This window comes from Gigantopelta aegis, chromosome 10 (assembly GCF_016097555.1).
Source record: "Gigantopelta aegis isolate Gae_Host chromosome 10, Gae_host_genome, whole genome shotgun sequence".
NCBI classification, from domain to species: Eukaryota; Metazoa; Mollusca; class Gastropoda; order Neomphalida; family Peltospiridae; genus Gigantopelta; species Gigantopelta aegis.
The window spans coordinates 3,671,388-3,959,745 of NC_054708.1; the positions used below are offsets into that span (position 1 = coordinate 3,671,388).

Consider the following 288,358-nt stretch of genomic DNA (forward strand, 5'->3'; position numbering starts at 1 on the left):
TCTACCAAACTGAAATGATGAAAAATGATTGTGAATTGTGTGCTCCGACTTTGAAGGAAATGCAAGTTGAAAATGGAAGACTATAGTCATTAGCAAAGGGAACGTCTTTTGCATACTATAGAACTTACTACAAGCTATTTATTTCTGAGCCCATTATTTTCTAAATTGCACACAAAAATAGTATTATTTTTGTTATTTCTAAAACACTTTTACTTTTCTTTTTACGTCGAACTAAACTGTGATAGAGGGCCCTCTTATAAAAATGGGTTATTACTGGCCAGGGCTAGTTTTAAATCACTGATAGAGGGCCCTCTTATAAAAATGGTTTATTACTGGCCAGGGCTTGTTATAAATCACTGATAGAGGGCCCCCTTATAAAAATGGTTTATTACTGGCCAGGGCTAGTTTTAAATCACTGATAGAGGGCCCTCTTATAAAAATGGTTTATTACTGGCCAGGGCTTGTTATAAATCACTGATAGAGGGCCCCCTTATAAAAATGGTTTATTACTGGCCAGGGCTTGTTTTAAATCACTGTGATAGAGGGCCCCCTTATAAAAATGGTTTATTACTGGCCAGGGCTTGTTTTAAATCACTGTGATAGAGGGCCCCCTTATAAAAATGGTTTATTACTGGCCAGGGCTCGTTTTAAATCACTGTGATAGAGGGCCCCCTTATAAAAATGGTTTATTACTGGCCAGGGCTCGTTTTAAATCACTGTGATAGAGGGCCCCCTTATAAAAATGGTTTATTACTGGCCAGGGCTCGTTTTAAATCACTGTGATAGAGGGCCCTCTTATAAAAATGGTTTATTACTGGCCAGGGCTTGTTATAAATCACTGATAGAGGGCCCTCTTATAAAAATGGTTTATTACTGGCCAGGGCTTGTTTTAAATCACTGCGATAGAGTGCCCTCTTATAAAAATGGTTTATTACTGGCCAGGGCTTGTTATAAATCACTGATAGAGGGCCCCCTTATAAAAATGGTTTATTACTGGCCAGTGCTTGTTTTAAATCACTGTGATAGAGGGCCCCCTTATAAAAATGGTTTATTACTGGCCAGGGCTTGTTTTAAATCACTGTGATAGAGGGCCCCCTTATAAAAATGGTTTATTACTGGCCAGGGCTCGTTTTAAATCACTGTGATAGAGTGCCCTCTTATAAAAATGGTTTATTACTGGCCAGGGCTTGTTATAAATCACTGATAGAGTGCCCCCTTATAAAAATGGTTTATTACTGGCCAGTGCTTGTTTTAAATCACTGTGATAGAGGGCCCCCTTATAAAAATGGTTTATTACTGGCCAGGGCTTGTTTTAAATCACTGTGATAGAGGGCCCCCTTATAAAAATGGTTTATTACTGGCCAGAGCTTGTTATAAATCACTGATAGAGGGCCCTCTTATAAAAATGGTTTATTACTGGCCAGGGCTTGTTATAAATCACTGATAGAGTGCCCTCTTATAAAAATTGTTTATTACTGGCCAGGGCTTGTTTTAAATCACTGTGATAGAGTGCCCTCTTATAAAAATGGTTTATTACTGGCCAGTGCTTGTTTTAAATCACTGTGATAGAGTGCCCTCTTATAAAAATGGTTTATTACTGGCCAGGGCGTGTTTTAAATCACTGTGATAGAGGGCCCCCTTATAAAAATGGTTTATTACTGGCCAGGGCTCGTTTTAAATCACTGTGATAGAGTGCCCTCTTATAAAAATGGTTTATTACTGGCCAGGGCTTGTTTTAAATCACTGTGATAGAGTGCCCTCTTATAAAAATGGTTTATTACTGGCCAGGGCTCGTTTTAAATCACTGTGATAGAGTGCCCTCTTATAAAAATGGTTTATTACTGGCCAGGGCTCGTTTTAAATCATTGTGATAGAGTGCCCCCTTATAAAAATGGTTTATTACTGGCCAGGGCTTGTTTTAAATCACTGTGATAGAGGCCTTATAAAAATGGTTTCATGTCACAGCACAACCGATTAACCATTTTAAAACATGCAGGGTTTCTAGATTATGGTAGCCCAACTCCCATGGCTAGTGATATTCAATGTTGGGCTAGTAAATAACTACTATTGCCATGCCCGATGGCTAGTGAAAACAAAAGTCAAATGTTGCAGTTAAGTCTATTTTGTAAATATGAATATCCTGCCCCAACCCCAATCCACTAATGTTAGTGCTTTTAAGCTTTATCTTCCTCTTTAGGTGACATATCTGATTATTACTATTATTTAGCAAAATTGTATTAACTTAAAGTAAAGTAGGGTTAGTGAATTTTTAATTGTGGCTTGTAAAATTATTTTAATCACTGACCCCATGGCTAGTGGATTTTTAATCGTGGCTTGTCAATTATTTTAATCACTGACCCCATGGCTAGTGGAGTTTATAACAATTCTCGAAGCCCTGACATGAAATGAAATATAAATGTGATATTTTACACATATTGGCAAATAATTTTATACCAATTAAAGTTTCATCTTCAAAAATATTTAAAATGTATCTATGCTGAATATAACAGATCACTGTTTAGTGTTCATATCCACAAACAAATGAAGGCACGTACGCACAGCCACCTACACACAATGAAGGCACGTACGCACAGCCACCTACACACACAAACACCATCACCACTATTTAAATGAAAGATTAGGAAATATAGCACATAAATATGTAAAAAGATAGATAAATATAAAAATAACTTATTTTATTATACATACACATGAAGCTACCAGCACTGTTTCTAGATTACCACAACCAAAATACATTTTAAAAATCACCTCATTAATTTTGGATTATGCTGAAAAAACTTCATTTTGACAAAGCACATATAGTCTGGTCACACTAAGAGGTTTCATCTATAAAAACACAGTGTGTGTACGCAAACTCAGTCTTAAATTATTTGATTAAATATATATGCATCTCCACCAAGATACTGCTACAACAGGCATCGAAAATAAGTTGAGATTGTCGTCCCGGTTACCACATGTCAAGAAAGTCATGAACGATACTTTGTCCTGGACAAAATCTTATTAACAAAAACTACATGACTTACACTTTGATGAATTGAATGTTATTCAAATACACGTACAGTATCAGTTTAGTGAGAACAGTGGTGTGAATGACTAACAAGTATCAGTTTAGTGAGAACAGTGGTGTGAATGACTAACAAGTATCAGTTTAGTGAGAACAGTGGTGTGAATGACTAACAAGTATCAGTTTAGTGAGAACAGTGGTGTGAATGACTAACAAGTATCAGTTTAGTGAGAACAGTGGTATGAATGACTAACAAGTATCAGTGTTTCTGTGAAGGGATTTTTATAGTAATAATGGAAATATAAAGGGGTCGTAACCTAAACTTTATAGGTCTGTATTTTGGGGTAATCAGTACATGGGTTAACAGATGCATTGCTTACTTCGATGCCTGATATTATACATTTTAGAATGTGAAAAAAACCCTAAAATAAATAATTCCAACACTGTTGCATTTCCTGAATGAACTTAATAAATATTTTGGGTCACTGTGTTTGTTTTTGTTCTTTCTTCCGTTCTGAGTTGCCAGAAAAGAAAACTGCCAAGCCTGCAGCTGCTATTGTTGCTACACCAACTAGAACACCAGTGAAGAAACTTTCAACCTAAATAGAATAAAAAGATTTATTATTTAATAATCAGTTCCATATTTAAACACACATATTGCTACCTTTATGTACAAATATTCAGTCCTGTATAAATATAACCATATTTGTAATTATTTCCAAAACCCGTAAACCCGGTATATGCACAACATGGGCAGTTTGGATGCTATATGTGTCCAGTTCCCACTAAAACACTGTAGTGCTGTTCAAGTTTTAAACCAAAAAACGGTTATAAAGGAAAACATATGAAAATTAGTTTGTTTTTCTATAAAAATAATATCGCTAAATAATATTCAAATATTCACTTCAGTATGAGCTGCAACAATTATGTTGAGGTGACTATTTTGAAGAGTTCACATGTTCTGCACCTCTGCCTAAATTAACTCCTGGATCTACTCCCGACTGAGTTCACGTGTTCTGCACCTCTGCCTAAATTAACTCCTGGATCTACTCCCGACTGAGTTCATGTGTTCTGTACCTCTGCCTAAATTAACTCCTGGATCTACTCCCGACTGAGTTCAGAGGATGTCCTCAATAAATATGTTCTGAACATGGTGAATCACTTATTTAATGGTGAGGCTACAAGATATTCAAATTTATTATATAACATTTAGCGAAATATCTCTTGAAGTTTACAATCATATCACACTCATCGTGCAAGTGCGACTTGTGAGATATGTTGCAAACTTCACTGATGAAATATAAATCATATTTGACAAAAAACATGAAATATCCTCAATATATTTCACTGATACAGGTAATGCACTTGGGATTATTTTTGACTGACCAATCGGGCCACTTACAGCAACACTTTGACTCGCCCGCACAACTTTTGAATGGCCCATTAGGGTGCACAGCTTGTAGGGACGAGATGGGTTGCATCCCGTCAAGAAAACCCTTAGATTGACAGTCAACAGACGTTGAAGGTGTAGTCCTGTGCTAAAATACAGATCTTGAGAAGCCAGATCCGTCTGAACAAGAGAGAGAATAAGTCTAATCATCATGGGTTGGTATAGTGGTGCGGACGGGCCCGACTTCGGAGGATACGAGATGGTATCACAATAAAACAAAGTAAAGTCTAGAAAAGAGTAGTAGGGCCTGACCCCACTTCCTATTTCTTCTTAGAATGGGTCAATCTTCCAGTGCTGCTAGGACAGGCTTGTACATGTAGAGACTAAAGCGAACAACTGTGGCGTTCTGCAGAATGGCCGTCATATGAGTCACGAAAAAAACAAGTCAACATAGTCAGATGGAGAAATGACGTGGAGGTAAGGAATCCCGCTAAAAAAAAATCCAACCTGGTGATGCAGACTGTCGAAACAAGAAGCGTTCCAGCGTTCAATCAGTTCCAATAGCTGCATACATCCCAGTAGAAAACTTCACTTCGCTGACAAAAACAACGAAGTGAAGGATCCCCAAGTGTGCACAAGCGAAACAAACACGTCTTACCATGTCGAGCTCCAGACTGGGAATGTGAACCTATGAATACATTTACGTGGTTGAGTTTTTCTGAATACATAATCAAATCCGGCCAAATATTCCAAATGATTTTAGACTGTTCAATAGACTGGCTGTCCTATATGAGTTTGGTTGTGCAGATACTAATAGGAAACCAGTGGAAAACAATAAATAAAAAATAACATTCCGATCTCTTACCGTATTTGCATTTTGATACATAATATAATATGCAGAAACTTACTGATAAGGTTTTAACTTGCCTGACACTATTTTGACTCGCCATGGGCGATCGGGCGAGTGTAACTTTACACCCTGCTGATATCACCAAGCCATATTATTGACAATGAGTCCAGTTTATAATGCACACATGCATGTTTACTCTCTGTCACAGATAAATATGCACAAGTTTCTTTAGAAAGTCACTAGCCATCACAGAAGCTTTGGCTAGTGCCCTATGTATTAATCGTTATACAGTTGAACATTTCTAGTAGCCCAGGCCAAAAGAATCACTAGCTGGGACCAAGGGCTATTGGCTTTGTCTAACCTTGATGTGTCACACACACACACATCCAGAGAAAGACACACGTACACAGAGAGAGAGAGAGACAGAAAGAGACACACACTCAAATGCACACACACCACACACACACATTTTCCATGTAACACCAGTCACTAATCACATTATCCATGTAACACCAATCACTAATCACATTATCCATGTAACACCAGTCACTAATCACATTATCCATATAACACCAGTCACTAATCACATTATCCATATAACACCAGTCACTAATCACGTTATCCATGTAACACCAATCACTAATCACGTTATCCATGTAACACCAATCATGTTATCCATGTACACCAATCACTAATCACGTTATCCATGTAACACCAACCACTAATCACGTTATCCATGTAACCCCAACCACTAATCATGCTATCCATGTAACACCAACCACTAATCACGTTATCCATGTAACACCAACCACTAATCACGTTATCCATGTACACCAATCACTAATCACGTTATCCATGTAACACCAACCACTAATCACGTTATCCATGTAACACCAACCACTAATCATGTTATCCATGTAACACCAACCACTAATCACGCTATCCATGTAACACCAATCACTAATCACGTTATCCATGTAACACCAATCACTAATCACGTTATCCATGCAACACCAATCACTAATCATGCTATCCATGTAACACCAATCACTAATCATGTTATCCATGTAACACCAACCACTAATCACGTTATCCATGTAACACCAATCACTAATCACGTTATCCATGTAACACCAATCACGTTATCCATGTACACCAATCACTAATCACGTTATCCATGTAACACCAACCACTAATCACGTTATCCATGTAACACCAACCACTAATCACGTTATCCATGTAACACCAACCACTAATTACGCTATCCATGTAACACCAATCACGTTATCCATGTACACCAATCACTAATCACGTTATCCATGTAACACCAATCACTAATCACGTTATCCATGTAACACCAATCACTAATCACATTATCCATGTACACCAATCACTAATCACGTTATCCATGTAACACCAATCACGTTATCCATGTACACCAATCACTAATCACGTTATCCATGTAACACCAACCACTAATCACGTTATCCATGTAACACCAACCACTAATCACGCTATCCATGTAACACCAATCACGTTATCCATGTACACCAATCACTAATCACATTATCCATGTAACACCAATCACTAATAACGTTATCCATGTAACACCAATCACTAATCATGTTATCCATGTACACCAATCACTAATCACGTTATCCATGTAACACCAACCACTAATCACGCTATCCATGTAACACCAATCACGTTATCCATGTACACCAATCACTAATCACGTTATCCATGTAACACCAATCACTAATCACGTTATCCATGTAACACCAATCACTAATCACGTTATACATGTAACACCAACCACTAATCACGCTATCCATGTAACACCAACCACTAATCACATTATCCATGTAACACCAACCACTAATCACGCTATCCATGTAACACCAATTACTAATCACGTTATCCATGTAACACCAATCACTAATCACGTTATACATGTAACACCAATCCATGCGCATGCTCGGCTACAGGAGGCCGTGATTCAATGGTGTCTGATCAAATTTAGATTTCTGTAAGTTTCTTTTTTGGACTATTGCTTTTGAGATATGATTTTATGTGATAATGACAGCTGTAGTTACCAATGAATACTTGTGCTAAACCACCAAAAAAGAAGAAAAGGGCGAGATCTAATAAAGGAGGTCAAGCGGACATCACGGATTCCACGGCTTCTAATATGGCGGACTTACCCGTATCGAGCACGCCGTCTACATGTACAAGTTTCGTCCCGATGTCTCAGCCTTCATCACAGCAAAACCTACCTTTTTTTAATGCAAATTCTCAGCAGTATTCATCACAGATTGTTCAACATGGGTTTTCACCTCCGGTTAGTGCATTTATTTGCTCAACCAGTATCATACGTAAACCCGCCGCCCTGGGTAAGTAACTTGCTGGTCAAAATAGAAGATATTTCGAAACGTTTAGCGAAACTGGATATTATTGAAAACGCTATCAGTGCTGTTAAAAATGAGGTCAGGGATTTGGGTGCTAGGGTGGCTGAAGTAGAGAAAAGTCAGCAGTTTCTTAATTCGTTGTAGGAGGAAAGCTGTACAGCGCACGAAAAGCATATTCAGGCAATTGACACCGAACTGGCCCGGTTTCAGAAAACACTGGATGGAGTGATGAAAGACAAAGACAGCTTAACAGAGGAAATTGTCGATTTGCAAAGCCGCTCAATGCGTGACAATCTACTTTTTTTCAACATTAAAGAGGGTGAAAATGAAAACTGTTATGAACTGATCGAGAAATTTTGTGCAGACAAGTTGGAAATATCAGACACGTTACTGATAGACAGAGCGCATAGGATTGGTAAAATAAGCCCTGGTAGGGATCGACCAATTGTGGTGAAATTTAGCAGTTTTCGACAGAGGGAGCAAGTAAGGAAAAGTGGCTTCAAGCTGAAGAACACAAACTTTGGTATTGGTGAACAATTCCCTAAAGCAGTTCAAGAAAAGAGAAAGTTGCTGATGTCTGCGTTCAAGAAAGTGAGAGAAGAAAATAGGAGGACCGCACTTGTGAGAGACAAACTGTACATTGATGGGAAACTACACTTGTGAGAGACAAACTGTACATTGATGGGAAACTCTACACTTGTGAGAGACAAACTGTACATTGATGGGAAACTCTACACTTGTGAGAGACAAACTGTACATTGATGGGAAACTCTACACTGGTATGTTGCCGACAAAATAGAATTTATAGGAAAATGCTGTTCGTGACAGTTTAACATTTATTTCCTGGAATATTAATGGTGGGTTTGACAGTAAATGGAATGACACTTCTTTTCGGAACTTTATTTTTACTTATGATATTATTTTCTTGTGTGAGTGTTGGATTGAAAATGATTATGTTTTAGAAACCGATGGTTTTCAATCATATGTGTGTACCCAAGGTTTAATTCAAAACAAGGAGGAGGATCAGTCATTTTAATTAGAGATACATTTACAAAAGTAATTACGGTAAGTGAAATATCATACGATACCATTGTGTGGTTAAAAATAGATAAACATGTTACTGTTGATAACGAATATTTAGTTTGTGCTCTTGTATACTTACCGCCATCTAATTCTTCTTTTTACAGACATTATGATGGTGATATCTTTTACGAATTAGAAAATCAAATTGTAAAATATTCAGCTAAAGGAAATGTGTTTATTTTGGGTGATTTAAATAGTCGCACTCAAACTAAAAATGATTTTATTGAAAATGATAATTTGCATAAATCTGTTTGTGACAAATTTGGTAGATTATTTTCTTATATTAACGACACCAAGTTACCACCACGTGTTAATCCAGATAAAGGGTGTAATGAATATGGAACCAGGCTATTAGATCTTTGTAAAACAACTGGTTTGCTTATTGTAAACGGCCGAGACTTACAGTGGAAGTCGTGGTCTATCTGTTATTGACTATTTACTTTGTTTTCCAAAAATGTTTGATAACTTTTCAAAACTGATTGTCTGTAATTTTGATCAGTTTTCGGATCATGCACCATTGCATGTTGTGTTGATTATTAGACAACTGAGCATGACTCAACGTGTTAGTAGTGAAATTGACATGAACAAAGGTCAAGTCTGTGCAGTTTGACGGTGGAAATCAGAGTATTTGCATGAATGCAGGGAAGCTATTAGAGTTAATCTTGACAAATTAAGTAAATCTTTTATTGCAAATAATATCACTTCACAAACAGATATGGATCATAGTGTTGAAGGATTTACGCAAACATTAAATGATTTTGTTTCTCCTTTGTTCAAGGTACCTGTCAAGTCAAAATCATGTGCTAGTGAAGGACGCCCTTCAAATAGTAAATATTGCAACATTCCTCGCCCCCCTCCACGAAGTGATGACAAGCTATGGTTTGATGATAAATTAAAGGAGCACTATTTGGATTATTTAAATGCTTTAAAAAAGTTTAATATTAACAAATCATTGGAAAATCACCAGCTTATTAATAATAAAAAAAAGATTTATAAAAGTTTACAAAAAAAAAGAAAAAGAAATTATTTACGTACAGAAGGTGATATGCTTGACATTTTAAGAAGAACTAATCCGAAACAATTTTATGCTAAATTTTCAAAATGCAAAAAAAAAATGGAAGGTGTAGATTTACAAACTTTTTTTGAAAATTTTAAGAGTTTGTCATTAGATGTTGATGAATGTTATGATGATATTTATAGTTTTGAAGGAAATATAATGTTTGATGAGCTTGAAACAACTATTACTGCAGAAGAAGTAGAAACGGCAATACACAGCCTGAAAAGAAATAAAGCCCATGGTAGTGATGGTATTATTAATGAATACTTTATTGAATTTAGAGAGTTTTTGATACCACTATTGCTCAATATATTTAACTGCGTGCTTTCGACAGGTTATTTCCCAAGGAGTTGGTCTACAGCTGTAATTGTACCAATTTTTAAAAAAGGTGACACAATGGACCCAAATAATTATCGTGGAATTAGTTTAATTAGTTGTCTTGGTAAATTGTTTACATCAGTTATTAATCAGCGTCTTCTGTCATGGTCGAAAAAAAAATATATTATTACTGATGCTCAGTTTGGTTTCCAACCCAACTTTGGTACTGTTGATGCTATTTTTGCACTGCATTCAATTATTAGTAAGTCTTTGTCATCTAAAAAGCGTCTTTATTGTGCATTTATAGATTTTAAAAAGGCTTTTGATACAATTAATCGGTCTAAGTTATGGTTTAAACTACATAAGATTGGTATACAGGGAAAAGTGTTATCTGTTATTTATTCTATGTATCAGAACGTTAAATCTTGTGTTACTATTAACGGCTTTCAGTCAGATTACTTTTGTAATGGGTTAGGTTTGATGCAAGGTGAAGTTTTGTCACCGATTTTGTTTTCTTTATATATCAATGATTTTGAAGTAAGTTTTATCCAAGGGAACTGTATACCATATGAGTGTCAGTCACTTAGTTTATATTTATTAATGTATGCAGATGATCTTGTAATTTTTTCAGAATCAACTGATGATTTGCAGTTACAATTAGACACTTTGCTAGATTATTCTAGAAAATGGGATCTACATGTAAATAATGCAAAGACAAAAATTGTTGTTTTTAGAAATGCAGGTAAACTTAGAGAGAATGAAAAATGGTTCTACGATGATAACTGTATTGAAATTGTGAATAACTTTACATACCTGGGTATTGTATTAAACTATAATAACAAATTTAATATTGCTGAAAAAATATTGTCTGAGCAAGGTAGAAAAGCTATTTTGCATTGAACCGAAATGTTAAAGCTCTGTATCTCAATCCAGCAACTATGCTATCATTGTTTGATTGTTATATTGGTAGTATTTTGTATTATGCATCTGAAGTATGGGGTTCACATAAGGGAGCTAATATTGAGCGTATTCATATGGAATTTTTTTTTAAACTGTTGGGTGTTAAAAAATCTACATGTAATGTAATGATTTATGTGGAACTTGGTCGTTATCCATTAAGATACCAGCGGATATATAATATGATTAAATACTGGTGTAAGCTGTTAGTGACATCTAATTGTATATTGAAGAATTGTTATGAATTTCTGTATGACAGAGTAAAAAATTATAAAGAACAAAACTGGGTATACCACATTAAAAAGGAATTGATTAATTTGGGTTTGGGGGATATATGGTTTAATCAAGTATTATATCCTGGATGTTTATCTGTAATCAAACAAAGAATTCTAGACCAAGCTATGCAATATATCAGGAGTGAAATTGATATTTTGCCAAAATGTATTATGTACAAATATTTTACAGATACATTCAATCTGCAATTTTATTTAGGGAAACCACTTCCAGTACTTTATAGAAAATATGTGTCAAAATTTAAAATGTCATCTCATATGTTAGCAATTGAAACTCGCAGATATAGTCATACACAGCGACATGATAGATTATGTTTTCATTGTTTAAATGTTATGGAAGATGAGTTTCATTTTATCTTAAAATGCCCCTTATATACGGATTTGAGAAAAAAAATACATAAAACCTTATTACTGGAAAAAGCCATAATTTTTTAAGCTACTGCAATTATATAATGTACAACATTCTAAAACGTTATGTAATTTTTGAAAATATTTATATAAAGCAGTTAAATTAAGAAAAGAAGTTTTTTAAGGCATTTTCCGTATGTGTATAGTTTATTTGTTTCATGTGACATGTATGTTTTCTTGTTTATCCATGTAACACCAATCACTAATCACGTTATCCATGTAACACCAATCACTAATCACGTTATCCATGTAACACCAATCACTAATCACATTATCCATGTAACACCAGTCACTAATCACATTTCATAAGATTAGAGCATGGAAACAGACACTCACCTGTTCACTTTTCTGAATATTGTATCGACACCAACTGGCAAAATGTTCACAGTTACTGAACATAATATTATATCCAATCTCGCCAGTCTTTGACAGTGCCCTTGCTACAATTTCATCACCCGAAAGAGCTCTACCAAAAAACAAAACAATAAAGATTTATGTTTAATAAAAATGTGTTTGTACATAACTCTTATTGGTAAATAACATTTAAATGAATTGCAGTAAACATACAGCAGGGCTCGAAACTCACCAAAACATATGGTGCCCAAAAAATAATAATTGATGTTTGCAAATTATGGTAAGAGAACCACGAGCAAGATTTTAATGTGGAATACAAATATTAATAGTGGCTCATATGTTATAGCTCTAAAGAAGATCGCCCACATAACATTATTTGGGTGACTAATTCCATTATTTTTTTAATATTTAAGTCGTCCACACGAGACATTGGTCACATTTGGTGACCTGGCCAGACTGTTTCGAGGCCTGATGTAGGTGATGTAATATCCAAGACATTGTAATTTCCATTTTTTTCTCTTTTATACTGTTTGTTGATAATTTAGCATAATTTTATGAACCCTAAAACAGAGGCATACATATATGTATGTAGACATCTGAAATATTAAACATTTTATATGTGGTTGGCCATTTTGAATATTTCACTATTCACTATTATTATTATTATACCTTAATTTTCTATCCTTGGAATTGTTCTTGTATGCCTTACACCCAGCAACAACATCCCAAAAGTTATCCACCCTGACAAAAGCTTTGTTGAACATTTTGCCTCCGATCGTAAATGAATGTTGAACGTTAACATCCAGCCCGTCTCCTTCTTCCCCAGCTAGATGAATAACTTCCTCATCACCTGGCAATAGAAACAGTGTTAGGAAAGGAATTAAGGTTCAGTGACACATACCAGTTTAAAATATGGTTACATGTAATTATGTATTTGGTGCCAACACTGGTTGAGAGAAAAACGAGAGTGTAGGAGGGTGGGAGTGAGAGAGAGAGAGAGAGAGAGAGAGAGAGAGAGAGAGAGAGCGAGAAAGAGAGAGAGCGAGTCCATGATACACAATGCCAGATTTCTATCACTTTTTTTTAAAATGGAGGCATGAGTGGGGTGGGGGGCAGGAGACATTTATTTTATTTTTTATTTTCAAGACATTGGATGTAGGCCTACCACACAATGAGCACCAAATGATTAAAGGACAAAATATTTGGTGGCGGGGGGAGGGTAATAAAAATTAAAAGAGAAATCTTGTGCTGTACGAAGAACGTTCAGCACATGATTTCTCTTTTAATTTTTTGAGACGAACCCTACAATTTGAAATCGGCAAACGCACGTGTTAACTGAAACTGACTGTTAAGTGTTAGTCTCAACTAACAAGACGACGAGATTATCATGAGCACGTTATCAAGATCGCCATCTTTAATACAACAAAAACCTCTGACGTCACAGTCCTGACGTAAAACACTAAAGGTTCAGATGATACAAAAACAACACATAACATCTTCCCCCTTTTGGAATAAAGAATAATTATACTAATCACTTTAAATTCTGTAAAATAATAAACCTAAACTTTTGTTAATGTAATACTTGAGTGTGATAATAAAAAAAAATTAAGTTAAAATTAATTTGTTCTCTTCTCTTTCCCTTTACAGTGAAAAGTTTTCAACACTTACAAACAAAACTGAAGTTTTTAACACTTAAAGAAAATTAATGCAACCGTTTCCAGAAATTTAAACACATTATAGGTCCAATATGTCTCTTGGCTTGATCACTCGGCCAGATCTTGTTGTGTATGGTTCTAGGACCACCTCTTGTTTTTCAGTCACAGTTGATTCGTCCATCACTTTGGGGTTTGGGTCTGGTGTTACATGTGGATCCTGTATCCTGGTGTTACAGTCATCTGGTTGGCAAGAGGAAAATGAATCACTGACGGGTTGGTTGAGATTCGCTCCCATACTAGATCGACGTAAGTGAGTTGGAGCATGTGGCATTGATCGCAGGAATACCCGGTTCCGTCGGTATGTTCTGCCTTTACTGGTTTTCACCTCATAAGTTCTACTTTTCAGTCTCTGTGTTACTGTTGCCTCTCTCCATTCATGGTTGTTGTTATCAGTGGGCTGCATTCGTACGACATCCCCGACATGAAGAGGTTTTAAGTCTCTTTTGTTCATTAGGCTTTCTGCTATTTTGGATCGTTTGTTATCCATTTTTAGTTTTTCACCTTCAATTTGTTCATGTGCCAATGGTTTCAGGAGATCGAATGTCGTTGGGATGATAGTTTTTGTTCTTCTGCCCATCAGGCGTTGAGCAGGGCTTGTTGTCATGCCTTCTTGTGTAGTGTTTCTGAGATTCAGAAGACCCAGATAGTGGTCTTCACCAGCATCGTGGCACTTTAACATCATCTGTTTTGCTATTTTGACAGCAGCTTCTGCAGCCCCATTTGCTTGGCTGTGTCCAGGACTGCTCGGTTCATGTGAAAACCCCCATTTCTTTGCAAACAATTTGAAATGTTCCAATGAATATTGGGGTCCGTTGTCGCTCACAACTATGTCTGGAATTCCATGTCGAGCAAAGTGGTGTTTTAGCTTATGAACCACCGTTTCTGATGTGGTGTCTGAGAGGTAGTCAACTTCGAAGAATTGACTGAAATAGTGAAAATGTCAGTTCCTACTTTTTCCCATGGTCGATTTGGCACTTCATGCATATGTAAGGGTTCAGTGGACTGTTTTCTGCTGTGAGAAGCACAGATGTCACAAGATTCGATATAATGTCTTATCTCTGAAGACATTCTTGGCCAGAAAATGAGTTCTCTGGCTCTGCGAAGACAGGAGTTGATGCCAAAATATCCTGCATAAACTTTGTCTTTCAAGTCTTTCCGCATGGAAACGGGTATTATTACTCGTTCTCCTCTTAGAACTATATCATCTTGCACTGTAAGCTCATCTCGGTAGTCAAAATAGGGAGTGATACTGGGGGAAACGCCACTTCTTTTATCTGGCCATCCTTTCACTATGGTATCCATGAGTTCAGTTAGTGAGTTGTCTGAAGCAGTTGCTTGCTTGATCTCTGCTAGTCGTTGATGGTTGAAAGGTGAGAAAGTGAGAGAATTTACATTCTCAAATTCCGAGTCTGGTGGTTTTTGTATTGGTGCGCGAGATAGAGCATCAGCTACTGGCTTGTACTGTAGAGTATAGATGTACGTCTGTGCCCTAAGAAGCATCGATTGGAGGCGTTTTGGGGCCTTTGACAGGGGTTTCACAATAATGGAAACCAGAGGTTTATGGTCTGTAATCACATGGACCTGACATCCGAATGTGTAATGGTGGAACTTTTCCAAACCATACACAATAGCCAACATCTCTTTTTCGATTTGGGCATAGTTTTTCTCTGTGTTGGATAGTGTACAACTTGCAAAGGCCACTGGTCTGCCTTCCTGTGTTAACACACAGCCCAGTCCATAGTCGCTGGCATCATTAACTAGGATCAGCTCTTTGTTTGGATCATAGAATGCCAGGACAGGACTTTCAATTATCTTCTTTTTCACTTCTAAGAATGCTTGTTCTTGAGAGTTTGACCAAATCCAGGGAACACCCTTCTTCAACAAGTTATGCAATGGATGAATAACTTGTGTGATGTGTGATAGAAATCGTGACAAGTAGTTAACCATACCAAGAAAACGCCGCAGTTCTTCAAGATTCTTGGGCGACGGATAGTCTTTAATGGCTTCTATCTTTTGTGGATCTGTTCTTAGTCCTTGTTTCGTGATTTGGTGTCCCATGAATATTATGTTGTCAGATCTTAGAACCAGTTTTTCTTTGTTTAGTTTTAATGTTCTTCTCTAGGCATCGTCTCAGAAACGAGTCACAGTGTTTGTTATGATCTTCCAGTGTCTTTCCATGTATTATCACATCATCAGCAACACACACTACTCCTTTAAGACCATCAAACGCTTCGAGCAGTTTCTTCTGAAAGATCTCTGATGAGACTGAAACGCCAAATGGAAGTCGTAGCCATTTGTAACGACCAAAGCATGTGAAATGTAGTTAGGGTAGATGACTCTTCATCTAGTTGAACATGCCAAAAACCTGATGATAGATCTGCCTTCGAAAAAAAAGTGGACTGTCCAAGTTCATGAAGGACATCTTCTAGTATTGTAAGCGTGTGATGTTCACGTTTAAGGGCTTTGTTTAGCTCTGGTGGGTCAATACAGACTCATAATCTGCCATTCGTTTTCTTTGCAACAACAATTTGACTCACCCATGGGGTAGGCTCATTTACAGGAATTAAGACATTTTTACTGACAAGTCTATCTAATTCTGCTTTCAATTCTGGGCGGACAGAAATGGGAATCTGTCTATCTGGCATGACAACAGGTTTGATATTGGGGTCAACTTCTAGGTGTTGAAGACCAGATAGAGTTCCAAGCGAGTCATCAAACACATCAGCATAGTTGTCTTCTACATTTCTGCTAGGCATAAGCTGGGAAACACAATCAAAATTCTCAGTTTGAATGTTTATCAGTTCCATTTGTTCAGATGTTTTCAATCCAAGTAGAGGAGTGAAATTTCCGTTGAACACTACAAACTCTGTATTGTACTCTTTTCCATTTTTAGGATTGCGCAATATTTCTGTGGACTTTCCACATGGTGAGTTGGGTGTGGTTCCACATTTTCAATATTTTGTTAGTTGGTTCAATGTTCTTAGCAAGTTTTTCAGGAAGCATATTCACAGTTGAGCCAGTATCTATCTGGAAGGTGACCTCTTTGTCATTCACAATCATACGGTACTTCAGGTCGTTTCCCATGGAACAAATAGTATTGACCCAGTCTTCTACATCATTTTGCACTTTTTAATCCCAGTTGTCTTTGACCCAGTCTTCTATGTCATTTTGCGATTGTTGATCAGTCAAACAATGCACAGGTTTGCTGTCCTTGTCGGATTTTGGTAGAAATTGTATTATGATTGAAAGTACATCGGCATTGGAAGTGGTTTTGCCCATTACAATGTAGGCATGTCTTGCCATAAGCTGGGCATTCTTCTTTTCGAAATATATGTCTCGTTCCACAGAACTTACATTCTTTGAACATGCGCTGTTGTTCAGTTCCTGGGCGTGTACCCAACTTGTACATGTGTCACTCTCATTAGAATTGCTTTGTTTTGAGATGTTGCATTTTCTGCCGATCGGCACACGTCAACACATTTGTTAAGACTGAGATCTCTAATTTTCAGCAATTCGGTTTGTGTTTTGGGGTCTCTTATGCCTAGTAAAATTCTATCTCTTATCATGGAATCAGAGCACTGTATGCAAAATGAGCAAGTTTTACTCAAACTTCTGATAGCAGCATAGAATTTTTCAAATGTTTCATCTTCTCCTTGGTTCCTTTGGTAAAATACGTAATGTTCATAAGTTTCATTCAATTGCCCAACAGCAAAAGCTTCAAATTGTTCCAATATTTGCTTTATTGTTCGACTATTCTCTTCCCCCTCAAACTGAAAACCATTGTACACTTTCAACGCTTCATCAGACAAACAGTGAAGAAACAGTGCGACTTGGTACTGGTTGGGTCATTTATTGAGTTCTGATAGAACTGTGTAAGTCTCCCACCATTGTTTGAAAAATTTCAATTTTCAGATGCATTCGATCCAAATGTCAAAAGACTGGGGGGTTTTATACCGGGAACTGGGGGCATATTCGTTTCAGTTTCAGAATCGGAAGAGTTGTCTCCCATATCTCAAATCACAGTCAGCGATACTTTTTCAAGGTCAAAGCTGGACTGAACAAGATTGTCAAACGTTTTTAACAAAGAGCATTTTTCTTAATAGATAGCAGATTGAAAACAAACATCAACGATAGTTTCATGTTATATACAGTCAACCACCGCTGCCACCATGTTAAGTGTTAGTCTCAACTAAGGGACCGTAACAAAAGTATATTGAAGCCAGAGAGACTAAGTCACTTAGTCTGGGGGGGAGGGGGTTTACGATTTCAACATCTCCATTTAGTCTTTTTATCACTTTTGGCTTCACTTGCTTTGAACTTGAAAATCATCATACAAACACAACCCAAAAGGCTTCAAAACACTGGCCAAGGTATTTATTGTCGACCTACTGCCCATGCAAACCAGGATATCAAGGTGGCTAGGTATGTATTACAGTCAACTCTCGTTATAACGGCCATGTTGGTACCACACAGGTCTTACCGTTGTAACGATCGTAAAGAGTTAGCTCTCTTAGTATGACAAGTGGTTTGGCAATCATGTGTAACACTAATAAATAATAAAGTAATGAAACAAACAAAACAAAAAACAAACAAACAATTGTTGTTATACATCTTGTGCGTGTTTAGGATGATTTTCTTTAATAAGAGTCACTTCTCTTTTTTCACTTATCGAAATTTGCGTGTGGCGTCGTGTCGCGGGTGGGTGTGATATTTTCTCCCAATAAACAGCGCATTAAAAACATTCACGATATATTGTAACTTCTAATTAACAAAAAGAGACTTGACAGGAACAACTCAACTCTGCATCAAGATATTAACAACAATACAAGTTGTTTAAAAAATCTCTACCTTGCACATCAAGCGCTGTGCGATCAGCCGTATACTAATCCGGTTGGTGTCAATCGTCTCTGGTCCGCATGCGACCCGGTTCGGCTCAGTTTGGCAGCATATCAAAATGGGAATACAAGTTACAGCTTTTTTAGAGCAAGGGTCTTGCAAATTAGCAGTTATACATTTGTTAGAAGATTTGTATGCCGTTATAAAGATCAAGAAATGCATTAAAACAACACGCTTGTTGTCGCAAATTACTGCCGGTACCGGAAAACATTGTTTCACTATGTGCATTCATGAATAAATACTGTTTGTATCTTTTATATTACTACTGTCTTCCTTTGGTCTTTTCCAAACCTTGTTCTGTAACGTCAATTTGGATGAAGCCAAAGTCAACTGCCCATTTAGTCTTTTTGAGGGGGGTGGGGGGTCAGAATCAAGACTAAGTGACTTAGTCTCTCTGGCTTCAATATACTTTTGTTACGGTCCCTAACAAGACGACGAGATTATCATGAGCAATTTATCAAGATCGCCATCTTTAATACAACAAAAACCTCTGACGTCACAGTCCTGACGTAAAACACTAAAGGTTCAGATGATACAAAAACAACACGTAACACTGACAACAGGCTGTGGTTTGTGCTTTGCTGAGCTATGGCGGCACAAGCGACGAATCAAGCGTATATGTTTGAAGATATCCGTTCATAGCGAACACACACGACTTTTTTAAAAGTGCATTTGAGCTTGTATTTCACATCTGTACATGTTATAATATGGTAACCAGAGAATGTAACTTTAAGTGGCAACTATTTGACTGAAGCTGACAGGGGAGGCATTGTAGTTTGTAAACATGTGCAACTTGTTGACATTGAAGACTTGTTGGTGGTAATTATTATTGCAAAAGTAGTGCTTTTTGTGTAAAATGGGGGGGGGGGGGGGGTACTCCGGCCTGGTTTAGTGGGTGTGTTTGTTTAAACCATGTAATATGCTGGGAGAAAGAGCTGGACAACATCAACATGCAGGGGTTGTCCTTTTCAGGGTATGTTTCCCCCAGGCAGGCAAAGGTAGTTAGGTACATTAAAAAAAAATCCATGGGTTTGCTGATATTAAATTAATAAAAATGTTATTGCCACTAACGCTATATAGAAACATACAACGTAATTAATTGTGGTCCGTGAACAACTTGAGGGTCATTATACACGACGATTAATACGGCGATTACCTTTGTAAACTGCCCAGTGAGAATAAACTCTTCGTTTGAATTCCACCAAATCGCCAGGTTCAAGTCGCATTAATTCATTAGTGTTGTGTTTTGCAATTTCCATTTCAAAATTAATTTAAATAGTTCAGTAACCCATAAGGCACAACAAACAATTTTGTCAACGAAAACGCGTTTCCTGGAAATTTCCTACTACGTCATAAATTATAAATATTCTATAAATATCTCGTGATTGTATCCCCTTGCTTTCCTTCTTTCGGTGTACTTCTGACTTGCCTTTCGGGCAGCACTGAACTATAAGCATAAGCCCTACATGACTTCTAAGCTGAATGGTGCCCTCCTCTCTGATGCCAAATGCCATTTTAAAACCACACTGTTTTCTAATCATGTTTACATTAATATATTATACATATAAATACATATACATACATATAAACACACACACACACACACACACACACACAAACATCACCGACACGTCAACAACGTTTTTGCCTTTTTACATATGGCATAGTCAATCTAATTAAAATTAGCTCCACTGTTACATGTGTAATAGTGGAGCTAATTTTAATTACATGTAGATTGTGACATAGTTGTGTGTATATTATATATAATATTGATTGTGTGGCATGTAATTTGTACATAAATTTAATTATGCTAATTATAGACAACATTTACTAGACTATAACTAATAATCTATCGACCGGCCTCGGTGGCGTCGTGGTTAAACCATCGGACATAAGGGTGATAGGTACAGGGTTCGCAGCCCGGTACCGGATCCCACCCAGAGCGAGTTTTAACGACCCAATGGATAGGTGTAAGACCACTATATATGCACCCTCTTCTCTTTCACTAACCACTAACAATTAACAACTAACCCACTGCCCTGGACAGACAGCCCAGATAGCTGAGGTGTGTGCCCAGGACAGCGTGCTTGAACCTTAATTGGATATAAGCACGAAAATAAGTTGAAATGAAATAAAAACAAATGTGAAGAAAGAAAAAAACCCAAAACATAGTAGGCCTACAGTACATAAAAATATCTAAAGTTGGGTTTGAAAATCGGTAGGAAGAAAATAAAGAAGATAAGAAGATGGCGGGAAGTACTAAGGTCTCACTACACAGATGTCATCTGCCATTGAAACCCATGTTAAACTGCCCAACTTCAAGTGAAGATTGCCCATAGAACGGGTTCTCATTGCCACCAACAACATACACCATTGCGAACATACATTATATAAGCATTTATTTTCACTGCAAAATTGAGAACATTTCCGTCTCAGTTTTTTGCTATATAACCGCATCTGGCTGTAGTACCGGTCCGAACAGGTGGTTCATTAATCGATTCACTCCGGCTGTCACGTGCGCTATATACCCATGTCCCAAAAGGTCGATGCACAATATTACAAAATAACATGGGAAAAATACAGCCAGAAGGCTTACCATTAAACATACATATTGTTTTAATTCTTCACCATTTCCTAGAAGTGAATATGTGAACCATAACATGTGTCACAATTAGGAACTATAGTGGACCGTGATGAATGAACTCTCACCCGGAAGTGATCTGTGTAGTGAGACCTTAAAGTCTAGTGACCAATTCTGTCAAACTTGGTTTGAAGTCAGTTTGATAATTTGGGTCATTTACACCATGAAAAGCTATACTAGAGCCGTGTAACTTATGAACTCTAACCAATACACCAAAAGATAGATGTACCATACCATCCAATAAAACTTCATATCACATTGTTACTCCTTGGTCATCCACACAATAGATGGCCATCAAACAAGCAGCCACTATATGGTAATGTATGACCTTGTTGGTAGTTCTGATATGGGGAACATACAAAGAAGATAATTATCTAGTTAGTTCATTAAAAATATTAGTTTCCATCAATTGTTGCTATGGGCAACAATTGTTTCATAATGAAGTGTTGAAATCCTGGTTTTTTCTGTATATTTCAGCATGAAGATCCACATATTGTTAATGGCAGACACAAATTCTACTTTCATAGTAGAAAACTATGTTATATATTCACAATACCATCAAAACTGTTTGTCATTATGACTGTACATTTGAAAAAAATCATTATGCACAAAATCACAGAAATTAGGGTGATTTGGATATTGACCTTGTGACCTTGAATTTTGACCTTTTACAATGAGAAACTCAGTGTTAGACACTCAGATTAATTTATTTATTACATGTAAGAACACTAGAATATACATTTTGACAAACACACCCCTAAAAAATAAAAATAAAATAAAAATAAAAATAATAAAAATAAATAAAATTGACGTTTGCAATATTTACCCAAACAGGGCCCCCATACACTTGGCTGAAATCAACATCGATGTAATTACCTTTTATAAGGATGCTACACTTGTACATTTTCATTTTGGCTTGCTAAAGTTATATATTTTGGGATAAACAGTAATTTCATGTTTTACATTATGGTCTCACTACACAGATGTCATCTGCCATTGAAACCCATGTTAAACTGCCCAACTTCAAGTGAAGATTGCCCATAGAACGGGTTCTCATTGGCACCAACAACATACACCATTGCGAACATACATTATATAAGCATTTATTTTCACTGCAAAATTGAGAACATTTCCGTCTCAGTTTTTTGCTATATGACCGCATCTGGCTGTAGTACCGGTCCGAACAGGTGGTTCATTAATCGATTCACTCCGGCTGTCACGTGCGCTATATACCCATGTCCCAAAAGGTCGATGCACAATATTACAAAATAACATGGGAAAAATACAGCCAGAAGGCTTACCATTAAACATACATATTGTTTTAATTCTTCACCATTTCCTAGAAGTGAATATGTGAACCATAACATGTGTCACAATTAGGAACTATAGTGGACCGTGATGAATGAACTCTCACCCGGAAGTGATCTGTGTAGTGAGACCTTAAAGTCTAGTGACCAATTCTGTCAAACTTGGTTTGAAGTCAGTTTGATAATTTGGGTCATTTACACCATGAAAAGCTATACTAGAGCCGTGTAACTTATGAACTCTAACCAATACACCAAAAGATAGATGTACCATACCATCCAATAAAACTTCATATCACATTGTTACTCCTTGGTCATCCACACAATAGATGGCCATCAAACAAGCAGTCACTATATGGTAATGTATGACCTTGTTGGTAGTTCTGATATGGGGAACATACAAAGAAGATAATTATCTAGTTAGTTCATTAAAAATATTAGTTTCCATCAATTGTTGCTATGGGCAACAATTGTTTCATAATGAAGTGTTGAAATCCTGGTTTTTTCTGTATATTTCAGCATGAAGATCCACATATTGTTAATGGCAGACACAAATTCTACTTTCATAGTAGAAAACTATGTTATATATTCACAATACCATCAAAACTGTTTGTCATTATGACTGTACATTTGAAAAAAATCATTATGCACAAAATCACAGAAATTAGGGTGATTTGGATATTGACCTTGTGACCTTGAATTTTGACCTTTTACAATGAGAAACTCAGTGTTAGACACTCAGATTAATTTATTTATTACATGTAAGAACACTAGAATATACATTTTGACAAACACACCCCTAAAAAATAAAAATAAAATAAAAATAAAAATAATAAAAATAAATAAAATTGACATGTTTGCAATATTTACCCAAACAGGGCCCCCATACACTTGGCTGAAATCAACATCGATGTAATTACCTTTTATAAGGATGCTACACTTGTACATTTTCATTTTGGCTTGCTAAAGTTATATATTTTGGGATAAACAGTAATTTCATGTTTTACATTATGGTCTCACTACACAGATGTCATCTGCCATTGAAACCCATGTTAAACTGCCCAACTTCAAGTGAAGATTGCCCATAGAACGGGTTCTCATTGGCACCAACAACATACACCATTGCGAACATACATTATATAAGCATTTATTTTCACTGCAAAATTGAGAACATTTCCGTCTCAGTTTTTTGCTATATAACCGCATCTGGCTGTAGTACCGGTCCGAACAGGTGGTTCATTAATCGATTCACTCCGGCTGTCACGTGCGCTATATACCCATGTCCCAAAAGGTCGATGCACAATATTACAAAATAACATGGGCAAAATACAGCCAGAAGGCTTACCATTAAACATACATATTGTTTTAATTCTTCACCATTTCCTAGAAGTGAATATGTGAACCATAACATGTGTCACAATTAGGAACTATAGTGGACCGTGATGAATGAACTCTCACCCGGAAGTGATCTGTGTAGTGAGACCTAAGGTCTCACTACACAGATGTCATCTGCCATTGAAACCCATGTTAAACTGCCCAACTTCAAGTGAAGATTGCCCATAGAACGGGTTCTCATTGGCACCAACAACATACACCATTGCGAACATACATTATATAAGCATTTATTTTCACTGCAAAATTGAGAACATTTCCGTCTCAGTTTTTTGCTATATGACCGCATCTGGCTGTAGTACCGGTCCGAACAGGTGGTTCATTAATCGATTCACTCCGGCTGTCACGTGCGCTATATACCCATGTCCCAAAAGGTCGATGCACAATATTACAAAATAACATGGGCAAAATACAGCCAGAAGGCTTACCATTAAACATACATATTGTTTTAATTCTTCACCATTTCCTAGAAGTGAATATGTGAACCATAACATGTGTCACAATTAGGAACTATAGTGGACCGTGATCAATCAACTCTCACCCGGAAGTGATCTGTGTAGTGAGACCTTAAAGTCTAGTGACCAATTCTGTCAAACTTGGTTTGAAGTCAGTTTGATAATTTGGGTCATTTACACCATGAAAAGCTATACTAGAGCCGTGTAACTTATGAACTCTAACCAATACACCAAAAGATAGATGTACCATACCATCCAATAAAACTTCATATCACATTGTTACTCCTTGGTCATCCACACAATAGATGGCCATCAAACAAGCAGCCACTATATGGTAATGTATGACCTTGTTGGTAGTTCTGATATGGGGAACATACAAAGAAGATAATTATCTAGTTAGTTCATTAAAAATATTAGTTTCCATCAATTGTTGCTATGGGCAACAATTGTTTCATAATGAAGTGTTGAAATCCTGGGTTTTTCTGTATATTTCAGCATGAAGATCCACATATTGTTAATGGCAGACACAAATTCTACTTTCATAGTAGAAAACTATGTTATATATTCACAATACCATCAAAACTGTTTGTCATTATGACTGTACATTTGAAAAAAATCATTATGCACAAAATCACAGAAATTAGGGTGATTTGGATATTGACCTTGTGACCTTGAATTTTGACCTTTTACAATGAGAAACTCAGTGTTAGACACTCAGATTAATTTATTTATTACATGTAAGAACACTAGAATATACATTTTGACAAACACACCCCTAAAAAATAAAAATAAAATAAAAATAAAAATAATAAAAATAAATAAAATTGACATGTTTGCAATATTTACCCAAACAGGGCCCCCATACACTTGGCTGAAATCAACATCGATGTAATTACCTTTTATAAGGATGCTACACTTGTACATTTTCATTTTGGCTTGCTAAAGTTATATATTTTGGGATAAACAGTAATTTCATGTTTTACATTATGGTCTCACTACACAGATGTCATCTGCCATTGAAACCCATGTTAAACTGCCCAACTTCAAGTGAAGATTGCCCATAGAACGGGTTCTCATTGGCACCAACAACATACACCATTGCGAACATACATTATATAAGCATTTATTTTCACTGCAAAATTGAGAACATTTCCGTCTCAGTTTTTTGCTATATGACCGCATCTGGCTGTAGTACCGGTCCGAACAGGTGGTTCATTAATCGATTCACTCCGGCTGTCACGTGCGCTATATACCCATGTCCCAAAAGGTCGATGCACAATATTACAAAATAACATGGGCAAAATACAGCCAGAAGGCTTACCATTAAACATACATATTGTTTTAATTCTTCACCATTTCCTAGAAGTGAATATGTGAACCATAACATGTGTCACAATTAGGAACTATAGTGGACGTGATCAATCAACTCTCACCCGGAAGTGATCTGTGTAGTGAGACCTAATACGTAAGGTCTCACTACACAGATCACTTCCGGGTGAGAGTTCATTGATCACGTCCACTATAGTTCCTAATTGTGACACATTTTATGGTTCACATATTCACTTCTAGGAAATGGTGAAGAATTAAAACAATATGTATGTTTAATGGTAAGCCTTCTGGCTGTATTTTGCCCATGTTATTTTGTAATATTGTGCATCGACCTTTTGGGACATGGGTATATAGCGCAAGTGACAGCCGGAGTGAATCGGTTAATGAACCACCTTTTCGGACCGGTACTACAGCCAGATGCGGTTATATAGCAAAAAACTGAGACGGAAATGTTCTCAATTTTGGAGTGAAAATAAATGCTTATATAATGTATGTTCGCAATGGTGTATGTTGTTAGTGCCAACGAGAACCCGTTCTATGGGCAAACTTCGCTTGAAGTTGGGCAGTTTAACATGGGTTTCAATGGCAGATGACATCTGTGTAGTGAGACCTAAGGTCTCACTACACAGATCACTTCCGGGTGAGAGTTCATTGATCACGTCCACTATAGTTCCTAACTGTGACACATGTTATGGACTTATGGTTCACATATTCACTTCTATGAAATAGCGAAGAATTAAAACAATATGTATGTTTAATGGTAAGCCTTCTGGCTGTATTTTGCCCATGCTATTTTGTAATATTGTGCATCGACCTTTTGGGACATGGGTATATAGCGCGGTTTCTAGATGTTTCGTACCCAAACACGTTCGTACCATACCGTTTCGTAACCACTAGCTATGTTCGAAATGGTGTATGTTGTTAGTGCCAACGAGAACCCGTTCTATTGGCAATCTTCGTTTGAAGTTGGGCAATTTAACATGGATTTCAATGGCAGATGACATCTGTGTAGTGAGACCTAACAAGTTTCAGTTTCGATTCACACGGATCAAGGGGGTGCAAGAAAACTAATTACTAAAAGGTAATGTTCGAATATGTTACAGATTTAAGATGATATTCTTAGATTCTGGAAGTTATTGACAAGCTTTCGAGACGTTTCGGCCTTAGTGCTGCGTGCATGTTCGGGTTATAGCTAAAACGGAACCATTCAGGCTAAAACGACACCAAAATCTATGGAGAAAGCGGAACCTTGTTTTGGCTGAAACGGCACCAAATATTTTAAAATGTATGGCTAAAAGGGAACAAGAATCATTATAATTTGTGAGCGATTTTATGCTCAATAAAACAGCTATATTAAAATAATTATATTAATCATTTATAATTTTATTAGCCTTTGTTTTATTTTTATGTTCATGTAAGACAGATGAATCATAGTCACTTCGTACCCTAGTCATATCGTACCATCCATTTCGTACCATGCTGCCTGGTCATTTCGTACCCTAGTCATTTTGTACCTTGGTCATTTCGTACCATTGCAAAAAGTCATTTCGTGGCCTAGTTATTTTGTTCTCTAGTCATTTCGTACCACTGTGAAAAGTAATTTTGTACCAGTATATAGAAAACGAATCAACCATAGCATATAAGCAGTGTCGTTGTTTTTTTTAAACTTTATTTTGACAGTTTGAAATTCAGAACACGTTATTGTGCAGCATGTCATTATTCATAACAATAATACATGTCAACTGTTATTTCCATTTTACCCGACAAGAGCCGTATTTGGTATGTACGATTAACGTCCAACTTCGATGTTTTATGAAATTGGCTCCAATTGACCAAAGTGCGCTTTTTATATTCATAATTAATAAATATGCTAATAATAATAAATAAATAAATAAATATGATATTTTTTTTGAGTTACCAGCTGAAATAGCCGAATATTACTTATTTGCATCTTATTTGTTTAAGAAATAAACAACAACCATCAAAAACATTAACTACCCTATTGATTGCCAAATTAGCCAATTGCTCATGTTTATACACAGTGGCAATAATTTTTAGTCTTTTACTGATAAAAAAAACCCCTTAAATTAACCACAAATTTGTTTCAGTGTATGGTGTGAAATGACTATGGTACGAAATGACTTGATGTTTTTTTAGGGACAAAATTAAATAGTTAATGATTTATAAAGTCAGTTGCAGGTGGTGTTTGCATCTTATAGACGCAATTTAATGTTATTTTCTAAAAAACAATTCTGGGGTGATATAAAAAAATGTTGATACATGGTACGAAATGACGTTTTACAATGGTACGAAATGATCAGGGTATGAAATGACTTTTTGCAATGGTACGAAATGACCAGGGTACGAAAGAACCAAATTAGGTACGAAATGACTATGGTACGAAATGGCCAAGGTACGAACTTCGTAACGAAGTGACTAGCAACCAGATAAAAGTAATAGCAGCTAGACGTCAGCAATATGCTGACAATCGTCCACAGTGTTTGCAAAAAATATGTGTTGTTTACATTATTCAACATTTATTAAAGACAACACATTTTAAAAGGAAAAACCTTAAATTGTCTGTCTTATGTTGTTATTTTAAGTTTTGTTGTATTGTTTTAATAGTAAATGTAATTAACCACCAGCCAGTGTTTATGGTAGCCCTAGTGTCTCACAATTACCCCTGTCCTGAGCAAGTAGCCCATTGAACTAAATCCCTTGGACAATGTGTCAAGATCAAATAAATGTAAGAAAATGTTAAACGATTACTAGTAAGGATTGTCTGTTATTTCTTTATGTTCATCGGGGTATGAACAAAACAAATCATCCACAAACTGTGTGAATTGGCGAAGCCGTTCTCATATAAGTTTGTGGATGATTTTTTTTGTTCATACCCAGATGAACGTAAAAGAAATAACAGACAATACTTATAATTAAATTTGAATCAGACTTGTTAATAATAACACTAAAAATTCATTTTAAAATATATTTTTTTATCCATAAACAATAACTCTCAATAAGACAGCTTGCCCATATAAAATGACGTCATCAGATATGACGTTCCCTGATGGTGTAATAATGAACAAACTCCTGTGGAATGATGTTACGTTGTGGAAATTTAATTACCGGCATTTAACAAATGGCATCATCTCTTATTTATAGCAATTAAACTATAAACTTTCAATACTTTACATACAGGATGTACAGTACTCTTATATGCTACTCTTATGTCATGTTTTTTTGTATTATTTTGTTATTTCCAAAACACTTTTTCTTTTATTTTTACATTAAGTAAACTGAAATTATTTACAAAAAACATTTGTAGGAGGGAAGAAAAATGGTTCCGTTTTCGCCGAAACATTGAGGTGCCGTTGTATCCAAATTGGTTCCGTTTTCGTAAACAAAAATGGTGCTGTGTTGGTAGTGGTACCGTTTTAGCCTGATCCCGCATATTTGCCCATCTCAATTTCGGCCCCATAACCCTAGTTGTTTCGGCCTCAGTAATGTCTCGATTTGCGAATAATATTAGTGGGCCATTTAACCACTTTAGAAATTAAAAAGAAATGTTTCTTTGGTAGGTATTAACATGCTTACATCCCAGTTATTATTTTATTTTTCAGGGCCAGCTCTGCCACTTGCCAAATTTGCCAATTGCGAATTTTAAAAACAATTGGGGAATTTTATTATAATTTGGCAAAAAAATGACATGTAATAGTTGATATTTTGTTGGAAAATAACTCAGTTTCTGCTATTTTTGAAGTTCTATAGATAATTTGGAGAAATTGAATGCTCACCCAGAGCTAGCCCTGTTTTCCATAACATTTAGTTGGAAGGGACATAGAAAGTGTGGCTCTTTCTACATCCAAAAATTGTTACATACTCTGTATATAGCTGGTATTGTCACATACTCTGTATATAGCTGGTATTGTCACACACTCTGTATATAGCTGGTATTGTCACACACTCTGTATATAGCTGGTATTGTCCCACACTCTGTATATAGCTGGTATTGTCCCACACTCTGTATATAGCTGGTATTGTCACACACTCTGTATATAGCTGGTATTGTCACACACTCTGTATATAGCTGGTATTGTCCCACACTCTGTATATAGCTGGTATTGTCACATACTCTGTATATAGCTGGTATTGTCACACACTCTGTATATAGCTGGTATTGTCACACACTCTGTATATAGCTGGTATTGTCACACACTCTGTATATAGCTGGTATTGTCCCACACTCTGTATATAGCTGGTATTGCCACACACTCTGTATATAGCTGGTATTGTCACATACTCTGTATATAGCTGGTATTGTCACATACTCTGTATATAGCTGGTATTCAAAACTTGTAGCACCATGTTTCAACCATTTCTCGGGGCAGGATGTAGCCCAGTGGTAAAGCACTCGCTTGATGTGCGGTCGGTTTGGGATCGATCCCCGTCAGTGGGCCCATTGGGCTATTTCTCGCTCCAGCCAGTGCACCACGACTGGTACATCAAAGGCTGTGGTATGTGCTATCCTGTCTATGGGATAGTGCATATAAAAGATCCCTTGCTGCTAATCGAAAAGAGTAGCCCATGAAGTGGTGACAGCGGGTTTCCTCCCTCAATATCTGTGTAATTCTTAACCATATGTCCGACGCCATATAACCGTAAATAACGGTTGAGTGTGTCATTAAATAAACCATTTCCATTTCCATTTCAACCATTTCTCAACCGAAATAGTGCAACAAATGGACACATAAACCAAAAATGTATAACCTACCATACTCACTAAATCCAGATTGATAAATCTTCCAATGACAACATAAAACATTTGCTAACCAGTTTAAATTTGCTAAATAGAGGGAAGCAACTCAACCCTGTACATTAAGAAAAGTATTGACTTAATGTGGGCCATGCACTACATAACATTATATTTATCTTAACATTGCTGACATTAAACATAACTTAACCCACAATTACTTTGGCCATTGTTGGATAACGAAGTAAGAGGCCATTTAGCATGTTAAGAGTAATCTTATGTTTTTAAAAGGTAATTGCATATGCCAACTACATTAATTATATACGTTATTTAGCAATTACAAACAATGATACTTTAAATATTGTGTATGAGGCCAAAACGGTTTGGGACCGAAACGTCTGGGGCTGAACATGCACTGGGGCCGAAATGACCTGATACTGTTCATAATGCTAACTCTCCCCGAACTGTTTAGTCAACTTGCCCCCCAAAAGTTACCAACTCACCCCAGTGTTTGGACAACTCATCCCAATCTTAGCTTTACTGTCCATAAATACTTGTGACGAAATTAAAAAGGACATCTACAACTTTGGTGTACCATCGATGTCGATGGGAAAAAAAATGAATACTATACTTATTAAAATAATATTCTATATTTTTCAATTATGATGCATAAAATAAATATATTCCAGACAGTTAATGAAAAAAAAATCAACAACAAGGACATCGTAAACAAAAGTGTAACACCATCCAGTAAACAAGAAAGTGTGCTTGTTTCTAACTGCGTTCAGGCACATGCGTTTGGAGAAAATAACCTTTCTACACGTGCGAAGTTTGTTATTTTCCATTTTTAAAGCCATTACATGGTAAAATATAAATGTCTGAAATATGCACAATGGACGAACACTGATTAATATTTTATAAAGTACATCTGAGGCGAGTCGGTAACTTTTTGGGGGCGAGTGGACTAAACAGTGTGGGGAACATCATTCTCTTACAATGATATTTGCTACAAATTATTTATTTCTGGTCCGTTTTTTTCTAAATTGCTTATAAAAAATAGTAGTTTTTTTTTAAATTTCCAAAACACTTACTTTTCTTCATACCTCAAATCAAAATGAAATTATTTACAAAAAACAAATCAAAATGAAATTATTTACAAAAAACAATGGTTATGGAGGCTTGGAAGGTCTACAGAACTCTAAAATTTAGAACTACATCAAACCTGCGGTAACACAGTATGCAGTAGAAAATTCTAAGTTTAACACTGAATACCTTTACATTGATATAATTTTCGAGTTTGCTAATAACAAATATTTTGCTTATTCACCACTAATACACATACTACAAGAAGAAACCCGTTGTCACCTATGTATTTAACCAGAACATTATTGAAAAGGGGTGCTGTCTGGTTTCTTTGTGTGTGTATTAGTGGTTACTATGTAAAATATTTATTATAGGCAGACTAGAAAATGATCAATGTAATACTAATGGTATTTAGATTCAAACATAGGATTATTGTTTGTATACAGCGAGAATCTTTGTCTACCATGTGGTAGTCAGCCATTCCATGTTTTCGTTATAGAATAATCTCTGAGAGAGCGATCATAACTGTCCAAATGTCCATCTAGCAGACAGGAGAGTACTCGGGCTACATGCACCCCATGTTGTCTTTATTTCCATCAGGCCATATTTTTTTACCTGCTATATTAAAAAACATCATTTTAGCAGGCCATATTTTACTTCCTATTTTGAGTCGTGATAGGTTACAAGACACATTACTTATTTCGATGTCTGCCAGATTTTAACTCTGTAAATTAAAAGATTGCATACCATATTACCACAGGTATGATGCAGTTCTAAATAGAGTTCTATAGACCTCCCAAGCCTTTATGAATAATGTTTTTTTTAAAAATAATTTCATTTACATTTGAAGGAAAGTGTTTTGGAAATAACCAAAAAAACATACCCCACTATCAGGGTTTTTTTCTCTAAAATTTGACTTGACACCATTGGCTTTGACTTTGGGAATTTTAATGTTGTTTTTAAAAAAATGGGAATTTTTAGTTTCATTTTAAAAAACATCTTAGTAAGCCTTGTTAGAATTGAAAAGACTAACTTAATACTATACATATACTTGTATTTATTCAAATTAATATCTAGTCTTATGTATTGTTTTCAAAAATATGTCTTTATTTAATAATAAAAAATTAAAATTATTTACATTGATTGGGAATTTTTTACTCCAAAATTGGGAATAAAAAACGACATAGCTTTTGAGAAATGTTGAGGAATGGAGCCGATTATTGGAGTCTAGAAACATAGGTGATAAAACCCCGACTATCTTTCGTATGCAATTTTTAAAAAAATCGGCTCCGATATAAATAACTTGTAAAAAATGCCATAATAAGAGAACGATGTTCCCTGAACGTGGGAAGGACTACAACTTCCAGAGAGTGATCATAACCATAGAAATATCCGTCTAGCTCTCGAACGTCAGAGTATTCAGGCTAGGGGTGAGTGGAGGGTTTGGGACAGTGTGGGGAAAATTAGAACCTCTAAGATGTATTTTAAAGCATTATAAAATTAACATATAACAGAATTGATCACAAGCTCAGACTCAGCTACATGTAAATAGAAGATGATATGATCGTGCATACAAATAATTACATCTGTCTCTTGAAAATGACCTGCAATTTTCTGGTAATTTTAGCAGGTGAATTGCTATTTTACCCTCTAGGCCGCTATTTTGAGCCCTGTCCATGTACAGTTACTGTTTATCACCAAATATAGACCCGGTAAGCTATACAGTTACGACACATTTATATTTCCATTATTATTGCTATAAAATCCCTTCAAAGACAACTAGTACTGATACATTTTTACTCGTTCATGTCACTGTTTTCACTGTACTGATAGTAATACTGTATGTGAATCTAAATAACTCTCCAATGATCTAAAAGGTGCTCTATAAACAGGTTAATAAGATTTTAACGTGGAATGGGATGTAGCCCAGTGGTAAAGTGCTCACCTGTTGTGTGGTTGGTCTGGAATAAATTGATCCCTGTTGGGCTATTTCTCGTTTGAGCCATTGTGGTATGTGCTATCCTGTCTGGGATAATGTATATAAAAGATCCTGAGCACTACCAATGGAAAAATATAGTGCATTTTCTCACTAAAACCACAGTATACGTCAAAAGTATCAAATATTTGACATCCAATAGCCGTTCATTGAGCTCTAGTGATGTTGCAAAACAAAACAAACTTTACCTTTATTAATAAATTTTATTCTTTTGTTTTGTCTTTTTTTCTCTTGTCAGAACCAGCATGTCTAGTCGCTACTACCTGAGAAACAAACCTAATCCCAAGAAGGATGATTTGGGAGATAGCCGTCACCAAACAGGTAACATTTCAGGAAAAATGCCAAACAGAAGAAATGATTCCACCACAGATTCGGACAGTGACTATTCACCAGAACGCAGGTCAGCGTCCCCAGAGTTCCGTATGGAATGCAGTGTTTCAGACCATGACTCGCTGGATTCTGTCCCAACTGACACCATCCACAGTAGTCCTTCTTCTACAACCGGGTCACCTTCAGCACTGACCCCTTCTCCGCGACTCGCTCGTCGAGTTCAACATGAAAGATTGAGTAGTCCCGAGAGTGGACACGGTCAGTCGTTTCAGTCCAGTCCCAAAATGAGGAGAACCCAAGCAGAAGTATCATCATTTGAAAGTTCACACAAAAGAAGAGTACCTGCAGCTGGTAAAGGAAGCAAACATGTGACAGATTGGTACAAATTCCTACAGACACCCATCGTTATTCGTATCTTTTGTATCCTGGTAGTAGTCGCAGTCGCACTTGCCCTTGCTCTAAAACTGGTATCCATATATGCAGGCTATTCTGATGATGACAAAGCTATGCATGCAACAAAGCCAACCGAGTTCCAAGAGTTTATAAAGAGAGTCAATGAACTAAGAGATGTTTTCCCTTCCCAGGATGAGCGGACTTGGAAAACACTGAAGTCCTCAGTGAAGCATGTGCTGGATGGAAAGGACCCACACTACCCTGCTGTGATTTTGTTTGCAGTTCCTAAGAGTGCATCAAAGCTTGGCACGTGCTTTGCTCAGCAGGTAGCACAGAAGTTTAAGAACTCTACCCGACTCAACAAATACATCGACTGTCGACACAGCAGCCATCTTGATCCTGCCGACGCGAAACTTGATCTTGACGAGAAAATCCATGCACATTTCCAGACCGGGAAGGCTGTTGTGATCGATCATCTGGAGATGTTGTCTCCCAAGTCTGTCCTCCTACTTCACGGCACCTGCGACAACGACAACGCACCCTTCAAGGATGTTCTCATTTCACTGGTTTTTCACCTGGATATTCCAAGAGACATCGATCACAAGCGCGTGGAGGATAAGGTGGAAGAATATTTAATGAGTGGCCTGGATGTCGACAAAGTCGGTGCAATGCTCAGCCGCATTGCAAACAACATCGTTGTGATCCGACATGAACAGTCAGGACTGATGGGTAAAGTTTGTCCTCAATTAAAGTAATAAGTTTATGGATGTTTGTCATAAACCACAAAAGAACCTGTGCTTTAATCACTGCTTAAATACAATGAAATGTGCTTCAAAGCATATTAAAAAAATAATAATAATAAAAAAAAAAAAAAAAAAAAAACACCTATCGAAATTTCTTGTTAGCTATGGAAGTACATATTATTAGTTATTGAGAGATTTATGTTTTGTCAATTTTAGTGTTTTGGTGTCAAACCTTCATTCATTCATTCATTTGTGACTATTATATTTACAGAATTCAACATAAATCGTTGTGCATCAAAAATAACAGAAATCCAACATCTGCAGTGTTTCCATTTGTCGAACACTGGTAGTGCCTTTTGCTATGAGTAATTATTATTTCTTTTTTTTTCTGTTATCATCATATCCGTAAGAAATATTTGGAAGTATATTGATAAAGTCTTGTTATATTTCAAATGGTTTCTTTAAGACTAGCCTTTTGTTATTAATTCAACAAGTGAGTTCCTACAAGCTTACTGATTTTACGGAAACAATTGCCTCTTGTTTGATGTTTGCAAAATCTCAGAACCAAACATTCATTGTCTATTAATACAATTCATAATTTCAATGGTTATTGAAAACTAGATCGAAACAGTGTCTCGCATAATATTTAAATCCTAGCGTCTGATATATTCAAAATACTGTAATTAGCAATTACTGATTTCCTCTTGTACTATGAATTATTAAATATATACTGATCATTTTATTTATTGGTGTTAAAACTACGATGTTACCTCACCATTATTATAGGATCATTTACCAATGTAAAATGCAAACACACCTACTGTATTAATAGACTCGCCTACTATTAATATTAGTAGTTGTGTTCATACAACATACATATGTATACTGCAATTGATTTTAGTACCTGTACTTGTAATGGTGTGTTGTAGCACAAAACAATAGAAAAGCACCTTGCTTCTGAATATTAAACATGGAAAATAATGTTTTATGTCACCTAGATTAGTGATTAATCAAAGGATACAATGATGAGTGATTACAGTCGAAGGATACGATGGTGAGTGATTAATCAAAGGATACAATGGTGAGTGATTACAGTAAAAGGATATGATGGTAAAAATGTGTATTCTAAATGTAAAGGGGGAGGGGGGCATGTAATAATCGTATCTTCAGAGGGAGCAGATTGACTACCTTCACCCTCAAATATGAATATAGTAAATATGTATTAATATAAATAAGAAAGACGAGGTTCAGGATCTGAAGGGCTTTAATAATAGGGTTAATTAATTATAAGTAAATTAGAACACTGGGGTTTCTATATAGGATAATTTATCCCCAGGATCTATAAATCAATATACAAGTAGTGTATATCCCACAGGTATAGCCCTAATATTTAGCAAAATAGAAAACAGTTATATAAATACATGTTCAACAAAAGTGTAGGCTAATTAATTAAATAGCATTAGTAACCAAGCTTCATCTATCAAACCAAATACACATAATAATAATAATAATAATAACTTTATTTAATGAGGGTGACAGGTTTAGCACAAGCTAATCTTCCACTTGGCCCTCAACAATACATTGAAATACTGGAAAAGAAAATACATATATACTAAGTACTATACTATTATAATAATGCATACATACATATTGACTAGAGAAATCTTACATTTAACAGACATCTGTTAGTTGTGTAATATTGACACTAAAGTCTCAAAACAAAAATTATTATATAGAATAAAAATTAATCAGCCAAATAAACATCCATGAGATATTGTTTCAGGCTGGATTTAAAGTTCGCAACTGACTTCTGGTGTCTAATATCAAGGGGTATTGTATTCCATATCTGAACACCTGAGTAACTGAAGGATTTTTCATATAGTTCAGTATGAGGCCTTGGTAACTGAAGTTTGTTTTTGTTAGAGGATCTTAGGTTATAATTACAGGTTTCAGATATTGGGGTAAGGAGAGATGTAATATATTCTGGGGAGAAGCCATTTAGTGCTTTATATACCATTATGCCGATGTGGTATTTTATTCTGTCAGGGAAAGGTAAAATATTTAGTTCCCTGAACATGTCTTTAGATGGAGTTATTAATGGTTCGTTTAAAATTATTCTCATTGCACGTTTTTGCATTTTTAGAATTTCAACCACTTGTTCCTTAGCACAGTGTCCCCAAAGTCGAGAATTGGAACAACGTATGCATTATAGAAAACTGTTTTGGCAGCTTGATTTAAGTATATATTAAGTCTCCTGAGAAGTGAGATAGTTGAGGCCAATTTTGAAATCACTTTTCTAATGTGTACTGTCCAGGTCAGTGACTCATCTATATAAACACCAAGTACCTTTTGCGGTTTTACTGCATTACGTTTTTCATTGTTTAGTGTAATTTGTACTGAGTGCTGCCTGGCTATTTTGTATGTTGTACTTACTAACATACAAGTTGTTTTCTGAAGATTAAGAGCCATATTGTTATTTGTGCACCACTTTTGAATGCCCAATAAATCCACCTGCAAATTTAACTCTAGTTCTGTTAGGTTACTACCATATGTGTGCATGGTTGCATCATCGGCATACATGTCAATAGAACAGTGTTTGGCATACAAGGGCATATCGTTTATGTAGATAATAATTAGTAGTGGACCGAGAATTGAGCCTTGGGGGACACCGGTCATCGTTAATATACTTTCGGGAGACAAACCAACTTTATAAAATACTATAACTATGCATTCAATCTTATAAAAATTATCAACAGCTTGATTCCTAAATAGCAAATATACTTCCTTGTAACTAAATGTAATACGATGCTTACCTTAAAGGAGACCGGGCACCAAAAGACATGTAGTGTGTAATGGATTAAGTTAGCGTCAAAGACCGCATTACTCTAACGCTGCGAGGCACCGGTCAGCTGCGCGTCTTCAAATCAAATCATTTATTTATATATGAATCATATAAACATGGCATGGTATACATTGGACAACATACATAATTAGAATATAAAATGGTAAGATCAGACACATGGTAATAATAATGATGACAATGATTATATACGTGTAATAGTTATACATGTACACGTAAATGTGTGCAGTGTCACTGAGTGTGTATACGTGTTTATTCAAGTTGGTGTTGTAGTAGAGGGTCTGGCAAGTTCATTTTGCCTATGGTTGAACATTTCATAACAGAATTGTCCAACAGTTGGAGTTACTTGTTCTGGGCTGTCAAGAACGAAAACACATTTTTCCAGTTCAGACAGAAATGTGAACTCAGAACATATTTGACCGACTTTATAGTATAGTATTTTTCTTAAATGCATATTTATTGGACACCGAGTCAAAAAATGAATCTCATCTTCTGGTTCTTTTTGGCACAGGTTTGGGGTAAAAACAGAAGTGGGCGGGATTATGCATAGATCTGAACGAAATCGAGGCAATACGTCATCGGTGAGAGTTACCAAGCAATACCGGTACACGTGTTGATTCTTTGGTTGTGCCTTTTACTGTTTTAGTCGTCTTTTTTTTTTTAAGTCTCCAGGTTTATCGGAAATTTAATTTATAAGATAATTAGTGTTATTATATACTGTCGACGTAATTATATGATGGTTAACTGCGCAGTGTTTAACTGAAACAGTAACAGCAATGCATCCCAAGAAACGGCCAACATCATGGTTTCGATTTCCAAAAAAAACGAAAGTTGTTTTAAAACATGGACGCATTTTTGTCGTCGAACAGGCTTTACATCAACTAAATACAGCAGGTTATGGTACATTTACAATGTGAAAATTAAAACAAGTATGTACTTAAGATATACATTAAATAAAGGTATTGCAATTTGTTCACATACGAATATTTAAACTTCACATTTATTTACCTATAATTACCAAATTAATTTTCACCGACAGCCCATAACGACTCCATACTAACGTCTCTTGATCTAGTTGGTTTGTTAACCTCATAATAAAACACCTTCAAAACGTGAATTATTACGTTAGTTAACAATGTTTATCGTCAGTTCAGTATATTATCATTAAAATTAAAATGCTAACACTTTGGCACGAACAACATATGTACTCTGGCCAGAAGGAATGATGGTTAAATAATTTTAAAGCTAGTGTCGATTATTAAAGCATAATAAAATTGTACTTTTCAATGCTTTCTGTATGTCATATTAAAAATACTCTACACCAAATAATTATTTTAATACCTACCCTGGGTTTCTGCCAGAGGGTGCGGAGGGTAAAATGTATGTACTAAAAAATCTCAGAAATTAATGTATGTATATATATATATATATATATAATGTTTTATTTTTTCGATAGATTATAGTAACATAATTGCTGTTTAAAATTTATAAAAGTGCATGAATTAAAATGTTCAATAAAAAAAAAACATTTCAAACCTATAACCACCCAATATACTCCTTTGAATATATTTAGTTTTTACAGGCCCGTAGGAACGACTTGGTGGGGAGGGAGGGGGGGGGGGGGCACCTTTGGCAGAGGTTGAAACAATTGGTCGTCTAATTTTCGACTGTTACCATAAAATAATATAATTAATCACTTTTGGCATCTAGCAATTTAAAGCAAAATTAACAATGTGGGGGGGGGGGGGGGGGGAATACAGTCTCTAGTGAGGGATACAAACTAGATTTTTTATCTTTATATCATTTTTATTTATGCAAAGTAGTGAAAATTTAAAACATACATTTTCATCCTAGATTGTGTGATGGAGAACAACCCCCTAGGCCCGCCCCTCCCCAGTTCCTACGGGCCTGTTGTATTTTATATTAATAAATGCAGACTACATAATAATATTGTCGATAAGACATATTAGTTGTAAAGTGATTGTCAGTATGTGGCAACAGTATATTTTCCAACATTTCTGTGTTTCTGTACCCGGCTGTGGACATTTTCGGCAGACTGGTAACACATTTTCTTAATAATTAAAAATACACGGTTTAACCAAACACATTAAAACTTGGAGGGTAACTAGTTAAGAGAACCAACGTTTTTTGTTAAATTATTATATCTTGCTTTGGTGAGGAGGTGACGCTTTTTGCAAATTTGCGAAATCGGCCTCTGGAATATCCACTGACGTGTCATATTTACATCTATGCTGAAAAAGATTTATGATGAAATATTATTACATTTTGTGTGCTTTTCTTCTAATTAGATCCATTTGCTTCAGTTTACATTAAAAATGTCATAAAAAATTATGTTTTTGAAAAATGCTTGTATGCTAGTCTATGTGTGGCTTCCTCGTCTTCGTCGGCAGTTGATTCATCCGAATTTTCGTCTAAGACAACATTTCCAGGATTAGGGACAAAGTCTCTGATAAGTGGTTGAAACTGATACGGTTTGATGCCATTAGCACAAGCTGGACACAATTCTTCGTCACTCGAATCGCTAAGTTCGTCCATGCTGCTTGGTAGTTTCTTCAGTTTTCCTCTCATCGATGACGTCACGGGTCTAGCTCATCAATTGTCGACAGTTTCCGGCAAACATCGGAGATCGGCGAAAAAAAAACCCCAACCAAGACTGGCACGCTTAACTTAGTCAATAAGGGGAGCGCGGTAGTTGCGTGTTGTGGTTTATGACGGCAAACAATTCATTACGCCGTATATATGATTTGGTGTCCGGTCTCCTTTAAGATGGCTCGAGTAACTCGGTGTTGATTGCTCGGTGACCAGAGTGGAATGCCTGTGTGAGATTCACACCAAGAACAAAGAACTTTGGCCCTTTTCCACATATGGTCATGTCACATGACCACGAAAGCTGTCCCCTCTGGCACCAGCCTTCCAAACATAATAATGTAAGCCCTTAGAGAGTGGTTGGTTGTGTTCTTTTTATAGAAAGGGAGGAAATATACCTGCAGTAAATAAAACAATCATAGTGCATTTCCACCACCATATGAAGCAGGCAAATCCTGACCTTCAAGATATAAGAAATAATACACTAGATATATATTTCACTATCCTACACACTTCCCAACTTAAAATGTTGCCATCCTCGGCAACACACAAAAACATATAATAATGGTATGCACAAAAACATATCACAATGGTAATTGTAACATCGGTCTTCCCACACACATGTCAACCTAAAATGTTGCCGTCCTGGGCAACTCAAAGCATCAGTCACTGCGGCCCCTGCAACAGTAACTGTGCCAAGAGCACCTGAGTCTGAGCCAAATCTCTTATGGCTTGAGCATGTGGCGAGCTGGCTGATGTAGATACTGCTACTCTCTCCTGTACAACTGTAGAGACTGGTAGACGATTAGGGTTACTATGTTGACCAGCACCCGACTTTGTAGAATGTCTCTGTTGTGGCTGGGGCTGACCCAGTGTAGTCACCAAGAATGGAGATGTTTCCTCTCTTCTGTCGACTGATGATTGGACTACGGTAACTACATCCTCCTCAACCTCATTGTCCGTACCGGAACTAAATGAGACAGGAGCTGAGATCATGTCAAAAACCTCATCAAATAGAAGTGGTGAAAACAGATTCTCATCATTGGCATTCTCAATTTCCAATTCGTGCATTCTGTTTGGATCTGGAGAATTCAGTGCCTGAGCTACTGCATTCAGAATAGGAATGTCCATATCCTGTGGGTGGTCATCACACTGGATATCAGAAGATACTTCAACAGGTATGACCGTTGGCACTGTCTCAGTAACCACAATGTCTTTGGAATCTAAAATCTCTGATTGGTGGAAATTTTTCTGAAAACCATCCCCGTCCATGAGCTCCAGAGTATAGACATGGCCATCAGAATTGGGTTTGGCAACCACTCTGTATGGTTTTGGATTCCAAACATCCTGCATTTTGTGTCTACCCTGGTGGTGATACACACGGCCACCAAGTGGAATGTCACAAGTTGTTGACTTGGCATTCCGGCCTTTCTGTCTTTGTAATGCCTCATGTTCCAGCCTCACCCCTGCCTTCTCGAATGACTCCCGCATCCTCTGATAGTGGAGTGCTATCCTCTCATCAACATCTGGTGTGCCTTCTTCTGCCTCATCAAGATCATCGAAAAGTTGATCAAAAAGTAGTTTTGGCTCTCGACCGAAGAAGAGGAAGTATGGTGAATAACCAGTTGAAGAATGTCGAGTGGCATTATAGGCATAGATCAACCCAGGAAGATATTGTGGCTAGTGTTTCTTCTGAGAAGGATTTAATGTACGAAGCAAGTCGTGCATCGTACGGTTAAATCTCTCTGCCTGAGCATTGCCCTGTGGGTGGTATGGTGTGGTCCGGCTTTTCTTAATACCATACATAGTGCAGAGCTCTTTGATTAGGTCGGACTCAAAGTTTCGGCCTTGATCACTATGAATTCGTCGCGGAATCCCATAACGCACAAACCATTCTTTGACCAGAACTTCTGCAACTGTCCTGGCTTTCTGGTCTCTTGTTGGGACAGCTTGAGTGAACTTAGTGAACACATCTGTCATCACCAAGACATTTTCTCGCCCATCAGTTGCAGGTTCCAGGAACGTGAAGTCAATAGCCAAGACTTCTAAAGGTTTCTTGGCTAGGAAACGTCCCATTGTTGGTCTAATCTGGGGTCTAGACTTTGCAAGCAAACATCTGTTGCAATTGTGACAATATTTCTCAATGTCCACAGTCATTCCTGGCCAGAAACATCTTTTCTGTATCAGTGAAAGGGTTCGTTCATAACCTTGATGGCCAACTTCATCATGAAGTGCCTGCATGATTTTCTCTCGCAACACTTGAGGTAAAACAAGCTGGTGCTGAGTATTGATTCCATCTTGTATAATCTTGGATGCCTGTGTGAGATTCACACCAAGAACAAAGAACTTTGGCCCTTTTCCACATAATATGGTCATCTCACATGACCACGAAAGCTGTCCCCTCTGGCACCAGCCTTCCAAATATAATAATGTAAGCCCTTAGAGAGTGGTTGGTTGTGTTCTTTTTATAGAAAGGGAGGAAATATACCTGCAGTAAATAAAACAATCATAGTGCATTTCCACCACCATATGAAGCAGGCAAATCCTGACCTTCAAGATATAAGAAATAATACACTAGATATATATTTCACTATCCTACATAAAAATACTATTCATACTGCATCCGCACTGAGTGTAAATAGTGACGTTGCTGGTTATGCCACATTATTTAGGTGTTTATTTATGGACTGGTAACATGTTCAATATCCATTTATGTGTAACAAAACTGAACATAAGAGGGCTGACTGAATATGTTTCTGCCTAAACTTGGAAATAAATATTTGCATATATATATATATATTAAATAAATTACTTTTATTTTTATATCATATTACGAATATATAATATGGTATTTGTATATGGGTATCATATTATTATTACGGATTTTCGGAAAAATATTACATTCTTTGGTCAAATATCGAGGAAGTTAGCTCGTTTCATACAAATGATAATCTAACGAAAATAAATGTAGTACTATAAGTATAATACCAAACACAAGTCTTGTAGATTGTATATAGTGACTAAAATTTTTTATTGTTCGTTTAATTTTATACATTGTAACACATAACGTCATCTCGTGGAACGATATGTGGGGTAAGGGGGGAGGATGTGTCACAATCTCTAGTGGTGCGTGTACCACAGCCTTTAGTGTGTGTGTGTGTGTGTGTGTGTGTGTGAGTATGTGTGTGTGTGTGTCTGCACGTGTGTGTGCGTCTGTATGTGTGCGCGCGCGTATGTGTGTGTGTGTGTGTGTCACGGGCTCACAGCCTCTAGCGGAAGGCACAAGCCAGGTCAAGTCAGGTCATAGGTTTAACGTGCACATTCAGAACAAGCTGTTGTAGCGCACGCCTATCATGGGCGCAAGTGCCGGCCTCGGCCGTCTCCTTCATCCAGGAAAGGCACAAGTCATATTTTACCTTTATTTATAGAGTAGGACAAAAGCAACCCGTACATTTGCGTCATGTGTGTGTGTGTGTGTGTGTTTCTGTTGGTATGGGGTGAGGAGCACCCTCCTTAGTTCCTATGGGCCCGTATATAGGACTAAAAAAAAACCCAATAACGCAAACAACGAAAACTCACACACGTACACCCCTGGGGGGAAATAAAGGGTAAGCAAAATATACAAAAACAAAAAACCCAACAAAGTTTAAAGTTTGTTTTGTTTAAAACGATACCACTAAAGCACATTGATTTTTTAATCCATTGCCTATTGGGTGTCAAACATTAGGTAACCCGCTACATTTTCCATTAGTAGCAAGGGATCTTTTATATCTATCTACCATTCCATAGACAGGATAGCACATACCACGGCCTCTGATATACCAGTCGTGATGCACTAACTGGAACAAGAAATAGCCCAATAGGCAACTACACAACAACAAAATAGAACGTTGACGATATGTCTTTATTCACTTATATTTTGCATGTATGATGACATTTGACATCCAATAGAGCCGATGATTAATAAATCAATGTGGTGCCGTTATACAAAACAAACTTTTTTGTATGATGACTAGCATAAATAGCGCGGCGGGATACAGCTGTCAGTCTAGTGCTCGCCCGAGGTGTCTGCGTCGTAGGGTCATCTCAATGGACCCATTCTCTGGGGGGTTTTCCATGACCAGCATAAATAGCGCGGCGGGATACAGCTGTCAGTCTAGTGCTCGCCCGAGGTGTCTGCGTCGTAGGGTCATCTCAATGGACCCATTCTCTGGGGGGTTTTCCATGACCAGCATAAATAGCGCGGCGGGATACAGCTGTCAGTCTAGTGCTCGCCCGAGGTGTCTGCGTCGTAGGGTCATCTCAATGGACCCATTCTCTGGGGGGTTTTCCATGACCAGCATAAATAGCGCGGCGGGATACAGCTGTCAGTCTAGTGCTCGCCCGAGGTGTCTGCGTCGTAGGGTCATCTCAATGGACCCATTCTCTGGGGGGTTTTCCATGACTAGCATAAATAGCGCGGCGGGATACAGCTGTCAGTCTAGTGCTCGCCCGAGGTGTCTGCGTCGTAGGGTCATCTCAATGGACCCATTCTCTGGGGGGTTTTCCATGACTAGCATAAATAGCGCGGCGGGATACAGCTGTCAGTCTAGTGCTCGCCCGAGGTGTCTGCGTCGTAGGGTCATCTCAATGGACCCATTCTCTGGGGGGTTTTCCATGACTAGCATAAATAGCGCGGCGGGATACAGCTGTCAGTCTAGTGCTCGCCCGAGGTGTCTGCGTCGTAGGGTCATCTCAATGGACCCATTCTCTGGGGGGTTTTCCATGACTAGCATAAATAGCGCGGCGGGATACAGCTGTCAGTCTAGTGCTCGCCCGAGGTGTCTGCGTCGTAGAGTCATCTCAATGGACCCATTCTCTGGGGGGGTTTTCCATGACTAGCATAAATAGCGCGGCGGGATACAGCTGTCAGTCTAGTGCTCGCCCGAGGTGTCTGCGTCGTAGGGTCATCTCAATGGACCCATTCTCTGGGGGGTTTTCCATGACTAGCATAAATAGCGCGGCGGGATACAGCTGTCAGTCTAGTGCTCGCCCGAGGTGTCTGCGTCGTAGGGTCATCTCAATGGACCCATTCTCTGGGGGTTTTTCCATGACTAGCATAAATAGCGCGGCGGGATACAGCTGTCAGTCTAGTGCTCGCCCGAGGTGTCTGCGTCGTAGGGTCATCTCAATGGACCCATTCTCTGGGGGGTTTTCCATGACTAGCATAAATAGCGCGGCGGGATACAGCTGTCAGTCTAGTGCTCGCCCGAGGTGTCTGCGTCGTAGGGTCATCTCAATGGACCCATTCTCTGGGGGGTTTTCCATGACTAGCATAAATAGCGCGGCGGGATACAGCTGTCAGTCTAGTGCTCGCCCGAGGTGTCTGCGTCGTAGGGTCATCTCAATGGACCCATTCTCTGGGGTTTTTTCCATGACTAGCATAAATAGCGCGGCGGGATACAGCTGTCAGTCTAGTGCTCGCCCGAGGTGTCTGCGTCGTAGGGTCATCTCAATGGACCCATTCTCTGGGGGGTTTTCCATGACTAGCATAAATAGCGCGGCGGGATACAGCTGTCAGTCTAGTGCTCGCCCGAGGTGTCTGCGTCGTAGAGTCATCTCAATGGACCCATTCTCTGGGGGGTTTTCCATGACTAGCATAAATAGCGCGGCGGGATACAGCTGTCAGTCTAGTGCTCGCCCGAGGTGCCTGCGTCGTAGAGTCATCTCAATGGACCCATTCTCTGGGGGGTTTTCCATGACTAGCATAAATAGCGCGGCGGGATACAGCTGTCAGTCTAGTGCTCGCCCGAGGTGTCTGCGTCGTAGGGTCATCTCAATGGACCCATTCTCTGGGGGGTTTTCCATGACTAGCATAAATAGCGCGGCGGGATACAGCTGTCAGTCTAGTGCTCGCCCGAGGTGTCTGCGTCGTAGGGTCATCTCAATGGACCCATTCTCTGGGGGGTTTTCCATGACTAGCATAAATAGCGCGGCGGGATACAGCTGTCAGTCTAGTGCTCGCCCGAGGTGTCTGCGTCGTAGGGTCATCTCAATGGACCCATTCTCTGGGGGGGGGTTTCCATGACTAGCATAAATAGCGCGGCGGGATACAGCTGTCAGTCTAGTGCTCGCCCGAGGTGTCTGCGTCGTAGAGTCATCTCAATGGACCCATTCTCTGGGGGGTTTTCCATGACTAGCATAAATAGCGCGGCGGGATACAGCTGTCAGTCTAGTGCTCGCCCGAGGTGTCTGCGTCGTAGGGTCATCTCAATGGACCCATTCTCTGGGGGGTTTTCCATGACTAGCATAAATAGCGCGGCGGGATACAGCTGTCAGTCTAGTGCTCGCCCGAGGTGTCTGCGTCGTAGAGTCATCTCAATGGACCCATTCTCTGGGGGGTTTTCCATGACTAGCATAAATAGCGCGGCGGGATACAGCTGTCAGTCTAGTGCTCGCCCGAGGTGCCTGCGTCGTAGAGTCATCTCAATGGACCCATTCTCTGGGGGGTTTTCCATGACTAGCATAAATAGCGCGGCGGGATACAGCTGTCAGTCTAGTGCTCGCCCGAGGTGTCTGCGTCGTAGGGTCATCTCAATGGACCCATTCTCTGGGGGGTTTTCCATGACTAGCATAAATAGCGCGGCGGGATACAGCTGTCAGTCTAGTGCTCGCCCGAGGTGTCTGCGTCGTAGGGTCATCTCAATGGACCCATTCTCTGGGGGGTTTTCCATGACTAGCATAAATAGCGCGGCGGGATACAGCTGTCAGTCTAGTGCTCGCCCGAGGTGTCTGCGTCGTAGGGTCATCTCAATGGACCCATTCTCTGGGGGGTTTCCATGACTAGCATAAATAGCGCGGCGGGATACAGCTGTCAGTCTAGTGCTCGCCCGAGGTGTCTGCGTCGTAGGGTCATCTCAATGGACCCATTCTCTGGGGGGTTTTCCATGACTAGCATAAATAGCGCGGCGGGATACAGCTGTCAGTCTAGTGCTCGCCCGAGGTGTCTGCGTCGTAGGGTCATCTCAATGGACCCATTCTCTGGGGGGTTTTCCATGACTAGCATAAATAGCGCGGCGGGATACAGCTGTCAGTCTAGTGCTCGCCCGAGGTGTCTGCGTCGTAGGGTCATCTCAATGGACCCATTCTCTGGGGGGTTTTCCATGACTAGCATAAATAGCGCGGCGGGATACAGCTGTCAGTCTAGTGCTCGCCCGAGGTGTCTGCGTCGTAGGGTCATCTCAATGGACCCATTCTCTGGGGGGTTTTCCATGACTAGCATAAATAGCGCGGCGGGATACAGCTGTCAGTCTAGTGCTCGCCCGAGGTGTCTGCGTCGTAGGGTCATCTCAATGGACCCATTCTCTGGGGGTTTTTCCATGACTAGCATAAATAGCGCGGCGGGATACAGCTGTCAGTCTAGTGCTCGCCCGAGGTGTCTGCGTCGTAGGGTCATCTCAATGGACCCATTCTCTGGGGGGGTTTCCATGACTAGCATAAATAGCGCGGCGGGATACAGCTGTCAGTCTAGTGCTCGCCCGAGGTGTCTGCGTCGTAGGGTCATCTCAATGGACCCATTCTCTGGGGGATTTTCCAGTCCCAACCAGTGCACCAAGACCGTGGTATGTGCTGTTCTGTTTGTGGGGAAGGGCATATAAAACTGGCGGATCTAAGAGGGGAGCCCACCCCCTAAGCTTTTACTTTGGAGAATCTCTTCGGGAACGTCTGTGGCCTTTGGCCACATATCCATGCCCCCCCCCCCCCCCCCCCAAAAAAAAAAAAAAATTAAAAAAAAAAATTGATTGTCTGGATCCTCGACTGTTTAAAAGATTCCTTACTGCTAAGGTTTCGTCTACGAGTAACAAGTGACCATATTTGACATCCAGTACTGAATAGCCGATAATATAATTAATAAATCAATGTGCAGGCCCGTTGCCAGCATTTCGAGTGGGAAGAAGGAAGGAAATGTGTTATTCAACGACGCACTCAACACATTTTATTTACGGTTATATGGCATCAGACATATGGTTAAGGACCACACAGGTATTAAGAGAGGAAATCCGCTGTTGCCACTTCATGGGCTACTCTTTTTCGATTAGCAGCAAGGGATCTTTTATATGCACCATCCCACAGACAGGATAGTACATACCACGGCCCTTGTCACAACATTTGTGGAGCATTGGCTGGAACGAGAAATAGCCCAATGGGGCTACCGACGGGGATCGATGCTAAACCGACCGCGCATCAAGCGAGCGTTTTATCACTGGGCTACGTCCCGCCCCTTCAAGTGGGAGGATTCGACTAGGTATTTGCTGGGGTCTTTTGGATAGGAAGTTGCCTGGAGCTTTGTATGGGGATCCAGAGGTAAGCTAGCCAGGAACGTTTCAAATTTCTAAAAGCCTAAAACGTGTTTTTCTGGCATCTGGAACTTAAAAAATTATATATTAAAACAAAGATTTTCGGCTATTTTGTAGATTGTATTATTATTTTATTTAAGATAATGTAATTTAGCACACAGCATGAGTTAAGTGTATTAACCCGAGGTATATTTTAAATATTTTCGACAATTGTTTATTGTAACCTTAGTAACAGAAAACTTTCTGAAAAAGTACTTGTACATCAGAACTATGATCTAGTGGATAAGCTGCTGGACAATCAAGCTGACGACAGTGGTTCAAATTCGGTCAAAGCTGGCTCACACATTCATTCATCTTTCTCATCTATCTCTGCCTATCATTCTCATTATCTTAATATCAAAAACTTTCCAATTTCTCCCACGATTTCAATCTGTTTCGACACTTTCTGTCAGTTTCCTCCGACTCTGTCTTCTGAGCTGTCCACACCATCGTCTACCTGTCTCAACTTCCTCCACGAGTGCAGTCTCTGTGTATTTCCCTGCACCCACCTGGCATCCTCGTCCTCTACCGCTAATAAAGCTGGTCTGACCCACGGCACTAACTAACGACCGCCGATAGTAGGGGTGCATAGTAGGTGGTTACAAGTGCCTCTTAAAGGAGGGGACAATTAAGACATTTGGCCTGGTATGCATATTCAACGATATATAATGCACATTATTGCTTAATATCAACAAGTATAATCTTATAGTTAATTAATAAAACGGTTAAATGAGACGGCGCAGCCATTTTGTACCATCCTAGTGAATACGCCATCTGACGAGCTGGTGGTTACGTAATACCTAACGTGTCATGTCAGGAATTAGTCTTCGAATTGAAGAAACAAAACCTACCTGATTTTTGCTGATGCATCGCAATGTTCTGTAATAATAGCCATCCCAGTAAGCCAGTAACAATTATATGTTACTTTTCAATACAAAATAAACCACCATTGTCAAAATGTTGAAATAACTGTATTATGTTTTGTACATAAATTAACCCATGCACTGAAATAATAATCGGAGTGTTTTCTTGGTTAATTGGTATTTTCTTTCCGTGGCCTGTACCTGTGGTCCTGATTGGCAGGTGTATATTTAGACACACTAAAAAAACGTGCCTCTTTTATTAAGATCACAGGGTATTGTGTTATAACCGCACGGATACCCCTCTATTCGTAATGGACATTACCAGCTTCCCTGCGTTATTACTGTAAGTAATTCTGTAAAACCCTTGCTTAAGTAGACTCCCATCTAAAATCACAAAACTTACCAATTACGTCGTCCCAAAGAAAAGAAAAGTATCACTTGGGTATCGTGAGTGGTCGTTTTTGCTCGAACGTACCCTACCAATAGGCCTAATAATATGCATTTTTTCTTTGGAGTTTTAAAAAAAGAAAAATACTATAACTTTATTTTGTTCTATTGATGCAAACTGAAATATATTTAGTTAAATAGTTTATTATACAATCAAGTAATTTATGTTGTTTTACAAGTCAGGTTGATGAAAGCGAAGCGCCTTGTAAATTAGAGCGTTTGTTTACACTGTGTATAGAGGAGATGGACGGAGGTGACGTCACTTCGCCCCAAGCTATACCACCGGACGTCACAAAAACGAAACAAAATGGCTGCCCCCAGTTAGCAGGAATAATCTTGTTTTTTTTATTAACTCTAAAATTACGCGTTTTTCATTTGTTAAAGTGTCAGTATGTGTTGGTGGTCCGGGTATGCATCTTTCCAAAACAAGGCTCTTGTTTGAGTTGACCCTACCTTTAACAATGCCAGATGTAACTACTGAACACTCCCCGAAGTGGTCAGACTAAGCCCACAGCTAAAAGCTGATGGGGAATGGCAGGTGTGTGGCACGGATAGCCACAAGAGACAAGCACCTGTCGCGGTTAGAGAGACAAGGACTGGGATATGGAGGTGGACAGCGATAAAGTTGAAAGATAGGAGGAGTTTCCAGATCGGGAAGAAATGAGATGGAATTCAAAGGAGAGAAAGGAAAGGGGTCAGTGGGATAAAAAAGAAAGAAAAAAGAACTATAATCAGTTCCTTTAATAATGAACATATTTATGAAAACCAAAACACGTTTCTTTCTTAAAATTTGTACCATCCCGAATCACCGCCAACACAGGCAGCCCCTGTTAAGAGTACATGTGTAGTCCTCAAACATTTTCAGCAAATGGTATTGCATAAGGTATTGATTCACATTTAATTTTTGTCACTGATGCGTCATATATAATCAAAATGGCATCTACATATTGGCTGTAAAACGTTTTGAAATACTTGGAAATAACCGGCATGATAAAACAACTTCTATGCCAAAATGACCGAAGAATACTGCTTGACATATAATAAAGGAAGCCAGTGTTGATTTTTATCTCTATATAAAGATCAAGGCATGAACAGGATTACTTTCTGTTGTTATATCAATGGAAGGTGAACTGCTGTCAATATACTCGTTGTCATGCAATTATCGAATGCTACGAGGTCAACGATATAGCAGAAAATACAATTAAACATTTGTGCTACATGCAGCTTCCTTTGTTTTGATTTTGATTAGTTAGAAATTCTTAATCATGTACACTGCAGCTTTGGTTAGGTGAGTACTAAATGACGAAGACCAGCACATATGGCAGGACCCTTTATATGCAAACATTTTGGGGGATCGTGAAGTCTTCCTAGATGCCCCGGGGGATGCTATTACTTCCAGGTGAAAGAGGGTGTGATACAGCGAGACGGATTAAGAGTAGTAGGGGGGCCTGCCGGGCGTCATGACCTACTTTCCGTGACCTCGTCCTACTGCCCCTGACCTACTTAGACCGGCCCATGACCTACTTAGACCGGCCCCTGACCTACTTAGTCTAGTCCTGACCTATTTAGCCCGGCCCCGATCCGTCGTATTTAGCAACGCCCGTGCTATCCTGTCTGTGGGAAGTGTAGGATCCCTTGCTACTAATGGGAAACTGTAGCGGGTTTCCTCTCTAAAACTGTCCAAAAGTATGTTTCACATCCAATAGTCAATGATTCATAAATCGAGGTGCTCTAGTGGTGTCGTTAACCTACCACTTCTAAGGACTCGGCCCGACGCGAGGTAGTGTGTTTAATTTTAGCGCACTGAATGATGAATGGTTATCACTGTTTACATCCGGGAAGCGGTGGTATCCTACTTTATTGTTGGTGGCAATACTGAACTAGAAGTTACATTCTTAAAGACGTGAAATAAGAAATGATTTAAATGGTGTAAAATAGAATTCTCGTTCTACGCTATCTGATAGCGCATTCACAAGATTATTATGAACTGACCTATTTCGTCACTTCATTCCGCGATTCGCCGCTCGCACATATAATGGTTTAAATGACATATTTTGTTGATGTCTCGGTAGCTCAGTCGTTAGCGTAGTCGACTTTACCGTGAAAGGTACGTCGTTCGTATCTCATGTGGGGAAATTATATTTTTCTATTATTTTTAAAACAAAATAATAATTTATAGTTTGTTTTTATTTTACTTATTTACTTACTTATTTATTTGTTTATTTATTTATTATGTTACGTTTTTTTTTCAAGCATCCTCTAATAACCCTGTGGGGACGGGACGTAGCTTAGTGTTCCCTTGATGTGGGTCGGTCTGGTATATATCCAGCCAATGCTCCACAACTGGACAACGGTATGTACTATCCTGTCTGTGGGATGGTGTAGGATCCCTTGCTGCTAATCGGAAGAGTAGCCCATGCAGTGGCGACAGCGGGTTTTCTCAATCAATATCTGTGTGGTCCTTAACCATATGTCCGTATAACCGTAAATACAATGTGTTGAGTGCGTCGTTAAATAAAACATTTCTTTCTTTCTTGTATAACCATAAATAAAATATGTTGAGTAAATAAAACATTTCCTTCCTCGTAAAATAAAGATTAATTGAACACAAATATTTTATTTTGTTTTAGCCATAGAAAAAGAAAGACACATTTGTCTCGAAGAAAGGAATGTTTGTCTCGAAGAAAGGCATATGTATTAAGGAGAAGAAAGGAATAATTGTTAAAGAGAAGAAAGGGATGTGTGTGTGTGTGTGTGTGTGTGTGAGAAAGATCCCCAGCCCATTGCTTTGAAGAAAGAACGCGTGACTGCAACTGAACGCTCCGACCTAAACTATGATCTTTTAGCTGCATTTTAAGCACAAGTATTTCCCTAGAGTACAAGCCTTTTTACAGGGCTTTTTAATTACCAAATGGGTAAATACAGTGGTCGATCTAGGATTGATCCCCGTCGGTGGCCCATTAAGCTATAGCCAACTAGTGTATTATGTCTGGTATATCAAAGATCGTGGTATGTTCTGTCTTGTACACACAGCTCTTGCTACTATAAAGTAGCGGTAGTAATATCCAATCACAAATCTAGTCATAGAGTAAAAAACACAAAAAACAAACGCAATGTTTTGGTTTTTCATTTATTTCTAAATTACAAATCACTGACACATATATAAAATGGACACACACTGGGTTACATCGAGAGGCCTTAAGGGCGACATGTGAATAATATGAGTGTTCATTTCTCTTCATCATCGTCGTCCTCCTCATCGTCGGTATCGTCGTCGTCTTGTTCATCCAAATATTCGCCGATCCATGAACGATACTGATTTAATTTAGAACGAATCTGTGGTCTCACATCTTTGTCTGGATTGACAAACTGTAAAAAATTTCTGGTGTTGGGACCTTTGTCAAAGTAATGCATATAGGTCAGAAAGCGAGAGTACGTGTCTTTAAATAACTTCCATTGCAATGTCTTCATGTTTCTTTCAATGGCATCTTGGGACATGTTTTTTTCTTCGTAGCGTTTCCTCTTTCTTTCGATATAGTCATGATTGATGTCGAATTCACGTTCCACCATGAGACGAATGCCTTCGTTTTCCAGGTCGGGCGACGGCTCTTCTTCTTTTTCATTTCCCTTTTCGCACGTTTTCACGTGTCGCTGCAAGTCGCTTCCGTCTTTAAAGACCAGACCACACGTATCGCAAGACTGCATCCTCTTGACTTTTTTCAGATAGGGTTCTACCTCATCATCTTCTTCGTCGTCACTTTCGTAAGCGGGTATGCCTGGTAGTTTTCTCTTGAATGCGTTTCTTTGCATGATTTGCATGTAGAGCTCTTTCTTCGTCGGTGGCTGCAACTCTTCTGAGACATTCGCCGTTACGTTCGTGCTTTTATACCATTCGGACGGCCCCGTCTCTAAACCATTAGGCTGAAGACGCCAATGTTCGGGCGTGGTCGGTTTCAAGTCCACCAAGAGATATCCGTAGGGCCTATGGGTAGCTTCCTCAAACCGCTGCATGAAATGACGAGTATTTCCAGGATACATCTGCTGTGCCAAGGTTAGGACTTGCTGCTTGTCGATGGGGTTGTTAAACAGTGCCAGGTAATGACAGTTTCTTCTCTGTGTCGGGTCCTTGCTGTGATACAAGTTCTGGTTGATGGCAATCACAGAGAGGTTTCTGTGGTGACTTCCTTCCGTGAACAGGTCGGTGATGCGAGGGTCTTTTCCAGCTGTAGACATCAAGTCGTCCAACACGATGAGATTTCTGACTCTGGGATCCAAATAACGATCCTTTTCCAAATTATCGGGTATGCCTTGAACAAATTTCACTCGAGCAACCATTTTGATCGTATCATAGAGGGGTTGCCATCGTTTGTAGAGCCAGATGATGCGCTGGGGAGGCGGGTGGATTTTACCATCCCTTAGCAGTTTGTACAACAAAACTGTCTTTCCACACGACGTGGGTCCCGACACGATCATGGTGAACGGATGTAACAATCTTAGGCGCTGCTGCTGCTGCTGCTGCTGTGGTGGTGGTGGCTGCTGCTGCTGCTGCTGTGGTGGTGGTGGTGGCTGCTGCTGCTGCTGCTGTGGTGGTGGTGGTGGTGGCTGCTGCTGTGGTGGTGGTGGTGGTGGTGGTAGACCTTTAACATGTTTTTGTTGAAAATGTCTTAACATGGCGTCTCTCCTCGAGAATGTGAAACCACATTCTGAACATGTGCTCTGCATGACGACTCTAAATGAAATGACGATATGAGCGTTCAGTTGCAGTCACGCGTTCTTTCTTCAAAGCAATGGGCTGGGGATGTTTCACTCTCTTTCACACACACACACACACACACACACACACACACACACACACACACACACACACACATCCCTTTCTTCTCCTTAACAATTATTCCTTTCTTCTCCTTAATACATATGCCTTTCTTCTTAACAAACATTCCTTTCTTCGAGACAAATATGTCTTTCTTTTCCTATGGCTAAAACAAAATAAAATATTTGTGTTCAATTAATCTTTATTTTACTAGGAAGGAAATGTTTTATTTACTCAACATATTTTATTTATGGTTATACAAGAAAGAAAGAAATGTTTTATTTAACGACGCACTCAACACATTGTATTTACGGTTATACGGACATATGGTTAAGGACCACACAGATATTGATTGAGAAAACCCGCTGTCGCCACACCATGGGCTACTCTTCCGATTAGCAGCAAGGGATCCTACACCATCCCACAGACAGGATAGTACATACCGTTGTCCAGTTGTGGAGCATTGGCTGGATATATACCAGACCGACCCACATCAAGGGAACACTGAGCTACGTCCCGTCCCCACAGGGTTATTAGAGGATGCTTGAAAAAAAATCGTAATATAATAAATAAATAAATAAATAAACAAATAAATAAGTAAGTAAATAAGTAAAATAAAAACAAACTATAAATTATTATTTTGTTTTAAAAATAATAGAAAAATATAATTTCCCCACATGAGATACGAACGACGTACCTTTCACACTAAAGTCGACTACGCTAACGACTGAGCTACCGAGACATCAACAAAATATGTCATTTAAACCATTATATGTGCGAGCGGCGAATCGCGGAATGAAGTGACGAAATAGGTCAGTTCATAATAATCTTGTGAATGCGCTATCAGATAGCGTAGAACGAGAATTCTATTTTACACCATTTAAATCATTTCTTATTTCACGTCTTTAAGAATGTAACTTCTAGTTCAGTATTGCCACCAACAATAAAGTAGGATACCACCGCTTCCCGGATGTAAACAGTGATAACCATTCATCATTCAGTGCGCTAAAATTAAACACACTACCTCGCGTCGGGCCGAGTCCTTAGAAGTGGTAGGTTAACGACACCACTAGAGCACCTCGATTTATGAATCATTGACTATTGGATGTGAAACATACTTTTGGACAGTTTTAGAATTTCCCCACATTAGATACGAACGACGTACCCTCAGCGCTGGACGCGAAGTCGTTCGCACTTGACTACTAAACGCATGTTAACAAAACCTGTCATTTAAACCGTTATATGTGTGAGCGGCGAAGCGCGGAATAAAGTGACGAAATAGGTTAGTTAATAATAATCTTGTGAATGCGCTATCAGATAGCGTAGAACGACAATTCTATTTTACACCTATTTAAATCATTTCTTATTTCACGTCTTTAAGAATGTAACTTCTAGTTCCGAAGAGTATTTTATTTAGAGACTGCCAACACAAGATACCACCGCTTCCCGGATGTAAACAGTGATAACCATTCATCATTCAGTGCGCTAAAATTAAACACACTACCTCGCGTCGGGCTGAGTCCTTAGAAGTGGTAGGTTAACGACACCACTAGAGCACCTCGATTTATGAATCATTGACTATTGGATGTGAAACATACTTTTGGACAGTTTTAGAGAGGAAACCCGCTACAGTTTCCCATTAGTAGCAAGGGATCCTACACTTCCCACAGACAGGATAGCACGGGCGTTGCTAAATACGACGGATCGGGGCCGGGCTAAATAGGTCAGGACTAGACTAAGTAGGTCAGGGGCCGGTCTAAGTAGGTCATGGGCCGGTCTAAGTAGGTCAGGGGCAGTAGGACGAGGTCACGGAAAGTAGGTCATGATGCCCGGCAGGCCCCCCTACTACTATTAAGGAACAACCATGAAGACACAAAGATCTGTCCGCATCCCCCATCAGCTGATTGTGAGAATGGAGACATAGTGGTCAGGGCATCCGACACAGACATTACAGTAATATGATTGTATCATTGCCATAGATTTCAGTCAACATTGTGGCTGGACTTTGCAATATGTAAGGAGCTAGGACCAGGTATTTGTGCTGCGTTGCCAGCTTTGCATGCCTTCAATGGATCGGACTATACGTTTTTTAGAAAGGGAAGATTATGCCTTTCAAAACACTGGAAAAACAACCTACCATAATTCTTTCAGAGTGATAGCAACAAACACTACACTTTCTAATACGAGCAGCTATTATGTACGAAGCCAAGGCTAGTGCAAACACCAGCCTGAATGAATTTAAGTAGAAGAGGTTCATGAAGACATGCGGACCAAAGGGGAATGGGAAAAAACGTTAACCAATTTGAGAGGCGTGGATGCAAGTGGACTACCACCTTGCGAAGATAAGGTCAATATTCACATAAAGCATGCTTCGTTTGTTGCCAACATGTGGGCTACAGCAGATCACAATCATTTAGAGCAGCGTCCGACTGAAGAAAATGACTGGCAGTTAGTTGATGACCATTACAAACCTGTTTGGTTCAAAGGGGGCAACTCCCCGAAAGCCTTGTCCCACAGATAGAGGAATTAGAGACAATGGACAAGGAAGTGAATGGTGACATGGACATTGCGTCTTCAGATGAAGATGTCAGTTCAGACGAGGATGACTAGAATCCTGTAACAGACAGTCTTATTCAAGCTGAAACCGTAAGTATACCTATACTAATAGATACTAGTGAACTCATAGGCATGTTCACAGTATAAGAATGTTTGTCTATAAGTATTATGCAAGTGTGACTCGTCAGCGGTTTGTCTTGTAAGTTTTAGCGGTAGACTGATATTAGTAAATTAATATCATAATATGGATGTCAAAAGTTTGCGTAGAATGTTTTCATTATACGTTATTGCATAGTTGACATATGACAAAAGTTTGGTTTCCAAACAGCATAACCAAAATAACCACTTGAGCATAAGCATATTAGTGTCCTGTTGCAATGTTTTACCACAATAGCTATACTTAGTGGATGCCCTCTTGTCGAAAGTGTGAAACATCAGACTAGGAAAACTTTAAATTTCATACTCCATGGTGCTTGTTCCAAATGCACTGAATGCGTTTGAACTAATGCCAGGTCCTCTTACGTTTTAGATTATGAATATATAGAATAACGATGAAACAAATCTACAAGTATCAATTAGTCACCTGGAAGTATCTATTTTTGATGCTAAGTCTGCGTGTATTTCAAAGCTGACTTTCATTGTGTTATAGCTTCTCATCCATGATGCTCGTTGTATGTACTGGTGCCACATCTACATGTCACACTTGATTGTATCATAGAAATATAGACGTCATGGATAGAATAGTTAAATTTATAAGTTTCTTTGTTCTTCTATTCTATATGTTTTAAATCATTCATGTCTTAAACGTATACATGTATCGGTACTTAGTATGTTAGCAGAGAACATAATATGATTTCAAACACAATTTACCACACAGGATATTACTTTAAATTCAGAGTGTAATGCAAAATGTTATATCTGATAGAATCTTACACACTTGACTGGTTTAATTACAAGAACAATAATATTCAATTCGGAATTATCTTTGTTTCAGCATGACCTGCTGTCTAATTATCTCAGTTTCCTCCGTAAAAGGAATTTGGCCATAGTTGATATTTGATCCCTTCTTAAGTGGGTTTTGCGCCAAAAGGGTCACTTAAGAACTAGTGATCCTTCATCAGGATGGTCTAAGGAATATTTCCACAGTTTCATTAATGTACTCTTAAGATGTGTTTTAAATGTGCTAAAAATAGCGCCCCTTTCGGCCGTTTTTAAATTGGTTTTGCACCAAATTCGACACTAAAGAACTAGTGATCCTTCACCAGGATGGTCTAAAGAACATTTCCACAAAATTTCATTGATGTACTCAAAATATGATTTAAATGTGAAAGTAGCGCCCCCTTTAGGCCGTTCTTAAATGGGTTTTGCACCAAATTCGTCACTTAAGAATGGCACATGTATCTGTAATCAGTGCCAAAATTAAACGTTTGGCACAAGTTTGATAGATGTGCTCAAAAATGTAATTTAAACTGATTTTTTTTTTTGGGGGGGGGGAATGGGGGTGGGGGATTGGGGGAGGGGGGAGGGTACTTTAAGCAGCGCCCCTACTTAATGCACCAATTGGAAAACTTAAGAATGGTCATTTGGAGGTCCCCATCTCACTAACTAAAGAATTTGGCTCTCAAACCTTTTGGACTCGAGATGTAATACAAATCTCTGTTATAATGTTTTATGAGAGAGTTGCAAAAGTTGCAATCCAGTATTTATGCAATATTGTTTTTACCGGCCTTGGTGGTGTCGTGGTTAGGCTGATAGGTACTGGGTTCGGATCCCAGTCGAGGCATGGGCTTTTTAATTCAGATACCGACTCCAAACCCTGAGTGAGTGCTCCGCAAGGCTCAATGGGTAGGTGTAAACCACTTGCACCTACCAGTTATCCATAACTGGTTCAACAAAGGCCATGGTTTGTGCTATCCTGCCTGTGAGAAGCGCAAATAAAAGATCCCTTGCTGCCTGTCGTAAAAGAGTAGCCTATGTGGAAACAGCGGGTTTCCTGTAAAAAACAGTGTCAGAATGACCATATGTTCAGGGCCGCCGGAACGATTGTGATATTGGGGCGGCGGACTAGCTGTTGAGGGCTACGAAGTGGCCCGAATTTCTTAGGGGTGTCCAGGGGCATGCTCACCCGGGAAAATTTGGAAAAACGATTTCAATGGCTTCTGGACATTATAAATAATCTTTGATTGTGATCAAATTAGTTGCTATTTTATATAAAAAGAAATGCAAATTATATAGTAAAACATTAAGTTGCGTTTAGTTACATTTTAAAAACTTTTTTGACAGTTTATAAATGCATTCAGCCCACACCACTGGAAGGCGCTTCTTTCCATGACCCATATTTTATTGTGGGATTTAAAAAAAAAAAAATCTAATGAGGGTGTGTCTCCGATGATATCACAGATATGCCATTTATGTTTGGTTGTTTGTTTGTTGTTGTTGTTTTTTTTTTTTTTTTTTTGTGTGTGTGTGTGTGTGTGTGTGTGTGTGTGTTGCATTACCGGTTGAACACTCTTTTGTCGTAAACACAGCAAAATGTATTGCCTACAGATTTCATATCCAAGCTTTCCAATCTGTCCTAATATATACATGCAAAAGCATCCGGTGATTTAACCTTTTCTGCGACATACTGGTACGTAGGTATGTTTTTACTCTTCGCAAGGCCTAACACGAACGTTCGCTGGTTGCTGGCATCACCAAAAGTATGTTGATCAGTGTCATGATTTCAGAGAAATACCAAATATAATGTTAATTCCGTAGAAAAACTATTAATTTTTACAATGAACATAACAATATTGAGTTTTTAGATTTGCGAGTGTTATTGTCTATTTGATGCCCGCAAATGTTTCGTTTTTAACCTCAGGCTAACGCCTTCGGTCAAAAATTACGTTTGCGGGATCAAATAGACAATAACACCCGCAAATCTAAAAACTCCATATGGTTATCTCCTAAATGACTATTCAGCATATCATGGCAGGCTTATCGGATAGGGATATTAATTATGTAGATCTATAAACAAACTTTACTTTTTTGTGCAATATTCAAAAAGAAAGACAAAGAAGAAACGAAAAAGTGGACCACAGCTTTTGCAGGAGGGTACACTTTATGTTTGGAAATGAAAGAATGAATAGTTAAGAACACCGCAGCATAAAAATACACATCGGCTATTATGTAATTATCATCGACCGAGTACGATATTTGAGTTCCGAAATGTTCCGAATACGTTTTTGAAATAGCGGAACTAGTTTAATCATATTGCGCATGCGCACAAGTATATACGCCATTTTAATTCAGGTGCGTGGTCTCTCTGTTTGCGTTTGTTAATTTTTTTCTTTTCTTTTTGGTAGAATTGCTGTGATGTATATATTAACCATCGTTTTACTAAGTTAAATAGGCGGTACTGTTTTAGTGCCTATCTTGTCTTCGATTAGTACTTTTATAGGGATTACATATTACAAATAGCGTACCGGCCAGGCCCAGTGACTGGCAGTGTAACTGAGTCAGTGAGTGAGTGTTGCTGCATGTGAGATTTCAATGATCCACCAGTGACTGTCCAGTTGCTGGGACCATTCGGCCTAAGTGCCGATTATTTCCCATGAAGTTGCATTCCTATCTTATCGCATCCCCAATTATTTAAATGTTTACTTATTATTACTCTTCTCCCCACTTTATTTTTACAGAACATAACTCTTATTAACTGAATGCTGGTCAACTGGTCCCAGGGTATGCACTTTGATTTTTTTTTTCGACTGGCAAACCGGGCCACTCAAAGCAACACTTTGACTGTTATCATATCGTACAAACAATAACACAAAAGAAGGAAACCGAACTTGTTTTAGTTTTATTACAAATTGTATTGTAATTAAATTATAATTATTATTTTGTCACGGGACCCACACAATCAAACATCGAGAATGTTTTACCAAGACTCGGTCTTGGAATGAATAATGGCTGTATGGCGAGGAATTAAAAAAAATACTAAGCTGACCGCAATCAATACAAACAATAATCACATCCACTTGGGAAATAAACACACAACACTTGTAAGTTAAAGCCATAATCACTATTTAATTATGAAACAGATAATAATGATGACAACAATATTTCTAAACCATACAGAGTAAATCACTATAATAACGTACTAGTTGGTAGAATAATGTGTCAGTATCATAAAATAATCTGAGCTAGTACAGGGGACAATATTTCGAAATCTGAGGTAACCGGAAGTCTGTTCACATGGTTTTTACCTAGGTAACCAATTGTTCGGTTATGTGAATTATATTTGCGTAACCTGTGGATTACCTGATCGGTTACCTCAAAGTTACGTTGAAATTATATTTTAAATACATAATATTTAGCTCAAACATAGTTAAAACAAACAAAAAAAAACTTTTTATAAAACAGTTTCTTTAATACTTGCGATTTGCAAAGAAGTGACTTGTAGATGTTTCTTTTGTTTTCGTACGATCGTAGCGTTGTAGATTTATTATTATTATTATTATCATTATCATCATTCACCATTTGCCATCGGGATCGCAAAAAGTAATTTTTAGTTGCCCGAATCTAAAAACCACTGTCCTCGGGCATCGGGCCACTGTATTCTAGAACCTCTGTGCAGCTTGCGGAAGTTAATACTATTGTAAAAGGACTACATATCAGCCCAGTACCGAGACAAAATAGATACATTTGGAGGGAAAATGCCCATTCTCTGGTGCATGATTAGACTAATAATTTTCTTTCATAAGTAACAAATAAAGGCTACCATTTGTCACTGATATGTAAAATTTAGTATACAGCAGATTAAAAAAAGCCCACCAAAAACCCAAACAACAAATGTCCAGTTCCTCTGAACTATAAAACAGGCTACTCATTGGTGCATGATTAGATTAATAAAAATAAATCTTATAATAACATAAAAAGAAAGATCACCATTTGACACTGATATTTTGCGGTGGCAATGCTACTTTCACTTCATCGCTGGTACTTCTATACTACAGTGACGTTCCAAATGTGTGTTATTTAAAGCTCATTATGCGATGTTAGTATTTTTGCATTTTTTTTTACGTTAAAACCGTTTTCAACCTTTGTAAAATTATAGGCAATCCAATATTATGTCTACATATATTCCTTAAGAGATAGAATAGCAGCAGATAATTTAGGCGCCTTAGCGGTCCGTGCACATTTCTTTAAAACTTTTGGCTTGACTCTATGCTGAGCCTTTGGTCGCAAGTTACAACCGTTGTAATATACCGTTGTCTACTGGTTTTCCGCGCATCATGTATCTAAAAATCAGTCGAAAACATTTCTCGGAATACTAGTAGTATGTCTGCATTAATAAACTTACTGTAATCGTGAAGTCTGCAAGTTTTAATTTCTGAACGTCTACAGGTCACGACGTAACCGATTTGCGGTTCGCGTAAATTTAATTTTGCGTAACCGACACGCGAACAGAACGGCGGTTCGCGTGAAATATTGTGCCCTGTAGTATCATTCACAGGGCTTCTAGAATTCTTTTTAAATTCACTGGCCATGGGATCCATGATTTAAATTTTTTTACTACTGTATAATACTTTATTTTCGCGTGGAATTTATTTTCGCGTGTGAATGAAATTCGTGAAAATATATTCCACGCGAAAATAAACTTTTTATAAAGGCCGACCAAAAAAAAAGATAAAGTAGTCTCGTTCAACTATGCCACATTAGTTTTCGATGTACGAGGCTAGTAGTAACAAAGCGGTGCTCCATCCTGTCACGGAACAAACTACAAAACACAAAAAGTTTTATGCTGTTTTCCTTCGCATGTGCTAGCGATCAGTTCATCGGACAGAGTCTACACGTGTTCAACGACGGAAGTAAACATGCATTATCACAGTATATTAAAAATGTGGAAGTGAAAAAATTCGAACTGGGCTACATGTATGTTCAGATGTTTAATAGCTGGGCTACATGTATGTTCAGATGTTTAATAATTGTATTTTTATTTTTGGCCTGTTAGCCAATCATAAACCATTTTGAACTAGTATTTAGACGGCAATAAATATTGTTTCAATCAAACTCAAGTTACCGAGTACTAGTAGCTTGTGCCTTCAAATATCGTTTCGTTTGTTTTCAATTTTTGTTTTTATAACAATTATAAGGATTAACAAAAAACTGTACGCGGTAAGCACTTACTGTACAAACAAAGTCTTGATTGGTTAAAGCAGGAAAACTATTGTTTTATGTGTATAGCACTCGTGTGTACATGTAGGATTAGTTCTACAGATTAGCATAACAACCAGCCAAACTAAGTTCCGTTTTTAAAACAAAATTATTGACATCTGTAATACATTTTTTTTATTGATGGGGGTTGGGAGATTCGCGAAAATGTTCATTAAATCGTGAAAATTTTATCCCGCGAAAATAAAGTATTCTACAGTATCCACGATTAAAAATTCACTAGCCCTACTTTACTTTAAGTTAATACAATTTTACTAAATAATAGTAATAATCAAATAGGTCACCTAACGAGAGAGACAGAGCTTAAAAACACTAACATTGGGGGATTCATATGTACAAAATAGACTGCAACATGTGACACCAAACAATTCACTAGCCATCGGGCATGGCAATAATAGTTATTTACTATTGAATATTACTAGCCATGGGAGTAGGGCTACCATAATCTAGAAGCACTGGTCATTCATGAATGTGAGCCAATATCAAACGGGGAACTAATTACAAAACCTGACTGTTTAGAAATCTACACACTCAGAGGGCAGATTAAAAGTTTAACCAATTTAAATACCAGCGCTCAATTTTTCCAGTCGTCTGTGACGACCTAATATTCAGTCGGACAACTTAATTCTATGATACTAGCTGCCCGTCTGACGACTGACTTTTTTTTTTACACCAAAAGGCGAGTTGTCGCATAATAATGTATAGTTTCCTTGCCCACAATCGCTTTTAAACTGTCGTTATCTAAAGTAGAGGGGATGATTTTCCACGATCACAGAAAAACTGGTGGAATTTAGTAACAAATGGAATTCGTGATTAAAAAAAAAAAAACCTTCAAAAGTTGTATTTCTGGTTCAAGCATCTTTTTAGTAGTTTTAAGATTCAATAATAATAATATCAGTGCTCTACAAAGCGAGTAAAATACTCGCCACGGCGACTAAAAACATTCCCTGGCATCTAAAAAAAAATAAAATCACATTCGCCAGTTGGCGACTATCCAATAATTTGACTTTAATCTGTAAACAAAACTGGATATCGGAAAACACAGTGGACCAGTAGCAATTTATCTTCCATAAAACATGTTCTTTATCGGTACCGTATATCTTCGCCTGTAAGTCGATCTCGGCTATAAGTCGAGTCCCTAATTTCAAGCCCTGAAAACGTATTTTTTTATTGACCCGTTTATAAGTCGACCCATGAAAAACTACTTATAAATATTGAAATATTTCTTATTTTCAGCACATGAGAACAATAATATTTGAACAAAAGAAAATTATTTTACAAACTTCGGTTTTCACGTTTTGTACATCGCAATATGATCAGACTATTCCAATCAAACTATCATTATTACATAGCATCAAAACGAAATATTCCCTTAGTAGAGAGTGAAAGCTGTTTGACTGTTACTGTATAGTACTGTACAGATGGTTTTGTGCACAGACAACAACTTTATTTATAAACACTGACAACAGATCACTACGATAAAACTGAAAGTACCACGTTTTGCCGCCATATTAATACATGTAAGGAGGATAACTCTGGAAAGTACACTGGTTTTTGTACCAAATGATGTGTGTCCCTATTGCTCTAGATAAGTGAACTGCAGAGATCAGTCTATTTTAAGGGAAAGCTTAGTAATATTCATGAAGTTAATCACTGCCAAAACATTGTTTGAACAACCATTAATGCCAGTGACCAGATTTCAAAATAAACTCGGGCAACAGGTAGTTAGTATTGTTTACATTTTTACTATTAGTTATGACTGTTAATTTAACTAAGTGGACTTGTCTTGGCATGTGAGTGAGATCGTACGCCTTTTCGCATAAACAAAACCGTTCTAATGCCAAAAAAAATAGGTTATAAAAAATAAATGTGTCAAATTAACATATTTGAGTATAAATACATGGCATACTTCAACAATAAAACTTGTAAAATAATCCCCAAAACAGTAATATTTTTTGGTGAAATTTTTTTACCCTCTTATAAGTCGACCCCCCAAGTTATAAAATAATTTTTGGGTGAAAAAAATTCGACTTATAGGCGAAGATATACGGTAGTTTGTTTGAAAAATAAAATTTTGAGACAAGTTGATCGGACAGAATAACGATTTTCCAGTATTCAAGAGTAAACACGGTGACGTTAGGGAGGTAATACTTCATTATGATGTTGTCTCCCTTAACTCGAATTTCAAGCGTTTGGAAATAATTCGGCCCCTGTTCAGTTTTGGACCAAGTCGGTCCTGTCCCATTTAGAGCCAGGTTTTATTTATGTATTAAAATGAGATTGTGTGTCTTTACTTGTCTGTTTGAAACTCAAACGTTAATTATTTTAAATGTCGACTGATAAATGTGTTATGCTGCGAATAGTCTCGTGCTTATCGTGATACAGGATGTCTCCAGTCGTGAATGTTGTTTTAATCACGTCGGACGTCATGTTCACCAGTGGAGGAAAACATGTCTATTTTCATGACTCGACTTTAGACGGCTTTAAAGAAATAACTATTTACAAAACACTATTTATGGATTTACAAGGCAGTATATGACGAAAATAAATATTTAAACCAAAAGTAAGGTAGCCGATTGGTAACTACTAGTAACACGTTGAAGCCTGGTAGATATTATCACAATGATTTTACTTAACTTTTAATGAGTACTGCAATTTAAATGCATATATCTTAGCAGTGCCATTAAAATAGTAATTCGCTTAATTTCATTTAGTTAAATTATTGGGTACGGAATTTGATAATGATAGTTAATAGTCGTTCACTGTTTTAGTGGAACCGGACACAAACAGTAACTTGTAATTACTGTTTAACAACTAGGAATTGCCCTTTCACAAGTTCGTTCGAATGCGTTCCTAATAACAATTACGGCATTAGTAATGTGCCGTAAAATGGCAAATGAATCAATTTAATTACAAGTATATATTAGCTGGCTACTAAATATAAGTGGCTGGCGACTAAAATATTATACTTTACTGGCCAGGGAAGAGTAAATTTGAACTTGCTTTGTAGAGCACTGAATATACGCATAGTGTTTTTGTATGGCAACTTTCGTGGTATACCTAAACACTTCCAGAACCATTAATTCTCGGAAGTTATGCTTAATTGCTGTAAGCTTGCAACAAAGCATGTAACTGTTACCCGTGTCACTTTACACAGTGAAATTTAACTTGAAATATAAAAATAAACATGTACTAATACAATTTTACAATTATATAATAAGATTTCTAGTATGTTCAATTTCGATATTTTTTAATAATACTTACTACGATTCGTAAGCATAACCGATTTACACGACGCTTTCGTTGGAAAAATAATTTCGTAAAACTTCGGGCATATTCGTTAATCTGTACGGAAGCAATTCACATTTATCAGAGTATAACAAATATTTTGAAAAGTCACTAGCCACAGGGCTAGTGGGTTTGTGAAAACCACTAGCCCACCAAAATAAAGCACTAGCCCAAATTCCTGATCAATTATAACTGGATTTTTATATAATTTTTGTAACATTACACATTTACGAGTATAACAGTAAAATAAAACAAACACTTAAATCATGTTGTAACTTTCAGTTTTTTGTCGTCGTACGTTTTGTCTTTTGTCAAGTGTGATCCATCGTCATTGTCCCGTTTTCGTTTTTGCCCTTCCCCCCGGGGAAAAATAATTGAGCAAACTCTTGGTTGGTATCTAAACACACTATCAAAATAATTAAATTTAAATGAGGGTACGACAGTGTGACACACGGTAATAGATGGTTCAGTGTATTTGTAGGCCTGGTTGGTTATATATTTAGGGCCTACTATTTATGTCGCCAGGAACGGTGATGCCAAATACAGGGCATTATTCCGTGTCAGACCGATATCAAAAGAATATAACGGCGACATCTAATCCGTTGTTAATTGATGAACAAAAAAGGTATTATCTTGTAATGGCAGCTGTGACGTATTATCCAAACCGCTACACGTAATAGGCCAAGCCGAGTCATTGCATATGCAGTTACCATTAAAGTAAATTGTTTTCGTGATTGCCAATAACCACATGTTAGCGAAGTGTTAAATTAGAAAACAATAGGTAAATAAAACAAACACTGAAATTAAAAGCATGGCTGGGGTTTACTTGATTGAGAGTAACCTGTCGTCGCGATTGGCGATTTCCAAGTTCTTATCCTAAAACATATGTGCGAGATTAACTACCACGTGACGTGTCTAACCAATCAAAACACGCATGTCATTAGACTTTATTTCCTGTGCCAGAAACTTGAAAGGGAAAGGTAAACAATGCATGCTGTAACTGTGACGATGTAGAGATAGCATGTTACTGCAGTTTGCAGACATAGTTCAAGTGGATTATTATTATATACTGATTGCGTTGTTGATATTATTCGATGACAAACGTCACAATCAAATTTATTAAACGAAATTTCAGCCGAGAGAACGAGAAAGAAAGAAAGAAAAAAACCCACGATCGAGCGATGACGAGAGGAGGGGGGAAACCACTAGCCCGCAGGGGCTACTGGTTTTGCGTTTCTCACTAGCCCGAACTTAAAAACCACTAGCCACGGGTGCCGGGCTAGTGGATTTGTCGAACTCTGTTTATAGTCCGTCCCACGGGGAACGCCTTTTTTCATGCTATGGAATTTACTACAAGTTATTTATTTCTGAACCTATCGTTTTCTAAATTGCACACAAAAATAGCATTTTACTTTTCTTGTTACCGGTTTATTCTAGTAGCACATGCTACGGATCCTGCGCTTCAGGGGGTCCTGCGGTGAGGCACTGTGTACATTTATTTTCCTCTCTCCCCGAGGGGGTTGCAAAATATATATCTTGGGGATTGGGCCCTGCTGTTATTTGTGCTACTGACCCCGCAGATCCTTAAACCGGCTCTGAATATATAATTCTAGGCAAATCTATATATTTTTAAAAGGCCGTCGTTTAAAAGTTACAAAACAGTGTCGAAACTGTAAACGATCGACAGAACAGTGCTTAGTTTAGGTTCACTACAACCAGCTTGACCCGACCATGTTTGAATATGTAATTTGTGCACATGACACGCTAGTTAGGTAACAGAGAAACATACATGTGTAATCGAGTGAGTACTAGTAATTCTTGTGCAATTTTTTTTTTTTGGTTCACACTTTGTAAACATATTGGAACAAATAAAATGTTATATATTTATTTATTTATATATTTTTTGGCAACTAATGTGAGATTACGAACAATGCATTACCAAGTTCTTGTTAATATTTTCATGAAAATAGCAGGGTTTGTCAACGGTGTGTTTTGTTTACAAAACTTACCCATAATCCATTAGATGAAATGAAACTCAAAGCCACACAATCAACACTTATTTATAGTTTGAATTTAAGGGAGAATGAATCTCTTTATTATTATTAAATACAAACAATTAAGTTTGTGACTTTGTTTTAACTGCGACTTAGTTAAAGGTGTGGTTTATGTACGGACGAAGGTCGGAACTGTGTCTAAAACCAAGTGGTGCGGTTTATACACCAGTGCATGTAATAGGCCAGAAAATATGGTACATCACTTTTTTTTGTGTTTATTAGTGGCATGTAAACATAACTTAACTTCTTCTTTTTTAAGTTTATGTCAACAAAAATGTTTACAGGTATTTTAAAAATAGCAATAACCAACAAGCTCAGAGCTGGAACAATAAAACATAAATGGATATTGTTTATAATAATAAAACATGACACTAATTAACACAAAAAACGGGGAAAAGACCCAAGAATTTGCAAAAGTCTGAAACGGAATGTGGCAAAATCTGAAACGGAAAATCATCCCCTCCGCTAAAGCGTCGGTCAATCAGTCGAAATCATATGGGTTTATATGCCACTTGGAACTTCTTGGCCAATTCTGTGACATCGGGGAAAATTGTAATTGGCTGAAGTATTCCGAATAGTAAACATTCCAGTGCATTCGATTGGAAAATAACTGATGTGTCGCCAAATCACAAACATCTTAAGCAGTTAGGCCCTATGTGCATATGTGTATAACTACAAACATAAAAACATTATTAAAAAGTAATGTATTTTATTGTCGGACAGTACATATTACATTTTACATTGACAACATATTAATTCCAAACCTGTTGGTTGCTGTTTTATTGGAATATACGGTAAATATAACTCTATTTTCAAAACACGGATGAAATCGGGGCAACCAAATTTTTGGAGGGGCAACCTCAATGTGGACCCATACTTGCCTTCCAGGCAAGGGACCAAAATCCTTTAAATTGAGCACTGAATACTATTATATAAATTTTGGAACAAGTCAGAACATATACTTTATTTATTGTTCTGTTAATAATAAGTGTGACTGAAACAGATTAATGAGAATCATTTTTTGCACCACATCAAGAGAAGTATAACACAATATCTTAAAGTCACAAACACAGCACTGACCTCAGATGAACCTTTTTTTTTGGTTAGTTTGCTGATAACTAAAAGACACTGGACACTCGGTGTGTCAAAACGTAATCTGGCTCTTTTCCCCTAAACAGGCTGCAGTCTTTTATAGGCAGACTTGAAAGTGAACTGTTTTGTGATAAGAAACCGATACTTCTTGGCTCTGAATTAATATTTAATTGAATAGAAATTGTGTTTTAGTGGATGTATGCACATGTAAAAAGATTGAACAAATAACATTGTGAGTGACCTGTCAAGAGTTCAGTTAATTTGAAGTTCCCACAACACTTGCGCATGCACAGGCAATGATAGCTGCTGTTGACACCATTCGCAGTGACATTTGGGTGTTCTTACGAACATTAGTTATTTGCATGTTGATACATAATACAATATACAGAAATTTTCGGTCTCCAGGCTGGCGACACATGATAAAGTTTTGACTCCTCATGGGTGACAAAATTAAAAATGGATGTCTACAATTTTGGATTTAAAGACTCATTAAATATGCTGTCAGCAAATTGTGGTTTTGGTGAATTGCTATTGATTATTATTAATACATGTATAAAATTAAATTCAACTTTATTTTCATAGGCATTCAAAGATTTAAGTGGAAAACCATAAATAGTTTTTTGAAGTTTGATGGGGTGGGACAATGCTGAATCTTTAGAATTGGGAAGGGAGCATTGCCTGCCCCACTCCCAACACACATGAATTTTAAGTGGCAACTTGAATCTATATGTTGACCGTTGAAGTTTGCACACAATGCAAGATCATTCATTAAACATGTTTCTGTTTCTCTAATCCCCTTTAAACTTAAGATTACGGTCTGAGACTTTAAACATCATAGCAACGTAGTGCAAACTGCATGCTTGTGATATTAGATTTGTTTTTTTTAGGACATGGTTCAGTGTGTGTTAGTTTTGGGCAGTTGGTAAATTTTAGTGGCATCTACTGCCCACTTTTCAAACTTACAAATCTAGGTGTCCACTTTTAATTTGTGAGTGTTATGTCAAGTGTTGCCTTAGTTCAGTAAGAAAAATAAAGACACCAAGGCAAAACTAATTGCAAGTGTGTTTGGTTACTAAAAATCGAGATTTAACTTTTGCAAATTGTTTTGCCAGTCTGACAATTTTTTCACAATTTTAAACTAAGGATACTGCAACAATATGGGATGTATAAAATACGGCACCACAGTATTTTTGTTGCCATTGAATTCCAATTTACAGGGTACTACAATACCTTCCCTTAGTGTCGTGATAAAACTTTTAACACTGGTGGTTACTTTTCTGTTGTCCTTGTCTATTTAAGTTATCTATAGCTGCTGAGTAGCTTTCATATTGGTTTGATTATTCAAATGAGTCCGTTCAATTTCCTCCCTTGTACAAGATCCTGTGATCCATTGAATTGTTATTTTAGGATAAGAAAGAATTTGATTACAAATTCGAGGTACATGAATCTTTTGTTAGTGTGCAGGTGATGCACCATCAAAGTCGAGTAAACTGGCAATTGGATACATAGGGAATTGTTATTCGTCTTATTAAAATTTAAACTAATGGAACTTATTCTTGTATATTCTAAGAAATTAATGCATTCAGAATTTTTTGTAGACTTGATTTTTGGATGCTTGATGCTGTGCTCATCATTAGGAGGCAAATCAGTTGGTTTAAAAAATAAGTGTAGTTTGGAGTCATAGTACAAGTGCGTTAAGATTAGGCAGCTTACTGGTTACTGGAATATGATTCATGTAACCAAATTATGGGTTGCTTAATTCTTAAATAATACTGAAAATAAACTAAATATATTGCCCCACTGCAAAATAAAAAGAACTTAAATTTTCAGGTGTTGGGGGTGGGGGGTATTCATCAAATATTTACTTCCTGAGGAGGGTTTTAACGATTATAGACTGCATTGATATAAAACATGGACTGTGGTCAGTGGTTTTGTGTCAAAACTTTTGTCCTGGTAGATCTATGCATTAGGGGTTCAAGACATAGCACTGTCCTGATGTGCAGTCGGTCTGGGATCAGTCCCCATCTGTGTGCCCATTGGGCTATTTCTTGTTCCAACCACTAACCAGTGGTCCACAACTGGTGTAACAAAGGCTGTGGTATGTTGTATCCTGTCTGTGTGATATGCACGTAAAAGATTACTTGCTGTGTGGCGATATTGTGTTTCCTCTCATCATATGTGATTAATAACCATATGTCTGACGCAATGTAACCATAAATTAAAATGTGTTAAGACTTAAGTGCATCATTAAATAAAAGATTCCTTCCTTGTCCTTTAGTCTGTGTAAAATGATATCTGTTAATTATTCTCTGATGCATTTTACTTTGTTTTCTCATTTGAAAAGGGTTTTTGTTTTTTGTCTCCATATTTATGCATTTTATATATTTAATATATTACATTATATATTTTAATTATATTATATATTTTTGTGTATTTATTTATTTTTTTCTGTAGATTCTGTATTTTTTTGACGGTGAGATTCAGGAATCAGAAAATATTATCAGATCCAATTTTTTTGCTGTCATCTCTAGAAAGGTATAAGGTAAATTTTAATTTTTTTTTTGAACAAAGAAAAAGAGTACCCGTAGTTTTACCTGTGAAAAATGCATTTGTTTTTGCTTATAAACGGAATGGGTGGTGACCGTAACTGTTAACTACAGGCCTGGTAAGGTATAAGTATGAATCGTCATCTTTGTTTGATCTTTGTCTGAAATACACAAGAGCTTATGTCATAACCTGAAAATTTCTTTATTTCATCCGGAGCATTTGGCTTTCCTATTTCTGTATTATCTGAAAATTCTTTTGCTCCCCAGTATTAAATGTTTATTAACATTTAAAACTAAAGTATTTTCAGATATTGCTGGACTTCAATTAAAATAATTAGTCCCACAAATTAATATGAAAGTTCTTTATGAGGCATTGTAACACTTTATGAACTTTAAAATCATTCCATCCAAATATAAAATTATTTTTGCAGTTCTTTCATGATTACTCTGTGTAAATGTTACTACTGAACATTTATGGCAACTACAAAAGTACCAAATATGTGTTGGAGCTTATTTAAAATGCAGTAACTGAGGGGGTTGGGTGGTGGGGGGGGGGGGGGGGGGTATGGGGGTTGGCAGGCCTTTAGATTGCACCAAAGTCAAATGACCCATAAATGTTAAGACCAAAATGTGTGTGACCAAACTAATCCGGCCCAAATTAAGTACAAACATGCCGACCTCGAAACATTCCACCTCAAAATCATTGATATGACTTAAAATGTTAAGTTTTAATTAGGTTAAAAGAACTTGAAATGCATTTTTGATTATCTACATACATGTATAACTGAATTGCTCTTTAGCAGTTAATAACATTACTGCAGTAAAAAGACACCACTGTGCTCAAAACAAACACTGTTGCACCCAAATTATTGAGATCTAAATCATGTATGTATTCAGACATCGAAATAAGTTGAGAACGGTCGTTCAGGTTACCGGGAGGTTACCACATGTGACAAAAGTTTTAACGAACGGTAGTTTCGTTTCCGAATGTAAACCAGGCAGTGCATTCCGGACTTCCGCGTTTCATTTTCTTGTAATGAATTGCACAGATATGCAATTGCAAGCAATTATAGTCATTCCGCATTTAAGCGGCGTCCACTACCGGTAGATGAAGTTACTCCTGCGTTTCGTTTTCTCGTACGAAATTGCGCCGATGTTCGTGCGCACTTGTGCAATTGCAAAGCAATTTCGGCAATCTGCGTTTAAACAGCGACCACTAGATAAATTTACTTGCAGATTTCGTTAGTAGTACCGATAACAGGAATTCAATTCTAACTTTCATATAGATGTGGTAACCTATAGGTTACCAGGCTATATTTTGTGGTAACCTGTAAATGGGTTACCAGACACAATGCTTATTTCGATGCCTGTGTATTTCATGACATGTAGCAGCAACGTGAATTGAAAAGATTATAATTGCTAATACACCCATTAATCAACATTGGACATTGCCTACATGTAGTCAGGGCTAGCTCTGCCAATTGTGAATTTAAATGGCGACAAAATTACATGTAATAGTTGATATTTTGTTGGAAAATATCTCAGTTTCTGCTATTTTTGAAGGTTTATAGTGTATAAGAAAATGAAGTGATGTTTTTATCTCGTTTTTTAAACTTGTTTCAAAATATCTAAATAACACATTTATCATTGACCTATAATTTTAAAATTTATTATTATTTTTGTCAAGAGAAAAACCAAACTTTCTTTCAACTATTTATTGTAATACTTGCCAGAGGTGCAGTGGGTATAGTTGTCTTAACATGTTTGTTTTTTTCATACCAAGCAGTACCGTGAAAAAGGCTGTGGTATGTTCATTCCTGTCTGGGGGAAATTAACCTATGGCTGCAGCAGATTTCTTGTCTCACTCAAGGCATGCGTGGATATAACCACTTGACCCCAAATGGCCAGAGTTTTAAGTGTGCTGAGATGTTGTTACCTGTTCCTTTTCTTTCATTAAGGTGCACAAAAAAGCTGGCATTCAGTATCCTGCATTATTACTGATCCACCATAAGAAAATCATGCTGTTGATAAATACATATGTTGCAACCATTTTGATGACCTTTTACTTTTTTCATTTTGCCAGGACGATCATCGTTTTAATTTTTTTCATGTTTTTTTTTTCTCCCTTGCTTTTTTCCACCATGGAACTCGAAGAACACGTGAAAGGATCGTCACCTATAATCAGAGAAAATGGAAAGCATGGAGAACATCGAAAACGTCGAGCGGGACCCAGAGACCAACTTGATTATCAACTATCTGCCCCAGACTCTTTCGGATGAGGAATTTCGCTGCATGTTCCTGAGTATTGGACCCATCAAATCGGCCAAGATCATCCGGGATCGGACGACTGGATACAGCTATGGGTTCGGCTTCGTCGATTACCAGACGAAGGTGGATGCTGTGCGAGCTATCAACACACTCAACGGGCTGCAGATGCAGAACAAGAAAATAAAAGTCGCTTTGGCTCGTCAGGGTGGAGAGAACATCAAGGGGGCCAACCTTTACATCCGTAACCTGCCTGTCCACTGGAAGGACAGTGAACTCAGTGAATTCTTCCAGCCATTTGGAGTGATCATTCAATCGCGGGTCCTTGTTGACAATTCGGGCAACTCGAAGCGTGTCGGGTTTGTTCTGTACGACAAGAAGTGTGAAGCAGACAATGCGATAAAATCAATGAGTGGGAAGCCACCCCACGAAGGAGCAGAACCGTTGTTGATCAAATTTGCCGATGACAACTCCAAGAAGGTGAGACCCCCTGCGGTTCAGCATGGTATGGGTGCCTATCAGCAGCCTCCATTTAAACAGGTTCCGGGTCCGGGGCCCATGCGTAACCAAGGCGGTCGCTTCCGCTACAACCCGATGACTGGCCCCAGTGGGTATGGATCGGCTAGCTGGGCTGCTAACGGCACGGAACGCGGAAGTCGTGACGGTTACGTCCTCTTCGTGTATAACATTGGGTACGACGCCACCGAGAAGACCCTGTATGAACTATTCTCGCCATTTGGAAGTGTGCTCAAGGTGAACGTCATCTACGATTTCAACAAGAACCAGTGCAAGGGCTATGGCTTCGTGACCATGTCCAGCTACCAGCAAGCTCAGTACGCCATCAACTGTTTGAACGGCTATTACTACCAGGGGCGACCTCTGCAAGTTTCACTCAAGACGGACATGAACTGATGATGAACTGATTTGTTTTTGGTGTTGACAAGTTGTGATGGGAGGAGATACGATGTATGAACATACACATTTTGCTGTTTCACTCATATCTTGTATTTGGCTAATGGAATTGCATCATATAGTTTCACCCTGTTTGTTTTTCTTTTCTTTTTTTTGCCAAGGGTGAATTCGTTAACATATTTAGTCAGTGCTGAAAATAATAAAATTTTCAGGAATGTGACTCATAGTTTGTGTTCACAACAGTAGTTGTACTAGATCGGGGTCTATTCCACAAAGCAAACCTAGTGTAAATGCATTTTTGGAACCAGCAATCTTTCTGAAATTGGAATCAGATAGTTGGTTTGAGTCATTATCCCAATGTACATTACATGTTATTTTTTAAACTGGTCACCAATAACAGTTGTAGCTATGATTGCATTGTGGAATGGGGCCTTCATCAAATTTGTTTAAAGTTGCTTGGTAGTATGTCTGATTTTGAAATATTACTCAAAATTTGATCATTTAAAAACCACTTTCTAGTATTACACTACACACTGAAAAATGTAAGCTACAAAATAAAATATACAGACTACTGAACACTTTTAAAATATTTACATACTGCATTAATATGAACACCCCATTGTTGCTTAAAATTAATTTCTGCACCCTTGTGGGTTTTTTTTTGTAATGTTGGTGTAGAAGCCCAAACAATGTAACAGTTCTTTGACCTGGCTGTAAATAGCGTGAGATGTGTTTTAACTAATTGTTTTCACATTGTAATCCTATCAATAATATCACTTCCACTGTATGTTTGTTTCCATTGTTATCAGAGTGTCATACATGACACTGTCAGTAGATTCACTCACATTTTCATGATTATGATAAATTTAGATGGTCTATAATTTTTGTCGGTATAATGTGTTGCTTTTAAACTACAAATAATTGAGCTTTAGGCACAATCTTATTATATAGAAATGTGTTTTATTTATAACTAAATTCTGACAGCACTGAGGGGTTATCACAGTGAAGGATGAGAGATTAATCCAGCTGTAAGAGGATACATAAGTACAGCCTATAACCACACATTTAACTAACATGTATAATTATATATCACATTTAAGATTTTCTCATTAACTGTTTCGAATTATTGCAAATTATATACCAATATAAGTTAAGATTTCACACTAAAAAAAAAAAAATGTGGTACCTTTATATTCAATAACGTATGAGAGAAAGAAAACTGACAATGGAGGTATTATTACATACGTAGACAATCATTAAGTAATCACTGTTTTGTTCAGTAGGAGATTTTGAATACTGAAAACTTATGTGCGTACTCATATTTTGAATGGAAGCTTTGTACATTGTGGCAACTGGTGCATTTCATTGGCTAATCTGCATTGATTTGAGGAGTACTTAGCTGCTTGCTTTACGTGGTGAGAAACTGTTCGGCTCTTGACTCTGAGCATAAATGTTAGGGCACCTTGGAGAACAGCCACTCTTGTTGCAACACTTCAGGTAGCCTGCATGCTAATGTGCATTTTACCTTTATAATAAGACCATTAAAGGACCATGGTTTTTCATGGATTATTATGGTAGTAAATAAATATTATTTCATGAAAACAATGAACACATGTTCGTACATGTAATTTTGTTAAATGTTGTGTTCAGTGTTGTGCACTGTTATCAGATACTGTTGAAGTACATACAGTATTATTAAGAAGAATGTAAAAGTAGATTTTTAAATCAACCCTTACATTTTACTGGCAATGAGCACTTGTTACAGATGTTACAAAATGTTGCCCTAATAATCTTTAAAACATTCTTGTTGATGGGCACATCATAATAATCTCACCCAGAGAATTGCAACTGAAATATAGTAGGTTTAAAATATCTTGTGTTTTATGGAAATGTAATACAATGTATTAATACTATCTACTAATGGAGGTGTATATATAGTGCAGACAATTGTTGTCAAAATAATCTCGATGCATATTTTCTGTTCTAAACTTTGTGAAGTCTTCATCCTTGTGTGCTACTTAATCATTCTATTGAGATTGCCTGCTCCAAAACAGGTTGCTGGGTTGAAAGGATTAATATTGAAGAATGTCTCTGGAAATGAGTAAAACAGTTTATTCAGAATTATAATTTGTGGTAACTTTTTATTTTATTTTTATTTACTTTTTTATTATATAAATGTCTTCAATATGTTATCATTGTGTTCTTGAACCATGTTGGGGACACCTGAACAAGACTAGAATGGTAACTACGTAAATATACTAACGGTCTAAACAGTTTGATCATTTAGACTAGCAATACATGTTTATTATTGGTTTTACTTCTTTATAAGGGTAAATGATATGTTTCAATGGAGGCTTTCTTGTTCACTAAAATCCGTTGTTAGTGTTTTATTTTTATTATTTTTCCACATATTTACTTTTTGATAATTAATGGACAAGCTTGTCTGCTGTGTAAATGTATTATTCCATTCATTTCATAAATTACATATACTGGATGGTATATTATAACTGGCATTGTAATGTTTTAAATTTTGATTGACTGCTACATTCATTATTTTAAGCATATTTTATTACTTCTCCAGGTTCCTGTTGTATCATTCATAAATTCTATCAACAAGGGGTCATTCAACAATTGCATGAGTATTAGGTATAATGGTATAACCAATAATTTTCTCCAATATATTTATTAAGAAAAAAATATATATATACCCACCCCCCAAAAAAGAAAGTTCAAATTAAATGACATGAAAAGAAGGTATAAGTTGAAAAGGCTGGTATAAGTTAGTGTGTGGTCTCGAGGTATATATATGTTAATAATGCCAAATTTTCAATTTAATTGTTGAATGTCTGCCAGCAGGGTTTTTCTTAGAACAGGGAATTGAACATTTTAACGTTTTCTGGAGGGTTTTTGTTTGTAATTTTTAATATTATTATTTACTGCTGTACAGTGTAAACAGGGATAGATCTTTGTTCTCTGTACCATTTTGATGTAAATAAAGAGCTGGTCTAGTTGGTTTAGAGGTGTCGTGGCTAATCAAAAGAAGGGTTAAATTATTTCAACATGTGACAAATCCATACTTACAAGTCCATTATTTGTCTTGTAATTAAAACTGATCTGTTCTGCCCCATATAAAGAGTTCCAAGAAATTTATACATGCTACAGTCAGTGTCTAAATTTGTAAACTGACTAATTCACTAATTACATAGTATTGCCTAAATATTTTATTGATATTACAAATCGAGTAGGAAATCGGGCCAAGTATTTGACAGTTCGACTGAAAATAAGTTAATAAAAAGAAGAAGAAATGCTAAATTAATGTGTGTATTTTTATCATTGTGTATTTTTTTAAATGATAAATTTACAGATCTACATTAAATTCTTCTCATTTATTATAAGGACAGTGTACAGGTAAGCACATGCTGTATGATGGAATATGTTTGTTTTTTCTGCTTTAATTTTCACCCTGTTGTAATTTGAAAATATGTGAAAATGTATAAAGTTTATTGAGAAGTATGTTACAGTTACTGTTATTTTTCTACTTTAGAGAGTGCTGGAATGATCCCGTTTTCCTAGAATGTTAAGGGAGAAAATTAAATTTGGAGCAGAAGTTCTATGAGTGAAACAGTACACAAATTTACTGACAAGCGTTTTTTAAGACCTTGACTAACATAACGCAATAGAATCTCACTGAGGTATTCTTTTAACACAGCTTGTGTAGTTTTTAAATAAAAAGAAATTGAACATTGGATTGTTTTTGCATTTTACAACAAATCCAGATATTTTTGGGGAAATTTGTAAATTTATGTGGAATAAGTATTGTGGTGCTTGCACCCATAGCCAGAATGTACATTGAAATTGGTTTAAATTTTTCATGTAAGTGAAGATGCACGATGTAACATGTTCCATTTTTCTTTTGTAGTAGTAGTAGTAGTACAGCTTGATAAAATCGTGTATTAAATACAGTTATCAGTATTTATTGTTTGTTTTATCCTCTTCAATTTTTTATTTTTTTTGTTCATTTATAGTTATTTTCATGCTTTTATCCAATTACAATTCAGGCACGCTGTCCTGGACACATCTCAACTATGTGGACTGATTGCTCTGTGCGTTAGTAGTTTGTGGTTAGAGATAAGTCCGTGTAGTGGCCTTACCACCTACCCATTCAGTCATTAAACTCACTTTTGTGTGGGAGCTAGTACCAGGATTCGAACCCAGTACCCAGTCTGATGTCCTTAACCACTACACCACTGAGGCCAGTCGTCTAGTACATTTGTGGCTAAAACTATTTCATGTTTTTGGTTCTCGACTTCTAAATTTTATTTCGGAGTCCGTTCAAGTCTCTATTTTACATTTCCAGCAGTTTTTTTGGGAGCCAGGAAAGGTCCGAGTATAAAACGATATTCTTCTGTTTATTCTTAACATTTGAATCGGGGGTTATTGGACGATCCGAGATTGACTCTGTTAAAGGTGAATTTCAGATTGAAGGTGCTTGCCAGTTTTATTTGTCCAAAGTGACTACTTTAACCGTAGTATCATCTTGAGGCATGTAGTTACTGGGTTCACGTCTTGGTTACTCCGGCTCTAACTTGGAGAGACTGGCGGAATCTAGCTCAGTTTATGAAGTGCTCGCCTGAGGTGCTTTGATCGTTGGATTGACCCCCTCGGTGGATCCCCCTCCCCCTTCCCCTGTCCGGTCCAGTACCCCGTGAATGGTACATCAAAGGCCGTGGTATATGTATATAAAAGATCGGTTTCTGTTCATGGGGTAAAAACACGGTTGCCTCTGAAGATTCAAAATTACCAAATGTTTTGATATCCAATATCCAATGCTTAATCGGTGGTATTCAGTGATGTCTGCGCCAGTTTTATTTGTTCACGGTGATGAGACTGTACTATCAACTTGAGCCATGTAGGTACTGGGTTCACGTCGTGGTTACTCCTGCTCTAACTTGACGACTGATGGAAGACATTAAGCCTGTCCAGGGCCCCGTTCCATGAAGCGATCTTACGATTCTTAGCCCTAAGATTACCTTAAGGGCATAGCTACCCTATGTATTGAAGTTGATCTTAGCCCTAAGATTACCGTAAGCGCATAGCTACCCTATGTGTTGAAGTTGCTTCGTGGAACGGGGCCCAGGACAACTAACGTTTACTCTTTTTTTTTTGCCCTGTACTGCATACTTGAACCGTGATTGAATATGAAAATAATTTAAAACTGATTTGAAACGAAGAGAATTGTCAACATAATTTAATCTACGTAGATTTGATGTGATTACTCTAGAGAATTACAGGTACGGAAACGTTCTACCACGACGTAATTAAACAAACGGCACTTCCTCACTTTTGCCCACTGAGGCTTAAAAATGAGGGTTTTTCTACAGTGCAATATTAGGCTATTTATATAGGTGTCGATGGAAAACACACCAAAAGGTCCGCTAGGTTCAAATTTGACCCCAGTCCAGATCACGATCGATACGCCCATGAAATTGACCCCCAACAAAAAAACAAAAACAGCACAACCCCCCCAAAAAACAACAAACAAACACACCACAAAAACAACAACAAAAACAACAAATAAAAAAAACCCCACTTAAACAAAAATACAGCCAAATGAAATTAATTTTTCTCTCTGGGTCGGCGTGCTCGTCGATTTTGATCCTCGCGCGTGAACATGGTTTTTTTGTGTGTTAAATTTAAGCATGGCTTGTTATAAAAAATACCGGCGTCGTGGTTAGGCCATCGGTCTTACAGGCTGGTAGGTAATGGGTTCGCCGTTCGGATCCCAGTCGAGGCATGGGATTTTTAATCCAGATACCGACTCCAAACCCGCAAGGCTCAGTGGGTAGGTGTAAACCACTTGCACCGATCAGTGATCCATAACTGCTTCAACAAAGGCCATGGTTTGTGCTATCCTGCCTGTAGGAAGCGCAAATAAAAGATCCCTTGCTACTAATCGGAAAGAGTAGCTCATGTAGTGGCGACAGCGGGTTTCCTCTCAAAATCTGTGTGGTCCTTAACCATATGTCTGACGCCATATAACCGTAAATAAAATTTGTTGAGTGCGTCGTTAAATAAAACATTTCTTTCTTTCTTTGTTATAAAAGCATTTGCGGTTCAAGTCAAGCCATAAAAATTGACATGGCTACATGGAAAATGTAAAGGAAACTAAGATACCAAGGCTATGGGGATGGCGTGTGTATGGGGGGGGGGGGGGGGGGGGGGTATAGCCACAGGATAAAGCAAGGCAATGCTTTAAAAAAAGCCGCATCAAAGTTAATTTTTTGTTTAACGACACCACTAGATCACATTGCTTTATTAATCATCGGCTATCGGATGTCAAATATTTAAATTTTGGTAATTTTGACGGTAGAGAGAAAACCTACATTTTTCCATTAGTAGCAAAGGATATTTTATATGAGCCATCCCACAGAAAGGATAGCACATACCACGACCTTTGATATACCAGTCATGGTGCACTGGCTGGAACGATAAATTGGCCATTGCGGCATCAATTCTAGAACTTTGGTCTGACTAGAGACCGTCACCAAATGTTTTTTCTTGTAGTTTTTTTTTCTAAAGCAGGCGATTCTTTACAGAGCACCAGCAATACACTACATCCTGCCAGACAGTGAAGACAAATTCAGGGCGCATCTAGAGCGGTATTCATTTAATTGTAGGCTATTTGGATGTCGAACATTTTATAACAATCTTCAGCGGAGACCCTCCACATTTTTCATTAGAAGCAAATTTAAGCAAGGGATATAATTTTATATGCACTTTCCCACAAACAGAATAACACATCCCATAGCCTTTAAGTTATCCTACCAGTCGTTTCAGGTGATTCTGGTGTTTGTTACCGCTCAAACAATGACAGTAAAGGTAAGTGTCGTCAACAGAAACCATCTACACGTACAGCAAGGAAGGAAATGTTTTATTTAATGACGTACTCGACACATTTTATTTACGGTTATATGGCATCAGACATATGGTTAAGGACCATACAGATATTGAGAGAGGAAACCTGCTGTCGCCACTTCATGGTCGTATATAGTCTTACATAAAAAAGATATCAAAATCGAGAATGACCCCCCACCCCACGGGGCAACTGCGTGATGCACGTGCAAACTATGGAATGTGTTTCGGTGTATTGATAAACAGACCTGAACGTTCTTTACTAGGATGTCTGTGGTCAAAACGTATGTTCGGTCTAATAGTTGATATTAACATTAATATTTCAGGTTCCCCTACCTTTTTTGTAGAGTAAATATACACACACTAGTAAATGTATATAGGACCTACATTAAAATGACAACACGTTATTTGTCAATATGGAGATGTGTGCAATTTATAATCAAAACTGGCGTCATGTGTTGCCCTGTCGGCCACACTTACTGGAATTTGCTAAATTTATAAATTGGAAGCCTAACTAATACCACTACATTAAATTATTTTAATGGGCGTTTTTTTGTTTAACTGGGCAGATAATTCAGACTTAACATGTTTACATTTCACAAGCTGCCCAGGCAGAGAGGGGAAAAACGCCGAGTTTAACTCAAACCTGTAAAATAAATATCAGTGTCATGGGGGGAAAATAAGCTAAATCTGGGGACACTACATGAGGCAAGCGCTTTGACTGCCTCATGCTGGCTGCGCCATTGACAAGAAAAGTAAATACCCGGACAACGTGCAACTTTTAGACTTCTCCTTTAACTTGGTATTAAAGAATGGACAAAACTGTGTGACGTCATGAAAAATTAACCAATGGCACTCTGTTTCGGAAGTAGAGTCTGTAACAACACAGTTGTCGGTGTTGTATTTTTCTGCAACAGATAAATTTTTGATTTTATCGTATTTCTTGTTAATTAGACTGATCCCATTGGAGATAGTTTACGTATGAGTAAAGGTTGGTTAATATCCAGAGATCCTGTCTATGCATCTTGGTTTGTTTTGCAGTAGTCTATATCTCGACTTCTCGTGTGCGTGTCGGTGCTTGCGCCCGGTTTTAATGTCTTTCTGTTTACAGTTTTTTTAGAATGTACAAATCAATTTCCTAATTGAATATTTTTGGTAGGTACCGGCAACAAAGTTTTAAGATAAATAAAATGCGCTCATTAAAGTTTACTTCCGCTATAATATAACATTCTTAGAGAATAATGCAAATATGAATTATATTTTCTCTGTACCTATTTCCATTAATCACCGTTTCCGACATTCTGAAATGGAGAGTTGTCGTACATACATGCAGCTCCCCTAAACCTAGTATGCTAATTATATCACAAAGTATCCTGGTTAGAAATGATACAGTTGAATTATAAAATAAGTCATTCTTGGTAAAGAAATATAAAAACAAACAAAAAACAACAACAAACTACTGGCTTTGCCAGGCTTGTGTTTTTAAAGTATGCAGTTGCTGACGGGGATGAAGAAAGCCATTTTCATATTGGAATTCAGTTATACAGGACTCAGCACCAACGTAAATTGCGATATGTCAGGGGCATTTTTTTGCTGCTGGAGAAACATTATTACTGTTTGATTATTATTTTTTTTTTTATATGTATTTGTTGCAAATATTACTAAGTTAAAATTGCTGTAGGCAGGCTGAAATTTGCTGTAGGTGAACAGTTTGCCTGTGGCAAAAACATTTTAAAATTACCGTAGGTATCCAAGTCTTACGTTCGAGCCCTGGTTATAATGTAAAGACTGGTGGAGTCTTAATCCAGGATCCTTGATGTAGAACCAGTTTAAGTGCTAGGCCCAGTCTTAAGTGACTTATTTAGGTTTTTCACACAGAAGGAATGGACAATCCACAAATACATTCACATACTTTTTCATCCTTTCACTGATCATTGTTTATTGCTGTATTATTTTCAAACACATTATGCAATCAGACAAGCTAGAAATATGTTATAATTACTAAATCCATGATTTCATATCATACACAAACAGATTGTTTTTTTCTCAAAGAAAAACTTAAATTTGCTTGCCGACATGCACACACAAAAGGTGAAGAATGTTTAAATACTGTGTCCTGTAATGTACTTTATTTGTGTGTGCAATTTATTTATGAATAAAATTCGTAATTTAAAAAAAAATCCATGCTTAATTAAAGAATGACGAAAATTGGACATTAAAAAAAAGAAAGAAAGTCTTGTTCAATCAGACCCGAGACCTTATTAGTTTCAGCTGTATGGGACTATAGTAGTAACAATGCAACATTTAAAACTTTATATCAAAAGTGATATCAAAGTACAGATGATATATTACATGATAATAAACAATATTAAGCTTTGTATGGTTTTCTTTCATAAGTGCTGGTGATGAAAGTGATACACATGTTTACAAAATTGAAGTAAACATCACAGTATGTTAAAATGTGGAAGTGAAAAAAAATTGGGTTTGGCTTGTACAACGATACTACTAGTAGTATACTTGTAGTTCTAACTGTTCATATTGGGCCTTCACAATAAAGGTTTTGCCTGTTGGTCAATCATAAACTGTATTGAACAAGTATTTTGACAGTAATAAATATTGATTAAATCAGAACTTGCACTAAAATTGTGCCTTCAAATTCCATTTTGTTTTCGGTTTCTGTTTTTATATAATAGTTTGAGGATTACGAAAAAGTGCACAGGGTAGCCTAAGCACCTTGTGTAAGCTTACGGTAATTTGTAAACAATAAATGTCAAAATTATTAACATCAGAACCAGCACTTAATGTTTTTTATTGAGGGAAGGATGTTAATTTGTGAAAATAAATACTCGCGAACTGACTCATTTTCATTAAATCGCAAAAATTTGATCCTGCAAAAATAAAGTATTTTACAGTAATAAATAGAAAGGTGGTATAAATCTTGTGTACTATAAACAAGTACAATGAATAACATGGCAAAAATAGTGGTGTGTGGTTCTGTATTTATTACATACCACCTTTCTCTATTATTATTAACAAAAGTTTAATTTTATAAATAACACAACTTACTTCGTCTGGAAAGTTGAAGTTTATGGAAATGACGGAACGCTGAGCTAGGAACATGACCTCATTCTTTGCTAGGGATATGACATCATTTGAGTGAACATGGACTACGCATGTCAGTTTTTGTATTGCATGTTGAATAAAAGATTGGTTTATTGCACGGCCAGAATTATTTTCATTACTATAGTAAGATTAAATAGATATATAATATTGTTTGTTGTTTTATGATTTCACTAGGGATGGGAGTTGAGCCAGGGCTGCGACCGACTTCACCGGTTCATGTTCATGTGGAAGAAGATGTTCCTGTACACGTTCACATTAAGAAGGGAACAAAGAAGGGAAAACTTACCAAGGTATAATTTTTGATGGTCTAATTTCTTCTTGATAACTATTTGATTTGCCTGTACTTGATGCTAATTACTTACATGTATATGTATATATATATTTACTGTGTGACTGTTAAACATAGTAAAGCTTGTTGAACCAATAGTTGGGCTTTATGCATCTTCATGTGTGTGGTAAACAAGTTTTGAGCCATGTACATAGTAGTGGATCCAGAGGTGGGATCAAGGAGTCTGGACCCCCCTTTTTGAAAACCGACCATAACCTTTAAGGGGAAACGTGATTATATCAACTGTTCTGTGTAAAGGAAAGATCAGTCATCACATTTGGACGACCGACCCCCCCCCCCCCCCCCCCCCCCCCCCCCCCTTTCAGAAATCCTGCCTCCGCGCCTGTGTATATATTATCTTTGATATAGTCGGGTGATATTAATCCACATACATATATGTACAACAGTTAAATATACACACTACCTTTACTTAAACCATGTAGACAGCTGATGCACCAGGTATTTATAACCTGCGACACAGTACCTCAAACATCCCGCATGATGAATTCTGGAACTGACCTAACAACAAAAAGAAGTGTCCAAGGATTCAAAACCTAAAATACTAAGAGTTGATAAAAAAAACAACCCCAGATCAAATGGGGAAGAGGCAACAGCAATATCTTTATTTGGTTGTTATTTTTTTTTTTTTTAGACTATGCACAGAATTAATATGCAACAAACCACACTATACATCCGGTAATAATTAGATCCACCCCCATCCAGATCAATAGTAGGACAGCCATTATTTCTTAGAGGTTGCCTCCTGCCTCCCCATATAATGTTATATAGAACAGCCCTTTCTGTTTCTGAAGAACAGTTTAAAAAACCAAAAAATCTATTTTTAAACTCCATGACCAGCAGAGATATGTTAACTGTACAATTTGATGCATCTGTTAAACAAATTATGGAAATTATGGTCCGCAACCATAATTCTAATCATTCTTTGAAGGCTTTATTTGTTGTTGGTTTGTTTTGTTTGTTGAGATGTCACAACAGACATTTTCAATATATTTGTAGGTTGCAATGTAATGGACATGTAGTATTTATTGATTTGGTACAGTATTTGATGAACAGTTAACAATATTTCTGTTTACACTGTTAATGAGTCCAGTAGTAGTTATTGAGAAGGAAACTGTTTGAAATGGCCAAATTCTTGTTATTACTGACAGTTAATATTTCCGTAGATTTTTGTATTTCCTATCTGTATCTTGTACAAGCACAAAATTCTATTCCCAGCACAGATTTCCTATTTATACCTTCACATCTTTCTCCTTGTAATCTGTATAGTGTCATATATATATGTTAAATGGTGAATGGTGTACAAGCACTGATAACCCATATGAAAACTAATTGTGCATGAGCAGGCTTCTGAGAACTGAAAATTTACATAATCCATTTATACATACATTCAGGTAACACATTTCTTTTAATACGCAAGTGAAACATTTGTTTAGGCAAAATTAGATTCGCATGGACGAAGCCAAAAGGAAAACGTCGTTCTCACAATTTTCTAAGGTCTGCATGAATACTGTATTGATTTAAGTCTTAATCAAGTCTTGTAGCACTACACACCTACACATACAAGCATGATTTAAAAGTGAGAAATTTGTTGTACACTGGTTTGCTGCTGTCTGATTGTTGTTTATATGTGTCTATTCAGTCAATTCCGTCTACCTGTATCAAGAAGCGAGGAAAGCTCCACAAAAGTGCAGTGAAGGTAGAGTGGTTGTCGAATACTCGGACGTCTAGCGGTGCACAGTGTTTGTCTTAGAAATACAACTTAACATATCCATTTAAAGTTCTGTGCAGTTTAACTTATATGTCGTGTCAGGTGTTTGGATTACACACAAATATTGGTAATTAATTACTGCAGATGCAAGTGATTGATTCTGTTCAATAAAACGTTTGATTAAGATTGTGATTTAAAAAAAAATTATATGTAAAGAATTTCTTTTAAAGTGTTCATAGGTTTGTTTTGGAAAATTGGTTTTAAGAAAAGCATGCCTAAATGTATTACTTGTATTGTAAGCAGATGACAAGTGGGTGATTAGACAAGTAGTGATGTAATTTGTAGCCAGTACATGCTAGTAACTGTCGTCTAACTTCTTCTAGTACTACTTTTGCAGCTTACTTGTTATTCATTCGTAGTATGTTACATGGTCACTTACTGTATAACACAGTTTTATTGGTACATGTGTAATACGGAATTGGTGATTATTTAATAAGTGGAAGAAAACACCAAGTTCCAAACTTTAATAGTTGAAGGGTCCTAAGAATGTTAACAGCTGGGACAGTTTGTTTGCAACATATTGATTAGTGACAATATAAAAATTGATTTAATGTTTTAGAATTGTGATCTCTAAAACTTGAATAGTGAATTGTGATGTGATCAGAGCAGGTTTAAGGATCCGCGGGATCTGTAGCACAAATAACAGCGGGTCCCCTTTCCCAAGATATATATTTTGCAAACACCTTGGGTAGAGGGGGAAAATAAATGTACACATCACTCTGGGGCCCCCTGAAGTGTGGGGCCCCTAGCACATACTACATGTGTTACTAGGATAAACCAGCTCTGGAAGTGATACTGAACAAAACAATCCAGGTTAATGAATTTGTGTGTGGTAAATAATACTGTGATTCATGTAGCGCATGACAACAGTTAATACTTTATTTATGACCTTTTGTGTATCTGTTGTGATCTTTCAGTAACAATGGTGTACCTTTCTTGCTTTTCACTTTGTTCACTTTGACTTGGAGACACTTATACTTACACTGCTAACATCCTTTACTGTTCACCATGTACAGGTATCACTGTGATAACAAACCGTAACTTGATGTGTCAAACATTTTATTACATTTCAGTGTAATCTTATTGTAGTAATAAAGACCTTTTTGACTAATCTTGGTATAGCATTGTACGTCTGTCTTACGTCATCCCAGGGCTAGCTCTGACACTCGCCAAATTCGCCAATTGTGAATTTCAAAAACAATTGGCAAATTTTATTTTAATTTGGCAAAATAATTTTATGTAATAATTGATATTTTGATATAAAAATAACTGGAATTTTTGCAATTTTTTACGTTTAATAAAACATTTGGTGAAATTTTCTGCTAACCCAGAGCATCTGTAAAGTTTTCCTTTCCTAAGCATATCTTTCTTATCAATTCATATAGGGTCATCAAACCTTGCATGCAAAAGATGGGAACCTCATTCACTTAGTTATGCTCTGTCGTAATACTGTTAGGGATTTTAAAGATATTTATTTTAGATGACACAATATTTTAAAAAGAACATCTGATTAGTAAAAGCAGGAATTAAGGACCAGATGCAGTGTATATAAAGTTCTGCATGTTTATAGGATAGAATGCCATATACATCATAATACATGTTGACAAATTGAATTGCTGGGAAAAATTTAAACTATGACAAGATGTTGTGAGATGTGAGATGATGGAATAGAAATATTTAACTGCATGGGAAAATGCCTAACTTGATAAAGTGTTGACATAATGCATGGGCAGCTGGTAGATCTACGTAATATATATTATATGCATGAGCATGTTTTATATGTGCAAGCATTAGATGGCGTAGTGTGGTACTTACTTTCTCTTGCTTTTTACTCTTCATTTTTAGTTTATAGTTAGAAATTTCTATGAATTTCATTGTGCATTGTTGATTATTTATGAATTGAAACTGATCTTATTTTGATATTATAGTGTGATCATTTATTAATTCAGTTTTCACTGCGTGAATAGCATACCTGTATTTATTATCCACAAAGTTCAAGATATTCAGGGAAATATAACCAGTACAACCCACGTGTGTCATAATGATTTCACGTGCACAATGAAAGACGTAATTTGGTGAAGCGACGTCATAACTTAATGAGGCTTCACCAGTGTAAACGCTTATTATAATGACATCATTTCTGAAAATCGTCGTTTCTTTTTAGTTACATTTGAAACGTGGTCCCAGCTTGTTATTCGTGAAAATAATATTTTGGATAATGTGAATAATAAAGAAATTATTACACTTGCTTGTGAATCATTTCGTAAAATCAGTACGACACACAAGGTCATATAATAATCTCTCTCTACATGTGTAAACTATATATATAAAGTTTAGTTCTATGAGTCAACAGTGCTTGGATGTTAAAAAAAAAAAAAAAAAATGCTCAAACTATATAATTATTCTTTTAATTCCAAATAAATTGTTAATTTTAGCACAGAAATACTGATGTTGCAATAGAACAAATTGTCTGTCTGGAGACGTTGATAGTTCAAGTGTCTGAATATTTTGTGTATCTAAAATACATTATCATATACATGTATTTGTTATAGTAAATATTAAAGCTATTTTACTGGTTTCTTTATAGTCTGTAGTGGGATCGTACAGCGCAGACAATCTGAGATCATCTCGGTTAAGGAGGAGTACATCTTCATCTCGTGTTAGGAGCCACAGTCCGGGGGGTGGTCCATGGGTGCCGCCCCCAGGAAAAACATCAAGAGGCTCAAAGTCAATCTCCTGGCAGGTTGGTTTTCTTCACAGAACACACACACCTTACAGTACTATTTCACTTGTTACATTACAATTTAACATTTACCTTATTTGACATTCAAATTATGCATGATGCTGTGTTTTGTTAGGGTCCGACTCACCGACTGGAGATTAACCCGACAAGGGATCTGTTAATAACTGATCTGTGTCTGTATCTACATCTGTATCTGTGATGTTACATTAATCTATAATGGTACAAGTATCTTTGTGTTTTGTTAGGGTCTGACTCACCGACTGGAGTTTAACCCGACAAGGGATCTGTTAATAACTGATCTGTATCTACATCTGTATCTGTGATGTTACATTAATCTTTAATGGTACAAGTATCGCTGTGTTTTGTTAGGGCCTGACTCACCGACTGGAGATTAACCCGACAAGGGATTTGTTAATAACTGATCTGTGTCTGTATCTACATCTGTATCTGTGATGTTACATTAATCTATAATGGTACAAGTATCTTTGTGTTTTGTTGGGGTCTGACTCACCGACTGGAGATTAACCCGACAAGGGATTTGTTAATAACTGATCTGTGTCTGTATCTACATCTCTGTATCTGTGATGTTACATTAATCTATAATGGTACAAGTATCTTTGTGTTTTGTTGGGGTCTGACTCACCGACTGGAGATTAACCCGACAAGGGATCTGTTAATAACTCATCTGTGTCTGTATCTACATCTGTATCTGTGATGTTACATTAATCTTTAATGGTACAAGTATCGCTGTGTTTTGTTAGGGTCCGACTCATCGACTGGAGATTAACCCGACAAGGGATCTGTTAATAACTGATCTGTGTCTGTATCTACATCTGTATCTGTGATGTTACATTAATCTTTAATGGTACAAGTATCGCTGTGTTTTGTTAGGGTCCGACTCACCGACTGGAGATTAACCCGACAAAAGATCTGTTAATAACTGATCTGTGTCTGTATCTACATCTGTATCTGTGATGTTACATTAATCTATAATGGTACAAGTATCGCTGTGTTTTGTTAGGGTCCGACTCACCGACTGGAGATTAACCCGACAAAGGATCTGTTAATAACCGACTTGTCGACAGATGAAGAGGAACGAGTTCATGGTCAAATGCAAAATTATGAAAAGAAAATTGACCACTTGATGTCAGAGGTCGGAAGTTTAAAAAATGAGGTACGTTTCTTTACAAGAGTAAACAGTATTTGTACACATGTATTTGTGGTGTTAAAAAACCTCACATTAAAATTGCCTACATCAGAATTAGATGTATGATTTGTTTTACTTTGTTAGTTTATGAATGAGATGAAATAATACATTGCAATATATAGTGTAAGACTGACCTTATTGTAATTAAAATGGTTAGTCCTACTTGTGAAGTAGTGTGTATTTATTGGATATATAGTGTAAGACTGACCTTATTGTAATTAAAATGGTTAGTCCTACTTGTGAAGTAGTGTGTATTTATTGGATATATAGTGTAAGACTGACCTTATTGTAATTAAAATGGTTAGTCCTACTTGTGAAGTAGTGTGTGTATTTATTGGATATATAGTGTCTTGATGTTTGAACTAGCCCCAACTTTAAATAGAGCGTTCGATGTTGCCATTCCTTCCGTTGGTGAACCATTTGATGGGACATGTTCATTTGACCAGTAAATGCGTGTAATTTGATTTTAATTAGTGTCTGCCTATGAAGTACTTTGCTTAAAACATGCAGAGTGCCATAAAAGTTAGCATAACATTTTTGTGTTGAACAAAGGTAGTTGAAGATACTTCCTGTTATATCCGAAATAAGCAACATTTTATTCCCATCAACAATTTTCTGTTACACTTAACAAGTTTTAATTTCATATCTAGTTTATGTAACCAATCATTCATGAAGAGACACACAGAATTGCTATGCTTACAGTAATATTATCCTGGATGGGAATGCTAATTGTTTGTTGTTGCTACGTGATGGTTGTGTCATGAAGAGGTACCCACTACGGGAATAGTATTTAATTGTTGATCCCTGCATGATAATTGTATCTTGAGGAAATACACATGATGGAAATGCCGATTGTTGTTACTAAATAATGTGTGTCATGAAAACAATTCCCAGGCTGTGAATGTTAATTGCTACATGATGGCTCTGTTTGTGCAGGTTGAGCTCCAGAACGTGCTGTCTGAGATGGAGAAGAAAGACGACCTCCTGCAGCAGTCGCAGCACGTGATCGAGAAACAGGAGCTGGATCTGCAGGACTTCCAGCAGGAGCTGTCCGTCACTGAGCGACAGAACCGCCTACTCAGACAGAGCATGGACCTGCTGGGCAATGACTTCTCGTCTAAGAGGTACGGTACAGAGTAGAGCTGGGTGGTGTACCGTATATACCGTTCGGTATCGGTATCATGTCAATACCGATTTACCGTACCAAGCAAATCTCAAAATATTAAAAATTTTGAATTGAAAAATGTTTTACGCCATTTAGTAAAGCACTAAGAATATATCTGATGAATAGAAAATAGCTGAAAAGAAGAGAGAAATGAAAGCCTTGTGTATAGAATTTAATTTTATTTAGATGAAATTAGCGCGTGAGATTTGACTAAAATAAAAAAGAACATTTAAAAGACGATATTTGCCAAATAGTTTTTAAAAAAAAACATAATGACGTTTGTATAGTTTTATCTTGAATCATGAACGCGAAACGATAAACATGAAATAATATTTTTTTTATTACATCAGTGATAAAAAAAACCCCACAAATTGTATATATTTTATATAATGAAATAAATAATATAAAAAAGGAATGCAAATTATGAATTTTAATTCCCATATATGTATAAAAATTATGAGTATTCAGCACTGTGTCTTGAAAATTAATAAAAGATGGCACCGTTGAAACATTTGACAGCCTGAACTAGCACATGTTTAGACAAAGAGGTTAATAATGTCATCACTGATTGGATGAAATTTGACCTCTGCTGGCTCTTGAGATAACCAGTACTTGTAGCTATTCTGCTCACTCCCACTTGTTAACAAAAAAGGTGGAAACCTTTTGTTAATTTAAAAATCCTTTATAATTATTGCATACACTACATTGAACAGTCAACAATAAATGCATTTATAGATTATCTCAGTATATTTTATGTTATTTCAAGCAGTTTGTATTGCACAAAAACCTCTTGCTTCGGACTAGGACACTCGACCCGACAGAGCTCCGTGCACAGGTGTTGTCAGGTGTTGATTGTAACCAGTTGCAAACTCTGGGTTCTTTGTTTTAATTGGAGTGTAATACCCTGATGGCTCTCTCACCAAGAATGATGTTTTTGTTTACGTCTGTTTAATCTCTTGACCGCCTTGGCTACTTTGACGAATGTCTAGCCTAGTGGCAATGGATTGACACTACTGTAGGTCCGACTTATTGACTGGTGATATATACTTAGGCAGACTTTAAAATCACAGATGTCTGAAACACCAGCCATATTGACCACTATTTATTTATTATTTTAAATCATGCACAAGATACCAATGTCTGGGCAGGCCGTCCACTTGACGGATAGGAATTTGTTCCAGTAATAGAAATGGACAGGTGCTTCAGACCGACAAGAATGACAAAAGTGGGACCGGCAAACACATGTTTAAAAAAAAAAAAATTTGATCTCAGAGATCGAGAATCAGTCCCAGACCGGGAAAAAAGGGCTTTTCCCCACCCCTGGAGTATACTAAAAAATACCGAATACCATACTGATTCCGAGGTAAATCACCTCCAAAATACCGAATTTCAGTATTGCCCAGCTCCAGTACAGACATAGATACCACTAACTAAATAAAGAATATCATTGTAATAGAATAAGAGAGTAAGTTCAAAGAGATATGGTAGAGAGATGAATACCACTAACTAAATAAAGAATATCATTGTAATAGAATAAGAGAGTAAGTTCAAAGAGATATGGTAGAGAGATGAATACCACTAACTAAATAAAGAATATCATGGACATAGAATAAGAGTGTAAGTTCAAAGAGATATGGTAGAGAGATGAATACCACTAACTAAATAAAGAATATCATTGTAATAGAATAAGAGAGTAAGTTCAAAGAGATATGGTAGAGAGATGAATACCACTAACTAAATAAAGAATATTATGGACATAGAATAAGAGAGTAAGTTCAAAGAGATATGGTAGAGAGATGAATACCACTAACTAAATAAAGAATATCATGGACATAGAATAAGAGTGTAAGTTCAAAGAGATATGGTAAAGAGATGATTACCACTAATTAACCAAAGAATATCCTCACAATAGAATCAGATTATATGCTCAAAGAGGTACGGTAGACAGACGGATACCATTAACTAACTAAAGAATATCATCGTAATACAATAAGAATATATGCTCAAAGAGATACGGTAGACAGACGGATACCATTAACTAACTAAAGAATATCCTCACAATAGAATCAGAGTATATGCTCAAAGAGGTACGGTAGACAGACGGATACCATTAACTAACTAAAGAATATCATCGTAATAAAATAAGAATATATGCTCAAAGAGATACGGTAGACAGACGGATACCATTAACTAACTAAAGAATATCCTCACAATAGAATCAGAGTATATGCTCAAAGAGGTACGGTAGACAGACGGATACCATTAACTAACTAAAGAATATCATCGTAATAAAATAAGAATATATGCTCAAAGAGATATGGTAGACAGACGGATACCATTAACTAACTAAAGAATATCCTCACAATAGAATCAGAGTATATGCTCAAAGAGGTACAGTAGACAGACGGATACCATTAACTAACTAAAGAATATCATCGTAATAAAATAAGAATATATGCTCAAAGAGTACCAGAACCCTCATAAAGAGGTGGATACAGATGCTGGGCTAGCACAGGGCGAGTAGAAAATGTTTTCAAATTGTTTATAAAACATCACAAATTGAAGAAATCTAGTTATTTTCCAACAAAATATCACTGATTACAAGACATTATTTCACTAAATATACTAGAATAGATCTCTGTTTAAAAGGGTAGTCTCATAAAGAGATGAGATAGGATGCATGTTTAAAGATGTCTAAACATATTCTTAGGCTCCTTCTTTAAACAGATATTCTTACCTCATAGTAATGTCAGAATATCTGTTTAACGAAGTAGCCTAGATGATATCTTCACGCAAAAGTAGAATAATAGCATCTGTCACCATACTAGGATACAGCCCAGGCAATTCTAACCTAAGGCAGAAAATGTGCTAAAAATAATTTGAACCTAGTACACACATACCGGTAATTGTTTAATTTTCAATGGCATCAAAAATAGTTTTTTTAGCCTTTGTTTGCTTATTTCCTGTATGCTGTTTGCTTTGCTGCAGTGATGGGCATTTTCAATGGCATCAAAAATAGTTTTTTTTAGCCTTTGTTTGCTTATTTCCTGTATGCTGTTTGCTTTGCTGCAGTGATGGGGCAGGACGAAGCAGAGTGGTAAAGTGCGTGCCTTATGCGTGATTAGTCTAGGATCGATCCTCTTCTGTGGGTCCGTTGGGGTATTTCTCATTCCATCCAGTGCACCACAACTGGTGTATCAAATGCTGTGGTATGTACTATCTTGTCTGTGGGATGGTGCATATAAAAGATCCCTTGCAACTAACAGAAAAACAAATGTAACAGGTTTCCTCTCTAAAACTATGTCAAAATTGCCAAATGTTTGACATCCAACAGCCGATGATTAATAAATCAATGTGCTCTAGCAGGACTCACACTGGAAAAAGTTTTGGTTTTGCCAATTTTCAGATATTTATATGTATGTCAAGCCAAAAACTAAATGTTGTAGCGACTTTGAATAAAAAATAGCATTTGGCTAATTTGGCCATGTACAGGGTGGACCCTGGCTCTAGTGGTGTCGTTAAACAAAACAAACATTAACTTTTACCTTTGTTTGCTGCAGAGATTTGTTTCGGATAGAGCGTGAGACCCTGATGAAGAAGCTGATTGAGGTTGAGATGGACGGACAGGCGGTGAGTCAGCAGGTGCGTGAGCTGCGCGACTCGGTCCTGCGCCTACGGGAAGAGCCACGCCTGTCGGCCACCGATGTCAAGAAGCTGAGCAACCAGAAGGAGAGGCTGCTGGAGAAGATGGCGGACTTCGAGGCCACCAACCAGTGCCTGCGGCTCCTGCTGCGCGAACAGCACCAGGGCGAGGCCGTGGCCCTGCGCGTCGTCGAGCAGAAGGAGGTCCTCATCCAGAAACTGACCGATTCCGAGCGAGTCAATGAGGTGGGTACTATCACTGGGAGCGAGTCGATGAGGTGGGTACTATCACTGGAAGCGAGTCGACGAGGTGGGTACTATCACTGGGAGCGAGTCGACGAGGTGGGTACTATCACTGGGAGCGAGTCGACGAGGTGGGTACTATCACTGGGAGCGAGTCGACGAGGTGGGTACTATCACTGGGAGCGAGTCGACGAGGTGGGTACTATCACTGGGAGCGAGTCGACGAGGTGGGTACTATCACTGGGAGCGAGTCGACGAGGTGGGTACTATCACTGGGAGCGAGTCATTGAGGTGGGTACTGTCACTGGGAGCGAGTCATTGAGGTGGGTACTATCACTGGGAGCGAGTCGATGAGGTGGGTACTATCACTGGGAGCGAGTCGATGAGGTGGGTACTATCACTGGAAGCGAGTCGATGAGGTGGGTACTATCACTGGGAGCGAGTCCACGAGGTGGGTACCATCACTGGGAGCGAGTCCACGAGGTGGGTACCATCACTGGGAGCGACAGGGTTCGTACGTGCCTGGAAAACCCTGGAAAACCCTTAAAAATAAACTAATGTATTCCAGTGCTTGAATACCCTTGAAAATCATCTTGCGGTCTGGAAAACCCTTGAAAATTATAATTTGATGTCAAATAAAATATAAACGCCTAAAACGGAGGCTTTATTTACTTTATTTAACATGTAATTAACTTATTTGTTTCATTTCTGCGGCACAATCAAATGCCAATCGTCCGGCCAATCGATGTTTACCGGCTCAGTTGACGTGTGAATGTTTGTTGTTTTTTATCTTGCGATGCGAGGATCATGCGGCCACGAGATCCAAGCGACATATTGGAAAAGAAAGTTTGTCACTTTTTGCCGCTGGGTATTTAGCAAGTTCAGGGAGCGTGTCAAGTTAATGAATCTATTGTAAACCCACAAAGATGGTTGGCACTTGCGTGTTTAACGACCTGTGGAAACTCGGTACGGTCCTGGAATTTTGGTAAAGTTGACCTGGAAAGTGCTTGAAAAACCCTTGCATTTTGACTTCCTTTAAGTGTATGAACCCTGGAGCGAGTCATTGAGGTGGGTACCGTCAATGGGAGTGAGTCAACAAGGTGGGTACCATCACTGGGAGCGAGTCAACAAGGTGGGTACCATCACTGGGAGCGAGTCAGTGAGGTGGGTACTATCACTGGTTCAGACGTTTCTAAATATCGCCATTCTCATCTAGAAACTGACCGATTCCAAGCAAGTCAATGAGGTGGGTACTATAACTGGGAGCGAGTCAGTAAGGTGGGTACTGTCACTGGGAGCGAGTCAGTGAGGTGGGTACTGTCACTGGAAGCGAGTCAGTGAGGTGGGTACTGTCACTGGAAGCGAGTCAGTGAGGTGGGTACTGTCACTGGGAGCGAGTCAGTGAGGTGGGTACTGTCACTGGGAGCGAGTCAGTGAGGTGGGTACTGTCACTGGGAGCGAGTCAGTGAGGTGGGTACTATCACTAGGAGCGAGTCAGTGAGGTGGGTACTATCACTGGGAGTGAGTCAGTGAGGTGGGTACTATTACTGATTCAGACGTCTCCTATATATTACCATTATGATCCAAGAAATGCATTTAAAATAAATTGTGTAAGTACCTATTTTTCAGAATGAACAGTAAATGTAAATTCAATAAATGCAAATGTAATAATAAAATTGTTTTTGAATCTATGCACTTTAGAGCACATTGTACAACTCTGTGTAGTGGGTCATACAAAAGTATGCACATTGTGATTTCAGTTCATACTTGAATGAACAAAAAAATAATTGCGGTCCAATCTTATAATTAAATTTATATGTCTATTTTAACAATACATGTTTGTTGTTTTTTAGTTATAAATACGCCTGTAGTATTGTTTGTGTAAACTTCATTGATACTTGTTGTGTATGAATGCAATTATTGATTCACTATTATTTGAATCCTATCAATGTGTATACATTTCTACTCTGCTATAGTATTTTCCATTATTCCATAAAAGCATTTTGTATGAGTACATATTTTTCAGAATTAATGCCATGTAAAAAAACTACCTGATCACTATTATTGTGTGTTATTGCAGAGACTTCGAGCGAAGGTAATTGAGAACGAGCAGCATGTGAGAGATGTATGGAAACAAGTGACTGCACAGAAGGTGTGTTCCACTGGAACCTCATTTCATGTCATAGTCTCAGCTTATTGTCAGTGTGGCACACGTTAATGACTTGCATCAAATAACAGACTAATACACTAAAGATTTAAATTAAAATGGTTCTAATTTTAATACATTTACTGTCAATTCAGAGCCTAGTATATATACATTATTGGTGACATTTAATTTTTCTGAACACTTGACAGTTAAAATATGAACAAATTTATCAAATTATTGTATTTGTTTTTCATAAATGACATGATTGAAGGGCTAAATGTATATTTGAGGAACAGTACAATGGAAATATAGCATTATAGCATTATGAAGATTTCCTATTTGTCCTCTGCTTTGATTGACAGTTGTAAATGTATTAAGTTGAACACCTTTTGTTAATGACCATTCTCAAAATTTACAAGTCTGCAAATATTTTACTGTACTCTTCTTCAGTATTAAGGGAACTGAAGAGTTTTTACAAAAGTCCAAAATTGTGTAAAATGAAAATGCTCATATAAATTGCTTGTTTAATATACAGAGCATGTTTACATACACAGGTTACTCCGGAATTAATTAAATACTTGTTTGATATACAGAGCATGTTGATATACACGGGTTACTCCGAATTTAATTAAATACTTGTTTGATATACAGAGCATGTTGACATACACAGGGGTTACTCCGAATTTAATTAAATACTTGTTTGATATACAGAGCATGTTTACATACACAGGTTACTCCGGAATTAATTAAATACTTGTTTGATATACAGAGCATGTTGACATACACGGGTTACTCCGAATTTAATTAAATACTTGTTTGATATACAGAGCATGTTGACATACACGGGTTACTCCACAATGAATTAAATACTTGTTTGATATACAGAGCATGTTTACATACACAGGTTACTCCGAATTTAATTAAATACTTGTTTGATATACAGAGCATGTTTACATACATGGGTTACTCCACAATGAATTAAATACTTGTTTCATATACAGAACATGTTTACATACACAGGTTACTCCTGAATTAATTAAATACTTGTTTGATATACAGAGCATGTTTACATACACAGGTTACACTAAATTTAATTAAATACTTGTTTGATATACAGAGCATGTTTACATACACAGGTGTTATTCCACAATGAATTAAATACTTGTTTGATATACAGAGCATGTTTACATACACAGGGGTTACTCTGGAATTAATTAAATACTTGTTTAATATACAGAGCATGTTTACATACACAGGTTACTCCGGAATTAATTAAATACTTGTTTGATATACAGAGCATGTTTACATACACAGGTTACACCAAATTTAATTAAATACTTGTTTGATATACAGAGCATGTTTACATACACAGGGGTTACTCCACAATGAATTAAATACTTGTTTGATATACAGAGCATGTTTACATACACAGGTTACACCACATTTAATTAAATACTTGTTTGATATACAGAGCATGTTTACATAACAGGGGTTACTCCGAATTCTATTAAATACTTGCTTGATATACAGAGCATGTTTACATACACAGGGGGTTACTCCACAATGAATTAAATACTTGTTTGATATACAGAGCATGTTTACATACACAGGTTACTCCGAATTTAATTAAATACTTGTTTGATATACAGAGCATGTTTACATACACAGGGGTTACTCCGAATTTAATTAAATACTTGTTTGATATACAGAGCATGTTTACGTACACAGATTACTCTGAATTTAATTAAATACTTGTTTGATATACAGAGCATGTTTACATACACAGGGGTTACTCTGGAATTAATTAAATACTTGTTTAATATACAGAGCATGTTTACATACACAGGTTACTCCGGAATTAATTAAATACTTGTTTGATATACAGAGTTGTTTACATACACAGGTTACACCAAATTTAATTAAATACTTGTTTGATATACAGAGCATGTTTACATACACAGGGGTTACCCCACAATGAATTAAATACTTGTTTGATATACAGAGCATGTTTACATACACAGCTAGGTTACTCCGGAATTAATTAAATACTTGTTTGATATACAGAGCATGTTTACATACACAGGGGTTACTCTGGAATTCATTAAATACTTGTTTAATATACAGAGCATGTTTACATACACAGCTAGGTTACTCCGGAATTAATTAAATACTTGTTTGATATACAGAGCATGTTTACATACACAGGTTACACCACATTTAATTAAATACTTGTTTGATATACAGAGCATGTTTACATAACGGGTTACTCCGAATTTAATTAAATACTTGTTTGATATACAGAGCATGTTTACATACACAGGGGTTACTCCGAATTTAATTAAATACTTGTTTGATATACAGAGCATGTTTACGTACACAGATTACTCTGAATTTAATTAAATACTTGTTTGATATACAGAGCATGTTTACATACACAGGGGTTACTCTGGAATTAATTAAATACTTGTTTAATATACAGAGCATGTTTACATACACAGGTTACTCCGGAATTAATTAAATACTTGTTTGATATACAGAGCATGTTTACATACACAGGTTACACCAAATTTAATTAAATACTTGTTTGATATACAGAGCATGTTTACATACACAGGGGTTACCCCACAATGAATTAAATACTTGTTTGATATACAGAGCATGTTTACATACACAGCTAGGTTACTCCGGAATTAATTAAATACTTGTTTGATATACAGAGCATGTTTACATACACAGGGGTTACTCTGGAATTAATTAAATACTTGTTTAATATACAGAGCATGTTTACATACACAGCTAGGTTACTCCGGAATTAATTAAATACTTGTTTGATATACAGAGCATGTTTACATACACAGGTTACACCACATTTAATTAAATACTTGTTTGATATACAGAGCATGTTTACATAACGGGTTACTCCGAATTTAATTAAATACTTGTTTGATATACAGAGCATGTTTACATACACAGGTTACTCCGGAATTAATTAAATACTTGTTTGATATACAGAGCATGTTTACATACACAGGTTACACTAAATTTAATTAAATACTTGTTTGATATACAGAGCATGTTTACATACACAGGGGTTACTCCACAATGAATTAAATACTTGTTTAATATACAGAGCATGTTTACATACACAGCTAGGTTACTCCGGAATTAATTAAATACTTGTTTGATATACAGAGCATGTTTACATACACAGGGGTTACTCTGGAATTAATTAAATACTTGTTTAATATACAGAGCATGTTTACATACACAGGTTACTCCGGAATTAATTAAATACTTGTTTGATATACAGAGCATGTTTACATACACAGGTTACACCAAATTTAATTAAATACTTGTTTAATATACAGAGCATGTTTACATACACAGGGGTTACTTCACAATGAATTAAATACTTGTTTGATATACAGAGCATGTTTACATACACAGCTAGGTTACTCCGGAATTAATTAAATACTTGTTTGATATACATAGCATGTTTACATACACAGGGGTTACTCTGGAATTAATTAAATACTTGTTTAATATACAGAGCATGTTTACATACACAGGTTACTCCGGAATTAATTAAATACTTGTTTGATATACAGAGCATGTTTACATACACAGGTTACACCAAATTTAATTAAATACTTGTTTGATATACAGAGCATGTTTACATACACAGGGGTTACTTCACAATGAATTAAATACTTGTTTGATATACAGAGCATGTTTACATACACAGCTAGGTTACTCTGGAATTAATTAAATACTTGTTTGATATACATAGCATGTTTACATACACAGGGGTTACTCTGGAATTAATTAAATACTTGTTTAATATACAGAGCATGTTTACATACACAGGTTACTCCGGAATTGATTAAATACTTGTTTGATATACAGAGCATGTTTACATACACAGGGGTTACTCCGAATTTAATTAAATACTTGTTTGATATACAGAGCATGTTTACATACACAGGGGTTACTCTGGAATTAATTAAATACTTGTTTAATATACAGAGCATGTTTACATACACAGGTTACTCCGGAATTAATTAAATACTTGTTTGATATACAGAGCATGTTTACATACACAGGTTACTCCGGAATTAATTAAATACTTGTTTGATATACAGAGCATGTTTACATACACAGGTTACACCAAATTTAATTAAATACTTGTTTGATATACAGAGCATGTTTACATACACAGGGGTTACTCCGAATTTAATTAAATACTTGTTTGATATACAGAGCATGTTTACATACACAGATTACTCCGAATTTAATTAAATACTTGTTTGATATACAGAGCATGTTTACATACACAGGGGTTACTCTGAATTTAATTAAATACTTGTTTGATATACAGAGCATGTTTACATACACAGGGGTTACTCCGAATTTAATTAAATACTTGTTTGATATACAGAGCATTTTTACATACACAGGGTACTCCAAAATTAATTAAGTACTTGTTTGGTGTTTTTCACAAATTGACCTGTTGTTTTCTGGAAACACTTTACTGGTCTTATCTCACAGTGCATGTTTATAAAAAACGTTCACCTGTGGCACCATGTCGCGTGTGGTTTCTACTAACACCAGCTTTGTTGGTTGTAGGAGGAGATTCTGGCGATGCGGAACATCCAGACTTCGATGGAGAGCACTCGAGCTCACCTCCAGAAGCAGCTGCGCCAGAAAGAGGCTGACTGTAACAGAATGGCCGTCCAGATTCGGGTAAACTCTTTTGTCAATCACTGTTTTTTTACCTATTGGGGGTGGGACAGACATAGCCCAGTAGAAAAAGCACTTCACTGATGCATGGTCGGTCTGGGATCGATCCCTGTCAGTGGGTCTATTGAGTTTTTTCTCGTTGCAGCCAATGCACCGTGACTGGTATACTGTCTGTGGGGCGATGCATATAAAACATCTTTTGCTACTAATGGAAAAATGTAGCGGGTTTCCACTCTAAGAATGTATGTCAGAATTACCAAAGGTTTGACATCCAATAGCTGATGATTAATAAATCAATGTACTCTAGTGGTGTCGTTAAACAAAACTTTATTTTTCTTACTTGTTGATTTTGTGAATCATAGTCACATTATATGCTGGATGTTACTAACACTGGTACAATATTCTCACTGGTTGTGCAACCCTCCCACCCCAAAAAAAACCCCAACAACAACAACTTAGCTACTGAATATTGTTGTGCTTTGGTCGGCTTTGTGAAAAGACCTTACCCTTATTTTGCCTCTCAGTATCTGGTACAAAACCTTTGGTACAATGGACAAGCTGACTCATATTTTATGTACCATTAGTTATACCGGAGATATTATCAGTTAGACATTTACAGGCAGAACTGATCAAAGTTTTAATTAGAGGTGTAACGATATAATATTTTCGGTGAACCAAACAGCAGTCTGTATCCTACCGTATATTGCCGTGTATAAGCCGACTTCGTATATGAGCCGACCCCTTAGTTTGACCCACAATAACTGCTATAAAACGATCGATCCCGTGTATAAGCCGATACCAGATTTTTGCAAAATGACAAAAGTAAATACGGTAGCTGACCACTTATTTTACTATGTAAACCTGTTAATATATACCGGGATCCCGGGATTTTCTCATTCTTGTTGGTATCGTCAGCTGTTTTAGCACGTAAGAGTGTAACCCATCCCTCATTTTGATTATACCGTCGGAGACACCGGCAGTGTCAACGCAATTTACTACCCATAATATATATACTGTATATGTGCATTTTGAAAAGAAAAAACCCCCGCTAGATGTGGTTTTAAAATAATTATTCATGAATAAACAGACACATTTATAAATATTTGTCATACATTTATCACAGAAAGAAATACACAAATTATGTATTTAAAATGTCAGTAATGTCTGATAATGGTTCATTCACTGTCGTCGGTTGGTATGTCGGTTGTCCTGTAGCCTTCAAATTCGGAATCCAAATCCTATGATGAAATAATTTTCCAAATTGTTTCATCAATGTTGTCTTCATAATAATCGTCAATTTCCGTGTGTTCTTCAACTTCGGCTTCTGCGGTTTCTCGTGCAGTTGCTGGTTCGCCGTTTGTCTTGTCGGCGTGTATTGGTAACAAGTGCTCTGCAAACAGTGCATCGTCTTCTGACCAGTCCATGGCGTTTGAAATTCCAGTCTTGAGGACTCTTGGGCCAAATATTCATCGATGCTGTCCAGTACAGTGGAAGAATTTACGTCGAACGAATAAATGGCTGATGAGACGCGAAAGAAACACCGCGTGTTTTTACAAAAAAATTTAACACACAATATAGAAAAAGAAAACTACCACTATGTGATGTTTTATTTATACATTTTTTCCACACATGACTGCCATTTACGGGTTGAAAGTTATAACCACATTAAACCAGTTTTCGTTCATTGGCTGTTCATGATTTTACGTATCAAATTCTAGACTCCCTGTATAAGCCGACCCCCCCTTTTTAAGAAGGTATTTCTAGGCTTCAAAACTCGGCTTATACACGGCAATATACGGTAGTTGAATTCGTATTCGTCACTAGCTGAACCAAATACACAAATACATCAGGGCTTCTAGATTATGTTAGCTCCACTCCCATGGTTAGTGATATTCAATGTTGAGCTAGAAAATAACTACTATTGCCATGCCTGATGGCTAGTGAAAAAAACATTGTCAAATGCTGCATTTAAGCATATTTTGTAAATATGAATATCCTGCCCCACCCCTATTCCCCAATCTTAGTGTTATTAAGTTCTATCTCCCTTTTAGATGACATTATTACTATTAGTAAAATTGTATTTCGTTTTTGTAATAGCGGTGTATATGTTATTTGACATCCATGATAAATGATTTTTAATGATGAATACTACCACTTCCGTTGTTTTTATAAGCGGTGATATCCCTGAGAAAATGAAAAATTTCTAATATTTATTAAGAATTGCTGAATAAACAAAAAACAGTAAGTAAAAATCATCAGATATAACCAATTAAATCTGCAGTTGAGGACAAAATATCAGACGAGAGTCAGTGGACACAAAATACAGAATGACTGTTCTGATCACGTCACAAATTTGGCACCAAATAAGTAGATTTTTTAGTCAGAGATTGCCGAAACGATAAAAATATAATGTTTTCATTGCTGAAATAAAATATAACATTTATTGTGTGTATCAAACATACCAATAAATACTGGTATAGGACACAATAGATGCTGTTAAAAATACTGGTATAGGACACAATAGATGCTGTTAAAAATACTGGTATAGGACACAATAGATGCTGTTAAAAATACTGGTATAGGACAATAGATGCTGTTAAAAATACTGGTATAGGACACAATAGATGCTGTTAAAAATACTGGTATAGGACACAATAGATGCTGTATTTTTGTTAAAAATACTGTTAATTTAACTTACTGTTATAATTTACATGTACTTCGTAGTTTTTCATCAGTTGCGTTTCCATACACATCACAACTTGTTGCCTTTCATGTCCAGACTGAGATTTTTTTCAGTGTCTGAAAAATGTGTGCATTTTGAAATAGTGGAGCTGGGTGCTGTAAAATATAGTAGGATGTTGGAAAATAAAGAGGGGCAACAAAACACAAAAGTGGGATGGCAAAATGCAATAGTAGGGCGGCCCTCCCTGCTTAACCTTTAGACTACTGGATTAATTTTTGACAAAAAACACGTTGAGGAGTACAAATTTATAACTTTTACTCCCATATTTTCTCTTAAAAGTTTTATAAATATATAAAATAAATTTTATATTTGAATTGGTAAGTATTATTCGTGTGTGTTTTTCTAATTTTTATGATATTTTTGATGAGTTATTATTGATTAAAATTAGGCAAAAAATTTAAAAAGTCCTGTTTACTTACAGGACAAATACATCTAGAAATCTACTTGTTCACCTATAGTTTTATCTATCCAAATAAATGATTTGTTTTATTCAAGTGCAAGGACAATGTTCTTGATTGCACAAAATGAATTTCATTTTTTATTTGTCCACCAAGGTACATTTTTCTTGTCCGAAAACGGTCAAGTGCTTAATTCAAACGTTGATTGTTTGTTGTATGTGTTGTAGAGTCGACTTAGGTTTTGATAAATCTAAATGTTTGTTGTATGTGTTAAAGACTAATGAAAATTGAGTCATTTGGGACATAAAATTGATAACAACTGGTAACTTGTTTATTATTGTAAATTTAGACCATAGAGGGCAACACTGGTCAGTACAGGACAGAGATCGAACACCTGCAGTCCCTGCTGGACAAGGCCAAGGACAAGCTGACCCACGACAAGGAGAGTCTGAAGAAAGCCACCAGGTCAGTCACATGTCACGTGTGTACAACCTGTGTACCAGTCTGTATACATGCTAGTCTAATCCAGCTCCCACCAGGTCAGTCACATGTCACGTGTGTACAACCTGTGTACCAGTCTGTGTATGTGCTAGTCTAACCCAGCTCCCACCAGGTCAGTCACATGTCACGTGTGTACAACCTGTGTACCAGTCTGTGTACATGCTAGTCTAATCCAGCTCCCACCAGGTCAGTCACATGTCACGTGTGTACAACCTGTGTACCAGTCTGTGTACATGCTAGTCTAATCCAGCTCCCACCAGGTCAGTCACATGTCACGTGTGTACAACCTGTGTACCAGTCTGTGTACATGCTAGTCTAATCCAGCTCCCACCAGGTCAGTCACATGTCACGTGTGTACAACCTGTGTACCAGTCTGTGTACATGCTAGTCTAATCCAGCTCCCACCAGGTCAGTCACATGTCACGTGTGTACAACCTGTGTACCAGTCTGTGTACATGCTAGTCTAATCCAGCTCCCACCAGGTCAGTCACATGTCACGTGTGTACAACCTGTGTACCAGTCTGTGTACATGCTAGTCTAATCCAGCTCCCACCAGGTCAGTCACATGTCACGTGTGTACAACCTGTGTACCAGTCTGTGTACATGCTAGTCTAATCCAGCTCCCAACAGGTCAGTCACATGTCACGTGTGTACAACCTGTGTACCAGTCTGTGTACATGCTAGTCTAATCCAGCTCCCACCAGGTCAGTCACATGTCACGTGTGTACAACCTGTGTACCAGTCTGTGTACATGCTAGTCTAATCCAGCTCCCACCAGGTCAGTCACATGTCACGTGTGTACAACCTGTGTACCAGTCTGTATACATGCTAGTCTAAACCAGCTCCCACCAGGTCAGTCACATGTCACGTGTGTACAACCTGTGTACCAGTCTGTATACATGCTAGTCTAACCCAGCTCCCACCAGGTCAGTCACATGTCACGTGTGTACAACCTGTGTACCAGTCTTGTGTATGTGCTAGTCTAACCCAGCTCCCACCAGGTCAGTCACATGTCACGTGTGTACAACCTGTTTACCAGTCTTGTGTATGTGCTAGTCTAACCCAGCTCCCTCCAGGTCAGTCACATGTCACGTGTGTACAACCTGTGTACCAGTCTGTGTACATGCTAGTCTAATCCAGCTCCCACCAGGTCAGTCACATGTCACGTGTGTACAACCTGTGTACCAGTCTGTGTACATGCTAGTCTAATCCAGCTCCCACCAGGTCAGTCACATGTCACGTGTGTACAACCTGTGTACCAGTCTGTATACATGCTAGTCTAATCCAGCTCCCACCAGGTCAGTCACATGTCACGTGTGTACAACCTGTGTACCAGTCTGTGTATGCGCTAGTCTAACCCAGCTCCCACCAGGTCAGTCACATGTCACGTGTGTACAACCTGTGTACCAGTCTGTGTATGCGCTAGTCTAACCCAGCTCCCTCCAGGTCAGTCACATGTCACGTGTGTACAACCTGTGTACCAGTCTTGTGTATGTGCTAGTCTAATCCAGCTCCCACCAGGTCAGTCACATGTCACGTGTGTACAACCTGTGTACCAGTCTTGTGTATGTGCTAGTCTAACCCAGCTCCCACCAGGTCAGTCACATGTCACGTGTGTACAACCTGTGTACCAGTCTTGTGTACATGCTAGTCTAATCCAGCTCCCACCAGGTCAGTCACATGTCACGTGTGTACAACCTGTTTACCAGTCTTGTGTATGTGCTAGTCTAACCCAGCTCCCTCCAGGTCAGTCACATGTCACGTGTGTACAACCTGTGTACCAGTCTTGTGTATGTGCTAGTCTAACCCAGCTCCCACCAGGTCAGTCACATGTCACGTGTGTACAACCTGTGTACCAGTCTGTATACATGCTAGTCTAACCCAGCTCCCAACAGGTCAGTCACATGTCACGTGTGTACAACCTGTTTACCAGTCTTGTGTATGTGCTAGTCTAACCCAGCTCCCTCCAGGTCAGTCACATGTCACGTGTGTACAACCTGTGTACCAGTCTGTGTATGCGCTAGTCTAACCCAGCTCCCAACAGGTCAGTCACATGTCACGTGTGTACAACCTGTGTACCAGTCTTGTGTACGTGCTAGTCTAACCCAGCTCCCTTTAGGTCAGTCACATGTCACGTGTGTACAACCTGTGTACCAGTCTGTATACATGCTAGTCTAAACCAGCTCCCTTTAGGTCAGTCACATGTCACGTGTGTACAACCTGTGTACCAGTCTGTATACATGCTAGTCTAATCCAGCTCCCAACAGGTCAGTCACATGTCACGTGTGTACAACCTGTGTACCAGTCTGTATACATGCTAGTCTAATCCAGCTCCCAACAGGTCAGTCACATGTCACGTGTGTACAACCTGTGTACCAGTCTGTGTACATGTACATGCTAGTCTAATCCAGCTCCCACCAGGTCAGTCACATGTCACGTGTGTACAACCTGTGTACCAGTCTGTATACATGCTAGTCTAACCCAGCTCCCTTTAGGTCAGTCACATGTCACGTGTGTACAACCTGTTTACCAGTCTGTGTACATGCTAGTCTAACCCAGCTCCCTTTAGGTCAGTCACATGTCACGTGTGTACAACCTGTGTACCAGTCTGTGTATGCGCTAGTCTAACCCAGCTCCCACCAGGTCAGTCACATGTCACGTGTGTACAACCTGTGTACCAGTCTGTGTATGTGCTAGTCTAACCCAGCTCCCTCCAGGTCAGTCACATGTCACGTGTGTACAACCTGTGTACCAGTCTTGTGTATGTGCTAGTCTAACCCAGCTCCCACCAGGTCAGTCACATGTCACGTGTGTACAACCTGTGTACCAGTCTGTATACATGCTAGTCTAACCCAGCTCCCAACAGGTCAGTCACATGTCACGTGTGTACAACCTGTTTACCAGTCTTGTGTATGTGCTAGTCTAACCCAGCTCCCTCCAGGTCAGTCACATGTCACGTGTGTACAACCTGTGTACCAGTCTGTGTATGCGCTAGTCTAACCCAGCTCCCAACAGGTCAGTCACATGTCACGTGTGTACAACCTGTGTACCAGTCTTGTGTACGTGCTAGTCTAACCCAGCTCCCTTTAGGTCAGTCACATGTCACGTGTGTACAACCTGTGTACCAGTCTGTATACATGCTAGTCTAAACCAGCTCCCTTTAGGTCAGTCACATGTCACGTGTGTACAACCTGTGTACCAGTCTGTATACATGCTAGTCTAATCCAGCTCCCAACAGGTCAGTCACATGTCACGTGTGTACAACCTGTGTACCAGTCTGTATACATGCTAGTCTAATCCAGCTCCCAACAGGTCAGTCACATGTCACGTGTGTACAACCTGTGTACCAGTCTGTGTACATGTACATGCTAGTCTAATCCAGCTCCCACCAGGTCAGTCACATGTCACGTGTGTACAACCTGTGTACCAGTCTGTATACATGCTAGTCTAACCCAGCTCCCTTTAGGTCAGTCACATGTCACGTGTGTACAACCTGTTTACCAGTCTGTGTACATGCTAGTCTAACCCAGCTCCCTTTAGGTCAGTCACATGTCACGTGTGTACAACCTGTGTACCAGTCTGTGTATGCGCTAGTCTAACCCAGCTCCCACCAGGTCAGTCACATGTCACGTGTGTACAACCTGTGTACCAGTCTGTGTATGTGCTAGTCTAATCCAGCTCCCAACAGGTCAGTCACATGTCACGTGTGTACAACCTGTGTACCAGTCTGTGTACATGCTAGTCTAACCCAGCTCCCACCAGGTCAGTCACATGTCACGTGTGTACAACCTGTGTACCAGTCTGTATACATGCTAGTCTAACCCAGCTCCCACCAGGTCAGTCACATGTCACGTGTGTACAACCTGTGTACCAGTCTGTATACGTGCTAGTCTAATCCAGCTCCCAACAGGTCAGTCACATGTCACGTGTGTACAACCTGTGTACCAGTCTGTGTACATGCTAGTCTAATCCAGCTCCCACCAGGTCAGTCACATGTCACGTGTGTACAACCTGTGTACCAGTCTGTATACATGCTAGTCTAAACCAGCTCCCACCAGGTCAGTCACATGTCACGTGTGTACAACCTGTTTACCAGTCTGTGTACGCGCTCAGTGTTCTCGCTGGGTGAAAATTAAAGGAGTGCGGCCGCTCGGCACCACACCCTTAAACCCCCCCCCCCAAAAAAAAAACCCCCCAATAAACGAAAAGCAAAAAAAAACAAAAAAGGGGTAGGAGGGGGGGAGAAGTAGTTTGGTTACCATATTGTTGTGTATTGGTAGACTTTGTGAAAAGACATATTCCTTATTTTGCCTACAAAAAAGTGCAAAAAGGTTTATAAATACGAAATACAAGCAGACTCGTCTTTTAACTGAACCGAAGTCAATTCACTGGCAGTTCCGGTTTTGCTGGACCGATCAAAGTTTTAATATTATTTTTAATAAAGATTTCAAGATATATGAAAAACAATAAAGATATTTATAAAGTGATCTCCTAATGTCGGATACATTTTTGTTATTTCCATCTTCATCGAATGAATCGATCGCTGTGATAAAATATTATCGCCAGCTGATACAAAGTAGTTTCGTTTTTGTAAAGGCGGTGTATATATTATTTGGCACTCAAGATAAATGATTTTAATGATAAACACTACCACTTCCGTTGTTTTTATAAGCGTGCGTTCATATCCCCCAAAATGAAAAGTTTACAATATTTTATAAAGAACTGCTGAATAAACAGAATGACAGAAAGTAAAAATCATCAGTTACAACCAATTATATCTGCAACTGAGGACAAAATATCAGACGATAGTTAGTGGAAACAAAAGACAGAATGACCGTTCTGATCACTTGACAAATTTGGCGCCAAATAAGTGAGGGTTTTTTCAATCGGAGATTGCCGAATCCGTAAAAAATAAAATGTTTTCATTGCTCACATAAAATATAACTTTTATTGTGTCTGTCAAACATACAAATGGATACAGATATGGGACAAAATAGAAGCTGTTAAAAATACTGTTAAATTACGTTACGGTAACTGTCGTAAATGTTTCGTCAATTGCTTTTTCGTACACAACGCAGCTTGTTTTCTTTGATGTCCAGTGTGCAGACTGATCGTTTTTTTTTGTATGGAAAGAAATGTGCATTTGGAAATAGCGGAGATAGGTGCTGAAAAATAAAGGATGGCGGGGAACGTGAAAGGAGGGCGGCAAAATGGAATAGCGGGGCGGGACGCCCGCTTAAATGGAGCAGTGAGAACACTGGCGCTAGTCTAAACCAGTTCCTAATTACCTCATCTTTTGTGTGTATGGTCTCACTACACAGATGTTATCTGTCATTGAAATCCATGTTAAGTTATCCAACTTCAAATGAAGATTGCCAATAGAACGGGTTCTCGTTGGCACTAACAACATACACCATTGTGAGCATACATTATGTAAGCATTTATTTTCACTCCAAAATTGAAACATTTGCATCTCAGTTTTTTTCTATATGACTGCATCTGGCTGTAGTACTGGTCCAAACAGGTGGTTCATTAACTGATTCACTCTGGCTGTCTCTACCGCTATACACCCATGTCCCAGAAAGTCATTGCACGTTATTAGAAAATAACATGAGCAGAATCCAGCCATTAAACATACAAATTGTTTTAATTCTTCCCCAATTACTAGAAGTGAATATGTGAACCACAAGATATGTCACAATTAGGAACTATAATGAACCATGATGAATGAACTCTCACCTGGAAGTCAACTGTGTAGTGAGACCTAAGCTTATTAACCTCTGGTGAGAATACTGCCATGGCTTTCCAACAAGTACCGTGTTTGTGACATTCTTAGAAGCCATCCATAGGATGTTTAGTTCAACCTTCTGTGTTAAGTTTGTGTTCTGTTTTTGGTGTGGTCTTTCAGATAGCTCCTTCTGGCCCTGTGTATTTAAAACATAGTTTAGACTGAAGGCTTCGATAAAGTGTCGCCCTTACAAATGGCTGTAACAGTTACAGCTAAAAGTCAGGACCCTTTGCAAAATATAACAACTTTACTACATGTACCTCAAGCAACTAAAAGTAGTATTTTCATACTGATACATTTGTATGAAATATAACATTGGTATTTCTTAAACTGGCTGGTTTTTTGTTATTACAAAGAACACCTAATATGAGCAGGGCTTTAGATCTCACTAATTTGGGCATAATGAGTTTTTGTTTGTTCTGAGCACTCTGAGATCTTGTTAGTATATAGTAATGTTGTTAACAGCTGGTAAAGATGATGTAGTTATTCAGAAATGCATTTCAAGTTATTTCAGTCTAATTACAGCTTAGGGCTTGCTTATTTTGAACATACATATTTTGGGCATAAATTTATTATCACCTCGCAGTCTAAAGCTCTGATGAGCAATAACAGATTGAACTTTGGTTTATAGTTGGCTCTTTAGTGCATTTAGTTTTTCACAGTGGTGATGGATTATTTCTGTGTCAAAATAGATGACATAGTGGCTGTGGTTTGTGTCAAAACTTTTAAAGGCAGCAAAGAAACATGTCTGAATTATTTCAGCAATTTGATTTGACTTTATTTTTAACAAAGGGGCGGGACAGAGCCCAGTGGTAAAGCGCTTGTTTGATGTGCAGTCGGTTTGGGATCGATCCCTGTCGGTGAACCCATTGGGTTATTTCTCATCCCAGCCAGTGCACCACGATTGGTATATGAAAAGCAGCGGTATGTGCTATCTTGTGTGGGATGGTGCATGTAAAAATCCCTAGCTACTAATTGAAAAATGTAGCGGGTTTCCTATCTAAGGCTATGTCAAAATTACCAAATGTTTGACATCCAATAGCTAATGATCAATAAATCAATGTGCTCTAGTGATGTCATTAAACAAAACAAACTTTAACTTGTATTTTTAACAAATAATTTACTGTAACACACACATGCATTGTTTACTTATAATGCAGATTGCCAGCACACACTATTTCACTTAATAGCAAACTTTGCATGAGCACTTGATGTTTTCATTCAGAGCTCAAAAGCAGCGTGCTGAACGGAATGAAGAAGCTCTAGAAAGACTGAGTGCTCAGCTCGTTGAGAGGGAGAGGCTAGTGGCCCACCTTCAATCCGAGATTGGCCAGTATGACCTCAAGTTTGAGAGCGTAGACAAAGAAAGGGCCGTCACTCAGGTTGAAAACAATGCACTCAACACGTAAGTTATTTATACAACTTAGCAAAAAGGCTAAACTCAGATTGGAAGATTATAGTTATTTAAACAAAAAAAAAACGTATGAGCTACATTCAGGTTTATTATTGGACACTGTATTAACTTGCAAACACTGAAGTTATTTATACACACAAGTCAGCTGTTAGGCAGCCTAGGGAGACATGTCAGCACCATAGGTCCAGTTAACGAGCTACTCTCGGCCTACTAAAATTCTAAACCTACATGTAGCTCCCTACCTTTCCATTTAGACCGACCGTTCAATTATGCCTAAATTCCTTCATCAAAATGCGCACACATCTCTTTGGCTTAATCCTATGGGACATTCCAAATTCCACAGCACGGCTATGGTCGGACTGCTGGTGCTCCCTTGCACCTGCCAATGCAGGTGGTCCCCCCCTCCCCCTCCTACCCACCCCCACCTTTCCTGTGCCCAGGACAGGCATGCGCTACAACAGCTTGCTCTGGATGTACACGTTAAACAATCATTCCCTTCTATTCCATGTTGAACGCTTTATTAAAGTGAAACCATAGGTACACATACTTGCTTTAGGAAACTTGACATCAAACGAAAAAGATGGAGAAAAAGATATTAAACCTGTAATTGGTTTTACTCAGTGCCCACAGTATTTGTTCTGTTTACGTCTTGTGAAGTTTACTTGAGTTAATTAGTGTAGTTTGAACTCTGTTTCTTTGTCTTGCTTGCTTGCTGGTTTTTCTCACATGCTTGTAGTAATATTTGTTGTAATTTTACTCTTTGTTCACTATGTATGTGTTGATTGCAGACTATAACAGTGTTAATAACTGCGGTGTCACCAACTAATGAGTATGTGAGGAATCATGTTTTCAGTAAATGCAAATGAAAGCTCCAGAAATCACCAAAGCTGAAGATGTCTATTGCAAAGGGAAAATTGGATTTTCATTTCTGTTTATGATACTGTTGATAATGATTAGCACAATTTCATTTTAACTAAATAGTAAAATAGATATTGTACTCTACCTGTCTGTTTTTCTCTTTTTAGCCCTTGTTATATCAGATGTGTATTTAAAACCATTTGTGCTCATATTGATGTTTGTTAGACTTATAAAAAATGTGTTGTTATGTACATATGAATAATATCAGTCCAATTCCTAAAATTTATTGTCTAATTAAATTTAAAATAAACTGTTCCTGTAATTGTATTTGACAGGAAAAAAATTTAACTATAAGAAGAAATTATGTACCGTCGGATGGAATAGCCCTGTCCCACATGGACACAATTGTATTTGACAGGAAAACCATTTAACTATAAGAAGAAATTATTTACCGTGGGATGGAATAGCCCTGTCCCACATGGACACAATTGTATTTGACAGGAAATTTTTTTAACTATAAGAAGAAATTATGTACCGTGGGATGGAATAGCCCTGTCCCACATGGACACACATGAAGGATTCTTGTAGTGCATTATTAAACAATGCATTATTTGTATAATCATTTGTAAAAGTTTGCATTTTCTTTGTACAGACGTATTAAAGAATTAGAAAACTTGCTGGATCGGGTAGAAGAGAATTCCAAGTCACAAGTGGATGAAATAAGTGTGAGAGTCCATGAAAAGAACACAGAACTCTCGACTCTCCGCTTGGAAAACGACCGCTTAAAGGTACACACTATCTTAGAAACAATATTATTGAAAAAATAAGGCAAAATTACATCACTGAAATAATAAGGGTTTAAAAAACACAACAGTTCTCCCACATTCACTACATGGGTTCTACAATTTCAATTCAGTTCAATTCAATTTATTGCATAATACCAAACAAATTGATGTCAGCAAACATAAAACCCTAAAAAACCCAAAATAAAACAAAACATACAACATCAATAACAACAATAACAATTAATAATAACAATATTATTGTACAGGCCAGACGGAGACAAAGCTTGTATTATATTTATAGGAATAAAATTACTATATAATAATAAAGTATATTATAAAAATAAAATGGTCAAAGTACTTGGAAATAATTAAATTAAATTATTGCCCCACTGATAGCAGAACAAGAACTTTATGTTTAGAAATACAACCATCAATAAATGTTAATACATGGTTCAGAATTTCAATGTCATCATTATTGTATGACATAGTAAGTATAAATTGTAAATTGCTATTTAGAGTAGATAAGTTGATGATTTTCAACATAATAGGGCAGTCTAAAATAAAATGTTATTCATCTTCCACAGCTTGAGAATTACAAACAAAGCAAGTCCTCTGTTCAGTTAGGTTTTTAGGTTTACAGAAACTTCCAAGTTCAATATGAAGATTGTATGCACTGATAATCATTTTAGTAAATTGTCTGCGTTGTTCGAAGTTTGGTGTGCAGAGCAGGTAGTTTTCTGATTTAAACTCAGATTTAAATAGACTGTATGCTCTGAGTTTAGAATCATTGTTTTGAATAGTATCTGACCAGAATTTAAATATATTTCGACTTGAGTTCTTGTTTCAACTTACATGTATTTCTGTGAGGGTATAAAAAGCCTTGACTTTCCCATATTTGACTAAAGCCATATTGATCCACCTAATTTTATATAAAATATCCAGTTTAAGTTAGATGAGTTATGAGGTATATTGTAGCCATTCAGCAGTTGGTGCACCGGAAATCATTAATGGCACATTATTTTTTTATCTCTTTCACAACGTTTTCTTTTTTTGGTGCCCATGTTTCAAACTTGGCACATACAACACCCAACAAACCACAGGCCATAGTAATAACTTGGTCATTATTGCTATAAAATACTGTGTCCGTTCATCCATTAGTCGGTTATGTTCATAATAATATATATTTGCAATTGTTTTTTTTGTTTTTTTTAAAATAAATATGTTTTGTTTTGTTTGGTTTTCGCCCCTCAGAGATTGGATATTGTTTGAAATGGGGCTCTCTTACTACTGACCGTTGTTTTATGCAGTTCCATAAATATGTTACTTTCTAAATACATGTACAGCTAACTAGGTCAGACAAAAACATCCAAAACGACAAGATGTAAACATTGAACATGTGGTTGCATAGATATCATGTCAGTTTCTACCATTTCGCTTGGGCCAGTGGTAACATTGTCCATACATGTTTTGATTCAGCATCTTGTAATGAATGTAGTCTGTAGCAAGAGCTGGTCACTGTTTACTAATGTTACCTGGATATGATCACACTATCAGGCCCTAATTTTGCTACTGAAATGAGCAGTTTTTTCACCAAAACTCTGCTCAAGTTGTTCAAACAGCAGTGAGAAGTCGAAGTCGCAGTAATATTTTGGACCTAATCCGAGTTCAAAAACAAAATCACACAACAGATGTCAAGACCCCGACTTGTTTATTGTTATAGCTCACTTGGCACCTTGTTGCCTAAAGTCGACGACAGTCACTTTTCGCACCCTTGTTTTGGCTTCGTACACAGTAAATAAAATAAATCTTACAGTAATTTCACTTGAAATCCATATTTCGTAAAAGGTACAATTTTTTTTATCACAAGATTTTCTTCAAACATATTCAGACCCGCCTCGGTGGCGTCGTGGCAGGCCATCGGTCTACAGGCTGGTAGGTACTGGGTTCGGATCCCAGTAGAGGCATGGGATTTTTAATCCAGATACCGACTCCAAACCCTGAGTGAGTGCTCCGCAAGGCTCAATGGGTAGGTGCAAACCACTTGCGCCGACCAGTGATCCATAACTGGTTCAACAAAGGCCATGGTTTGTGCTATCCTGCCTGTGGGAAGCGCAAATAAAAGATCCCTTGCTGCTAATTGGAAGAGTAGCCCATGTAGTGGCGACAGCGGGTTTCCTCTCAAAATCTGTGTGGTCCTTAACCATATGTCTGATGCCATATAACCGTAAATAAAATGTGTTGAGTGCGTCGTTAAATAAAACATTTCTTTCTTTCTTTCAAACATATTCAGGTGCATTAGTAATGTTCAAACAAAAAATTTTCAGTAGCAATTTTGCTTTGGAATTTTTCCAGCATTCTTACGGAAATGCCATGTACCCAGTGTATCGTTATTGTAAGGCGATTCAAAGTGACATGATTGGAATACTGACGTCATTCAAATTCAAAATCAGCTATATTATTACAATGCTTCACCACATTAAAATAAAAACTGGTCTACTAACCTTGACCCCTGTCGAATTCCTATAACAAGCAGACAACGCTGTGTTTACAGGTTGGTATTTTGTTATTTTTCATAATTCTGGACAAAATATTAATTTTAACTTTCAAAAGATGAAAGAAATAAAAAGTACCTTTTGTCAAATATATCATATCAAAAAATTACCGTTTGATGTTTTATTTACTGTGTACGAAGCCAAAACAAGGGTGCGAAAAGTGACTGTCGTCGACCTTAGTGGGTTTTTTCTTTGGCGCCAGACTGTATCCTCGAGTAATTGTGAACCGGACTATTAACAGGAAATGGTTTCTGCTCATGCGCACTATAATGTACAATAATGAAATTATGTTGTACTTTGTTCAATTTATTATCAAAATCAACCATTAAATGTTAATATTCATTTCAGTTTCTGTTGTGAAGAGATTAAATGCATGTTGTAGTCAGATACACCCATAAACTGGGCTATTGTTTCTCAAAGTGACGCATGTCGCACCATATGCTGTGACCAGTCAAGCACTGTTAATCCTTGGCCACATCCATGTCACTAATGCCAGAAAATACTAATTAATACTTTAATTTTAACATAACGGCACATTATCAACTACTTAATAATATCACGTTTTTAATGAAACATACAACTGTTTTGTTTAAATTTTATTACCGGAAGTAGTATTTTATATCAAAATATTACGATTAGAACTGAGTGTAAAATTCAGAATGTTTCCAATTGAATGCGGAAACTGGCAAAATTAAAAGAAATGTACCAGTAAATGTTCACTTCACCTATTTTTATAACAGTTTGCCCCCTTCTTCTGGGAAGGGAGAAGGCACTTCTCCTACTTTTTCAATTCTAGATTAGGGCCTGACTATCTTAGTGTCTATCTTTTGGGGTTTCTCGTAGTTCTAATTACTGGTTTGTATTTTTACAAGCAACTTGAATTGCCCTGTGATAGTGTGATGATGCTGTCTTTACAGTCTTCCGTTATCAACATGGAGTGCAAGTTTAAACAGACTGAAGAAGAGATGGTTGAGCTGAGAAAGAACTTGAAACAGTATGAGAAAATCACAGAGGAATATAAAGATCAGGTAATAGCATATGTTAAACACTGGTTAAACTGAGAAAATCACAGAGGAATATAAAGATCAGGTAATAGACTGTATACATTAAACACTGTTGGACTGTGAGAAAATTACTGTGGAATATAAAGATTAGGTAATAAAATTTTCCAATTTTTAATTTCATTGACAAGCCTAATTCTAAGCCATCAATTTAACATTGTATTGCCAGTAATCTGTGTAGAGGAACATATGACCATTTTAAAACTTGCAAAATAAACGTGCAATGATCAATAAACGTGCAACAGTGGTCTCAATGATCAATAAACGTGCAACAGTGGTCTCAATGATCAATAAACGTGCAACAGTGGTCTCAATGATCAATAAACGTGCAACAGTGGTCTCAATGATCAATAAACGTGCAACAGTGGTCTCAATGATCAATAAACGTGAAACAGTGGTCTCAATGATCAATAAACGTGCAACAGTGGTCTCAATGATCAATAAACATGCAACTGGTCTCAATGATCAATAAACGTGTAACAGTGGTCTCAATGATCAATAAACGTGTAACAGTGGTCTCAATGATCAATAAACGTGTAACTGGTCGCAATGATCAATAAACGTGTAACAGTGGTCTCAATGATCAATAAACGTGAAACAGTGGTCTCAATGATCAATAAACGTGTAACTGGTCTCAATGATCAATAAACGTGTAACTGGTCTCAATGATCAATAAACATGTAACTGGTCTCAATGATCAATAAACGTGCAACAGTGGTCTCAATGATCAATAAACATGCAACAGTGGTCTCAATGATCAATAAACGTGCAACAGTGGTCTCAATGATCAATAAACGTGCAACTGGTCTCAATGATCAATAAACGTGTAACAGTGGTCTCAATGATCAATAAACGTGTAACAGTGGTCTCAATGATCAATAAACGTGCAACAGTGGTCTCATTGATCAATAAACGTGAAACAGTGGTCTCAATGATCAATAAACGTGCAACAGTGGTCTCAATGATCAATAAACGTGCAACTGGTCTCAATGATCAATAAACGTGTAACAGTGGTCTCAATGATCAATAAACGTGTAACAGTGGTCTCAATGATCAATAAATGTGTAACAGTGGTCTCAATGATCAATAAACGTGTAACAGTGGTCTCAATGATCAATAAACGTGTAACAGTGGTCTCAATGATCAATAAACGTGTAACAGTGGTCTCAATGATCAATACACGTGTCCAGTGGTCTCAATGATCAATAAACGTGCAACAGTGGTCTCAATGATCAATAAACATGTAGCAGTGGTCTCAATGACCAATAAACGTGTAACAGTGGTCTCAATGATCAATAAACGTGCAACAGTGGTCTCAATGATCAATAAACGTGCAACAGTGGTCTCAATGATCAATTAGATTTGTTTTGTTTGTCTGTCCAGTTACAACAGGTTGTTACTGTGTTTAACATAATGTTCTATAATAATCCATTGTGTGATGTGTTTGACTGGAGAGGGAGGGGTGGGATGTGGCCCAATGGTAAACTGCTCGCTTGATGTTCTGTTGATTAATAAATCAATGTGCTCTAGCAGTGTCGTTAAATAAAACAAACTTTAACTTTGTTTGACTGGATCTCTCTGTGTTCGTAGTTTTCCTGGGTGATTCTAAGGACAAACATGCTGGCTTCTTTCGCAGTATGTATTGCCTCCGTCTCGTACGAGGCTCCATCACGTACCTGCTTCTTGATAAACTCTCACCTTCTGTTTTCTTCATTCTGTTGTACCAATGCATTTTGTCTCATGGGTTTGACCTTGTTAACACCAATTTGGTTTCACGGGAGAACATGTTAATGTATTTCCCCACATTATCATCCAGCATTTTACTTCATAAATGTATTCACTGTATGTATGTTTTTTGCTGATAAATTCTTTATGCCATGCTTTTAGAAGTATGTCTGCTGCATGATGTCTATGTTGTAATATTAGTTAAGTGTCATTCTCCTGTTATGAATTTTGTATTAACAACTTGTAGTACTCAGTGACTCAAATCATAACCACATTTTCGTTCTTCAAAACTCATTTCATAAATTTCATATGGTATTCCCACTCATGCATTAATCTATATTTATGGATCCAGAAAACCCCAACATTTTGACATGTTTGTAAACAAAACAATTGTGAAGGAATGGAACTCTCAATGGATGTATTTTAAGATGATTTGATTGGCTGGGAGCTTGTGATTTGTAGTCAGGAATAGAGCATGTTCTAATCGCAGAAGTGGTTATGGATGCGGGGTTCATTTGTTATGATTTGAATCTACTACAAGTTGCTATTTCAAAAATGATAACATGAGTATGCCACTTCATGTATCTGGTATTGTAACCTTGTATCCGTTTGTCTTACAGTAATTTCTTGTCACATTTGGCTGTATTTTTATTGTGAAATATTCCAACCACTTGAGTATGTTTCCACTTAATGCATCATACTAGAATTGATTAACATTAAATCTGCTCTGTTATTTACGTACAACAGCATGTTACCTTCAACAGTATGTGAATTCTGTAATATGCATCGTCTTAACATTCAATTAGAACCAATTGGATGTCACCTATTTTGTGTGACCTTTCAATATACAGTTGCTTTAAAAGCAGAGAATTCAATAATGTGCATTTTTTTTTTTTTGTCTTTTTTTTTTTGTGTGTGTGTATGAAATCACCCATAAATACATGTTTTAAAAATTGATTCTGATGTCACCAACTCTGGTTGGCTAGCAATGTAGTTCACAAAAATACCTCTCTATTTTGCTGTGAAGTGTAATCCAAAATACGTTATGATAGTAGTTGTCTCATTCTGTCATGTATGTATTTATATTTTTAACATTTATCGGTCTCTTTTAAATTCTGTACTATATATATATGGCATAAATAATTTGGTGAATTTTCAGTAACATTGACATTGTTGTCAGTTTTCTAGTTCCATTTCGTTTTGTTTAAATGTTTTCATCTGTTAAACAATGTATTTTTAATTTTGATGAAGAGGTTTTAGTGTAGTATTTTTAGTCCCCTACGGATCCAACCGGAGGGGACTATAGGTTTCATCTCTTGTCTGTCTGTCTGGGTATCTGTCCGTCCGTCCCACATATAGTTTTCCAGATGTTTTTTTCCAGAATGCCTTGAGATATTGAGCTAAAATTTTGTGTATAGCATTATCATGTACTGTTACAGATCAAGTTTGACTTTCATGGCGATTTACTCATTTTACTCAGAGTTATGGCCCTTGAATTTAGAAGATATAAAATTTGTTGTGCGTGCTAGGGGACATGTATTGCTTTAGCAGTACTCTCAGAATGCTTGTTTTTCTATAAATGTGACATGTATCATTTAAGATGTTGTTTGTATTACACAGATGAACAAGTCGCGCCGTGAGGCCGACGATACGATAGTGCGTCTTGAAGTGAAACACCAGGAAAACGGCCGTCTACAACACGACAGCGAGGTGGAACTAGAGCTGGTAAGACATTGCTAAAGACACGGCTTGATGAACACTGACACACATACATATAGTGACAGTTAGACTAAAGACATGGCTTGGTAGACACTGACACATGGACACATAGTGACGGTTAGACTGAAGACAAGGCTTGGTAGACATTGACACACGTATATATAGTGACGGTTAGACTAAAGACATGGCTTGGTAGACACTGACACATGGACACATAGTGACGGTTATACTGAAGACACGGCTTGGTAAACACTGACACACGTACATATAGTGATGGCTAGACTGAAGATACGCCTGTAGATGTAGATTAGTTCAAGTCAGTATCTTGTTATAGAGCATTCATGAGCTAGAGTTTTCATACAAGTTTTATAAATAACAATATATAAACAAAAGTAATTATTCATCTAATGACTTAGAAAAAAGGTGATCCATATATGGAAACATTTATTTTTTATCTAATAAATACTCAATAATAAGTGTGTAAGATAAAAATTATCATAATTTCAGCTGTCAAATAAATAAGTTGTCATTTCATGTTTGATGGATCACATGGTAACATAGATCAGGGCTTCTAGAATTTCGATAAAATCCACTAGATCAGTGATTTAAAAATTGTACTATCTACAATTAAAAATTCACTAGCCCAACTTTACTTTAAGTAAATATATTTTACTAAATAATAGTAATAATCAGATATGTCACCTAACCAGGGAGATGGAGCTTAAACACACTAACATTGGGGGGGGGGGGCAATAGTAGTTATTTACTAGCCCAAAATTGAATATCACTAACCATGGGAGTGAGGCTACCATAATTTAGAAGTCCTGCGTAGATCCTAGATTGCCTTAAAGATAAGCTAGATGTCTTTAGTCTTTCTTGCTAACATTCTTAGATTGTCACCGTTACTTGCTGCAGCAACTGAAGAAGAAAGCTTTGAGGTTTATGTCTGTCTACTGAGGTGTCAGGTGGTAATCATGCTTACCTGCCCGTGAGAGGGTCTTTAATTCAGTCTCTCACAGGCTTTAGTAGATCATCCATGTGTCGGTCTGCAGGTCTTCCTTACATTACACCAGCTTCATGGTTAGGCCATCGGCTACAGGCTGGTAGGTACTGGGTTCGGATCCCAGTCGAGGCATAGGACTTTTACTCCAGATACTGACTCCAAACCCTGAGTGAGTGCTCCGCAAGGCTCAATGGGTAGGTGTAAACCACTTGCACCGACCAGTGATCCATAACTGGTTCATCAAAGGCCATGGTTTGTGCTATCCTGCCTGTGGGAAGCGTAAATAAAAGATCCCTTGCTGCCTGTCGTAAAAGAGTAGCCTATGTGGCGACAGTGGGTTTCCTCTTAAAAAACAGTGTCAGAATGACCATATGTTTGATGTCCAATAGCCGATGATAAGATAAAAAATCAGTGTGCTCTAGTGGCGTCGTTAAATAAAACAAACTTTACTTTACTTTTTTTTCCTTACATTACATAATAGAAAATATAAACATGGTCAGCATGGAATTGTGTACAGTCACAATAGTGTAAAATAAAAAAAAAATTAAGGTAACAATTAAATTAAAACACCACATTAAGAGGTTTTGGAAGATGCCAGCAACTGGCGGGTGGGCACCTATTAATTAATGCACCTTTCAACGGAATGATAGGGCGATTGTGTTACCTTTAAATTTAGGGGTGCCCTCTGTTCCCCCACTTGTAATGCCTGTGATTTACAATGAGGCATGTTTTGCAATATTTGATCTCCCTCTGTTACTTGAAGAACATGCAGAATGAACCATGATGTGATACTGTCCCACAGGTTAAGGTGCGTCTCCAACAACGACTTCAGGAACTAGAACCATTGCCAGAACTCCTGCGGGCCACAGAACTCAAATTACAGTGTTGTAATGACCAGCTACTGGGCTATGAGCGCAAGAACACAGAAAACACTAAACTCATTGCAGAATTCACCGCCAAAGTATGTCCCATTTTAGTCAGCCTTGTGTGTATTTCTAGTCTGTTTAAAAGTATGTCCCGTTTTAGTCTGTCTTGTGTGTATTTCTAGTCTGTTTAGTGTGGAAGGTAGGGGAGCATGCTGTATTGCTTTTGTTCTTTTCGCTCTTGTTGTTAGTCGGGCATTTAGATCAGTTTCTGAGATACGTGTTAGTAATGTAGTATAGATGATTTTCTCAGTTTTGTTCATGAAACATCATTGCCATTAGAGTAATCATGCTTTATAAAAAACGCTAACTTTTAACTCTTCATGTGCTACATATACTATGACAGAGTTTTATTTCTATAATCTACCAGTATAACCCGATGGCCATGCCTTTGACTTAGGATAAATCAATTATTTATATATTAAGCTTTTGAAATTTTCAATTTGGCTTTAAAAATGTAAAAATTGGCTGTGTTAAAATAATAATTGGTTGTTGAGATTGGAATGAGTTTTAAATTCTGCCAATTCCAACTACAGGTCATGAATGGCAGTGAGGCCTTTTAATATGAAGCCAGCCACTACATTTATGTGGGTAAATTTGTGCATTTAAAAATATAATATGTACAATGTATTATGAAAGACAATGTTGTACATACTCTAATTGAGAATATTGACTTCATAGTGCCAAATATAAAAGTCTACAACATGAGTTATTAAACCCTGCTATTTAAAAAAAATCAAACAAAGCAAACCAACCGCGAAATCCACTAGTTGTAGCTATTTCCATTATTATAATGTAAATTTAATGTAAAAAGAAAATACTTCTTATGAAAACAAATTTGGTCCTATATGGTTCAACTTTATCAACCTAATTAAATCAAGATTTAGAACTGAGGCAAATACTATCTCTGTTTGTGAATTGTAGTGTTTGTGGGTTCATATATGTATATATATATGTATGGATGGATGGATGGATGTACGTATGTTTGTATGTATGTATGTATGTATGTATGTAATGTGTATGCATGTATGTAATGTGTATGTATGTAATGTATGTCTGTCTGTCTGTCTGTCTGTCTGTCTGTCTGTCTGTCTGTCTGTCTGTCTGTATTGTATGTGTGTATGTGTGTCTGTGTGTACGTGCGTGCGTATGTATGTCTGTATTGTATGTATGTATGTATGTAGGTACGTATGTACGTACGTACGTACGTGTATGTATTGGGTTTGAACAGGGGATAGGGTAATGCATTATCTTAAGAGCTGATGGTAGTGCTTGAAGCCTTCCCTCTCCTGCTTCCAACAGCAGGGCTCGAACTATGATAGTGTGTAAGTAAGTGTGTTCTCTGTGACAGCTATGATAGTGTGTAAGTAATTGTGTTCTCTGTGACAGCTATGATAGAGTGTAAGGAATTGTGTTCTCTGTGACAGTTATGATAGAGTGTAAGGAATTGTGTTCTCTGTGACAGTTATGATAGAGTGTAAGGAATTGTGTTCTTTGTGACAGTTATGATAGAGTGTAAGGAACTGTGTTCTTTGTGACACTTATCATAGAGAGTAAGGAACTGTGTTCTGTATGACAGGTGGAGCACATGTCTGAGACCCTGGACCAGATGAGGGGAAACTTCCACGGTGTGCAGGACGAAAACAGAACACTGCTCACCAAGATGGACAACTTGGAACGGTTCGTTTGTCATGGTTATAAAAATAGTGTTGAATGGTTGGTTAATATGAAAACGGGCATGTCATATTTTGGCATTTGTTTCATTATAATAATTGGCATTTTTAGTTTTAAAACTTTGTTTTCCTGTTGATATTCCCTAATAGTTATAGATTTTGTTTTATAAATAAAAATAAAAGACACACAAGGGACAATTAATCTGTACATGTTAAGTTTTTCTGAAAATGCAAAGATTTTGTTTCTGCTCTACTTAGTGTTTGCCGCCTTAAATAGACATGGTATCATGAGCAAATATCCCGGAAATGGTGAATGTTAAATTTAAAACATCATTAGTAATCATCTAGATTTTCATTACCAGCGTACATCTCACTAAAGGTAACTTGGCTCAAACCTAACATTTGTTTTCAGTGCTGATTGTTAATAGATGTTTGATGGGTCTATAAAATATGTTTTTAGGAAACTTTGCGAAGTGGAGGAACAGAACAGAGAGTTGTTAGCTACAGTCGCCAAGAGAGAAGAAGCCATCCACCAGAACAATGTGAGTCTGTCTGTCGACTGTCCGTCCGTCCATCCATCCATCAATCTGTCTGTTTGTCTGTCACAGTTACTATCTGATTTAACAGTTACAGTTAACATTTACATTTACTTATTAATATGACACAGAAGCTTTCGCATATCATTAATGTGATTTGTGTAAATATCATAAAATATTCTCGTAATAAGGTTATTAACTTATAATAGTTAGTTATTTTTTATTTGACATAAATCAAATTTAAAAAAAAAGAGATATATTAAGATTAAAACTTGTGCCTCTTTCACTTCTTTTTTAAATTATTTTTATATTTTGTATCTTTTCAAGTTGAATACATCCCTTTTGTTTATTTACATCTAAAAGAAGTAATTTTGAGTGAACAGTATTTCCTTAATTTCAACATGTGGATGATAGGTGAGAATAATATTTGATTTACATTAATTGGAGGAATGGGAGATCTGTAGTCATATTTCTAATTATGTACCATTGTGTTGCATTTAACTGATCTATAGTCATGTTTCTAGTTCCATACCATTGCGTTGTGTTTAACAGCGATCCATAGTCATGTTTCTCATTCTATTCTGTTGTGTTGTGTTTGACAGCGATCTGTAGTCCTATTTCGTACTATTGTGTTGTGTTTGACAGTGATCTGTAGTCCTATTTCGTACTGTTGTGTCGTGTTTAACAGTGATCTGTAGTCCTATTTGATACTGTTGTGTTATTTGACAGTTGAGACTGGAGGAGAAGACACGTGAGAATGCCAGTTTGACTCGTCAGCTCGAGAACGCACTGTCCGACAACCGCCGACAGATGGAGCAGGCACGCGATCGCTTCGCCGCCAAGGTAACCTGCACGGTTCTCTCTCACCTAGTTACAAGCTAAAAATTGTGCATTTTCAGGGAAGTGATTTTGCTTTATTTAAATGAAAGTGATGTTTGTATAAAAATACACTGCATTTAATTCACGAATGAAATGTCAATCCTTGGTTATGGAATTCCAATATACTTGAGATCTAGTTGAAAACTAAACTTGGCTAGTTGTTTCATAGGTGTTGAATTGAGTGTGTGTATAAAATGTGTTATTTTTTAACTTCGTTTCAGGAGCGAACCTATCAGACTCGTATTGTTGATCTTGAAACTCAGCTGAGTCAACTCCGATCAGAGATTGCCAGAACGAAACGAGAGAAGGAAGAGGTAAGAACATTTCCTATTTTTTTATCACCTACACCATAGATTCATTTTATTAAAAAAAATTGTTATCTGCTGTTCTGAGATAAAAGTGATTTAATTGTTTTTACTGCATTCCTGCAGTGAGAGTGTAATACAGGAGGTTTGTACACTGGTGATTCCTGCAGTGAGAGTGTAATACAGGAGGTTTGTACACTGGTGATTCCTGCAGTGAGAGTGTAATACAGGAGGTTTGTACACTGGTGATTCCTGCAGGGAGAGTGTAATACAGGAGGTTTGTACACTGGTGTAATACAGGAGGTTTGTACACTGGTGATTCCTGCAGTGAGAGTGTAATACAGGAGGTTTGTACACTGGTGATTCCTGCAGTGAGAGTGTAATACAGGAGGTTTGTACACTGGTGATTCCTGCAGTGAGAGTATAATACAGGAGGTTTGTACACTGGTGATTCCTGCAGTGAGAGTGTAATACAGGAGGTTTGTACACTGGTGATTCCTGCAGGGAGAGTGTAATACAGGAGGTTTGTACACTGGTGTAATACAGGAGGTTTGTACACTGGTGATTCCTGCAGTGAAAGTGTAATACAGGAGGTTTGTAAACTTGTGATTCCTGCAGCGAGAGTGTAATACAGGAGGTTTGTACACTGGTGATTCCTGCAGTGAGAGTGTAATACAGGAGGTTTGTACACTGGTGATTCCTGCAGTGAGAGTGTAATACAGGAGGTTTGTACACTGGTGTAATACAGGAGGTTTGTACACTGGTGATTCCTGCAGGGAGAGTGTAATACAGGAGGTTTGTACACTGGTGATTCCTGCAGTGAGAGTGTAATACAGGAGGTTTGTACACTGGTGATTCCTGCAGTGAGAGTGTAATACAGGAGGTTTGTACACTGGTGTAATACAGGAGGTTTGTACACTGGTGTAATACAGGAGGTTTGTACACTGGTGTAATACAGGAGGTTTGTACACTGGTGATTCCTGCAGGGAGAGTGTAATACAGGAGGTTTGTACACTGGTGATTCCTGCAGTGAGAGTGTAATACAGGAGGTTTGTACACTGGTGTAATACAGGAGGTTTGTACACTGGTGTAATACAGGAGGTTTGTACACTGGTGATTCCTGCAGTGAGAGTGTAATACAGGAGGTTTGTACACTGGTGATTCCTGCAGTGAGAGTGTAATACAGGAGGTTTGTACACTGGTGATTCCTGCAGGGAGAGTGTAATACAGGAGGTTTGTACACTGGTGTAATACAGGAGGTTTGTACACTGGTGATTCCTGCAGTGAGAGTGTAATACAGGAGGTTTGTACACTGGTGATTCCTGCAGTGAGAGTGTAATACAGGAGGTTTGTACACTGGTGATTCCTGCAGGGAGAGTGTAATACAGGAGGTTTGTACACTGGTGATTCCTGCAGTGAGAGTGTAATACAGGAGGTTTGTACACTGGTGATTCCTGCAGTGAGAGTGTAATACAGGAGGTTTGTACACTGGTGTAATACAGGAGGTTTGTACACTGGTGTAATACAGGAGGTTTGTACACTGGTGTAATACAGCTACTGTTGTGTTGTGTTTGACAGGATTTGTACACTGGTGATTCCTGCAGGGAGAGTGTAATACAGGAGGTTTGTACACTGGTGATTCCTGCAGTGAGAGTGTAATACAGGAGGTTTGTACACTGGTGTAATACAGGAGGTTTGTACACTGGTGTAATACAGGAGGTTTGTACACTGGTGATTCCTGCAGTGAGAGTGTAATACAGGAGGTTTGTACACTGGTGATTCCTGCAGTGAGAGTGTAATACAGGAGGTTTGTACACTGGTGATTCCTGCAGTGAGAGTGTAATACAGGAGGTTTGTACACTGGTGATTCCTGCAGGGAGAGTGTAATACAGGAGGTTTGTACACTGGTGTAATACAGGAGGTTTGTACACTGGTGATTCCTGCAGTGAGAGTGTAATACAGGAGGTTTGTACACTGGTGATTCCTGCAGTGAGAGTGTAATACAGGAGGTTTGTACACTGGTGTAATACAGGAGGTTTGTACACTGGTGATTCCTGCAGTGAGAGTGTAATACAGGAGGTTTGTACACTGGTGATTCCTGCAGGGAGAGTGTAATACAGGAGGTTTGTACACTGGTGTAATACAGGAGGTTTGTACACTGGTGATTCCTGCAGTGAAAGTGTAATACAGGAGGTTTGTAAACTTGTGATTCCTGCAGCGAGAGTGTAATACAGGAGGTTTGTACACTGGTGATTCCTGCAGTGAGAGTGTAATACAGGAGGTTTGTACACTGGTGATTCCTGCAGTGAGAGTGTAATACAGGAGGTTTGTACACTGGTGTAATACAGGAGGTTTGTACACTGGTGATTCCTGCAGGGAGAGTGTAATACAGGAGGTTTGTACACTGGTGATTCCTGCAGTGAGAGTGTAATACAGGAGGTTTGTACACTGGTGATTCCTGCAGTGAGAGTGTAATACAGGAGGTTTGTACACTGGTGTAATACAGGAGGTTTGTACACTGGTGTAATACAGGAGGTTTGTACACTGGTGTAATACAGGAGGTTTGTACACTGGTGATTCCTGCAGGGAGAGTGTAATACAGGAGGTTTGTACACTGGTGATTCCTGCAGTGAGAGTGTAATACAGGAGGTTTGTACACTGGTGTAATACAGGAGGTTTGTACACTGGTGTAATACAGGAGGTTTGTACACTGGTGATTCCTGCAGGGAGAGTGTAATACAGGAGGTTTGTACACTGGTGATTCCTGCAGTGAGAGTGTAATACAGGAGGTTTGTACACTGGTGATTCCTGCAGTGAGAGTGTAATACAGGAGGTTTGTACACTGGTGATTCCTGCAGTGAGAGTGTAATACAGGAGGTTTGTACACTGGTGTAATACAGGAGGTTTGTACACTGGTGATTCCTGCAGCGAGAGTGTAATACAGGAGGTTTGTACACTGGTGATTCCTGCAGTGAGAGTGTAATACAGGAGGTTTGTACACTGGTGTAATGCAGGAGGTTTGTACACTGGTGATTCCTGCAGGGAGAGTGTAATACAGGAGGTTTGTACACTGGTGATTCCTGCAGTGAGAGTGTAATTCAGGAGGTTTGTACACTGGTGATTCCTGCAGTGAGAGTGTAATACAGGAGGTTTGTACACTGGTGATTCCTGCAGTGAGAGTGTAATACAGGAGGTTTGTACACTGGTGATTCCTGCAGTGAGAGTGTAATACAGGAGGTTTGTACACTGGTGTAATACAGGAGGTTTGTACACTGGTGTAATACAGGAGGTTTGTACACTGGTGATTCCTGCAGGGAGAGTGTAATACAGGAGGTTTGTACACTGGTGATTCCTGCAGTGAGAGTGTAATACAGGAGGTTTGTACACTGGTGATTCCTGCAGTGAGAGTGTAATACAGGAGGTTTGTACACTGGTGATTCCTGCAGGGAGAGTGTAATACAGGAGGTTTGTACACTGGTGATTCCTGCAGGGAGAGTGTAATACAGGAGGTTTGTACACTGGTGTAATACAGGAGGTTTGTACACTGGTGATTCCTGCAGTGAGAGTGTAATACAGGAGGTTTGTACACTGGTGTAATACAGGAGGTTTGTACACTGGTGTAATACAGGAGGTTTGTACACTGGTGATTCCTGCAGGGAGAGTGTAATACAGGAGGTTTGTACACTGGTGATTCCTGCAGTGAGAGTGTAGTACAGGAGGTTTGTACACTGGTGATTCCTGCAGTGAGAGTGTAATACAGGAGGTTTGTACACTGGTGATTCCTGCAGTGAGAGTGTAATACAGGAGGTTTGTACACTGGTGTAATACAGGAGGTTTGTACACTGGTGATTCCTGCAGTGAGAGTGTAATACAGGAGGTTTGTACACTGGTGATTCCTGCAGTGAGAGTGTAATACAGGAGGTTTGTACACTGGTGATTCCTGCAGTGAGAGTGTAATACAGGAGGTTTGTACACTGGTGATTCCTGCAGTGAGAGTGTAATACAGGAGGTTTGTACACTGGTGTAATACAGGAGGTTTGTACACTGGTGATTCCTGCAGTGAGAGTGTAATACAGGTGGTTTGTACACTGGTGATTCCTGCAGGGAGAGTGTAATACAGGAGGTTTGTACACTGGTGATTTCTTTTTAGCATTGAGCAAATGGTTATTTTATGGACCACCCTTTTCTGAGTGTGTCTATAAAGTGAGGGTGAGACTTCAAGTGTTTGCATACACTTCTGGTGTTCTTACGTGATATTACGCGACAACTTATTTTATAAATGGCATTGATCGACTGATCAGGTATTACGAAGACATTAAATTGGCAGCGATAGATATATCTTGTTTACATTTTAATAAAATAATTGCAGAACACCAAATAATCCATATTTTCTAAATATTTCAGAATGAAAGAAAGTTCAACTCACGTTTGTACGACCTGAAGGACCGACTAGAACAGTGTCACTCCACAAACCGGAGCATGCAGAACTATGTGCAGTTCTTGAAAAACTCTTACGCCAACGTGTTCGGAGATACCTCAGTTGCCATGCCAACGTCACCCATAAAGCCAGGATTACCCTAACACTGGTTTCCATCACCATAGGAAATATAGTCACAAGTCAAGGGTGTCCCACTGTCAGAAAGCAACACCAGTCCACCACTTGTGTTGGAATGTCTTTTTGTAGCAGAAGTGCATAGCAAATGGGTGGAATGCTTGGAAACCCTTGGACAGTATTTACTAACAGCTCTATTATATTAGGTCAGACATCACAACTCGCGCAGTTCTTCATCCTGTCAGTTATAAATGAGGAAACGGTAGCACTTGCTGAGCCAGTTATTGCACACTGAAAATGGTAATATTTGAAATGATAAAACTAACTCAAAAGGCAAAAACATCAAGTAATACTGTAACACTAGTTATTTTTGATCTTCAGCTGCTAATCATTATAATGGCGTTCAAGTATCAAAAGCCAATTGGATGAACCAACCTATATAATATTGTCAATTGAACAGGCAGATGACTTGCCCTTATACAAGACACACTCCAATACAAAAACTAAATTTTCACCAATAATAAAAGTTGATAATTTATGACCGAACCTGAAAAAGATTTGTTAGTGTGGTCAGCAAGAAGAGAATCATGTTTAAACATTTGAAACTGACAAGATGGACACCATCCTGACAACAAGCTGTTCACTCTAGTTCACATTTCACTCATTGTAGTAGTAGTAGTAGTACATTGGTAAAAAAAAAAGTAAACAATATTTTTGAAGGAAATGTAAATCATAATCTCCAAGCATCGCCTGTCTTTATCATTTAGTCATCTCTCGATACGTGTATGCAGCAGAACCACAAAAACAGTGAATATAGCGAACACATTACACCAGTGTTTCAAAGCAGAACTCATTTCACAAAACATCTGAACACGGATTATGTTCACTCACCAACAAATGTAGTGTCTTGGGTCTTCTTCATGCGACAGGTGCAACCGCTAATCCAAAAGATTAACGTGTGATGGTTTGTAAAATTGATGATGGTTGTCTAGTACCAGAAGTGATGCAGAGAGCTCCTATTGTATTTATAAGGTTGACGTTTTTTACTTTTCGCTTGCATTCATCTGATTGGACCAGTTGTGTGCAAGAATTGGATTTAAAAAATGTGACTCTGACAGCCCACTGTGATATTATATAAATGTTCTCAAAATAAGTGGATGAATCTCTGGATGATCATTATTTTATAATCATTCACCAGCTTGCACTCCATCCATCATTCTGTTTGGCAGTCTCGGTGTATCAAAGTTATCATTTAAAAAAAAAAAACCCCACAACCATCCAGCTAGATTTGTGTTAAAAATATGAGTATTGTCCTCACAGTTTTCTATCATGCTCATTAAGCTAGGAAGTACACTGCAAATTAACCACTTCTATCTTAGTGTCAGTTATTTATTATTTTGTTTTAATTTTTTCTGTTTGGAAAACAGTTTATTTGTGCAACATTTATTTCCAAAGGAAATGTCTTCATACTGGATGGTTCACTATTGTCCGAACCAAATTGTTAACAACTACGAAAAATTACTCTCCTACCTTTAATTGCCGTTAGATTTCCTCCAAAGTTTGTCCAGACAGAAATCTTGAAAAAACCATTACAATGACACAGATTCCACATACCAGATGATAACTATGTCACCTATGTCGACTTCGCTGAGAGCGCATAGGGCAAAAAGCATGTAATTTTGTGCCAGCTGCCATTTTAACTTTTTATGGAATATTCTTCAAGATGGGTGAAAGGATAGGACTTAATCTAACAACGTCATAACATGTTATGATATAAAAGAAAACGTGATGACGTCATATTATTTATTATTTTTTAAATTATTATTAAAATTTTTTTTAATGATACCACTAGAAGATCATTGATTTCATATTAATTGTGTCACATACTTTGGAAGCTTTCACCCCTCATGAAGAGTATTCCATAAACAAGCAACATGGCAGACGGCAGAAAACTGCATGTATTTTTCCCTATGCAATCTCAGCAAAGACAATATCGGCGACATCGTTGCAGTCTCGTGTGTGGAATCTGTATATTTGTAGTGGGTTTTTTTGCGATTTGTGTCTGGACAAACTTTGGAGGAAATCTAACGGCAATTAAAGGTAGGAGAGTAATTTTTTGTTGTTGTTAACAATTTGGTTCGGACAATAGTGTAAATTTGTGCATAATATTAGTGTATCAGTCTGGAGAAAACATCATATTAGACTGGTTACCAGTCAGGTGCAGTCACTCAGTCTGGTAGTGTTGGGGGAACTGAAGAGAGACACTGATCAGGTTTTTGTAAGGGGGTGGGGTGGGGGGAGCGGTGCACTAAATTATAAAAAGGCCAATTTGAGTTTGTCTCTAAAGGAGCAAGATGTGTATCTGCATGTTCCTTGGAAAATATTGAAATACTGAACTAAAGATGCTTAGAGATGCACTTTCAGGGCAATTTAGTGTTGAATATTGTGGAAGATGAATTTATAAAAAACAAAAAATCCTTAAAAAGAGCCCTTCCAATGTGCAGAGTGAGGGTCATGGGAGACCTGTGGCCCCCTCTGGATCCGCTGATGGTAACTCCTTATTAAGGGCTGTGCCAGGAAGATGAGGTGCATGTGTGTGTGAAACACATTATGTGATTTCGTTAAAACTGAGACCAGACAGATACACGGACAACCGCCAGTGCCTTTCTTCCCTCGCCATTGGTTGGCTCTGTAACAATCCTTTGTTGTGAAATTGTACGTTATTTTCTTTAGTTTGAACTACTTGTATATTGTATATTGTACTTTGTATTTATTGATTGTAACCGGTAAAATCTTACATTTATCACATAGTCTGGTTGTGAAAATTTGAACAGAATGTATTGAAGTCACGATATTGGTCTGCATATGTAATATCAACAATAATGTTATACCTTGTTATACCACACCACTTGAACGAAAAACAGAATCAATCAATCTTGATTTGTTCTAAAATGTAGGAACCATCCTGTGAAAAAGTTTCCCACCAACAGGCGGGTTACTGCTTATTTTCCAGCAAACTGTTGGTGTATTTTTAAATTGACAGCAGACACTGACGACAACGGAAATAAGGACAGGATGTTATAACAGGTGAACTATAGTAACGTATAAAATGCATTTGATGAACATTAACAATGTGTGGGACAGCATAGTAAAAACGTTTTTTTAAATACTATGGTTTTCTCTTTGTAGAAATGTCCTCTCTACTACTAAAAATACTGCAATGAAACTTGCACGTGGTATTTTTACCACATTCCATATATAACATTTTGTCCTCATTCCACATGCTGTGTTCAGGTAAAAACAGCTTTATGGAAGAAAACAACAACTTCTTTTACTATGGGCTTCCTTCACCTCAGACCATTCATCATCAAAGCTGTTTTATAGGGTCAACAAAACAATGAATCCAACACACCATGTATCTGTACTAAGCCGACTGTCAGAGTGTGACTTGACCCCATTAACTGTATAATCGATACCCATTTTAGCAACAGTGTATGCTGTTATTAAACAATCTCTTACTAGATGGCTGATTAAAAAATCTCGTATTGGATGAGTGATTAAAAAACCTCATATTAGACAAGTGATTAAAAAACCTCGTAATAGACGAGTGATTAAAAAATCTCGTATTAGATGAGTGGTATACCAATTTTATCAGTGTTTAGTCTATAGCTATACCCACCAGTGTGAAAAGTGTAATTTATACAATAGTCAGTCAATTGGTTACACAATTGGGCTAATATACAAAGCCTATTTTTATTAAATACATGTGTTTAAGCATTGTAAATATAACATGTAGTTTGATCTGTACAAGACAAAAACTGGCTTCGTACATCTGACCCAATATGTTTATGACTATTTATTTAGTTTTCCATTGTCTGTGATATTTGTTACAACATAACACATATACATGTACACATTTGCATACCACATTTATATGTTGTTAACACAAAAAACATTGAAACTTTTAGCCATTTATTATATTCAGTAATAAAAATATTAATAAAAATTAAATTTGTTTAATTTTAATTTAGTTTGATATAAATGTACAAAAGACCAATTGTGTCTGTGAAAATATTACAGATGCAGTGTTAAGTTATTTATTTTTTAAAAAGAATGTTCTGTAGAATTTCAATATGGCACATGTTCAGGTACCAGTATGGTTTACAAGACATTGTACTTTATTTGAAATGCAAAGTATATTTTTGTTAGAAGTTGTCCCATTATATTTTAATGAAGAAATTATAATTTGAGGGTTTTAATTGCAGATTTTAAAATTTGATTTCAAACCTCTTTATAATCTTTGACTCTCTTCAACATCAAATGTACGGTATATGTAATTTTAAAAAATCCGTTTTTTTTTTTTAAATGAGAAAATTTTCTGTTGAAACAAACTGCATTGTTTTAAGCACATGCACATCCCATTGCAAGGCTTTGGAACTAATTAGGCTTTGGTAACCAAGTTTTACAAGATGAACGAGACCAAACACTGCTCATCCTAACCATTGGTGTGCTCAGGAGGCGGAACACTTGCAGTTTGACTGGTACCACAGCTTTCTATCATATCACACAACAGTAGGTGCAAAAACCAGTGTAGCAAGTGTCTGCTCACCCTCCAGTTATGCCTAATGTGTAACTATTAAAGTTTATTTTGTTTAACAACACTAATAGAGCACATTGTCAAACATTTGGTAATTTTGACATAGTCCTAGACAGGAAACCTACATTTTTCATTTGGTAGCAAGGGATATTTTATATACACATTCCCACATCATTTGATATACCAGTAGTGGTACACTGGTCAGAGTGAGAAATAGCCCAATGGGCACACTGATGGGGATCGATCCTAGACCGACTGTGCATCAAGCAATGTGTAAGTGAATGAAACATATATCTTGACTTGTAATTCAATGAAAATAATTGCTGTTTTGCTGTCCTGTGCGATGAAATTGCCAGGTAACTGGAGTAAGTCCGCACTGGAACGATTTGGGCACTGGCTGGTTATTGCTACATTACACAAAACAAGCAACAACTGAAAAACAAAAATTTATTAACTGCACTAATGGCATAACTTCTTTTTGTGTGACATTTACATTTATAACAAGAACATTTATACAAGATGGACAAAAAAGAAAGATATATATATTCAGATATTGCTGGATGCACACTATTTAGCAGATGTACATTATGCCGAGTGCAGAATACAAAATATATAGTTTTCCCCAATATTATCTAGATGTAATAAAATCTTGCTAACATGAAATAAATCTGGGGAAGTTTTGTTAGCTTAAACAGTTTATTTCGTCAACTGAAAGCGGGGAATAAAAATATAATAATTTAAACATTTTAAAAACGTAGAAATTGAATAGCATTTGAGTATTTTTCAGTATATTAATTTATATACGAGGACTTTTCACTTTGTAATTTACTAATGAAGACTAAAAGCCTGTTTTTATTTACAGCTCAGTCAGATGTTTGAAACTTTTGACTGTACTTGATATAAATCCTGTTTTTACACATCCGAGAGATCTCAGAGGTTCTTAACACATGGTGGGGCTCGATGTGTGGAGTTTGGAATCAAATAAAAAGATGTAACAATATAATGGGCTATTAGTACAACTGAAAATACAGTTCTTACTGTTTGTAATCAGCACTGTCAGAATCGTAAAATAAAATGCGGATATCAGTCATCCACACTGACAGCAGTCTGACAAATCAAGTGTGTAAAGAAATCCTGGGAGGTGTTGATGAAAACACTATGGACGGGAAGAAGCAGACCAATTATGCAAGTTTATTAATAACATAGGTGAACACCTTTCAGTCTTACATATATAGTCCTTTCCACAGGGAACATCTTTTTTCATACTATGGCAGGCCCTCGGTTTTCATGGAAATTACCATTTTCGGTATTATGTCAGTAAAATCACGGAACCGAAATTTAATTTCCCATGATTATTATATCGAGTACGACTATTCAACGAAAACAATATATAATTATGTATCATTTTTTTTTTTTTTACAAACAAGTTTCCAATAGGTTCCCATGATTACAAGGCATGGAACCGAAAAAGTGTTGATCATGAAATTTGAAATCCCATAGACTGCTACATAATTTACAAGTTGTTTTTTTCTGAGCCAATTGTTTTCTAAATTGCACACAAAAATAGTATTTTTTGTCATTTCCCAAAAAACTCTTACTTTTCTTGTTGCACCAAACCAAAGTGAAATTATTTACAAAATGTTTTGTAGGAGAATGGGATGGACTATAGTATCCGTAACAGATTGACCAAGCTTGTGCTGCTTTTTAATATCACCGATGTCAACAATCAACTCTCGGCCATATTTCTGTCAACAGCAGCGAGACTATTCAGTGTTTCTTTTTAATCTGCTTGATACTTCCATAAACCAGGGACCACCCCTCAAACGTGAGCCCTATTAGCATCGCCTGGAAACATGCAGGCCGAATTTACACAGCCTGTTTGTGTCATACACGCATTTACAATTCTTAAAAGCAACCGTTTGATGTGCGGTCGGTTTGGGATCGATTCCCGTTTGGGTCATACACGCATACATGCATTTACAATTCTTAAAAGCAACCATTTGATGTGCGGTCGGTTTGGGATCGATTCCCGTTTGTGTCATACACGCATACATGCATTTACAATTCTTAAAAGCAACCATTTGATGTGCGGTCGGTTTGGGATCGATTCCCATTGGTGCGCCCATTGGGCTATTTCTCGTTCCAGCTAGAGCACCACAACTGGTATATCAAAGGTTGTGGTATGTGCTATCCTGCCTGTGGAATGGTGCATATAAAAGATCCCTTCCTACTAATGAAAAAATTTAGTGGGTTTCCCCTCTAAGACTATACGTCAAAATTACCAAATATTTGACATCCAATAGCTGATGATTAATAAATCAATGTGCTCTAGTGGCGTCATTAAAACAATTTTTTTCTTTACAATGCTTAAACACCTGCGTTTAAGAAAACACAGGCTTCGTAAATTCATCCCTTAGTCTCTACTACCATTCTCCTTTACTGCCATACACCATCCCGACATTACTGGCCATCTGAAGTCAGGAAAAAAAGTAAGCCACACAAAAGACCTACAAAAATATCACAATTTGTTTTATGAATAAGTATCTTTTTATATGAATAACTATCTTATATAATACAGGTTAAAATACATTCAGTTGCAGTCAGATGGGTTCTGCAAAGGTAGATCCACCTTTAAAAGCAGTCTGTTATTCAAACACATTTGGGAGAGTTATTTAATTACCCTGATTCGGCTTTGGTTTTCTTACCCTGCCAAATGAGACTTGAGTAATCAGTTAATCCAATATAGACATAAAGCGGTCACATCTTTTTCATCCTGCTTTAGTTGAACTAATTGGTTTAATAAGCCATTGTGCATTTTGAATTTACACATACAGTGGTGTTACATTTCAAAGCACATAAATAACATGTACACTTATTAACATAAGATCTGTGTTAACTGTGTTGAGTTAACCGTCACTGTGATAAGGTTTCTTATAGAAGCATGTTGACAATACTGCCATCTGACTGCACAATCACACAGCGACACTGCACTATCAACATAAAAAGCTGTGTTGGTGTAATGTTCTAAAATTGAAACATGGTCAGGGTACCCCTAAAGTCTTATCATTATGATGTAGATACAGGTAGATACTGTTATAAATTGAAAACATGGTCAGGTTACCCCTTTAAACTCTAACATGATGTAGATACAGTTTTAAATTAACAACATGGTCAGGGTACCCCTTATGATATAGATACTGTTTTAAATTAAAAAACATGGTCAGGGTACCCTTTTAAACTCTTAACATGATGTAGATACAAGTAGATACAGTTTTAAATTAACAACATGGTCAGGGTACCCCTTTAAAGTCATTATGATGTAGATACTGTTTTAAATTCAAAACATGGTCAGGGTACTCCTTTAAATTGGAACATTATGATATAGATGGCCCTAGATCAATCTGGCTGCCATTATCTTAATCGGATTCAGTTTATAATGAACACATCCAAGCTTTGTAGAATAGCGAAATGCAACCAGTAGCTCTGTTTTATATAATAATGAGCTCTAGATTGACCGGTGGGTCTGTGAATGTATCGTCCTCTTTACTGGATAAAGACTGGAAGATTAAGATGTAGTGCCCATCTGAAAAACAAAAAAAGAATTTAAGGACAAACTTGACCAATTTTTTAGAACTTCAAAACAAATGCAGTACTGAATCACCAACATTCCACATTAAAAATATAATTTTCAAAGTTCTTTCTTCAGGCAGAACTGAACTGCCATCTGATAAATTGTGGGAATGTCCCTAAGAGTACATACATGTAATATATGAAAAGTTCTAAGAAGAAGAAGAAAGTTCTGTTTTTAACTATTTTACACCATTCATTTGGTTGTTCTGTAGATAAAGTAGTGTAAGTATGACAAGGCCCATGGAGTGTATACATTTAAAAGTTGGGGGAAGCCAGTGTCCCTGCAATTTGAAAATGATGGTGTGTGTGGGAGGGGGGTGGGGAGGGGGGGGGGCAATGTCAGTGTGATGTGAAAGTGAGGGAAGCAACTGTCAGTTTGATGGTCTGGGATAGGGAAATTTCAGGGTCCAAAGGGCCTGGACCTGTTACATGGGCAAATTCCGATGAGAAAACTCTGAACTTTGTGTTCAAATAGAGGTGTGCAAGTACATTAACAGGGGATGATGTGGTAAACAGAGTAAACTGCACGTGAATCACAGTGACACTGCGTCGACAACCCTTGACGAACACCTGCGTCATGACTGTGACACTTCACCTCACAACACTACTCACCTGCGTCATGACTGTGACACTTCCCCTCACAAACACTACTCACCTGCGTCATGACTGACACTTCCCCTCACAAACACTACTCACCTGCATCATGACTGACACTTCCCCTCACAAACACTACTCACCTGCATCATGACTGACACTTCCCCTCACAAACACTACTCACCTGCGTCATGACTGTGACACTTCCCCTCACAAACACTACTCACCTGCGTCATGACTGTGAAACTTCCCCTCACAAACACTACTCACCTGCGTCATGACTGTGAAACTTCCCCTCACAAACACTACTCACCTGCGTCATGACTGTGAAACTTCCCCTCACAAACACTACTCACCTGCGTCATGACTGTGAAACTTCCCCTCACAAACACTACTCACCTGCGTCATGACTGACACTTCCCCTCACAAACACTACTCACCTGCGTCATGACTGTGACACTTCCCCTCACAAACACTACTCACCTGCGTCATGACTGTGAAACTTCCCCTCACAAACACTACTCACCTGCGTCATGACTGTGAAACTTCCCCTCACAAACACTACTCACCTGCGTCATGACTGACACTTCCCCTCACAAACACTACTCACCTGCGTCATGACTGTGACACTTCCCCTCACAAACACTACTCACCTGCGTCATGACTGTGAAACTTCCCCTCACAAACACTACTCACCTGCGTCATGACTGTGAAACTTCCCCTCACAAACACTACTCACCTGCGTCATGACTGACACTTCCCCTCACAAACACTACTCACCTGCGTCATGACTGTGACACTTCCCCTCACAAACACTACTCACCTGCGTCATGACTGTGAAACTTCCCCTCACAAACACTACTCACCTGCGTCATGACTGTGAAACTTCACCTCACAAACACTACTCACCTGCGTCATGACTGTGAAACTTCCCCTCACAAACACTACTCACCTGCGTCATGACTGACACTTCCCCTCACAAACACTACTCACCTGCCCAGGCACGCTGCTACCTGTGGATCATTTCTACAGCCTTCGCTATCACTTTCTGGACCTCTATTCTCGCATATGGAAAGTTCTACAACAAAAACACAATGGTCAGATATGGTTTATAAAGAAATGAATGTTTAAGCACAAACGACAACAAACATACACTAGATACGGAGTGTCAAAGACAGGTATGAAAGATATACACGGTGAAACCTGTCTCAACGACCCTCTGTAAACCAGAATTCACTCAAAACCAGATATTTTTCATGGTCCCTTTTGAAATACCATTACAGAAAGCAACCTCTCTAAATCAGATACTCTTAACAATCAAGACTTTTTACTCATGGGTGTCCAGTTTAAAACCAGTGCCGGTTCATCCTAGTAGCACATGTAGCACGTGCTATGGGTCCTGCGCTTCAGATACCAGATACTCTTAACAATCAAGACGTTTTACTCATGGGTGTCCAGTTTAAAACCAGTGCCGGTTCATCCTAGTAGCACATGTAGCACGTGCTATGGGTCCTGCGCTTCAGATACCAGATACTCTTAACAATCAAGACTTTTTACTCATGGGTGTCCAGTTAAAACCAGTGCCGGTTCATCCTAGTAGCACATGTAGCACGTGCTATGGGTCCTGCGCTTCAGATACCAGATACTCTTAACAATCAAGACTTTTTACTCATGGGTGTCCAGTTTAAAACCAGTGCCGGTTCATCCTAGTAGCACATGTAGCACGTGCTATGGGTCCTGCGCTTCAGATACCAGATACTCTTAACAATCAAGACTTTTTACTCATGGGTGTCCAGTTTAAAACCAGTGCCGGTTCATCCTAGTAGCACATGTTATGGGTCCTGCGCTTCAGATACCAGATACTCCTAACAATCAAGACTTTTTACTCATGGGTGTCCAGTTTAAAACCAGTGCCGGTTCATCCTAGTAGCACATGTAGCACATGCTATGGGTCCTGCGCTTCAGATACCAGATACTCTTAACAATCAAGACTTTTTACTCATGGGTGTCCAGTTTAAAACCAGTGCCGGTTCATCCTAGTAGCACATGTTATGGGTCCTGCGCTTCAGATACCAGATACTCCTAACAATCAAGACTTTTTACTCATGGGTGTCCAGTTTAAAACCAGTGCCGGTTCATCCTAGTAGCACATGTAGCACATGCTATGGGTCCTGCGCTTCAGATACCAGATACTCTTAACAATCAAGACTTTTTACTCATGGGTGTCCAGTTTAAAACCAGTGCCGGTTCATCCTAGTAGCACATGTTATGGGTCCTGCGCTTCAGATACCAGATACTCCTAACAATCAAGACTTTTTACTCATGGGTGTCCAGTTTAAAACCAGTGCCGGTTCATCCTAGTAGCACATGTAGCACATGCTATGGGTCCTGCGCTTCAGATACCAGATACTCTTAACAATCAAGACTTTTTACTCATGGGTGTCCAGTTTAAAACCAGTGCCGGTTCATCCTAGTAGCACATGTAGCACATGCTATGGGTCCTGCGCTTCAGGGGGCCCCCTGGTGATGTGTACATTTATTTTCCCCAGGTCATTTTTCCCCCTCTTCCCCGAGGGGGTTGCAAAATATATATCCTGGGAAGGTGACCCCGCTGTTATTTGTGCTACAAGCCCCGCAGATCCTTAAACCGGCTCTGGGTTTCACCATATAAACAAATAATAATGGATGATTAACATAATAATAATAATAATAATTATAATAACTTTATTTAATGAGGGTTACAGATTTAGCACAACCTTATCTTCCACAGGACCCTCAGCAATACATTGAAACATTGAAGTTTGTTTTGTTTAACGACACCACTAGAGCACATTGATTTATGAATCATCGATGACTGGATGTCAAACATATGGTCATTTTGACAGTCATAGAGAGGAAACCTGCTAGCAAGAGATCTTTTATATGTACCATCCCAGACAGGATAGCAGATACCACATCCTTTGATATACCAGTCATGGTGCAATAACTGGAATGAGGGCCCACTGGTGGGGATCGATTCTAGACTGACCGCACACTGGGTTACGTCTTTCCCCTTGAAACAGTGATGCAACAGTTTAATCCTAAGACTGAACAAGTAAAGTTACTGGTTAGAATACACTGGACCTTTATTTTTCTCATTTATTTTAAAAACCAAGTAGGGACTATAGGTTTCATCTCCATCTGTCTGTCTGTCCGTCCCATATACTTTTCTGGATGTTTGTTTTTCACCATGCCATGATATACTGAGCTGAAATTGTGTGTTTAGCTTTATCATGTACTATTACAAATCAAGTTTGACTTTAATGGCGATTTAGCTATTTTGACAGAGTTATTGCCCTTGAACTTGGGAGATTCGAACATTTGTTTTCTGCATACATGTACAATGTATTTGTTTTTGCAATGTCTTCAGATATTCAGCTGCAATTTTGTGTATAGCTTTATCATGTACTGTTAAAGATGAAGTTTGACTCATAGCAAGGACTCTCAGAATGCTTGATTATCTGACTACACTGTAAAGCCAGGTTTCTGCAGCGAAGGTGTGTGTCAATGAAGGTGTGTGTTTCAGTGGTTGTGTGTGTCAGTGGTTGTGTGTGTGTCAGTGAAGGTGTGTATCCGTGAAGGTGTGTGTCAGTGAAGGTGTGTCAGTGGTTGTGTGTGTCAGTGAAGGTGTGTATCAATGAAGGTGTGTGTTTCAGTGGTTGTGTGTGTATCCGTGAAGGTGTATGTCAGTGGTTGTGTGTGTGTCAGTGAAGGTGTGTATCCGTGAAGGTGTGTGTCAGTGAAGGTGTGTGTCAGTGGTTGTGTGTGTCAGTGGTTGTGTGTGTCAGTGGTTGTGTGTATCAGTGGTTGTGTGTGTCAGTGGTTGTATGTATCAGTGGTTGTGTGTGTCAGTGAAGGTGTGTATCAGTGATTGTGTGTCAGTGGTTGTGTGTATCAGTGGTTGTGTGTGTCAGTGGTCGTATGTATCAGTGGTTGTGTGTGTCAGTGAAGGTGTGTATCAGTGGTTGTGTGTGTCGGTGGTTGTGTGTATCAGTGGTTGTGTGTGTCAGTGGTTGTATGTATCAGTGGTTGTGTGTGCCAGTGAAGGTGTGTATCAGTGGTTGTGTGTGTCAGTGGTTGTATGTATCAGTGGTTGTGTGTGTCAGTGAAGGTGTGTATCAGTGGTTGTGTGTGTCAGTGGTTGTGTATCAGTGGTTGTGTGTCAGTGGTTGTGTGTGTTAGTGATTGTGTGTATCAGTGATTGTGTGTCAGTGGTTGTGTGTGTCAGTGGTTGTGTATCAGTGGTTGTGTGTGTCAGTGGTTGTGTATGAGTGGTTTTGTGTGTCAGTGGTTTTGTGTGTCAGTGGTTGTGTACAAGTGGTTGTGTGGGTCAGTGGTTGTGTGTGTCAGTGGTTGTGTGTGTGTCAGTGATTGTGTGTGTCAGTGGTTGTGTGTATCAGTGGTTGTGTGTGTCAGTGGTTGTGTGTGTCAGTGGTTGTGTGTGTGTCAGTGATTGTGTGTGTCAGTGGTTGTGTGCATCAGTGGTTGTGTGTCAGTGGTTGTGTGTGTTAGTGGTTGTGTGTGTTAGTGATTGTGTATATCAGTGATTGTGTGTCAGTGGTTGTGTGTGTCAGTGGTTGTGTATCAGTGGTTGTGTGTGTCAGTGGTTGTGTATGAGTGGTTTTGTGTGTCAGTGGTTTTGTGTGTCAGTGGTTGTGTATAAGTGGTTGTGTGGGTCAGTGGTTGTGTGTGTCAGTGGTTGTGTGTGTCAGTGGTTGTGTGTGTCAGTGGTTGTGTGTATCAGTGATTGTGTGTCAGTGGTTGTGTGTGTCAGTGGTTGTGTGTGTTGTGTGTGTTAGTGATTGTGTGTGTCAGTGGTTGTGTGTATCAGTGGTTGTGTGTCAGTGGTTGTGTATCAGTGGTTGTGTGTGTCAGTGATTGTGTGTGTCAGTGGTTGTGTGTGTCAGTGGTTGTGTGTATCAGTGATTGTGAGTCAGTGGTTGTGTGTGTTGTGTGTGTGTTAGTGATTGTGTGTGTCAGTGGTTGTGTGTATCAGTGGTTGTGTGTATCAGTGGTTGTGTATCAGTGGTTGTGTGTATCAGTGGTTGTGTGTGTGTCAGTGGTTGTGTGTCAGTGGTTGTGTATCAGTGGTTGTGTGTGTCAGTGGTTGTGTATCAGTGGTTGTGTGTTAGTTGGTGTGTATGTCAGTGGTTGTGTGTGTCAGTGGTTGTGTGTGTGTCAGTGGTTGTGTGTGTTAGTGGTTGTGTGTATCAGTGACTGTGTTTCAGTGGTTGTGTGTGTCAGTGGTTGTGTATCAGTGGTTGTGTGTGTCAGTGGTTGTGTATCAGTGGTTGTGTGTTAGTTGGTGTGTATGTCAGTGGTTGTGTGTGTCAGTGGTTGTGTGTGTGTCAGTGGTTGTATGTGTTAGTGGTTGTGTGTATCAGTGATTGTGTATCAGTGGTTGTGTATCAGTGGTTGTGTATTAGTGGTTGTGTGTGTCAGTGGTTGTGTGTGTCAGGTGTTGTGTGTCAGTGGTTGTGTGTGTCAGTGGTTGTGTGTGTTAGTGGTTGTGTGTATCAGTGATTGTATGTCAGTGGTTGTGTGTCAGTGGTTGTGTATCAGTGGTTGTGTGTGTCAGTGGTTATGTGTCAGTGGTTGTGTGTGTCAGTGGTTGTGTGTATCAGTGATTGTGTGTCAGTGGTTGTGTGTGTCAGTGGTTGTGTCAGTGGTTGTGCATCAGTGGTTGTGTGTGTTAGTGTTTGTGTGTATCAGTGATTGTGTGTCAGTGGTTGTGTGTGTCAGTGGTTGTGTATCAGTGGTTGTGTGTGTCAGTGGTTGTGTATCAGTTGTTGTGTATGTCAGTGGTTGTGTGTCAGTGGTTGTGTGTGTCAGTGGTTGTGTGTATCAGTGATTGTGTGTCAGTGGTTGTGTATCAGTGGTTGTGTGTGTCAGTGGTTGTGTGTGTCAGTGGTTGTGTGTGTCAGTGGTTGTGTGTGTAATACTGGGAGTTCACAAACCTGAACAAGTTTCATGTTGTGTGGAAAGTCTCCCTGCAGCAAATCATCACGAATTAACCTGCAAAATTTCAAAACAAAACTCTTAACACAAGCCACATATAGTCTAAAGCTGCATTCTGTTTTAGCATACCTAAAACAAATATCAGATCTAGTTATAAAATTGGTTGTCTGAATTTATTTAAATAAAAGACAAAAACCCAATAAGAATACAAAAAATAAATAAATCATTTTACCATTTTTTTTCTTATATCAATATAATAAACATTCACAATGTAAGTCATTTTTTATTAGTCCTAAGTAAATACAGAATTAACTCTATATTATACTTGTTATGTTCTAAATAAATTATGACAAACAGACCACAATTTAACAAATTTATCACAATGACATTTAATATAGGCAATTATCTGATATTGTAGTTAGCTGGCCCAGTGATGGTCAATATCACAAAGAGAAAGCACGCAATACTCTCTGCTGTTACCAGTCTGTCTGTCAACTTACACCAACATTGCGACTGCTATTTTGATGAGAAAATCAAATCTATGTTCATCAGAAAACAGAGAGTCCCAAATCCGCAAAACATCTGAAAGAAAAGTAAACAATATTTAGTTATTACATAACATGCACATGGATTAATTGCATGTTTTGTTTGAAAAGAAAAGAATATTTGTTGTATGTTACTAGTTGATAAAAACCAATAATATCTGTGTTTTTGTTACTAGTTGATAAAACCCACTAAAAGCTGTATCTGTGTTAACTGTTACATGTTACTAGGGAGAGGGAAACCCATGTGTTACCTGAGACAGGGAAAAGCCCATGTGTGTGTTATCTGTGGCAGGGTAAAGCCCATGTGTGTGTTATCTGTGGCAGGGTAAAGCCCATGTGTGTGTTATCTGTGGCAGGGTAAAGCTTGTGTGTGTGTTATCTGTGGCAGGGTAAAGCCCATGTGTGTGTTATATGTGGCAGGGAAAAGCCCATGTGTGTGTTATCTGTGGCAGGGAAAAGCCCACGTGCTACCTAGGAGAGCAAAAAAACCTGCATGTGTCACCTGGGAGAGGAAAAACCACATTTGTGTGTTACCTGCAACAGGGAAAAGCCCATGTATGTCATGTGGGATTGAGGAAAGCCTGTGTGTGTTTCCTGGGACAGAGAAAAGCCTGTGTGTTTTCCTGGGACAGAAAAGTCTGTGTTATGTTTCCTGGGACAGAGAAAAGCCAGTGTGCGTTTCCTGGGACAGAGGAAAGCCTGTGTGTGTTACCTGGGACAGAGAAAAGCCTGTGTGTGTTTCTTGGGACAGAGAAAAGCTTGTATGTGTTACCTGGGACAGACAAAAGCCTGTGTGTTACCTGGGACAAAGAAAAGCCTGTATGTGTTACCTGGGACAGACAAAAGCCTGTGTGTGTTACCTGGGACAAAGAAAAGCCTGTGTGTTTCCTGGGACAGAGAAAAGCCTATGTGTGTTACTTGGGAGAGAGAAAAGCCTGTATGTGTTACCTGGGACAGATAAAAGCCTGTGTGTGTTTCCTGGGACAGAGAAAAGCCTATATGTGTTACCTGGGACAGACAAAAGCCTGCGTGTGTTACCTGGGACAGAGAAAAGCCTGTGTGTGTTTCCTGGGACAGAGAAAAGCCTGTGTGTGTTACTTGGGAGAGAGAAAAGCCTGTGTGTGTTACCTGGGACAGAGAAAAGCCTGTGTGTGTTTCCTGGGACAGGGAAAAGCCTGTGTGTGTTTCCTGGGACAGAGAAAAGCATGTGTGTGTTTCCTGGGACAGAGAAAAGCCTGTGTGTGCTTCCTGGGACAGAGAAAAGCCTATGTGTGTTACTTGGGAGAGAGATAAGCCCATGCATGTGTTACCTGAAAGACAGAAAAGACCACGTGTGTGAGAAAAGCCCTTGTGTGATACCTAAGAAAGAGAATAGCCCTTGTGTGTGTGTTACCTGGAAAAGAGAATAGCCCTTGCATGTGTTACCTGAAAGACGGAAAAGACCACGTGTGTGAGAAAAGCCCTTGTGTGATACCTAAGAAAGAGAATAGCCCTTGTGTGATACCTGAGAAAGAGAACAGCCCTTGCATGTGTTACCTGAAAGACGGAAAAGACCACGTGTGTGAGAAAAGCCCTTGTGTGATACCTAAGAAAGAGAATAGCCCTTGTGTGATACCTGAGAAAGAGAACAGCCCTTGCATGTGTTACCTGAAAGACGGAAAAGACCATGTGTGTGAGAAAAGCCCTTGTGTGATACCTGAGAAAGAGAACAGCCCTTGCATGTGTTACCTGAAAGACAGAAAAGACCACGTGTGTGAGAAAAGCCCTTGTGTGATACCTGAGAAAGAGAATAGCCCTTGCATGTGTTACCTGAAAGACGGAAAAGACCACGTGTTTGAGAAAAGCCCTTGTGTGATACCTAAGAAAGAGAATAGCCCTTGTGTGATACCTGAGAAAGAGAATAGCCCTTGCATGTGTTACCTGAAAGACGGAAAAGACCATGTGTGTGAGAAAAGCCCTTGTGTGATACCTGAGAAAGAGAACAGCCCTTGCATGTGTTACCTGAAAGACAGAAAAGACCACGTGTGTGAGAAAAGCCCTTGTGTGATACCTGAGAAAGAGAATAGCCCTTGCATGTGTTACCTGAAAGACGGAAAAGACCATGTGTGTGAGAAAAGCCCTTGTGTGATACCTGAGAAAGAGAACAGCCCTTGCATGTGTTACCTGAAAGACGGAAAAGACCATGTGTGTGAGAAAAGCCCTTGTGTGATACCTGAGAAAGAGAACAGCCCTTGCATGTGTTACCTGAAAGACGGAAAAGACCATGTGTGTGAGAAAAGCCCTTGTGTGATACCTGAGAAAGAGAACAGCCCTTGCATGTGTTACCTGAAAGACGGAAAAGACCATGTGTGTGAGAAAAGCCCTTGTGTGATACCTGAGAAAGAGAATAGCCCTTGCATGTGTTACCTGAAAGACGGAAAAGACCATGTGTGTGAGAAAAGCCCTTGTGTGATACCTGAGAAAGAGAACAGCCCTTGCATGTGTTACCTGAAAGACGGAAAAGACCATGTGTGTGAGAAAAGCCCTTGTGTGATACCTGGGAAAGAGAACAGCCCTTGCATGTGTTACCTGAAAGACGGAAAAGACCATGTGTGTGAGAAAAGCCCTTGTGTGATAACTGAGAAAGAGAACAGCCCTTGCATGTGTTACCTGAAAGACGGAAAAGACCATGTGTGTGAGAAAAGCCCTTGTGTGTTACCTGGAAAAGAGAATAGCCCTTGCATGTGTTACCTGAAAGACGGAAAAGACCATGTGTGTGAGAAAAGCCCTTGTGTGATACCTAAGAAAGAGAATAGCCCTTGTGTGATACCTGAGAAAGAGAATAGCCCTTGAATGTGTTACCTGAAAGACAGAAAAGACCACGTGTGTGAGAAAAGCCCTTGTGTGTTACCTGGAAAAGAGAATAGCCCTTGCATGTGTTACCTGAAAGACGGAAAAGACCACGTGTGTGAGAAAAGCCCTTGTGTGTTACCTGGAAAAGAGAATAGCCCTTGCATGTGTTACCTGAAAGACAGAAAAGACCACGTGTGTGAGAAAAGCCCTTGTGTGATATCTGAGAAAGAGAATAGCCCTTGAATGTGTTACCTGAAAGACAGAAAAGACCACGTGTGTGAGAAAAGCCCTTGTGTGTTACCTGGAAAAGAGAATAGCCCTTGCATGTGTTACCTGAAAGACGGAAAAGACCATGTGTGTGAGAAAAGCCCTTGTGTGATACCTAAGAAAGAGAATAGCCCTTGTGTGATACCTGAGAAAGAGAATAGCCCTTGAATGTGTTACCTGAAAGACAGAAAAGACCACGTGTGTGAGAAAAGCCCTTGTGTGTTACCTGGAAAAGAGAATAGCCCTTGCATGTGTTACCTGAAAGACGGAAAAGACCACGTGTGTGAGAAAAGCCCTTGTGTGTTACCTGGAAAAGAGAATAGCCCTTGCATGTGTTACCTGAAAGACAGAAAAGACCACGTGTGTGAGAAAAGCCCTTGTGTGATATCTGAGAAAGAGAATAGCCCTTGAATGTGTTACCTGAAAGACAGAAAAGACCACGTGTGTGAGAAAAGCCCTTGTGTGTTACCTGGAAAAGAGAATAGCCCTTGCATGTGTTACCTGAAAGACAGAAAAGACCACGTGTGTGAGAAAAGCCCTTGTGTGATACCTGAGAAAGAGAACAGCCCTTGCATGTGTTACCTGAAAGACGGAAAAGACCATGTGTGTGAGAAAAGCCCTTGTGTGATACCTGAGAAAGAGAACAGCCCTTGCATGTGTTACCTGAAAGACGGAAAAGACCATGTGTGTGAGAAAAGCCCTTGTGTGATACCTGAGAAAGAGAACAGCCCTTGCATGTGTTACCTGAAAGACAGAAAAGACCACGTGTGTGAGAAAAGCCCTTGTGTGATACCTGAGAAAGAGACTAGCCCTTGCATGTGTTACCTGAAAGACGGAAAAGACCACGTGTTTGAGAAAAGCCCTTGTGTGATACCTAAGAAAGAGAATAGCCCTTGTGTGATACCTGAGAAAGAGAACAGCCCTTGCATGTGTTACCTGAAAGACGGAAAAGACCATGTGTGTGAGAAAAGCCCTTGTGTGATACCTGAGAAAGAGAACAGCCCTTGCATGTGTTACCTGAAAGACAGAAAAGACCACGTGTGTGAGAAAAGCCCTTGTGTGATACCTGAGAAAGAGAATAGCCCTTGCATGTGTTACCTGAAAGACGGAAAAGACCATGTGTGTGAGAAAAGCCCTTGTGTGATACCTGAGAAAGAGAACAGCCCTTGCATGTGTTACCTGAAAGACGGAAAAGACCATGTGTGTGAGAAAAGCCCTTGTGTGATACCTGAGAAAGAGAACAGCCCTTGCATGTGTTACCTGAAAGACGGAAAAGACCATGTGTGTGAGAAAAGCCCTTGTGTGATACCTGAGAAAGAGAACAGCCCTTGCATGTGTTACCTGAAAGACGGAAAAGACCATGTGTGTGAGAAAAGCCCTTGTGTGATACCTGAGAAAGAGAATAGCCCTTGCATGTGTTACCTGAAAGACGGAAAAGACCATGTGTGTGAGAAAAGCCCTTGTGTGATACCTGAGAAAGAGAACAGCCCTTGCATGTGTTACCTGAAAGACGGAAAAGACCATGTGTGTGAGAAAAGCCCTTGTGTGATACCTGGGAAAGAGAACAGCCCTTGCATGTGTTACCTGAAAGACGGAAAAGACCATGTGTGTGAGAAAAGCCCTTGTGTGATAACTGAGAAAGAGAACAGCCCTTGCATGTGTTACCTGAAAGACGGAAAAGACCATGTGTGTGAGAAAAGCCCTTGTGTGTTACCTGGAAAAGAGAATAGCCCTTGCATGTGTTACCTGAAAGACGGAAAAGACCATGTGTGTGAGAAAAGCCCTTGTGTGATACCTAAGAAAGAGAATAGCCCTTGTGTGATACCTGAGAAAGAGAATAGCCCTTGAATGTGTTACCTGAAAGACAGAAAAGACCACGTGTGTGAGAAAAGCCCTTGTGTGTTACCTGGAAAAGAGAATAGCCCTTGCATGTGTTACCTGAAAGACGGAAAAGACCACGTGTGTGAGAAAAGCCCTTGTGTGTTACCTGGAAAAGAGAATAGCCCTTGCATGTGTTACCTGAAAGACAGAAAAGACCACGTGTGTGAGAAAAGCCCTTGTGTGATATCTGAGAAAGAGAATAGCCCTTGAATGTGTTACCTGAAAGACAGAAAAGACCACGTGTGTGAGAAAAGCCCTTGTGTGTTACCTGGAAAAGAGAATAGCCCTTGCATGTGTTACCTGAAAGACGGAAAAGACCATGTGTGTGAGAAAAGCCCTTGTGTGATACCTAAGAAAGAGAATAGCCCTTGTGTGATACCTGAGAAAGAGAATAGCCCTTGAATGTGTTACCTGAAAGACAGAAAAGACCACGTGTGTGAGAAAAGCCCTTGTGTGTTACCTGGAAAAGAGAATAGCCCTTGCATGTGTTACCTGAAAGACGGAAAAGACCACGTGTGTGAGAAAAGCCCTTGTGTGTTACCTGGAAAAGAGAATAGCCCTTGCATGTGTTACCTGAAAGACAGAAAAGACCACGTGTGTGAGAAAAGCCCTTGTGTGATATCTGAGAAAGAGAATAGCCCTTGAATGTGTTACCTGAAAGACAGAAAAGACCACGTGTGTGAGAAAAGCCCTTGTGTGTTACCTGGAAAAGAGAATAGCCCTTGCATGTGTTACCTGAAAGACAGAAAAGACCACGTGTGTGAGAAAAGCCCTTGTGTGATACCTGAGAAAGAGAACAGCCCTTGCATGTGTTACCTGAAAGACGGAAAAGACCATGTGTGTGAGAAAAGCCCTTGTGTGATACCTGAGAAAGAGAACAGCCCTTGCATGTGTTACCTGAAAGACGGAAAAGACCATGTGTGTGAGAAAAGCCCTTGTGTGATACCTGAGAAAGAGAACAGCCCTTGCATGTGTTACCTGAAAGACGGAAAAGACCATGTGTGTGAGAAAAGCCCTTGTGTGATACCTGAGAAAGAGAACAGCCCTTGCATGTGTTACCTGAAAGACGGAAAAGACCATGTGTGTGAGAAAAGCCCTTGTGTGATACCTGAGAAAGAGAACAGCCCTTGCATGTGTTACCTGAAAGACGGAAAAGACCATGTGTGTGAGAAAAGCCCTTGTGTGATACCTGGGAAAGAGAATAGCCCTTGTGTGTGTGTTACCTGGAAAAGAGAATAGCGGAAGGCATAGTACTGGGGATTGATGTCGTGTGTTACCTGAAAGACAGAAAAGACCACGTGTGTGAGAAAAGCCCTTGTGTGATATCTGAGAAAGAGAATAGCCCTTGAATGTGTTACCTGAAAGACAGAAAAGACCACGTGTGTGAGAAAAGCCCTTGTGTGTTACCTGGAAAAGAGAATAGCCCTTGCATGTGTTACCTGAAAGACAGAAAAGACCACGTGTGTGAGAAAAGCCCTTGTGTGATACCTGAGAAAGAGAACAGCCCTTGCATGTGTTACCTGAAAGACGGAAAAGACCATGTGTGTGAGAAAAGCCCTTGTGTGATACCTGAGAAAGAGAACAGCCCTTGCATGTGTTACCTGAAAGACGGAAAAGACCATGTGTGTGAGAAAAGCCCTTGTGTGATACCTGAGAAAGAGAACAGCCCTTGCATGTGTTACCTGAAAGACGGAAAAGACCATGTGTGTGAGAAAAGCCCTTGTGTGATACCTGAGAAAGAGAACAGCCCTTGCATGTGTTACCTGAAAGACGGAAAAGACCATGTGTGTGAGAAAAGCCCTTGTGTGATACCTGAGAAAGAGAACAGCCCTTGCATGTGTTACCTGAAAGACGGAAAAGACCATGTGTGTGAGAAAAGCCCTTGTGTGATACCTGGGAAAGAGAATAGCCCTTGTGTGTGTGTTACCTGGAAAAGAGAATAGCGGAAGGCATAGTACTGGGGATTGATGTCGTGTGTTACCTGGGAGAGAGAAAAGCCCATGTATGTGTTACCTGGGAGAGGGAATTCCTGTGACAGCAGTAGGGTGAGCCAGCGGAAGGCGTAGTACTGGGGCTTGAGGTCCTGTTCCTTCAGTAGGTGCCACAGAGCGGGGTCCCGCTCTTGTAGTTCCCGGTACAACTCGTTCATTATGTAACCTGTGGGGCGGAATCAGAACATGGATTATAGCTCATCATAGTCAATAGTAGAGCAGATTGATTTATTAATCATCGACTATTGGATGTCCAACATTTGGTAATTTTTACATATAGTCTTAGAGAAGAAACCCACTACATTTTTCCATTAGTGGCAAGGGATCTTTTATATGCACCATCCCACAGACAGGATAGCATATACCACAGCCTTTGATATACCAGTCGTGGTGCACTAGCTGTAACAAGAAATAACCCAATGGGCACACTGATGGGAATCGATCCCAAAACGACCACACATCAAGTGAGCACTTTACCACTAGGCTACGTCTCACTCCTCAAATAGTAAAGTTAATGCCTCTAAACATGTTCTTATCATTGCAGAGATGCCAACCCTAGTTGGTGTGTCAAAGGAATCCAGGCCTTCAAAATTAGGACTCCCACTCCCCAAAATAGGAATGTTATCTGTGATGACTCAGGATCGCATTTTTCAACATTTTGGTAAAGTCAAGTTCAAGGCTGTACACAATCGGCAAACATCAGGGCTGTTCAGAAGACCGATTGCTAAACTGGTTTATTCTATATCGCCACGCTTGCTATGCTCACTATTCAGAATCCATAAGTTTAAAGAACAAGGCAGGAAACCAATCTATGATTGTTGACAGTGAAGAGGGAAAAAGTTCCATTTCTCCGGTGTTAACAACATTTGTGCCTTCCAAGATAAGATCCGACACCAAATATGCGTAATTACGATTTTCTTTCTAAAAATCGGAATTTTCGAACAAGACAATCGTAATAGCATAATCTATGCTTTAAATTCGTAATGATTCCACCACATTCATAATGGCATCTCTCTCATTGTCCATTTTCCAAACATACACTGTCAGATGTTACTGATGGTATCATTTAATAATAATAATACTAACAATAATATTACAATAGAGGATGATGTCAAATCTATGAGATTAAGAACCATGATGGTATATCAATAAATATAAATATATTTATTTCGATTACTAATCATTTCACAGCATGTTTCACGTATGAATCCAGTAAAATGCATACACGTATACAGCTAATTTACCTACTGATAAAAGTAAATATAAAATTAAATGATACAACTCTTGTCAAATTAAGAATGTACTATACTACTCAAAAAATGCATTTCTGCTACAATACAATAAAGACAAATGGGGTAGCATCTCTCTTCACTAGGAATGTTGGGATTTTTATATCTTCCAATTTTAATATTTAAATTATGTCAGTTTGTTCTTAGTTTTGTGTTTTATGGGTACTAATTTAAACAAGTATCTCTTGTAAAATTATTATGTTATAAGTTGCTACATATTGCTAATTTTGCATCTGGGCCCAATTTTAAGTAAGATATTTTGTTTTCAAATTTGTTTTGATAGAACTATGTAATTTTGTCATCAAATATACTTTTGTTATAGAAAACTATTACAAATTACTGTTATTTACCTATTCCAAACTGTGATTCATCTAAAGTCTTGATAAAGTTATCACGGATCTCAGCCATCAGATTGGTGAAGCAGAAAAATGAATCAGCTTCTGCAAATTCTGAAAAAGTAGCATTAAAATAAAATAACTGGTAATTGTAATAAAATATGTAAAATATGATCCTTGTAAATAGCACAAAGACAAATATTTGTTGCAACAGTTGCTTTCTAAAAGTAGACAGGCATTGATTTAATATAATTTAATATAAATATTTGTTGCAACAGTTGCTTTCTAAAAGTAGACAGGCATTGATTTAATATAATTTAATACAAATATTTGTTGCAACAGTTGCTTTCTAAAAGTAGACAGGCATTGATTTAATATAATTTAATACAAATATTTGTTGCAACAGTTGCTTTCTAAAAGTAGACAGGCATTGATTTAATATAATTTAATATAAATATTTGTTGCAACAGTTGCTTTCTAAAAGTAGACAGGCATTGATTTAATATAATTTAATACAAATATTTGTTGCAACAGTTGCTTTCTAAAAGTAGACAGGCATTGATTTAATATAATTTAATACAAATATTTGTTGCAACAGTTGCTTTCTAAAAGTAGACAGGCATTGATTTAATATAATTTAATACAAATATTTGTTGCAACAGTTGCTTTCTAAAAGTAGACAGGCATTGATTTAATATAATTTAATATAAATATTTGTTGCAACAGTTGCTTTCTAAAAGTAGACAGGCATTGATTTAATATAATTTAATACAAATATTTGTTGCAACAGTTGCTTTCTAAAAGTAGACAGGCATTGATTTAATATAATTTAATACAAATATTTGTTGCAACAGTTGCTTTCTAAAAGTAGACAGGCATTGATTTAATATAATTTAATATAAATATTTGTTGCAACAGTTGCTTTCTAAAAGTAGACAGGCATTGATTTAATATAATTTAATATAAATATTTTGGGATTTGTTGTTATAATTTTATGTTTCCAATCCAAAATCTGTGATTTGCTGAAGCACAGAACCCTGCTGAATTTGCAGCCTGGTAGAAATACTAAACTGTACAATATTTGAAATCAAAATGTATTTTATATTTCAATAATTATGTCAGAGCTCGAACTTAAGAATTTGTGTCCCACATCAATTTTTAAAAGGATTGCCATGGGTGAAACAGTCTACCGACGGCAATTTTGAGCCTGCATTTGGCAATTTTTTTTAAAGTGACATTTGCAGCAAATAAACCTGACTGAAAGGCTATCTTGTTATATGTAGACATCTTTTAAATGTGCAAATGTTAAATATTGGCAGATAATGTACACTAGGTGTATACATTTCGCCATTGTTGAGGAGCTTTATCGACGGCACAAAAATGCTATTGGTAATACTTGCTACCTACGGCAATTTATATCTCCGCCGTCGGTGCCGTCGTTAAGTTCGAGCCCTATTATATTGAACAAACTATTGTTCATCTATTTTGCAATTATTTGTATTATTTTACTACTACAGTGAAAACTATCAAAACCAGATCCTCTGTAAAACAGAATTCCCCCAAAACCGGACATTTTTCCACGGTCCTTTTCTTAAAATTCAGTACAGAAATGAACCTCTCTAAACCAGATACCTCGTAAAACCGGACATTTTACTTGGTCCTGAGGCTGTCCGGTTTAGAGGGGTTTCACTGTAATAACCAACAAAATATGTTCACTTTAACTCCGAACATGAATTATGTGGAATTAAATACCTTGCCAACTAAAATCTAGTTGGGAGTTTAAAACATTTTCTTTAAAAATAGATTTCATTTATTCATAGTTTATTTTTATGACCAAAACGTCACTGATCTAGAACTGAATGTTAAAAACTGACTTCAGTTTCCCTAAATAAAAGATAACTAAAATAAAGTTTCCGAGACAGAAAGACTTCTAAAACAATGTGTATCCAGTGTCATGGAAGGGCCAAATTTAATAAACAGCACAACTTTAGTTACTGTCTTATAGCAGACAGTCAGATGATGTCAGCCCTTCAAGAAGTTATAAACAGATGATAAACAAGGAAAACGAACCAATAAACAATAAGATGACACACAATTTTCATTTTTTTTTTACGATCTTCCTCCAAACATCCCCCCCAAAGTTCCCTTGGCATTCCGCCTCATGTCACTGGGGCCCCTCTAAATTGATTTTCTGGATCCGCCACTGAATAATTATTATATGTCTTACCTCGACATGTGGAATCCGGGTCCACAGCAAACGTGTAGTAGATAGGACCCAGTATTTCATTCATACCCTGAAACACACAGCAATAACGACATCGTAACTTATATTATACAGTAACTGATATTATAGGACCCAGTATTTCATTCATTCCCTGAAACACCCAGCAATAATGACATTGTAACTTATATTATACAGTAATTGATATTATAGGACCCAGTATTTCATTCATACCCTGAAACACACAGCAATAACGACATCGTAACTTATATTATACAGTAACTGATATTATAGGACCCAGTATTTCATTCATTCCCTGAAACACCCAGTAATAACGACATCATAACTTATGTTATACATTAATTGATATTATAGGACCCAGTATTTTATTCATACCCTGAAACACCCAGCAATAATGACAATCTAATTAAAATTAGCTCCACTATTACATGTGGATCTAACACCAGCCAGTTGGAGCTCATGTCCACCAATCAAAACCTTACTTGCAGAATCATGCCAGTGATTTGAAAATAATTTGAAAACATTCCGAATTATCCTGAGGGTATACGATATGTTTCATGTGAATTACGAATGCCGTATTTAGACCAGTAGAACTAATTTTAATCGGATTGCTAACAACACTGCGTAGTCCCCAATGTCCAGGTAACATTTCGTCTGTAAATAATCATTTAAATATTGACCAATCACACTTTGCCTTTTATAACGTTATTTGGGAGCATACAAATTCTAAAAATATCGGGCGAGTCTATTTTAGTGGCTGCAGTACAGCGAACCATACCAATACGTACGGGGTGGGTTATCAGTCTTCAATTTTACATTAAAAATTATTTATTTATTTAAAATAAAAAAAACTAAATCAGTCTTCAGTTTTACATTACAAATTATTTATTTTATAAAATAAAACATGTTTTAAGGCATTCGTAATTCACACGAAACATGTCGTATACCCTCAGGATAATTCGGAATGTTTTAAAATTATTTTTAAATCACTGGCAGGATTCTGCAAGTAAGGTTTTGATTGGTGGACATGAGCTCCAACTGGCTGGTGTTAGATCCACATGCAATAGTGGAGCTAATTTTAATTAGATTGCAATAACGGCATCGTAACTTATATAATACATTAATTAATATTATCTTGAATGTAGTGAAAACAATTTCTATCACAATAGTGTTCAAAAAGTAAAATTAATACAGGTAAGTATGTTACATGATCTATTTATTTAGTAAATTTTGCAAAGAAAATCTTAAAAGCATTACTACTGACTAAATGGGAATTTCCCTATATTAGATCAGCTGGTAGAGCGCTGGAGTCTCATACCGAGAGTCTGTAGTTCAAATCCATTCAGTGGAGGTTTATTTTTCTGTTACACGATCAACATTTGCAATAAATAATTTTAACCTGAAATGTTTTAGAGAGTGGGATTTGTGTAAACTACTTTTTATCTGTACATATTTGAAATTGGAATTTATGTAAACTACTTTTTATCTGTACATATTTGAAATTGGAATTTATGTAAACTAATTTTTATCTGTACATATTTGAAATTGGAATTTATGTAAACTAATTTTAATGTTTTGGAAATTGGGAATTTATGAAAATGTAGTTTTACCTGTACCTATTGGAGACTGGAATCTATAACTAATTTTTATCTGTACATATTGGGAATTTATGATAAACAAGTTTTACCTGTACCTATTGGAGACTGGAATTTATGTAACTAATTTTTATCTGTACGTATTGGAGACTTTTGGAATCTATTTTAACTACATGTTTGGAGATAATTGCTGTACACTACTTTGAGAACATACTGGAATGGCATAACAAACCTTACGTTTTGACCTGAACCTACTGGAGGCTTTCTCACCTGTACGTATGTAAATACTGGAATGGCACTAATTCTCACCTGTATGTATTGGAACATACTGTGGCACTACTTTACGTATTTGTAACATTGAATTAAACCTGTACATGTATTGCAGATACTGGAATGGCTGTAATTCACTGTACTTTTGACCTGAACATACTGGAATGGCACTAATTCTCACCTGTACGTATTTGACCTGAACATACTGGAATGGCACTAATTCTCACCTGTACGTATGTTATCTGCACATACTGGAATGGCACTAATTCTCACCTGTACGTATTTGACCTGAACATACTGGAATGGCACTAATTCTCACCTGTACGTATTTGACCTGAACATACTGGAATGGCACTAATTCTCACCTGTACGTATTTGAGCCCGGGATTGAGTTTTGCATAGATGAAGAGAATGCGCTCTACGACCTCCCAGTGAGCCTCTTCGCCTTTTGCCAACACCATGTACGCATCGCTTGCCTTTCTCCTACTACTGACCATCTGAAAAATAGACCGAGTCTTTAATATGAAATTCTGAACAATGTGAACACATCCAAAGTTAGTTGTTTGGAGAGACTTTCAGGCCCTGTGCCACATTTACAGTTGTCAAATCACAGTGAGCAAAAAATGTTGCCAAATTATCTTTTAAACTTCAAAAATGGCAGAAACTTCAGATGCTATTTTCCAACAAAATATAATTACATGAAATTATTTCACACATCAAAAATTTGTTTGCCAATTTTTGAAATGGGGAATTTGGCAACTGCCAGAACTAGCTTTATAAAAGCACTCAGGCATGTGTGCAGGAAATGGTGCGGGTGGAGGGTGAGGGGTGGGTGTTTCAAGGTTGTGGCGAAAGAAAACATACCGGCCTCAGTGGTGTCGTGGCTAAGCCATCAGACATAATAAGGCTGGTAGATACTGGGTTAGCAGCCCGGTACCGGGTCCCACACAGCGAGTTTGAATGACTCAATGGCTAGGTGTAAGACCACTACACCTTCTTCTCTCTCACTAACAACTAACCCACTGCCCTGGACAGACAGCCCAGACAGCTGAGGTGTGTGCCCAGGACAGCATGCTTGAACCTTAATTGGAAATAAGCATGAAAATAAGAATGAAATGAATGTGATGAAAAACATTTTTTTAGTGGTCAGGTTGTAGGAGAGGGACGGGTTAGTTGAGCCACTGGGCTAGTTGATCCACCCCTTGGTTTCTGAATAGAGACATGTGACATTTGGCACCATATTTGGAGAGGTCATGACACTGTGCCTCCATGATGTAATGGTAGGGCAGCAAGCACACTTGTGTAAATTTTGCCTTGAAAAAAGACATTTTAACACAGGAGAAAGTAAGAGTCATCACTCACGGTATGTTGATTTATATCAGAAGAATCATAAATATTTTGCATGTTCCCTGACTTGTGATTAAAACATTGTTTTCCTGTGCATTTCCATGAACAGTTTCGGTTAAGTTTGTGCCACCATTTTACCAGCATGGATTAAACTGTTAAAATGACCAGTAAGGGGCAAGTTGTGCCATCTGATTGGGGTATGTTGATCCATGGTACAACTTACCCCATTGTGCTTTCTAAACATGATCAACTGGCCCCTATTGTCAGCTAATTTTCATGTGTGATCTTACCAAGTGGGACTTGTAAAGATACTGAATAACATGTGTCAAGATAGAACTTTCAAGTAATTTGTGTTTGAGACAGGATTTGAAGTTAGTTCTCAAATGTTAATACGTTCTTATTGACTTTATTCTATGATTTAACGTGATTGATGGTATGTTATATAGTCATCAAAGTATATTATTATTTGTGAGATATGTTCTGAAGAAATCTCTCGTAGTAGGCTATTGTAGAGACATATTCAAAATGAACATTTTCAGTCTTACTCACAATATGTTTATCAGACATTCCCATATGCTTAATATGTTTTGGAGTTTCAAATTACGATGTTTATTATGTTTGAATTTGTTTGCATTCAAATAAAACAATCTTCAAGTAAAGTACAGTATATTGATCAACTTGCCCCTTGACCTGACACATCTTACCCCAGAAGGTGGGTTATTTGAGCCATTTTTTATAAAATGTTTGATAACCCACTATTATGCAGGGACACGACTAACTTTGACTTGACTAGACTGTGTGCACACCTGTATGCTGCAAACATTAGACTATAGACCATCAACTAGCACATCTTAATTCAAGCACTGGAGTTGATAGAGTAAAAATTGGCTCAACAAACCCGTTCCTCCCCTACTCCCCAAGAACATACATTAAAACTCATCAAACAATTTGCTTGGAGCTGCATGTGTGGGAGGGTTTCAACCCCCAAACACCACCCCCTGCACACACTGATTCAGTAATACACTGAAATGGGCCAATGCTGTAAAATAAATTAAATGACCTACAATGCTGTAATGGTAACATTATGACTACAAACACATCATGTGCATGTCCACGCTACTCCTGGAGGACATTTGTATTTTAGACAATCGTTTATGTATTTTAAATAGGTGTTTTTCTCATTAAATAACACAGTGTGCTCTATACATGTAAAATGTATTAGTCGAGTGTGTGGCTGAAAAGCACGACTCTAGCAGCCACACATGAACCTAAGACGTACCCCTGTCATCCCGACTCTATTTCTGGCCACCGTTTCGGAGCGCAGAACGCACTGCTCGACACGTTTCCGCAGAGTTTCCACATTGGTCGTGTCGTTGACAAGCTCCTCACAAGGGAACTCAGTCGCTCGTTGGAAGAAAAACAGATCTGGACACAACCTCCTGAAAACAGACAAAACTGACAGTAACAAAACATAAGCAATAGTATGCAGGCTTCTTTCCATGGTGGTCGCTGATGGTAAAATCAAACCAGTATTTTAAAATTCCGACTAGCACTGTTGTTGCTTATTGTGTTACTGACTACCACTAATAATACAACATGTTGCTGCTTATTGTGTTACTGACTACCACTAATAATACATGTTGCTCTTATTGTGTTACTGACTACCACTAATAATACAACATGTTGCTGTTTATTGTGTTATGGACTACCACTAATAATACAACATGTTGCGGCTTATTATGTTACGGACTCACTAATAATACAGCATGTTTTGGCTTATTGTGTTGCTGACTACCACTAATACAACATGTTGCTGCTTATTGTGTTACTGACTACCACTAATAATACAGCATGTTTTGGCTTATTGTGTTGCTGACTACCACTAATACAACATGTTGCTGCTTATTGTGTTACTGACTACCACTAATAATACAGCATGTTTTGGTTTATTGTGTTACTGACTACCACTAATAATACAACATGTTGCTTATTGTGTTACTGACTACTACTAATAATACAACATGTTGCTGCTTATTGTGTTACGGACTACCACTAATAATACAACATGTTGCTGCTTATTGTGTTACGGACTACCACTAATAATACAACATGTTGCTGCTTATTATGTTACGGACTCACTAATAATACAGCATGTTTTGGCTTATTGTGTTGCTGACTACCACTAATACAACATGTTGCTGCTTATTGGATACTGACTACCACAAATAATACAACATGTGACTGCTTATTGTGTTACTTATTATCATGTTGTATTATTAGTGGTAGTCCGTAACACAATATGCAGCAACATGTTTTATTATTTTTCAAACATGGCCGCCGGCGAGTAAGATGTGTTTTTCGTCGCTCCAAATATTTATGTTCTGATTCAGTTTTATTGCTGACAAACAGTCAAAAATGGTATATAGTTGTGAATACACAACTAGTCTATATACAGACATTATTTTATGAAACAAAACTACAACACAAGCCATAAAACAAAGCAGATGAACGCCGGGCAGTAGCCACTTTGTGATAAGCCAGTGAGCATGTATTAACAAGCAGAGACGGCCATTATAGATAATGTTTTGAAAATACTATGGGGAAAAAAAAATGACAACAAAAGCGAAAGAAAACATCAAGTTCCGATACTAGTCAAGGTGAGAGCTTCACTTTATTACAAGAGCACACAGGTGATAGTAACAAAAGTATAGATGAAAACGAAAGTGGTGATGTTGCAACTCAAAACGTTAAAACCGTCGAGAAACAAAAAACCGAGCAAACAACAATGAAAATGTTTACATTTGACTCACAAATACAAAGTTTACATAAGAAAATAGACAATTTGACAGATATGCTCATTTCAATGTTCAGTCAACAAATACAGGCTTTGAAAATGGACATTACAGAGTCATTTTGTAAAAAACATCTACGAACTAAAAGGCAGCGTATTTGAATTGGAAATTGAAAACAAACTTTTAAAAAGTGAAATTGAACAGACAAAGGAAAGACAGAACAAAATGGAAGATACGTTAGAAGAGACATTGTTTGCTGCAACCCTAACAAATGACAAAATAAATGATCTGGAACAATGGACCAGAAAATCCAGTGTTCAAAGTGAAGAAAAAGTTATAGATCTGGTGCAAAACAAGCTTGGATTAAATATTAAAAACGGTATCGATATCGCACACAGAGTTGGAACTTTTAACACAAACAGGGATAGAGGTGTGAAGTTTCATTCCCGAAAACTTAAACAACAAGTCATGCAACACAGAAAGAAGTTAAAAGGATCTGGAATATCTATCATCGAGGACTTAACAACTGTTAATCATCAATTACTAACGAACACAAAACTGAATAGCAAAGTCAAAATGGCATGGTCAACCGGGGGAAAGATTTTTGCAAAACTTAAAAGTGGTTACATCAGAAAAGTTGATCATAATACTTTCTTCAACACTAGTCAAACAAACGCTTCAAAACCTCAGCACCAACCGGAACCCCAAGCCACACAAGCTAGCAGTATGAACACAAGATCACCAAAGAGTTAAAATAACAACAACAGCAACAACATATATTATGCTGACTGTGTATATATTTATTTCTAAGACAAAATATGAACAAAATGTGTAAGGAATATGCATAATAGCTATGCGTTGATATATGTCATTATTTTAGTACAATGCTATATGGGACTTATTACATCCTTTTCTGACTAATATTTTTATTTTTGTTATACATTATAATGAATATAGACGCAGTTCTATTCTATTATTACTATCAAAATGTCAGGCTATGTCAAGATAGAACGCTTGCTGTTACTATCCAAAATCATTATACAAAATGTTAATAAATATATGTAAATAGGCTATATGTTGACATAGTCGAGTGTTCACTTGAATTAGCTAGAATACGTTTAGCTACCCCCCCCCCCCCCCCAACACACACACCTGATTTGTAATCTACCACCCAATATATAAGAAATGTTCATGCCCGAACCGTTTAATACAAATTAGAAATAATCTGAATGCAGGTTATGATAGGATGTGTTACTGTTTATTTATTATTTTTTATATCTACTTACCTACCATATTCATAGATATCTACCTCGTGTATTTATTTATTTACCGAGTTCTTTATTTGTCATTCTATCAACCTACTTACCTATATATTTGTTTTATTCCATTTATTGTTCTAGTTTTCATTTATGTATGTATTGACCGTATCTGTGTTGATTTGTATGTTTATTTATTTATTAATCTATTTATTTGTCTTTATCATATTTGGACAGAATTTAATTTGCAAATGGCCAAAACAACACAATACAAATACTTAACAACTGTTTACCGATAGAAGTTTACACGTTCACACCTGACGCTTCTCATTTAGATCGGCGTGCATGGTGAACCACAAGCTTTGCTCCTTGTCGGTTACATGTAGGAGCTTGACAAACTCAACCATAATTATTGCTTTCTTTTTACCTTTTTGGGTGACTGTTTGTGAGGGATGGGTAGGGGGTGGGTGGGTGGGTGGTTGGTTGTTTGTGTTTTGTTGTAGTTGTGGGTTTTTTTTTGGTTTTTTTAAGGGGTTTTCTCATTAATTTTGTACTTTTTAATTATTATTTAGTAATTTTTAAATATTAATTGTAAAAATATTTGGTCTCGATTTATTTTACTTTAAGTGTATTTATTGATTGATTGATTGATTGATTGACTGATTGATTATTATTATTATTTTTATTGGTGGAAGTAATCTAGTTTTTAATTAATTAATTATCTATTTATTTCAGTTCACCTCTAAGAGGGGTATTATGTTGGCTATGCGTTATGGATTTCACAAATATATATATATAGATAAAACATTAACTCCTAACCCACCATAATATTCGTAAAATTCATTTAGTCAACATATAGAAAATCTGTACAACTTAATGCTTAGAAGTAACATTTAAAATATCTTATGTCGCAAAATACAAGTATGTATTTAAGTTAAAAACACTGACCCTAGTGACTTGGGTACGTATCTTCTCTGTTTCACATATAATACTTTATAAATTATTACAAACACCAAGATTACCAAAATACACTGGATTTGCCAATATTAAATATACATATGTGTATGTATGTATGTACAATGTATGTATGTATGTATGTATGTGTGTTGTGTGTGTGTGTGTGTGTGTGTGTGTGTGTATGTGTATGTGTATGTATGTGTATGTGTATATGCATGTATATGTATGTTTATATACTAAAACGCAAAAGAAACGCAGGTTCTCATTAAATTGGATATAAAATATTAAAAAAACAAAACGAAATGAAGATTTCAACATTTATTTTGGAGCTACACCAATTCGGCACACATTGGTGTTGGAAATGTTTGATTGAATTCCTTTTTGGCTATTGTTTCATGTCATAAAGTAGGGTGGGGGTCCATGTTAAAAATGTGAAAGAGATGACCTGTAGCATTGTCAAAGTCAGTATCGCGTGTGACCACCCTGGGCATTCAAACAGGCAGTGCAACGTCTCCTCATTGAGTTGACAAGCCGTTGAAAGAATGCCTGAGGGAGTGAGTTCCATTCATGGACCAATGCTGCCTCCAGCGCCTGCATATTCTGAGGTTGTCCGCGAGCCTGAAGGCGACGTCCGATTTCATCCCAGACGTGTTCGATAGGCGCCATGTCCGGTGATAAGGCTGGCCACGGCAACGTTGGGATGTTGTGCTGAGCCAGCAACGCCTGTGTTGCCCTGGCAGTGTGCGGCCTGGCATTGTCTTGCTGCAGCAAGCGCACACGTGGGTGAGCGGCAAAGAAGGGAACGACGTGATTGTTGATGACGTCATTTTGGTACACGGCGGCATTAACGCGTTGTCTGAACACATGAAGTTGTGTTCTGTGGTTGAATGAGAACCCACCCCACACCATCACACTACCCCCGCCCCATCGGTCGGCCTGCAGAACGCAGCAGTCGGAGTAACGTTCATGTCGACGTCGCCATACTCGGATTCGGCCATCAGCGTTGGAAAGATTGTAACGGCTCTCATCAGTAAACAGAACTTGTTGCCACTGGCCACGTCGCCATCTTTGATGTTGTTGCGCCCACTGTTGACGTTGTTGGCGGTGCCGAGGGGTCAATATTGGTCCCACATAAGGACGGCAGTTACGGAGTCCTGCTGCCCTCAGACGGCGTCGGACGGTATCGGCGGACACTGGACCACGTGGACCACGCACCTGGTGAGCGGTGTTAGCTGCTGGCAGCATCCGATTCCTAAGGTGGGTCACCCGGATGTACCGGTCTAGGGCTGCGGTTGTCACCCTCGGGCGGCCGGTGCGTGGTCGATCGTTCACAGATCCAGTGATTTGGTGACGTTGAGAAAGGCGTGCGATTGTCGAAACATGACATCCCAATTGTCTGGCTACAGCAGTACGGGTCTGTCCGGCTTGCAACATCCCGATGGCCATCCCTCGCTGGAGTTGCATCAGTCGCGGCATTTTTAAAATGTGATTCTGTTGTCTGTCACTACTCAAATTGAATTTATGCGATTAAATCCAGGTGTGTAGGCTTTATAAGCATTTCAATGAGTGTGTTTGCACTGGATTCATGATACGGATGATCCAGCACGTGCAAACAACGTGTTTTGAGAATTCGTGACGTCACACAGGTAATGAAATTGACACGCAGGTGGGACTGCGGTGTGGGTGTGTGCCATGTCCTTTAACACAGTTGAGGTTCAATTCCACCAAAGATACTGCTTTACAAAGTGCAATTCTTTCGCATTTTCAGGACCTGCGTTTCTTTTGCGTTTTAGTATATGTATGTATATGTATGTTTATATGTATGTATGTTTATATGTATGTATATGTATCTGTATGTATCTGTATGCATGTGTGTATGTATCTATTTGTATGTATGCATATGTATATATGTATATGCATGTATGTATGTATGTATGTATATGTATATGTATGTTTAAAAAGAAGCAATTTGGAAATGAACGGTAAAACGTCATAACCACAGACAATATCTAATACTACCTATAGCTGGAGCCAGTGCCTTTAGAATATTACATATAAGTACAGTACTCATGATGTGACAAATAAAGCTCCTGGTACATCACACAAATAGGTTTGTTTTTATATTCTTATGTTTTCTAATGAACACGTTTTGCTGTTTTCACTATATTTGTTCGTCTCTTTCTCTATCAAACTCCCTGTTACAGAATGTGCACTCAGAATGTATACAGTGTTAACTTGTATCTCAATATTTGTTTTCATACTAGCCACACAATATGTAAACCTGGAGTCAGTTAAGGTACAAAACATAACATTTGGCATTTATATAAGCAAAGAAATCACAGGGAAAATATACATTTGGAGTATAAATGTAGACTTGAACATTCACTTAGTGCATATATATTATAATATTACAAGTAATTTGCAGTGACTACATTACAAATTATGACTCTAAACTGCCAGGGATTTGGAGGTTCTGACAAAAGAAAAGATATGTTGAATTATTTGAAACAAAAAAATCTTAATATTTATTGTTTGCAGGATACACATTTTACTAAGGAACTTGAACCATATATACAAACACAGTGGGGTTATACATGCTTATTTAAGTCTTACTGTAGTAACTCCAGAGGTGTAGCTATCATGATAAATAACAATTTTGAATTTATTATAAACAAAACAAAAACAGATGATTTGGGAAATTATATAGCTGTAGATATGACCATTGAGGGTAAGAAAATAACACCTATAAATATATATATATGGACCTAATGATGATAACTCCACCTTTTTTAAAGATTTACTGAAATGATGACTTTGATATTGAACAATACATAATTTGTGGAGACTTTAATCTAGTTTTAAATCAATATTTGGATACTAGTAATTAGGTATACGATGTGGTAGATCCATTTAGGGAACTCTATCCAACTTTAAGGAGATACACATGGAGAAAGAAAAACCCGCTTAAACAAGCTAGGTTAGATTTTTTATCTTATTTCCAATAATTTAATGGTACAGGTAGAAAAAGTAACAATTGAGAATAGTTATAGGTCTGACAATGCTGGAGTAATTTTAAGTCTAAAACAAAATAATATTATAAAAGGTAAAGGCTTATGGAAATTTAACAATTCTCTACTACACGATACAAACTAAGTTAATACACTGGTGGCACCTACATGTAAGTCTGCACACCTAAGCATTTGTGTTATATTTTTAAGTTAAAATATTTCTTTAAAAATATTTGCTTCACCGCCACAGTACAATGGAACAATGAACGTGTTACTACTGAAAGTTATTTTAATTTTAATGTTTTTTAAACTCAAGTAATGAGTGCATTTTTACTGGGACCCCTCTGTATTTACTGGCCTGCATGACGGCACATAAGTCTGCGCAGCAAACATTAAAACAAGACTTCTGTCGCTAATACATGTATTTACAGAAATAGCAAACAAATAATGAATCCGACTTTTTGTAAGTTCTAAACAACAAACACTTCCTGTTATAGTCTGTTTCAGAAAATTTTTGATTATGCAAATTGGCTAAATATAAATGGTGTTCCATGATCCTTAGTTTGGACAACACAAATGACAATATATTAAAAGCCGATGTCAAAACATTTGATCATTATTCAACAATGTTTGTAAGACATATAGGACAATAAATGATAATTTTGAAACAGACTATAGCTAAAATAGGCCATGCTGTAAGTGCAGGCTTCAAAATCTGTGTGCAGCCATTTTGCATTATGTCACTCGGAGGGAAATTCAAAGTATGCTTGGATGTTTACGCTAACAGATAAAATAAAACATGTATTTGAAGCTTCTATGTAAACTTGTATTCCAAAACCAAATAAATCTAAGCAATTTCTTAAAAATTAGAGACCGTTAACACTTTTAAACTGCACCTATAAAATAGCATCAGGCTGTATTGCAAACAGGATAAAAAACATTTTTTATAAAATTATTGAAAAAGATCAAACTGGATTTATAAAAGGAAGATACATAGGCGAAAATATATGTTTAATATATGACATTATGCAATATACCGAAACACAAAATATATCAGGTTAACTACTATTAGTAGACTTTGAAAAAGCTTTTGATTCTCTATCATGGTCTTTCATTCAAGAAGCTTTAGATATTTCTAATTTTAAGACTTCTATTAAAAACTGGATAAAATCATTTTATAAAAATTCTGTCTCAGCAGTAATACAAAATGGACACTTATCAGAAGGTTTTAAATTAAATAGAGGTTGTAGGCAAGGTGACCCATTATCTCCTTACATATCTGTAATATGTGCGGAAATACTTGCAATTTTAATACGTAATAATAAAGACATTAAGGGTATAAATATTGATGGAGCAGAATTCCTGATATCTCAATATGCCGATGACACTACCTTTATCTTGGATGAATCCCCAAATTCCCTGTACAATACACTTACTACACTGGATTTCTTTGCAAAAATAAATGGTCTGAAGCTAAATTATTCAAAATCAAAGATAATATGGATAGGCAGGAAAAAATATTCATCATTCTAGATGGAAGTTAGCATGGGGTTCAATTCAATTTACTTTATTAGGTATTAATTTCTCTTTAAATTTACAAGATATTATTAAAGATAATTTCGAGCCAAAAATAGAAGAAATGGAAATTGTATTAAAAGCATGGAGTGCCCGTAAACTTACACCATTAGGAAGACTCACAGTGCTAAAATCACTAATATTACCAAAAATAACAAATTTGTTAATGTCGCTACCATCCCCGTCAGAACAGTTAGTTGAAAAGTTAAATAAGCGATTTTACAAATTCATTTGGCAAAATAAACCTGACAAAGTTAAAAGAGATGTTATAATTCAGGACCATAAAAACGGGGGGTTAAAAATTATTAAATTATCTACGTTTGTAACATCATTAAAGTCAACGTGGATAAGAAGGTTACTTTTAAACAACACAAAACTGGCATGTCTCTTCTCGTCACTTACAGGTATATTGATCAAAGAACTAATTATATACGGTGATCATTTTATTAATTAAAAAAAAATATATATGACTAACCCTGTTTGGGAAGATGTTCTAAATAGCTGGCGAAACATCCAATGTAAACAACCAGTAGAAAATGAAAACGATTTGGTTTAACAGTAAAATATTAAAAAGTAAGAAGCCTATTTTCTATTAAAAATATGCAGAAAAGGGAGTTTGTTTCATTAGTGATTTAGTTAATACTGATGGAGGATTTCTAAATTTATGCAATTTTATTGCAAAATTTAATATAAAAACAAACTTTCTAGAGTATGCTTCTTTAATTAATGCAGTGAAATGTTTCATAGGAATATATGGAAAACATAATGATGAAATAAACGAGTCAATTTAATTTAGCTTGTGGGGGTAAACATATGAGCAGCATTATTTTTATATTTATTCCATGAAAATACAAAAACAAAAATTAAACTTCTCTGCCTTAAAAACTATAATTAAAGAAAAGTTGGAAACTGAAAAATGTATCTTATATAAAAATGGTAATTATGAAGATAATACAACATGTTGCTGCTTATTATGTTATGGACTACCACTAATAATACAACATTTTGTTGCTTATTGTGTTACTGACTACCACTAATAATACAACATGTTTTGGATTATTATGTTACTGACTACCACTAATAATACAGCATGTTTTGGCTTATTGTGTTATGGACTACCAGTAATAATACATGTTAGCTGCTTATTATGTTACGGACTACCAGTAATAATACAACATGTTGCTGCTTATACTGTTATGGACTACCAGTAATAATACAACATGTTGCTGCTTATTCTGTTACGGACTACCAGTAATAATACAACATGTTGCTGCTTATTGTGTTACGGATTACCATTAATAATACAACATGTTGCTGTTTATTGTGTACATGATGGCTATCACTAATAATACAACATGTTGCTACATATTGTGTTATGGACTACCACTAATAATACAACATGTTGCTGTTTATTGTGTACATGATGGCTATCACTAATAATACAACATATTGCTGCTTATTGTGTTACGGATTACCATTAATAATACAACATGTTGCTGTTTATTGTGTTATGGACTACCACTAATAATACAACATGTTGCTGTTTATTGTGTACATGATGGCTATCACTAATAATACAACATATTGCTGCTTATTGTGTTACGGATTACCATTAATAATACAACATGTTGCTGCTTATTGTGTTATGGACTACCACTAATAATACAACATGTTGCTGTTTATTGTGTACATGATGGCTATCACTAATAATACAACATGTTGCTGCTTATTATGTTATGGACTACCACTAATAATACAACATATTGCTGCTTATTGTGTTACGGATTACCATTAATAATACAACATGTTGCTGCTTATTGTGTTATGGACTACCACTAATAATTCAACATGTTGCTACATATTGTATTATGGACTACCACTAATAATACAACATGTTGCTGTTTATTGTGTACATGATGGCTATCACTAATAATACAACACATTGCTGCTTATTGTGTTACAGATTACCATTAATAATACAACATGTTGCTGCTTATTGTGTTATAGACTACCACTAATACTTCAACATGTTGCTACATATTGTGTTATGGACTACCACTAATAATACAACATGTTGCTGTTTATTGTGTACATGATGGCTATCACTAATAATACAACATGTTGCTGCTTATTGTGTTACTGGCTGCCACTAATAATACAACATGTTGCTGCTTGTGTTACTGGCTGCCGCTAATAATACAACATGTTGCTGCTTGTGTTACTGGCTGCCACTAATAATACAACATGTTGCTGCTTATTATGTTATGGATTACCACTAATAATACAACATGCATGTCAGCTTATTGAAGTTGTTATTATTTCACATTTCTGAGTGTTATTTCTTCAACACGACTACCACTAATAATACAACATGCATGTCAGCTTATTGAAGTTGTTATTATTTCACATTTCTGAGTGTTATTTCTTCAACACGACTACCACTAATAATACAACATGCATGTCAGCTTATTGAAGTTGTTATTATTTCACATTTCTGAGTGTTATTTCTTCAACACGACTACCACTAATAATACAACATGCATGTCAGCTTATTGAAGTTGTTATTATTTCACATTTCTGAGTGTTATTTCTTCAACACGACTACCACTAATAATACAACATGCATGTCAGCTTATTGAAGTTGTTATTATTTCACATTTCTGAGTGTTATTTCTTCAACACGACTACCACTAATAATACAACATGCATGTCAGCTTATTGAAGTTGAACCCAGAGTTTAAAAATGTAACTTGTAAATTACATGTCTGTACAAGATGTGTGTGGTATTGAGTAGTTGGTGAGACACGAACCTGCAATCCTTGTCAATCTGCATAAGCATCTCATTGTCCTTGAATATAACTTGCCACTGACTGTCCGGGCTAGGGTTCAACGGCTGAAATACAAACCGAGGAATGCATCAATAACTTAATGGCTAAACATTACATGGTTTAAAGTATACGTTAGAACATTTTAATCAATTAAATGTCTATTTAATATCATTAATATCATCAGTATATTTCTTGCAGGTATATCATAATTTATATTTCCCTGTAAATACTATAAATATAATATGATAAGCATTAAAGTAGGAAGGGGAGTTGAGGAGCCACATCCCCTCCACTCTGAAGATTATATTTCCCTGTAAATACTATAAATATAATATGATAAGCATTAAAGTAGGAAGGGGAGTTGAGGAGCCACATCCCCTCCACTCTGACGATTATATTTCCCTGTAAATACTATAAATATAATATGATAAGCATTAAAGTAGGAAGGGGAGTTGAGGAGCCACATCCCCTCCACTCTGAAGATTATATTTCCCTGTAAATACTATAAATATAATATGATAAGCATTAAAGTAGGAAGGGGGGTTGAGGAGCCACATCCCCTCCACTCTGACGATTATATTTCCCTGTAAATACTATAAATATAATATGATAAGCATTAAAGTAGGAAGGGGAGTTGAGGAGCCACATCCCCTCCACTCTGACGATTATATTTCCCTGTAAATACTATAAATATAATATGATAAGCATTAAAGTAGGAAGGGGGGTTGAGGAGCCACATCCCCTCCACTCTGAAGATTATATTTCCCTGTAAATACTATAAATATAATATGATAAGCATTAAAGTAGGAAGGGGGGTTGAGGAGCCACATCCCCTCCACTCTGAAGATTATATTTCCCTGTAAATACTATAAATATAATATGATAAGCATTAAAGTAGGAAGGGGGGTTGAGGAGCCACATCCCCTCCACTCTGAAGATTATATTTCCCTGTAAATACTATAAATATAATATGATAAGCATTAAAGTAGGAAGGGGGGTTGAGGAGCCACATCCCCTCCACTCTGAAGATTATATGCACTGACCCACTATCTGCAGTTAGAAAGTTTGTTTTGTTTAACGACACCACTAGAGCACATTGATTTATTAATCATCGGTTATTGGATGTCAAACATTTGGTCATTTTGACATATAGTCTTAGAGAGGAAACCTGCTATATTTTTCCATTAGCAGCAACAGATTTTTTATATGCACCATTCCACAGACAGGATAGCACATACCAGAGCCTTTGAAATACCAGTCATGGTGCACTGGTTGGAATGGAAAATAGCTCAATGGTATCACCGACAGGGACTGATTCAACACTGACTGCGCATCAAGCATGAGCTTTACCACTGGGCCTCTGCAGTTAGGAGACAAATTATATGTTTATAGGTACAAAAATAAATTACAATAATAAAAAATGACCACATAACAGGAAGCAAACCTACGGTAGTAAAACTAATGTGTAATAATTGAGAAGTAAAGACAACTGTACAAGCCCAACCCTGCAACTGCCCTATGTAATCAGCAATGCTGTGGAGTTTTTCATTCTCCACGGCATGCTGTGGACTACCCGGTATATTAGATTTTCCCCCCATTCCCATGGCATGTTTTATTGCCGTGGATATTTTCTGAACTGCAGGGTATGTGAGCCAGCTGGTAACATACATGGTCCTCCTGTGCCCCTGAGTTGGCCTTCTTGCCTGGGTCTAGGATCATCTCCTCTATAAACTGTCTGTACAGCGCCCTGCAACACAAGGATGAAACATTTCTTAACAACACGCCAACATATTTTAAACTATGCACACTTGGGGCCTAATTTACAAAGCCTGGTTTTCTTTTTCATGATTGTATTTGTAAGACCTGCATTAAAGAAAAACATGCTTTGTAGATCTATACAGAGCCCTGAAACACAGGGAAGAAATATCTCTAAACAACACCTCGACACATTTTAAACTATGCATACTGGTGGCCCGAATTTACAAAGTCTGTTTTTCTTTCACATGTGTTTACAATACTTAAACAAGGGATTTATCGAAGACTTTTTGCCAGGGTCCCATGTCTGATGTGATTGGGAAAATTTACGTGCGTAAATCATACTTGGGATAATGTTTTTTCAGGCAACTGAATAATGCAGTACACCAATGTTGAATCAATGTATTGGAACAGACATGACTAAATGTATAAAATGTGAATTTTCAGAGCCATTTTCTTCTGGGAAGGGAACTATGTTCAGACACACAGAACACCTGGATAAATTCCTGGAAATACCTACATTTAAAAAAGAAACATACTTTGTAAATTCAGACCTTGGTGTCTGACATGGTTATTTCAAAACTGAGAGCGGAAACCTGCAGTCACCACACAGGCCACTCCAAAGAAAAATTATTTTCCCATACATAAAATACTGGGGCACTGCTTGGGAGAGAAAAACAAGCCCAATAATACATACCACATACAATCTTTCATGTACCAATACTGGGGCACTGCTTGGGAGAGAAAACCAGCAAGCCCAATTAAGTCCACTTCAGGGCTACATTACACCCATCCACTTCAGGGGATTGAGCCTGCAATCCAATGTACCTTAAGCAAGTGCTCTACCAGAGCTACATTCCACCCATCCCTCTGACAGACAGGTATACCAGCTTACATGCACATCACTACCAGAGCTACATTCCACCCATCCCTGTGACAGACAGGTACACCAGCTTACATGCACATCACTACCAGAGCTACATTCCACCCATCCCTCTGACAGACAGGTACATCAGCTTACATGCACATCACTACCAGAGCTACATTCCACCCATCCCTGTGACAGACAGGTACACCAGCTTACATGCTACATTCACTACCAGAGCTACATTCCACCCATCCCTGTGACAGACAGGTACACCAGCTTACATGCACATCACTACCAGAGCTACATTCCACCCATCCCTCTGACAGACAGGTACACCAGCTTACATGCACATCACTACCAGAGCTACATTCCACCCATCCCTCTGACAGACAGGTACACCAGCTTACATGCACATCACTACCAGAGCTACATTCCACCCATCCCTCTGACAGACAGGTACACCAGCTTACATGCACATCACTACCAGAGCTACATTCCACCCATCCCTGTGACAGACAGGTACACCAGCTTACATGCACATCACTACCAGAGCTACATTCCACCCATCCCTCTGACAGACAGGTACACCAGCTTACATGCACATCACAGGTATACCAGCTTACATGTACATCACTACCAGAGCTACATTCCACCCATCCCTGTGACAGACAGGTATACCAGCTTACATGTACATCACTACCAGAGCTACATTCCACCCATCCCTGTGACAGACAGGTATACCAGCTTACATGTACATCACTACCAGAGCTACATTCCACCCATCCCTGTGACAGACAGGTATACCAGCTTACATGTACATCACTACCAGAGCTACATTCCACCCATCCCTGTGACAGACAGGTATACCAGCTTACATGTACATCACTACCAGAGCTACATTCCACCCATCCCTGTGACAGACAGGTATACCAGGTTACATGTACATCACTACCAGAGCTACATTCCACCCATCCCTGTGACAGACAGGTATACCAGCTTACATGTACATCACTACCAGAGCTACATTCCACCCATCCCTGTGACAGACAGGTATACCAGCTTACATGCACATCACTACCAGAGCTACATTCCACCCATCCCTGTGACAGACAGGTATACCAGCTTACATGCACATCACTACCAGAGCTACATTCCACCCATCCCTGTGACAGACAGGTATACCAGGTTACATGTACATCACTACCAGAGCTACATTCCACCCATCCCTGTGACAGACAGGTATACCAGGTTACATGTACATCACTACCAGAGCTACATTCCACCCATCCCTCTGACAGACAGGTATACCAGCTTATATGTACATCACTACCAGAGCTACATTCCACCCATCCCTGTGACAGACAGGTATACCAGCTTACATGTACATCACTATTCACATATACCTCAGTATTAGCTAGGAACATGCATGAAGTAAACACACAGTTCAAAGCTGGACAATAACGTTTCATAATATAGTAATTCAATAAAAATATTAGATCTGAATAGCTGTTTGCACAAATGGACTGATAATTAATTATTGATTAAATAAACATTATGGGATGAAGACCATATTAACTATATTCTGATTCGTAAACATACACAGTCCTTTCTAAGTACCAGCCTTGGTGGAAACTCTCCCCTGCTCAACCAAAATTAAAAAAACCAAATTCAATACATTTTCCAGGGGAGCTTGACTCGAACCCCATATAAAAACTGTGCTCACCATGACCTAGATCCCTCTCTGCATAAATTCTTGCACATGTGCCTAGTGGTGTAATAATTAAGATATTGCACTTAAAAATTATTACTTAAGGCTGCAAGGTACTAGGTTTGCACGTCTATATCTCTTTATACTGTACATAAATGATCTTCCACTAGACATTGAACATTGTAACACAAGTATGTATGCAGATGATTCAATGATGTTCATGTCTGGGAAAACTGTTATTCAAATTCAAGATAAACTACAGCAAGATCTGAATAGTGTAGAAAAATTATGTTCCTATAATAAAATGTTCATAAACACAAAAAAGACCAAATATATGACTATAGGAACAAGACAAAAAGTTACAATCCAAAATGATATTGCTCTTATAATAAATTCAGAATGTCTACAACACACTGATTGTGAAAAACCTTTAGGAATCAAAGTTGATAATAATTTAAAATGGACAAATCAGGTTAAACATGTGTGTTCCTTGATCTCTAAAGGTCTGTATCTTTTATCGAAAATCATTAGGTATTTAAATTTAGATGCAAGAAAACTTTTCTACAATGGGTATATTTTACCACTCATCGATTACTGCTGTGTAATTTGGGGAAACTGTAATCAGGATGGATTAGAACATTTACTAAAACTGCAAAAGAGAGCTGCAAGGATAATATTAGATGTAGATTCTATTACTCCATCTGCCCCACTATTTAAACAGTTAAAATGGATGACAATGGAAACACGAATCCACTATCACAAATGTTTACAAATTTATAAATGTCTATGCAATGAAGTCCCAAACTATCTGTCAAAGTTATTAATATATGTTGGAGAAAACAATCCCTACAACCTTCGAAATGTAGATGATAGAAATCTATTAATTCCAAAACCTAAAATGTCTTTATTTAAAGATGCTTTCAGTTACTCTGGACCAGTACTTTGGAATCAGTTACCTAAAGCTATCCGATCATCGCCATATACTGCTGTTTTTAAATATAGACTCAAGAAATATTTTCTAAAATAATATCATTTGTACATATGTTTATTGACATACTAGTATATGTATTTTCTATTTGTTCATAAATGTATGTATTGTAATTCTGTATTGTTTGTACCTGAGGGCCTCAGGAAGATTAGCTTTTGCTAACCGTGTTACCCTCACTAAATAAAGAATTTATTATTATTATTATTATTATTATTATACAGGCTCCAACCCTGAGTGAACTGTAAGGATTCAAGAAGTAGGTGTAAAATCACTTCACCGACCTCTCTCTCACTAACAGCTAACCATAAACCCAATGTCCTGGACAGCCAGCCAGGCAGCTAAGAACCTTAATTTGAGATTTAAGCACAAAATTATGTATAAAAAAAAAATTCTAAGTTATCAATTACATGTATTATGTACAAATGCGAAAAATAAAGTTTTATCTTTTTAATTTCAAAATTATTACATAAGATTAATTTAATGAATAATAAAAGTAGTTAATTAAATGATATAAACAATCTAAATGTGAATATTTGTAAAGGAAATAATGAGCTTGTTGAAATAATACACATTTAGATTTGAAGAAAAACAAATTACATATAAGTTTTTCTTGTTATATACTCATACCTTTGTTTTGTTAAAGACTCTTTCCATTCCGATTTCTTCACAGTAAGGAAATTTAAAAGTATCTATAAAAGAAGTAAAATCTTATAACATCAGGGCTTTAAGTTGCACCAAAGCTTGGTCGATAAATGTTGTGTCCAAAATAAGTATGCCCAAATTCAGTGCGAACATGCTAAGAGGGAACATTTTGTTTTCAATATCTTGTCAATTGAAAACTGATTAGCACCTACTGTTTAATGTTTTAAAATTGTGTAGCAATCTCTGAAACTTGTGTAACGAATCGCGACACAATACTAAACAAAATGTTCCCTGGCTAACCTCAAAAGATTTCACCTCAAAATGAATGGAATATTAAGCTGTGTTTAGATTAAAATGCTTGAAATGCATTTCTGAACACATGCAACTATTTACCAGCTATTATTAATATCACTGCATCAAAAAGAACCGACAAAAGCCCTGTTGTGCCCAACTTAGTGATCTAAAGCCCTGAACCTAGTTATGAATATACATGTATGTAGTGGGGTAAGTTTATATTATCTTTTCATTACCTCATTTAGAGGATGCTTGGAAAATCATATGTTAAAACAAAGATCTTCTAAATGAAGTGTCCATGTAATGAATACATGTATATTCTTTAGAAAATTTTATTTTTTCAGCATACAAACTAGTAGATGAAAACCACACAAGAAAAAAGCCCTCAAGGTTCCTGTATGAGAAGATATATCTCAAGTGTTCTTTATAAGTTGAATTATTTTACACAAATTGTCTTTTAAAAGGTTTGGTTTTCACAAAAGCCTAATAACACTAGAATACTATAATGAGAACAGTAATAATGTAAAAATAAAAATGCTTAGCTATGCAGGGCCAACTATGACCACAATATGTTTCAGTGTTTACACAATATATATTGTATTTGACTTGAGTTTTACACAATACATGTTATGTTGCAGTGTTTACACAATATATATTGTATTTGACTTGAATTTTATACAATACATGTTATGTTGCAGTGTTTACATAATATATATTGTATTTGACTTGTTTTACACAATACATGTTATGTTGCAGTGTTTACACAATATATATTGTATTTCACTTGAGTTTTACACAGTATGTTGCAGTATTTACACAATATATATTGTATTTCACTTGAGTTTTACACAATACATGTTATGTTGCAGTGTTTACACAACATATATTGTATTTCACTTGAGTTTTACACAATATATATTGTATTTGACTTGAGTTTTACACAATACATGGTATGTTGCAGTGTTTATACAATATATATTGTACATGTATTTCACTTGAGTTTTACACAATATGTTGCAGTGTTTACACAATATATATTGTATTTGACTTGAGTTTTACACAATACATATTATGTTGCAGTATTTACACAATATATATTGTATTTGACTTGAGTTTTACACAATACATGTTATGTTGCAGTGTTTACACAATATCTATTGTACATGTATTTCACTTGAGTTTTACACAATATGTTGCAGTGTTTACACAATATATATTGTATTTCACTTGAGTTTAAACAATACATGTTATGTTGCAGTGTTTACACAATATATATTGTATTTGACTTGAGTTTTACACAATATATATTGTATTTGACTTGAGTTTTACACAATACATGTTATGTTGCAGTGACATTTACACAATATAAATCCCTATTCACTTGAGTTTTACACAATACATGTTATGTTGCAGTGTTTACACAATATATATTGTATTTCACTTGAGTTTTACACAATACATGTTATGTTGCAGTGTTTACACAATATATATTGTATTTCACTTGAGTTTTACACAATACATGTTATGTTGCAGTGAAATGTACACAATATATATTGTATTTGACTTGAGTTTTACACAATATATGTTATATGTTGCAGTGTTTACACAATATATATTGTATTTGACTTGAGTTTTACACAATACGTTATGTTGCAGTGTTTACACAATATATATTTTATTTCACTTGAGTTTTACACGATATGTTGCAGTGTTTACACAATATATATTGTATTTGACTCAAGTTTTACACAATACATGTTATGTTGCAGTGTTTACACAATATATATTGTATTTGACTTGTTTTACACAATATGTTGCAGTGTTTACACAATATATATTGTATTTGACTTGAGTTTTACACAATACATATTATGTTGCAGTGTTTACACAATATATATTGTATATGACTTGAGTTTTACACAATATGTTGCAGTGTTTACACAATATATATTGTATTTGACTTGAGTTTTACATAATATGTTGCAGTGTTTACACAATATATATTGTATTTGACTCAAGTTTTACACAATACATGTTATGTTGCAGTGTTTACACAATATATATTGTATTTGACTTGAGTTTTACACAATACATATTATGTTGCAGTTTACACAATATATATTGTATCTGACTTGAGATTTACATAATACATGTTATGTTGCAGTGTTTACACAATATAATAATATTATATTGTATTTGACTTGAGTTTTACACTGACAAGTGATAGCTTAAGACAGGTGGCTGCTGAACTGTGACGACATGTATATATGTTTGTAATTTTACAATAATTTTAACAATGTGTCATTAATTAATAATATGTAAGTTAACTGCTACATGCTAAATGTTCTGCATCACGAAACCTAAAAACAAAACAACATACCTTCCAGCAAATAGACCGGTAACCAGACTCAAACGGACACCCTACAAATAAAATAGTATGTGCTTCAAATTTCAAGTCAGTAGAATTCATAGAGAAAACAATCTATTTACATCCTGTACAGAAAGTCCTTGGTTTGAATCCCCTCAGTGGAAGCTGATTTATATTTTATATGGGTCAGTTGCTATTTTATTTATTTCTTAACAGCATGGATAATGTTACAAATCATTTGGTAATTTAGTCTGGTAAACAATTATAAATAAAACTTAAAGTTACAAACCAGCTACCTCATCATATTGTAATATCAGGGCACAAGGATATTGGATTTCGGTACTCGAGGGTCAACCTCGACCTGGACCCTAGTACCCAACACTTGCACTACATGATAATGAGACTAGAGGGGCCTGAAGACAATTTACTTTCTATCAAGTTTCTGAGACAAAAATGATTTCACCTTTTGGTCTTAGACTCTTAATGTTTATTTTTGACACAGATACATGCCATAATAATGTATTTTACAAGGCTAATAACATGTAGCATACATTTTCCTTAAATGCCCAATGTAGCAGATATGCTACATTATTAAAAGTATATACAAATTTATAAAAATTTAAAAAATCAACATGGAAGTGTTAAATGTACACTAACACCTGTAAGTTAAATGAATATGATAATTTTTGGTATTTATTTTGAGTACTTGGGCAGTAGAGGGTTAAAATAAATGAATGAGTCAAATATGCAGGCATGTCATCCTTCCTGCACTGCCTGTAGGAGGACTACCACTCTTTCAGGACAGGCTTGACAGAATGAACCTTGTAAGTCAAAAAGATATATTGGTTAATATGATATTTAAAATCATTAATGTGTAAGTCACAAAGAATATATTTATAAACATTGTCAACTAAAACTGGTGTAAATAATGTATGTCAACAAGCAGCCCAACTTAGCTAGATGTGATTTTTTATGTTACATTTTGTGTCATTTCAAAACAATAAAATGCTGGGTTTAAAAAAAATAAAAAAAATAAAAGGGCACAGTGGAAAAACAGGTACTGCAGCGCAGCATTTTTCTGGCCGCCGACACCGTAATATTTTAGGGCATAATGGCAAGTAAGGAAGGCACCCACAGCAATTGCCGTCAGTGCCGTGGTGAAATTAGACCTCTGCCAATGCTTGTATACTTGTGGATACCCAATGGGGTACACAGCATTTGAAATAAGCACTTGTCTGTCTGTTCTGACAAGTGAAAATCTGCTTGGACAAGCAAACTGTACCTCAAGTAAAAATGTGGACAAGTAAACATTTTCAATATAGTTTCATTTTGAGCAATCAAAAACATTGTCATGTGGACTATTGAAAAATGTTACTTATTTCTATCACTGGTACAATAGTTCACACGCCACATTGTTCTATTCACTCTGTTATGCATCTTCAAATTCATGCGAACAGCCAATGGATTAATTTCTGCTGTATTCATGTATTCAAAAATCTTCATAAGTATATTCACACTCTTGCATGCAATAAACACATCTAGCCCGAGTACTCTGACTGTAAGAGAGCTAGACAGATATTTGGACATAAATACGCTCTCATTATAGTCAGAGACCAAGCTATGTAATTTTTTGGCAATCGCTGACCACCAAAAAGTAGTCAAAGATTTCTGCTCTAATACCATAACAATCCTATGTTTGATGTCAAATACATCTATATCGATCATTTTCGAGTTGCTTGATTAAAAAAAATTCTGATATTAATCACTAATACACACATTACAGAAAGAAACACGACAGCACCCACATTCAGCTAAGCTTTGGCAAACTCCAGACAGCAGAATTCTAAGTTTGCCAACCTATATTGTGACATTGCGTCACATGATCGCCCACTTAGCCATTCCGTTTTCCAGGGTCCATCTCATACAATAATACGACAAGTGCCCGACAATCACCAAAAAAAGAAGAAAAAAGTTTGTTTTGTGTAACGACACCACTAGAGCACACTGATTCATTAACCATCGGCTATTGGATGTCATATATTTGGTAATTTTATCATAGTGTTAGAGAGGAAACGCGCTACGTTTTATCATTAGTATCAAGTGATCTTTTATATGCACCATCCCACAGACAGAGAGAGAGAGAGAGAGAGAGAGAGAGAGAGAGAGAGAGAGAGAGAGAGAGAGAGAGAGAGAGAGAGAGAGAGAGAGAGAGAGAGAGAGAGAGAGAGAGAGAGAGAGAATTACATTCACGTTTTCTCAAGGTGAAAAAAGTATTTGATCTACAAGTCGTATGCCTGCTTGACATGTGTATCACTCTGGCATATCAAAGGCCGTGGTATGTGCTATCCTGTTTGTGGGATGGCGCATAGGCCTATAAAAGATCACTTGCTACTAATGATAAAATGTAGCGGGTTTCCTCTCTTACACTATGATAAAATTACCAAATATTTGACATCCAATAGCCGATGATTAATGAATCAATGACATGTGCTCTAGTGGTGTCGTTACACAAAACAAACTCTCTTTTTTGGGGATGATTGTCGGGCACTTGTCGTATTATTGTATGAGATGGCCCCTGGAAGACGGAATGGCTGATCATGTGACACAACGTCATGATATAGGTCGGCGAACTTAGAATTCTGCTGTCCAGAGTTTGCCGAAGCTTAGCTGAATGTGGGTACTGTCGGTTTCTTTTATCAAGGAACTCGAAAATGGTCAATGTAAATGTATTTGACATCAAACATAGGATTGTTGTGGTATTAGAGCGGAAATCTTTGACTACTTTTTGGTGATGGGCGATTGCCAAAAAATTACATAGCTTGGTCTCTCTTACAGTCAGGTACTCGGGCTAAAACACATCTACCACAACACATCCCCCACCGAAAGAGGTAGCTTGAGTCACCTTTAGCTCTCCCCTTATTGATATGTTGTAGTGGAGTGCTAGAGGTGACTGTGTTTAATACTTCGGAAATCATTGACAACTAAATGGTAGCCAGCTACAGTGTCTAAAAAAAAAAAAAATCCTGAATCCGATGCCACAGAGCTTTAGTTTGATTATTCTCAAGTCCAGTTATGACATTAAACTTACATGTTGTTAACCAGTACCAAGAAAGTACAACACAGGTTCGTTTCGCATAGAGGCAATGGGTTCTTTGTGTAATGTTGGTACTGGTTAACAACATGTCAGTTTAATCAAGTTAATGTCATGACTGGACTCGAGAGTAATAAAAGTAAAGCTCCATGGCATCAGATTTAGGAAACAAATTGTATTTTAGACACTGTAGCTGGCTACCATATGACCATTGATTTTTATGATCTACTGAAACCCTTAAATAAACACTGTGAAAAAGGACGACTTATGTGATTATTTGATTAGTTAGTGAGAAAGGTTAATCATGAGTTTACATACTGAAATGTAATTTTTGAAGTCTACGACCGAAAGGGGTAGCCGAACCCAGCAAGGTATTTTTAGAACTGTATTTAATTCGATTTTAGCACCGGTCTATAAGTGGGCACGTGCTGAGAAAGCGAAATCGTTACAGTTGTCAATGACTGCTGGAGTATTACACACAGTCCCCTCTAGCCCTCCATTACAACATATCCTAATGGGGAGGCTAGAGGTGACTCGAATTACGAAAGAGGGAACCAGAAAATAAAGTTAGAGCACAGTTAATGTGCAGTTTTTGTGACACGCCCCCTCCCCCCAGAACAGTGATTTCCCAAATTACTGGCATGACAGTTATAGAACATCCAACATCAACGAGGAAACCATCGTGTCATGGTAGTAATGTATGACAATTACTGTCTTCTGCATGCAATTGGCAGGGAAGCTTACCATTGAAACATAACTTCCGCAACTTCTTGATGTCAATAATTTCACAATTCAAAACATTCTCAAATTCCTTCAACCTGAAATAGAATAAAAGAAACAATATTTCATAAATATGAGTAGATTTTTTGAATATTCATATATAATTTCCAATGGTATGTTTAAGGGGGCGTTTCCAATAAAAAAAACATTACCAACCTTGCCTTGTAGGCTGCCATTCTGTGTTTACATACAATGCGCATGTGCTAACAGTTAGTTCGGCTTCCAAAGTGTGTATTTGATTGTTGTAACACGGAGTATATTCACAAAATACGTTAATAGGAAAAGTTAAAGGTGTAGTTTGGTTTTGTTTTTGCTTTTGTTTTCAACGACACCACTCGATCACATTTATTTATTATGTCAATGTGAAACATTTGGTAATTCTGACATTATAATCTTAGAGAAGAAACCAGTTCCAATTTCCCATTATTAGCATGGGAACTTTTATATGTTCCATCACAGAGATAGGATAACACATAAGTAGACGGCGTTTGAGTCGTGGTGTACTGGAAGGAATGAGAAATAGATCCTAGACCGCCTGGACTACGTCCACCCCCAAATCAACATAAAATAACAGTCGACACACAGTGTGTGCATTTAAAAATGATATTTGGTTTCTGTTAAAAAAATTCCCCAGCAACATAAGCAATTGTTTTCCATTACTGCCGAAATGCTGAGAGTAAATGACAAAATTGTGCTCCATTTTTTTTTTTGGGGGGGGGGGGGTTTCTTCTCTTTTTTTTTTTCAAACAGCAAATGTCACTAACAAAAACCTGACTGAGGATTAAAAGTTCCCCCGAATCACTGTCAGCAGAAACTGTCAGTTTATTCGCCTGACACTTCACTCGTCGATACATTCACCCCACTTCGTCTTTAGATGAACCGTTGTGAAGACTGTCAAAACAGTGATTAGCATAATAGCTGTTCGCAAATGATGAGCATATCATTGATTCATTCCCCACCAGACATAGACAAATTTTATAAATGTATGTTCTTTTTCATCTAAACCCATTTAAATAATTAACTCGTATGTCATAAGTGGTAGGATGTGACAGCAAGTTTCTCTAAATGAAGTTTTAAAATACTAGTATGTGGTATTACGAGATACACACTAAAGTGCGCAATATTCCTTTCCGATTCTACCGACCAATCGAACGCATCCTGAACATTTTGCGTAACAGGAAATACAATACCGTACATGTGTGGGAAAAGGGGGAAAGGGTAAATTTTATTTTAATTTTTGTATTTAGAGGCCTGTTATTAATGATATGTTTATTTATAATCATTTTATATCGAGCTTGTTCGGGTAAAAATAATATCATAGAATTTTTGTTTCAGATTTAAATTTTGAAACAAATTGTTGCAGGGAAATAAAGCCATAAAGGGAAATAAATCGGAATGAAAAACTCAGTGAGTCAGTTTTAGCCAATTCAGGGCGGACAGTGATGCAAAACGTAAGTCGTCAGATCCAAAAATAACAAGAGCATGTGCGAGACAACACAAGGAAATAATCCCGTAACACCACCCCGTTGAGTTATTGAAGTAACGTAATTAATCGCATCTAACCCAAACCTAATGATTTAAATGTGTTATTTGGGATTAAAATAAGGAAATCTTGCCACTCATTTTATTGCTTTTCAAAATGGTAAAGCGCTCGCCTAAAACGTCAGTCAAAAGATCTGTAGATGGACCCATTGGGTTATGTCACAAAATACTCCTAAATACTCACTTACCTTTATCTACCACAGTCTGAATGAACTACTTTTGTTTCAACAGGATTTATGAGATAGAAGAAATACGACGATGGACTTGCTTCCAGATAACATCCTTCTGGACATTTTCAACTTCTTACCGATTCCCTGCCTCATCCAGGCCGCTTACTCATGCAGGAATTGGTACCGTGTTGCCATGGACAACCTGTTGTGGAAGAATCTGCTCCATCGACACTGGAGGATTCCACGCAGTGTTCCCATGATGCCAGGCAAGCGGTCATGGTATGAGGAATGTCGCCGTCTCAAGGACCTGACTCCGACAGTCGAGTGTCAGGTGATCCAAGAACACAAGGACCAGGTCCTGCACGTCAGTTTCTCACACAACGGGAAATACTTCGCTACATCGTCCAAGGACGGCTTCATCAAGGTTAGCTCATTGGTTCATTTCACACATCGCCCCTAACCCCCTCGACTGAGTACTCTGCCATTTGAGAGCTAGACAGACATTTGGATGGTTATGATATTAGATCACTCTCTCAGCCAGAGATAACTCTTCAAGCGAAAACACTAAATGGCAGCCTACCACACTGTAGGCAATGATTAATTGATTCCTGCCCTGATAAACATAAATCCTATGTTGGATGCTAAATACCTTTATAACATTAATTTGATCATTTTCGAATTCTCCGATAACAAATATTTCACATAGTAACCACTAATACACACACTATGGAAAAAACCCAGACAGCACCCACTTTCAATATGTAGTTGCCGTTGTTGGGTACATTGGGCTATTTCTTGTTCCAGCCAGTGCACCATGACTGGTATATCAAAGGCCGTGGTATGTGCTATCCTGTCTGTGGGATGGTGCATATAAAAGATACCATGCTGCATTTGGACAAATGTAGTGGGTTTCCTCTGATGACTACGTGTCAGAATTGCCAAATGTTTGACATCCAATAGCCGATTATTAATTAATATGCTCCTGTTCTGTGTGTATTACTATTAGTGATTACTATGTGAATTATTTGTTGTCAGGAAACTCAAAAATGATCAATGTTACTTTTTAGGTATTTAACGTCACGTTTTACATAGGATTGTTGTTTTATTAGAGCAGGAATCTTTGACTACCATTTGGCACAATATTGATATACTTTGTTCTCTCAGTGTATAACTGTCCAGTGTATAGCTCTCTTGCCGTCAGAGTACTCCAGCTATCCACCCCCAACATGTACAGCTTAGGAGGTGACTGATGGGTGCGTCATGGGTGCGATTTAGCTCAGTGCTTCCAGTGCACTTGTCAGGTTTGTATCCCAGACCTGTGACAGTTGTAAATTTGCATAAAAATTAATTCATGTAACCCATTTCCTTTTTGTATAACCCATTATGTCCCTGTAAATGATATCCTAAGTTTAAAAAATCAGTTATATGCATGGTCGATGTTTATTAAACTATCGTTCTTGCAGTTTTGAGAAGCCCAACCAGTACCCCAGGACTAGTATATATCAAAGGATAGATCTGTTCCTCTCTGTTGGAATGCATGCATATAAAAGATACCTTTATGCTGTTCAATAGGAAGTAGCTATGTAGTGGCAATGGGTTTGATCTCTCACCATCTAGGTCAAAAGGTGCTGACTTCAACTCATCCCGTTGTCTAACTGTAAATAGATTTGAGGATGTGTGTAATACTTAACAGGTGTTGTTGTCAACTCATCCCGTTGTCTAAGTAACCATATAATTATATATTTGATGATGTGTGTAATACAACAGGTGTGGTCGTCAACTCATCCAGTTGTTCTCCGGTACCAGCATGACATGAAGCCCGAATTCAACTGGAAATACACCCAGTACTCTGTGTTCAACGAGAGCGACACACTACTGCTTGTGTCAGGGGTGCATTTCGGAAATTTAAGTACATCAGGGGAGATTGCCGTCTTCAGTATTGTAGGTAAGATATAAGTCAACCGGAAACAAGGTTGATTTAAAAGACATCACAAAACACTGTCAATAGAAACCCAAGCCCACTATTAGCAAATAATAAAATCTGTAAAAATACTGTGAGAATGCAAGCTGAATCATTTATTTTTTAAATACATACAGGTACATGATACATTTATATTTAAAAAAGTAGATGTCTAATACATTAAGAAGTAGATGGCAATTTAACTGCCGGCTATCGGTAAATGAAAAGGTTGACTACTAAACACATTTAAATACACATGTACTTGTATACATGTATTGCTCAATCAAATGACAAACTATTATTTTGCTACACAAATGTGTTATTAAATTTTTGAGTTGTGGATGTTTACAGTGGTAATACTCAATTTTGGGAGTGGTAATATAATTTAAATAATTTAGTTTATATTCACATGTGATATATTAGATATCCCACTGTGTATTATGAAATACTTACCAATTATTGACTGTCATTGAGGGCAGTATCGGGTTTTATGGACCGAAGAAATGGATAAATCCATAAAACCTGATATTGCCTGAAATAAGGTCAATAATTGTTTTATTACAAAATAAAATCCATAAATTTGTACATTACTGCTTTATTTATCAGAATCGAAATACACTAATGCTTATAATTTCCTGCAAAAGACGTTCTAACTGATGAGATTGTATCTCATAAGTTTATGGTTGTTTACATTACAACAAGAGGAATGTGGAAATAAACAGTTGAAACATTACCAAGACACAAATTAAATTAGAAACACTATGACCAGCAATTTGTCAAAATCATATTAATAACAAAATAAAAAATAAGTCTGAACAAACATTTAAACTGAACAGTTACTGATTACTTCTAAATGCATTTTTTATGTGTAACATAAAATCCTGAGAGTGTCAATTCCAACAGCAGTTTGATGTATCATGTACGTTTCTAAAACTGCGAGGTATTCCTTGCACAGTTTGACAATTACTGACCTTGTTTTTGTCAAATTTGTGGAATTAAACTCAGTATTCAGAATAAAGATGTTATCTGTTTTTTCGAAGGACAGCAAAGCGTTTTTTTGTCACAAGTTTATGGTTGTTTACATTAGAATTAGCAGTTGATGTTGCATTACATTACCTACTCATTAATTGGATAGAATTTTATCTCGTCTTTATTTTCATTGGTTAAATTTCCCAGGGCAATATCACTTTTGATCTGACCGGTGGGACTGTCTCAGGGCAATATCACTATTTACGGGAGGTCATGTGACTGGTTTTTGACCAATAAGAATACAGATATATTTTCATTATGTATATGGAATAGGTAGATGTTGCATAATCAGTTTAAAAAAAAACAGGAGCAGAAATAAAGCACACTTTTTAAAATGCGTACGTGTGTGTGTGTGTGTGTATGTGTGTATAAATGACCAGACCTCACTGTTTAAGGGGAGCTATCATCCTCTATCACTCCTCTGAGTCTAGTTCAAGGAGAGCAATTTTTCGTTCCCCTTAGCATGTGTATTAAAACAAAAAGTACTATAAAAGGATTAAATATCAACGCTCAGTACAGTAATATCTTAAATGGCTCACCGTAATCTAAATTAGGGGAGCAATTAATCACTCCTCCCAAAGTGTTTCATGTCGAGGTCTGAATCATACTCTTCAAAATGTCCAAACTTCATGGCAATATTCAGTGTTCTATTTAAATCATGGAGACACAAGTTGAACTTTGAGCTGGTGAGATGCTATTTGATATAAAATGACCTAATATCGAAATATATTTAACAATGTGATTGTTTCAGATAACTAAGCTGGTGAGATGCTATTTGATATAAAGTGTCCTAATATAGAAATATACTTAACAATGCGATTGTTTCAGATAACTAAGCTGGTGAGATGCTATTTGATATGAAGTGTCCTAATATAGAAATATACTTAACAATGCGATTGTTTCAGATAACTTTGAGCTGCAGTGTCGGGTGATTAACAAGCCGTATGACGTGTTTGGGACGTGGTACAACGATACACATCTCGTGTCAGGAAACCTGCACTGGACTGGACATCTCAACTCCTGTTCCGCTCTCTGGCTAAATAAGGTTTGTTTTGTAACACCCTTCTCAAATCAGCGCTATGAGAGTTTGTCCCCATCCCACCCCCCCTCCCCCCAAAAAAAATTAGACCAGTGTATAGTAAAGTTTTGTCTTTCAGTTCCTGTCATTAAAAATTTGTTTCATAATTCACTTTTTCTTAAATGGTGAAACGAATCTCAAAACAGCATGGTATTGTAGTATTTGGAAATATACTTTAATTTAAACAGTTAAAAACGAACGCCCCCTCCCCCCTTTCCGAAAAACCCATCTAAGTATGGAATGCCCATAGGATAGTTAAAAAATGACATTTTGAACATATGATTGACAACTTAAATACATTTCTTGTGTTGTTTTTGGCATCACAACATTTGATCTTCAATGACATTTCTAAGTCAGGCAAGTGTATATTCAGTGGGGTCAAGAGAAGTAGTACTGGTAGGTGAAAACAAAATTATAATCCACTATTACCATCTGCATGTACATCTGTTGTGTAACATATTTAGGTTGATACCAAAGTCTCAGAAAGATAACTAGTTCATATTAACCAGTCAGGAATAAGCTGTTAAATGCATACAACAGGAAACCCATTTATTCTTGTTAATTCTTTACTTGGTAAACATGTGTTAAATGAGTGGTGAAATTGATACCTGTCACCTATTAATGCAATTCATGATATTGTAATAACCTGGGCACGGTTCCACGAAAGAATTGTAGCTAAGGTTAATTGTAGTGACTTAAGGTGAATTTTACAGCTGGCACCGTAAACTTTACAGCCGTTCCACATAGCAATCTTATGGTAGTCGTAAGTGCCCCATTAATGATTAAAATCTTCTTTGCGAAGAAGTGCGAATTAGTTAAATAATAAATTGGTTACTGACTTTTCGGAACATCTTGGATGTATTCACTGGTATCGGACATCCATGAAGTAACTTTGTCAGTTTATTTACTAAGTGATTTTGCTGAATGCATAAGACATGAGAGTCATCTCCCATATTTTGGTGTGAAGGTTGTATGGCGTCAAATTTGTTTCGTCGAACACCTAGTTTCATAAATTATATTTGGTATATATTAGATATTTTTGACACAAAAAGTTAGTATCCTTCTTAGAAAATGACCAAATCATCATGTAACTGCCGTTTGACATCTATGTCAGTGGCTTGCAACTGCCTCGCACCTATTGTAAACTTTCACAGTAATTTATGATGATAGTAAGTTACCCGTGTCGTGCAACGAGCTGGCGATCATAGAAAAAAAATAAAGTTGCGATGGTGGTTATTTACGGTAGTAGTGTTAACCCTTATCCTGCCGTTGACGTGTATACACGTCAAGCGTCATCACAATGACGTCACTTTGCATTGTTTTCATTTAAAAATCGTTTTCTAAATTAATTGTTGACATTTTTGTCAAAAACAAAGTAAGAAAATATCAATAAATAGTCTTAGAATGACATATGCAAATATTTGCTAAATTGTTGTTGTACATCTTATGTTTTTTTTTAAAACAAAAAATACCCGTCAAATGGCGCGAGCTATTGTTTGTCATGGTTTCTTGTTTTTTTGTAGCGGTTTCTTTTATCTCTACAAAGTTGTCATAATATACTATTATATATGAACTACATTATGACAGTTGCATTAAAATAGAACAAGTATCACTTTTAATGCATAAAAAAAGGTACAAACACAATCAACTAGTTGTAATCCGACGGCATAAACAGTCATCGAAAAGCGCCATTTCCCTATTTCTATTTATAAACAACAGGTCATGTGACAGCACATTTCCCGCCATACAATTTGACAGTAGTAGTATACATGGTTTGCATGTGCTGCTAACTGTTTTCATTAATAATTACAACGTGGTTACTTATACTACAGCAGACGATATTCTAACTAGCTACATGTATGTTTGCTTGAACAGTTACGTCGACTATATGATCGAATACGTACATGTGCTCGGTGTTCGTTGTTTTTCTGCCAGTTTTTCCTTTTTCCTTTTCAACATGACATATTACATTCACAATGGTATTAATCACTACTGAGTGGATATATATACTCTTCAAAAAAAGAAACGCAAAAGGGTACAAATGGGTTATAACTCCGATTTTATGTTTCCTACCGGTTCATGCTTTGTGAATATAAGGTCATTGCATGTCCCAAACACATTCCCACGGTTACATTCGATAAAACGCAGCTACTGTACAATAAAGTTCCAAAATGTGAATATTCGCAAAAACGCAGCCACGTGCAAACCATGTCACCACTGCACGTGCGTTGTCTGCACGTGCAACATGAACACCGACAGTATAAAAGTGCAGGGTGTTCGCTTGCCTGGCCTCTGTATCTGGCCGACAGTTGACAATCCAGGACATGCCACGTCTCAGTGAACCGCAGAGAAACAATGCCATCGGCTGACTAGACGCAGGCGAATCCAGAACGGCCGTTGCCAGGGCATTCCATGTGTCCCCAAGCACCATCTCCAGACTGTGGGACCGTTACCAGCAACATGGATCAACACGTGACCTCCCTAGATCCGGTCGACCACGGGTCACTACCCCCGGGCAGGACCGCTACATCCGGGTACGCCACCTTCGGGAACGATTGACTACTGCCACCTCCACAGCCGCAGCAATACCAGGTTTGCGCAGGATATCCGACCAGACCGTACGGAACCGCCTACGTGAGGTAGGAATTCGTGCCAGACGTCCAGTTCGAGGTGTATCTTAACACCACAACACCGTCGACTCCGACTGCAGTGGTGCCAGATTCATCGACAATGGCCTCAACTGCGATGGAGACAGGTGTGGTTCAGTGACGAGTCCCGATTTCTGCTCTGACGTCATGATGGAAGATGTCGCGTGTATAGGCGTCGTGGTGAACGTTATGCAGCAAACTGCGTGCAGGAAGTGGACAGATTCGGCGGGGGTAGTGTCATGGTGTGGGCAGCCATCTCACACACTGGCAGAACTGACCTGGTCCATGTGCAGGGCAACCTGAATGCACAGGGCTACATTGACCAGATCCTCCGGCCACACATCATTCCAGTTATGGCCAACGCCAACGCAGTGTTCCAACATGACAACGCCAGGCCTCACACAGCACGTCTCACAACGGCTTTCCTACAGAACAACAACATTAATGTCCTTCCTTGGCCATCGATATCACCGGATTTGAACCCAATTGAGCATCTATGGGACGAGTTGGACCGACGCCAGCGACAACCACAGCCCCAGACCCTGCCCGAGCTGGCAGCAGCCTTGCAGGCCGAGTGGGCCACCATCCCCCGGGATGTCATCCGTACTCTGGTTGCTTCAATGGGCAGGCGGTGCCAGGCAGTTGTCAACACACGCGGAGGCCACACCCGGTATTGACTCCAGATGACCTTGACCTTGGTGGTGTGTCCTATCACTTACTCACAATGGACTAGAGTGAATTGTGAACAATCCTGCAACATTTGGTAATTATTGGACTCACCATTCAATAATTAAATCAATTCTCCAAATGTTACGACAATGTGGTTTTGCGTTTCTTCTTTTGAAGAGTATATTTGTTTTCATTTTTTAAAAATGAATTACAAACAATAGGTTAAGAATATCTTCTGAACTAGTCTGGGGAATACCTTGACCTACATTATTTTCAATAACCAATCACAAAACATTCTCGTTGCGTGTCACACATAATTATGTGTCGCCACCGGTTTTTTGTTTTATTATTGAAATAGATTAAAGCATGTACTATACTGTACCAGTCGCGGATTGAACGATTGTGTGGGTGGGGGAGGCGCCGTACATGGCTCTTTATGAATAAGTTAGCGTATACAAGCAGTGAATGTTTTGTAATTATGTTTGTATGGTGGATGACAACTTTAAAAAATTCAGGCATCTGTGCTGGGATTTTAGGTAGGGGCATCTGGAGAGCGAAGTTTATAGGGGATATGTATTGAATTTGGTTTTGATTTTTTAATCTGCTCGAGCAGGGACCGGAAAGGGGGTGGGGGGGCAGGCGACCCATTCCCTGCACACATCTGCAAATGTTATAGAGATAAATTAATCATCATGAGGTAAACTGTAGTTGTGTTGGATCTATTGTACTTTGATAAATTTATTAGTACCAAAATCTAAATTTCAGGCGAATACGACAGAGACATTCGGGCAAATTGAGCTGGCCTGAAACCTTTTCATCATGTACTAGTAGTTCCATCATTTCTCTCACAATGCTAGTGTGTAGTGCTTCGTTTGAAACCCTATATTATATATAGCTGGTTGGCATTAACGCTAAAACTAATAAATGTTGTTTTTTAGTTGGTGGTATTTTCGTTTAATTTGGGCGCAAATTAGCCTGCCTTTCTCCCTCTCCCACCCCTACAAAACAAAACGGGATCTCGTAGCTTATGATTAGTACATCATGCCTGTACGGTACCAATTGGTGTGGATGCGTCGGGGGTATACACACCCTTGCCGCGAGGTCCAATTTTTTTTCCCTTGCAACAGTTATTGATCGTTTTTTTAGAACATCGACACGGTCCTTTTTTTCGTGTTACGCAACACCCCAAAAAAATCGTGCGGTAACTATATGGACCTATATAAAATGTGAAAATTACAGTAGGATAATGGTTTGCAATAGATTCAGTGTAAATAATCACGTTTTTTATTTTAAAAATATGGTGATATTTTAATTATTTTTTTTAAATAACAATTAAAAAGAAAAACATTCCACGTACTTTAGCAGGGCGGATACTGTTGTGTAGGCCACGACCCGAAACATTGTTTTTGTCTCAAAAATCGTTAAACAAATTATTTAATGCAAATAAAATGTTGTATTCAGGATGTAATAATCACAAATAAAACGATCCTATATTGTTGATAAAAATATCAAAGAAAAATCGCAAAAACATCGAAGTGTAGTTGACCTATATTATCAACGCTTGACCCAGATACAATACTTCGCGGGACCAACTGCCAGTGATTTCTTCTTCTTTCACTCCCTCAATAAACATGTCAGAAGAAGTTACACAAATATAAATTCATGATTCCGATAATAATGTTTTCAAGATTTACTAGTACTTGTGTGACATCTCAAGTGACCTATTGCGGTAGGGAGCACATTTTCTACGTCCGCTCGGACTACTGTGAGTCACGCATAAACGTTTCATGTTTTTGACTTCTCAAAAAGGTCTTAATCAGTTCCAACTACATTTTGTGCCACACCTAAACACATTCTGACCTCCTTCTCCAAGGGCCTAAGCGACAGGGCCCAAAATGAAAAATAAATGAAGCAGCATCAGGGCCGTAGCTGGGGGGGGGGGGGCAGAAAAATCCGGAAAGCATTATAGAAAATTCTCTTCTTAACCGTTTAAGGAGTTTTAGACTATTAACTACTCGGTTGCCCCCCCCCCCCCCCCCCCCCCCCCCCCCCCTCGCCCCCAAACAAAAAATCCTAGCTACGGCCCTGGGCATAGGCCTAAGCGTACAGGCTCTCATTTTTGTTGGGGTTGCAGGCAGATTTCTGCCAGAGTTGAACGAAAATCCCTGAATCTGGATAACACCAATTAGCTTTACTGCCAAACAGCAGGGCCTCAGCTAACAGCTAGAGGCAATGGTGTATGTGTTTTATTTTTTATTTAACGACACCACTAGAGCACACTGATTTATTAATCATCGGCTATTGGATGTCAAACATTTGGTAATTTTGACATACTAGTAGTCTTAGAGAGAAAACCCCCTACATTTTTCCATTAGTAGCAAGGCATCTTTTATATACACCATCCCAAAGACAGGATAGTACATACCATGGCCTTTGATATACCAGTCATGGAGCACTGGCTGGAACGAGAAATAGCCCAGTGAGCCCACCGATGGGAATCAATCCCAAACCAACTGCGCTTTACCACTGGGCTGCGTCCCGTCCCTGGCGTGGGAGGAATGCATTGGGGGGGGTGGGGGGGGGTGGGTTGTTAAAATAATAGAAAAATAGTTTATTGATATTGATGTTTTAAGTATGTAACCTCCCAGAAATGACTGCAAAATGGTGTCTTGCACCTTCCATGCTCATTGGTTCATTGTTTAAATCCTAGTTACAGCCCTGAATAGCTATATATATATATATATATATATATATATATATATATATATAGGGTTGCAAATGAATCACTACATATTTTTACATGGATTACAACTAATATTGTGTCAGAGTAAAATGATGGAAATACATCGTGAAAAGGTTTTAGGCCAGCTCATTTGCCCGAAATGCTATACCTGGATAGTATTCAAATAATATATAAAGGCAAATAGATGACCAGTGTATATAACTTGTGAATGTCCCCTTGGTGAGGATGGAGTTCACAATAGTTATATAGAAATTGCATATCCGTGACCCATTTCCTTGTGAATTTGGTCATTCTACCCCTCTCCTAAGGGTGGGGCACAGATAGGGGAAAATTAAGCCAATTGTCGTGTCCAGAAATACCATAAAAATATAAATTTTGCGAATTTTGTTAATGTTGTATCCCCTGTCCCCCCTCCCCTCAGGTAGGAGACAAATTCATTAAACCATCTATCATATAGACAAATGCATTTAAACTATTGTCTTCAGAAATACTAGACCATTTCCAACCAAATTTATTTGGAAAACCCAAAACCATAAATTTGGTCATTTTAATCCCCCAACGAAAATGGGTGCCCCACACTCCATGTGTTTGGTAGTTGTGGTCAGCAATTTACTCGGGTGACCATTTAGATCTATTTTGTATCATGCATAAGTGTTCAACACTTGATACACATTATGTATACGGTACATATTTAATTAGGGCTCACATGTTGATGTTTGTTTCTTTGGGTTTAAAACATTTTTTAGATGAATGGACATTTTTCTTTTTTTTTTACAATTGTGACCATGTGAAGCACTATGGCAAGTATCGTGTGTCACAATAAATTACTGAAATGCATAAAATACTTTTTACTATTTCTATTATTCTAATATCAGTGTTCAGGTTTTCTGCCAGAGGGTATGAAGGGTAAAATTATGTACCCTAAAATCTTGGGAATGAATGGATACGTTTTAATAATTTTTAGAATGATTATAGTAAGATAGCTGCTGCTTAAAGTTTGTACATGAAATGCAGTGTCCAATTTCAAAAGATTCCAAACCCCATAGCCACCTAGTAGCGGCAGTTATGATGTGGAGTTTTCAAGTACCCTCAAATTATTGATTACTGGTGTCCTTTACTTTTGACCGTATGACCCAAAAGTTGTATGCACACAGCAAATAGTTTCCAGTTTTACATACCTTACCATGGTAACATAGTTTGCATTGGTTACCATGGTAACAGTTTCAATCTGGGTACCATGGTAACATATAGTTTTGAACTGGTCACCATGGTAACAGAATTAATAAGCTTCATATATCTTTTCTACAGGCATAGTACAATTATGTCACTATACATTGTTGTTTTTTCTCAGTCCTTGAAAATTATATTTTTTTAGAAATTTGTTTTCTGTTATGCATTAGTTACCTTGGTAACATAATTCACAATTTTCACACTTCTCTTGTAAACAGCTGGGAGCTTATTATTACATCATTATACAGTGATTTGTATTCAAATAAATTCATTTAAAACATTTCATATGGGAAATGGTTCTTCTTTTTGCATTGGTTACCATGGTAACAGAATTAATAATGTTCATTTGAAAATGACAAGAAGTGAAAGGGCATATACCTTTTTTAAAATCTTGTGTCATTTGACAAAGCTATATAAAGCAATAGAGATAGTATACATATTTTTAGTGTCTATGTAATTTTGGACACAATGTCCACAAGTTACAAAAATGCGTTGATGGTAGTATGTGCATTTGACCCTATTATTCAAAAACAAAATTGGCTGTCTACTTAATTCTTTTTCTAAATCGAGTAGTATGGTTAATAGATCACACCATAGACTTAAATTAAAAGCAAAATAACTGATATTGAAAGTTGCAGCTGTTGCCATGGTAACATAAATAATATAACTGACTATAAAATGTTAGTGTTATGTTGGTGGATATTCTTAGTATATATGTGTATAATTTCATGCTGAAATGTCAACTGATTTAAATAATATTACCAGAAATGTATAATAGTTAATGTTGAAAATTATGTTCATAATTTACAAAAAATGCGTTGATAGCCGAATGTGCATCTGAGCCTATTTTCAGAAAAACCGCGGTTGTCGACTTAATTTTTTCTTTACATCAAGCAGTATGGTTAATAAAGCACAGCACAGACTTAAATTAAAAGAAAAATATTAGTTTTTAATTAAAGTTTTCATAATTATTAATGAAAATATGGTATATTGAAATTTGCAGCTGTTACCATGGTAACATAAATAATATAATTGACTATAAAATGTTACCGTTACGTAGATGGATATTCTTAGTATATATGTGTATAATTTCATGCTGAAATGTCAACTGATTTTAATAATATTACTAAAAATGTATAATAGTTAATGTTGGACATTATGTTCATAATTTACAAAAAAGCGTTGATGACAGTATGTGCATTGCACCCTATTATTCGGAAAAAAATGGCAGTCTGCTTAATTTTCTCTTTAAATCAATCACTATGCTTAATAGATCACAGCATACACTTAAATTAAAATAAAAATAGTAGTGTTTTATTCATGTTTTCTTAATTATTAATGAAAAAATTGTATATTGAAATTTGCAGCTGTTGCCATGGTAACATAAATAAAATAACCATCTACAAAATGCTATCATTACGTAGGTGGATCATTATAGTATATATGGGTGTAATTTCATGTTAAAATGCCCATGAATTTTAATAAAATTACTAGAAATGTAGAACAGGTGAAAATTCTTTAAATTTAGCAAAAAGAATGCGGCAGGATAAGGGTTAAGATCGCTTCTTGGAACAGGACCTGATTTCTACATAATTTAGACAAGTCATAAAACACATATTCCTTTTTATTAGGTAACTTATGATAAATATAAGTATTGTAAATTATTTTGACTAAGGTGTTTTTCAATTATTAATATTTTTTAATTTCAGGCAACTCAGGCAATTGAATCGGAGCATGAGTCGGTTGTGATGCAGTGGCTAAAGTTCAACAACTCCAATGCTAGTTCTATTCGTACTGTGATGATTGCAAACTGTCCCCCAGACGATGGTGTCACCGAGGATTCGTGTCAAAGTAGGACTAGTTCCGATAAAACCTGTACCTCAGTGAATGAAACATCCGCCAGTCATCCTGATGCTAGTGACAGGGAAAACACAGCTACTTACAGACAGAGTAGCAGGAATAACTGTGAGGCTCCAAAACAAACCAAAGTGAACATGGTTATGTCTGATGATTCCGTGAGGTTGAACGGTACAATAGAGTACGACCCCGAGTACTGGAACGCAGAATCGAGAAGTCGCATTTCCGAACGTAAGAGACGCAAGTTTGAAACTAGCACTGCTGATTTCCCCTGTGCGTGTTGTGACGCTAGTGAGGTTGTGGAGGGTAATAATGAGGTTAGTGTAGCTGCGGGTAACAGCTCTGAACACAACCTAGACCACTGTATTTCACGCATTGACAATGACGTTCTCTGTGACGACACTGATGTGAATATGAGTAGACAAAGCCCACCTGTAGACCGTTTCGAACAGTGCAATTCCGAGAGTGTGTGTGACAATGTCTGCCTGTCTGGAAGTTCTGCTGGGAGCGACACCACCAGCTCAAAGTGTAGCATTCTCGACTCGTCTGTCTGTGACAAACTGCTGATCTTCACCCGCGGGACGCTGACGTACACACCGCACCAGATTGGAATCAAGCGGATAAAGCCGCTCGAGTCGGTAAGAGCCGAGACGAGTTCTCTGTCCAATGGTCCCGTGCGGTTCTTACTACCGAGCGTGGAGGAGAACCAACACGGGATGAACCGACCCCACGACGACGTCGACGAAGTCATCGACATGGACGGACACGTCATCGGCATGAGTCTGTCGCCAGATCACAAGTAAACATCATACACATTGTAAACATCACACATTGTAAACATAACACATTGTAAACATCACACACGTAAACATAACATTGTAATGTGTTTGACATAGACACGTCATAGGAATGAGTTTGTCACCAGATCACAATTAAACATCACACACATTGTAAACATAACACATTGTAAACATATTGTAGTGTGATAGATATGTCATCGGAATAAGTTTGTTGCCAGATCACATATAAACATCACACATATTGTAAACATAACATTGTAAACATAACATATTGTTATGCTCGACGTGGACGGACATGTCATAGGGATGAGTCTGTCACCAGATCACAAGTAAACATATTGTAAACATAACATATTGTAGTGTTGAAGACTTAATAAATATCACATGCTGTAGACCAGTAAATGTCACATATACTGTACATAGTGTTTTAGACACTATAGTAAATGTCACACATACTGTAGTTTTAGACACTATAGTAAATGTCACACATACTGTAATGTTGCAGACACATATTATAATGTTGTAGAGTGTAGTAAATGTTGCACATATTGTAATGTTCTTTACACTGGTAAACATCACACATATTGTTATGTTCATTGTTGTAGGCACTGTACAAAATGAAGGTGTTAGAAACAGACTTCGTAGATTCCCAAATTGAAATACTCTAGTTAGAAATTTGTGTCAGAATGCTCTTTGATCTGAAGTCTATGCAAATAGCTTGCAAGTTGATATGTGAAAGTTTTCTAAGCCCAGTTATGAACAGTTGGTGTTACGTTTATATGCTTTATGGTGTATCTGCCACTACATCAAAAAGTTAGAAAGCCTTTCTCCTCCCCAGTAGGCCATATAGGTTTACAGCTCGGAGTCTCATTCCATAAATTAATACATGAATATTTAGTTAGTATGGTGGTCTTACCTGTTTTGATTAAATATCTTAACCCACCTTGTCGTCGTCGTGTGTGTCCAGGTATCTGTACGTGAACAGCCGACCGTGGCCAAACAACTACCACATAGAAAACCCGCTCCAGCCTCCACCCATCGCCCAGGAGATCGACATCCACGTCATCGACCTGCGCCGAATGAAGGAGGTGGGCACGATGCTGCGCTCTCACAAGGCCTACACGGCCAACGATGAGTGTTTTTTCATCTTCCTCGACGTCTGTCATGAGTATGTTGCAAGGTAATGTAACCGATAACTTAAACTACACTATAGTAGATGGTATCTTGGGGATTCACAAGGCCTATGCCGCCAATGACGAGTGTTTCTTCGACATCTGTCATGAGTATGTGGCAAGGTAACAGATAATTGGAATTACACTGTAGTAGATGGTATCTTGAGGGTCCACGTCGTAGGCATGGAAGTTAACTTGGTTTTTTAATCTGACTGGTAGAGATGAGTTATTGTTAAATGTTTTTTTTATTAGATGACTTGTTAAGAAACCAAGTACTGTAAAGTGGATTAATATAGTGACTTCTTGTTTTTTGGTAAGTATGCACCGTAGCACATATTTACGAAGTATAAATATTGCAAACATCATTGGCACAGGTATTTGCAGTGCATATCTGCAATGAAAATAATGCGTATAAATTTGGCGAGATTGGGCTTGACCGACACAAACTTATAGGTGTGCTTTATTTTCCCGGTTTAAATTCTAATTATGCCATATGTTTAATCTTGAGACAAAAATGTCATAACTCTGGCCTACTGGAAAACAATGAGAAGAGAAAGGTTTTAATTGGGCATAGAGTGATCATATGGTAGGCCAAGTATGAAACCATTGGCCTCTTGCCCTGTATTTTAGGTCTAGGCCATGAATGTACTGTGGATTTAGAAATATAGGTTTTGTTTTTCAAAATTTAAATAAACCTGTTTAATAATACTGACATCCTCCCAACATAACTTCCCTTAATTTCAAAGGTAATAACATTGTTGTGTTTGTCAGTTTCTTTTTTGTGTTAGGACTAGTATTAACTTCACGTTCTTGTTTTTCGGCGGTCTTGTCTGTGGGAAGGTGCATATAAAAGATCCCTTGCTGCTAATTAATTGAAAAAGTAGCATACTGTTTGGTGGCAGCACGTTTCCTCTTTCATTATCTCTGTGATCCCCTCACCATATGTCCAGTACCATAAAACCAACAATAAAATGTGTTGAGTACATTGTTAAATAAAACACAAGTTCCAATGCCATAAAATCAACAATAAAATGTGTTGAGTGCATCATTAAGTTAAGCACTTGTTTCGTTGTGTTTCAGCGGTGCGGAAGACAAGCATGGGTACATCTGGGATCGACACTACGGCGTCTGTCTCAACAAGTTTGCACACAGTGATGTTGTCAACTCTGTCGCATTCAACCCTCAGGACTCACAGATGTTAGTTACCGTTAGTGACGATCACCACATCAAAATCTGGCGCTCTAAAAACCAGTGTCGCCACTTAGACATTAAAGTTGTTTAGCTTACGTGGACCGTGTCGAAAAATATAATTTTATGGTGCTCTGAATGCGTCTTAAGATTTGTGTGTGAATTTTTTTTTTTTTTAATACTGAGTATTCACTTCTATGTGGGCTGTGATATTGGAAAACCTTGACAATTCAGATGTGTTAAACTTCAGACATTATCGACTTGAATGATGAAGATCTTAACACTGAGATGTGCCAGGAAAATAGTTTTACCAACATTCATCAGGTGATCTGAATAATTAACTAGTGTTATGATTTCGGTGCCAGTTAAATATTGTTAGAAACATGTCTATAAATTCAATTTATGTCTAGCAGCATTCCCTCGTCATGATTTTTGTAGTAATCACTTGAATTTTATTCTTTGAAAAGATGTTACATCATAAGGGAAGTTATAAGCACATTTTGGACAATATTGAGCTTTATGGACTCGAGAAGTCCAAACATTTCGACATTTGTAAACAAACAAAAAACCCACGAAGGTACAGAACTCTCCACAGATGCACTTTAATGTGATTTGATTGTCTGATAGCTTATGATTTGTTGGAAGAAATAGAATATTTTTGAATCATAATAATGTTGTCATGACTTGTAGCTTCTACAGACGTTCTTAGGATGTTGTCATGACTTGTAGCTTCTACACACGTTCTTAGGATGTTGTCATGACTTGTAGCTTCTACACACGTTCTTAGGATGTTGTCATGACTTGTAGCTTCTACACACGTTCTAAGGATGTTGTCATGACTTGTAGCTTCTACACACGTTCTTAGGATGTTGTCATGACTTGTAGCTTCTACACACGTTCTAAGGATGTTGTCATGACTTGTAGCTTCTACACACGTTCTTAGGATGTTGTCATGACTTGTAGCTTCTACACACGTTCTAAGGATGTTGTCATGACTTGTAGCTTCTACAGACGTTCTTAGGATGTTGTCATGACTTGTAGCTTCTACACACGTTCTAAGGATGTTGTCATGACTTGTAGCTTCTACACACGTTCTTAGGATGTTGTCATGACTTGTAGCTTCTACACATGTTCTTAGGATGTTGTCATGACTTGTAGCTTCTACACACGTTCTTAGGATGTTGTCATGACTTGTAGCTTCTACACACGTTCTAAGGATGTTGTCATGACTTGTAGCTTCTACACACGTTCTTAGGATGTTGTCATGACTTGTAGCTTCTACACACGTTCTTAGGATGTTGTCATGACTTGTAGCTTCTACACGTTCTAAGGATGTTGTCATGACTTGTAGCTTCTACACACGTTCTTAGGATGTTGTCATGACTTGTAGCTTCTACAGACGTTCTTAGGATGTTGTCATGACTTGTAGCTTCTACACACGTTCTTAGGATGTTGTCATGACTTGTAGCTTCTACACACGTTCTTAGGATGTTGTCATGACTTGTAGCTTCTACACACGTTCTTAGGATGTTGTCATGACTTGTAGCTTCTACACACGTTCTTAGGATGTTGTCATGACTTGTAGCTTCTACACACATTCTTAGGATGTTGGATTTCACACTAATCATAGATAACGATTCAAATCTACTACAAGTCATTACTTGAGAGATACTTACATTTGTGTGTGTTATTGTTTATTTGATACCATCAAATATTATTTTTAACAGATGGCATTTGCCTTAGGTCAAAAGTGAAATGAACACATGCAAATTCAAAAAGGTTCATATGATTATCTCCTTTGTAAACTGAAATGTTTTTCCACGAAACTATTTAAAATAAAAATAAAATCTGACTACAATCTAACCGTAGACCCTTGAACAGGTAACATGACCTGTCACACAATCTAATGACATCATTAACTTTGCAGGTGTTATTGTCTGCTGCTCCGAAAGCAATGTAATTAACCAGTCACATTATAGAACATATTCACCATCATTTTACAATACTAAAATCATAATGTGACAACATCCATTTAACCAAACAAAATACACATACAAAAGGCTCCCTAAATATTTCAATTCTCAGTGAACTATTTTCCAATTTTATTATGGGATATATCTGACACTTCAGCTTTATTTGACAATCTAGCAAATGTTTGTATTTCAAAACTGTCTCATTTGTAGTTTACATATAAAGTTATTCCATTAAATAGAGTACCAACACAAAACACAAGTGTTTTGTTGGATCACACTCAATGTGAAGTATGTTTGTATGGAATGTTTGACACATGCCTTTATGTTAGACTGAATAAAGACTTTTTACCGTTAGAGAACATTTCTGATGATGACTGTAATCTGGCAGTTTTGTGAATTTATTCCAATTTGAACCCATTCACAGCAAGCACACTGAAAACTTCTCTACACAACTAAAGTATTCATTCATTTCATTTATAGTTATTTCTGTGCATATATCCAATTAAGGTTTGAGCACACTGTCCTGGGCAAACACTTTAGCTATCTGGGCTGTCTGTCCAGGACAGTGGGTTAGTGGTTAGTGAGAGAGAAGTTGGTTTAGTGGCCTTACACCTACCCACTGAGTCTTTAAACTCACTCTGGGCGGGAGCTGGTACCAGGATGTGAATACAGTACCTTCTAGCTTAATATGTATACCACTGAGGCCGGTATTGAAGTATTTAGTTGTATGCCATCTTTGATATGACTTGTCGTTGCAATTGTTACGGTTTTTAATCACAAATCAGGTTATTGACAGCAATACTGGTATCGTGTAGTCTGTTGTAAACTTTGTTTATATTATATGGCAAGCCACATTAGTGTTCAAAGACACCAAAGACTCAGAATATATTGAATGGCATAATTTAAATATATATTTTTATCTAATATATTTACATTATTCAGGTCATGTCTTTACGGCTGGTTTTGTTTCTGGAATGTGTGCAGTTAATTTTCTATTTTGTCTCTTTGTTTCTGTGTGTGATGATTTCCCTATATATGAGAGCATCTGCTAAAGTATCAGTTACTGAAATGCTCATCAAAATGTGCAAAAATTGTTCACGAAATGTATATAAAGATCTTCTTTGAAAATAATATTTTTACATTTTGTTATATTTCAAGACAATTTTAAATTAACATTTGTTTTGATAAGGAAAGACCAACATTTTGGTGGTCATGTAATGTATGAATTACGGGACTCTTAAATTCTGGTAATGCATGGTTATGCTGTTCACGTTACACAATACTTCCAACTACATGGGGGGGGGGGGGGGGGGGGGGGGGGGGGGGGGGGGGGGTGGGGGGTGTTAGCCAGTACAGTACTTCCAACTACATGGGGGAGGATTACTGTTAGGCATTATAGTACTTCCAACTACATGGGGGGGGGGGGTACTGTTAGGCAGTACAGTACTTACAACTACATGGGGGAGGATTACTGTTAGGCAGTACAGTACTTCCAACTACATGGGGGGGTGTACTGTTAGGCAGTGTAGTATTTCCAACAACATGGGGGGGGGAGGATTAGTTAGCACAGTACTTCCAACTACATGGGGGGGGGTGTTACTGTTAGGCAGTACGGTACTTCCAACTACATAGGGGAGGGTTACTGTTAGTACTTCCAACTACAATGGGGAGGGTTACTGTTAGGCAGCACAATACTTCCAACTACATGGGGGAGGATTACTGTTAGGCAGTACAGTACTTCCAACTACATGGGGGGGGGGGGGTACTGTTAGGCAGTATAGTACTTCCAACTACATGAGGAAGGATTACTGTTGGGCAGTACAGGACTTCCAACTACATGGGGGGGGGTTACTGTTGGGCAGTATAGTACTTCCAACTACATGGGGGAGAGTTACTGTTAGGCAGTATAGGACTTCCAACTACATGGGGGAGGGTTACTGTTAGGCAGTACAATACTTCCAAATACATGGGGGGGGGGTTACTGCTAGGTAGTATAGTACTTCCAACTACACGGGGGAGGGTTACTGTTCGGCAGTACAGTACTTCCAACTACATGGAGGGGGGAGGTTACTGTTAGGCAGTATAGTACTTCCAACTACATGGGGAGGGTTACTGTTAGGCAGTATAGTACTTCCAACTACATGGGGGAGGGTTACTGTTAGGCAGTACAGTACTTCCAACTACATGGGGGAGGGTTACTGTTAGTATAGTACTTCCAACTACATGGGAGGGAGGTACTGTTTGGAAGTATCATCCTTCCAACTACATGGAGGGGGAGTGTTACTGTTAGGCAGTACAGTACTTCCGACTACATGGGGGAGGGTTACTGTTAGGCAGTATGGTACTTCCAACTACATAGGGGGAGGGTTACTGTTAGGCAGCACAGTACTTCCAACTACATGGGGGAGGGTTACTGTTGGGCAGTAAAGTACTTCCAGCTACATGGGGGAGGGTTACTGTTGGGCAGTATAGTACTTCTAACTACATGGGGGAGGGTTACTGTTGGGCAGTACAGTACTTCCAACTACATGGGGGAGGGGGGGTTACTGTTAGGCAGTATAGTACTTCCAACTACTTGGGGGAGAGTTACTGTTAGGCAGTATAGTACTTCCATCTACATGGGGGGGGGGGTACTGTTAGGCAGTACAGTACTTCCAACTCCATGGTGAGGGTTCCTGCTAGGTAGTATAGTACTTCCAACTACACGGGGGAGGGTTACTGTTAGACAGTATAGTACTTCCAACTACATGGGGGAGAGTTACTGTTAGGCAGTATAGTACTTCCAACTACATGGGGGAGGGTTACTGTTAGGCAGTATAGTACTTCCAACTACATGGGGGAGGGTTACTGTTAGGCAGTATAGTACTTCCAACTACATGGGGGAGGGTTACTGTTAGGCAGTATAGTACTTCCAACTACATGGGGGAGAGTTACTGTTAGGCAGTATAGTACTTCCAACTACATGGGGGAGGGTTACTGTTAGGCAGTATAGTACTTCCAACTACATGGGGGAGGGTTACTGTTAGGCAGTATAGTACTTCCAACTACATGGGGGAGGGTTACTGTTAGGCAGTACAGTACTTCCAACTACATGGGGGGAGGGTTACTGCTAGGTAGTATAGTACTTCCAACTACATGGGGGAAGGTTACTTTTAGGTAGCACAGTACTTCCAACTACATGGAGGAGTGTTACTGTTAGGCAGTACAGTACTTCCAACTACATGGGGGAGGATTACTGTTAGGCATTATAGTACTTCCAACTACATGGGGGGAGGGTTACTGTTAGACAGTATAGTACTTCCAACTACATGGGGGAGGGTTACTGTTAGACAGTATAGTACTTCCAACTACACGGGGGAGGGTTACTGTTAGACAGTATAGTACTTCCAACTACATGGGGGGAGGGTTACTGTTAGACAGTATAGTACTTCCAACTACATGGAGGGTTACTGTTAGACAGTATAGTACTTCCAACTACATGGGAGGGAGGGTTACTGTTAGACAGTATAGTACTTCCAACTACATGGGAGGGAGGCACTGTTTGGAAGTATCATCCTTCCAACTACATGGAGGGGGAGGGTTACAGTTAGGCAGTACAGTACTTCCAACTACATGGGAGGGAGGGTTACTGTTAGACAGTATAGTACTTCCAACTACATGGGAGGGAGGTACTGTTTGGAAGTATCATCCTTCCAACTACATGGAGGGGGAGTGTTACAGTTAGGCAGTATAGTACTTCCAACTACATGGAGGGGGAGTGTTACAGTTAGGCAGTACAGTACTTCCAAGTCTCTCTTCAGTCATGTGATTACGACAATTTTAGTTTTTCAGTGGGTTTTTTCGAATTGGTTCTTTGCTTTAAAATGTGGGTTTTTAAAGAAAAACAATTATTCAGTACATTCAGTAAATTTTTGAAATTAACAACCAGGTACATTCATAGGGTTTTTTAAAACCTTTTTTAAAATAATATGAATTATCTATTCTAAATGTTTAGAAATACATTTAATTTTAAAACCCCCACTGCTTTCATATATTGCCAGATGAAAGTTGCTCACAAAAAAGAAAATCTGGACATTTTAATATTGGTGGTCAGGTACTGACATTACAGCATCTCCAGGGTTTTCAAAATTCTCTGTCCAAAACGTAAGATATGGCATCGCTAGATGCTTGCATACATTCTGGATACGGATTGCTCTTTTAGACCGTAGTGCAACCATAGTTGTTAAAGCAGCTGGTTTGTAATCTGTATCTGGTCATACACACTAGAACACTAAACGATTCAGTTGTGATATTAAAAAATTAGTACTGCTTTCTTTTTCACACTGCATCATGTTGCCTATACAACACATTTCGGTTATCTCAGATTCATTATTCCCAAAGATGTGGGTTTTTTTTTTTATCCTTGCCCTTGTGAGGAGTGAATGTTACTTGTATTCACCATATTGTAATTTTGGTTGTGTGATGAGTGCTAACAACTGTTGTTTACTGAACATATAGGTTATTGATAAAAACAATCTGTAGGATTTGAACATTTGTATTATAACCTGCCGGATCATAAAGCTATTGCTTAAAAATCTTGGTACATATGAAAGTGATACGTCCCACTAGAACGCCAAGTTGGGCGTAACACTTTGACATCACACGATGACGTCATTGATTGGTGCACTACAACCTTACAGGAACATCAACTAAATGAGTTGAGTATTATATATACAGAACTTCACATATGTTTTTGCTTCTTATTTATTGCACAAGTTTATCTTGTGCAAGAGTGGTATCTTCTTTTGCAAAATAAACTTGTGCAATAAGTAGGAAGTGAAAACAACGTATGTGAAGTTCTGTATTTATTAAATACCTTCTTTTATTTAATGCCGTAACAACTCTTTCTTAAATCTATGATTAATATTCCTTTCATGGATTTACTTAAAACTACATTCCCTGGAATATTTTTATTATTTAAGCATACAGAACAGAAAATCCAATTACGTTTGGTGCATACATGACGCCGCACTCCGCATTGGTTTCACTACGCTGGCTTATCCAGGTCAAAAACAAAGCCATGATTTTGAAAGTGGAACACTTTTGACGGGCTCGTACCGATCTCGGTTTTCATTGGCTTATCACAAGTATAGAATTCCCCAACAAGATATCACGTGAGATTTCGCAATTTTTGAACAAATTTAACTGTCTTGATTGAGGGGTTGTCTCATACATGTATCTCCAAAACATATTTATATCCATATCCAGGGGTCGGTGAGTGGGGGATTAGCCTTGAAATTTTGACAGTGGCCGGCTGTTGACATACGCGTTACATGTAAGGGGGTGTTACTAATTACATAACGCTCTAGGGGTAGAGGAAGAGGGTACTGTGTTCGATTTACGTAACATTTTTCAAGACTATATATGTTATTTTTGTTCATTACTTAGACCTAAAAAGGTTTTTGTTTGGAAATGCGCGGTCAGTCTATGATCAATCCCCATTGGCGGGTATACAAAAAGACCATGGTATGTGATATCCTGTCTGTGGGATGGTACATATAAACAATCCCTTGCTAAAAAAAATGTAGCGGGTTTCCAAGGCGCGCGTGCAGGGATTTCAGCGGGGTTGGGGTTATAGACTGTGTTAAGCGAAGTTTATATGGGGCCATGCTCCCCCCAGAAATACATTTCAATTTTTTATAAGGTTGGGCAAGTAAGGGTTTCGACCTCCAATACCCTCCCCCTGCACATGCACCCGATTTCTCTCTAAGATTATATGTCAAAATTACCAAATGTTAGACATCCAACAACAGATGGAAGGATAGGATATGTTTTATTTAACGATGCACTCAACACATTTTATTTACGGTTGTATGGCGTCGGACGATTATTAAATCAATATGCTTTATCTTTGATGTTGTTAAACACACCCCCCCCCCCCCAACGTTACCCTTTCCAAACGAAATAATATTTATTTGAATTTGTCGATTTTAACACGTAAAATTAAGAAGGGAAAACGTTCATTGTCTACTTTAGTATATTTTATTTTAAATATACATATACATGATTAATGTGTTACTAGTATACAAACTAAACTTTGAAAGTTCTACTAACAATTTTGAAATAGGAAGGTATGACTGTGGATAATACGTTGTCAAGATCAAACTGGTTTTAACTACAGCGCAAGATTTCTCTTAATTTTTTGAGACGCACCCTACAATTTGAAATCGGCAAATGCACGTGTTAACTGAAACTGACAACAGGCTGTCGTTTGTGCTTTGCCGAGCTATGGCGGCACAGGTGACGAATCAAGCGTATACATTTGACGATATCCGTTCATTGCGAACACACACAACTTTTTTAAAAGTGTACTTGAGCTTGTATTTCACATTTGTACATGATGTTATAATATGGTAACCAGATAATGTAACTTTAACATTAAGAATCATACTCTGCGGCAGCCTTGTATGTTTCAAATACAATGTGACATAATTTGTAGATGATATCGGTAATTAAAAGGTGCCAACTGCAGTAAAAATAAAAAGGCAATTCCCCATTTAAAAGTTCCGGTCCAGATCGCACATATGTGTGATACAAGATAAATTTTAAAATGTCTATCACTATAGTAAGACTGAATAGGTATGTAATAAAAATTAAAATCGATTATGGGTAATAAATAGGATATTAAACTCTGTACCATTTTGTATCATGTTTATGTCCCTCACTAAAGCTCATGACAAATTGAAATTGATTTCACTCAGGACATAAACATGATACGAAATGGAAGCTCGTTTAATATCAGTTTCATACTACACTATGTCTTCTAATGGGAGTTTTCGAACTTCAGAAGGCTGGGAAAACAAGTCATTTGAGTGCTACAATTTACACATAAGTATCAAGCTACTGCTGATGCACAAAAACTACTGAACAGTATTCAATATGTTAAATTTTAATAACAGTAACATTTAACGATGCACCATCCATACACACGTTTGTACAACAGGTCATTAGTAATACATAAAACACAGTAAACATTAAACAAGTAATTTTTTGTTAACACTACGAGAGTACCTAGGATGTAGCATCCACAGTTTTGTACAACAGGCCACAACTAGCATCAGATATAAAACACAGAACATTATTAAACAGGTAATTATTTTGTCAACACCACCAAGAATGTACCTTCCACACATGTAAACGATGTGAGCTACTAGTATCAACCATGTAATTCTGGTTATATACCACATCTAGTGCAGGCACAGGAAGTTAAGCAGGGGAGTGTGTCTAGGCTGGCAAGCAAATGTTTTAGGGGTGGGTGGGGTGAGGCGAGCTCATGCTCCCACGGAAAATACTTTAAAAAGGGGTGATTTTCTTGGAGCAGAATGTTTTGACACTTGCACATATAGTACTGGCAATTACAACTTGTAAACGTGAAGTCCTGTAAACATAAAGTGCAACATTCAGTCTGAACAACAACTGTTTTAGTGTATTTAACCCTGTGATTAGTCCTTCAGTGTCGGTACACTAGGTTACTTCTCTTTCCAGTGAGAACGAGGAATGTGCTGACCTGTAGCACATGTATAGTGGTACAATACCTTGTGCTGCTCGGTGCAAGAAGCTTCAGGACCAGTCACAATTATCATTTTCATGAGCATACAAACCACAGTGCTTTAACTTGGGAGTACTAACCATCCCCCACCACACAAAATGTACATAAAAAAAACATGTTGATTTTGTCAGGACAGTTAAAACAAAACATTTATTATAAAAGCATACACTGACAATAACGGACTTAGAGATTTATGACATACGACACGTGACATTGAATCAATTGACTGCTATTGGTGCATACAAGTTAACTGTTGGAAAAGACAATTTAATTTGTTAAGATATGGGGCCAGTTGTTCAAATGTTATCTGGCTCAACCAGTGGTTAACAGAAATGTGCAAAATGAAGAACTGAATTAATTCAAATAATAATTGAAGACGATGTTCAAACTTGATTTAGAACCACCAAAGATATCTATATATAATCAAATATAAAGTTTATTTTGTACTTGTGCTAAAATAATTAAACGAAAAATATTAATATTAACCCAGGGTTAATTTAACTATGCTTGGGTCTTGGTTTTTATGAAGATGTATAATAAACAAAATACTACATTTGTGTGTGTCTGATACCATTTATTTTACAAGACTCTTAGAACATATACAACTTTGCCGTTGGTACATTTTGAAAAACGAAAAACATAAATGATTTCTATTGGCCACATGTGTAGTATTCTTTATATAATAGTAGTGGGTTTTCTTTAATGTATCTACAACAGAATGGTTCAAAATATATACAGGAATCCAAGTTTACAGTTATCATTTGTTGTAAATGTAAAGACTGTGTGTACCTCAGTAATTATGATATGTTATTCACACAACTTCATGAACAGGGCTTACATATGAAGAAGAGATGATAAATACAACACATTTTAGTTAGTTAACAAATATTACAGACAGCAGTACAACATAGCAGTTGCAAGTCTACCACAGATACAAGTCCTTCAATACAATAACACTTTTTAAAAATATAAACCAATAACAAAAACTAGTACTTCCAGCAGACAACAATTTGTGATAACAACTTCATTCCATTTACCCTGTGGCATACAACTGCCTAGACAGAGAATGAACTAACACATGCTAGTGTAAGATAATTAATTCTAGCAGACAACAATTTGTGATAACAACTTCATTCCATTTACCCTGTGGCATACAACTGCCTATACAGAGAATGAACTAACACATGCTAGTGTAAGATAATTAATTCTAGCAGACAACAATTTGTGATAACAACTTCATTCCATTTACCCTGTGGCATACAACTGCCTATACAGAGAATGAACTAACACATGCTAGTGTAAGAGAATTAATTCCTAATGTACATTGAGAGCAAACTTTTATTATCATTTAGGAGCACAATAAAATGGTTTGTGCAGCACGTTCAGCTGTACATGAGTGGCCATTGAACATTTAAATAACATTAAAACACCTTCCCACACCTACATCGTTTTGTAATGCTAACAAATACCTCTCTAAGATTACTCAAGTATTCTTTATTTCACTGTCACCATGATGTAATCTGACCAACGTCGTTGGGTTTTCTATTGATATGTTTTAATGTTTTCTTTGGTATACACAAAGAAAAACTCATATGTAATAGAAATATTGAACATGGCTGCTTGTAAATTTATGAATTACACCCCTCCCCCTAGTTTTTTTAAAACATCACATAACTCTTGAACAAACAAACACCCCTTCCCCGGCTACACTCCCCTCCCAATAACCGTTTTGTAATTCTCTTCCATCTAGGGTGTTAGATAATTGTTAAGTGGCCTCTAACAATTAAAGCAGAACCAAGTTTCAGTTGGTAAATACTGGTGGAAAAATTAAATGATACAAAAAGCTTTTATAATTTGATTAATAATTAAAAATATGTATGTACACAGCTTACTGATGACAAACAGACAACAAGCATTCTGAGAGTACTGCTAAAGCAAAACCTGTCCCCTACCAGCCCCAACAAGTTTTCTTATCTCCTAAGATGAGGGCCAAAACTATGTGTGAAAAAATGGGTAAATCGCCATGAACGTTAAATTTGATCTGTAACAGAACATAATAAAAGCTATATACAATAGTTTAGCTCAAGATCTTCAGGCATTGCAAAAATTAAATCATTGAAAAACAAATTTTCACATCTTCAAAGTTCAAGGGCCATAAATTTGTGAAAAATAGGTAAATTTTCATGAAAATCAAACTTAATCTGTAACCGAACATAAAGCTATTCAAAATTTCAGATCAATATCTTTAGGCATTGCAAAACAAAAAGTTGAATTTTTTTTTCCATATCTCCTAAGTTAAAGGGCCATAACTAACAAAAATGAGTAAATAACCATGAAAGTCATACATGTACCTGATCTATGACGGTACGTGAAAGTCATACATGTACCTGATCTATAACGGTACGTGAAAGTCATACATGTACCTGATCTATAACAGTACGTGAAAGTCATACATGTACCTGATCTATAACGGTAAGTGAAAGTCATACATGTACCTGATCTATAACGGTACATGAATAATAAAGCTGTACACAAACTTTCAGCTCAATATCTCAAGGCATTGTGGAAAAAACACCCAGAAAACTATATGTGGGACAGACAGACAGACGGACAGAGATGAAACATTAGTCCCCTCCGGTTGGACAGGTAGGGGACTGAAAAGATAAACTCAAACTTGATCTTTGTCAGTAGCAGGACAGTAAAATACAGTTAATACAAACACACATCTTCGGGCACACCTCCAAATGTAGCTTACTGACTAACTTACTTATAAAAACACGCCCCTAGTAAAACAATAATGCAGTAGCAATTACTTTTAATGCATTGTACAAAAATATGAATAATCACTGCTGTATATATATGGCTTAAAAATGAATACATAATTATAAATATATTAATAAAATATGCAAGCATCAAGACAAGTGCAAACAAACTTCGGTTAAGACAATCGGTATATATATATATATATATATATATATATATATATATATATATATATATATATATATATATATATAAATATAGCCTACAAATGATATAAAGCCTGGAGTTTAATAAACTGACAGCAATCTCTAAACAGATATAAAACAGTTAAAGGTTGAAAAGAGTATGTTAAATATATAAACAACTTAATGCTCAATGTTTTATTTGCTTTAATAACAGTCTTCACTGATGAATTTTCAGGCAAAATGGAAGCTAAAATAAGTGGATCTGGAAGGTTCTATGATCTGGTATACAAATGCAGACCGGGGGGGGGGGGGGGGGGGGGGGGGGTGTGTTTTGGGTCTCAATCTTCTGAATTAGTTTTTTTTAAACTCATTTGAAAATGCTTATATGTAAATGTAATACATTTGTTTTATTTGTTGTCGTGTATAAATGGTAGAAGTTGTTTTGGACCCCCCCCCCCGCAAAAAAACAAAAGGATATGTACTTGCGTATAACTATTATATATGTCAGAAATGTCAAAGACAACCCCCACATGCCCGGATGACAGACTACATACCCGTGTTCTTATTCCCCACAGTGAAATGTCTTGTATGATTAAAAACTAACAGCTCCTGGTGCAATTCACCCTTCTAAGTGCTGCCAGTACATCCTCTAGATAAAGGTGTTTCTTGGGACAAATCAAATAAAACTTGCAATTTTATCATGTCCAATATTATTTCTGGGAGTGCTTAATTAATTTCTCTATGTACCAGTTTCTATTTTCTTGATCCTTTTTTCACCCCCCAAAATTATTGAATGATTATTTAATGACACTCAGCACACAAAATACACTGACTGTTAAGTGTCATTTTCTTTTTTTTAAATCCCAAAGAAAAATGTATATTATTAATTAATCTCTAGGTTTTTTGTTCAAATCTACAGAGTTAGACTAAAAACTGTCCGATACTGCCAAGATTACAAACTATTAGCATTCTTCATCTCGATGCATCTCCAGGGAAGATTTCTGATAGTCATTGTTAAATTTGAACTAAGGTCAATTAAAAAATATATATAATAAATTGACCAAAAGGAATGTGGACAACTACTTGGTAGTTATTAGAAGAGCTACTAGGAAACTTATTTGGTTAAGAAGAAAAAAATAAAATCTAATTTGGCTAAACATTAATATAATCTTTTAGCCAAATAGCTAACAATTGTTCCAGTCCTGCTTAACTTATGTGAAAATATATGAATTCAATATAAGAATGAGTTACTCTTTAACACAATATATGAATTCAATATAAGAATGAGTTACTCTTTAACACAATATATGAATTCAATATAAGAATGAGTTACTCTTTAACACAATATAACAAAATATACATCATTTGTAACAAGAGAATAATAACCGGCAGATGTCTGACACTGACGACAGAGAGCGGAACATGAACATATTTACTAGATATCAATGTGTGGTGCTGTACGTCCACTAATCTACTGACTAGCGGCACCCACGCGGTCGTCAGAACTCTCTGTGATCCGAGTCTGCTGTTCTGGCCTGTCCCAAGTGACCACGCTGACCGCTAACTGGCTGTAGAAGGACCGCCAGAAGCACCAGCATCTTGTATATTTTCTCCTGAATCAAAACAAAAAACAAAACTAAAAAATCAACACCTGAAAGGGACGAGATGTGTCCCGTCCTCGGTGGGCCCATTGGGCTATTTCACATTCCAGCCAGTGCACCACAACTGCTACAAATGTATATCAAAGACCATAACATGTAGGGAACATATTGTTCAGTCAGAATTTACCACGCAAGTAACAAAGGCCGCTACACAATTATTTAAAAACATTAAAGAGTACTAGTAGTTGCTAATCAATTTTAGGTGACCAGAAATATTTTGAAAACAAAATGTTCCCTGGTATGTGTTATCCTGTCTGTGGGATGGTTCATAAAGATCTGTTGTTACTTATGGGAAAATGCAGCAGGTTTCCTCTATAAGATTACATGTCAAAATTGCCAAATGTTTGACATCCAACAGTTGATGATTAATAAATGAATGTGCTCTAGTGGTGTTGTTCAACAAAACAAACTTTGACATTAACACTACAAGTGGGAGACCCAGGACTGATCAGACAAAACCCAAAATAGCAATCTACCTCTTCCGATAGTAACATGGGCCAAATTGACTGTACGCAGAAAGTCATTTACTGCAATCAGTAGCTTTTGAAAAGAACTTACCACTAATACATTTGGGTTGTTTTAGTCCAAGAATGTTACATAGCCATATATTACCAGCTATACTGTCACTCAAACTAGCAAACCTGTAGACCTAATTTCCATCAATAAATACAAGAATGTTACATAGCCATATATTACCAGCTATACTGTCACTCAAACTAGCAAACCTGTAGACCTAATTTCCATCAATAAATACAAGAATGTTACATAGCCATATATTACCAGCTATACTGTCACTCAAACTAGCAAACCTGTAGACCTAATTTCCATCAATAAATACAAGAATGTTACATAGCCATATATTACCAGCTATACTGTCACTCAAACTAGCAAACCTGTAGACCTAATTTCCATCAATAAATACAAGAATGTTACATAGCCATATATTACCAGCTATACTGTCACTCAAACTAGCAAACCTGTAGACCTAATTTCCATCAATAAATACAAGAATATTACAGACAGTGATTTAAAACTTCAGGCAGGATATTTACGAGACATGATACTACAGGTACGCCTGGGCGACAATTAGGTTTACAAGGAGGCACAGGGCCATGATTCCTGAGAAACTTTGAAAACAATAATGTTCTGTAGTGCAATTCCCGCCATTCTGCTACTACAATAGGTCATGACACGGGGCTGAACGTATAGTATACACAGTGTATTACACTAACACTAATAAACATCGCAACGATACTCCAATTGTTCTTTTCAATAGGCAAATTAAGTATAGATATTTTTTAATGATTTATACAATTTAATGTTCACACAATTACATTTCAGTTACAAGAATGGAAGCCAAATCACCTTAGCTAAAAATAAGATATTATTTGAGAATGAAATTTTTATGATCAGACATTAATAATAACCATTACTGGTACTTAAAGTATATATTTGTATTTGTGAAAACAAAAAGTTCAGTGTAAACTTTAAACACCACCCATTTCTCGGTGTAGGACTGACACCAGATATTGGTACTATTGTAGCTATAATCTTGCTACATGTATTGTACCATCACTGAATAAAGCAATTATAGACTTAAATTTAAGACTTTTAGCAAACAAATATGCCGACCGTTAATTTAAAGTCATAAATTTAAACATAATTAGAAATTGTAAAAATAGCTGATATAGCAATTCGCTGTAGTCACAGTTAATTTTTTTTAATGAAAGACGTGTTACTATCATAGGCGTATTGGTGGGGGGAGCGGGAGAGGCTGATTTCCCCCTGAAATTCAACGAAAATGCCCAAATCTGGATAACAACATTTATTTGTATTAGCTATAATGCCAAACAGGTACATAGGGTTGCAAACGAATCAGTATGCATTGTTATATGGATTATAAATAGTATTGTGGGTTGAAATTTGTACCGAATTTCTCTATCATTTTGCCTAAATTTAACAATTTCCTTCAGCACTGTGTGTGTGTGTGTGTGTGTGAGTTGCTCATCCTGCCTTGTAAGCTTATGGTTATTATGCATAATGTGTTCTGCAATGTTAAAGCTATATGTGCACACTGCGTAGGGGGGTGATGGGGTGGCGGGGCTTAAATATTTTCGGTTCAACGAGATAGGACCGAAAAAAACGTAAGCACCTCTCGACCAATCAGATTGCCATAAGGTGTATAAACACAAAGAAAATTTAATTATCGGTAAGTGAACCCCAAACAGTAAGTTTTCTCTACTTGTGCTAGCAAGATTTGTCGTTACGACAGTACCAATATTCGATTGTCGGTGCCACACAGTGCATTCCATAACATAAAACGTGAATAAAACGACCACCATGTCTATCTGACTGACAACCCAACCCGTACCATCATCCTTGTGCTGGTGAGCGTGTGATTTGTACCATGTCTATCTGACCGACAACCCAACCCGTACCATCATCCCTGTGCTGGTGAGCGTGTGATTTGTACCATCTCTATCTGACCGACAACCCAACCCGTACCATCATCCCTGTGCTGGTGAGCGTGTGATTTGTACCATGTCTATCTGACTGACAACCCAACCCCTACCATCATCCCTGTGCTGGTGAGCGTGTGATTTGTACCATGTCTATCTGACTGACAACCCAACCCGTACCATCATCCCTGTGCTGGTGAGCGTGTGATTTGTACCATGTCTATCTGACTGACAACCCAACCCGTACCATCATCCCTTTGCTGGTGAGCGTGTGATTTGTACCATGTCTATCTGACTGACAACCCAACTCGTACCATCATCCCTGTGCTGGTGAGCGTGTGATTTGTACCATGTCTATCTGACTGACAACCCAACCCGTACCATCATCCCTGTGCTGGTGAGCGTGTGATTTGTACCATGTCTATCTGACTGACAACCCAACCCGTACCATCATCCCTGTGCTGGTGAGCGTGTGATTTGTACCATGTCTATCTGACTGACAACCCAACCCGTACCATCATCCCTTTGCTGGTGAGCGTGTGATTTGTACCATGTCTATCTGACTGACAACCCAACTCGTACCATCATCCCTGTGCTGGTGAGCGTGTGATTTGTACCATGTCTATCTGACTGACAACCCAACCCGTACCATCATCCCTGTGCTGGTGAGCGTGTGATTTGTACCATGTCTATCTGACTGACAACCGAACCCGTACCATCATCCTTGTGTTGGTGAGCGTGTGATTTGTACCATGTCTATCTGACTGACAACCCAACCCGTACCATCATCCCTGTGCTGGTGAGCGTGTGATTTGTACCATGTCTATCTGACTGACAACCGAACCCTTACCATCATCCTTGTGTTGGTGAGCGTGTGATTTGTACCATGTCTATCTGACTGACAACCCAACCCGTACCATCATCCCTGTGCTGGTGAGCGTGTGATTTGTACCATGTCTATCTGACTGACAACCCAACCCTTACCATCATCCCTGTGCTGGTGAGCGTGTGATTTGTACCATGTCTATCTGACTGACAACCCAACCCGTACCATCATCCCTGTGCTGGTGAGCGTGTGATTTGTACCATGTCTATCTGACTGACAACCCAACCCCTACCATCATCCTTGTGCTGGTGAGCGTGTGATTTGTACCATGTCTATCTGACTGACAACCCATACCATCATCCCTGTGCTGGTGAGCGTGTGATTTGTACCATGTCTATCTGACTGACAACCCAACCCGTACCATCATCCCTTTGCTGGTGAGCGTGTGATTTGTACCATGTCTATCTGACTGACAACCCAACTCGTACCATCATCCCTGTGCTGGTGAGCGTGTGATTTGTACCATGTCTATCTGACTGACAACCCAACCCGTACCATCATCCCTGTGCTGGTGAGCGTGTGATTTGTACCATGTCTATCTGACTGACAACCCAACCTCTACCATCATCCCTGTGCTGGTGAGCGTGTGATTTGTACCATGTCTATCTGACTGACAACCCAACCCGTACCATCATTCTTGTGCTGGTGAGCGTGTGATTTGTACCATGTCTATCTGACTGACAACCCAACCCGTACCATCATTCTTGTGCTGGTGAGCGTGTGATTTGTACCATGTCTATCTGACTGACAACCCAACCCGTACCATCATTCTTGTGCTGGTGAGCGTGTGATTTGTACCATGTCTATCTGACTGACAACCCAACCCGTACCATCATCCCTGTGCTGGTGAGCGTGTGATTTGTACCATGTCTATCTGACTGACAACCCAACCCGTACCATCATCCTTGTGCTGGTGAGCGTGTGATTTGTAACATTTTTTCTTGTGTCCGCGGCAGTTTTGTCCACACCCGTCGCTGTCATCATCCTCTTCAGACGACGACTCGCCAAACAGTTTCGGCTTTTCATAAATACAGCAACCTGAAAATGGCAAGCTTTCTAATATAGGAATCACATTATGTACTGTAAGTTAATACTGAGTATAAGCAACATGTATTTCACTGAAAGGAGAACCTTCCTATGAGGTTAGCTTTATAATAAGGTAACTTTAAATCCAGGTAAGAATATGTTTTACCAAGTTGCAGACAAACAACAGGAGGTGACATTACGTATGTTTTTATTTCCAATACAAGACATTTTAAATTTATAAAAATTATTGAAAATCCTGCATTAAAAATGCTTTTTGACTGAAAGGAAAATATGGTCCTAGAATAGTAGGATACTTCAATAATGATGTCATCCTTGTTTTCAAATAAAGTTTGGAATGTTTAGCATCTAGGTATTTTGTAAGATACTTGATGGCACTAACATGTACATGAAAGCAATAAGTAGAAATAACACTTTTTACTTCTTATTGTGAATAAAAAGTAGGCAGTAAAATAGATTTAAGCAATATGCATGTACATGTAGGTCATGGTTAATAATTTTATTACAGAGTTAACCGTTAACTTGTCTTTGAATTCAGGTACAATTCACTGAACCCTTGCTTCCACAAGAAGCAGCACTAAACATGCTTACATCTTTCACATATGTAAGGAACTTAAATTATAACATATAGTCTTAGAGAGAAAACCCACTACATTTTTCCATTAGTAGCAAGGGATCTTCAATATGTACCATCCCACATACAGGACAGCACATACCACAGTCTTTGATATACCAGTTGTGGTGCACTGGCTGGAACGAGAAATAGCCTAATGGGCCCATCGACAAGGATAGATCCTAAACCGACCACACATCAAGTGAGCTGTTTACCACTGGGCTACGTCCCATCCCCCACAAGAAAGAGATGTCAATCACTTAAACAACTCTCCACCCCCACAAGAAAAAGATGTCAATCACTTAAACAACTCTCCACCCCCACAAGAAAGAGATGTCAATCACTTAAACAACTCTCCACCCCAACAAGAAAGAGATGTCAATCACTTAAACAACTCTCCACCCCCACAAGAAAGAGATGTCAATCATTTAAACAACTCTCCACACCACAAGAAAGAGATGTCAATCACTTAAATGACTCTCACACTTTGACTTCTTCTTGTCCATGTGTTCATTGTCCACCGTTTCCGTCGTCCATTTCACTTTCTTGTTGTTCTTTGGTTTGGTCAGCGTCAGTCGCAGTCGAGGACTTCTCTAAATAACATAATCATATTTCAGTTAGAATGAACGAAAGAGAACTTTGAAAAGCTATGTTTGCAACTGGTTTTATTTACACCAGGGCTTCATACACGTTGTTGTCAATCAAACTCCATAGCTTTCCATCACTTCTTAATTGTAGTTCAATTTTACGATGAACTTTTTAAAAAGGATTTTCAAGAATTAATCTGCAGGCCTGTGTGCAAGCGGGTGGGGGGTGGGGGTTCACAAGTCAAAATCAACCTAGTCAAAGCAAATTTTCCTTCTTAAAAAAAAATAAAAAAATATTTTGACACCTGCAAAACTAATCTAAATGATTAAACGGCAGTCCAACTACACAAATCTCAGAGTGGGTTCATCACAAAAGTCGCAGAACCATCAGCTGCAGAATATTTTATCAAGAAAATTATTTATTGTATTTATTGTATTTATTGTATTCGGTGTTTGAAAAGCGCAGGAACAAATGCAAGCAGCCTGAACTAATGAAACATCTATAACTTAGTATAAGGACTCACACTGGCGCAGAACTGCAGAGTATTAATTAATCCCTGGCAATTATTAAAATGTACTTAATCTGAGCATAATCTGGTTAGCCCAACACGTTGTAGTCACTTTCAAACAAAATTACCAATTGGCTAATTTGGCAATGGACAGGGTGAGCCCTGATCTATTCAATGATTTTAATATTTTAATTCAATACTCTATGACAGACTGATCTATATATATGCACATGAACACATTACAGTGTAAACTGTAATATTTAGGAAAGACCCACACTATTATGTGGTAATGAATGCACATCTTCTTTGCTGTTTGTCCTATAGAGCCTACCAAATTAAACAATATATATGTGAATGAGATATGTTCCTGTTTAATGCAATTTATTTAACACGGTAATCTATTTTCACCCTAAAACATACATGTATTTAGCCTTGCCAATGTGGTAATACATGTATTTGTTGTATTACTTATAACTAATCAATGTTTTATCCTAAAACATATTTTAAACAAATGCTAGTTGACTCAGCCCTAGACCAAATATTTCTATCTCTGTAAAGTGTGCATAGTCAACTTGCCCCAATCCTATGTTGCTATGTTTGTAAATTATATATTTATGACTGTGTCAGTTTACACTGACTCTGTTACATTTATGCTGACTCTAATCAGTTGATGCATGTAACAGGGCTTCTAGAATTTTTATAAAATCCACTATCCATGGTATAAGTGATTTAAAAAAATGTATTAGCCACAATTAAAAATTCACGAGCCCTACTTTACTTAAGTTAATACAATTTTACTAATTAATAGTAATAATCAGATATGTCACCTAAAAAGGGAGACATAGCTTAAAAACACTAACATGGTGGGGGTCACAGGATATTCATATTTACAAAATAGACGTAACTGCAGCATTTGACTTTTTTTTCACTAGCCGTCGGGCATGACAATAGCAGTTATTTACTAGCCCAACACTGAATATCACTAGTCATGGGAGTGGGGCTACCATAATCCAGAACCCCTCATGTAACATCAATGTCTACATTGTGTCTATTTGTACATCACTTTTTATTCTGTATATGGTTATGATTCAAATCACTTCAAAATTTGGACAAGATCAGTCAATAAGGATATGAGAACTAAATGCTTGAAGTATATTGGTAAAATTTAAATTAAGTTACTTGAATAGGATCCATGATGACATTGGATTATACATTTTAATTATGCACAGGACATTATTTTACAATTAAACTTGCACATGTTCAGTAATTTGTACTACTGAATTGCCTATAGGACTTACCAAGTAAGCAATGGGGTTAGTTCAAATTGTTAACTTCTGCCAGGCAAGTTGACTACACAGGTTGGGGAAAACTGGTACAAGTGTAGGTGGTGATTTGGATTTGGGGCAAGCTGACCCACTCACTTTCTTGATAATGAGAAAGCGTTTGATCGTATGTGGCTTGATGGTTTGTTTTACAAATTATATAAGATTGGAATTACAATGTACTGGCAAATTATGGAGAATTTTACGATTGCAGGGCACAATATTTAACTTTGCGTAACCGACACGCGAACAGAACAGCGGTTTGCGTGTCGGTTACGCAAAATTAAATTTATGCGAACCGCAAATCGGTTACGTCGTGACCTGTAGACGTTCAGAAATTAAAACTTGCAGACTTCACGATTACATTAAGTTTATTCATGCAGACATACTACTAGTACTAGTATTCCGACAAATGTTTTAGACTGATTTTTAGATACTTGATGCACGGAAAACCAGTTGACAACGGTATATTGCAATGGTTGTAACTTGCGACCAAAAGCTCAGTATTAGAGTCGAGCCAAAAGTTTTAAAGAAATGTGCACGTACCACTAAGGCACCTAAATTATCTGGTGCTATTCTATCTCTAAAGGAATATATGTAGACATAATATTGGATTGTCTATAATTTTACAAAGGTTGAAAACGGTTTTAACGTAAACAAAAATGCAAAAATGCCACAAATACTAACATCGCATAATGAACTTCAAATAACAAACATTTGGAACGTCACTGTGGTATAGAAGTACCAGCGATAAAATGAAATTAGCATCGCCACCACAAAATATCAGTGTCAAATTGTGATATTTCTTTTTATGTTATTATAAGATTTATTTTGATTAAAGTTACAGTCTCTGGTTAGCATATTATAACATCATGTTCATGTACAAATATGAAATACAAGCTCAAATGCACTTTTAAAAAACTCACATGTGTGTTCGCTATGAACGGAGATCGTCAAAAGTATACGCTTGATTCGTCGCCTGTGCCGCCATAGCTCGGCAAAGCGCAAACGACAGCCTGTGCTTTCAGTTAACACGTGCGTTTGCCGATTTCAAATTGTAGGGTTCATCTCAAAAAATTAAGAGAGAAATCTTGCGCTGTACGAAGAACGTTCGGTTGAGAATACGGTACTAAGAGTCTTTCGTTAAAACCGGTTTGATCTTGACAACGTATTATCGACAATCGTACCTTCCTATTTTAGAATTAATATTTTATAAAGTGTTAGTAGAATTTTCAAAGTTTAGTTTGTATACTAGTAACACATTAATCATGTATATATTTTTAAAATAAAATATACTAAAGTAGACAATGAACGTTTTCACTTCTTAATTTTACGTGTTAAAATCGACAAATTCAAATAAATATTCTTTCGTTTGGAAAGGGTAAAGTTGTTTGGGGTGGGGGTGGAGGTGTTTAACGACATCAAAGTTACAGCATATTGATTTAATAATCATCCGACGCCATACAACTGTAAATAAAATGTGTTGAGTGTGTTGTTAAATAAAACATATCCTATCTTTCCTTCCATCTGCTGTTGGATGTCTAACATTTGATAATTTTGACATAATCTTAGAGAGGAATTGGATGCATGTGCAGGGGGAGAGTATTGGAGGTCGAAACCCTTACTTGCCCAAGCTTAAAAAAAAATGAAATGTATTTTCTGGGGGAGCATGGCCCCATATAAACTTCGCTCAACAGTCTATAACCCCAACCCCGCTGAAATCCCTTCACACGCACCTTGGAAACACACTACATTTTTTTTTTTAGCAAGGGATTGTTTATATATGTACCATCCCACAGACAGGATATCACATACCATGGTCTTTTATATACCCGCCGATGGGGATAGATCCTAGACTGACCGCACATTTCCAAAAAACTAATTTTTACGTCAAAGTAATGAATAAAAATAACATATAGTCTTGAAAAATGTTACGTAAATCGAATACAGTACCCTCTTCTTCTACCCCTAGAGCATTACGTAATTAGTAACACCCCCTTACATGTAACGCGTATGCCAACAGCTGGCCACTGTCAAAATGTCAAGGCAAATCCCCCACCCACCGACCCCTGGAAAGGCGTTGTACCATACCTCTATGGATATAAATATGTTTTGGAAATATAAGACGACCCCTCAATCAAGACAGTTAAATTTGTTCAAAATTTTTGAAATCTCACGTGATCTCGTTGGGGAATTCCACACTTGTGATAACCCAATGAAAACCGAGATCGGTAGGAGCCCGTCAAAAGTGTCCCACTTTCAAAATACTGGCTTTGTTCTTGATCTGGATAAGCCAGCGTAGTGAAACCAATGCGGAGTGCGGAGTCATCTATGCACCAAACGTAACTGGATTTTCTGTTCTATGTGCTTAAATAATAAAAATATTCTGGATACTGCCGCTTTAATCTAATCATGCACCAATGAGTAGCATGTTTTATAGTTCAGAGGAACTGGACATTTGTTGTTTGGGTTTTTGGTGGGCTTTTTTTAATCTGCTGTATACTAAATTTTACATATCAGTTACAAATGGTAGCCTTTATTTGTTATTTATGAAAGAAAATTATTAGTCTAATCATGCACCAGGGAATGGGCATTTTTCCTCCAAATGTATCTATTTTGTTTCAGTACTGGGCTGATATTTTTACAATAGTATTAACTGCCGCAAGCTGCACAGAGGTTCTAGAATACGGTGGCCCGATTCCCGAGAACAGTGTTTTTTAGATTCAGGCAACTAAAAATTACTTTTTGCGATCTCGATGGTAAGTGGTGAATAATAATAATAATAATAATAAATCTACAACGCTACGATCGTACGAAAACAAAAGAAACATCTACAAGTCACTTCTTTCGATTTGCAAGCATTAAAGAAACTGTTTTATAAAACGTTTTATTTTTTTTGTATTTGTTTTAACTTTATGTTTGAGCTAAAAATTATGTATTTAAAATATAATTTCATCGTAACTTTGAGGTAACCGATCAGGTAATCCACAGGTTACGCAAATATAATTCACGTAATCGAACAATTGGTTACCTAGGTAAAAACCACGTGAACCGACTTCCGGTTACCTCAGATTTCGAAATATTGTCCCCTGCGATTGTCATATTACTCAATGCAGTCATGTGTTAGTTATGGTGGCTATAAGTCAGAGTTGTTTCATGTTAAGCAAGGAGTTGGCCAGGGCAGAGTTATATCTGCATGGCTTTGTACTCTCTATATTAATGATTTATTGCATGCACTGAATGATTCTGTTAATGGTCTTAATCTGCCCTGGGGGCAATGTCCTGGCATACTCCTTGCTGATGATACAACGTTACTTAGCAACAGCCCAACAGGTCTGCAAAGACTACTTAATATTACAGAAGTATAAGCAAATAAATGGAAATTACGATATAATGCAAGTAAAAGTACTATACTGCAATTCGTGTGTACAAGAAAACCATTGTTACAAACTACACTACATTTGGGCAAAATTAAGCTACCTGTTAAAGAATCTGTTGTATATGCTGGTGTTTTGATTAGTTCAACTAAATCAACATTAGAACGAACAACCCAAGCTTGTGATAAACTTAGAAAGCTAATTAATGCTAATCATGATTTTGGTTTGTGTTTTGGTGGTTTTAATCCCATTTCCTCTCTGAAAATCTGGAAAAGAGTTCTTTTACCATGTGGTTTATATGGATGTAATGTGTGGGGATGACTATCACTAAAAGAATATGAAATGCTAGAAGTAATCCAGCGCTACTTCTGTAGAAAGGTGCAGGGTTTCCCTAAACAAACTCCTAACGTAATTACCACAGACTCGATTGGACTCATTTCTTTACAAGGGCATATAGATCACTAAGCACTGGTATTCCTGGGTAAACTTTGTAATGCAAAGTCATCGTTTATTTTTAAAAAGATGTTTTTAGCCAGACTTGGGCAGTACAGGTTTAAGTCAGTGTTAATTCATAAAGAGAACTGGGATACTAAGTCTCCTATCTTTAATATGTTGCAACTAGTTTGTAAATATGATTTGTGTGGTGTGATAGGTGACTATGTATGTAATTCTATGTTTATGACTAAAAGCATATGGGCTCAAATTTTAATGCAAAATATACGTTCCCATGAAACTACATTAGTACTAGTAGAAAGACAACTCAAATCTAGACTGTCTCTTTCATGCTATTGTACAATTAGATCTGGTTCTGAACATAGACTATGGAAACTTGCTTTAGAAAAACCATACAACTTTCGTGATATCGCTAGACTCATTCATGTTGGTTCAACTCCATTGCAATCAAAAGAATGTTTAATGTGGCACAGTAGCTCATGATATAGTTAAACACGTGTTTTTATAATGTCTTGTCAAAATAAACTTCAAGAAAGAGGTGTTCTGTTTAACAAGGTATGTGACTTGCTTAATATTGAATTATTTGTGAAGTTATGGGAAGATGAAGATTTGTTTTTGTCATTTTTACTTGGCGGTTTGCCTGTAGATTGCCAATTGTCTCTAGATTACGACATGTGGGAAAGTGTAATGCTACTGGTTAGCTATACACTACGAAAGTGGAACATTCTTCTTTAACACTAATAGTAAAGTTATACGAAGTTATTTAGTATTGATTAGTAACCGTTTTTGTATTTTTACATTTATTTATTTTGATGCTGTATTATGTCCTGTCTATTTGTTATTGTATTTGTAAACTATTTAATAATCTTCATTTTATGGAGGAAATAAAGAATATCTATCTATCTATCTATCTACTGTCCCTTTAAGCATCTCTTTAACAATGACTATGGTACAAGCTGACTCAGTCAGTGACTGTGGTACGAAATGAGTTAATGACTCATTGACTGTGGTTTGAAACGAATTTGGTGTGAAATGACATTTCACAATCAGTGACAATGGTACGAAATGACACTGGACCTGGTATGAAATGATTATAGTATAAACTGACCAGGCAATATGCCATTTCGTACTATAAATAATAACTTTCAAGCATATCATGAAACTGAAAGTCGTTACAAAAAAGAAAAAAAAAGAAAAAAAGCACCCCCCCCCCCTCCCCCCCGAAGCTATAACACATTAAATTACCGATCCCTCTCGAACCACTGTTTCGGTTTGTGAACCAGCTGCAGAAGACATCTCGAGCGACATGTTCGTGTAGCGATGTAACTTAACAGATAGTGTAACTGTATCAGTTTACAAATCTAACTCCGAAAAATAAATTGACATGATCAACAAAACGTTGACAGTTGGATCAGTTACTTCCCCTTTACTTTTCTTAGTACTTTCCTTCTTTTTTCTTTATGAGGGACACTTCATTTTCAGACATCTTTTTTTCTTTTTCTTTTTCTTTTGTCTCGAAAGCGGCGGCGTTGACGGCGTCGGATTTTGCATTTATCTCAACTCCATTTCTTACAAACTATAGGCTAAATTATACATCAATGAAACTTGGTTGCACCTTGAATAAGTTAGTCGTATGAATGTATGATTATTATTTTTTTAAATTCAATTAATTTAATTATAATTTTAATTGGATTAAAAAAGAAAGAAAATGTTTCAATAGAATTTTTAAAAAGTTTATTTTTTATATTATTATTATTTTATGTTTTATTATTATCATATTATACATATTTCCTGAATAACAATACAACTGCATGGACTGTTGGACTCAAATTTGTTCTGTTTCAGGAGAACTCCAGTCTTCACAGTGGAAATTTTAAGTGTTCCCCATTTGCAGGAATTACACATATTTCCTGAGTGAATCAGACATTACACATATTTTCTGAGATTTTTAGGAATTATACATATTTCCTGATAATACATATTTTCTGTAACATAGATATGCCTATATATTTGCATGCTTGCGTTTTTAAATAATTTCTCTCAATCTCATGCTACAAAGACGACACAATTTGTTTTGTTTAATAATTGGAAGAAAAAAAAAATGTTTTATTTAACGACGCACTCAACACATTTTAATTACGGTTATATAGCGTCAGACATATGGATAATGACCACACAGATATATAGAGAGGAAACCCGCTGTCGCCACTTCATGGGCTACTCTTTCCGATTAGCAGCAGGGGATCTTTTATATGCACCATCCCACTGACAGGATAGCACATATCACGGCCTTTGATATAACAGCCGTCGTGCACTGGCTGTGACGAGAAATAGCCCAATGGGCCCACCGACGGGGATCGATCGTAGACCGACCGCTCATCGAGCGAGCGCTGTACCACTGAGCTATGTCCCGCCCCTGGCTATTGGATGTCAAACATTTGGTTATATTTGCACCACCCACATGCATGATGATACACACCACGACCTTTGATATACAAGTAGTGGTGCACTGGCTTGGACGAGAAATAGCCCAATGAGCCCACAGACGGGGATCGATCCCAAACCGACCGCGCATCAAGCGATAGCTTTACTGGGCTACGTCCCCTCCCCCCCCCCCCCCCATCACAAACATAATCAGTTACACAAAACCGAAAACCCCCCATAAAACCAGATTACCTTACCTTATACAGTGCCTCAGGAGACCATTTCCGTTGTCCCATCCAATACCTCACGACAGATACATATGTATCAACGGTTGTGGTATATGCTGTCCTGCTTTTTGGTAGGAGTAGGCCTAGCCTATGTATATTTTCTCCACAAACCGGCGTAGGAAGGTGGGGGGGGTGTGCGCACACACACATAAATACATGAATATATATATATATATATATATATATATATATATATATATAATAAACCATTGCTGCTGCTACAAAGTGTGGGGAACATGTACTCCTTGTCCCACCCACATACACACGCTTTCTACGCCAGTGATGAGGCACTGGCGGAGATGAGGAAAGATCAAGAACAACAGGTCCACAGAGGGAAATCAAACCCCAGGACTCGTGAGATCCTCAGCAACCACTTCCGATAGTACTTGACTTACCATCGACGTCCCAAACTGCGTTCACCTAACAACAAAAACATGAATACGATATTTACGGAAATACTATTTTACATTTTTCAGCCACGATATGGGAAACAAAATAAATTGCAATCAGTTAACGTGAAAAATTAACAATATAGACGTAAAACAAATCCATTCTAGTAAACAAAAGTGAAGCACCCTCCAGTACACAGGAAACTGTACACCGTTGCTAACTGCGTTCAGGCGCATGTATTTGCAAAAAAAGTATCGTACCGCACATGTGCGGTTCGTAATTTTCCATTTTTAAGGCCACTACATGAAAAATATATGTTTCTTAAATATGCACAGTTGACGAACACGTTGTTTAATATTGTTTTTAATTTAATTTCACGCTCATGTTCATGTATTTTGTTGAAAAACATAATTGGAACGTCTAGTGATCAGTTTAAAGGGACACACCCTAGTTTCAACCCGTGAAAATTAACACTAAGTTTACTTAATCTACAAACCTGTAACACATTTGGATAAAGTTACAACTGAGATATTAAAAACACCTGGATGACCAAAACACTTCGAATGTACGGAACTTAATTATCTAAACAATAAAATCTAAGTAAAGTATTATTTAAGTTATCAAAAACGGTTACAATAGTCAAAAATATACGTTAGCGTTTAAAAACGAGGGGATTTCCCATCTTTATTCGTCGATGGTGCAATGTCGATAATTCGGGCATTTTAAAAACAAATCCTTTAAATTCGGGCAAAACTCAGCCTGCCCACACCACCCCCAACTCCGAGAAAAATTGAAGCCCGTACGCCTGTGAGGGGCTGTATGATGAGTATAATGTTATCATTAACAGACAATGATTCATAGTTTGTAAAAAACAGGAATCTAGAAAAATAACAAATGAATCACTAAACGCGCACGTGGTAAAATTGACCCCATCAGTGTGTTTAAATTTTGGTATTGGGCATAGCTTTGTTTTCTATTTGGTGTATTGACGGCATCGAAATCGCTTTCGTGAATAATATTTAAGTCAGTTGCTCCCCCTTGACTGTTAATTCGACAAGGGTATTGCAATCCAAGTTCCACCACTGACTTTATTCGAGACGGAATGAAATGTATGACATGTTAAACATATTTACGGTACCGGTACCAGTCATATGTCAGACAGGGTTGACTTGAGAACGCATTTGACAGAGTGAGCTGTTAAATAAATTCATCTCTAAACAACATGCAATATGAAAAGCAATTCGCCGAATGCAACAAAGTCAATAATCATATTTAACTGTCATTATGTTTCGGGTGATCGTAGTTGATAAAGATATTTCGTAAACGTATTTATTTTATTGACCAGTTATATTATAACTTTTTTTTTTTTCATGAGAAAAGCGTCCATCGTTTGCCAGCTCTTGGCTGCACGTTTTTTGTTTCGCTGTCTTTGCTCAGGTCGTCCCATGATAGTCGTAGTTTGTAAGTCGACAAAATAGCGCGCCACATGATAGACTGGTTCTCAACTGAATATACCCATAACGACGCCTTGTAATATCATTCGTGTAACACATGCACCATTTTTGGCCAAATAAATAATTATTTACGGAAATTTCCGAACGCTGAAATTAATATTTGAGCTTCTACAGATACGAGCCAAATAATATCAAATGACGGGCTTCCAATAATGGCTTCGAATAAACTAGCATTTAATACTTATAATAGGCGGAACTCAAATTTTCGTGTGTGTGTGTGTGTGTGTGTGTGTGTGCGCGCGCGCGCGTTCGCACCCGTCGCACTCCCCTTGGCTACGGGCCTGTCATACCAGTGAAGTTTGTAATATATATATATATATATATATATATATATATATATATATATATATATATACATAATACAAAAATAGCATGTGACGCGCACCGAATGTTAATTCATCTTCCACCATTTTAAGTCAATTTCTACGTCACGTGGAACCGACATATTTACGGGTTTGTAAAGTTTTGTATTTAGATACTTACTTGTCTGAACATTTTTGGTAATGAAAATGTTCCTGAACTGTGAAGAAAAACCTCACAATTGAACGACTAACAGACGACAACAAATCGGATGTTGATTGCGTGAACCATTCATGAGAAAACAAGCTGAACGGAGTGGCAAGCATAACGCAGTTAGGGACGTTGACGACAGATCATGTTCCTTTGAATTTGTCGGTTATTATTTTTGTTTAATAGGACACTTTCAGCGGTTGTGAAGGGAGTGGGTTGGGTAGCAGCTCAAACTGTCCCAGTGTCCCGTCGAACCTCACTCTGGACTCGCCACTGGCCGTTCAGCACAGATCTCACAAACAACACGTCCCAGTGTCCCGTCGAACCTCACTCTGGACTCGCCACTGGCCGTTCAGCACAGCTCTCACAAACAAAACGTTTGTTTGGTTCAACGACACCACTCTTATTAATAATCAGCTATCAGATGTCAAACATTTGGTCATTCTGACATGTAGTCATCGGAGGAAACCCGCTACATTTTTTCTAATGCAGCAAGGGATCTTTTATATGCACCACCCCACAAACAGGATAGCACATGCCACGGCCTTTGATATACCAGTCGTGGCGCAGCGGCTAGAACGAGAAATAGCCCAATAGGCCCACCGACGGGGATCGATCCCAAACCGACCGCGCATCAAGCGAGCGCTTTACCACTGGGCTACGTCCCGCCCCCTCACAAATAAATCACTCGAAGTCAGGAATTTGTTTAAAGATTATTTTATTGTAATTATTATTGCTAAATATGTGATTTTTCAACTTCAGCAATCATTGCGTAAGTTTTCACCTACACATCCTGCACTCAAACAGAAAGAAGAAACATGTTCTAAAAATACTTTACGAGCAGATTAAATCTACAGACAAAAACAAAACCAAACACGGTAAGCAGTCCAACACACGTATGTGACACGGATGTGGTTATTGTAATATTTCCTACGTAGTAAAAATGGTGATCAGGTATCCGAATATCCACATAAACGCTATTGCCGACCTGCATGCAGTCTGAAATACAGATATACACAGTCTGAAATACAGATATATACAGTCTGAAATACAGATATATACATAGGCTTATAGCTAGCTATACATATACGAATACACGCATGCACGTGACAATTAAAATGTTTTTACCATTGTCTTTACTAAATCTGATTTTTATATTAAATGATAACTGATATTGTTATTCAAAACAACAACAACAATCAGAGCCATAGTTAGGAATTTGTGTGTGGGGGTGGGGTGGGGGTGGGGGTGGGGGAAGGGTGGAGTGTGTGTATGTGTGTGTGTGGGGGGGGGGGAGGGGGATGAAGTCTTGGGACGAACATGCAAGTCGCAAGCCACTAGTGGGTCCGGTGGCATGCCCCTTCCCCTAAAAAAAATTGAAATCTAGAAGCTCTGAAATACCATTTTGCAGCCATTCCATGTAGGTTACATACTTAAAACGTAAATATGAATGACCAGTATTATTTTTACCGTTAGCTACGGTCCTGACAATGACAATAATAATAATAATAATAATAATAATAACAATAACAACAACAACAACAATAATAATAATAATAATAATATTGTTGTAAATTACATTGTGTCCAATGAAACCTTTACTAAATTAAAAATGAATATTCTCAAAATAAGGGTCAGTTTGGGGGTTTTGTATCTTTTAATTTAGTTTTTTTTTCTGGGGTTTTTTTGTTGTGTTTTTCTGTTTTGTCTTTTTTTGTTTTAAAGACAATGGTACATTCCAGAGCTTACCAATACAGAGTGCATGTGTGCCAGGTGTGATAATTTCTAATGTGACAGGTAGAAATATAGGCGTACGGGCTCCCATATAGCCTAGCACGCTTATGTGTAGAAGGATTTAACCTGAGTAGAGTGAACATTGGACACCGACCGCCCACATTATTTTATTACAAAGACATTTGATTAAAATTCTACTGACAAACGACAGCAGTTCCTAAAACAGCTACACGCTAATTAGTTGTACTCGTTTCAGAAGACATACCGTAGTTTCACCACCACCGCTACCACCTCCATATGTTGTGGCTGTTGTTGCTGTTGTTGTTGTGGACGATTCTGTTAGAAAAGCAATATACATTACTATTAAAATCTTGGGTTTTTTCCTAACAAATATTTATACAGATTACGACCAGAAGTTTAAAGGTATGATAGTACGTATTGACAGTTGATCTATTGAATGGCCAACAATTACATTAGTGTTACAATACATCAATCTGGCGACACAAATACTTTATTTAGTCTCTTTATTCCACCTTATAAATAGTTTCACGTATAACCGAATTATGGCTACACGTATCCATAAACAGAAATGTAGGGTGGGGCAACAATTTCAAAACAAAACAAAAACACAAACAAATCCAGAACAGCAAGAAAAGAAGAGAACAGAACATAATTACACCCCCCCCCCCCCCCCCCCCAACGAAAACCCCCCACATAAAAACCCCAACAACAAAACAAACAAAACAATAAAATACAAAACAACAAATAATTTTTAAAACCCCCAAACCCCAACAACAATAAAAAAAACCCCACCCCCAAACCCCAACAAAAACCACCAATAATAATAGTAAATAGATTAATAAAATAAACAACTACTAAAAAAAAGAAAGCAATGTTGTTGTTTTTTGGGTTTTTTTTTTTAATTTACTTTTTTTATTTAACGACGCACTCAGCACATTTTATTGATGGTTATATGGCGTCAGCCATATGGTTAAGGACCACACAAATATTGAGAGAGGAAACCCGCTGTCGCTACTTCATGGGCTACTCTTTTCGATTAGCAGCAAGGGATCTTTTATATGCACCATGCCATAGACAGGGTAATACATACCACAACCTTTGATATGCCAGTCGTGGTGCACTGACTGGAACGAGAAATTGCCCAGTGAGCCCACCGATGGGGATCGATCCCATACCGACCTCGCATCAGGCCCGCTGAAAGCAAACAACATCCGTGCACAACGACCCATTATATGATACGCTACATCTGCAGTGGGCAAGACATTATATGCAATGGACCAGAATTCGTTGGAGAAATGTTTCCTTTAGTGACGAATCGAGATTCATCTTAAGAATTGCGGATGGATCTATCAGGGTATACCACAGAAGAGGTGAGAGATACCAGAATTGTTGTGTAACGGAAGTGGATATGTTTAGCGGAAGTAGCGTCATGGTGTGGGTTGGGATTTCTGGGTGAGGTCGACCTGACCTTCATCTTGTTCATAGTAACCTCACAGATATTACTGAGACAAACTCATTGCTCCTGTTGTTCCATATCTCGCAAAACATCTGCACATGGCACTTCAACATGATAACGTATATGGATGTATTGCCCTGGTCAGCACTGTCACCATACCTCAATCCCATTGAACATCTGTGGGTTGGACTTGGTATACGAGTTCACATGTGAAATCCTGATCCGCTAAACATTCAGCAGCTGCAGCAGGCCCTTGTACAGGAGTGGCACACTATGCCAGTTATGCTGGTGAACAGGTTTATTGAGTCTACGAGACAACATTGTCAAGCCTGCATTGACGTCCGCGGTGGCCACACCTCCTACTGACCTGTAGGGACATTTAACATTATGCGAGTCGTTGCAGCGGAGGACTGTGATTTTGGCTTTAGTCGTGTTGATGGTTATTGTGAGGTCAGTGTAGACAAGTAATGTGACATTTATTTACACACACATTCTGTGTAATGGTCCATTTATCTCTTCTTTTTTTCTCTTCTTTTTTTAATAAAAATTTCATCCATGAATGTAAGAATGATGAAATAGACAGAATATTAGTACATGTATACTTTCGTCGGTTGTTTTGTGTTGAGTATATATTAACTTCCTAGGATATTATATAGTATTATATATATCTATATCCCGCAGTGGTGACCATTACCTGTTGTTCGGCAGGCATTCCAAGTCTCATCAATAGTCGAAGTGTCACTTTTGCTGAAAATACAGTCAAATGTAGTGAGTTTAGAAAAATACCGTAGTAAGGCGGCAGATTATAACATGTTGCCGCTTAACAGAGATGAATCCATTAATTAACCTGTGCTATGTACATACTGTTTCTGTGTGCTTGTTTATTTATCTTTGCTTACTACTGTTTTCTATTTGGGTGCATCTGAATCCTACCGTATATTTTTATGTATATGGGGCGTAGGCTGAGGGGGTGGGGATCCGGGGTCCACTTGGTTCATATTCCAACCCCCACAGGTCCAGATCACGCTACGCCCCTGTCTATCTCAGGCCAGTAAGAACCAGAGGGGGAGGGTTTGGGGGGGGGGGGGGGGGGGGGGGTCCCTTCTAATCGTGTGAAGACTACAGAATGTACTTTAAATTAAAAAAAAATCCTATTATAAAAACAACAGTAACCTTTAAAACAGCTACAATCCAAGACACCACACACACCATTTCTCGTGTTGTTACTTGTAACTTCTTGTAGCAGCTTAATATAGTCCAGTTTAAGAAATAGTTCCTCATTAAAAACTACTAGAAATTGTGAAATCTCTTTTGAAATCTTTCTTTGATGATTACAAGTAGGTTACCTCCGTAGTATTTAAATAACCCATTGGTTTGAAGTATTGTCCTTTTTAGGATATATTGCCCCAAGGCAGACAGAAGTGCATAAATAATCCACGCCTACTATTATTAATAAAAGTTCTATAGCCACTAATGCTAAATATAGGTCTGAAATAACTGTCATCTATGGCTACACCGTCTTTAAATACGGTACATAGTATACTATTTAGTGGTAATTAAGTACGACATTTTAGCAAATAATGATGCTTCACGTTTTTAGACTGAAATAATTACAGCAGTAGAAACAATGACTTGTTATGTGTTTTATTGATAAACCTAACGCTATTATCAACCTACTCGCATAGTTTCTGTTTAGCTGTACAATCTGATATTACGACTGTCCCATCTGAGAAGCAGTACCGGTTGGCATCTGGGGTACAGATCGCAGGATTGAATGTGTCACAGTCAACTGTTAGCCCATCCGTCGTGGCTGAAATGTGAATAAGTACAATAAATATTTGTGCACACACACACGCACGAACGCACGCACGCACACACGCACACACACACACCACCACCACCACCACCACCACCACCACCACCACCACAACAACACACCCAAAGCAGCGTGGTACAAAGAAGAAATCATTTAATTTTATTTTAATACTACAATAAACAATAACCTCAAAATCACTACAAGAAACTGAATATTCGAAGTTTCCATAAAACATAGAACATTGACCTCCAGTGCGATGTCTCGTATGGTCGACCTCACCTCCACGCACCATAACGTGCCGCGGTATGTCTTTTCGTGTCTGGGAAAGTGCAAATACAAGGCCAGGCCCCGGTTGTTTAAATCACTTATTATGTCTTTTCGTGTCTGGGAAAGTGCAAATACAAGGCCAGGCCCCGGTTGTTTAAATCACTTATTACATTAATTAATCTAATATATTGATTTTAATTGTTTTTGCACAAATACAAAATAAACTTAAGATTTGATTATGTATGTATATCTTTCATTGTTCTAAATCAAGTTGTAATATTGTTTTCAATTATTATTATTTGGTTTTGAAAATGTCTGTTAACCACTGGTTAAGCTAACTAACATTCAGACATCCGGTCCCAGATCTCTCTCTCTCTCTCTCTCTCTCTCTCTCTCTCTCTCTCTCTCTCTCTCTCTCTCTCTCTCTCTCTCTCTCTCTCTCTCTCTCTCTGTGTGTGTGTGTGTGTGTGTGTGTGTGTGTGTGTGTGTACTGCCTCCCAAATTTGAGGCTGAAAATCTTTACAAATATGTATCAAAGATGATATGTTACATTACCCCTGCTGGTACTCGGTATATGGTGGCACCGGTTTTTGTTTTTGTTTTGTTTTTGTTTATCTCACTCTCGACCGAGTTTCACTAAATAATTGAAGTTTAAAATGAGCGGAGGTTTGTTAAATATATAAAAAAACAAAAACATTTAATACTAAATTTACCTTTGATTAAATTTGCACATTGCAATATTACAGCGTTAAGTCCACACACTTAATTTTGTATTTTGCAAAGAATAAACATGGTTTATGCTATTTTACAAATATTAAAACAAAAACAATTAACACTAGTAAATACGTTACTTACATGTAATGAATACTAACACAAGAGTCAAAACTCCGAACATGTTGCAGATCTTGTAATGTTAACACATATCTCTAAAATATCAAACATGCTGGTTTTTATATACTTTCTAAATCATTTTAAAATACGCAATAACATTTCTGAAGGGTTTGGAGAAGTACGTATCAGTGTAAATGTCATGCTATATTTATTGAAAAGCAAATAAATATTTCAAGGGTTCGGAGATTTACAAGAGTTAATCACATAATGTAACTATATGACCTTATTCGAGAGCAGTGGCAACAGAGAGAACACGTTTGATGACTTGATGACGAAAACAGTATAAAACAGTATAAAAACGCCATAAACATTTAAACTCTAGGCAGTTTTATATCGTTTAACTATATTTATAAGGAGCCTTTTCGCTATTACTGTGTATTAAACCGTGCCAACAGTGGGTTCATCGATATGAATTTTGTTTGTTTTTTATAGTGGGGAGTGGCGAATAATATTCATTAAGAGCATTTGAAGATTAAAAACTAAAGTCCTAGTCAGAGTTATACCCAACTATTTAATGTTTATTACAAAATTATGATTCCTAAAGATCACCTCCTAGAACCTTGTTCGGTCAGAGAGACCGCGATCCTGTTCTGAATTTCTCTACAAAGTGCAGTCACTGCGATTCGACATTTGTAGAAAGTGCAGTCACTGCGATTCGACATTTGTAGAAAGTGCAGTCACTGCCATTCGACATTTGTACAAAGTGCAATCTCTGCGATTCGACATTTGTAGAAAGTGCAATCTCTGCGATTCGACATTTATAAGAATGTAAGCATGTCTTGTACAAAATGGTCTCAATTATTGATCCAAAACCAAATAGGCCAGACATTGCTAACTATATTTGTGAACGTGACTAATTAATACCGATCTTAAATTAGAAAAAAAAATTCACTTCATAATGATAAAACCCTTAGGTGTATGGAAAGAGTACGAGGTCCATGGAATTAGTTTGTACAATATCTACAAATAGCAAGTCTATTTCGTATTTGAATTAGAATATAATTCAGTTACCGAGAAGGTTCACATGCACCTATTTATAGAACCAGAAATATTTTACACATGGAGAAATCAGTATATGTTTTTGTTGCGTACAGTCCAAGTCATTGCGATCTGTACAGTGCATTCATTACGATCTGTACAGTGCATTCATTGCAATCTGTACAGTGCATTCATTGCGGGTTTCGTTTTGTACATATGTGAAGTCAATCATCCAGGGGCGAGACGTAGCCCAATGGTAAAGCGTTCGCTTGATGCGCGATCGGTTTGGGATCGATCCCCATCGGTGGGCCCATTGGGCTATTTCTCGCTCCAGCCAGTGCACCACGACTGGTACATGAAAGGCCGTGGTATATGCTATCCTGTCTATGGGATGGTGCATATAAAATCGAAAAGAGTGGCGACAGCGGGTTTCCTACCTCAATATCTGTGTGGTTCTTAACCATAATTCCGACGCCATATAACCGTAAATAAAATGTGTTGAGTGCGTCGTTAAATAAAAGATTTCCTTCCTTCATTTCAATCATCCATGTCAAATGAACACAAAGAAAGGAATATTACTTTCAGACGTCGATCAACCGGTTATCATAAAAGAGAGTAGAAATGCATTGTTTGCCTTTTGATAGGATCTGATTTTACTGGAAAACATATAAATAATTTAGATATCTTGGCATACATGGCATTCCGTAGATTTTACTATATTTAACTTGTTTCAGGGTTTGAAACATGGACACCTCTGTGCGATGTGGTCACTGCACCAGGATTCAAAAATAAAAGTTCTGTTTAAAACAATTCAACAAACAGAAGTACAAATATCAATATTTGCCAACAGAAGCTTTTGATTCTGTGTCATGATGATTCATAGATCAAGAACTTGAAACTGGACCAAAAAGAACAATTTTAGAACAATTCGTTTTGTAAAGTAATATAAAATAGATTTCTTGCAGAATCAATTATGTTAGAAGGGCTGCAGACAGGATGACTCGTTGTCGCCATAAATCTTCATTTATGGTGCTGAAATCCTTGCAGTTATGATTAGAAACAACTCAACCATTACAGGCATAAATATAGATAATAAGCAATAGTTAATATTGGAATACGCATATGATACAAGGTCTATTATAGGTGGATCCCCCGATTTGTTTTCTTTAACGACTTCACTAGATCACATTGATTTGTTAATCGTCGGCTACTGGAAGGAAGGAAGGACATCTTTTATTTAATGACGCACTCAACACATTTATTAACGGCTATATGGCGTCAGACATATGGTTAAGGACCACACAAATATTGAGAGAGGAAACAAGCTATCGCCAATTCATGGGCTACTCTTTTTGATTAGCAGCAAGGGATCTTTTATATGCACTATCCCACAGACAGAATAGCATATACCACGGCCTTTGTTACACCAGTTGTGGAGCACTGGCTGAAAAAAGAAATAGCCCAATGAATTGTCGGCTATTGGAGGTCAAACATTTGGTCATTGTGACACGTAGTCAGAGGAAACCCACAGCATTTTTCCATTAGTAGCAAGACATCTTTTATATGCCCTATCCACAGACAAGACAGTACATATCAGACCTTTGATATATCAGTCGTGAGGCACTGGTTGGAACGGAAAACCCCCAATAAGAGAATTGGTCCACCAAGCGGATTCAATCCTCCGACCGAAGCACGTTAGACAAATGCTCTACCGACAAAGCTAGATCTCGCCTTGTGTGTCTTTCTACTAGTAGGCCTATATTCGGATTTTATGTTTGCTAATGCAAGCTAAACCTCTCTCTCTCCGTCTCTCTGTCTCTGTCTCTGTCTCTCTCTCTCTCTCTCTCTCTCTCTCTCTCTCTCTCTCTCTCTCTCTCTCTCTCTCTCTCTCTCTCTCTCTGTGTGTGTGTGTGTACTGCGAATCATTGTGCGTTCTCAGATGACGATTAAATTTATAGGTATACTTTGATGTATAGTCACGAAATCTGCTTTGTTTCAGCGATCCAGAATTGACATCTTCTATCTCGACTTCACTGCCTACGACTGCCTCTCCGGGATAGAAAGGGGGTTGGACAAAAAGTGCTCTGACTTTATTTGGTTAATTAGTGATCTATAATTCATGCACTAATTACTTCACTGCCTGCGACTGCCTCTCCGGGATAGAAAGGGGGTTGGACAAAAGGTGCTCTGACTTTATTTGGTTAATTAGTGATCTATAATTCATGCACTAATTATTTCACCCCACCAGTGGTTTATATTCAATACTTTATTAACCTTGAGAGTTCAACTGACATACCTGTATGTAATACAAACAGAACTCTGAACCATATGAGGATTTAATTAATTTTGGGATAACCACTGTGTATATTATCTAGCATATTATACCAAATAAGTTTTGTGTGGTTTTCTCAATTTCCCCAACCAGACGTAAATCTGAAATCAAAGAAAAGACTCAATATACTGTTTAGATTGTTTATTAGAAGAAGCACAATTAACGTTATGGTTTGTGCACTCGACTTGGATCATACAGCGTCGTGGAATCGGGGATGGCACCCTCGTTACACTCGTCTCCGTAGCAACAGAACCTACAGTCAAGTTCCATTCCTGGGAAGCCTGTCGGGGATTCGTCGAGCAGGAAGCAGTCCGCGTGTCCTGCCGTCTGCTTCCACCATTTCTCGAGACACACGTCCTCCTTGACACACCTGAAAAGGACGATTGGCACTTTCTAAATACATGTATGCCCAGAACCGCATGTTTTGTTCTATTTGTGGCGCCTCTACTCGCTCGAAAAACAACACTTCATAGGAAAAGTAAAATTAGTTAGTCTACCCTACAGTTTTTAATTCAAATTTTACGTTACGTGAATTATATAAGTGTAACTGATGAGTTACATTTATTCATTCATTTTAACTTATCTCCGTGCTTATATCCAATTAAGGTTCAAGCACGCTGTCCTGGGTACACACCTCAGCTATCTGGGTTGTCTGTGCAGGACAGAGGGTTAGAGGTTAGATGTTGGTGGTTAGTAAGAGGGAAGTCGGTGTAATGGTCTTACACATACCCACTTAGTCGTTAAAACTCGCTCTGGGTTGGAGCCGGTACCGGGCTTCGAACCCAGTACCTACCAGCCTTATGTGCCATGGCTTAACCACAATACCACCGAGGCCGGTGAGTTACCTAACTCTAATGTACGTTCCAAATTACGTATTAATTTATTTTTGTGATAATTTTGATCTGCAATACACCAAATGTCCAAAAATCAGTCTGATTGCAGCTTTTAATTTTAAAACCACGTGACCATGAAGTTCGCGTGATTTTAAATTTGCGTAACCGACACACGAGCGAATCAACAGCGACATGTCTATTTTCAAAAATGTTTAGTTATTTCTCAACTGAAAGAGGTTACCATTCCATGTTGTGAATAGGGTCCGTTTTTCACCTTACCCGACCTCAAATACGAAATTTCGGTTTCATAGTAGAGGCGAACCATCAATTATTTAGAGTATCAATATGTAAGATGTGTGTGTGTGTGTGTGTGCGTGCGTGTGTGTGTGTGCGTGCGTGCGCGCGTGTTATATATATATATATATATATTTATATATATACACACTCGTGTGTGTGTGTGTGTGTGTGTGTGTGTGTGCAAATACTATTATCGTTTTAAAATAAATTAATATACTTTTATTTAGTGTACACTAGAGGTTTAAACGAATAAAGTGAACAGTAAAAGAAAATTTCTTATAAAAACATTGTATAAATTACTAAAGTGTCATCTGCCACTCCATTTTTGTAGACTAGATTCAATGTAATAGGTCACAATGTGTTGCCTGTTTATACCAAGTGAGGTTAGAAAATGTTAACATTATCGGCAATGGAATTGATGTATTACAAACATGATTTCATGATTTAATTGTTTATTACAGTGATAATCCACATAAAATTATAAAATCTTAACATGAAATAGACCGTCACCTAGCCTAAACAAGCTTATGAGACACATGAAACATTGTAATACATGTATGTAAAATAAAATATTCCTCAATGCCATACAACTATATATAGAAATTAATAACAAAATATATAATATTATAAAACTACTTCAGCTACTAATACTTAGATTGACATCAACGATAATAATTATAATGAAATGAATAAGAATGAACATCCAACATTAATAAGGACGCATCCTCCCCAAAGTATCCGTTCAGTCATGTCGAGGACGACACACAGTTTAATAAGAAATAACAAGTAGTCGGGTTGCCAGAAGAAGAAAACAACAAATACAAACATTGCTAACTGTTCGTGCATTATCTCATACTCACAATAGAACATCCTTTATTATACTGCTTCAAACTTTGAGTCAATTCAGACTGTTAAAGGTATGGCACATGACGCCAACTTACCGGAATTCCAATTAAGTGACAAACAGACAAAACACTACCTCTTGTAGAAGGTCCTAGTTCCGTCTTCGTTCTGGGCGATGCTGCTAAGGCAGTAGGGAAAGCCAGAATCACAGTTTATCAGCTGCTGCTCGAAACAGGCTGCATCCGAGCACGAGTAACACCTGGCCGCTGAAATGTTGTGACACGAGTCATTCGGCGACAACAATTACTGAGGTAGAGAATTGTGTCCAATTTTTACAAGTGTCGGTGTGGGCAATTTTTGGCATGCTTCCATCAGAGAACTGATTAAGCACGCCTGTCGTGGGCACAACATCTGACTTCGCCAGAGAATTATGTCCATGACAGATGTTTACAAATAACATAAACACAGCAATATATTACAGACCAATAATAGATAAAACAGGTTCTACACAGATACAGATATTGAATAATAGATAAAACAGGTTCTACACAGATACAGATATTGAATAATAGATAAAACAGGTTCTACACAGATACAGATATTAAATCGAAGAAACACATGGAATAATAGACAGATATTTATTGGAACAAAGCACGGATAAACGGACACCTATTTTCCTCCTCAAAGCGATTTCAAGGATTGAGACTTTAAATGTAACTAGTGACTAGCTGTACACATGGGCCAACATTTTCGAAGCTATCTTAGCTCTACGATATCGTAAAACTATTGTAGGCTATGACATGCGTCGTTATGATGTCATAGCTTACGATGGTTTTACGATATCGTAGCGCTAAGATGGCTTCAAAAATCTCTGGCCTGGATATAATTATTTGTTAAGTAACATCTGAAGATTTTCGAGAGACGAGTTCTAAAGCAGGAATGTCTGTTTGAGAAAGCTGTGAAAATCCACGTCACCGTCCAGTCTTCCTGGGCCTCAGGTTAATCTTGAGGAAAAGCGTGGATCAGTTACCGCTTACCATTTGTTCACAAGACATTCCACAGGTTACCAACCTTGGGGCGTAATGGTTTGTACCCAAACTGGGTTTCACGACCGTGGATAGATGTAACACCACTACACCGACGTCTCTCTCACCAACCGCTAAACAAAAACCAATGATGGTTTAGTAAGTAGTGGATTGCAGGGAATATTATTTTAGTGTCCGCACATGTCTTTTTGTGATATTTGGGGAATTCTAATTTCACAACAGCCCTTAACTACAGAGTTCACTGAAAATATGACCATCGGAATACTTTTATTTCTATGAGCTTGTTTTTAGAGCAACATACACATAGGTTCTTTAGGGTTTATTGTCTTGTAGTTATTGTCCTCTCGTCTAGGTCATACCTTTTTGTGTAGTGGTAGAAGGTGCTGTCGTGGTTGTGTGTTCCATTGCTGATTTATTTGTTGTCGCAAACATCGATGTGGTAGGTGCCTCTGTAAAAGGTGTTGGTGTCGACTTTTCAGTAGTTGATGGTGTCACCTTTTTAGTAGGTGTTGGTGCTGCCGTTTCAGTAGGAGTTGGTGTCGTCTTTTCAGTAGATGATAGGGTCTCCTTGTCTGTAGTTAACTGTGTGGTGGTAGACACTTGGCCAGTAGTAACGTCCTGTTTTGTTGTTGGCTCGTTAGTGTTGGGGACAGTAGGGCTACTTGTTTCAGCTTTTGGAGTGGCTGTAGACAACGACACAAGATATCTATATAACACAACACAACATGCAATATTGTGCTTATTACCCAATGGGATATTATTTAGCAAAAGTAAAAAAAAGTTTGTTTTATTTAACGACGCCGCTAGAGCACATTGATTTTTTTATCTTATCATCGACTATTGGACGTCAAACATATGGTCATTCTGACACTGTTTTTTTTAGAGGAAACCCGCTGTCGCCACATAGTTATTTAGCAAATGAGAAATAACAAACATTATAAGCTAAAACGTTTGACTAATCGTATATAAACTACTCAATGCCCGAGCATTAGAAACGACGAAAGTAGACGCCCAGGCGCGTGTACAAGCATTTTAGCATGGGGTGGGGTCAAGTCTGTGGCGACTGAAGTTTATAGGGGGGAGTCGAGTCATGCTCCCCCTAGAAACTACGTTGAAGAAAACGAAAATATGCTTGAGCAGAGGGGTTCTAATGACAAATTTAGGGGTTCACGACATTTTACATGAAATTATTGTAACACTGCATTTAGTTCTAAAATAAATAAATAAATAAATAAAATAAATAAATAAATATATACTGAATGTAAAACACAATAAACATTTAACAAATATTGACTCATGTTGGTTTAGGTCACAATGTCTACGTTTGGACGTAATAGTATCTGGGTTTTTTCATCTTCATTAGTGACTGATAAAAAAACCTTCATAAAAGATAATTATATATAAGTATAATTTGGCTGCCATAGTAATTAAATTTTGTTAACTAGGACACGTATATAATAAAAAGAAAAGCCACATACGCTCATCAGTTGTTGATTTGATGTAACTGACCGCTTGTGGCCGAGGGCGGTCAACTGGTTTCACAGAACACGGGCAGGTGGCGCCACCAGACAGTTCACTGGACGGTTTTAAAAACAAGCCACCAATGTGAAGATTAATACTGATGTCAAGGCCAGATCCCAGGCTATTTACCCCGGCACTTTTACCAGAATGGTCTTTGTGACACGGCTGTCCGTCGTGACAATGGCAGCCTTGTAATCCAGCTGGAGTCTGAGGTTTGGAGTTACTCTGCCCATCCAGTTTGCTTTGCCCGGAGTTTGGTTTTGCATGACCATGATCATTGTCGTGTCCATCATGTTTTGTTTGTCCAGAGTTTGGTTTCTGATGACCATGGGCATTGCCTTGTCCATCGTGTTTTGTTTGTCCAGAATTTGGTTTCTGATGACCATGGGCAGTGCCGTGTCCATCATGTTTTGTTTGTCCGGAGTTTGGTTTCTGATGACCATGGTCAACATGTCCATCGTGTTTTGTTTGTCCAGAGTTAGGTTTCGGATGACCATGGGCATTGCCCTGTCCATCATGTTTTGTTTGTCCGGAGTTAGGTTTTAGATGATCATGGTCAACATGGTCAACATGTCCATCGTGTTTTGTTTGTCCAGAGTTTGGTTTCTGATGACCATGGACATTGCCTTGTCCATCGTGTTTTGTTTGTCCAGAGTTTGGTTTCTGATGACCATGGCCATTGCCTTGTCCATCATGTTTTGTTTGTCCGGAGTTTGGTTTCTGATGACCATGGCCAACATGTCCATCGTGTTTTGTTTGTCCAGAGTTTGGTTTCTGATGACCATGGACATTGCCTTGTCCATCGTGTTTTGTTTGTCCAGAGTTTGGTTTCTGATGACCATGGTCAACATGTCCATCGTGTTTTGTTTGTCCAGAGTTTGGTTTCTGATGACCATGGGCATTGCCTTGTCCATCGTGTTTTGTTTGTCCAGAGTTTGGTTTCTGATGACCATGGGCATTGCCTTGTCCATCGTGTTTTGTTTGTCCAGAGTTTGGTTTCTGATGACCATGGGCATTGCCTTGTCCATCGTGTTTTGTTTGTCCAGAGTTTGGTTTCTGATGACCATGGGCATTGCCTTGTCCATCATGTTTTGTTTGTCCGGTGTTTGGTTTCTGATGACCATGGTCAACATGTCCATCGTGTTTTGTTTGTCCAGAGTTTGGTTTCTGATGACCATGGACATTGCCTTGTCCATCGTGTTTTGTTTGTCCAGAGTTTGGTTTCTGATGACCATGGCCATTGCCTTGTCCATCATGTTTTGTTTGTCCGGAGTTTGGTTTCTGATGACCATGGTCAACATGTCCATCGTGTTTTGTTTGTCCAGAGTTTGGTTTCTGATGACCATGGGCATTGCCTTGTCCATCGTGTTTTGTTTGTCCAGAGTTTGGTTTCTGATGACCATGGGCATTGCCTTGTCCATCGTGTTTTGTTTGTCCAGAGTTTGGTTTCTGATGACCATGGGCATTGCCTTGTCCATCGTGTTTTGTTTGTCCAGAGCTTGGATTTGGATGACCATGGTCAACATGTCCATCATGTTTTGTTTGTCCAGAGTTTGGTTTCTGATGACCATGGGCACTGCCTTGTCCATCGTGTTTTGTTTGTCCGGAGTTTGGATTTGGATGACCATGGTCAACATGTCCATCGTGTTTTGTTTGTCCGGAGTTTGCTTTCTGATGACCATGGTCTGTATTCCCTTCATGTTTTACTTGTTTGGAGTTTGGTTTTGGATCTGCATTTCCATTGTGTTTCAAACTGTGATCTGTTTGCTCATGCCCATGTTGTTTGGAATTGCCATGTCCTTTATGAGGTGGAGGCGCGATGTGTTCAGCTTTTTGAGAATACACAGAAAAAATAATTATAAAACAAATAAATTTCCAAAATAGAAACAGCAAAACACACCGTCATATTAGAATGTACAATGGTGTCTGGTCATATTTGTATAATGAATGCGTTCGTGTAAGCTATATACTGACATAACAATAAGATAAAGATACAGTACTCAAAGTGCACATGCTATTTTACAATAGGATACTAATTTAATTTCACTTTTCATATTTGAAGAAATATTAAAGCCATTATTTTTGTTTTATGTATAAGTAATTATTGAATTACATTTGCCCATGTTAGAAAATGTAACTTTACTAAAGCTACTTTAAAAGCTTATGATGCAAACTGTTTGGTTCCTACGTGCAGCCATACGGTATCAAAACTGATTGAATTGACTTTAAGAGACTTGCCATTTTGGGTAAGCTGTTTGTTACATCCGGCTTCTCCACAGCAGAAAAAACAGTGACCTTCAAATTCCTCATCCAGGTTACTACAACCCGGTGCATTGTTTTTCTCATAGCTATAACAACTCTGAAAAACACGATATTAGATATTAATTTGGTTTTGGTTAAAATGAGCAACTGATGAATGTATTTATAAAATTTCAATATTTTAGATATATATCTTATACAGTGTTCGTATTCCAGTAAAAAAAAGGCATGAGTTACAACATACTAATTATTATAGGATGTGAACTGCTAAATAAAAGTGTAGAATAGACATTCACAGCATATCTGTAGTTTGGCTCACCTATTGCAAGTTACTAGACCAGTGTGTAACCAGTGCATTACAACTGGTATAGCAAAGGCCGTGGTATGTGCTATACTGTCTGTGGAATGGTGTTTATAAAACATTCCTTGCTACTAATGGAAATATGTAGCGGGTTTCCTCTTGAAGACTATACGTAAAACTTATCAAATGTTTGATATCCAATAGCTGCTGATTAACAAATGAATGTGCTAGTCAAACAAAACTAACTAAACAGTGTGTATTGTTTATAGAAGTGTAAAATAGTTAATCATACCTGCAGTTTGGCACACCTCTGGTCAATGAGCATTGTTAAATAGAAGTGTAAAATAGTTAATCATACATGCAGTTTGGCACACCTCTGGTCAATGAGCATTGTTAAATAGAAGTGTAAAATAGTTAATCATACCTGCGGTTTGGCACACCTCTGGTCAATGAGCATTGTTAAATAGAAGTGTAAAATAGTTAATCATATCTGCAGTTTGGCACACCTTTTGTCAATGAGCATTGTGAAATAGAAGTGTAAAATAGTTAATCATATCTGCAGTTTGGCACACCTTTTGTCAATGAGCATTGTTAAATAGAAGTGTAAAATAGTTAATTATACCTGCAGTTTGGCACACCTTTGGTCAATGAGCATTGTTAAATAGAAGTGTAAAATAGTTAATCATATCTGCAGTTTGGCACACCTCTGGTCAATGAGCATTGTTAAATAGAAGTGTAAAATAGTTAATCATACCTGCAGTTTGGCACACCTTTTGTCAATGAGCATTGTTAAATAGAAGTGTAAAATAGTTAATCATACCTGCAGTTTGGCACACCTCTGGTCAATGAGCATTGTGAAATAGAAGTGTAAAATAGTTAATCATACCTGCAGTTTGGCACACCTCTTGTCAATGAGCATTGTGAAATAGAAGTGTAAAATAGTTAATCATATCTGCAGTTTGGCACACCTCTGGTCAATGAGCATTGTGAAATAGAAGTGTAAAATAGTTAATCATATCTGCAGTTTGGCACACCTCTGGTCAGTGAGCATTGTTAAATAGAAGTGTAAAATAGTTAATCATACCTGCAGTTTGGCACACCTCTGATCAATGAGCATTGTGAAATAGAAGTGTAAAATAGTTAATCATATCTGCAGTTTGGCACACCTCTTGTCAATGAGCATTGCGAAATAGAAGTGTAAAATAGTTAATCATATCTGCAGTTTGGCACACCTCTTGTCAATGAGCATTGTGAAATAGAAGTGTAAAATAGTTAATCATATCTGCAGTTTGGCACACCTCTTGTCAATGAGCATTGTGAAATAGAAGTGTAAAATAGTTAATCATACCTGCAGTTTGGCACACCTCTGATCAATGAGCATTGTTAAATAGAAGTGTAAAATAGTTAATCATATCTGCAGTTTGGCACACCTTTTGTCAATGAGCATTGTGAAATAGAAGTGTAAAATAGTTAATCATATCTGCAGTTTGGCACACCTTTTGTCAATGAGCATTGTTAAATAGAAGTGTAAAATAGTTAATCATACCTGCAGTTTGGCACACCTCTGGTCAATGAGCATTGTTAAATAGAAGTGTAAAATAGTTAATCATACCTGCAGTTTGGCACACCTCTGGCCAATGAGCATTGTTAAATAGAAGTGTAAAATAGTTAATCATACCTGCAGTTTGGCACACCTTTTGTCAATGAGCATTGTTAAATAGAAGTGTAAAATAGTTAATCATACCTGCAGTTTGGCACACCTCTGGTCAATGAGCATTGTGAAATAGAAGTGTAAAATAGTTAATCATACCTGCAGTTTGGCACACCTCTTGTCAATGAGCATTGTGAAATAGAAGTGTAAAATAGTTAATCATATCTGCAGTTTGGCACACCTCTGGTCAATGAGCATTGTGAAATAGAAGTGTAAAATAGTTAATCATATCTGCAGTTTGGCACACCTTTTGTCAATGAGCATTGTGAAATAGAAGTGTAAAATAGTTAATCATACCTGCAGTTTGGCACACCTCTGATCAATGAGCATTGTTAAATAGAAGTGTAAAATAGTTAATCATGCCTGCAGTTTGGCACACCTCTGATCAATGAGCATTGTTAAATAAAAGTGTAAAATAGTTAATCATGCCTGCAGTTTGGCACACCTCTTGTTATTGAGTAGACCAGTGTCTATTGTTAAATAGAAGTGTAAACGTGTTAATCATGCCTGCAGTTTGGCACACCTCTTGTTATTGAGTAGACCAGTGTCTATTGTTAAATAGAAGTGTAAACGTGTTAATCATACCTGCAGTTTGGCACACCTCTTGTTATTGAGTAGACCAGTGTCTATTGTTAAATAGAAGTGTAAACGTGTTAATCATACCTGCAGTTTGGCACACCTCTTGTCAATGAGTAGACCCGAATCTGCGAACCATACGTGTGTTAGACACTGTGCCTGTAAATAAAATCACCATAGTATTGGTATTGAATTTTCATGGGTAGAAAAATACTGTTATTCTGCATTTAAAAAAAATCTGGTTTTAATAAAGATTTTAAAAGTTGGACAATTAAGCGAACACAATCGTATTATTTTCATACTAAACATTTATGAATTTTAAAGTATACAAAAAGCTTGTTCATTTTGTGAATGTCTCAAAACTAAGCTCAAAGTACGTCAGGCCTTGAATTTTTTTATTAAATTAACTTAAAACTAGAACCATACCACCCATACATTAGTGTTTCATTTAGTGAGTGTTATGTCTATGTGCGTTATGTGCATGCGTGCATACGTGCACGCAAACGTATGAGCATATACTATACTAGTATTTATTGTAGCCATGTTGAACACATATATTTACATTGTCCATGTGGCACCTCTCTATGTTGGTGCATTCAGAATTGTCTACAGCATCTTCACACGAGTAGCAGTAGAATGACCCATCTGCAATAAAATGCAAATATCAGTAGAATGACCCATATAAAAATAGCAGTAGGATGACCCATCTAAAATCAAATCTGAATAGCAGTATGATAACCCATCTGAAATAAAGTGACATATCTGCAATAGAGAGTAAATAGCAGTAGAATGACCGATCTAAAATAAAGTGACATATCTGTAATAGAGTGTGAATGGCAGTATAATGACCCATCTGAAATAAAGTCACATATCTGTAATAGAGTGTCAATAGCAGGAGAATGACCCATCTGAAATAAAGTCACGTATCTGTAATAGAGTGTCAATAGTAGTAGAATGACTAATCTAAAATAAAGTCACATATCTATAATAGAGTGTGAATGGCAGTAGAATGACCCATCCAAAATAAAGTGACATATCTGCAATAGAATGTCAATAGCAGTAGAATGACCCATCTAAAATAAAGTGACATATCTGTAATAGAGTGTCAACAGCAGTAGAATGACCCATCTAAAATAAAGTGACATATCTGCAATAGAGTGTCAATAGCAGTAGAATGACCCATCTGAAATAAAGTCACATATCTATAATAGAGTATGAATGGCAGTAGAATGACCCATCTGAAATAAAGTCACATATCTGTAATAGAGTGTCAATAGCAGGAGAATGACCCATCTGAAATAAAGTCACATATCTAATATAGAGTGTGAATGGCAGTAGAATGACCCATCTGAAATAAAGTCACACTACTACTACTACAACAGGAATTGGCAACATTACCTCGACCTTGAGTAGGAGGCGCACACTTCACCACAAGACTGCAAGCTGCAATAATAATGTAATTCTGTTACAACAAACATATGACATTTTATCATATAACGCTAACATCATCTATTTGACTTTTCCCCTCATTGGGACGGGATTTTGCTCAGTGGGTAGAGCATTCACCTAGGTCTTATGATTGATCTTATTTAATATACTCGTGTTTTCCCCTTCCAACGACTGATATATTAAAGGACTTAGTATATGCGTTTCTGTCTGTGAGAAAGTCCCCTTCCAACTACTGATATATTAAAGGACTTAGTATATGCGTTTCTGTCTGTGAGAAAGTCCCCTTCCAACGACTGATATATTAAAGGACTTAGTATATGCGTTTCTGTCTGTGAGAAAGTACTGGATGTATCTTTATATTGGATCTCTCATTGCTTACACCGAGTGTCAAAATAAACATGTTACATACCAAATAGCCTTTGTTTAAATTTGTTCTGAGGTGTTGTTAAAGAAATATTCCTTTCCTGTTCCGTTCTTTTCAGTTGAATAATTATAACATTGTGGATAGTAGCACATCTCTCTTACTGCATTGGTTGATCATTGATTTAACATAGCTGTGTATGTCTCCCACACAGCTACAGCCAAGCGATACTAATATAAACAGTACAAGTATGTAACATAGATAATCAACTTGACTAAACACAATTGGAAATGAAGTAAAACGTTTTTAAAAACCCCCATAAAATGACCCCAAAACCCCCCAAACAACAACAGCGAAAGAAAGAAAGAAAGAAACACAAAACCCCAACAACAAATAATCATCCCTCACCCACACCCAACAACAACAACAACAACAACAAATCCACCCACGAAGTGAAACGAAAATTACATGTTAAACGTGCTGTATAGAAACAGCAACAACAGCAGCAACAGCAGCAGCAACAGCAACTACAACCTTTCTCGCAAAATTATACTGGCATCAGTACACACAGAAATTGAAAAACCTACCTGCTATGACAAGAACGTGAACGAAAATAGGTGCCATTGTCAGCGACCTCTAGTAAAAGACTAAACTATGATGACAAGACTGTGTCCTTGGCACAAACACCAAACAGACATATTTATACCCATCTGATGAGGGAGCGGGAGTCAAAACAAATATTATTATTCATTATTGTACAGAAATAAAAAATAATTTATAATTCTTGCCCCTTTTGCATAACTCGTTTACTTTATGAAAAAGGAATTCAGAGGATTCCACCTTGTGAATTGTACCAGGCTTATTTACCAGATGCTTGGGAAGCTAGAGAGATGAAAGTAATCCTTTGGTCTGGGAATGTAAAAAATGCACACCGTTATCTTTTGTACACAGAAACAAAGACATCTGTAATAGAAAGTAATAAAACTTGATTAATTAGAACGTCTCGGCAGTATTTGTACGTTAGTTGAAGACAACTATTAGAAATAATATGTTACAGCGAAACAAATATGTAACTGCCCATTCACATTTACATTTTATTTGAACAAATGTACACATATTTAACAAGTAGCGTGATATAAACAAAATGGAGATTAGATGTCATTCGAGTCGACACCGTGAAGAAAATGAAGGGGATGATGTATATGGTTAGTTTGTCCTTGTTCTAGGGAGACATGGCCTTGGTGTATCGATCGTGTTGCACTGGCTGGGACGAATGGGGCGGCACGTAGCCCAGTGGTAAAGCGATCGCTTGATGCGCGGTTGGTCTGTGATCGATCCCCATTGGCAGACCCATTGAGCTATTTCTTCCCAGTGCACCATGGCTGGTATATTAAAGGCCATGGTATGTGCTATCCTGTCTGTGGGATGGTGTATATAAAAGATCCTTGCTACTAATGGAAAACATTTAGCGGGTTTCCTCTCTAAGATTTTATGTAAACCATTACCAAATGTTTGAAATCCAATAGCCCCTGATTAATAAATATTGTGCTTTAGTAGTGCAGTGTGTCGTTAAAGCAACCAAACAAACTTTAACATTGGTTGGCACGGGTGATGCATGTTACGACCATTCTACTACCGAGGAGCGGATCTAGTTAATTGGGTAGAACGCTCACCCGAGGTGCTTGGACCTTAGGATCGACGTCCCTCTGTGGAACAATTGCATATTCCCCGTCCCAACCAGTGTCCGGCGACTGGTGTATCAAATATCATATCATCTGTCCCGTCTGTGGCAAAGTGCGTATCAGTGACCCCTTGCTGCTAACAGAAAACTATGTTACTGATTTGTCTGGAGACTACACGTAAGAATGACCAAATGGTTGACATCCAATAGCCGGTGATTGATTGTTAAAGCCGCACACCCCAGTTCCATCCAGCGAAAATAAATTATAATTTGGTTAATCTACAAACCTGTAACACACTTAGATCACGTTTTTATCAAATGGAGTGAAAAAGCAGGTTTTATATCGATAAATAACATGGGAATCCCCATGTCCCAATTGCTTGAAATAATTTTGAAAGTTTGTATTCTGATGTCACCGGTAGATGTCGCTCGAAGCACAACAATGCCTACGTCACGACAAATTTCACAGACTTCGGGTGCGTTCTTTTCACCTCTCCTGGACATGTTCCAACTGCTCTGTCCTGGTTGTATCCCCTCTCCAGATATCGTAGGACTTAGCAAAATTATTGGTTTTAAGGGTTTGTAACGTTTTATATTGAGATACTTACTTGTCTGAACTTTATTGTTACTGAAAATGTTCACGAACTGTGAAGAAAAATCTCACAAATGAACAACAACAAATGATGTTGATTGCGCGAACCGTGCACGAGAAAACAAACCGAACCAAAATGATAACGGTCACGTGGTATACCAACGTCTGTGACATTGAAATGGAAATATCCCGTCTGCTCAACGGTTTTTTCTCAAACGTGCGCCCGTTTTTCAGAAATAGGAAAAATGCATTTTGTGGTATTACAAACACCAGGATTACCAGGATTACCAAAAAACACTTCAGGTGAATGGAAATGTATATTCTAAATAATAAACGGTAAGTAAAGTGCAATTTTATTTGTGAAAAAATGGGTTTAATAGCGAAAAACAACGCCGTAATGGTTAACAACTAGCCGTAACTAGGGTGTGTCCCTTTAATAATCACTGTGTTTTAGTGGTTTGGGTCACTATTCTGCCACGACCTGACAGAAGTCCAGCTCTCAAAACTGGAAACATCCTTGTGCGTCGCATACAGGCATTAGACCCATCTGTACAGACTGGTAGAACTGGATGCAGCTTTACACTGCGAGTTGTCCCGTCAGCTGATCACACGACTTACGGGAGGGATGCGACGAAGGGTCGAAGCCGTTATCCGCTAGGCTACCCTATGTTGACAATACCTAGCAAGTGCAAGTTTGGTGAAAACTGATTTACCAGATACGTTCCCTACTTTTAATGATGCATTATTAATCAAATGATGGAATGATAATATACACAAGACACGATAAGCAGAGCCAGAGCGCCACGACTGGTGTATCAAACGCCGTGGTATGTGCTATCCCGTCTGTGGGATGACGAATATGAAAGATCCCTTGCTAGTGGCGTCGTAAAACAAAACAAACTTTAAATTTTTTAAGCAGTATCTTAATCCCGTGCTGATATTGGCTTTCCTCGATTACTCAAAATGTTTCAAACATGACCTCCTAGGTTTTGCCATCTCAGGGTAGAGAGGTACAAGCAACTGATGTTTTGGCTAAAGATATAATCTTTGAATTCCAAATAAAAAGTCCTCAGCAATATTAGTGGGAACGAATTTCTGTACACCGCATAAATTGTAAGGTTTTTCATATTAGACTAAAATGTGGCAGTAAATTAAAAGTGACCACATAAACGTACGAATGATCTACTAGTCTGTGAGTGGCAGTCCTCTCTATGACAGTGCAAGAGGGATGAAACGCCCAGTAAAGGATCCCATCGGGAGTGGCAGTCCTCTCCATGACAGTGCAAGAGGGATGAAACGCCCAGTAAAGGATCCCATCGGGAGTCGCTGTCCTCTCTATGACAGTGCAAGAGGGTGAAACGCCCAGTAAAAGATCCCATCGGGAGTGGCAGTCCTCTCCATGACAGTGCAAGAGGGATGAAACGCCCAGTAAAGGATCCCATCGGGAGTGGCAGTCCTCTCTATGACAGTGCAAGAGGGATGAAACGCCCAGTAAAGGGTCCCATCGGGAGTGGCAGTCCTCTCTATGACAGTGCAAGAGGGATGAAATGCCCAGTAAAGGATCCCATCGGGAGTGGCTGTCCTCCTATAGTTTAGCTTAGTAACTGGTTTAACGTGTCCATATACCACTAGGGTTTCGAACACGCCTATCCCGAGTCCGGCGTCCGATAGGATCGGGGGTCTGACTCGGGACAGAGATAATGTCCTGCTATAGACGAGGCAGTAGATAGATTTATAGAATCGATGATTATTTTGTCAAATGCCCCATTCGACTCTGCATTGTTCAGATACGGCCATGTATTACGTTTTTGTTGCTCAGATACATTGTTATTTGCACACATTCGATGGTTTGACTGACAACCGATAGTCCCGAGTGCGACTGAATTGAAATTAATTGCCACAAGCATACCATGATTACGTTTATGCGGTAACGGACTTGATCCACGCCTCCGAGTAACCTTGCATGACGCTGGCTCAGAGAAGTGGGGTTTAGAAGTTTGCGGTTATACAGATCTATTGCATACTTTTGTCAATAAGAAAGCAATATAAGCGTTGCCAAATTACAGTTGATGACAAATTGTATTAATCTACACTAGGGTATTTTACTGTAACAGTATCCATACTAACAGTTGCAAATTCTGAGTATGGTCAAAATGATGCTAGTAGATGTTGGGAACGTCCGATTCTAAAAGTTTATAAAGCGGAAAATGGAATGGGAAAGATTGAGAAGCTATGACCGGCCTCGATTGTCCGATGGTTAAGCCATCGGACATAAGGCTGGTAGGTACTGGGCACGCAGCCCATTACCGTTTCCCGCACAGAGCGAGATTTAATGACTCAATGGGTAGGTATAATTAACCACTAACTGTTCGTCCTGGACAGACAGCCCTGATATAGGGACAAAGCGGATAAAGGCCCCATTTTTTTTTACTGTTTCAATATGTCCTATGATTAGATTTTTTTCCTGTGAGCCAACCTGTCAGTGCTTTGGGACAAATTATATCACAGATACATCACATATATTAATAAAACATGGATATAGCAGTTTGAATTGTGGTCTAAGAGTATTTAGAACTCAATATAATGACAAAACCGTCTCGTAAATGGCGGCCATCTTGAAATCAAGATACAGTTTGTGAGATATATCACGGATACATCACACACATTAATAAAATATGGATATAGCAGTTTGAATTGTGGTATGAGAGCATTTAGAACTCAATATATTGACAAAACTGTCTCGTAAATGACGGCCATCTTGAAATCAAGATACAGTTTATGAGATATATCACAGATAAATCACACACATTAATTAAACATAGATACAGCAGTTTGAATTGTGGTCTGAGAACATATAGAATTCAAAATATTGACAAAATCATCTCATAAATGGTGGCCATCTTGAAATCAAGATATAATTTGTCCCAACCAGTTGGCTCATAGGAAAAATCTAATCATAGGACCTACAGAAACAGTAAAACAAAATTTTGTGTTTTTATCCGGTCTGTCCCCATATCATCCAAATATGTCGCTCAGCTACTGAACTAATAGCTGAGGTGTGTGCCCAGGACAGCGTGCTTTAACTTTAATTGGATACAAACACGAAAGTAAGTTGAAATGAAATGAATGACAAGTTATGGTTGAAAACAAGAGTAACAACATTTTTAAACAATAATTTAGAATGGACTGCCATGCCGCTCCAGGGACTAAACATTTCTGATACTCAAAAAAAAAAAAAAAAAAGGGGAAAAAAAAAAGAAAAACAGTTATTCAGAAAATATATTTATCCTTTGTGTGAACATCAAAACTATTTCGCCAGAAAAACCATCACTGCAGAGCATATTGCTGCCCAAAGTGACATGGCCACGTTATCGCCATTGTTCGGGGTGGGTCTGTCTGGCAGCGGTGGCGGTAGGCGATCGCAGGAGGCCGCAGCATGGGCGAACTTAGCCAGCTCCACGTTCTGTGACTGTGACATGTGGTACAGAATGTATTCACTCAGGTCGCCATGGAGACACGGGTGTTTCCGGACCTCATCGAGCGCGGCCGGACATTCTGGCCGACACGAACCGTAGGAGTTACAGTTTTCCATCACCTGTGAGGCATAACAAAAATATCTTGAATTTTCATATAATCTATAAGCAATCAATTTATTTCAGTCATGAGTGCAAGTGGAGAAAAGTAAAAGTTACACCTGAGAGATAACTCTACTATCTAGAAAGAAAAAGTAAAACGTAAACTAAGACATGCCTCTGCTATCTTGAAACAAACTAGTGAAAACTGTATCTGAGAAATACGTTTGCTATGCCGTATAATAAATGTTCATGTTTTAGTCCTTTTAGCCTTGGTACAGCCATTTTGTAGTCGATTGTACAAACACTATATTTTTGTTAACGCGCACTCTAAGTACGACTCATACATTAGAAAATACCTTTCTGTGAATCTCCTTCATGTCCGGATTGGACAGATTGAAGACCGCCCGCACCAGACAGTCGTTGAAGTTGTCCTCGAAGTTGCACATGTTGATGATGTCTGCCTTGTCGGCCATGCACTCGCTGTAGACGGTGGGGAAGTTGCAGAGGGAGACGTTGCGCCACGTCGTGCAGCTGCCGGCGATGTTCTGTCTCGGGTACACCTGAAAGATGCCGTAGCACATCTCGTCATAAGAGCCTTCGCCGTAGTATGTCGTCTGCTTCTTGGACAGGGAGCGGAACACGCACGTCGTCTTCAGGTGGTCTCCGGGTCGAATCTCAATGGGGTCATGGTACCTGTAAACAGATTAGTCTGTGAACGCTTTCAGTTATTTTAGACTTCTACTAGCGCGTTACAAAGTGACAGTCCTCATGCAGATGGCGTGGGAACCCAATATCGGGGTGAAGACCAGTTCTTCTTTTATAGACAAATCATCTGCTAGTGAGTCATGGCTGCAAACCATCACGACTCCATTTTAACATCTTTTGGATTATGTCTTGTGCAGAGATTCGATACTGAATATGTTAATGGAAAATTCGTAATCGGCATAAATGTTGCGACTTCACACGGGTTATTCCCGTCACTCCTAAGTGGAAAGAGTACATAAGAGGACGGCTGTGGGTGTCTACTCTGCTAGTTTCCTATGTTTAACACCAGCCACTGGTTAAACTATGTGCTCGGATTCCTTACATTCATATTATACTGTAGGCTCCTGCCACATATCAGATATTTTCCATCTCGCATTATTTATATTCTACGATTCAAAACAGTTTCTGGAAATATTACATTCCAAATCCAGTTTTAGATGTGTTAAAACTGGGGCTGGACATAACGTGTGATCGGCTATAGGATCGATTCCACTGGGTCAACCCATTGGATGTTACCCATCTGCTATATCAAAGGACGTGGAAAAGTGTATATAAAATAGCCCTTGCAGATACTGGTTAAGAGTAGGCTACGCGGCTGCACGTTTCTCTTCTCATTCTGGAGAGAAAAATACTATGGCAAATCGTAGACCCGGTTACAATTATGACGTAGTGCCTTTACTCTATTTAATTTCTTGGAACCAAATCCACTTTAAAACTATTATAAATGAAATCCTCACACGTGTACGATTGGTGTGTCGTAGCTGTAAACAGGGTCGTATGCCAGATCGGTCACCTTGTTTCCATCTCTGTACAGCTCGACATTCTGCTCAAAACCTGCAAATATACAGTCAGCAGTACTTTATGACTAGTCCGGAGACAAAAGCTGCAAATACACAGTCAGCAGTACTTTATGACTTGACAGGACACAAAAGCTGCAAATACACAGTGAGCAGTACTTTATGACTAGTCCGGAGACAAAAGCTGCAAATACACAGTGAGCAGTACTTTATGACTTGACAGGACACAAAAGCTGCAAATACACAGTCAGCAGTACTTTATGACTAGTCCTGAGTCAAAAGCTGCAAATACACAGTGAGCAATACTTTATGACTTGACAGAACACAAAACCTGCAAATACACAGTGAGCAGTGCTTTATGACTTGACAGGACACAAAACCTGCAAATACACAGTGACCAGTGCTTTATGACTTGACAGGACACAAAACCTGCAAATACACAGTGAGCAGTGCTTTATAACTAGTCCGGAGACAAAACCTGCAAATACACAGTGAGCAGTGCTTTATGACTTGACAGGACACAAAACCTGTAAATACACAGTGAGCAGTGCTTTATGACTTGACAGGACACAAAACCTGCAAATACACAGTGAGCAGTGTTTTATGACTTGACAGGACACAAAACCTGCAAATACACAGTGAGCAGTGCTTTATGACTTGACAGGACACATGACCTGTAAATACACAGTGAGCAGTGCTTTATGACTTGACAGGACACATGACCTGCTTTATGACTTGACAGGACACATGACCTGCTTTATGACTTGACAGGACACATGACCTGCAAATACACAGTGAGCAGTGCTTTATGTCTAGACAGGACACATGACCTGCAAATACACAGTGAGCAGTGCTTTATGACTTGACAGGACACACACGACCTGCAAATACACAGTGAGCAGTGCTTTATGACTTGACAGGACACATGACCTGCAAATACACAGTGAGCAGTGCTTTATGATTTGACAGGACACATGACCTGCAAATACACAGTGAGCAGTGCTTTATGACTAGACAGGACACATGACCTGTAAATACACAGTGAGCAGTGCTTTATGACTAGACAGGACACATGACCTGCAAATACACAGTGAGCAGTGCTTTATGTCTAGACAGGACACATGACCTGTAAATACACAGTGAGCAGTGCTTTATGACTTGACAGGACACAAGACCTGCAAATACACAGTGAGCAGTGCTATATGACTTGACAGGACACACAACCTGTAAATACACATTCAGCAATGCTTTATGACAAGACGGTTCTAGACTGCACATAAGCAGGAAGTTTAAAATATGCACATTAATATATTATATAATACACATGAATAATTAAAAGATCAGCATAGACAAATGTGGTTATTTGTATACGTGCAAACATGTTGTTGCGGCGATTTGCAAAATGTTCAGAATCTGTTAAAACACAATTATTTGTGAGTTATTGTAGTAATTTGTACGCGGGTGCATTATGGGTGAAATTTACACAGGATACCATGAAGGATCTTAACATATGTTATAATAATGCATACCGATAGATGATCGGACAACGACGACCATACAGTGCCAGCAAGATGTTTGTCAGTCATCGAGTAAAATGCTTTGGCGCTTTACTTCGCTCAACAGCATATTCGCTGAAGAGCAGAATCGAAACAACTTCCAACGACCTACTTGCCCACCTGCGCTGTACAACTGTGTACGTCAAATCTGTATGTGTAAATCGCTGGCACAAGCTGCTGTATATTATGTAATCAGTTTTGTATGTGATGTTTATATATGTTCTATGGATCTCTGATCTGAAATAAAAATCTATTATTATTATTATTATTATGGGTAAACGTCGGTCATGTGGACGAACACCAAATGAAGTAAAACAACACTATTTAAATTATTGATTTATGTCATTGTTTGTTTACCTAGGTAATGCATATGGTTTAAGGCACTGGTGATGTAGACAGGTCCCATGAGGATGCTGTTGGTGCACTGTGAGGTACACGTGGATGTTTCCGCCGCCCTCGCCTTACCTGGCGGAATCTCCAGCCACGTGTTACCCGTCACAAACACACCAGCGTCATACTTCCGGCGGTTTGCGGTGTAAAACAGAGTCAGACCGGAAGAGTCAACGTAGTCCTTTACCAACTCGGGATTTGTCCAGTGAAACTGCCAAGAAAATAAAATAATGTTAACGTATATTGCAATGAAAAACATAAATGATGGCACGTAGTTGAAACTCTCTGCCACCACAAAGAGTACCCCTAACGTAAATAACGAGATATCTTTTATATCCATCTTCCGTCGATAAGACAGTACATTAGTCACGGGGCACTGGTTGAAAATGATAAACACCAGCGCACTGAGGAGAACTGATCCTATAGCGCACTATACCTGAGACGAGCACTGTAGCCCTCCAGGACGATTGAAACGTAATATCCTGTCTTTTAGTAGTCAAACGAAACTCAGCAATACAGCTTTAACAGCAATGTCCCATACATGTTAGCTAGGTTTTATTTCAGGACTTGTACACATACATTATCATATTATCATCCCCTTCTTCTCTGAGTAAATTAAATATGGGTGCTCGAAACCTCCCCCCCCCCCCCCACCCAACAAACCAGAATCCATTGCTGTTGCCTCACCCACCCAACCTTACATCAATCTATGACCATACCTGAAGAGCTGCCTTCTTGGTGCCAGTTTTTCCAATGTGAAAACCGGCGTCTTTGTAAAAACAATCTCCCGTCATGCCTAGCGTCCAGATCGCCAAAATCTCTTGGCAACCGGCCTGACTCATATAGCACCGATTAGGTTTGGTGGAAGTCACCACTGAAAATATGAAGAAATTCATTATTACTCTGAACCATCATCGGAAGATTTGTGAGATAATAAAAAACCCTGTAAATATGTTGCAGTACACCAGTAACTGTATATATTGGTAACCATGGTCAGTGCTCTAAATAGTAGAACGGTTAGCAATAGTCTATGCACTGTTTATTTAGGAGCTAACATCTGAACTAAGTTCAGCCAGCCGATTTTCAATAATCGTTTGCAAACTAGTGACTGGTTTCCGCAGCGATCATTCGGTTTAACGTGTAACGTGAAAACACTACGACAAGCGATAGCGACAAACGGCTGGCTGAACTAAACCCTGCTCTCCATTCAGCGACTGCAACGCTAACGTTCGCGATTTCACTGAATCTGAACTAGAAACACTTAAACAGTCTTGCGAACACTTCCCTAAACTGTGTTGCTGAACGCAGCATTGGTATTACTGCGACACTTGGTGTATGTGCGTGTGTGTGTGAGTATGTGTGTGTGTGCGTGTGTGTATATGTGTGTATGCGTGTATGTATGCGTGTGTATGTGTATGTGCGTGTATGTGTATATGTGTGTGTTTGTGTGTGTGTGCGTGTGCGTGTGTGTGTGGTGTGTGTAATAATATTGACTTGTGGATATTTGTATATAATTATTGTTTTATATTAATGCATCGGTGTTATTTGTTTTCATGTAATTAATTATTTTATTTCCATAAACAGGTAATGAATTACAACAGATTGTGTACCTTTAATTATTTTATTCTTAATGACAAGTTAATTACTATTTTTAGGTATCTTGGCTTGTTACAAATTGCACAAGCATGTATGACACCTTGCACAACCTTGCCTGTCCTATTGTGTCCAGCTTGGGTACAGTGTAAGCTGATGTGGTTTTAGTGTTCTTGTCTGAAGTGATAGCTTATTACAGTTCACTGTTTCCTTAAATACTGGTGTACGTCTGGTATTGTGGTCCACATTATAGTTTGCTATTCTGGACTTAATACTTCATGTTTGCTCAGTTTATTGAAGATATCCACAGGGAAGATTTAAGGTTAGTTATAGTTAGGTTATTTATTGTTTGGCTACACTATAATAACATATACTTTAATGTAAATGTAATTGACTAAATCATGCTTTATAACAAGTAATTATTATATATTTGTGTATAACGTTATAAACTGTACAGTGTAATATTAATTCTTGTTAATTCAGTAATTTGATTAATCTAAATCTAAATATGTGATAAACATAATTTAATATGAATGCAATGTGTGCTAGTGTATGTTTGTGGTGATGAACACTTTAGAGATTGTTGTATTTTATTATATATTTTATGAAACATAACGTGTCTGCGTGGTTATTTATTATTGTAATTCTTTTATGCAGATACGTCAATCCTTTTTAAGTGTGACCAGTTCCATTTGCCCTGGTGTCACATACTTGGTATGTAATATATTTGTATATGTATTTTTATAATATAATTCTTATTTCAAGACATGAATGTATTTCACATGACTGAGAACATCTTGTGTATTGTAATTTGTTATAATGGAGACATGTTAAATCATTTATTTCGACATGTGAGTGGTGGGGGGGGGGGGGGGGTGTGTGTGTCCGTGCGTGTGTGTGTACATGTGCGCGACATGTGTATGCATGCATAAATGTTCTTACCGTCGTCCCTGCACCCGTACAGAACGATGTGGTGCATGACGTTGCTGTTGTTGATCAAGGGCATGGTGGCGATGATGTGGTAGTCGTCCTCCTGGGGCAGGTCAAAGGTCATACACATGTAGGTAGTTATGACTGGTGGCACGTTGGTGGGTGGATACCTCAGCGTTATATTCTTAACCCCTGACACAAATAAAGACCTCACTTACAGATCATGTATATGAATTGACTAACAACCATTAAAGTCCACAGCCAAAGCTGATGTGAAATGGTAGGGGTGTGGCACGGATAGCCACAAGAGACAAGCACCTGTCGCGGTTGAAGAGACAAGGACTAGGATGTGGAGGTGGACAGCAAAAGAAGTTGAAAGATAGGAGGAGTTGCCAGATTGGGAAGAAATGAAATGGAATTCAAAAGAGAAAGATAAGGGGATAGTGGGATGAAAAAAAAGAAAAGGAAAAAAAAGCCCCATCCCTGTCATTATAGTAAACAATGAGTGATTAAAAATGAATGAATGTGTAATGACGCCCCAGCACAAAGACTATATCGGTGACTATAACAAACAACATGGATGATACAGATCAATGCCAAAAATAAACAGTTAAATTGAAACACGGGGCCAAAAATTACGAGAATAGAAAACTGACAGATAAGTACTTTTAAATTTTAGAATAGAAAACAAAAAAATTGAGTCGTATTAAAATGATTCCATCACGTTTCATCTTCTACGTTGGTTGAAAAAAAGTACTATACTAGTATTACAATCATAAACTGTCCTGTTATATGTATATAACGAGCATTTCAGGCTAATTTGTACCACCTTCCACAATTCACCAACAAGAGTTTCTTCCCTTTAAAGGCTAAAGTTTGATTGTTACAAAACTCTGTATAGTTACAGAGAAATCATATCCTGGACGAAGGAGCCGGCGAAAGTGGACACCTGCGCCCATGACAGGCGTGTGCTACAACATCTTGTCCTGAATGTGCACGTTAAAATCTATGACCAGACCTGACTGAAGAGAAAGGAATACGGCATTGCTCGGTACTGTAGACAAAATTCCAGTCACCAGCGTTGTTAAATGTCAGTAACGTGAGACCGAATGTCAGTTCTGTGACACTGAAAGTAACACGGAAACTTCTATTCCTGACACTGTGGATGCAGTCGCTCTTTTCTCTTAGTGTTGGTGTGATCCATTATTTCTTGCCATCAGTATGTTTACAAATGAAACGCATATTACCCAGCTGGCCAATGAGAATTAAAAAATCATTAAAAATTACCTGGATCTTTAATGGCGTCACATTTAAATTCTCCTGCATCACAGGAAACCCAGATATTCTTTGTTTTACATTTGGCGTCACCCCATGGATCGCACACACCTGGAAATGTAATTGTGTGATACATTTAACAATTAATCAGTTTTCTTTGGGTTGCACACTTAGGAAAACTATCCATCGTTATTGATATGGAAGATGTTATTGTTATGTGTAGGCAAATATGGTAAATATACATGATCTTCTTATGATTTTTCTGATAAAACTTAAAACCTTATTTTTCTCTCAACATGTCCAGACCCATATGAACAAGGTGTGTGTCTGTCTGTGGCTGTGTGTCTGTCTGTGTGTCTGTGTCTGTGTCTATGTGTGTGTATGTGTATGTGTGTATGTGTATGTGTATGTGTATGTGTATGTGTATGTGTATGTGTATGTGTATGTGTATATGTGTATGTGTATGTGTATGTGTGTATGTGTATGTGTATGTGTATGTGTATGTGTATGTGTATGTGTGTGTGTGTGTGTGTGTGTGTGTGTGTGTGTATGTGTGTGTGTGTGTGTGTGTGTGTGTGTGTGTGTGTGTGTGTGTGTGTGTGTGTGTGTGTGTGTGTGTGTGTGTGTGTGTGTGTGTGTGTGTGTGTAGTAACGAACACGGGCTTTGATACATGTATTTAAAAGTAACGGTAATCGCAATCCAGTACTGAAAAGCGTGACCCGTTTCTTTCTTTTATTTTGTTGGCCTCAAAACTGATTTTCTGTTAGGTTGTGCAATGTTAAAAGGAGGTTATGCAATGTTAAAATGAGGTTATGTAATGTTAAAAGGAGGTTATGCAATGTTTAAAGGGGGCCAACTCCCATAGTTACAGTATTCTTGCATTTCGAACTGAATGTCATATCTGGTAGTGTGTTGCCTGTATACAGAGGTTTAATAAGAGTTGCTCCCCTTCTTGTTATGATATTTAAACTCTGTTATTATTATTTTTAAAAACGTGAACTGGCGTCAGAGGCTATTCTCTTCTAAGGCAGAAAGCTAAACATTGTTTTTCTGGTTTAATTGCATGCCCGGATAAAACAATATCAGACACTATTAACGTTAAGTATCACAGCTTGTTCACACTGCTGATGACTGGACATACAATATCGAAACACCCACTCAGTGGAGTCGACGAATATTAACACAAAATAATCAGAACATATTATGTCCATTATCAGTGTAAAAATGTTAGAACTAGTCCATGTTCCGTTAACAAAACAGCTGTTGGTAAACACATATGAAAAAAAGTATTAACCTGGGTGAGTGATATTCTTAGTTCTGGCGGGAAACTGTCCGACGCGCCATGTACAATCAGGGTCGCCAAGTTCCTGTCCGTTCGTCAGTCCGTCACCATCAGAATCCTTCTGACACAGTTCCTTCGTCCACTTCTGGAAAACAAGACACACAGATACGTGGAATTAAATATGGCAAGAAAAATGTCAGAGTTCGGTTGAAAAACGTATTTAAGTTAGTGATTAACAGTACAATTGCATCTTATTGGCAATTAAAATAAATAGATGGGATACGAACCCTATTAACTAAGATTCAGGCACGCCTATCCCGAGCCAAGACTCTGACTTCGCCAATGACTGGGTCTGGTTCGACCCCCCCCCCCCTCCCAACCAAACCCCCTCCAGTCAACCACATAAATACACGGACAAGAATATAACCCGATGAGAATATGATTGGAACATTGAGAAAACGCCTTGACAATAGAGAATAGCATTCGTTCTATAGAGGACCGGCCTCGGTGGCGTCGAGGTACTGGGTTCGGATCCCAGTCGAGGCATGGGAGTTTTAATCCAGATACCGACTCCAAACCCCGAGTGAGTGCTCCACAAGGCTCAATGGGTAGGTGTAAACCACTTGCACCGACCAGTGATCCATAATTGGTTCAACAAAGGCCATGGTTTGTGCTATCCTGCCTGTGGGAAGCGCAAATAAAAGATCCCTTGCTGCTAATCGGAAAGAGTAGCCCATGTAGTGGCGACAGCGGGTTTCCTCTCAAAATATGTGTGGTCCTTAACCATAATATGTCTGACGCCATATAACCGTAAATAAAATGTGTTGAGTTTCTTTCTTTCTTTCTTTCGTTCTATAGACGGAGTAGTTACACACCACGGCCTTTCAGTAATGTGCTGGGATATCGTAGACACACCTTACTTTCCTTAAAATAACATTACAAAGTATGATTCAAATCTATACAATGCGTCGTGTTTTGGTGGAATGAGGTGTTGATGAGTTAAATAACTGTGGCCGGTCAGTATCATGTTGAATATTAAAACATTTGTCTATGGCAAAAATAATATTATATATATCTACAATGTAATTAAACACCATTCTTTTATTCTTCTTGGCCAAGTAGTGTTCTTGAAACCTTACAAAGCTGTTAGAACTCAACATGTATTTTAAGATGATGATAATGTCTGAACAAATGTATTTTGAAGATGACGTTTCATATTCTATAGAATGACCATCTTTCACAAAAAACGAAATACAAAAATTAGCATGACAGTTCATGTGACTGAAATACATACAGACAAACAGACCGAAACAGTACGACGTAGTGTCGTGTAAAATACCTTTTTGGCTTGTTTAAAGTCCTCTCCAAATGGGTTGAGTTTGCCGCCGCCAAGGACGTTTCGGTGTCCGACACCTCGCCAGATGAAATTAGGCTTGCAGGGGTGGTACACCTCGTCGCCGTTAGGTATTTCGTCTTGGAAATGTCGGTAAGCTCGGGCTGTTGTCAGCAGTGAGAGAAGGAGGATTAACCACCTGATAAAATAATATCTTATTGAGGAGAAGGATTGACCACCTGATAAAAATAATATCTTACTGAGGAGAAGGATTGACCACCTGATAAAAATACTATCTTACTGACGAGAAGGACTGACCACCTGATAAAATAATATCTTACTGAGGAGAAGGATTGACCACCTGATAAAATAATATCTTTCTGAGGAGAAGGACTGACCACCTGATAAAACAATATCTTACTGAGAAGGATTGATCACCTCATAAAATAATATCTTACTGAGGAGAAGGATTGACCACCTGATAAAATAATATCTTACTGAGAAGGATTGACCACCTGATAGAAATAATATTGTACTGAGGAGAAGGACTGACCACCTGATAAAATAATATCGTACTGAGGAGAAGGAATGACCACCTGATAAAATAATATCTTACTGAGAAGGATAGACCACCTGGTAGAAATAATATTGTACTGAGGAGAAGGACTGCCCACCTGATAAAATAATATCTTACTGAGGAGAAGGATTAACCACCTGATAAAATAATATCTTATGAGGATAAGGATTGACAGCCTCATAAAATAATATCTTACTGAGGAGAAGGATTGACCACCTGATAAAATAATATCTTACTGAGGAGAAGGATTGACCACCTGGTGCCAATAATATCGTACTGAGGAGAAGGACTGACCACCTGATAAAATAATATCGTACTGAGGTTGATTGACCACATGATAAAAAATAATATCATACTGAGAAGGACTGACCACCTGATAAAACAATATCTTTCTGAGAAGAAGGATTGACCACCTCAAAAATAATATCTTACTGTAGAAGGATTGACCACCTCATAAAATAATATCTTTCTGAGGAGAAGGATTGACCACCTGATAAAATAATACCTTACTGAGAAGAAGGATTGACCACCTCATAAAATAATATCTTACTGAGGAGAAGGATTGACCACCTGATACAAATAATATCGTACTGAGGACAAGGATTGACCACCTGATAAAATAATATCTTACTGAGAAGGATTGACCACCTGATAAAATAATATCTTTCTGAGGAGAAGGATTGACCACCTGATACAAATAATATCGTACTGAGGACAAGGATTGACCACCTGATAAAATAATATCTTACTGAGAAGGATTGACCACCTGATAAAATAATATCTTACTGAGGAGAAGGATTGACCACCTGATACAAATAATATCGTACTGAGGACAAGGATTGACCACCTGATAAAATAATATCTTACTGAGAAGGATTGACCACCTGATAAAATAATATCTTACTGAGGAGAAGGATTGACCACCTGATACAAATAATATCGTACTGAGGACAAGGATTGACCACCTGATAAAATAATATCTTACTGAGAAGGATTGACCACCTGATAAAATAATATCTTACTGAGGAGAAGGATTGACCACCTGATGCAAATAATATCGTACTGAGGAGAAGGATTGACCACCTGATAAAATAATATCTTGCTGAGGAGAAGGATTGACCACTTGATAAAAATACTATCTTACTGACGAGAAGGACTGACCACCTGATAAAATAATATCTTACTGAGGAGAAGGATTGACCACCTGATAAAATAATATCTTTCTGAGGAGAAGGACTGACCACCTGATAAAACAATATCTTACTGAGAAGGATTGATCACCTCATAAAATAATATCTTACTGAAGAGAAGGATTGACCACCTGATAAAATAATATTGTACTGAGGAGAAGGACTGACCACCTGATAAAATAATATCGTACTGAGGAGAAGGAATGACCACCTGATAAAATAATATCTTACTGAGAAGGATAGACCACCTGGTAGAAATAATATTGTACTGAGGAGAAGGACTGCCCACCTGATAAAATAATATCTTACTGAGGAGAAGGATTAACCACCTGATAAAATAATATCTTATGAGGATAAGGATTGACAGCCTCATAAAATAATATCTTACTGAGGAGAAGGATTGACCACCTGATAAAATAATATCTTACTGAGGAGAAGGATTGACCACCTGGTGCCAATAATATCGTACTGAGGAGAAGGACTGACCACCTGATAAAATAATATCGTACTGAGGTTGATTGACCACATGATAAAAAATAATATCATACTGAGAAGGACTGACCACCTGATAAAACAATATCTTTCTGAGAAGAAGGATTGACCACCTCAAAAATAATATCTTACTGTAGAAGGATTGACCACCTCATAAAATAATATCTTTCTGAGGAGAAGGATTGACCACCTGATAAAATAATACCTTACTGAGAAGAAGGATTGACCACCTGATAAAATAATATCTTACTGAGGAGAAGGATTGACCACCTGATACAAATAATATCGTACTGAGGACAAGGATTGACCACCTGATAAAATAATATCTTACTGAGGAGAAGGATTGACCACCTGATGCAAATAATATCGTACTGAGGAGAAGGATTGACCACCTGATAAAATAATATCTTGCTGAGGAGAAGGATTGACCACTTGATAAAAATACTATCTTACTGACGAGAAGGACTGACCACCTGATAAAATAATATCTTACTGAGGAGAAGGATTGACCACCTGATAAAATAATATCTTTCTGAGGAGAAGGACTGACCACCTGATAAAACAATATCTTACTGAGAAGGATTGATCACCTCATAAAATAATATCTTACTGAAGAGAAGGATTGACCACCTGATAAAATAATATTGTACTGAGGAGAAGGACTGACCACCTGATAAAATAATATCGTACTGAGGAGAAGGAATGACCACCTGATAAAATAATATCTTACTGAGGAGAAGGATTAACCACCTGATAAAATAATATCTTATGAGGATAAGGATTGACAGCCTCATAAAATAATATCTTACTGAGGAGAAGAATTGACCACCTGATAAAATAATATCTTACTGAGAAGAAGGACTGACCACCTGATAAAATAATATCTTGCTGAGGAGAAGGATTGAACACCTGATAAAATAATATCGTACTGAGTAACCACTCTGCGTAATAGGGCATTGGGCTATTTCTCATCCCAGCCAGTGCACCACGACTGCTGTATTAAAGGCCGTGGTATGTGCCATCCTGTCTGTGAGTAAGTGCATATAAAATATCCCTTGCTACATTAGGAAAGATGTAGCGGGTTTCCTCTGATGACTACGAGCCCGATTTACCAAATGTTTGACATCCAATAGCCGATGATTGATTAATCAATGTGCTCTAGTGGTGTCGTTAAACAAAACAAACAAAATTGTGAAAAGTGGCCAAAACCAGACCCCACCCCCCTGTCTAGTACGCGTATGGTAACTGGACAGCAGTAGAAGTCGTGAGAGCAGAAAGTTGGCCAACTATGTCGTGGCAGTTGGTAGTCCTCACCTAGAATGAGTTTTTCGTAAAAAGTACTTGATCCTGTAATCAGGTTTTACGTCTAAATAAACAGTGGGTTTTTTTTCTACATACCCTTTGCACTTGTATATTCATGAATACGTATTCGTATTCGTCATATCATAGTCGTGATATGTATTATATTCGCCACTACACCATGTGTATTTGTTACACCTTTAGTAAATATATTGGTTTACCCAACAAAAATTCGTTACAAATAAACAGTGTGGAGGAGTGCATCCCCTCAGTGTAAATTATAGACCTACTTGTGTTTGTGTGTGTAGCGGTTGATTGTACGGGTCAAGGTAAACAGAAAAAGTTAACAAAACCATGTTCCCACCCACAACACCGTCCACACAAAATGAGACAAACTAAAAGAAAAGACAACGATTAGTCATTCAATAGAGGTATAAAACAATCAGCAATAACTTACCCCATGACGTGCGTGCTTGTTTCTACTTCTTGCCATTTCGGCGCCTTTATATGAGAACCAGGAGCACCGGTATTTCGCAAGCAGCGTGCGGTGTTTGACTCACTCACATTGATAGCACTGTTTGTTCAAGAGTGCGGCTTGTTTAACACAGGAATGTCATCTGTATGATTTTTCACCACACCAAGTTAGCCACACTGTATTTGAAAATATTTGAACACGGTGATGGACATACTCCTGCTTGTTTGGGGGTTTGGGTCATGAAAACCCAATAGGGCAACTGCTGGAAATCGATTCTTTCGATCCCTAGCTCCCCCGATAAACGTACAATTATCAGAATTAATTGATCAGACAGCAAATTGCATATTGTGCTTTCAACTCAATTTAATGATCTATTGAAACTGAACAATAACTGCTTATCAGTTACAAATATAAACAACGTACTGGAAAACAAATGAAAGGTGTAAAATAGCATTATTACAATCAAATGAGGATATAATTGGAACATGTACAAATAGACTTTGTCTTCACAAGCGTACGAGACGGGGGAGGGTGCAGGGGACACAAATCCCCCCCCCAGTCCTGGAGAATATCCTCAAATTCGGGCAATAAAGATAGAAAAATTCGGGCAAAATGAGCTGGTCTGAACACTTTTCACGATGTATTTCCATCATTCTTCCCACATTAGGTGTAATCCAGGTAAAAGTGCTTGGCAATTCGTTAGGTGTTTGGCAGTAATGCTAATATGAATAAATGCTGTTATCCAGATTCGGGCACTTTTGTTTAATTCGGGCAAAAATCAGCCTGACCCCCTAACAAAAGTCATGGTTTATGCTACTCGTCTGTGGGAAAGTTAATTAAAAATATTCTACTATTTAAAAAAGTTTAAAAGTACATTGATTTATGAATCATCAGCTATTCGATGTCAGACATTTGGTAATTTTTACATATAGTCTTAGAGAGGAAACCCGCTACATATTTCCATTAGTAGCAAGGGGTTTGTTTTATATGCACCGTTGTACAGACAAGATAGCACATAACGCGGCCTTTGATATACCAGTCGTCGTGCAATTGCCAGAAGGACAAATAACGCAATGCGCCCACCGACGGGGATCGATCCCAAATCGAGCGCTTTACCACTGGACTACGTTCCGCCTTGTTAAAAAAATAAGAAGAATAAAGAAGAAGAATTACCTATGTGGCGGAAGCGTGTTTTGTGTAGCCTACTAACAATAATGCTATCAGACTAGGCAGCTGGCTTATGTCCCATGGAGAGCGCTCTTGAACCTTAATTAGATATAACTTTTAAGCACGAATATAACCGAGGTGAGGGTGTGATAATATATCTTTAATTGAGATTAATGTGAAAAATGTGTTTTCGTTACATTTTGTCATTTTTTAGTGGGGTTTTTTTGTTGTGGGAAGTGAAAATTGCGAAAGTTGCGAAAAATGGTAAAAACATTGTGAACGCATATTTCACGAAAATTGCGGCTGGATTCTTCACACGTGTGAAAAATGTATTTTGTAAAAAAAAAATAGGTCCAGCAGAGAACACTAATTGTTTGATATAAGTTGCCACATTATTATCCTTTTCACATTTAGACCTGAGTTCATCACAGGCAGTATGCTATATACAATTATTATCCTTTTCATTTTCACATTTAGACCTGAGTTCATCACAGGCAGTATGCTATATACAATATACAGTATGCTATATACAATATACAGTATGCTATATACAATATACAGTATGCTATATACAATATACAGTATGCTATATACAAGTATTCGTATTAATAAATTGAACCAGTATTTTAACATATGATACTTGTGTACATAGGACAGGGGATAACTACCTAGTTCAAAATATACCATAATACTGGTTGTGGGGCCTTTAACTTTTAAAATATCCGTACATGAACTAAATGTAACTTTTAAAATATCCGTACATGAACTAAATGTAACTTTTAAAATATCCGTACATAAACTAAATGTAACTTTTCTATTCAATCAGCTTTATAGTATCTCCATATGTCACAACAGTAATACAAAATATTTGAAATGTACGTATTAAACAGAGATAAAGAAGTCCTTAAATTGAACATTAAATGATTAGTATTTTCTTTTAAGTGCGTACATGGCTTTCCGTCCTTCATCTGTGATGATTGTAATAGCAGGAGTAAATTTAAAATTATAATTAAAAGTTAAACCTAAGTAAGTGAACTGGTCTACATTATCAAGCAAAACACCACTGTAATACCACTTCTCATAATCTTTTATAATACCACCGTTTCGGAACACTACAATCTTAGTTTCTGCAAAACTACACTCTTCCCCATACTGTATTCTATACTCTCCGGAAAGGGAAGATTATTACAAAATTATATTTAGTATATACTGCTGAAGTAAGTAAAAATAAACATTATAAAAGTAATAATAATTAATAATAACAACAAAATCCGCCCCCCCCCCCAAAGAGAGCAATTAAAAACAAATACCCCTACAAACCCCCCCCCCCCAACCCCCCACTACAAAACACCTCAAAAACAAAACAAAACTGACACAAAAACAAACACCAGAAACAGAAACAAAATATACAAGACTCCCCACAACCAAAAACAACAAGAACACCATTCCCCCCCAACCCACCCCCCAACAAAAAACAACCTCCATAAAAACAACAAAACCCCCACACAAACATCAAAGACAGAACCCCCAAAGAAGAACAACAAACAAACAACAACAAACAACAACAACAACAAACAACAACTAACAACAACTAACAAACAAACAAACGAACAACAACAAAAACAAAACAACAAAAAGTGAACCATAACATAACATAACCATAACATATATTTTAAGCACTATAAAAGTTCCATCGTGTTTCTCGGTTGTGCATTATACATTTTGCGACTAAATAGTAATTATACCTGTTGTACATTTATTTCACACAGAAAATTACATCCTTACGGAAGATGGAGCATTATAAGGGCGAAAGAAAATGAAATATGTATACTTGAAACGATACTACTTGCACTGGTAGTAGTAACACGAAGTGTGGTTTAGTCGTTTTGAATATTGCATGTACACGTATATGTAAAACTGACACAGATTGTAAATAACCAGTGAATCTAGGTACACAGCACGGCCATTCACCAGGCTATTTTGAACCATTTAGGTGGAGAATATAGACGGGATTACCGCTGTGTTTATTTACTCCTTGTTACCACTCACACGACCATGAGTAAAACCTCTCTATTGAAGATATGCCACATACGTATGATACTGGGGAATTATGGATGTATGTATTGTATGTACAAACATATGTATGAATATCTATATATTGTATGTATGTATTGATGTATGAATATCTATATATTGTATGTATGTATTGATGTATGAATATCTATATATTGTATGTATGTCGAGGTTGACTATTACATACATAGATATTAACGCACTGGCGCAGGGGATAATTAAATCCTTTTTGGCCTCAAACATTGTCCCATGCCGTTGCTGAGACTCGAACCTGTGGCACAGAATCACTCGCAAATTGCAAGACTAACCACGATGCGCTCTGAGCTATCGAAGCATCCATAAAAAGGATGTTCTTTAACTCAACCACATGCATGGGGCTTACAATCTACGCGGTCGATTCCGCTTACGTGCATGAAACAGTGGGCAGACCCGTATGTGTGTATGCATGTATGTTTGGATGTATGAATGTATGTGTGTGTGTATGTGTGTATATGTATGCGTGTGTGTGTGTGTGTGTGTGTGTGTGTGTGTATGTGTATGTGTATGTGTATGTGTGTAGGTATGTTTGGATGGATAGATGGATGATATGGATGATATGCATGTATGTATGCATGCATGTATGTATTGATGGATGGATAGATCCACGCACGCATGTATTTATATGTATATATTTGTATGTTTACGTATGTGCATGTGTGCGTACACGATCCGTGAAATGTCAGGAGGTTATTACAGACATACCACAGAAACTTCCCGTAGACTCAGTACAAACAGCTAAAATAAAACGAATGCAAACCCTGTCTCCCTGTCTGTCCCCCTGTCTGTCTGTCTGTCTCCCTGTCTGTCTGTCTGTCTGTCCCCATGTATGTCTGTCTGTCTCCCTGTATGTCTGTCTTCCATTCTCTATATATACATCTTGCCTTTCTCGGAAAGAGGAATGCCACTCACATACTAGTTTACTAAATCAAAATTATAAAAGGACAAAGCTCATTGGAATAAATACAACTGTGATGAGATACACTCATGAATCACTGTCAGAACAGTGATGATATCAGGTGTTCACGAAATATGAGCATAGCCTGCCCCACTGGTGGTACTCGCCCTGAGTACTCTCAAGTCCGTTGCTTCATCTAAAACATGAAAATATAAATGTGCAGGAGATTCACCAAACAGATGAAAAGGTATACGAAAGTTCAAAATATGGAATAGCATCGGCCATCATTTTGGTCAGTGATGGATCGTATTTGATAGATATAGCCTCAGAATGTCTGAAACGTATCGTATTTGATAGATATAGCCTCAGAATGTCTAAAACGTATCGTATTTAATAACCAACTTACTTCTGTTATATACTTTTCAACTGTCCCACTAGTGCTGGAGCAAATCCTAAAATTCGTGAGAAAAAAAAAAACGATAGAGATATTCGGGCAAAATGTGCTAACCTGAGACCTCTTTACCATGTATTTCCATCATTCTACTATAAATATTAGTTGTAGTCCATGTAAATATGCGCAGTAATTCGTTTGTAACCCTATATAGCTGTTTGGCAGCAATGCTAATATGAATAAATGTTGTTATCCAGGTTCTGACCTTTTTTTTTTAAATTCGGACAAAAACAAGTCTGCCCAGCCCCACAAACCCCCTCCCCACCCCCACCCCCCATGTAAAATGGGAGCCCATACTCCTATGTCAAGCTCTACCGCAGACTTCCTAGCCACCCGACTAATAAAGGTATGACTAAAAGTTTTATTGTTGTTGTTGTTTAACGACACTATTAGAGCACATTGATTTATTAATCATCGGCTATTGGATGTTAAACATTTGGTAATTTTGACATATAGTCTTAAATAGAAAACCCGCTACATCTTTCAATTAATAGCAAGGGATCTTTTATATGCACCATCCCACAGACAGAATAGCACATGCCACGGCCTTTAAGATACTATATGTCAAAATAAGCAAATGTTTCGCGTTACAGAAAACAAACTTTAACTTTTCAAACCTGATATATGTATATATTTAGAAACTTGGTCAAGACCACGACAGAGAGATCCGCGTATCTTTTAGATGTAGGCCTACTTTTCCTCCAAAGATGAATGACGCCAAGTTCTACCGCTGAGCTACTAATCATCCGACAGGTAGAGGTATGACTACAATGTCGGTGACCTGAACAACACGGTCACGTGAATGTTGCTGTATTCAGGGTGGACAGATGTAAAAATAATTGCTTGACGGTATGTGTTTTGTAAAAACAAATCTGTTTGACGGACGTGACATGATTGCTTGATAAGTACTGTTTGTATTATGTGGAGTGGAAATAAAATTACCAGCTATCATGTGATGTTGAGTAAAAAGTTTATTATGATGACATTGCGGTTTGGTGACGGCGTTGGTTAGGCCGGGCAAGCCGCACCCATTCTGTATGTATTTATATGGATCTGTGTCCTATTTTACTAACCGTTACAAGGACAGACACTGATAATTTCCAAGAGTCATACTCGGCTGAGTATGAGTAACAGTCTTAAAAAAATAGATGTATATCGGGTGGCGTGAAAAAAACAACGATAACCCGACAGAGTATGTAATTATTGAAAAAATATGGGGACTGTGACTTTGATATTTCACGCCCAGTATTATATGGATTATCTGCCACATTCGCTAAAAATATTAGGCCCATGAGTCAACTATTGTTAAAATAGCAACAGATATAAAATTGGAAGTGAAAAATAGAACGCCAGACAGGAGGGAAATAAATACAGTAAGCGTCGTATTCGTTCCACTTACAGTTTTCAGTCTGTTGCTATTTTAACAATATTTCACCTGTGGGCCTCATAGTTCCACTAAAGGTTGCAAATTTTCATACAGTAATCGATGTGAAATATCAAAGTTACAGTTCCTATACTTTTAAACTAATTCCATATTCAGTAGGTTTATCTGTGTTTGTTTTTCGGGCCACCATATATACACCTTGGAATTAATTAAGCGCCACCCAATTTATATTGTCGCCAAATTATTATTATGGGTGGTAGCCAGGCAATATTAATACTGTAAACATTATGTCCCTTCGCACGTTCCATACCGTCGTTTCGCTGTCTTCAGCCGTCAAGAACCCACACAAATAGCACGTGCAGCAAGCTACCTCACACTGACAGATTATTGGAATGAATAATGCGAGATTGTCACGCAGGGAAATTGGGCGTCAATTGGGTCGGAATCATACTGTAATTAATGGACTCCAACGAAAACATCAACAAACCAATGACGCCAAGGACAGGAACCGTCCAGGACAGCCTAGCAAAACATCTCGATGAGAAGACAGGGCATTGATAAGACTTGTGCGACGTTACCCCTTTTCCAGCCAGAAGACACTGAGCGATAACTCAACAGGGCCAATTTCACGAGGACCCTAAGGAATCGGCTAAAGACTGCCTGGTACCTAGCCAGGAGACCTTTCAAACGTCCCCTTCTGACACCAGCGCACAAAGCAGCACGTTTCGCTTGGTTAGGCACGCTACAGAGGTAATCTTGCGTCATGGAGGAAGATTCATTGGTCCGATGAAAGTGACAGATGGAAGAACTCGTGTCTGGAGGCAACCAATGCCGCCTATGCCGCAATGGCCAAGATATCAGAGGGACATCCTGGGAGCCGTTGTCGTCCCTCACTTCGATAACCATGCTTTGGCCACGAGGCCAGAGTTTATGGAAAACAATGCTAGACCCCATCGAACGCGTGCAGTAGTGGATTTCTTACAGCGAAGAAGCCCCGACCTTAATCCAATTGAACACTTGTGGGACATTCGTGATCGACGAGTACGTCAGAGACATCCTCCAGTCCATAATTTAGCAGATTTGGCAGAAGCATTGCATCAGGAATGGCGGTCGATCTGACAACGTCAGATCCATCGTCTGGTCCAGAGCATGCGAAGAAGTATGGACGCGGTCAACCGTATCGGCGAGGGTTACACCAGATACTGAACTACGGGCCTTGTTCGAGCATGATAGCCATAGAACACGTCTGCAAATCATTTCAACTAGCGTCAGCCAAATTGACACATTGCATTTCCCTTGTAAAATGTCAAGTTAAATTGGGATGAAATTATGTTTTTACTTTCTTCCAATCATGTGCCACGCACCCTCTCCACCAAAAATAGCATGGGAATGGGTCAATTAAATAGTCACATATACTTCCCAAAATCAGGGTGATGCTTAATATAAATAAATATATATATATTTATTTTCGAGAGTGTTACTCATGCTCAGCCGAGTATGACTCGTGGAAATTGCCAGTGGCTGTCCTTGTAACGGTTAGTACAACAGGTCACATGATATCGACAGATCCATACAAACACATACAGACTGGGTGTGGCTTGCCCGGTCTCATCTAAATCAACTTTCATTCAGCCGGTTACAGTTCCCTTACTTTTAAATACAATTCCATATTTAGTCAAGATTGGTCTAAAGGTCACCTGTAAATTACGGCCACCTATCCATAGCGGCCCCTAAAAACCCGTCCAGTGCATTTCTTTTTTTATTTTACCTGTGTATATAAAAGCCACCTTTTCACTGCAGCCAGCGGCCACCATTTGTTTTACCAAAATGAATTGCTGAACCTGCTATATAACGGTCACAAAATATACTGACCACTATTGTTTTTGTCCAATGGACAGATGAATTTGCCATGTATTGGCCTGTCCCACTAATTTAAGTTAAAACATGCTCCAGTGCATCACCAATTAATTCATTTCAACTTATTTTTGTGCTTAAATTCAATTAAGGTTCAAGCACGCTGTCCTGGGCACACACCTCAGCTATCTAGGCTGTCTGTCCAGGACAGTTGTTAGTGGGTGGGAGCCGATACCAAGCTGGGAACCCAGTACCTACCAGCCTTACGTCCGATGGCTTAACCACGAGACCACTGAGGCCGGTGCATCAATTAATCGTATCTGCATGCTATATCTGTGTGATGTCGTCTGTCATTTGCAAGGCACGCATATTCACGCACGTATCCACATGATGAGATATTAAATGAGAAATTACAAAAAAGTATTAAGAAATTACGACAAACATATTCAAGTTTACCCCCTCCTTACTCACTCAACCACATTACCCTCTCTTTCAGTCACTAACTCACTAACTTACTGATTAACTCACTCACTCAGACACACTACTCTCACTCACTCTCTCACTCATTCATTTGCAGAATGATACTTTAAATAAACTGTACCTAGTAATATATTTATGACTGTTAGATGTTAGATCGTTTGAACACTGACCGAGTCTATCAATAGACTACTTGCATTGTTGGCGTCGATGACTAAGTAAAGCATTCATAAGTTCTTTGTCAACGTCCAGTTAAATGGAACGTCATAAACAAACACCGTCATCAGATTGACCGAGCAAACGAGAAAAGGGTTACTATAAACATTGCGAAATAAAGGACCCGTAGGTTGCATAAAAAGGCCAGGGCATGGCGAACGCACCGCAGAGGCAGCTAACAGACCATGAGGTAAGATGTTTGCCTGTAGCTAACAGTAAACGGCCGTGCGGTCACATTCTTGAGAGAGAGAGAGAGAGAGAGAGAGAGAGAGAGAGAGAGAGAGAGAGAGAGAGAGAGAGAGAGAGAGAGAGAGAGAGAGAGAGAGAGAGAGAGAGAGAGAGAGAGAGAGAGAGTATTTTAACATGCCCCTATACCACTAAGATTTCGGGCATGTCCATTTCTGGCCTGGCCCCTGGATAGCCAGTGGTCTGGTCCGGGACAGAGATTCGTAAGAGATGATCAGTTTTAAATTGAAATCTCCAATTGTTGAGGGGAAGGTAACGGTCAGTTTAAATAGTAAAGAAGAACATTTCATCCTCATTGGGTTTTTTTTTTTTTACTATAGGATGTTGCAAAAGAAAACGTTTGGCGGATCGACCATCGTTTACACTTGGAATAGTAGGTGTTGAGTAGTATACCAGTGGTATGGCATATCTTTGTGTAATGCATAGTGTATGATATTTGTCATATCTATCAATGTGGACATTTAAACATACCATACACTGATTATGAGCAAATTGTCAATGCCTTGTATTGATTACATTTTGTGCTACTGAATTTTAAAAGTATGCATACATACATACGCACGCAAACACACACATACATACCTTCATACATACATACATACGCACATACATACATACATACATACATGCATACATACTCGCAGAAAAAAAACCCCTCTCATACCAACTACAACATTTGCAATGGTTGAAATTTGACAAGATGACGACTTCAATATAATTGTGCAAATCTTCTCATAATATGTACGAATGATGACCAAAAATAATGTTTTAAAAACTAATAGATGTTTTTTCCTTCGTTACCGTTAAACATGCACTATAACCTTTTACGTGAAAACAAATGTGTTTGTGTGCGTGTGTACATGTGCGTGTATGTATGTGTGGTTACAAGTGTGTGTGGTTACAAGTGCACGTGTGTGTATGTATGTGTGTGTGGGTTACAAGAAATGTGTGTGTGTGTGTGTGTGTGTGTGTGTATGTGTTATATTGTTAATGTTGTTTGTTATATTGTTAATATTTTGTTTCTTAGATTGTTAATGTTTTGTTTACCAGATTGTTTAATGTTTTGTTTACCAGATTGTTTAATGTTTTGTTTCTTAGATTGTTTAATGTTTTGTTCTTAAAGGTAGACTAAACTCCAACAAGAGCCTTATGTGCTGGAAAGATGCATACCCGGACCACCAAGACATACTGACACTTTAACAAATGAAAAACGCGTAATTTTAGAATTAATAAAAAACCGTGATTATTCCTGCTAACTGGGGGCAGCCATTTTGTTTTGTTTTTGTGACGTCCGGTGGTATAGCTTGTGGCGAAGTGACGTCAGCTGTGGTCCAACTTCTCTATTATGCACAGTGTAAACAAATGCTCTAATTTACGACAAGGCGCTTCGCTTTCATCAACCTGACTTGCAAAACAACATAAATGACTTGATAATAATAATAAACTATTTAAATATATTTCAGTTTGCATCAATATAACGAAATGGCATTAAAGTTTTTGGGGTTTTTTTTAAATCCAAAGAAAAAATGCATATTATTAGGCCTATTGGTAGGATACGTTCGAGCAAAAACGACCGTTCACGATACCCAAGTGATAATTTTCTTTTCTCTGGGACTACGTAATTTGTCAGTTTTGTGATTTTAGATGGGAAAGTCTACTTAATCAAGGGTTTTACAGAATTACTTACAGTAATAAAGCTGGTAAAGTCCATTACGATTTGAGGTTATCACACAATACCCTGTGATCTTCATAAAAGAGGCACGTCTTTTTAGTGTGTCTAGACACAGTGTCTAGGGACCGTTTAAATATACACCTGCCAATCAAGAACCAGAGGGCGTATTCACAAAGATGGTACAAAATGGCTGCGCCCGTTATATATAATAGCCGTCACATTTAACCGTTTTATAAATTAACTATACGATTATACTTGTTGATATAAAAGCAATATGCATTATGTATCGTTGAATATGCACACCAGTCCAAAAGCCTTGCTTTAGCATTCCTTTAAGTTTGTTGATGTTTTGTTTTTCAGATTGCTGATATTCCTCGTTGCGCTGACGGCGACGACACACGCGTACCGATATTTCCAAGACGAAATACCAAACGGAGACGTCGTGCACCACCCGTGCAAGCCCAACTTCATCTGGCGTGGTGTGGGTCACCGCAACGTCCTTGGCGGCGGCAAACTCAACCCATTTGGCAAAGATTTTAAACAAGTCAAGAAGGTATTCTATATTTAGCAATTTGGCAATTTAGCAATTTGGCACTACTGAATTGTACTTTAAAAATACAAGCTATATTCTATAACGTGACAATTACGCATTTGATTTTCTACTGCAAATCTTCTGTTATTTATACTGACTCATCAGGCATCAATTACATCCAGGGTCTGATGCCACTTTGAAAGTCATCCGTTTTCCTTTATTTAAGCACCTTTACCAAATTGCTAAACGTTTTTATCTTGGTAAATATAAACAAGGTCAATGAATATAAAATATTGAAGCGCCGGCTGATCCGTCAATAGTTTGTATGTGTTTTTTTTAAACTGTGTTAGTCTGCACTATCGTGTTCTGTCATATCTTTCAATGTACCAA

At 37.7% G+C, this 288,358-nt stretch overlaps 10 protein-coding genes across 17 annotated transcripts in view; 5 read left to right on the forward strand and 5 right to left on the reverse strand.

Moving 5' to 3' along the window:
- LOC121382745 (phospholipase A and acyltransferase 2-like) overlaps positions 1-20,105 on the reverse strand; it is a 20,526-nt gene extending 421 nt beyond the window's left edge. The window contains exons 1-4 of the mRNA XM_041512317.1: positions 19,911-20,105; positions 12,813-12,993; positions 12,126-12,255; positions 1-3,624 (exon numbers count right to left, since the gene is read on the reverse strand). The exon at positions 1-3,624 is cut by the window's left edge and continues 421 nt beyond it. Of these exons, the coding sequence (XP_041368251.1) occupies positions 3,508-3,624; positions 12,126-12,255; positions 12,813-12,993; positions 19,911-20,013 (531 nt within the window). The 5' untranslated portion in view covers positions 20,014-20,105 and the 3' untranslated portion in view covers positions 1-3,507. The remainder of the gene's footprint in view (positions 3,625-12,125; positions 12,256-12,812; positions 12,994-19,910) is intronic.
- Positions 20,106-26,601: 6,496 nt separating this feature from the next.
- Positions 26,602-35,311, forward strand: LOC121383992 (torsin-1A-interacting protein 2-like). 2 transcript variants are annotated; one of them, XM_041514131.1, is made up of 2 exons: positions 26,602-26,635; positions 33,943-35,311. In XM_041514131.1, exon 2 carries the CDS (start codon positions 33,950-33,952, stop codon positions 35,180-35,182), a length of 1,233 nt encoding a protein of 410 aa, XP_041370065.1. In that variant the 5' UTR covers positions 26,602-26,635; positions 33,943-33,949; the 3' UTR covers positions 35,183-35,311. The 2 variants fall into 2 exon arrangements, with proteins under 2 accessions (XP_041370065.1, XP_041370064.1); XM_041514130.1 differs by lacking the exon at positions 26,602-26,635 and adding an exon at positions 26,643-26,956.
- A 25,707-nt stretch (positions 35,312-61,018) lies between these two features.
- LOC121384342 (ELAV-like protein 1-B) lies at positions 61,019-80,033 on the forward strand. Of its 4 annotated transcripts, XM_041514693.1 has the most exons (3): positions 68,975-68,993; positions 72,793-72,880; positions 75,039-80,033. In XM_041514693.1, exon 3 carries the CDS (start codon positions 75,075-75,077, stop codon positions 76,059-76,061), a length of 987 nt encoding a protein of 328 aa, XP_041370627.1. In that variant the 5' UTR covers positions 68,975-68,993; positions 72,793-72,880; positions 75,039-75,074; the 3' UTR covers positions 76,062-80,033. The 4 variants fall into 4 exon arrangements, with proteins under 4 accessions (XP_041370630.1, XP_041370627.1, XP_041370629.1 ...); XM_041514696.1 differs by lacking the exons at positions 68,975-68,993; positions 72,793-72,880 and adding an exon at positions 61,019-61,191; XM_041514695.1 differs by lacking the exon at positions 68,975-68,993 and having other exon boundaries at positions 70,945-72,873.
- A 3,817-nt stretch (positions 80,034-83,850) lies between these two features.
- LOC121384558 (outer dense fiber protein 2-like) lies at positions 83,851-135,060 on the forward strand. 3 transcript variants are annotated; one of them, XM_041515003.1, is made up of 20 exons: positions 83,851-83,964; positions 86,271-86,386; positions 88,085-88,141; positions 90,801-90,956; positions 91,978-92,130; positions 93,100-93,287; positions 96,889-97,216; positions 99,294-99,365; positions 103,986-104,102; positions 107,590-107,705; positions 114,755-114,934; positions 116,454-116,589; positions 120,056-120,166; positions 123,545-123,649; positions 125,449-125,607; positions 127,149-127,249; positions 127,703-127,784; positions 128,508-128,621; positions 128,879-128,971; positions 133,367-135,060. In XM_041515003.1, the coding sequence occupies exons 1-20, from the start codon at positions 83,955-83,957 to the stop codon at positions 133,541-133,543; spliced, it is 2,571 nt and encodes an 856-aa protein (XP_041370937.1). In that variant the 5' UTR covers positions 83,851-83,954; the 3' UTR covers positions 133,544-135,060. The 3 variants fall into 3 exon arrangements, with proteins under 3 accessions (XP_041370937.1, XP_041370939.1, XP_041370938.1); XM_041515005.1 differs by lacking the exon at positions 114,755-114,934; XM_041515004.1 differs by lacking the exon at positions 88,085-88,141.
- Positions 135,061-140,396: 5,336 nt separating this feature from the next.
- Positions 140,397-188,019, reverse strand: LOC121384331 (TBC1 domain family member 13-like). Its single transcript, XM_041514679.1, has 15 exons — positions 187,993-188,019; positions 187,801-187,874; positions 183,978-184,018; positions 181,289-181,350; positions 177,011-177,089; positions 175,325-175,407; positions 164,206-164,365; positions 161,945-162,076; positions 159,700-159,766; positions 157,488-157,586; positions 155,871-156,014; positions 148,833-148,914; positions 148,332-148,389; positions 143,329-143,413; positions 140,397-141,694 (listed from the first exon to the last, which is right to left on the reverse strand). The coding sequence occupies exons 1-14, from the start codon at positions 188,010-188,012 to the stop codon at positions 143,345-143,347; spliced, it is 1,170 nt and encodes a 389-aa protein (XP_041370613.1). The 5' UTR covers positions 188,013-188,019; the 3' UTR covers positions 140,397-141,694; positions 143,329-143,344.
- A 998-nt stretch (positions 188,020-189,017) lies between these two features.
- Positions 189,018-209,026, forward strand: LOC121383410 (F-box/WD repeat-containing protein 5-like). 2 transcript variants are annotated; one of them, XM_041513419.1, is made up of 7 exons: positions 189,018-189,054; positions 189,610-189,972; positions 191,316-191,493; positions 193,443-193,582; positions 202,615-203,561; positions 204,530-204,742; positions 205,815-209,026. In XM_041513419.1, exons 2-7 carry the CDS (start codon positions 189,637-189,639, stop codon positions 206,014-206,016), a joined length of 2,016 nt encoding a protein of 671 aa, XP_041369353.1. In that variant the 5' UTR covers positions 189,018-189,054; positions 189,610-189,636; the 3' UTR covers positions 206,017-209,026. The 2 variants fall into 2 exon arrangements, with proteins under 2 accessions (XP_041369353.1, XP_041369354.1); XM_041513420.1 differs by lacking the exon at positions 189,018-189,054 and adding an exon at positions 189,230-189,287.
- Positions 209,027-214,807: 5,781 nt separating this feature from the next.
- On the reverse strand, positions 214,808-232,753 carry LOC121382610 (E3 ubiquitin-protein ligase PPP1R11-like). Its single transcript, XM_041512129.1, has 4 exons — positions 232,588-232,753; positions 225,579-225,687; positions 224,335-224,475; positions 214,808-220,044 (listed from the first exon to the last, which is right to left on the reverse strand). Exons 1-4 carry the CDS (start codon positions 232,648-232,650, stop codon positions 219,992-219,994), a joined length of 366 nt encoding a protein of 121 aa, XP_041368063.1. The 5' UTR covers positions 232,651-232,753; the 3' UTR covers positions 214,808-219,991.
- A 4,471-nt stretch (positions 232,754-237,224) lies between these two features.
- LOC121382983 lies at positions 237,225-242,656 on the reverse strand. Its single transcript, XM_041512693.1, has 5 exons — positions 242,617-242,656; positions 241,356-241,488; positions 240,373-240,425; positions 238,467-238,537; positions 237,225-237,466 (listed from the first exon to the last, which is right to left on the reverse strand). The coding sequence occupies exons 1-5, from the start codon at positions 242,654-242,656 to the stop codon at positions 237,398-237,400; spliced, it is 366 nt and encodes a 121-aa protein (XP_041368627.1). The 3' UTR covers positions 237,225-237,397.
- Positions 242,657-262,538: 19,882 nt separating this feature from the next.
- LOC121382863 lies at positions 262,539-284,039 on the reverse strand. Its single transcript, XM_041512493.1, has 10 exons — positions 283,954-284,039; positions 272,936-273,128; positions 271,609-271,741; positions 270,326-270,424; positions 269,051-269,230; positions 267,235-267,389; positions 266,483-266,726; positions 264,510-264,606; positions 263,364-263,700; positions 262,539-263,027 (listed from the first exon to the last, which is right to left on the reverse strand). Exons 1-10 carry the CDS (start codon positions 284,037-284,039, stop codon positions 262,740-262,742), a joined length of 1,812 nt encoding a protein of 603 aa, XP_041368427.1. The 3' UTR covers positions 262,539-262,739.
- A 35-nt stretch (positions 284,040-284,074) lies between these two features.
- The window catches only part of LOC121382865, a 14,457-nt gene continuing 10,173 nt past the window's right edge, over positions 284,075-288,358 (forward strand). Inside the window, exons 1-2 of the mRNA XM_041512495.1 lie at positions 284,075-284,238; positions 287,797-287,989. Coding sequence (XP_041368429.1) covers positions 284,075-284,238; positions 287,797-287,989 — 357 coding nt within the window. The remainder of the gene's footprint in view (positions 284,239-287,796; positions 287,990-288,358) is intronic.

Coding starts and splice junctions, on each gene's coding strand:
- LOC121383992 (XM_041514131.1), top strand. CDS start 33,950: ATGTCTAGTCGCTACTACCTGAGAAACAAACCTAATCCCAAGAAGGAT.
- LOC121384342 (XM_041514696.1), top strand. CDS start 75,075: ATGGAAAGCATGGAGAACATCGAAAACGTCGAGCGGGACCCAGAGACC.
- LOC121384558 (XM_041515003.1), top strand. Junction 104,103..107,589: donor GAATGGCCGTCCAGATTCGG/GTAAACTCTTTT, acceptor TTGTAAATTTAG/ACCATAGAGGGCAACACTGG. Junction 107,706..114,754: donor AGTCTGAAGAAAGCCACCAG/GTCAGTCACATG, acceptor GTTTTCATTCAG/AGCTCAAAAGCAGCGTGCTG.
- LOC121384331 (XM_041514679.1), bottom strand. CDS start 188,012: ATGGCAGCCTACAAGGCAAG. Junction 177,090..181,288: donor GAGTCTTTAACAAAACAAAG/GTATGAGTATAT, acceptor CTTGTGTTGCAG/GGCGCTGTACAGACAGTTTA. Junction 148,390..148,832: donor ATAGCAGTCGCAATGTTGGT/GTAAGTTGACAG, acceptor GAAATTTTGCAG/GTTAATTCGTGATGATTTGC.
- LOC121383410 (XM_041513419.1), top strand. CDS start 189,637: ATGGACTTGCTTCCAGATAACATCCTTCTGGACATTTTCAACTTCTTA. Junction 191,494..193,442: donor TGCCGTCTTCAGTATTGTAG/GTAAGATATAAG, acceptor CGATTGTTTCAG/ATAACTTTGAGCTGCAGTGT. Junction 193,583..202,614: donor CCGCTCTCTGGCTAAATAAG/GTTTGTTTTGTA, acceptor TTTTAATTTCAG/GCAACTCAGGCAATTGAATC.
- LOC121382610 (XM_041512129.1), bottom strand. CDS start 232,650: ATGTCGCTCGAGATGTCTTCTGCAGCTGGTTCACAAACCGAAACAGTG. Junction 225,688..232,587: donor CAGTGGTTCGAGAGGGATCG/GTAATTTAATGT, acceptor TATGTTATTTAG/AGAAGTCCTCGACTGCGACT. Junction 220,045..224,334: donor TCACCAGCACAAGGATGATG/GTACGGGTTGGG, acceptor GTTTTGATTCAG/GAGAAAATATACAAGATGCT.
- LOC121382983 (XM_041512693.1), bottom strand. CDS start 242,656: ATGTTCGGAGTTTTGACTCTTGTGTTAGTATTCATTACAT. Junction 241,489..242,616: donor TGTGTTAGTATTCATTACAT/GTAAGTAACGTA, acceptor TTCACATTTCAG/CCACGACGGATGGGCTAACA. Junction 240,426..241,355: donor GCTAAACAGAAACTATGCGA/GTAGGTTGATAA, acceptor CTGTATTTTCAG/CAAAAGTGACACTTCGACTA.
- LOC121382863 (XM_041512493.1), bottom strand. CDS start 284,039: ATGGACTGGAGGATGTCTCTGACGTACTCGTCGATCACGAATGTCCCA. Junction 270,425..271,608: donor TAAGAATATCACTCACCCAG/GTTAATACTTTT, acceptor TTACATTTCCAG/GTGTGTGCGATCCATGGGGT. Junction 263,028..263,363: donor TGAAGGAGATTCACAGAAAG/GTATTTTCTAAT, acceptor TATGCCTCACAG/GTGATGGAAAACTGTAACTC.